Source organism: Rhinopithecus roxellana, chromosome 4, assembly GCF_007565055.1.
Source record: "Rhinopithecus roxellana isolate Shanxi Qingling chromosome 4, ASM756505v1, whole genome shotgun sequence".
NCBI classification, from domain to species: domain Eukaryota; kingdom Metazoa; phylum Chordata; class Mammalia; order Primates; family Cercopithecidae; genus Rhinopithecus; species Rhinopithecus roxellana.
The window spans coordinates 20,671,153-20,959,510 of NC_044552.1; the positions used below are offsets into that span (position 1 = coordinate 20,671,153).

At 41.8% G+C, this 288,358-nt stretch overlaps 1 protein-coding gene, 26 non-coding genes and 4 pseudogenes across 29 annotated transcripts; 17 read left to right on the plus strand and 14 right to left on the minus strand.

Moving 5' to 3' along the window:
• Positions 1 to 13,083: 13,083 nt before the first annotated feature.
• ZNF184 (zinc finger protein 184) lies at positions 13,084 to 35,286 on the minus strand. 3 transcript variants are annotated; one of them, XM_010374368.1, is made up of 6 exons: positions 35,141 to 35,286; positions 34,457 to 34,602; positions 30,008 to 30,075; positions 19,989 to 20,115; positions 19,534 to 19,629; positions 13,084 to 15,599 (listed from the first exon to the last, which is right to left on the minus strand). In XM_010374368.1, the coding sequence occupies exons 2-6, from the start codon at positions 34,461 to 34,463 to the stop codon at positions 13,642 to 13,644; spliced, it is 2,256 nt and encodes a 751-aa protein (XP_010372670.1). In that variant the 5' UTR covers positions 34,464 to 34,602; positions 35,141 to 35,286; the 3' UTR covers positions 13,084 to 13,641. The 3 variants fall into 3 exon arrangements, with proteins under 3 accessions (XP_010372670.1, XP_010372679.1, XP_030784622.1); XM_010374377.2 differs by having other exon boundaries at positions 34,899 to 35,286; XM_030928762.1 differs by lacking the exons at positions 30,008 to 30,075; positions 34,457 to 34,602; positions 35,141 to 35,286 and having other exon boundaries at positions 19,534 to 19,659; positions 19,989 to 20,102.
• Positions 35,287 to 41,252: 5,966 nt separating this feature from the next.
• TRNAS-AGA lies at positions 41,253 to 41,334 on the plus strand. The gene has a single exon. It is a non-coding gene; the product is annotated as a tRNA-Ser (tRNA).
• Positions 41,335 to 41,956: 622 nt separating this feature from the next.
• Positions 41,957 to 42,028, plus strand: TRNAD-GUC. Its single transcript has one exon. It is a non-coding gene; the product is annotated as a tRNA-Asp (tRNA).
• A 13,030-nt stretch (positions 42,029 to 55,058) lies between these two features.
• Positions 55,059 to 55,141, plus strand: TRNAS-AGA. The gene has a single exon. It is a non-coding gene; the product is annotated as a tRNA-Ser (tRNA).
• Positions 55,142 to 62,972: 7,831 nt separating this feature from the next.
• TRNAS-AGA lies at positions 62,973 to 63,054 on the plus strand. The gene has a single exon. It is a non-coding gene; the product is annotated as a tRNA-Ser (tRNA).
• A 607-nt stretch (positions 63,055 to 63,661) lies between these two features.
• Positions 63,662 to 63,733, plus strand: TRNAD-GUC. The gene has a single exon. It is a non-coding gene; the product is annotated as a tRNA-Asp (tRNA).
• A 2,160-nt stretch (positions 63,734 to 65,893) lies between these two features.
• TRNAS-UGA lies at positions 65,894 to 65,975 on the minus strand. Its single transcript has one exon. It is a non-coding gene; the product is annotated as a tRNA-Ser (tRNA).
• Positions 65,976 to 80,608: 14,633 nt separating this feature from the next.
• Positions 80,609 to 80,680, plus strand: TRNAQ-CUG. Its single transcript has one exon. It is a non-coding gene; the product is annotated as a tRNA-Gln (tRNA).
• Positions 80,681 to 84,524: 3,844 nt separating this feature from the next.
• Positions 84,525 to 85,819, plus strand: LOC104671215 (annotated as a pseudogene).
• A 2,967-nt stretch (positions 85,820 to 88,786) lies between these two features.
• Positions 88,787 to 88,868, plus strand: TRNAS-AGA. The gene has a single exon. It is a non-coding gene; the product is annotated as a tRNA-Ser (tRNA).
• Positions 88,869 to 92,338: 3,470 nt separating this feature from the next.
• TRNAS-AGA lies at positions 92,339 to 92,420 on the plus strand. The gene has a single exon. It is a non-coding gene; the product is annotated as a tRNA-Ser (tRNA).
• A 9,614-nt stretch (positions 92,421 to 102,034) lies between these two features.
• TRNAS-AGA lies at positions 102,035 to 102,116 on the minus strand. The gene has a single exon. It is a non-coding gene; the product is annotated as a tRNA-Ser (tRNA).
• Positions 102,117 to 106,248: 4,132 nt separating this feature from the next.
• Positions 106,249 to 106,330, plus strand: TRNAS-UGA. Its single transcript has one exon. It is a non-coding gene; the product is annotated as a tRNA-Ser (tRNA).
• An 8,087-nt stretch (positions 106,331 to 114,417) lies between these two features.
• TRNAS-AGA lies at positions 114,418 to 114,499 on the minus strand. Its single transcript has one exon. It is a non-coding gene; the product is annotated as a tRNA-Ser (tRNA).
• Positions 114,500 to 120,284: 5,785 nt separating this feature from the next.
• Positions 120,285 to 120,766, minus strand: LOC104670969 (annotated as a pseudogene).
• A 3,324-nt stretch (positions 120,767 to 124,090) lies between these two features.
• Positions 124,091 to 207,736, minus strand: LOC104671223 (annotated as a pseudogene).
• TRNAR-UCU lies at positions 125,405 to 125,491 on the plus strand. The gene is given in 2 exon segments: positions 125,405 to 125,441; positions 125,456 to 125,491. It is a non-coding gene; the product is annotated as a tRNA-Arg (tRNA).
• Positions 151,252 to 151,324, plus strand: TRNAK-UUU. The gene has a single exon. It is a non-coding gene; the product is annotated as a tRNA-Lys (tRNA).
• On the minus strand, positions 157,685 to 157,756 carry TRNAD-GUC. Its single transcript has one exon. It is a non-coding gene; the product is annotated as a tRNA-Asp (tRNA).
• Positions 170,947 to 171,019, minus strand: TRNAK-UUU. The gene has a single exon. It is a non-coding gene; the product is annotated as a tRNA-Lys (tRNA).
• On the minus strand, positions 171,969 to 172,040 carry TRNAM-CAU. The gene has a single exon. It is a non-coding gene; the product is annotated as a tRNA-Met (tRNA).
• LOC115897078 lies at positions 175,572 to 175,677 on the plus strand. Its single transcript, XR_004057025.1, has one exon. It is a non-coding gene; the product is annotated as a U6 spliceosomal RNA (small nuclear RNA).
• Positions 181,780 to 181,886, minus strand: TRNAL-CAA. The gene is made up of 2 exons: positions 181,849 to 181,886; positions 181,780 to 181,825 (listed from the first exon to the last, which is right to left on the minus strand). It is a non-coding gene; the product is annotated as a tRNA-Leu (tRNA).
• Positions 185,715 to 185,822, minus strand: TRNAL-CAA. Its single transcript has 2 exons — positions 185,785 to 185,822; positions 185,715 to 185,760 (listed from the first exon to the last, which is right to left on the minus strand). It is a non-coding gene; the product is annotated as a tRNA-Leu (tRNA).
• Positions 207,737 to 207,963: 227 nt separating the features above from the next.
• Positions 207,964 to 208,057, plus strand: TRNAI-UAU. Its single transcript has 2 exons — positions 207,964 to 208,001; positions 208,022 to 208,057. It is a non-coding gene; the product is annotated as a tRNA-Ile (tRNA).
• Positions 208,058 to 230,199: 22,142 nt separating this feature from the next.
• LOC104670963 lies at positions 230,200 to 230,973 on the plus strand (annotated as a pseudogene).
• A 16,133-nt stretch (positions 230,974 to 247,106) lies between these two features.
• TRNAR-ACG lies at positions 247,107 to 247,179 on the minus strand. The gene has a single exon. It is a non-coding gene; the product is annotated as a tRNA-Arg (tRNA).
• Positions 247,180 to 248,849: 1,670 nt separating this feature from the next.
• TRNAS-CGA lies at positions 248,850 to 248,931 on the minus strand. Its single transcript has one exon. It is a non-coding gene; the product is annotated as a tRNA-Ser (tRNA).
• A 9,197-nt stretch (positions 248,932 to 258,128) lies between these two features.
• TRNAV-AAC lies at positions 258,129 to 258,201 on the plus strand. The gene has a single exon. It is a non-coding gene; the product is annotated as a tRNA-Val (tRNA).
• Positions 258,202 to 262,684: 4,483 nt separating this feature from the next.
• TRNAT-AGU lies at positions 262,685 to 262,758 on the minus strand. The gene has a single exon. It is a non-coding gene; the product is annotated as a tRNA-Thr (tRNA).
• A 3,214-nt stretch (positions 262,759 to 265,972) lies between these two features.
• TRNAI-AAU lies at positions 265,973 to 266,046 on the plus strand. Its single transcript has one exon. It is a non-coding gene; the product is annotated as a tRNA-Ile (tRNA).
• Positions 266,047 to 288,358: the final 22,312 nt, after the last annotated feature.

The following is a 288,358-nucleotide window of genomic DNA, read 5'->3' on the forward strand; positions in this document are numbered from 1 at the left end:
AGTGGCCTTGGGCTTCTACTTATCCTGGACATTTTGAACAAGGAGATGAAAAGGGTAATTTTTATTCTCTGTAGGAATAATTATCTGCTGGTATCAATGTCCATTTTATTCCTAGGTCATTTAGGTCAAATCCACTTACACAACTTCATCTTATATCACTCTATGCCATGTATCCCACACCATAGCAATTATAAGACTATAAACTCTTTGGGAATTCATAAACTTTCAAACCTTCTATCATGTTGATTTCTATTCCCAGAATGCACTTCTTTCTTCCTTTCTTTGCTTGGATAGTTTCATCAGGGCCCATATTAAAATGTCACCTTTACTGGGAAATTTACCATGGAGTAAAATGGCTTGCCGTTTCTTGGCCAAGTACATCACTTTGTTTACATCTTTAGTACAGGTGACATTTCATTATATAATTTTAATTGTTCCATCTATATGCATGAATAGATTGTGAACTCTTGAGAACTAATTGTATTATATTTGTATCTGTAATTCCTAAGAAATATGAGTGCTCAATAAACATTTGTTACATAAATAAGAAAAACTACAGGAAAAGGAAATACTGGATTTGTTCTCTGAGGAGGAAGTGATAAATTCCAGTACAGGAGTACTTAATTGGACATGCCAGTGGAGCATTGGACATGCTTTTTTTAATTGGACATGCCATCTGAGTAGAAATGTCTAGTAGACAGCTAGGAGTACAGGATGGCAGCTCACAAATGAAGCAGTACAGATCATATTGTTCTTTAAAGTAATCTCTTCTAGGCATCATGACTTTGTTTATACTGCTTTCAGTAATTTTATTCTTCCATGTCAGATCTTTCTGCAAACCAAGTAACTTGAAATATCCCAATATTAGCAAATTAAAATGAAAATTATAGAGCTTTACAATTAAGAATTTGGGGGCCATTTCTCTTCTGTTTTAGATGCTTTTAAATATCACCTTTTAAATATAATGTTAGTCATTTTTAGTACTTACTCAATTCCTCAAATTTTGTATTTCTAGCAGCCAAAATTATAAATTTTAACATTCTATGTGTGATGGGATTTCTCTCTCCACTTTTGAGTTTTTTTACAATGTTATTTTTTATTTTGCCCATCTCTAAAAGCTTCACCATTATTTTATCAATGTCCTAAATGTCACATTCACTTTAATTTTTTACTTCTCAAAATTCGTAGCCAAAACTTCGTTATTTCATATTGAAGAAGTCACTGTAGTAACTAGTATTTGAGTGTAGTATGCAGATCAGCAGCATCACCAAGGACCTGTTAGAAATGCTGACTCCTAGACCTCTTTCCAGACCTCCTAAACAAGATCCTGAATGATTCAAAAGCACTTTAAATTTTGAGAAGCAAAATTGCTAGAATGTTTCTTAGCAAATTTATGGTCCATGTATACCAGATTTGTACAGTAGCCCCTGCATTATCTGTAGTTTCCCTTTCCAAAGTTTCAGTTACCTGATGTCAACTACTGTTCAAAAATATGAAAAGGAAAATTCCAGAAATAAACCATTTGTAAATTTAAAATTGTGCTTCATTATGAGTAGCATGACAAAATCTCATGCCATCCTGTTTTATCCCACCTGGGACATGAATCATGTCTTGGTCCAGCACATCCACGACATTGTCTGCTCCTGACATCCAAACATGGACATTGCCATGGCTTCATGATCCAGAATCACCTGAAGCAGATGAAACTTCCGAGGTATTGTTAGAAGGTCAAGAGTAGCCTAGCACTGTGTCACAATACCTACATCATTCACCTAAGTTCATCTCATCACATAGGTATCTTACCATCTCACATCATCACAAAAAGTATGAGCACGTACAAGGTATTTTGAGAGACCACACTCACATAACTTTTACTACAGTATATTATTATAGTTGTTTTATTATTATTGTTAATCTCCTTCTGTGCCTAGTTTATAACAATTAGACTTTATCATAGGTATATATGTGTAGGGAAAAGCAGTACAGTATGTATAGGGTTCAGTATAATCCACAGTTTTAGGCATCCACTGAGGGTCTTGGAATGTATCCTCTGTGAATAAGAGGGGACCACTGTAATACTAATCTTGTATGAAAAATTTTGTTACTGAATATGAATTTTACTTTTTGCATAATATATTAGGAGATGAAACTGCCTTATTATCCTTAACTTTCTTGAAATTGAACATTTCTTTATATGCTAAAAAAAATTGGGCAGCTGAAATTTTAAAGAAATGTTTAAAACTATCAAAACTCATGTATCTAGTATTTTCACTCTTATCATTGCCTATTTTCTCCTTCTGCCCATACTTTGCAGTTAAAGAAACATGATTTTGGTAAACTGATAAAGTGGATGAACTGAGTTTTAGCTAATTGTTCATTCATTGATTTTTGTCTAATTGATTTATGGATTTTACTGATTCCACAAAAGCGAAGCTCTATTGAGAGGTAGTGTAAAGTTGCTCAAGCACCCAAGAAAGTCAGTTTTGGAGAGTCTAACAATATTCATTTTGTAATTCTATAGCTCTCTGATGTATAGAGAAGTTAAAAACCTAAAGTTTCACTTATGGTAAGTGTAGTCCTGAGATTTGATCCTGGATGTAAACGGCAATGCTACTCTGTTCATTTCACCATGATCACTACATTACAGACACTCATTAAATAAGCAGTGATCATTTGCTTTTTCAAATTAATTGAGGGTACACTGGCAATCCTCTGGTACACTGACACAATGAAGAAATTTTACCTTGATCATGATAATGTGATCTGTTCAGATTTGTAAAAGTGTTGACAAGGAACTTCACCAAAGTTATTATTTTCTTAAGAAAACGACTTACATTGGGTTTGGGAGAACTTTGTAACAAGGGAAGTTCCGTGAGGATAGAACACTGGGTGTATAAAAGAGAAGGTGCAGGCCGGGCACCAGGGCTCACGCCTGTAATCCCAACACCTCGGGAGGCCGAGGTGGGCGGATCACGAGGTCAGGAGATTGAGACCATCCTGGCGAACACGGTCAAACCCCGTCTCTATTAAAAAAAAAATACAGAAAAATTAGCCAGGCATAGTGGCGGGCACCTGTAGTCCCAGCTACTCAGGAGGCTGAGGCAGGAGAACGGCGTGAACCCGGGAGGCGAAGCTTGCAGTGAGCCGAGATCGCGCCACTGCACTCCAGCCTGGGCAACAGAGCGAGACTCCACCTCTAAATAAATAAATAGAAAAAGAGAAGGTGTAAACTATCATGCAGTTTAAAAGAGGCACTTTGCTATGTATCCTTGTTACTAAAAGAAACCCAGGTGGCTGACCACTCAGGATGTAGCACTACCTTTGGTGATTTACTGATAGGCATTGTGATGAGGTGGAAAAGCATGAACTCTGAAGCAAGTCAGAACAGAATGTGGGTTTTTCGTTTGGTTGTTTGTTTTTCTTTTCAGACAGGATCTTGCTCTGGAGCTGGAGTGATTGACACAATCTCCGTTGGCTGTAACCTCCACCTCCCAGGTTCAAGCAATCCGCCCGCCTCTGCCTCCCGAGTATCTGGGACTACAGCCCTACATCACCACGCCTGGCTAATTATCTGTAATCTTTCTAGAAACGGGGTTTCATTATGTTGCCCAGGCTGGTCTGGAACTCCTGGGCCCAAGCAATCCATCTGCCTTGGCCTCTCAAAGTGCAGGGATTATATACATGAGCCACTGTACCTGGCCAGAACAGAATCTGAATGCTGACTCTACCACTTTCTACATGATTGACCTTAAGAAAGTTACTTACCATTTTAATTTCAACTTTATCACTTATAAGAATAGGTATGGCAATACAAATCTCCTAGGATTCTTATTTTTAAAATGAGATAAAGCATGTTAAGTGGACTGACATGCTGTTATTTAATAAATGGTAATTATTATTGCTATAGTTATAATCCAGGGCCTAGTCCTAAATTTTTGAAACTAGATGTTGTCAGAAAATAATTGATAGGCTGATTCACATTAACCAAACTCACTTGAAACTGATGTATAAAACAGAATGCTTATTTATTAATTAACAATGAGAACTCCAACTATTATGAAGACTGAAATACTTAGTGAACACAAACACTGCATTCTCTTTTTGTAGTCATACCTATAGGGTAAACCAACTTGTTATCAGAAAAGAAGGGTGTATAGGAGAAAATCAGCCTAGAAAAATGTGAAATTCGTGCAAGGGAAGTTAGATGTGTGATTCAAATTATTTTGATCATGCTAAAATAACCTGATAGAGATCATACCAACATTGTCATATGTGCTCTAATTTTTTAAGCCTCCTAATTAATCTAGGCACTGTTCCTTCACGGGCCCTGTGCCCTTCTATTTTCTCAGCTTCTTCTTGGTTTCATTTCCAATTCTCTACAGCCTGGATTCTGTATATTACCTAGGGACATGGGCCATGATTACTTTCTCCTAAAACAACAGGATCATTATGATGAAAACTGAAGTCATTTCCCCCAATAATGTATTTGCCCTACTTACCTTTCAACCAGTTATGCACTTTTAAATAATAATGGGGGTCAGCCAAGCATGGTAATTCATGCCTGTAATCCCAGTATTTTGGTAGGCCAAGGCAGGAGGATTACTTGAAGCCAGGAGTTCGAGACCAGCCTGGGAAACAAAAGGAGACCCTGTCTCTACAAAAAATAAAAAAAAAAATTAGCCAGGCATGGTGGCACACACCTGTAGTCCCTGTTAGTCAGGAGGCTGAGGTGGAAGGATTGCTTGAGCCCAGAGTTCGAGGCTGCACTCCAGCCTGGGCAACAGAGCAAGACCCTGTTGAAAGCAAGAAAGCAAGTAAGCAAGCAAGCAAGAAAGAAAGCAAGCAAGAAAGAGAGAGAGAGAAAGAGAAAGGAAGGAAAGGAAGGAAGGTAAGGAAGGAAGGAAAAAAAGGAAAGGAAGGAAAAGAAGGAAAGGAAGGAAAGAAAGGAAAGAAAGAAAGAGCCCATCATATGAGGTAGTGGGTTCCAGGGGCTTGGCCCTCTTCCACTACCTTTCTTCTGCCTTTTTACTGTAACATTTGAGAGCCCAGACTCTGTGCTCACTATTTTTGATTCAACATGTTCCCAAATTATCAAAGCCACTTTCTCATTTGCATTTGTCACAATGATGGAATTCACAAGAAAATATATTACAGACTCTGAAAACAATTCTCCAAATAATTTTGGCACCTCTTCTGGAACATTTCCTTCACCTTCGGGTTCTTCTTATCTTGCATCTCTCTTATGTAAGCAGTGGCTGCTTTGTATTCCACACCTGACTTAACTGGGCCTGGAGGGTAAGGTAGGTGCCCTTTTTGCTCCTCATTGCCACATTCAGGCCATTGTTTCTCTCCCTAGAGTCCCCTAGCTCCTCTAAGATACCTGCTGTCAAACTAAACCACTTACTACCCCTTGCTGAAGTAATCTACTAATACTCGGTCACTTCTTCATTTATGGGAGATGACAACACCTTCCTCACACTTCCCATGACTGCTCAGACCATTATACTTGGTGATTTCGATATGTATGTCAAGTCAATCCATTCAATATCTTAGGTCTCAGGCCTTTGCCTTCCTCTCTTCCAATTATCTTCTTTTTCCTTCCACTTCAGACATCCACACCAATAGTCACAACCTAGACCTCGTGGCATTACCAATAAGCACACTCCTCAAAACCTCAGTTTCAAGCATTCCACTTCCAAACTACCAGGCCCTATCTTTTCAACTTACTCCCCTCCCTTTAATACTTCAACCATAATTTTTTCAGCCAACAAAACCTAAAATAATAAAATTATGGATTTATTTTTGCTTTTCTAACTCCCTTCCCACCTCCCTGCACCCCCACTTTAGCCCTTACTTTCACTTCTTCTCACTTTGAATTCCACAGAACATCGCTATAATTTATTTCTCATAAGCACCCTTGCTCTCTTACCCCTCTCTCTTGGGTCACACTCTTCTGGAAAAATTCTGGCTAATCCAGTTTTCAGCTTATTCCACTCCTGCTCTCCTGCACCTGAACATAGCTAAAGAAAACTCAGTGATGATGATTTGTCTCATTTTGAACTCATGACCCAATTATCTGAGAGGAGATACCCTTTGAAATAATTTGGTACTACCCTCCAATCCTACATTTCTTTAGTCAATTCACTTTCTCATTCTACAGGAGGTGACCTGATCCCCTCTTCTTAAACTTCTAACATCTCTTTATACCTACTTCTCATTCTCAGCTTATGATCTAATTTCTATGAAAAAAATAGAAGCAATCAGGACAGAACTTCTACATCCATCCTCCACCAACCCATTGCAACCACAGCCAAATACTCTTTGTTCCCTCCTATTTTAACCACCATATCATTTATGCTCCTATTTTCAACCCTTCCGCTTATAGCCTGAAGGTCATCTTATCTTGCTTCCTCAGAAACTCCAACCTATTTATCCCCTCTCCTTTCTGAATTATCAGTTTTTTTGTATTCATTCAATCCCAGTAGGATTCAAACATTCAAACATACTATAACATTGAATATTTTAAAAATCCTCAACTCCATGTCCCCTTCTAGCAACTACCCCAATTTTCTTTTCCCTTTATGGAAAACTCAAGTGTTCAAATTTGTGTTCTCCAGTGTCTCATTTCCTATTCTCATATTAAGCCCTCCCGTCAGTTTTAGTTCCACCACTCTACCAAAACTGCTCTTAAGATCACCATTGACCTTTTCACTGCCAAATCCAGTGTCAATTCTGTCTTCATCTTATTCAACCTCTCAGAAGTGTTTTACCTGAATCACTTTTTTCATTCAGCTTCTGGGGTACTACATTCTGCTGATTATCTTACTACCTCACATGCTGCCTACCTCACACATGGATCCTCATCTTTCTGATTTCTTTTTTTTTTTTTTAGACCTCTCCCTCATACCCCAGGCTTGCATATCCCACAGTCTTGATATCTCAGCTTGAAGGTCTAATAGACATATAAAACACTTTGCTTAGATAGCTAAATCATAATGAAAACGTTGGCAAAGATCTGGAGCAATGGAAACTCTCGAACATGGGTAGTGGGAGTGTAAATTGGTGCGATTCTTTGGCAAACCATTTGTCAATGTCAACTAAAGCTGAACATATGTATACCCCTGTGACACAACAATTTTACTCCTAGGTTTATACCCAACAGATATGAGTACACATTACATCAAAAGACATGTATAAGAATGTTCTCAATGGCATTATTCATAATTGCCTCCAACTGGAAACAATCCAAATGCCTGTCTGCAATAAAATGGGTAAATAGTGAAACGTTCAGATAATGGAATATTACAACACCCACAAAAATAAATGAACCACAGCTATTTGCAATAACGTGAACAAATCTCACAAACAGTAGGTAAAAAATGCTAGACACAAATGTATAGGGTATGATTGTTGTGGTTTGCATGTCTCCTCCAAAACTCATGTTAAAATTTAATTGCCATTGTGACGGGAATAAGAGATGGGACCTTTACAGGGTGATTAGGTTATTAGGGATCTGCCCTCATGAATGGATTAATGCTATTATTGAGAAAGTAGGTTAGTTAGCACTGAAGTTCTACCCACTTTTTCCATCTCAAGTGCTCTTGCCCTCCCTTGTCACACGATGCCTTCTGCCATGGGATGATGCAGCATGGAGGCCCTCACCATATGTTGGTGCCATGCATTGACTTCTCAGCCTCCAGGACCATGAGCCAAATAAACTTCTTTATAAATTACGTAGTCTGTGGTATTCTGTTATAGCAACAAAAAACAGACTAAAACAGAAAATTGGTAAAGGCTATTTTAATGAGGTCCTAGATGGAAATCCTTGTATACAGTTGCAAAGAACTTGGGGGAATTGTGTCTGTGTTCTAGGGCCTTATAAAGTGCAGGAATTAAGAGTGATGAACTGGGATATCTGGTGGAAGAAATATCTAAGCAGCAAAGCATTCAGACTGCTGTGTGGCTGTTTTTAACTACCTACAATGAGATGTGAGAGGAAAGAAATAAAGATGGAATTTATAATTGAAAGAGAATCAGGGCAGAAATATTTGGAAAATATACAGCCTGGCCATATAAAAACAGAAAAGTATGTTCAGGAGAGAATACTAAGTGTGTGGCTAAGTGACTTTTTACTAAGGAGATAAGCATGGATAAAAGGAAGGTGCTATTCATTAAGACAATGGGAGACAGACCATAAAGCATTTCAAATATATTCAAGTCTGCCCCTACAATCACAGGCCCAGAACTCTAAAAGGGTAAAATGATTTCAGGGGAAAGGCCCAAGGCACCCTCCATGGACTCAGTTCAGATCTGCCTCAGGTCTGCTCCCAGGGTTCCAGAGCAGCACTCTGTGGCCACCCTAGCCATGGCTCAGGTAGGCCCAGGTATGGCTTGATCCAGAAACTGCAAGCTGTAGAGCTTGGCAGTGTCCATGTGGTGCTGATGCAGCAGGCATGCACAGTGCGATAGCTGTGAAGACCTGGCTTCCTCCACCTAGATTTCAAAGGATGTTGCTGACAGTCTGGGGACCCAGGCAGAGAATTGTGCAGGGACACAGCCACTGCAGAGAGCCCCTACTAGGACAACGACAAATGGAAATGTGGGGTCAGAGTTGACACAGAGTCTCCACTAGAGCATGGAAGTAGGGCCACTCTCAGGACTCCAGAACTGTTGAGGTAACAGCATGCAACACCAACTTGAGAGAACTACATATACAAGACTCCGACCCATGACAGTTACTGCATGGACTGAGCCATTGGAGCAGGGCTGCCTGAGGGCTTGGCTTGCCCAACCCCAAACCCTAGATGTAGAACAAAGAGTCAAAGGAGATTATTCTCCCACTTTAGGACTTAATGTTGGCCAGGCACAGTGGCTCATGCCTGTAATCCCAGCATTTTGGGAGGCCAAGGCAGGTGGATTATTTGAGGTCAGGAGTTTGAGACCAGCCTGGCCAACATGGTGAAACCCTGTCTCTACTGAAAACACAAAAATTAGCTGGGCGTGGTGGCAAGTGCCTGTAATCCCAGCTACTCAGGAGGCTGAGGCAGGAGATTATGCCACTGCACTCCCCCTAGGTGATAGAGTGAGACTCCATCTCAAAAAAAAAAAAAAAAAAAAAAAAAAAAAAGGCTTAATGTTTTCCCCGCTGGGTTTTGGAAAATAGGTAACTTGTTTGATTTCACAGGCTCATGAATGGAGAGAATTTGCCTCAGGGTAAATCATGCCTTGAGTACAACCCACATCTGATTCAGATGAGACTCTGGACTTTTGAGTTGGTGCTGGAATGAGTTAAGAATTTGGGGACTTGGCCGGGCGCAGTGGCTCAAGCCTGTAATCCCAGCACTTTGGGAGGCCGAGATGGGCGGATCACGAGGTCAGGAGATCGAGACCATCCTGGCTAACATGGTAAAACCGTCTCTACTTAAAAAAAGACAAAAAACTAGCCGGGCGAGGTGGCGGGCGCCTGTAGTCCCAGCTACTTGGGAGGCTGAGGCAGGAGAATGGCGTAAACCTGGGAGGCGGAGCTTGCAGTGAGCTGAGATCTGGCCACTGCACTCCAGCCTGGGCGACAGAGGGAGACTCCTTCTCAAAAAAAAAAAAAAAAAAAAAAAAAAAAAAAAAAAAGAATTTGGGGACTACTGGGATAGAATGAATGTATTTTCTATGTGAGAAGAACATGAGTTTTGAGGGTCAGGGGCAAAATGCTATGGTTTGAATGTCTCCTCCAAAATTCATGTTGAAATTTAATTGCCATTGTGATGGTTTTAAGAGGTGGGACCTTTAAAAGGTGATTAGGTCAGCCAGGCGCAGTGGCTCACGCCTGTAATCCCAGCACTTTGGGAGGCCGAGGGGGGTGGATCACCTGAGGTCAGAAGTTCAAGACGAGTCTGGCCAACATGGTGAAACCCCTTCTCTACTATAAATACAAAAATTAGTTGGGCATGGCGGCAAGCGCCTGTAATCCCCGCTACTCGGGAGGCTGAGGCAGGAGAATCGCTTGAACCCAGGAAGCAGAGGCTGCAGTGAGCCAAGATCACGCCACTGCACTCCAGCATGGGTGACAAGAGCGAAACTCTGTCTCAAAAAAACAAACAAACAAAAGCTGATTAGGTCATAAGGGCTTTGCCCTCATGAAGGGATTAATACCATTATCACAGGAGTGACTTAGTTATCATGGGTGTCTGGCCCGTTTTTCTGTCTCACACACTTTCACCCTTTCTCAGCATGTGATGCCTTCTGCCATCAGATGATGTAGCACAAAGGCCCTCACCATATCGAATGGTTGGAATTAATACTCAGGATAATTCTTACCTTTGGGGAAGAAGAAAAAGGCTGTGATTTGAGGGGTGAAATAGCACTACTGGAATGCTAGTAGTGCTCCATTTCTTGACCTAGATGATAATTTTACAGATATATTCACTTTGCACAATTATATTTTGTGTTCTTTTCTTTTATTGAGTTAAAAAGTTCCCAAACTGAATTCTGATTCCTCATCCCCTCTGTGAATCTACTGTGTACTTGGTATTCTCTATCTCAGTACATGGCAAATCTTTTCAAGTTGCTCAGGCCAAAGTCCTTTAAGCCACCCTAACTTCTCTCTCACCTTTATAGCTAAACCATAGGCAAACCTTATCTGCTGTACATTCAAAATAGAGCCTCAGTCCAACTACTTCCCATCGTTTTGTCAACAATATCTTTGTTTAAGCCACCATTAGATCTTACCTGGACTACTAGCATTCCAACTAAATTCCATGCCTGTACTCTTAACCCTTTATAATTTATTCCCTACATTACAGCAAGTGACCCTTTTTAAACAATTCAAATCTGTGCCCAACACTCTCCAATGACTTGCCATCTCATTCTGAATAAAATACTAAATCCTTACCATAGCCAAGGAAAGTCTCGAGAAACTGCAACCCCAGCTCTCTCTGTGACCTTATCTCCTACCCTCACTCATTACAATCCAGCCAGTGTTTCTGAAACTGCCAAATGCTCCTATCTCAGGACACTTGCGGCTCCTAGTCCCTCTGCCTGGAATGTTGTCCTCTCAGATATCTACTTAGTTCATTCCTTCACTACCTCCAAGTGTGTGCTCCAATGACAAGTCATTAGAAATAAATTCCCCCCCCGCCAACCCCACATCAAGCATATGAACCCAAGAAAGGCATTTCCTAACCATTCTGTCTACAATAGCACCACCACAACCCATGATGGAAGTCTTGCCCAAGCCCTTCACCCTGCTTTATTTTCTGTTTATCACCCTTGGCATTTTACAACTTTATAATAGGATGTGAGCTCTGCAACATAATATTTTTCTTTGTCTATTTCTGAACCCCTGCAACTATAATAAATTCAGCCACCTCATAAGCACTGGCTGTGGTTGAATGATTTTTAATGAAGACTTAAATGTTTAAGGATGAGTGACTAAGTTATGTGACATTTTCTCTCTTTTCTGCTTCCCTCACAGTCATTTAGCAAAAACTACTCAAGTGGTTTAATATCTATAATCTGGCAGACATGGAATTTAGGACCTAAAAGAAAATGCTTAGTCTCTATATACCCAATCTTGGACACTGAAACATCCAAATAAATTACACATGAAGGTATTAGAACTTTTTGTTACTAGTAGACAATTCCTTGCCACATAAAGAAGTGGCTGGCTTTACTGAAAACTTCCGAGGTCTTTTTATTTCTGGGCAGTTTTTTAGCAAATCTTAAATCTGTAAGGTGGTAAATGGAATCTCTCTGTTATTTTTCTGAATTCATTACAACTTCAAGGAAAAAGTTACAACTTCTGCCAATTCTCCCCTTTATATTTTAATTTGAGGCTAAGGGTGGCGGCTACAACTGTAATACCAACACTTTGGGAGGTCAAGACAGGAGGACTGCTTGAGGCCAGGAGTTGGAGACTAGCCTGTGCAACAGAGCCAGACCCCATCTCTACAGAATTTTTAAAAAATTAGGTATGGTGACATGCACCTACGGTTCCAGCTGCTTGGGAGGCTGAGGCAGGAGCATCCTTTAAGCCCAGTTTGAGGCTGCAGTAAGCTATAATCATGCTTGGGTGACAGAGCAAGACCCTGTCTCTTAAATTTAAAAAAAAAAAAAAAAAAAAGATTTTAACTTTACTCTCTCAGTATGGTAAATATTAAGAAACTAATGTTGGTATTATACAAGATGTTTATGGCATATATGATGTGTATATTACAATCAAGAAAAAAAGATTTAAGAAATGGTTTAAAATAATTTCCTCCCTCTGCTCTTAAAATAGAGGTAAGGAGAAAAAAATGGTAAATATGTGACTTAGTTCACCAAAGTGTAGTTAGATAGACATGTCTGAGCAAAAGGAGCAACTGTAAATCCAACTGCTTTGGGAAAACAGGAATGTGGTCTGGAATAGCTAGCAGAGATGTTTTTGAGAAACACAAAAAGGAGATACAAAAACCAGGATCATGTGAACTTCTGTAATCTCACTGACTGTCAATACAAATACAAGCCAATTTTTCTTTCCAGTGTACAAATTAGAAATTTAAGAAAAAACACTGATGCCTGGGTCCTATCTCCTAAGGCAATTAAATTAGTCTCTGGAGTTGTAGGGCCTTGGCAAGATAATTTTGTAGAGTTCTCCAGGTGTTATGGACTTAATATATTCTCTCCAAATTTCTATGTTGAAAGCCTAATTTGCAATGTGATGATATTAGGAGGGGGGCCTTGGGAGGTGATTAGGTCATAAGGGTAGAGCCCTCACCAATGGGATTAGTAGTCTTATAAAGAGATATGAGAGGTTGCTCTGTCTCTGCTTAGCACCATAGAGGAACACAAGAAGAAGACAGGCGTCTGCAAACGGAAATGGGCCTTTGTCTGACACTGGATCTGCTAGGACCTTGATCTTGGACTTCCTAGCCTCTTCCAGCTTTAAACAAATTTCTATTGTTTAAGATACCTAATCTATTGTAATTTAACATAACAGCACAAATTAAGACACCAGGTGACTCCAATATGCAACCAGGGTAAAATAACACCAGTTTAAGTTGTAGAAGCGGACCTCTGTTGTGGTAAACTCCTAAAATATTAAAAACAGACTAGAAGAAGAAGAATAGTAAGTTTTAATATTCTTACTGAGTTAGGCTATTATATGCAACTGAATTGTTAATTTGAGGGTATTTTATAATTTTTTATTAGGAACCAGTTACCTAAACAATGTAAACACATTAGAGCAGGAGCATACTAGATCCCCAATCTAGTTACTGAAGCACAGATTCTATTGGCAAAACATGCATAAACATACACATTCTAGATGCAACACAGCAAAATGCTGATGTATAGTAAACCCATTCAAGAAAATATTGCAAATATTCAAAACTGATTATAAAACTCCAAACTACTTTTGAAATAATCTACTCCAAATCCTTCATTCCATAAAGGAAACTAAAGCTTAAAACAGTAGAGTTTTCTAATGCCACAAAGTGGCTTAATAACAATTGGATTAGTTCAGCCCAATGTACTTTCCATTCCATAACATGACAGTGAAAATTTAAAAGATTTCAAGCAGTTTCTAAATCCACTCTGATTCTTCAGTACTTAACAAAAGGACAAACTAAAGTAAATATATCCCCTAAATTTATGATGTTCCTGGAATTGTCATATGCCAGGATGCAGTCTCTGATGTTTGTTGAGAGCAGAGCGATATCTGAAGGATTTTCCACAATCATTACATCCAAAAGGCTTCTCTCCTGAATGAATTCTCTGGTGCTGAATGAGATATGTGCTCTGGCTAAAAGTCTTTCTGCATTCATTACAGTTATAAGGTTTCTCTCCAGTATGAGTATTCTGATGTTCAGTCAGATGAGTGCTCCGGCTAAAGGCTTTGTCACATTCATTGCACTTATAGGGCTTCTCCCCAGTGTGAATTCGTTGATGTTGAGTTAGATGGGAGCTCTGGCTAAAGGTCTTTTCACATTTATTACACTGGTAGGGTTTTTCTTCTGTGTGAGTTTTTTGATGTTGAGCAAGAGATGAACAATGTCGAAAGGCTTTACCACACTCAGCACACTCATAAGGCTTGGCTCCTGTATGAATTCTCTTATGTTGTGTAAGGTGTATGTTCTGGTTGAATGCTCTCCCACACTCATTACACTTGTAAGGTCGTTCTCCAGTATGGATTTTCCTATGCTGAATAAGGGATGAACCATAACTGAAGGTTTTCCCACATTCATGACATTGATAGGGTTTCTCTCCAGTATGAATTCTTTCATGCTTAGCAAGAGATGAACTCCGAATAAAAGCTTTCCCACATTCTTTACATTCATAAGCTTTCTCTTGAGTATGAGTTTTCTGATGCTGATTAAGGTTTGAGAGATAACTGAAAGCCTTTCCACATTCACTGCATTCAAAGGGCTTTTCTCTCGTGTGAATTCTCCGATGTTGAGTAAGCGATGAGCAGTAACTGAAGGCCTTTCCACATTCATTGCATTTGTAAGGTTTTTCTCCAGTATGAATTTTCAGGTGTTGAGCAAGGGATGACCAGTAACTAAAAGATTTTCCACATTCTGCACAATCATAGGGTTTCTCCCCAGTATGTGTTTTTTGATGCTGAGTGAGGTTTGAGTGCTGGCTGAAGGCTTTCCCACATTCATTGCATTCATACGGTTTTTCACCAGTATGAATCATATGATGACGGATAAAAGTTGAGGGTCCATTGAAGGCCTTTCCACATTCATTACATTTATAGGTTTTTTCTCCGGTATGAATTTTTTGATGTTGAGTAAGGTGTGTGCTCCTGGTGAAGGTTTTATCACATTCATCACATTTAAAAGGTTTTTCTCCTGTATGAATTTTCTGATGTTCCATAAAATGGCCTCTCTGGCTAAAGGCTTTTCCACACTCATTACAAGTATATGGCTTCTCGCCAGTATGAATTCTCTGATGCTGAACAAGATGGGTCCTCTGACTAAAGGCTTTCCCACATTCATCACATTTATATGGTTTTTCTCCAGTATGAATTCTTTGATGTTGAGTAAGAGATGGGCCCTCAATGAAGCCTTTTCCACACTGATCACATTTATATGGTTTATCTCCAGTATGAATTCTTTGATGGTTTATAAGGTTTTCACTCCGGCTGAAGGCTTTTTCACATTCATTACATTTGTAGGGTTTTTCTCCAGTATGTGTTCTCTGATGGCGAATAAGAGCTGAACAATAACTAAAAGCTTTCCCACATTCATTGCACTTACAAGATTTCTCTTTTTTAACTGGGTTTGAATTCTGTTTGATGCTTCTTTTCGTAGAGGTCTCTTCTGGAGATGGTTCTTGTGTTACAAGGTTTGAACTCACATTGATGCTTTTCCCAAATTCATTATTTACAGGGCCTTTTTCCCAACTGGGTATTGTCTTTTCAGTTAGCTTTATTTCCTTTGGCAGTGTCTGTTGGTTTGCTTGCTGCCTCTCTAAACTGCCTTCACATTCCCAACTTTCTAGCAAGTTGGAACTCCAAGAATCATCTCTTTTGTGTTTTTCCACTATTACCTCTGGAGATAGCTCTTCTTCAGAAATGTCAGGCTCTGGGGCTGACATACTATCTTCAAGTCTTGTCTCCCAGTCTAAAAGAAAAAGAAAATTCCAGTGTTCTCTGAATAGAGAAAAAATAAACTGCTATTGTGGGAATTATGATACTAAAAAATAAATCCCTTGGAAAATTCTAATGGTTTTCAAATATATAGCCATATTATTTGGGGAGAAAGTTGGAAAGAGCTAAGGAGAATTATAAATAAAATACAAAAGTGGCAAAAGAATGTCTAATTCAATTTCGTAATCTCCAAGAACCAGTTAGGAAATACATTTAAGATAATAGTTGATTAAAAAGGTGACAGCAGAGATGGCTAAGAGTAGACAGAGATGAACTGAATCTGAAGGGGTCAGTTTGAATTGGGATTCCTTGCTAATAAACAACAAAACAAAAAATGCAAGAACCACGATTTAAAGACAGAACAAACAGGAAAGATTTATTAGCTAAGACCCCATGTGTTTTAGCCTGGAACAATGAAGAAATAATCACATCATTGCTAGATATGGGAAGAATTGTAAATAGTAGAGGAAATACTTTAGCAGGGAGAAACTAACAAGTTCAAGTCTAGGCATTTTGAGAATTAAGAAAAGTAATGGAGAGCTGGACTACAGTAGTGTTTGTATAAGTGAAAGATGCCAACATCAGAATAACAAGGATGTTCAAATGTAGGATGGAAAGTATCAGCTCAAAAAAGGAAGGACAACAATAGCTAAAGCCTTAGAAAAATATGTGAAAAAGAGCAGAGGCAGAGGGAAGATCCTTGAGAATAGTCAGGGTAACAGAATTAATAAAATATACTAATGAAAGAAAGCAGTTTATCAGCAAACACACAAAACAACAGAAGAAACACAACCAGGAAAGTACATAATCAGGAAGTAAACTGTTGCCCAAAACAAGAGAGATGACAACTAAAAGAAGCAGGGTAGTCAATGCTGGCAATATCCTTAAAAAACAAAGGCTGCGTTTAAAACAGCATTTCTTCAGTTTCAATGGTATCAGAAGTTTACAGCAGACTCCAGAGGATCCTGAATCTTTCCCATATTGCAAGCCCAGTCACTATTACTACCACTACCACTATCACTGCAAGCATGAGCGGTGGGGCAGACCCCAGAGCTTCCTAGCATCCCCTCCACACCTGGCACTCTGGGTAATAGCACAGCATGTATTAGTGTAGGCAGCCTCACAGCAGTAGAATTTCTACAGGAGGGACAAGATCAAAACAATACAGGCTTTGGAAACAGCCGATTGTTCAAGAAATAAATATGTTTTCATCAACAGAAATGACACCAAGGAAGGTATGTTTGCACAGCAGGTTGCCATAAAGAACACCTCTGGAAGTACTTCACAATGAAAGATATGGAGACCGTGGAGTCTGATGCTGTTAAAGAACAGTGCATGGAAGTGGCAGATCTCCAACCCTGGTTGGAGTTCCACTCAAAGGCAACATGAAACAGACCATGGCCAATATTATCTATGTCATCATCTCCTCTACTCAATAACCAACAGAAGTACTAGAATATAAGGGGCAGGGCAAAAAATGAAGGGATGGAGAAAGTTCCCAAAGACCAGATTGAAAAATACCATCCCTATTGCAGAAACCAATTCTCCCTTTACTACACGCAAAGTCTACAGACATTGACCATAGTATTCTGACATCCCATGTGTGGAGAAGTAATCGAGGGTGTTGACAACCAGGGGACAAGAAAACAAAGTAGACCAGTGAGACAGATATATATCAGGGTTATAGATCATGATTCTGAGGGTCAAGATCATCAAGACAGCTCCGAGAAGATGGCAATGAAGAGGATAAGGGAAATTATGTAGACTAGGCCCAGGGTTAGTGGCCACCTCAATGTAGGTACTGTCACAATATCACTACCTGTAGAGATATCTACAAAACTATACATCATTTTTATAAACACAAAAGTAGCCAACTCATCAGCTAAGAATAAATCTATTCTAGATGCTGATAAAGATAGAATTGAGGGCTGATTTACCAAGACAATCATCATCAGGTCAAATTCCAGCAATAAAAAGTAACCAATAGAATGGAGCTAAATATCTCAAGTGCTTGCCTTCTGTTCACTGACCAGGTAACTGGAACTATATAAATTATCTATACAACATGGGGTGTGGGGGTTATTATTTTTGCCTAAATAAATCTTTTTGGTAAAAAGTATTTTTTGAAAAGCCTAAGTTTTTCAATACACATTTAAATGGTTTAAAACGGTTTTCTTTTTTTTTTTTTTTTTTTTTTTTGTTGAGACGGAGTCTCTCTCTGTCACCCAGGCTGGAGTGCAGTGGCCGGATCTCAGCTCACTGCAAGCTCCGCCTCCCGGGTTTACGCCATTCTCCTGCCTCAGCCTCCCGAGTAGCTGGGACTACAGGCGCCCGCCACCTCACCAGGCTAGTTTTTTGTATTTTTAGTAGAGACGGGGTTTCACCGTGTTAGCCAGGATGGTCTCGATCTCCTGACCTCGTGATCCGCCCATCTCGGCCTCCCAAAGTGCTGGGATTACAGGCTTGAGCCACCGCGCCCGGCCTAAAACGGTTTTCTATCTGGTCAAGTAAAACTTCATTTTTAGTTTGTGATAAAACTTGACAACTTGCTTTTTCCAAAAGTTAACTAACCATAAGCCCCAGTTATTAAAGTTCTTCTTTTTTTTTTAAATTAAGCTTTCTAAAGTATGTTCCATGAAACCATTCTAAGAGAAAGATTTTACAGATGTGATATGAAAAAAAGTATTCATGGTTGGAGGCAGGGTGGGGGTTGGGGAGATGTTACATTCTATGCAATCCTGTTGAACATTCATAACACGTAACTGCCTATTTAAAAAAAAAAAAATCTCTGAGTGGTACTCCAGTTAGAAACTTGCTAAAGTTTGAACATGGCACACAATTTTCCCCCATAAAGAAAAACCTCACCTACATCCCATTAACTCTAGAGACGTATCCCTTACCTAGAATGACTAGGTTTGTTTATTTTTCTAGGGTCAGATCCTTAGCTTACTTCATGCAGTTTGAAAACTGATGATTTAGAAGAAAGTTATTCATAATTTCAAAAACTGTATGATAAAGTGATAAAACCAGAAGCTAGCTAGGTGCAGTGGCTCACACCTGTAATTGCAGCACTTTGGGAGGCTGAGGGGGGTAGATTACTTGAGCCCAGGAGTTCAAGACCAGCCTGGGCAACAAGGTGAAACCCTGTCTCCACTAAAAATACAAAAATTAGCCAGGCATGGTGGCATACACCTGTAGTTCCAGCTACTCGGGAGGCTGAGTTGGGAGGATTGCTTGAGCCTGAGAGGCAGAAGCTGTAGTGAGCCAAGATTATGCCATTGCACTACAACCTGGGCAACAGAGTGAGACTTTGTCTCAAAAAAAGAAAAAAAAAAAAAAAAAGAAGCTATACATGTTACTAGGAAAGAATCAGGTGATAAAGAAATAAAGCCTGCAGGTATGCAATTCATTTTTGTTGAGTTTGGTTGGGAAAGAAAAGAGAAACTGAATGGTGGCCATAAAGATTCATATTGTGGAATAAATCTATTTGGAAATATAGGTTAGGTATTTCTATGTAAAAATACTAGGAATGGAGCCTGTAGACCCAAAATAAAAAATTGTAAGGACTGAAAAGTATGGTGATAATTATGAGATCATGGTCCTAAAGGATGTAGAAAGAGATGTAATGCAAAGTCCAGTATGAGGTGGATTTTGTAAAACGGTAGGAAGGACATCTCAAAAAGGGACATTTATAACATAGAATCTATGTTCTATAACATAGAATATATATTGCAACAATTAGTGACATAACAAAGCATAAGAAAGTCCAGAAAACAGATGCTTTCCCATTTCTCCATAGGAAATATTTTAAAGGGAAGAAAGTACATCTACACTTCAGACATAAAATCCTCTCATCAGGCTGACAGTCGGAGTTTATGATATTCATCTGCTGGCAATCCATGACTTACCTGCACAGGTACCTACTGGAATGCTTGGCTCCATGATCCATGGCTCTGTCCCTTGCTCTAACTGGGAAATCACATCAGGTTTAGAAACTTGGAGTCCTGTTCATTAGGGAAAAAAAAGAAAGAAACCTGCAGTAAGGGAAAAGTAACATATCAGAATTCAATCACCGCTTTGTCTTTAGAAGAAATGACATGTAGTAAAAACCTGATGGGAGTGGATAACATATCAACCTTCAGTGTTACCAGTTCCCAGATATGGTGGGAGTATAATTTGGGAACTGATCTGGGTTCAGGAAAATTATTATTTTGTCCTCTGCTTGCTAGGATGGTAGAAACCTTTTCAAAAACTTTAGAAATTTAGAAATTGTTGGTTACTAAACTTAAAGGCAAACTCCCTTAAGCACAAGAGAGAGCCCTTCTCCTGAACACCCCTTGATACTCAGAGAAGTTATCCTTACCTATAGAGACCAGGTGTGTATAATTTTCCAATGTCACATCTCTGAACAAATCTCTCTGGCCAGGGTCCAGCTGTTTCCATTCTTCCTGGGTAAAGTCCACTATCACATCCTTAAAAGTCACTGATTCCTGAAATACCAAACATATTTCTGCTTAGCCATAAGCCTTTACTTAGGAAAGGGGTAAAGTTAGCAATACTAACAGAAGTAAGGCAGTCTATAGGACGTCTGCAAAATAATCTTGACATTTTCTCCTTTATAAAATAAATGTAAAAACAGTGCCTCATCCATTGGGTTATTGTAAGAATTAAATAAAACATTCCAGGTGAAATGCTTAATTTAACGTCTGGCATATAATAAGTGCTCAGTCAATATGTCCATTGTTGTCCTTCATCATCATCATTACCATTATCTCTGTGTTCCAACATATGTTAAGTATTAATGGTTTAACTATTATCATCAATAATATTTTCTACTACCTACAATGTGCAAGAGCACCCAAAGGTTTTTTGAAAAAGAGAGGTGGAAAGACTTGCCCTAATACATTTCAAAAGATAAAGTAATTTAAAAATGGCCTAGTCTGGAATGAAACAAAATGAAATAAAATAGAAAATCCAGAAATAGACTCATATTTAGAAGAGTTGAAAGGCATTAAGCTGCTTTCAAATTGGTTAAAAGTTAATTAGTTAAAAGTAAGTTAAAAGTTAAATTAGTTAAGATGGATTAGTCACTAAATCGTGCCATAACAAACAACTGTCTATGAAAAAAAATTAAGGTGAGATCCTTACTTCACAACACACACAAAAATTCCTGCCAACCTAAAGATGAAATTTTAAAGAAAAAGTCAAAATAATATAGAATAAAAAACAGGAAAATATTTGTATAAGCTTGAAATCTGGAAAGTAAAATTTACATGATGGAGAGACAGGCTGATAGATACAACCACATAACAATGTAAAACATCTATAAGACATCATAAACAAAAGGCAATTTAACTAAAAAAACTTCTGCACAATAAAAAAAATCTACAGAGTTCAAGACAACCTGTAGAAGGGGCAAAAATATTTGCAAACTATTCATCTCACAAGGGACTAATATCCAGAATATACTCAAATCAACAGCAAATAAATAAATAATACCATTAAAAAGTAGATGAAGTATCTGAATAAGCATTTCTCAAAAGAAGACATATAAACACCCAAATACATGAAAAAATGCTCAACATCACTAAAGGCAAATCAAAATCATAATGAGATATCTCACTCCAGTTAGTCAAAAAGACAAAAAAAAATAACAAATGCTGGCAAGGATACACCACTGGTAGGAAGGTAAATTAGTACAACTATTATGGAAAACAGTTTGGCACTGTCTCAAAAAAACTAAATATGGAACTACCATATGATCCAGCAATCCTACTAATGGGTATTTATCAGAAGTAAAGGAAATCAGTAGACCAAAGAGACACATGCATCCCCATGTTTGCTACGGCTTTATTGACAACAGCTAAGATATAGAATCAACCTAAATGTCCATCAACAGACGAATGGATAAAGAAAATGTGGTGTATATACACAATGGAATACCATTCAGCCATTAAAAAAAAGAATAAAATCCTGTCATTAGTGGTAACATGGATGAACCTGCAGGACATTATGTTAAGTGAAATAAGCCAGACACAGAAAGATAAATATCGCATGTTATCATTCACATGTAGGAGCAAACAAAAACAAAATGAGTTCACAGAGAGTAGAACTGTGCTTACTAGAGGCTGAAAAGGGTAGTGAAAAGGGAAGGTTAGGGAAAGACTGGCTAACAGTTACAAAGTTACAGGTAGATGGAAGGAATAAGTTCCAGTGTCTATAGCACTATAGGGTGAATATGGTTAACAATAATTTCGTGTATAATTACAAGAAAATAGAAGTGAGGATTTGGAATATTCACAACACAAAGAAGTGATAAATATTCAAGGTGACGGATATGCTAATTATCCTGATTTTATCATTACACATTGTATTCACATACTAAAATATCACTCTGTATCCCATGGATATGTACAATTATTACATGTCAATTAAAAATTAAGGGGGGAAAAAAAGATCAACTACTCACAAAAATAGCAACAATAAAGGTCAACAACCCAAATAAGCAAGTCACCGTGGAAAATGTGTAACCATGAAAAGATGCTCCCCTCCCCTAAAAATATAGTTAAACAGTAAAATATCAGACTGGGTAACACTGCTGAAGTGCTCATGTATACTATGGTGGAAAGAGAACCCAAATGCAATCTATCTAGGGGGCAATCTGACAAGATCTATCAAAACTTTAATGGAAATACCATTCGATCCAGTCATCCTACTTCTAGGAATTTATTCTTCAGAAACTCTTCTAGGTACAAAGACATATGTACAATTGCCATTTCAACATCATTTGTGTGGAAGGAAAAAAAAAATCAAACTTACATGTCCATTAATAGCATAGTGGTTAAAAAATATATGGTACACCCATACTAAGACACTTTATATAGATAGTTATCAAATGAGGTATATCTATATGTACTCATTAGAAAATATGTACACAGGAGGACAGGCATTGTGGCTCACACCTGCAATCTCAACACTTTGGGAGGCCGAGATGGGAGGACTGCTTGAGCCCGAGTTCAAGACCAGCCTGCGCAACATAGTGAGACCTCGTCGGCACTAAAGATAAAAATAGAAATAAGCTGGGCGTGGTGGCACGCACCTGTAGTCCCGGCTTCTCAGGAAGCTGAGGTGGGAGCATTGCTTCCGCCCAGAAGTTCGAGGTTGCAGTGACCTATGATCATACCACTGCACTCTAGGGTACAATGCTACTTTTCTTTTTATGAATAGAAAGAAAGTTTATATGTAAATGAACAGAAAAAAATCTGAAAGAATACTCAACCAAATACTATTGGTGGGACTGGGTAGTGGGACCTACAGGCAATGCAGGGAACTTCCTGCTTTTTTTATATTGCCATGTATTTAAAACTAAGTGATAGAGCATGAACTTTGTTTAAAAAATATAAATATATTAAATCTTTAGGACTTTACCCTCTAACCATGACAAAGCAACTGGACTAGTTCTTCCAATATAAATAAAACTGAACAATATATCTGAAACAAGTGTTTTCATATTTTGAACAGCAGGCAGGACAGAAGTGATATGGAGAGAAGGGAAACACTAACATGAGCCCCAGAATCCCCTTAACTTTTTGCCTGAGGAACTGTCCAGACTGAAGAGCAGAGAGGCAGAGCTCTACCAAAGCAGTGGTCTTACTGAGCTGAGGAGACAAAGTTGAAAGTTCAGAACTACTGAAGCAAGGAATCTGCAGGATAGATACTGGAGAGGAGGGAGCTGCAGAGAAAAGGAATACCACAAATCTGGTATAAATACAATCTCCATGGTCAATGCAAAGTTACCAACATGACATAACTGAATAGAGTTGAGAAGTTATGTGCACAGCCGGCTCCCACAAACAGTTCCAGGACACTTTAGGAGCAGAACAAGTCCAGACTGTGAGGAAAGAGCATAAGCAGCAGGTCTGGTTGGCTCATTCCTTGCTAAATTCCAGGGACGCCTAGATCCTTGGTTCTGACCCTTGAACAAGCTCTGAAAACTAAACCTTTGAACACTTCCATGGTCACTAATTATTGACATAATTCTGTGTGCCTAGTCACTGATTAATGATGTTATTCTGTGTGCCCAGTGCACTGGGATAAGTTGTACCAAACTGTCAACATCGTTTAAAGAAACATGGAAATTTATGATGTGTACCAGGTACCGAGTGTGGGGTCTATACTATAGCTGGTCATATGGCAGGTAAAGGCCAACGTGATCAGCAACCTTTATGAATTTGGACTCTAAGACTCAAGCAGGATTCCCTGGGTAGACATTTCTCATGTTTCGGTGGCTCACAATAACAGAGAAAGTGCATCTGTATGATCATCACAGAGGGAGGGCTCGGAAGCCTGTACCTGATTTCTCTGGACTCTGCTTATGAATACCCTTTTCCTTCTGATCCTCTTTTGTATGCTTTGCTGTAATATTCTTTAGCCATGATTTATGCTACTGAGTCATATGAATCATTCCAACAAATCACTGAACTAAAGCATGGTCATGGGTCCCTGAAACACAGCCCTAGAGTAAGGCTACACTAGATCAGCCCTAACATTGCTTACAGTTCAAAACACAGATGTCAATAGGATCAAGCTGTGGCCAACATGGAATTAACAATAATTGGATTTACTCTCCTACATGAAATAAACAATACATTCCAGATAAAATGAAACAAAAGTTTCCAACACACTGAACCTCAGGTAACAAAGAAAAGTGATCCCTGAGAATCACGAAACAAATGATGTGAGCCCTACAATAGCTCTAGTTTACTGCCTTTAGAGTTTCCAAACACTGGTGTAGGGAGGTGGAACCCAGGAGTAGCCCAGCAGATTTCTGGAACTGAAGAGATAGAGCTGAGAGTTTGGAAAATCAAGGTGACTAGAGTTCATAGAACACAGTACTGGAGAGGAGAGAGCTACACAAAGAGAGAAGCAAGGAAAACTGCAGAGGTTCCCTCTTGAGTATTCAGAAAAGTACCAATCTGTGCATAGGTGTGATGAGACTATCTGAGGCCAGTGAAAGAATCATCTAAAAGGAGTCAAGGGACCAGTACCAGTGCTCAAAAAGGACTGGAAATACATCAGCCAAAATGGAAAACTTCATAATTCATGAGGCATTGGCTAGAATACTCAGAATGGTCCTGCCTCTATAGTCGGGAATAAACAGCCTGAGACTAAATGCTGTTCTGGGCCCACCTAACAAATCTTAAAAGGCTTGAAAGGAACACACTGTTTTCAGTAACTTAACTGTATCCCAATAAGGTTCAATAATTTTTTTTTTTTTTTTTTGAGATGGAGTTTCCCTCTGTTGCCCAGGCTGGAGTGCAGTGGCACCATCTCGGCTCACTGCAAGCTCCGCCTGCTGGGTTCACGCCATTTTCCTGTCTCAGCCTCCCGAGTAACTGGGACCACAGGCACCCACCACCACACCCGGCTAATTTTTTTGCATTTTTAGTACAGACGGGGTTTCACCATGTTAGCCAGGATGGTCTTGATCTCCTGACCTCGTGATCCGCCCACCTCGGCCTCCCAAAGTGCTGGGATTACAGGCGTGAGCCACCGTGCCTGGCCAAGAATATTTTATATGAATATAAAAAATTCAGAACCCAGTAAGGTAAAATTCAGTGTGTGGCATCCAATCAAAGACTATCAGGTGGCTGGGCACGGTGGCTCACACCTGTAATCCCAGCACTTTGGGAGGCCGAGGTGGGTGGATCACAAGGTCAGGAGTTTGAGACCAGCCTGACCAACATGGTGAAACTCCATCTCTACTAAAAATACAAAAAAATTAGCCAGGCGTGGTGGTACGCACCTGTAATCCCAGCTACTCAGGAGGCTGAGGCAGGAGAATTGCTTGAACCCAGGAGGCAAAGGTTGCAGTGAGCTGAGACTGTGCCACTGCACTCCAGCCTGGGTGACAGAGTGAGACTCTGTCTCAAAAACAAACAAACAAACAAAAATTATCAGGCAATGCAGAGAAGCAGGAAAATACAACCCATAATAAGGAGAAAAGTCGAGACTCTGTCTCAAAAACAAACAAACAAACAAAAATTATCAGGCAATGCAGAGAAGCAGGAAAATACAACCCATAATAAGGAGAAAAGTCGAGACTCTGTCTCAAAAACAAACAAACAAACAAAAATTATCAGGCAATGCCGAGAAGCAGGAAAATACAACCCATAATAAGGAGAAAAGTCAATCAATTGAAACAGTTAAAAGATAAGAACATCAAAAGTTTTTATGACTGTATTCCATAAGTTCAAAACATCAGGCAGAGATATGAAAGACATTAAAAAAAAAAAAAAAAAACCTAAATGGAACTTCTAGAGCTGAAAATGAGAATGTTTTGAGATTTAAAAAAATTCACCAGGTAGTATTAACAGAAGAGTAAGCTTTGAAGAGAGAGATTAGTAACTTCAAAGACACAGAAATCAAAGCTATTCAAAATAAAATAAAAAAATAATTTAAAAAAAAAGAGCCTTGGGGAGCTCTAGGAGAACTTTAAGTGGCCTGCTTTATGTCTAACTGGAGTACCAGGTCAGGGGGAAGGGAAAGATGAGAGGGGACCAAAAAACATTTTTGAGGAAATAACAGCTGATTATTTTCCAAACTTGATGATAACACACAAAAAAATTGCACCAAAATACGTCATAATCAAATAGCTCAAACTCAGTGATAGAAAAAAATCTTACAAGTAATCTGAGGAAAAAAGATACACAAATATAAAAAAAGATAAAAACAACAGTAACTTTTTTGTTAGAAATAATAGACACTGGAGCAACATCAAATACTGAAAAGAAGAAATCTATCACACTAGAATTAATAAACAAAGGCAAAATAAAGACTTCTTTAGACATAGAAACCTGAAAGTATTATTCATGCAGACCTACACTATAAGAAATGTTAAAGGAAGTCCGTCAACCAGGAAAAAAAAAAAAGATACCAGATGAAAATATGGTTCGACACTAAGGTTTCTCAACCTTGGCGCTATTGATATTTTGGACCAGATGATTCTCTTAGATAAGTGGGGGGGCCTGTCCTGTGTATGGAGATATCACTGGCCTCAACCCACTGGATGCTAACAGCACTCCCTACCAAGTCTTGACAATCAAAGAAGTCCCCTAACACTCCCAAATGTTGCTCCTTGGGGAGCAAAATCTCTCACAATTGTGAACCACTGATTTATAAAAACAAATAAAGAATACCAAAAATGGTCATTACACAATGAGCATTGTAATAATTATACACAATTATTTTCTTATTATTTAAATATCTTTCAAAGATAATTGGCTGCTTAAAGGAAATAACAAAGTATTATGGGATTTATAATATATGTAACAAGTAAAATATATGGCAACAATAGCATTAAAATCGCGGTGGGGGGAAAATGGAAATACACTATTCTGAGTAAAATGGACTATCACTTGAAAGCAAATGATGATTAAAACAAATATGAATCCCTAAAGCAACAAGTAAAATAGCAAAGAGTTATGGCTAATAAGCTAATGAAGGAGATAAAATAGAATCATAACATATTCAATCCAAAAGAAGGTAAGAATAGAAGGAAAAAAAGAAAAAAGACAATACAAAACAAACAGAAAACAAACAGCAAGGTAAAAGACTTATCCATATCAAGTCACATTATATTTAAATGTAACACATTACATGTAAGATAATATTGAATACAAATGGTCTAAACACCCCAAGAAGCAGAGATTTCCAGATTTGATAAAAAAACAAAAAACAAAAAAACAAAACCCGGGCGGGGTGGCTCACGCCTGTAATTCCAGCACTTTGGGAGGCCGAGGCAGGCGGATCATGAGGTCAGGAGATCAAAACCATCCTGGCTAACATGGTGAAACCCCGTCTCTACTAAAAATACAAAAAACTAGCCAGGTGTGGTGGTGGGTGCCTGTAGTCCCAGCTACTGGGGAGGCTGAGGCAGGAGAATGGCGTGAATCAGGGAGGCGGAGCTTGCAGTGAGCTGAGATCGCACCACTGCACTCCAGGCTGGGCGACAGAGCGAGACTCCATCTCAAAAAAAAAAAAAAAAGGCAAAACCCAACTACATGTTGCTTGTAAGTAACTCACTTTAAATATAAAGATACAAATAAGTTAAAAGCAAAAATATAAAAAAATATATACCATATGTCAAAGTAAATTTCAAGGCAAAAGATATTACCAGGCATTAAAAACACCGTTTCTCAACAATAAAGGAGTCAACTGATTAAGAGAACATAACAATCCTAAATGTTTATGCACCTAATAACAGAGCTTCAAAATATATGGTGCGAAAATTAGTAAAACAGCAAGGAGAAACGGACCAACCCACAACAGTCTGAGATTTCAATACCCCTTTCACAATAACTGATAAAACAAGCAGACAGGAAATCAGTAAGGATATAAAAGACTTGAACAACACTACCAACCAAGTTGACCAAACTGGTATCTGTGGTATACAGAACAAGGCCCTCCCAAAGATGTCCATGTCCTAACCCCTGAAACCTGTGAATTTGTTACCTAACATGGCAAAAGAGACTTTACAAATGTGATCAGGTTAAGGACCTTGAGTGAGGAAATTATTCTGTATTACATGGGTGAGCTTAGGGTAATCACAAGGGTCTTTATAAGAGGGAGGTAAGCGGATCAGAGTAGGAAATACAAAGATAGAAGACAAGTCAGAGTCAGAGAGAGAGACAGAGAGACAAATTTGAAGCTGCCACAGTGCTAGTTTTGAAGATACAATAAGTAGACACAATCCAAAGAACACAGCAGTCTCTAGAAGCTGGAAAAGGTTCTTCCCCTAGAACCTTCAGAAGAATGCTGTCCTGACAACCTATTTTGGACTTTTGACTTCTAAAACTGTGAGTAAATTGTGTTGTTTTATGCCATCTAAGCTTATGGCAATTAATTATAGCAGCAATAGAAAACGAATACATCTATACAACATTCTATAAAACAATAGCACAATATACATTCTTTCAAGTGCTCACTGATAGTTTACCAAGATGTACCACACTCTGGACAAAAAACCAAGTCTCCATAAATTTGAAAGGATTCAAGTCATACAAGGTATGTTCTCTGATTACGGATATTTTCACTGTCTTGATTGTGGTAATAATGGTTTCATGAATGTATGTATATCAAAACTTATAAAATTATACATTTTTAAATATGTGCACTTTACTGTCACAATATATCCCCCAATTAAATAGAAAATACCAAAAGTACTTGGGCTGAAAGTGGGAAGAACTGGTACCATTTCTTTGTTAAGAAAATTCAGTTATGGGAAAGGAATTAAGCAGGGGGAAAATTTTAAGAAGGAGGAGGGCTTGAGGTTGATTATGGCTGGTGAGCAATTGTTACCTTTTTTGTCTAAGTTCTCAATCAGTCCAGGTCACTTTTCTTCCATTAAAAATCATTAATGGTTCATAAATGGCCTACACAATAAAGCCTTCAACTTCTCATCCAGGTATTCAAGGCTTTCGTATTCTGACTTCATTGAATCATTTGTGTACCACTTGCCGTAAACCATCTCTTCCAAATTTTTCTGAATCCTGTGTAACATCTGTTAATTCTTACTTATGAACTTCCGCTTATAATCTTCTCTATACCTAGAATCCATACCTCCATCCCCACCACCTTACTTGTTCAAATATCCAAATGTCACCTATTGTTTTAGAGGCATCACAAATCAGCCATCCTCCATGAAACTCTCCTAATCCTTCCAGAGCACATACATTTTTCCATTCTCTAATATCCACATTACTCATTTCACCTTTCTTACATTTACCTGTTTTATTTTCTAGTAGTAATTTTGGCCTATTAAAGGAACAAGTTTTAGGGCCAGGCATGGTGGCTCACACCTGCAATCCCAGCACTTTGTAGTTTTGAGGCCAAGGTGGGTGGATCATGAGGTCAGGAGTTCGAGACCAGCATGGCCAGCATGATGAAACCCTGTCTATACTAAAACTACAAAATATTAGCTAGGTGTGGTGGTGCAGGCCTGTAATCCCAGCTACGCAGGAGGGTGAGGCAGGAGAATTGCTTGAACCTGGCAGGCGGAAGTTGCAGTGAGCAGAGATCGCCGCCATTGCACCCCAGCCTGGGTGACACAGAGACTCCATCTCAAAAAAAAAAAAAAAGGATCAAGTTTTGTACTTATTTTGCTCTCCCATCCCTGGAGCATAGCAAGATACTAAGCAAGAGGTAAGTGGTGAATGTATTAGTTAAAGCTGGAGAGGCAGAGCTAGGAATGTGGTTACTAGACAGGTAACAGCCCAGAATGAACTGCCAACATTGATTTTTGGATAAACAGAAAAAACAGAACAAAAAAACCACAATCACCCTCTAAAGAATAAAATGGCATTTCAAGAAACCACATCTTACCTGAAAACTGGCTGATGAGAGTAGATTATGTCCCCCTTGGAGAAGGGTGGAGTCTGGAGAGGACAGATCTAGGGGAAGAAGCAGGAGCCATATGACTTCTGTTCAGTTTAGCTATTCCCAGCAATCCATAAATTCCGTTTATTCTTCTATTTGAAAATAATAGAAACTATGCCATTTCCTTTACATTTTAGAATGCAAAAAAAAGTTACAAGGTAACTGGGGCCCTGGTACCCTCCTCAGTAGGCTCAGGAGGTAAAGCATTGCTTTATGATTCAGTTTTGTACCTAGACACTTAGAAGTCATATGTATTATATGACTCAATCTATGTTCCTTATTAAGTGAGGCAAACTATTTCTGCTGCCTTTTCTCTGCTACATATAAAATATGAAGAAATAATCTGATTACTTTCCAAAAGTCTTCATAGGCCCTTTGAAAACTTTGCTATTAATGCAAATTAAATATCACAATGACATATGCTACTTACTCTACCCACCCAACAGAATGTCTTAAATTAAATAGACATGGTCAATACTAATTGCTGGCAAGAATATAAAGCAATTAGAACTTTTTAGATTGGTATATGGAATAAATGTATCAACCACTTATGAAAACTGGTAGTTTATACTAAGCTAAACATACGACTATCCTATGACTCAGCAATTCCACTCTTGTCCTTACATCCATAAAAATGCTTATGTCCATCAAAGACTTGTACAAGGATCTTCACTGCAGATTTATTCATAATATCTCTGAACTGGAAACAACCCAAATGCCTTTCAACAGAACACAGCATAAAAAACCATTTATTTTCATACAATGGATTACTCCAAAATATAAGACAGTGCTACTAACATAATTAACAACATGGATGCATCTCATAAACATAATGTTGAGCAAAATAAGCCAGACAGAAAATAATGCATACTGTATGACTATATTTATATTAAGTTTAAAAACCAACCAAACTGATCTATAGTACTGAAAGTTAGAATAGTACTTCTGGAGGGATAACTGACTGGGCAGAGACACAAGATACTTCTGGGGCATTAGAAACATTCCATATCTTGGTTATACTAGTTTATACATACATAAAAATTTGAAAAGCTATATGCTGTATAGTATTTGTGCACTTTACTATATATAACTTATACCTTAATAAACAAAACAAAACAAACCAAAAACTTTGCTCTTGGGGGAATCCATTCAGAGTACTGGTTGACAGGAAAGCCTGATTCTCAAAATGACTCGTCTGGTAATTAATTATGTATAATTATGCAAGTCCCTCATCTTCTTTAGGCTTCAATTTTCTCATCTTTAAAAGACTAGAGGCAAACGTCTGACAAACACACCTTTCAAAATCCTCTTGAAGAGGAGATAGTGGTGAGGAAAACCAAACTAGGTACACCTGTTTCCACAAAGAAGTAAAACAAGAAAAATTTTCTCCTCTTAGAAATTTAACGTATGCAGAAAGACTAGTGAGGGAAGATGTCTCTGGATATAAAAATTTGAATGAGATTGGCTGGGCACAGTGGCTACGCCTGTAATCCCAGCACTTTGGGAGGCTGAAGTGGGCGGATCACCTGAGGTCAGGAGTTTGAGACCAGCCTGACCAACAGGGTGAAACCCCGTCTCTATTAAAAATACAAAAATTAACTGGGCATGGTGGCACGCACCTGTAATCCGTTACTCAGGAGGCTGAGGCAGGAGAACTGCTTGAACCCGGGAGGCGGAGGTTGCAGTGAGCTGAAATTACATCACTGCATTCCAGCCTGGGTGATAGAGCGAGACTCAGTCTCAAAAAAAAAATTTTTTTGAATGAGACATGAGGTATGAAGTAGAAAGACTAGCAATGCTGTAAGAGATGCTTGGTAAAAACTAAGAAAAAACAATCAAAACAGGTAAGGGTCAAGATGGATATTTACGACCACACACAGATGCATGAGATAGTGGCAATAAGCCAAGTGAATTTGCACCTGAAAAAAAAGGGAAACCCAATATTTTAGGCGTTAACCAAGGCTTGCTGGGCTGGAAGACATTAAGACCTTAAAACTATATTAACTTTAAAAAAAAATCAACTAACAGACTAAATATAAAGACAGTGGGGAACATGAAGAACAAAAAGAAAAGCTAAACAATCAAATGGAGAGAACCCAAGTAATTTCAGGGAATCTAAATTGTACCACTAAGGTGCAAGGACAATCTCTTTGGGATACAACCATTAGGATAGGTCAGTGCCATCTGATTTTAGTTCCAAGATTCAAATTCCAGAGAGAGCTAACTGGCCTAGTGTGGGTTTTATGACCAATCCTTGTTTAAAAGAGAGCTGGGTAAAATTTACGCAGAATGATCTGATATAAAGAGACAGACTAAGAGATGGATTATTGTATGTGATGCAATAATCCTGAGTGTGAAACCTGATGGAAACTGTAGATAAAACAAAAGAAAGAAAAAAAAAAACAAAAGCAGCACCATGCTGGCAACAGTATGACATAGACAGCTTAGGCAAGTGGGGGTGATGAATAATATGGAGAAAAGCAGTTTCAACTGCTTGGCTAAGTACATAAGTTTCATTTTGTAAAAAACGTATTAATCAAGAAATTCTTAATTAATGGTGTCATGCCTCAGAAAGCAGAGGAAGCAATAAAGGGAACTATTATGCTCAACTTAATTTTGACCAGTAAAGAAAAACTGTTTTGTAACAGAAGTCTTAAGAAAAAAAATGAAGATGTTATCTTGGAAGTTCTTAACAGTGAAAGAAAATGTTCTACATGCACAGACAGGTACCTAAGACTTTAGGAAAACAGAATCAAGAGAAATGTCTCAGGTAAGATGCTTTTTATTCCAAGTAACAGCAACCAACAAAACCAAAAACAGCAACAGTTACAGAAACCAACTGTGTGCCTGGCACATAGTAAATGCTCAGTATGTGTTGCAAAGATTATTACAAGGAACAGAGGCTCAGTAAAGTTAATCCTAATGATAAAATTGTGAGAAATCCCCAAAATAAAGAAAAAACAAAGGCTTTTAATGAAACTACTTTGACTGATTTAATTCTGAGAAACTTAGAATATATATTTTAAAAATCCACTGTAAAAAAGACTTGAAGGACAAAAAATTGAAGAGTAGTATGGACCAAACCTACATTATTCAAATGAATAATATGAATAATGTTAAGATTTCTAATGATATTATTTTTAACAAATGCAAAAAAAGGACTGCATGATAATAGTTAGGTTAAACCAAACTTGATTGCACAGCCATACCTAAAGAATGTAAAGACAACACCAATGCAGAGGGAAGTCTATAGGGACACGTCATAAGCCTCTGTCCTTACCCTGACCTGTTCAATGACATGTAGGAAGAAATAGAAGGAATATTCATCAAATCTGCTAGTGGCATTAAGTTGGAAAGGACAGTTAAGACACTGAATAACTAAATTAGGATTCATAATCATTCTGAAAGCCTAAAACATGTGACCAAAAAATTGAACAATCATAAATGTTAAGTCCTGACATTAAGGATAATAATAATTCCATTACACAAAAATGGTGTAAATCTAGATCACCGCAGTTTATGTAAAAAAAAATCTAAAGTTTACAGTACATCACTGATAGTTTTTAAAGCAAATGTGATCTGATGCCAAACAGCAGAAGTATAATCCGAGTCAAAGGAAGTAGTACATTATTCTTTCAGGTACTTTTCAAAGCACATCCAAAGAACTGTTTACCATTAGGTACTGCATTTTATGAAAAATGCTGACAAGCAGGAGAGTTTTCAGAGAAGAGGTCTAGATACATCACACAGACCAATCAAAAGAAGTGAGGCTATATTGCTTAGAAAAGAATTTATGAGGAGGAGTTGTAACAGCTGAATTCACGTTATCTTAAGGGCAGCAGTGTGAAATAAAGAACAGACAGTTTCCTTTTCTGTGGAGAACTCAGAAATAAGATCAACACAAAAGTTACAGGAACAAGTACATCTGTTTAATATAACAAACTAAAAAAGAAAGCCAACAAGGGAATAGTCTGCACCCAAAATGGCAAGTTTAATGCCACACTAGTTCTGGCCTAGGGTTGACAGACTGCCATCTGCCAAGGAGATTTCAAAACTGACTCTTTCATTGAAGGGATAATTACCAAGATGTCTTCTGACTTCAACATTATAATTTTAATATTTAATATTCAGAAGTCATGTGGGGATCACTGATACTCTGAATGATTATGTCTTTTCATTCCCCAATGGAATGAAAGAAAAAATAAACTCCTCCCCCAAGTATCTCTCTATAAAAAAGAATCTCTCCCTACAATGTAATTTGATTTCTTTGCTAATCCCTAAGCATACCGTTCCTTCCTTCCAGCTCTCCTGCTCTGATGTTAAGTATTTGATTCTCCAGGCATGACTGTTCTCAAGCCTCCATCACCCCGCTCTCCCCTAAGTCGACCCCACTACCTTCCATCTCAGAAGCTCATCCCGTTCCTCTGGAACTTGAATACCAGGGTTCGCCAGGCAGCGTTCCTTCAGCTGATACCCCTGTCTGGGACTCAGATGTATAGCTCCCCTTGCAGGGAGTCTGCAACACGCTGAGGTTGTCTATCCTAAAAGACACAGGATGGCGTCAGTAGCATACGTCACACAATCACACATCAGAGTCTTGCAAAGTGACCAAGAGGTCTTACACAAGAGAAGTGCCCTAAGAGAGCACTAGAGAGGCGTGTGGCACTCCGATGAACAAAAACAGAGTGGAGATCGGGTAAGCGGGTTCTGCCTCAGATCCAAAAAACCCTTGGTGCCCACCCTAGAATCTGGCCGGGGCATCCACAGACCTAGTCTGTTCCCTCTGTGCACATTTGTGACTCACACCCCTGCGAGGTTGGATAACACGAAGACACACCTGTTGCAGAGCGTTAACGCTGGAAGGTGGATAAGCAGGGCGGCCCGGCACCCGACTTCCCCTTAGGCCGGAACAAAAGAACAAAGCCCTCCAAGGGATCAGGGCGGGACCGCCCCGCACACAAGGAGGCGAGGTGCGCCCCCTTCGAGGACTCCCCAGCTTTCTCCCGCAGAGGCCTCTAAGCGCGAAACCAGAAGGGTGACGTCACGGGTCCGGAGGGCTGGCTGTTGCCATGGTGATACCTGAGCTCCCCTCCCTTTATAGCGATCCACACACTCTGATCCCGGGTCCGGAAGCGCATTGACCGCCACCAGACCTAACGCAGGGAGCCGAAGCAGCTAGACTTCCAGAGCGCCAACCTCTTTCCACGCCTACAACCGGCTTCAACGGTCACTTCCGGTCGTTACGAGAGAGCCCCGCCCCGCCCCGCACGCCAGCGCCGGGCGGGCACACTGGACCAGCGTTCCCAGAACACTCCGCGACGAGGTTCCTGAACTTCATTTCCCAGAGGCTTTAGCTAACGTTTCGCGTTCGTCCTGCGCAGGGCCGCGCATTTTCGCCGCCAGTGATTTGTTCCTGACTGTTTCAGGTATGCGTGTGCATCGTAAACTTGTCTGACTGAACTGATTTTAAGAAATACACGTCTACTGACCGGGCGCAGTGACTCACGTCTGTTATCTCAGCACTTTGGGAGGCCGAGCTGGGCGGATCACTAGGTCAGGAGTTCGAGACCCAGCCTGGCCAATATGGTGACACCCCCGTCTCTACTAAAATTACCAAAATTATGGTCGTGGCGCGTGGTGGCGCGCGCCTGTAGTCCCAGCTACTCGGGAGGCTGAGGCAGGAGAACGGTGTGAACCCGGGAGGCAGAGGTTGCAGTCAGTCGAGATCGCTCCACTGCGCTCCAGCCTGGGCCGCACAGCGAGACTCCGTCTCAAAGAAACAAAAAAGAAAAGAAAAAAAGAAATACACGTCTACACACAGTTTTTGTTTTTGTTTTTTTTTTTTTTTGAGATGGAGTCTCATTCTGTCACCCGGGCTGGAGTGCAGTGGCCAGATCTCAGCTCACTGCAAGCTCCGCCTCCCGGGTTCACGCCATTCTCCTGTCTCAGCCTCCCAGGTAGCTGGGACTACAGGCGCCTGCCACCTCGCCCGGCTAGTTTTTTGTATTTTAGTAGAGACGGGGTTTCACCGTGTTAGCCAGGATGGTCTCGATCTCCTGACCTCGTGATCCGCCCGTCTCGGCCTCCCAAAGTGCTGGGATTACAGGCTTGAGCCACCGCGCCCGGCCTACACACAGTTTTAAAACGCAAACAATCGTTACCTTTATTACATGTTCCACCTTATATTTTCTGTTCTACTCCTTTGTCGTTTTGAAAATACTGGTAGTTACCTGTTAAAATTGTTTTCACGACCCTCAATTGAGTGGCGACCAACTTTGTTTATTTATTTATTTATTTTGAGATGGAGTCTAGCTCCGTTGCTCAGGCTGGAGTGCAATGGCACGATCTCGGCCCAGTGCAACCTCCACCTCTCGGGTTCAAGTGATTCTCCTGCCTGAGCCTCCCGAGTAGCTGGGATTACAGGCATGCACCACCATCCCCGGCTAATTTTTGTATTTTTAGTAGAGGCGGGGTTTCACCATATTGGCCAGGCTGGTCTCGAACTCCTGACTTCAAGTGATCCGCCCGCCTCGGCCTCCCAAAGTGCTGGGATTGCGGGCGTGAGCAACTGCGCCCGGCCCCAACATGTTTTTCTAATGCTTAAGGAAACCCGGAGATGATATTACCATGTTTTGCCCCTTAGTAAAGCATTTTATATGCCTGTGTCAGCCAGCACATAGCTGCTTATAGCCCAAGGCCAGTCTGTCACTGTGTCCTTGGCAGAAAAAAAGAATCCAACAAATCGGTAGGTTTTTATATTTAAGACATGGCACTTGCATTTTACTGTGCTGGTGTGCATTCCCAGCATTTGAATAAGGGGCCAAGGTCAAGTCTCTCAGACTGTCGGCTGACAAACATTAAACCTGGAAATCCTAACACTGAGTATATGAAAAACAATTATAGTCAAGGGAACATGATAGAGAAAGCTTCGGTCATCTTAGAGAATGCATATATTGTCATGAAGAGAACATTGGTTTAAAAAAAACAACAACAAATGTTTAAGAGAATGAAAAGACAAGGCACAGACTGGGAGAAAATATTTGCAAAATACATAACTGATAAAGGACTGATATCCAAAATATATAAGAACTCTTAAAACTCAACAATAAGGAAACAAACCGATTAAAAAAACAGCCCAAAGACCCTAACAGATGTCACCAAAGAAGATATACAGATGGCAAATAAGCATATGAAAAGATGCTGCACATCATATGTCCTCAGGAAAATGCAAATTAAAACAATGGGGTGCCACTATACACCTATCATAATGGCCAAAATCCAGGACCCTGACAATACCAAATGCTGGCAAGGATGTGGGGCAACAGGAACTTTAATTCATTGCTGGTGGGAATGCAAAACGTTAGAGCCATGTTGGAGGACAGTTTGACAATTTCTTACAAAACTAAACATGCTCTTACCATACGATCTGGTAATTGTGTTCCTTGGTATTTATGCAAAGGAATTGAAAATGTATGTCCACACGAAACATGCCCAAGAATGTTTATAGTAGCGTTGTTCATGATAGGCAAAACTTGGAAGCAGCCAAGATGTCCTTCAGTACATGAATGAATACATAAACTATGGTACATTCGGACAATGAAATATTCAGTAAGGAAAATAAAAGAGCTATCAAGCTACCAAAAAGGAAGAAGAACAGAAGACCATTAGTGCATATCGGTGAGTGAAAGAAGTCAATCTGGAAAAGTCTACATACTGTATAATTCCATCTATATAACATCCCTGAAAATGCTAATCTATGGAAACAGCAAAGATTTGTGGTTGCCAGGGGCTTAGGGGGAGGGAAAAAGGGAAGAATAAGTGATGTTCAGTGGATTTTAAGAGGGAAGAATAAGTGACGTTCAGTGGATTTTTAAGGCAGCGAAACTATTCTGTATGATATAGTGATGGTGGATACATGTTGTTATACATTTGTTAAAACCCATAGACTATACAGCACAAAAAGTGAACCGTAATATAAACTATGGTCTTTAGTTAATAATAATTTATCAACATTGGCTCATCAGTTGTAACAAATATACCACACTAATGCAAGATGTTAATAATAGAGAAACTGGGGGAGGAAGGGGGAAGGAAGGAGTATACTGAAACTCTACTTTCCACTCAATTTTTCTATAAACCTAAAACTGTTCCAAAAGTTTTCTATTAAATTTAAAATATAAGAATGTTAAATATGCTTATGGTAAGGTCTCAGAAGGAAATTAATGACATGCAGTTAGAAACTGAAGGAATGGTGATCTTGTTATAAAATGGGAGAGACTTGGCTGAATTGTATTCTACAGTTGGGTGGAAAACAGAATTTGTACATGATGAACTTGAATATTTAGCTGAGAATACTTCCAAGTAAAATGTGGAATGTGCAACCTGGTTAGTTATTGCTGCTTATGGTGAAACGCATGAGGAAATAAATAAACTGAGGAAGGAATTATTCAGCAAAAGGAACCAGCACTCATGATTTGGAAAACTTTTAGCCATACCTTATACAAATGAGACTTTCAATACATATTGAGGACACAGAAAGATATAATTTCTGTCTTCAGCGACTTCCCTATCTCTATATTGCCCAAAGTGGCCTCCAACTCCTGACTTCAAGCAATCCTCCCACCTCAGCCTCCCTAAATGATGGGGTTACAATCCATAAGCCACTGAACCCAGTCCTCAGAAACCTTTTGTGCTTAAGAAAACACTTCAGCAAAATACAAAGCAACTAGTGATATATTTGAACTAAAGTTACTAATCAACTGTTGGCTTGTTTGTTTTACTGTAACAATGACTAGGGACTGGCCACAGCTGCCATCTTGTTTGTTTTACTGGGCTGAAAACAAAAACATGGTAGAGAGTCAGGATTTAGTTGCAGGAAACAAAAGCTAGTCCAGTTTCTTCTTTAGCCCTGAATTGGAAACAAATCAAATGTCCTTCTATACTTAAAAAGGCAAATTGTCGATTTTTCTTCAAATACAAGGAATACCAAAGAAAATAAATTTTTTTCTACAAAGAAAAAAAAAATAGCTAGGCATGGTGGTACATGCTTCTATTCCTAGCTACTCTGGAGGCTGAGGCAGAAGGATGGCTTGTGCCCAAGAGTTCAGGTTACAGTAAGCTATGATGGTGCCACTGCACTCCAGTCTGTGTGACAGAGTAAGACCCTGATTCTAAATTTTAAAAAATTTTTTAAAACAGATTTTTGATATTTCTTTGGTATTTAACTGTATTCAAAGCTGGAGTTGCAAATGATTTCAGCAAAGAAATATGTATAAAGAAATGCTTCACAAAAATATGTCCACCAAATAAAAAGGATGTGATATGCATGAACTATGAACAACAATCTATAACACAACTTATATCTGTATGGACACCTCGCTACCCCATCAAACTGCTTCATGTCTATCCCCTCAAATTATGGTCTTCCATAAAACTAGTGAATTTCTTTTAGTCTTCTTTTGACCCTGTAGGGGTGACAGAATCTTTTCTCCGCTCTGGAGTTTGGTTATCTGAGTCTGAGAAATAAAGCTGCCAGTAGACAAATTAACAGAAGCGAAGGTATACACATTTATTATGCACATATGCACAGGGGTCCCAGAAAGTGTAAGTGAGACTCAAAGAAGGGGCAGATGATTGAAGCTTAAATAGGTCTTGGAGCTACATAAAGAAATAGGGGCTTGAAGGCTCCTGGAAGGTGATGGTGAGAAGTAATGTGAGGGTGAGGGCAGGAACTACTCTGGGAACAAAGCTTGTCTTATTACACAGATAAAGTCTCTCAAGTAGCAGCCCTCAGAATAGGTGGTGAAGAATTGAAGTCTGGCTCGGCGAGATGTCCTGGGCATGGAGACCTTTAGTTTTCTCTCCTGGGATCTGAGTTAATCTTCTCTGGTTTAGTACAGATTCCAGGAGAGGGTTCATGACAATCTCTTTCCTTCTGGAGGAACTTCCTTGAGTCAAATAAGGGAAACTTCAGTGAAAGCCCTTCCCTGCCATCCCGGAATGAAAGAGGATCAGGAGGCAGTGGGGCTGCGGAAGGTCAGAGAGACTTTGGTTCTGAGGTTCTGAGGTTGTTCAAAGTACTCAGCACTTTCAAGAGCCATATTTTGGGGTATCGTTTTCTGAGCCCTAACAAGGCTCCTCAGAAAATCTCTGTCTTTTCCATCCCGCTCTTCCTTCCTTTCTTCTTTTCCTCTTCCTCCTCTTCTTTCTCCTTCATCCTCTTATTTCTACCCCCTGTCCCTCCTTGCTTTCTTCTCCCTTCTGGTCACTTTCTTCTCTCCCTCTTCCTCCTTGTCCCTCTTCCTCATTTATCTACTTAGTCGACATGGTTTCTTAGCTTGCGATTGTTTCCCTCTTTTCTTAGATTAGTATATGGTTCCAAGAAGTAGATGAAAGCCAGTTACAATAATCTGTGCACCCGAAGGGCTCAGGAAAACTCCAGGACCGGCAGCTTTAGACTTCAATACCGAAGCACAAGAGAAAAAGAAAACATATTGCCTGGGTTAGATTTTGAGAGAAGGAGCGTCTGCCTTGGCCAAAAATCAAAGTAGGATCTTTCTTTTTGATAGGTAACCCGGTTCCATGGGAACTCATGAACCATCTATAAATTTCTTTCTTAAGCCAACTGGAGCGTGGAAGCGCATTGTGAAATGCAAAATGCCGTGCAAACGCGACCGGGTAGATACTTCCTTGGGTTGGTGTGAGCCTAGAGACTTAGGGACCTCATCAGAGCAAGAAAGTGCAAGTAGGGTTTTCTGCATCATTTTCTGGCCCTCCAGTTCAGACACAAATCAGAAGTTAGTGCCTTCTTGAAAGCCATTAGCATTCATCAAGGAGCCTCAGTGCGAGGAAGTTTCAAACAAAAACGAAATGTGTCAGGCCTAGATTTAGGGTGAGGGTCTGATTCCACCTCCTTGCGGGGTCGGTTTGGGTCTAGGTGAGAGAGGTACAGTGGTCTCTAGTTTTCCGGAAACGGTACTGCTGATAGGGCAAGGACTCCTTGCGGCGGCCCCAGAGAGGCTGGTTTGCCTTATCCAACTTGCACTTCACCTCAGAGTTTCTAATGTACTCGCAGACTCCAGTTTCTTGCGCAGGAAACCATTTTTACCGTTTTTTGTTCATTTGGCCCTTCCTTGTTAGTTAGCTGATGTAATTTCTGTTTAAAGACTTGAAGGGAAGGTCTTGTATTCATGTAGTCGTGGCCGAGTGGTTAAGGCGATGGACTAGAAATCCATTGGGATCTTCCCGCGCAGGTTCGAATCCTGCCGACTACGGGATGTTTTACTGAGGACAATGCAGCGAGGAACATTTGCTTTCAGTTTCGGAGTGAGGGAACTCCTAATAAAGCTACTGCGAGCCTCTTAACGCCGTCTGAAGTTTTGCCGACTATGGAATGTTTTACTCAGAACAGTTCAGCGAGGAAATACGATGTCATATTTGCTTTGAGTCTGGGCGAGGAAACTCGTGATAAAGCTTCTGCGTGCCACTTAACGCATCCTGAACTTTAAAAATACATCTGCAGATTCTTAATCTATTTTACCTCAGCGGAGTGCAGGTACTGGTCCCACCTCCGCTTTTCCTGTCTTTGAAACCAACGGACGCACCTTTCAAAATTTGCAACTCCTATGTTCGCTAGAGCTCAAACCATGGTTGAACATAGACGGAAACCAGTGCGCCACAAAGGAGGCTAGCGAGAGTTCTTTTTTAAAAGGGCCTCACAAAGCGTCCGAGGAATGAAGGAGGAACTGGAGAGGACTCGCAGTTGGGCGCAGACATGTTCGCTGAATTGCCTTGCGTATACTTGGTAGGGGGAAGTGTGACTACAGAGCAAAGAAATAAGAGAGAATAGTGAGTAACTTCACATGGATTTCCTAAGAACATTTTTTTCACGTCAGTTCCTCGTTAGTATAGTGGTGAGTATCCCCGCCTGTCACGCGGGAGACCGGGGTTCGATTCCCCGACGGGGAGGAGGCTTAAACTTTTACAAAAGCACACTTCTGGTAAACACAGTCTCTAGTCTTCTGGGTAAATGTTGGGTTCCCTCTGTCTTTATCAGAGTTCCTTCAAACCAACGAAATACTGATCGCAAGAACCTTAAGCTGTAGAAGTCATAAAGTTCTGTAATAGCAAGAAAATCTCCACTCTCCACTGTAATCTCCACCACAGTGGAGAAACCGGGTAGATGCCATCTTAACTGAGTGATTAAATCAGTATTGAGACGAATCTACATTCTGTACCTCTTTTATAGGATGTGCTCATGAGAGCACAACATCACTTTTGTGGTGGTATTGTCAAAAATATGTAATCTGAATCAGAAAACATCAGACAAACCCAGACTGAGGGAGATTTTCACAAAATAACTGACTTGTACGCCTCAAAAACTGCAATTACTTTTGCATCAACCTAGTAACAGGCAAGCGGGGAGGAAAAATAAATAAATAAATAAAGTTACTGAACACAAAGAAAGGCTGACTAAATAGTCCACATTATAGAAGATCTTAAAGATATGATAGCAACATATGATCTGGAATTTTTTTCTTGCTAGTAAAGGACATTATTGAAATAATTGGTGAAATCTGAATAAAGTCGATAGATTTTATGACATTATTTTATGAATGTTAATTCCTGATTGTATTAATTGTTCTATGGTTATAGAACAAAATGTCTTTGTTTTAAGAAAATTCACACCTATTTACAAAATACATATTTAAGGGTAAGGGGAGGTATGTGTCTTCAAACTGACTGTCAAATAGTTAAGAAATATACATGTTTGTATATATATGAGAGAGAGAAGGAAAAGAAAATATAGGAATATGCTTAATGTGCTAACATTGAGGCGATTGGGGTGAAGGGTGCTCAGGAATCCTCTGTATCATTCATGTACTGTGTCTGTCAGTCTAAAATAATTTCAGAATGGAAAGTTAAAAGAAGAGAAACCTAACAAAACTATAAATTAAAATACACTAATTAAGATTTAAAAGGTCAAATATACAATTTTGAACAATGCATATGACAGAGTGATGACTATATTAATGAATAGGAATTTAGAACTGATGAAGGAGTGGGATTCAAAATGTTATGAGTGAACAAGGAAATTCATAACATGTGACAAAAGCTAAATAAAGAGTGAATGCCTAAAACGACATTGTTTTGTAATTATTACATTTTGGAATATGAAAACAGTACTAAAATTCAAAACAGCAACAACAATATAAGATGGAAAGGTATGGCCAAATCCAAATCATTCTAAGCTCCCTTATAATAAGGTAGGAATTAGAAGTGTACCCAGTATATACCCTCGACCAATGCTGAATGGATGAATATGAAAAGCAGTATTTTTGTGAGCCATAGTCAAAGCCAACAGCATTGCTTCTTTAATGAAGGAATACTCTTCCAGCATATAACAGTCTATCTGATTTTGTTTTAAAAATAATTATTGGCCGGGCGCAGTGGCTCATGCCTGTAATCCAAGCACTTTGGGAGGCTGAGGCGGGTGGATCACCTGAGGTCAGGAGTTTGAGACCAGCCTGGCCAACCTGGTGAAACTCCGTCTCTACTAAAAATACAAAAATTAACTGGGCGTGGTGGTAGGCACCTGTAATCCCAGCTACTTGGAGGCTGAGACAGGAGAATCACTTGAACCCGGGAGGCGGAGGTTGCAGTGAGCCGAGATCGCAGCATTGCACTCCAGCCTGGGTGAAAGAGTGAGACGCTGTCTCAAAAAAAAAAAAAAAAAAGAAAGAACAATAATTATTAACATTTTGTCATGAAATTTTGGCCATCAAATTTAAAAGTTAATATCATTGTGCAGCACTTTCAGCCAATAGATTCTTTTTTTTATTAACACTATTGCACAGTAGAGTGATTGATGCCCTATCCTTTTCACCTAACATTGAATCTCATTTGTCTCTGTTACTGCCTCTTTAATCTATTACTTATTTTTTAATCTAGAAGAAAAATGATTCATTGTTGATGAGATCTATAAAGCAACTAGTTTTTTTTGTTTGTTTCTGGGTTTTTTTTTTTTTTCTTTGAGACAAAGTCTCGCTCTGTCGCCCAGGCTGCTGTCACCCAGGCTGGAGAGCAATGGCACAATCTTGGTTCACCACAACTCCGCCTACCAGATTCAAGTCATTCTCCTGGCTCAGCCTCCCGAGTGGCTGGGATTACAGGCGCGTCTTTTGAGTAGACACAGGGTTTCACCATGTTGACCAGGCTGGTCTTGAAGTCCTGACCTCGTGATCCACCCGCCTCGGCCTCCCAAAGTGCTGGGATTGCAGGTGTGGGCCACCACGCCCAACTTAAAGCAACTGTTTGAAAGCACTGATGAGCTGTCAACCCAGGCAAGGCTTGAGAAACTACAATCCTTGAAAGAAGGGAGCACATGATATGAGTTTGCACATTCGAAAGTGCTTTCCTCCCAAAGGTGTGTTCTGTATTGCACCATTGTGGAATGGATCTCATGTGGAAAGACGCAGTTGTACTGCATTAAGGAGACACTGGTCCGAGTTTGGGGCTACCAAAGTGCATAGAACTTGATGGTCAAAATTCAAGTGATGAGGGAACCACAGAGAAAGATCTCAAATTTGTATTATAAATTCTCTTTATATTACTGGCTAATTCCTAAGTTGTACCTACACAGGAAGATGTTCCAATACAGGAAAGAGCAACTGTAGGGCTAATGATCTATAGAGATCCAGCAGCTGCATGGTTCTAGGGAGACAGAGGTTGATGTTCATGCTTCTCCCAGTTGGAGCCCCATTGGTAAAATGGCTGTTGTTTTGCGACTTCAGAAATACTAACCCTTAGCGCTAAGTGATAAACCTTTAAAGTAAGGACCACATGAAAGGAGTAAGGCTATGCCTTCACAGCAAGGAAAAACTAAACTAGACAAATTGTAACAAAGCTTCAGTCTTTGTTGTATTCCAGAAAAACTACCAGAAGACTCTGAAAGTTTGGAAATAAAGCAGTTTGTGTCCTACACTCTACAGGTCAGAGAAGAAAACACAATAGAAATTTTAAAATATTTTAAGCTGAAAGATAATGAAAATAAGACGTATCATAATTTGTCTCTATAAGCATCTAAAGCTGTTTATAGAGAACAACTTTTACTTTTAACTACATGTATTACAACAATAGAAAGGTTGAAAATCAGTGATCTAACTCAAGAGACTATAAAAAGCCAGCAATTTAAATGCAAAAAGTACAAGGAGCTATTAAAAATAAGTGCAGAAATCAATAAAATGGAAAGCAAACATACATCACAGAAAATCAACAAAGTAAAAGTTTGGTTCTTTGAAAAGATTGATAAGACTGATTTTAAAAAGAGGGTAAGATAACACATGAATACTAGCATTGGGAATGAAACAGATTATATGTATGTGTATACACATACGCACACACACACACACATATATATATCCTAAAGATATTTTAAAAACAAGAAAGAGGTATTATAAATGTATTTATGTCAATATACGTGAAACATTTGATGAAATAGATACATTCCTTGAAAAACACAATATGGCCGGGTGCAGTGGATCACGCCTGTAATCCCAGCACTTCAGGAGGCCAAGGCAGGTGGATCACCTGAGGTCAGGAGTTTGAGACCAGCCTGGCCAATATGGTGAAACCCACTCTCTACTAAAAATACAAAAATTAGCTGGGTGTGGTGGCACATGCCTGTAATCCCAGCTACTCGGGAGGCTGAGGCACAAGAATTGCTTGAACCTAGGAGGTGGGGGTTGCAGTGAGCCAAGATTGTGCCACTTCACTCCAGCCTGTGCCACACAGTGAGACTCCAGCTCAAAAGAAAAAAGAAAAAAAGACAAACAATATGCCACAACTGACACAAAAAGCAATAGGAAATCTTTATTGTCCTATACTTATTGGAAAAATTAAATCCATAATTTAAAGAGCCACCCATATATACCTCCAGGTGTAGGTAGATTCACTTGTGAATTCCCACATACAAATAAGAGATAAATAATATCAGTCTTTCAGAAAGCCATTCAGAGAACTGAAAAAGAGAAAACATTGTTCAGCTAATTTAACTACACAGACATAATTCTGAAACCAAAACTCAAAAAGAGAGTACAAGAACAGAATATTACATGCCAATATTTCTTTTAAACATAGACTCAACTTTTAACCAAAATATCAGCAAAGTAAATAAAGCATATTATTTTAAAAGTCAAAACATTATGTTCAAATGAGATTTACTCTAGAAATGGAAATTTGGTTTAACCTTTTAAAATGTAATTTACCACATTAATAGAATAAATATAAAAACCAAATTTTCATCTAAGTAGACATAGAATAAGCGTTTGATGAAATTCAATAATTCATGATTTAAAACTCTCAAATGAGAATAAAGGGGCATTTCATTAGTCTAATAAAGCTGAACTACAAAACACCTACAATGAACCTGAGTTTGGGAACATGACAAGAATGCCCACGATTATCACTTCTATTCAATACTATGGTGGCAATAGTAGCTACTGCAGTAAAATAAGAAAAATAAATGATTGATATTAATATTGGGAAATAAATACAGCCTTCATTATTTGAAGATAACTTGATTATGAGTGTACAAAACTGAGAAGAATCTAAAAAATGATTGGAATTAGTAAGTAAGTTTAGCATGGTACTGACTTCATGGTCAATATATAAAATATCAAATATACTCCCATATACTAGCAACAAACAAACGAAAAATGAAATTTTAAAAGGTCAATTTTTGAGGATGAATGCGGTAGCTCCGACCTGTAATCCCAGCACTTTGGGAGGTGGAGGCAGGAAAGTCTCTTGAGCCCAGGAGTTTGAGACTAGACAATATAGTGAGAGCCTATCTCTACAAAAACATTGTTTAAAAAAATTAGCCAGGCGTGGTGCACACTTGTGGTCTCAGCTACTTGGGAGGCTGAGGTAAGATGATCGCTTGAACCTGGAAGGTCAAGGGTGCAGTACACCATGATCATGCCACTACACTCCAGCGTGGGTGACAAAATGAGACACTGTTTCACTAAACAGTAACAAAGATTCCATTTACAACAGCATTAATAAATGTAAAAAAGGTGTGCAAAAAACTATAATAAAAACTAAAAAACATTACTGGGATAAATTAAAGAAGACCTAAATAAGTGAAGTGATATATCAGGTTTACATTTTGGAAAATTTGATATTGTTAGGATATTAATTTTCCCTAAATTGATCAATATATTCAATGAAATCCCAATCAAAATCCCAGCATGTATTTGTGGAAATTAACTATATTTTTGTAAATGCAAAGGAATTTGAAAAATCATGTCTATATTGTAGAAGATTAGCTAAGCTTGAAAATTTATGCTGCCAATTTACAAAATAGGTTATAGGTCAATTCAGTCAAGTAAGAATGATCTTTATAATCAGTCAAGTAAGAATGACCTTGACTCCTATGTCACATTATAAACAAAATTATTTTATTATATAATAGACATCAATGTGATAAAAAAAAAGATACAATTTCTAGAATAAAACACAGTAGAATGTCTTCATGAACTTGGGCTAGGCAAAGATTTCTCAAACAGTACATAAGGAACATAAATCATAAAATAAGATGTGTTGGGCTTATTTTAAATAAGGGATGTATTGGCTGCAAAAGACAGCATTAAAAGAGTGAAAACACAGCCAAGAAATGGAGAAGGCATTTGCAATATCTGTATCTATATCTATATTTATATCTATATCTGAAGCCATCAAATTATTAATATCTAGATTGATATCCTATATCGCCGAGGCTGATCTCTAACTCCTGGGCTCAAGTGATCCACCCACCTCAGCCTCCCAAACTGCTGGGATTACAAGCAGGAACCACTGCACCAGACCCAATCTGGTTGGTTTGTTTGTTTTTGAGACAGAGTCTCACCCTGTCGCCAGAGCTGGAGTGCAATGGTGTGATCTCGGCTCACTGCAACCTCCACCTCCCAGGTTCAAGCAATTCTCCTGCCTCAGCCTCTGGAGTAGCTGGGATTACAGGCGTATACCACCACACCCGGCTAATTTTTGTATTTTTAGTAGAGACGGGGTTTCACCATCTTGGCCAGGCTGGTCTCGAACTCCTGACCTCAAATGATCTCCCTACCTCGGCCTCCCAAAGTGCTGGGATTACAGGCGTGTGCCATATTCCAATCACTGTCCACAACTCTTTCACTTTTTTTTTTTTTTTTTTTTTTTTTTTTTTTTTTTTTTTTTTTTGTTGAGACGGAGTCTCACTCTGTCGCCAGGCTAGAGTGCAGTGGTGTGATCTCAGCTCACTGCAACCTCTGCCTCCCGGGTTCAAGCTGTTCTTGTACCTCAGCCTCCCAAGTAGCTGGGACTACAGGCACACGCCAGCACGCCCACCTAATTTTTGTATTTTTAGGAGAGACCATGCTGGCCAGGATGGTCTCAATCTCTTGATCTCCTGATCTGCCTGCCTCGGCCTCACAAAGTGCAGGGATTACAGGCATGAGCCACCGTCCCCGGCCGCACCCAGCTAATATTTTGTATTTTCAGTAGAGACAGGGTTTCACCATGTTGACCAGGCTGGTCTCGAACTTCTGACCTCAGGTGATCCGCCCGCCTTGGCCTCCCAAAGTGCTGAGATTACAGGCATGAGCCACCGCGCCCAGCCCAACTTTTAATTTTTAATTTTCACTTGTTTGTTTTTAATATACAGATACATTTGAATTTTTGTATCTTGACCATGAAACCAGCTACCATGCTAATTCTTTTATTAATTCCAACTTTCAGATTTTTCATTTTACTTTAGCCTCAAGAAAACCCTTTATTGGCTGGGCACGGTGGATCATGCCTGTAATCCCAGCACCTTGGGAGGCTGAGGTGGGTGGATTACCTGAGGTGAGGAGTTCAAGACCAGCCTGGACAACATAGTGAAACCCCGTCTCTACCAAAAATACAAAAATTAGCTGGGTGTGGTGGCGGGCCCCTGTAATCCCAGTTACTCAGGAGGGTGAGGCAGAAGTAATCCCTTGAAACCGGGAGGCAGCGGCTGCAGTAAGCCGAGACCATGCCACTGCACTCCAGCCTGGATGACAGAGCAAGACCCTGTCTCAAACAAACAGACAAACAAAACCTTTATTATGTCTTGTAATACACATCTGTTAATGACATATTGTCTCAACTTTTGTTTGACTTAAATTATCTTTATTTTTCACCAGTCAGATCGGATTAGGGCACCTTAATGGTCTCATTCAAACTCAATCACTTATTTAAAGGTTCCATCTCCACATCCGGCCATATTCTGAGGTACTGGAGGTTAGGACTTCAACAGGTAAATTTTGAGGGGACACAATTCAGCCTATAACACCTTCAGACAAAACAGGCAAACACTATGCAAAAATGGCTTCATTGCTGAAATCTTAAAACGTTAAGGAAGATCTAATATACACATACTCTTTCAGAAAATAGAAAAAATGAAAACTCTTCACAATTCATTTTATAGGGCCAGCATAATCTTCATACTAAAACCTGACAAGGAATTACTAAAGAAGAAATTACGGCCGGGCGCGGTGGCTCAAGCCTGTAATCCCAGCACTTTGGGAGGCCGAGATGGGTGGATCACGAGGTCAGGAGATTGAGACCATCCTGGCTAACACGGTGAAACCCCGTCTCTACTAAAAAATACTAAAAAACTAGCCGGGCGAGGTGGCGGGCGCCTGTAGTCCCAGCTACTCGGGAGGCTGAGGCAGGAGAATGGCGTAAACCCGGGAGGCGGAGCTTGCAGTGAGCTGAGATCCGGCCACTTCACTCCAGCCTGGGCGACAGAGCAAGACTCCGTCTCAAAAAAAAAAAAGAAATTACAAGTCAATCTTTGTGTTAAACATTCTAGATATAAAACCACTAAACACAGTAAGAGCAATCAGACCCAGTAATATGCAGAAAGAACAGTCAAATGTTAAGCTGTAATGTGTGTTTCAGTAACATGAATTATTTTAATATAAAAAAACACTTTAAATTTACCACAAAGTGAAAAAAAAAAACAAATAATCTTATCAGTAGATGCAGTAAAAGTATTTGACAAAATTCAACACTACATTGGTTTAAAAAAAAGGGCAGTCTATGTATGGAAAGGAAATTTCTTAATCCTAGAATGCATATATACAAAATCCTACAATTTAATATCCTAATTTGCAGGGTACAAAAACCAATATTCACATATATGTTGTATTCATATATACTTTGAAAAAATAGACAATACATTTTTAAAATGTGATTTACAATATCAAGAACACTATCAATATCCTAATAATAAATACAATAATAAATATAATAAAAATATGTAACAGTGGTACATTAATAGCTACAAATCACTGTGCACAGAATTTTTAAAATATCAAAATAAATGAAGGGATATAACATATTCATTGATTGAAAGGCTCAGATTCAATGTAATCAAAATAAAATATTGAAACAGGACTTTTGGTAGAATTGACAAGTTGTTTCTAAAATACATGTGCAACTGGAAAGGACCTAGAATCACCAAGGAAATCTTGCAGAGGAAGAGCAAATCTGAAGACTTTCACTACCACATAATGAGATTTCTCTTATTTTAAAGATACACTGATTAAAAAAGTGTTACTGACATAAAGATAGAGACAAATGAAACAAAATGAATCTACCTTTGTAAAACCATATAAAATGCAATTCAATCAGGGAAAGAGATAGATTTTTCCAAAGGTGGTGCTGAATCAAGTGGATATACAAAGGAAGACAATGTGGGCACTGACGTCTTCCTTAAATTATTCCCTAAAAATATTCAAGATGAATTAAAGATCCAAATGTTCAAGTTAAAACAATAAAATTATAAAGGAAAACAATGAACTATCTTCATGAACTTTGGGTTGGCAAATACTTCCTGTTTAATAAGCACCAAAAGCAATAACTATAAAAGAAACAGATTGATAAATTGACCTTCTTTTAGACTTCAGAACTTCAGTCATCCAAAGACATCATCAACAATGTGAAAAGGCAAAGCACAGAGTAGAAGAAGATATTTGTAATACATATTTATGACAAAGGATCCATGTCTGGTCTGATGGTTAATACTGAGTGTCAATTCGACTGGATTGAAGGATGCAATATTGATCCTGGGTGTGTCTGTAAGGGTGTTGCCAAAGGAGATTAACATTTGAGTCAGTGGGCTGGGGAAGGCAGACCCACCCTTAATTGGGTGGGCACCATCTAATTAGCCACCAGCGAATATAAAGCAGGCGGAAAAACTTGAAGGGACAAGATGGGCCTAGCCTCTCAGCCCACATCATTCTCCCGTGCTGGATGCTTCCTGCCCTGGAACATGTGAAAATGGACTAATATACTGGTCTATTACACTGGGTCCTCTTTCAAGGGCAGTGAAAGTTCCCCCTCAGTGCAATACTGACATTATTTTTAATCCTCTGGGAAGGCCCTCTATTTTGGCAGAACAATTCAGCTTCAACATCTGTACAGGGTGTAGTAGATTGGCAGTAACCATTCATTTCCATCTCCTTCAAGTGAGCCTTCCTGAACTAGAGGTTAGAAAGAACATTTCCCCAACTCTTGCAGTTAGGGTTCTGGGTGTGATTTACGCTTTGCCTCAGGATTTTCAAATATGGAAATAAGGAGACTTCTGTTTCTGTTATTCTGTGCGCACAAGCATTGTCATGGACTCATTGGGGTTTTCTGCAGAGGAATGCAACATAAAGAGCATCACTTTGTTCGTTCACATCTGGGAGGCATGCTGTGCTCTGCAACATGTGATTCTCAAAGTATGGTTCCCAGACCAACAGCAACAGAATTTGGCAATTTGTTTAGAAATGTAAATTGCTTTCTGATTGCTCTGTGTTTTCTTTGAGCCTGTATTTGTCTATTTGGCATCCATTGATCCATTCGGCATCATTGATCAGAGGGGTCAAACTATAGCCAAAGTTATTTATATCTCCCGCTATCCAGAGCCCATACTTTGAATGACCTCCTTTACCTAACTCTCACACACTAAGCCAATATTTCCCCTGGGGTAAATCAACCAAGGGCCAAATATCAGACAACCAGGGACAGCCTCTATATCCAAACCTGCCAGAATTATTCAAACTAGCCAATTCTAAACTGTTTACCCTGATCTGCCCTGCTTTTCCCATGGAAACCCCAATAAAGACTTTAATTTATGCCTTCCTTTTCACTCCTTTCAGCCTCCTGGGTGACACTGGTACTTCTCAATGTGGCCCTGCATGGTGTGCTGCGCTTCTCACTTCTAGATAAACTGTGAATAACATTATAATTTTCTTTGAATGGCATTGACCTTTCTGTGTCTTCACTCCATCATCTTTATAAATTAAGGCCTGGGCATGAATCACTGACAGACTTGCCTGAAATGAACAATTCTAGTGGAAGCATCTTGATTTTCTACTTTCTTGATTGTGGGAACAACAGCCTCGATGGAGACTATTTCCTTGAGGTTATTTTGGGAACAATTCCTGCAGAATCAAATTAGAATTCATACCTTCCTCCATCCTCTCTTCTAACATTTTGTAAGCCTCTATATTCTTTATTAATCCCCTTTTATTTAAAATAGCTTGAGAGGTTTTGATTCTTAGGCACATTTTTTTTTTTTAATTTAATTTGGCCAGGCACCATGGCTCATGCTTATAATCTCAGCACTTAGGGAGGCTGAGGCAGATGGATCACCTGAGGTCAGGAATTTGAGACCAGCCTGGCCAATATGGCGAAACCTCGTCTCTACTAAAAATACAAAAATTAGCTGGGCCTGGTGGCGTGTGCCTGTAATCCCAGTTACTTGTAGGGCTGAGGCAGAAGAATCCTTTGAAGCTAGGAGGCGGAGACCGCGCCATTGCACTCTAGCCTGGGCAACAGAGTGAGACTCCATCTCAAAAATAAATAAATAAATAAATAAATAAATAAATTTAATTAATTTTTTTTGTAGAGACGGGGGTCTTGCTTCGTTGCCCAGGCTGTTGCCCAGGTTGGTCTTGGACGCCTGGCCTCAGGTGATCCTCCCACCTTGGCCTGCCAAAGTGCTGGGATTACATATGTAAGCCACCACACCTTGCCTAAGTAAATTTTTAATTGACCTATAACACAATGTTGATGCAGAAAAGTATATAAACCATAATTACACAGCTCAAGAAATTTTCACAAAGTGAACACGCCTATGAACCCAGAACTCAGACTGAAAAATAGAACCATTCCTACGATCTGCAACAAGTCTCTTCATGGCCTTTCTCTGTGTAACCACCTTCAACAATCACCTTCCTGATTTCTAACACCACAGCTTTGTTTAGCTTGTTTTGAGCTACAGTGTATATAAACAAAAGCATGTATGCCTTTGTGTATGGCATCATTTCAATATTATGTTTATGAAATCCTTCCAATTTGTGTGTAATTGAAAATTCTTTATTCTTATTGCTCTACTGTTCCTTTGTATGAAAAACAACTATTTATCTTTTCTATTGTTGATGGACTTTGGACTGTTTTCAGTTTGGAACTAATAGGTCTAGAATAGTTTTGTTTCCTACAAGTGAACCCTGATTCATTTGTTTTACATGAATCTATTCTGTCATGCTTTGGTCTACACATACAAATGAGGAAAAAAAAAAAAGATTGAAGCCATCATAAGTCTCTGTTCATTGTATTCTAAGCAAAACAAGAATTGATTCAATAAATTCAGTTCATATTAATATCAATCACAGCAAGTTTCCTTTTGTGCTGATTTAAGCATGAAAAGTCTGTTATTTCTTTAGTACTTAACTCTCTTCAAACTAGAGTTCTAAAGGAATCTAATTAAAATGTTATATGCCTGTTAAAATGTGTAGACCAAATAAAAGGGACATTGATATGACTGTGGAAACACCTTCTATCACAACTTACATTTTCCTTTAAATTTGTATTTAGTCATTTCATAACTTGACACGATTTTTAAAGGTTTATGTGACTGATACTCATTTTAACAAGAAAGTTTAAATAACAGACTCCTCAGTTAAATATGGAATCTGGTTCTCTTACTCCAAACTCAGCTTAATACTCCCCTCAGAGCAGACTCCCTTTCGTTAAACCATGGGATTTCTTATAGTTGATTTTATTAATATTTCCATAGCAAAGCAATATTTCTTCACTCCCCCTTACCCTGCCTTCACTCTTCTCTTCACCCCTCTCCTCTTCTCCGTTCAGATGTCACAATTGACCCCTCTGTCATCGTTCTCTTCTCCTCCTCTGCCCACTCTCCCTTTTCTCCTCTTCCTCTACCTCTGTTTCTTCTTTAGAAAATTAGATTAAGACTCTCTAAGCGGCGTAGACAAAATCACTCTCAGGTCTTAGGAAAACACTGTTATTGAGATATTAAGGTCAAAATGTACAAGGGAGAAAAAGAAAATCTGCTGAATTGACTAAATTTAGAGCAACGGGGGAAGCCCCTTTGTCCGCCAAAACTCAAACCAGATTCTGAGCCTAAAAGACTTAACAATGTCACAACGAAGTGACACAGAGGAGACTTTTCTACATAATTTTTCGCTCCCTCCACCTAAGACACAAATCAGCGGAAGCGATTCCGTGCCTGGAATTCCCCTACGAACACCATAATTCACCGAGGAGCTTTGGGCTCCGGGAAGTCCGAACATCCCGGATTAGAGGAGAGTTGGCCATGACTCCCCGTCGGTACCGGCTAGGTTTGGTACCAGCTAGGTTTGGTACCAGCTATGGCGAGCACAGAAGCCTGGCGGGTCCTGGGGCAGGCAGGCGCTCGCCGGATGTTATTCGACTGACTGGATATTTGCTGGAAACGTTAATGCTTATGCGATGAGGACTCTCTAATTGCAGTGCTCTCAATTACCAAAGATCTTCTGACTTCCTTTCCTAGAATTCTCATTTCACCTTAGCATTTCCAAAAAAACTCACCAAAGACAAATGTTTGCACACATCACCTGACACGTGATTTCACCAATATATCCAAGTCAGAGGTTTCACAGCTGTAGTCGTGGCCGAGTGGTTAAGGCGATGGACTAGAAATCCATTGGGGTCTTCCCCGCGCAGGTTCGAATCCTGCCGACTACGGAATGCTTTTTTTGCTCCAAGTGAGCTAACTTAATCAACCCATCGGTTTGACAGTGTGAAATTACCTAACAAGGAAATCCTTACCACCCATTTCCTACCACAAGGGTGCAAACTTCTTGACTGTCCTGATGCCTCGCTCATTCAAACCTCTACCGCCACTGGGTTCCCATCGTGCCGGGGATCCCGACATGAATTCTTATTTGTCTAAAAGTAAGCAATATTTTCTATAAGCAAAACGCAGGTCTTGGCGATGCTGCCTCACTTCCTGTCTTCGAACCCCGTGCCTCGAATTTTCCTCATGGAATTGCGCCAGTGAAGAAAACAAAAAAAGGTATCTCTTATCTTTGTGTTCACAAATATGCCTCACTTGGAAAAGTAGGGCTGGGCGCAGTGGCTTACGCCTGTAATCCCAGCACTTTGGGAGGTCGAGGCGGGCGGATCGCTTAAGGCCAGTTCAAGGCCAGCCTGGCCAACATGGCGAAACCCCGTCTCCACTAAAAATACAAAACTTAGCCAGGCATGGTGGCGCGCGCCTGTAATCCCAGCTACTAGGGAGACTAAGGCAGGAGAATCACTTGAACCCGGGAGGTGGAGGTTACAGTGAGCCAAGGTCGCACCACTGCACTCCAGCCTGGACAACATAGAGACTCTGTCATAGACATAACGTAGAGACAACATTGAAACTCTGTCTCAAAAAGGAAAAAAAAAAAAAAAAAAAAAAAAAGGTAGGTCAGCCCCCTCAATTTGAATTTGTCTGATATTTCCTCTGAGTTATATTCAGGTTATTTTGGCAGGAATACCACAGAAGTGAAGCGAGGTCTTTTACCGTTCTTCAAATCCAGAGGCACATGATGTTAATTAGTACTGATACTCACAACTGTGATGAATTCAGATGATGTCTATTAAGTTTCTCCACTGTCAATTTACCTTTGGTATTGCTCATTACGTGATTTATGCAGCTTACTTATTTTGCATTATATTTGGTTATTTTGAAAAGTTAAGTTAAAGAAAGAAGAAATTGAAGAAGTTCATTGAATTCTGGTGGCTTTTCGGTGAAGCCACCGTTGGAGTCTGTAATCGAGGAATACCCTTCCTGCATGTAAAATAAATCTGGAATGTTAACATTTTAATTTAATTTTTAATTATTACCATTATGTTATTTAAATGTTAGTGTTTAAAATGTAAAAGGATTGATATTGATATTATTGTGCAGTAGAGTTATGCACAATTATTTCTTCACTCTACCTCACATTTGAAATAATATGTAGATGCTCACTTTCAGCTATAATTGAACATCATTTGTCTCTGTTTCTTCTTTTACTTACTGACCATATCCAAAATGTGTATATGCATAAGTGGAAATTAAAATTAAAATACTCCTATTTCTAATAGCAGCAAACATTTTAGAGTCTGAAAATGAATCTAACTGCCGGGCTTAGTGGCTCACACCTGTAATCCCAGCACTTTGGGAGGCCGAGGGGGGTGGATCACGAGGTCAGGAGTTCAAGACGAGCCTGACTAATATGGTGAAATCCCGTCTCTACTAAAAATACAAAAATTAACCGGGAATGGTGGCATGTGCCTGTAATCCCAGCTACTTGGGAGGCTGAGGCAGGAGAATCACTTGAACCTGGGAGGCGGAGGTTGCAGTAAGTGGAGATCATGCCATTGCACTCCAGCCTGGGCGACAGGGCGAGACTCTGTCTCAAAATAACAATAAATAAATGAATGAATGAATGAATGAATGAATGAATGAATGAATGAATAAATAAATAAATAAATAAATAAATAAATAAATAAATAAAATAAGTCTAGCAAAAGATATGTAAGAAATCTACACTTAAAACTATAAAACGGTGCCGGGCGCGGTGGCTCAAGCCTGTAATCCCAGCACTTTGGGAGGCCGAGACGGGCGGATCACGAGGTCAAGAGATCGAGACCATCCTGGCTAACACGATGAAACCCCGTCTCTACTAAAAATACCAAAAAAAAAAAAAAAAAAAAAAAACTAGCCGGGCGAGGTGGCGGGCGCCTGTAGTCTCAGCTACTCCGGAGGCTGAGGCAGGAGAATGGCGTAAACCCGGGGGGCGGAGCTTGCAGTGAGCTGAGATCTGGCCACTGCACTCCAGCCCGGGCGACAGAGCGAGACTCCGTCTCAAAAACAAACAAAAAAAAAAACCTATAAAACGTTGCTAGTGGAAATTAAATGGAGGAAGTGGAGGAAACATAACATATTTATGTCTTGTTAGACTCAATTTCATCAAGATGAAAACTATTTCCAAATTAATCAATAAGTTCAATGAATCCCAATCAAGTTCTGAGCCTGTATTTTTTAAAGTTTAACTAGCTGTTTCAAAAATATATTTAAAAGGTAAAACAACTTTAGAAAACAAGAAAAACTCTAGTTTACAGATTCAAAGAAAAGAAAAAATAGAAAAAATAAAGACAAGAAAATATTAAAGAAGATAGTAAAGTTGGAGGACTTATACAACATGTATATCATGACTTATTGCAAACCTACAATTAAGAGTTATTAATTATTTATAAATACTAACACTTTTTAAATTTAAATTTTATTTTTAATTGATACCAAACATTATCTTCACTGCTATGGTATCACCTTGGCCAGGCTGAACTACATTCCCCAGAATTTCTTTTTCTGTGTGTCTGTGGTTAGGATGGTCCCCAAGAGATATTCTTGCAGAAGATTTGAGAAAGAAAGCTAAGTAGCAGTCATTTTGTAGCTCATGCTAACTCACCTGCTGACTTATCTTGTCACATGGCAGTATTTGTGCCTGCAACTAACTACCCCACCTTCCTGTGGGTTCTCCTTCAACCTCTGTAATTTCTGAACCTAATGTTTGTGTTTAGCTTCAAGCAAAGGACCCTGTCTTCTATAGAATACTACAACACCAAGGAGAGGCAACAAGAGCTGACATGGATTTCATTTCATCCTGTGGGGCTCCCAGTTCATGCTTGTGGGTTCCAGCTTGTTCTATTATTCCCCACTTTACCTCCTTCATCCTTTCTTGATAATCTGCCCCACAGTCTTTATAATGCTGAAGCTTGAAGTGCACCCCAGTGGTTCTGCTTCTTTTGTTGAATCCTGACTGCTACATATCAATGACTCAACTAAATGATCAAAAGCTTGAACAAATATTTTATAAAAGAAGATGTTCATGTATCTAATAACCAATTATTTTTCATGGGCCTGTTGCAATTGTTGACTCTCACAGTGTTAATTATGAATAAAATTAGCTGCAATAAAGTGTAGAGTCAAGAAAAGGATCATGGAGGAAGAGGATCAGTAAACACAACTCAAAGGAAAGGATGATATCCCACCAGGATTTAAAGTCAAATTGGTCATTTTTAAGACCAGTGCCAAAAGGACTCCTGTTTCTTCTCCATGGTAAAGTAATAGAAACCAGACTTACCCTATCGCCTTAAACAACTGGAAAACTGTACAAAGTATATGTAACAACTTTCTTCAGACAGACAATAGGCAGTGACTAATTTTGATACCTGGGAAAAGGGAACAAATGAGAAAGAAATTGCCCTATTTACTGCCTATAATCAGATTAAGAGGAACATTTCATAATCATAAAGAGGTCAATACACCAAGAAGCCACAATAACCCTACATGTATGCACCTACAAATAGTGCTTCAAAATATGTGTAGTGAAACCTGCTAAACTGCAAAGAGAAATAGAAAAATTACTCAGTTATAGTTGGAAATTATATTTTTATTATTATTTTTTTATTTTTTGAGACAGAGTCTTGCTCTGTTGCCTAGGCTGGAGTGCAGTGGTGCGATCTCGGCTCACTGCAACCTCTGCCTCCCAGGTTCAAGTGATTCTCCTGCCTCAGTCTCCCAAGTAGTTGGGATTACAGGTGCCCACCACCATGCCCAGCTAATTTTTGTATTTTTAGTAGAGACGGGGTTTCATTATGGTGGTTAGGCTATTCTCAAATTCCTGACCTCAGGTGATCCACCCACCTCGGCCTCCCAAAGTGCTGGGATTACAGGTGTAAGCCACTGTGCCAGGCTGATAGTTGGAAATGTTAACACTTCTTTCTCAGTAATTGATAAAACAAATAGTCTGAAAATTCAGTATGAACACAGAAGATTTGAACCACATTACCACAAATTTGACCTCATTAACATGTATAGAACACTCTTCTCAGCAATAACAGAAAATTTTCTTGTCAAGTGCTCATAGAATACTTACCAAGACAGACCTTATTTTGGGCTAAAAAATAAATCACTGTAAGCTCAAAAGGACTGAAATTACAGAAAGTATATTTTCTGACCACAACAGAATTAAACCAGAAATCAATTAACAGAAATTAAACAAAATAGCCTAAAACCAAATAATACATCACAAGGGAAATTTAAATTATTTTGAACTAAATAAAAATGAAAACAAAATATAAAAAAATGCAGCTAAAGCTTTTCATAGAAAAAAGGCTTATATTATAGAAGAAAAAAGTGGCCAGGTACTATGGCTCATGCCTGTAATCCCAGCACTTTGGGAGACTGAGGCAAGAGGATTGCTTGAGCCCAGGGATTTGAGACCAGCCTGGGCAACATGGCGAGACCTGTTTCTACCAGAACAGGAAAGAAAGAAAGCAAGGAAGGAAGGAAGGAAGGAAGGAAGGAAGGAAGGAAGGAAGGAAGGAAGGAAGGAAGGAAGGGGAAGGAAGGAAGGAGAAGGAAGGAAGGAAAGAAAGAAGAGAAAGGAGAGAGAGAGAGGAAGGAAGGAAGGAAGGAAGGAAGGAAGGAAGGGGAAGGAAGGAAGGAGAAGGAAGGAAAGAAGAGAGAGAGAGAAAGAGAGGGAGGAAGGAAGGGAGGGAGAGAGGGAGGGAGGGAGGGAGGGAGAAAGAGAGAGGAGAGAGAGGAAGGAAGGAAAGAAGAAAGGAAGGAAGGAAGGGAGGGAAGGAAGGAAAGAGAAGCCGGGCTGGTGGCTGGCGGCTGGCGGGTGCCTGCAGTCCCCAGCTACTCAGCAGGCTGAGGTGGGAAGAATGTTTGAGCTGGGGAAGTGGAGGCTGCAGCAAGCGGAGATTATGCCACTACACCCCAGCTGCCCCCCAGCCTGGGGGACGGAGCCAGACCCTATTAAAAAAAATAATTGTCTATCAATCATCTATAGTTTCACCTTAAGAAACTAGAAAAGTAAGAGTAAATGAAATTCAAAGTAAGTGGAAGAGAACAAATATTAAAGAGCAAAAGGGAATGAAATAGAAAAACAATAGAGAAGATCAATGAAATCCAAAAACCAGTGCTTTGAAAAGATGAATAATAAATAAATCTCCAGTCAGACTGGTCAGAAGATAAATGCAGCAGGAAAGAAAGAGGGGACTTTACCCAGATTATACAAAAAATAAAAGAATATTTTGGATAATATACCAATTAAATTGACAAATTAGATGAAATATATCAATTTCTCAAAAGATAGAAACAACTAAAACCCACTCAAGAAATAATCTGAATCGTAATATAACTATTAAAAATATAATTTATAATTTAAAACGTCTCAAAAAGAAAACTCCAGGCCTAGATGGCTTCATTGGTAGATTCTACCAAACCTTTAAAGAGGAAATAATATCATGTCTACACAAACTTTTCCAGAAATTGGAAAAGTAGAGAACACTTTCCTACTCAGTTTATGAATTGGATATTAGTTGACGTCAAAACTTGGGGGGGGGGAATGAAGGGAAACAAAGAACATAAATGTATCTGTTTCCACTGAACCGTACACTTAAAAATGGGGTAAAATGGTAAATTAAACATATATATTTTACCTTAATAAAATAAACTACTGTAAAAAATAAAAAATGAAATAGCCCTACCTCAGCAAAAACAAAGCAAACAAACACCAGATCACAGTTTGAGGGAAAAAAAAAAAAAAGCAAACCAATGTTCCTCATGGAAATAAGTGTAAATATTCTTAACAAGTGTTAGCAAACTGAATCAGCCATTTTTAAAAAGATGATATGCTGTGACCAAGTGGGATTTATCCTTTGAATGCTGAGGGGACTGTGCCTTTCTGTTCTTAAAGGTGTCATTTTCCATCTCTATAAGGAAAGATACAGAGTAAGATGCTTTGATTTCAATACTTAGTAGCCCTGTGAATTACAAACTTCTCTAATCTGAACATTTTTCTTATTGTAAAAGTGGATGGCAGCACCTCATGGAACTGTTATGAGAGTTACATGAGGTCCTGAATATGAAGGCGTTTTCTAAAATGTGAAATTTAGAATAGTTAGATGGTATCATTTTTTTTTTTTTTTTACTGGTTCAATATCCATGCCACACCACTCCGTATTTCTTCAAACAGATAACAAGGTAATACAATCATCTTGTAGTCTTAAGGAAGTGTGGGAACACTTTAAGTACAAATACAAATAAATACACATACTTTGCTCGAAAATTTGAAAGAGAGAAGAGCTGAAAGAAGAAAACGATGAGGAGTTATGATCCAACACCTCGGATAAATTAGTATTAACTTTTTTGTTTTTACACAACCAGGTTTTAAATGCATAAGTATGCAATGGCATATGTTAGCCTGTTTTTCCATTTTTAATTTTCCAATTACATAAATAATGCAGATTATTTTTATGACAAATGTAAAGAATACAAAGGTAATCGAAATTGATATTTTAATCTCTCACATTCCATTTTGCTGTTTTATTAGATCGGTGAGTGTCCCTTCTGATGTTTTTAATGGACTTTAATTTGGGGGTTCATTCGATATAAATAGAACTATTTATGTTCGCTATTTTGTGTATTAAAGTTTACACACATTTTCCAAATAAAACGATAAGAATCTAATTTTTTTTTTTTTTTTTTTTGAGACGGAGTCTCGCTCTATTGCCCGGGCTGGAGTGCAGTGGCTGGATCTCAGCTCACTACAAGCTCCGCCTCCCGGGTCTACGCCATTCTCCTGCCTGAGCCTCCCGAGTAGCTGGGACTACAGGCGCCCACCACCGCGCCTGGCTATTTTTTTGTATTTTTTTAGTGGAGACGGGGTTTCACCGTGTTAGCCAGGATGGTCTACGATCTCCTGACCTCGTGATCCGCCCGTCTCGGCCTCCCAAAGTGCTGGAATTACAGGCTTGAGCCACCGCGCCCGGCCAGAATCTAATTCTTTAACAGCTGTATGGTACCCTATGACAGGAATGCATCACACCATTCCCTTACTGGTTAGCATATTTATATGCTATATACAAATAATGCCACAGTGGACATCTTTGCATTGTAACCATTTAAATCATGTAAATCACCAGCTGTTTTCGCCCAGTTTCTACTTTGATCAAAGTGCTGATTTCACACAAGTTATGCAATCTTCCACTCTGTCTTCAATTACCTACGAGTGTCCAGGACTATCGAAAGACGGGCTGTTCAAAGGCAATGGATGAGTGGGGGCCATAAGTTAGGGTCTCACTCCACTTCGTAATTAGCAAAGTTTAGTTCCATCTGCAGAGACTCCACTGCCAGAGCTCAGATCACAGCCTACTTTCGGGCGCCGACGAGAGCTCGCTCACCGTTTACTAACGTGAAGTTTGTATTGTTTGCTTGGAACGCTGATGCTGCTCATCGTCACGCGGGAGGACTCTCATTCCAGTGCTCTTGTCCAGGTGGCCCAGGAGGTTGGCTTTTTTTAAAAAAAAAAAACCAAACTCTCGTTATACCTGAAAGTTTACATTCAACTCACAAAGCCAATTTTCTTGTACCAATACAGTAGTTATCCTGATTTGCATTTCTTCATGTCTGTAACGTGAAAAAAAAAAAAAAAAAAAAAAAAAAAAAAAAAAAATGTGGTGCGGCCGGGTAGTCGTGGCCGAGTGGTTAAGGCGATGGACTAGAAATGCACCGGGGTCTCCCCGCGCAAGTTCGAGTCCTGCCGACTACGAGGTGACAAGGAAAGATTTAGAAGAAAGAAATTCAAACTAACTCGCGTGTTGCGAGTTGAGTTTGGTACTTCCCCGATCCTGAAACCCCACAACAATGGAGGGTGGAAGTTATCGATTGACTACTTACTATTTTCATTAAGATTATGGGTGCCTTAATTAGTAGATACCTAATCATTTTCCCTTTAGCAGAACCTTTGCACGGTTTTCGGGGACGCCTTGCGTTTCCCTGCCCTCCAAATCCTCTTGAAGCCTGTACTTGTTACAAGTCTTGATAGTGCTTTCCTCTTCATGGAAATTTAGTCTTAGTCTGAGGTCCAAGTCTGTGGTCAATTATCAGTTTCTGTGGAATCAGTGGTTTAACTGCTTTTGTCACCCGGTCTCGCTGGTTGCAAATGACTAGAAACACTGTCAGAGATATCGACACCATCACAATCAAAAAAGCAGGCTGTCCTGACAGACCCCTTCGTTTGGACTGAGGCGGCATATTAAAGTGTAAATTCGTCAAGTATAATCAATTTAGTACAATACAAACATACAGACTTAAAAAAGTGGACGAGAGTACTTCAGTTTATTAAAGGTAGTCAAAACAGATAGTTACTCAGTTCTTCCTCGTTAGTATAGTGGTGAGTATCCCCGCCTGTCACGCGGGAGACCGGGGTTCAATTCCCCGACGGGGAGGAAAGCAGGTTTTTGCATCTTCTGCCCACTGATGGCCCCTACCTGGCTCTGAGGGCAGAGCTGCAGTGGGACCCACTTGCCATTTCTCCTTAACTGTCACTGGACCCTCTCGACTTTCCTCACTCTTAAGACCAGCTGTTCTGATCAGAGAAACATTCCAGTCAATTCTGAAAACTCAAAGTCACAGTTAGTTTAAGGCCCTAAGGAGAATCCAGGTTTAAATGACACAACATGCACTCATTAAAAGTTATTGAGAATACAGTTGTGTAGCATCTACCTCTTATTTGCATGGTCAAAAAGCTCATGTAAATGTTCAAATCCTCCATCCTTCTAGACATGAAATCCTGGAATGAAGATTATTGACATGGTCCAGCTGGGGGATTGTGTGTGCTCCAGCTGCACTAGCTGACCTGGGCAACTCCAAACTATAGAATCCACAAGATGTCAATCAAACGTATGAGGGAAGATGACGAAGTGGCCACAGACTTTTGAGGAGATTCCCAAGTTTCAGGAACACATGAGGAATGTCAACACTGCTGCTTTCAACAATATCTGAAGCTTCAGGCAATGTGTTAGTGAATGTATGTCAGATTTAAAATAAAAATCGAGCTTCCTGAAAGGTGGGGGTGGGGGGGACTTAAAAAGCCATAGCAATCAGGACAATGTGATACTTGCTCAGGGGGTGTAAATTGGCTCAATCACTTGCGAGAATGACTTAGCATTATATATTAAAGCTTGAATGTATACATGTACTGTGGCTCTGCAATTCCACCCATAAGTATATCTCTCCAACAAAAATATTTATTTATATTCACTGAAATACATGTACAAGAATATTCATGGCAGCACTAGTTGTAATGGCCAAACTGGAAATAATCCAAATGCCTCTATGGAGGTGTTGGACTTTAAGAAGCGCCTTGACATCAGGGGCTGATTTCAAAGAGTGGAGGGAGTGGAAAGTTACTTGTCAGAACAAGAGCAAGGGCATTTAGGGGTTGCTAAGACAGAGGAAACTCAGAATAAAAAAGTGGCCAAGAGGGGTGAGAACATTCCTGTATTTGGCACCCTGCTAGCTTCTCTTTTGTTCCATTCCTTCCATCTCCTGGCCTTTCTCCTCTCTTCCGTTTTCTTGTTTTTCCATATCTTTTCTTCTCCTCCCTAGACCTTTTCTTCCCAACTTTCTTCTGTATAAGAACCAAAGTACTGAGTGTCTGAAGTTACACCTTGTTTCCTGAATGTACTGTAAAGCCCAGATAAGTGTTCTTGGTCTTTGAATGTGCTGGAGAAGATAGGAAGAATAGACTGGGGCCAGAGAACTTCACCTTGAATTTTTCTAAGCTGTAAGATGAAGGCATTTAACAAAATCAATAGAATAAAAATAATAAGGGCTTGGCAGTCAGAGGTTAGCTTTAACATCCACTTCCTGTGGTTTAATAAACCTTTCCCATTCTTGGGCTCTCGAATTTTCAGGCCGAGAAGATACAATGTTTGTGGTACTGTCTACAAACCAACCATTTATATTGAAGTTACAATCACAGTCATTGTTATTATTGCTGCAAAACAGGTAATGCCTTATTGCTGTTGAATGACAGACAGTCCCTAAACTTGGGCTAACAAAACACAACACTTAATATACAATAGGCAAAATCTTCACACCCCAGACAAGCAACTTAGACTTATCTACAGAGAAAATTCCATGGAGTCTGACTTCAATTCTCAGAGCTTGTAGGTGAGGAAAAGAGAATTGCCTTCCTCAAATTAGGATTAACGTTAGGTGGATTAACGTTAGGTGGTGTTTACACCACAATAGATTCTCTCCTACTGGAGACACAGTTGTCTCGGGTGTGTTGGAGGAGGAGGTTAATGGACTCAGAGAAAGAGGTAAACTATAATGCAGGGTTACCTACAATGATGACAGATAGAACGCAGAGCACAAGGCAGGGTTACCAAAGGAGATGACACAACTGTAATCCAGGAGACTCAGTTGCCTTTGGGGTACAATTAGAAAGAAACTAGCAGGGTTACCTACAATGATGACAGATAGAACGCAGAGCACAAGGCAGGGTTACCAAAGGAGATGACACAACTGTAATCCAGGAGACTCAGTTGCCTTTGGGGTACAATTAGAAAGAAACTATTTGGGAGAAGTCAGGCTAAAACCGTAGCCGGCAGGATTCGAACCTGCGCGGGGAAACCCCAATGGATTTCAAGTCCATCGCCTTAACCACTCGGCCACGACTACACACCCATATAGCATTCTTGGTTAAAGCTTTTGAAGATGTGAGTAGTGTGCCATTCTTGGGTAGTATAGTAAGTAGATACTACAGTAAAAGATGTTTTGGTGCCTGGTTACTAAGTCTAGTAACAAATAATTTTCTAGGTGCATTAAGAGCTTCCAACTTTTAGATGAAATAAGTCATCCATAGTGAATTGGAATTCAGTTGAGAAATGTGGAGTTCAAAGGAGCATTCCAAGACAAGAGATTTGAATTTTCTCTCCCCCTAGAACTCCACTTGCTAGTCACGGTTGATGCACCTGTTCACAGGTATTTGTGAGATACCAGCAGAAAGGGAGTTTGGAGCTGAGGGTCTGATCCTAGTAGCTTCACACCCTCAAATGGCAATGGCACAGGAAACCTGCTAAAGGAAATTTGAAGGAATTATGACCTTGGAGTCATTTGCTTTTACTTTCAGTATTGAATACTAAGCCAGAAATATCTTCAACAGCTTTGAACTGCTTTGTTCTTTCTCTGGCTTAAACCCCGTCTCTACTAAAAAATACAAAAATCTAGCCAGGTGAGGTGGCAGGCGCCTGTAGTCCCAGCTACTCGGGAGGCTGAGGCAGGAGAATGGCGTAAACCCGGGAGGCAGAGCTTGTAGTGAGCTGAGATCCGGCCACTGCACTCCTGCCTGGGCGACAGAGCGAGACTCCGTCTCAAAAAAAAAAAAAAAAAAAAAGAATTCGTTGAAACCCAATTTGAGCAGGGGTGCAGGAAGAGAAGGGGCAGGGAAGACCTAGCCTTCGTGGACCCTCTGAAGAAAAAGTTGATGGGAAGGTCTCCATCCTCTCAGGAAAAGCTAACTCCTTTTCACCTTCCCCAGGGAGGGAAACAGGCAGTCCCAGGAGCCAGGGGAATATGGAGAACCTTAGATAACATGTTTTCCAAAATTTTCCAGCTTGAGAACATTCTTTGTCCCTCCTAATGCAAAAGAGCTTGTGAATGCCACACTAAATCTAGCTATATTAATACCTTTTATTCCCCCTAGGATTAAAGACTGTTGGTTCAGGGAAACACTACAGAACCAGGCTTTTATTGTTTATTCTTTAATGGGGAATCTCAGGGATTACAGCTTTGAGTTCTGGGAATTGAAGTGCTTGACCAAAGTACCACCAAGTAGATTCAGACAGACTTTCAGATACAAATGGGAGAATTCCTTTACATTTGAGACCCTCAAACTCTCTTGCAGATACAGTTCTCCCACATTCATTTTCGTTTAGGGCAGACAAAAAGAGAGTTGCTCCTGAAGTGAATTGCACTGTGTTGCTCAGAAAGATATGTTGATATCCTAACCTGTGGTACTTGTGAGTGTGACCTATTTGAAAACAGTCTTCGCTGATTTAATCAAGTTAAGAGGAGGTCACACTGGATTCAGGTAGGCTCTAAATCCAGTAATCCAGTGACTATTGTCCTTATAAGAAATGGAAAATTTAGAGACACAGTCACCAGGACAAAAGCCATGTTGAGAGGGAGGCAGAGTGGAGTGATGCAATTACAAACCAAGAACGCCAAGGATTTTCTTCAATCATTAGGAGCAAGGAAAGAGGTCTCAGATTCTCCCTCAGAGCACCTAGAAAACAATCAACCCGGCCAAAATCTTGATTTTAGATTTCTGACTTCTAGAGCTGTGAGAGAATAAATCTGTCTTTTTAAGTTACCCAGTTTATGGCTGTTAGGGCAGTCTTAGGAAACTAATCAGCTCCCTTACCCATGTTCTTGCAACAAGATCCTTGCTGTTGCAGCCCTAGCACTTCTCCATTCCACCAGGAAGCTCGTGCAAATGGTGACTCACTTCTTTTTTTTCTCTCTCTTGAGATGGAGTCTAGCTCTGTTGCCAGGCTTGGAGTGCAGTGGTGGGACCTCGGCTCACTGCAACCTCCGACTCCCTCCCTGGTTCTAGCGATTCTCCTGTCTCAGCATCTTGAGTAGCTGGGATTACAGGTATGCGCCATCATGTCCAGCTTTTTTTTTTTTTTCCTGTATTTTTAGTAGAGATGGGGTTTCACCACGTTGGACAGGTGGTGTCGAACTCCTGACCTCGTGATCCGTCCGCCTCAGCCTCCCAAAGTGCTGGGATTACAGGCATTAGCCACCGCGCCCGGCTGACTCACTTCATTTTGAAGAAAACTCACTTAGCGAAACAATCCAAACTAAAAGAAATCATTTATGTTCAAAGACACTTATGATATTTTGTTATAATAATGAAATAATTAAAATAACAAACATTTCCAACAATAGGAGGGAAGATGATTATGTAATATAGGTTATATCTACCTGGAAAAATACTACAAATCCAATAAAAACTATATTTTGCAACTCTTACTAGTGGATAGCAGAAATAAATAAATAAACTAACAGTATTTTTGAAAAGATTGTGATAGTTCAGGCAAGAAGCATGTGATATAATGTTAAGTGAAAAGAGGAGAATTTTAAAAATGCATATAATGTATAACCTCATGTAACATTTTTGCATTATACATATTTGGGAGATGTGGGAGAATACACCAATGCATTACTAGTTGTGCCTGGGTTGTAGGATCATAGGGGGTTTTTTTCTTTGTTTTTCTATGCTGTGAAGCAAACATCATTATTCAGGTTTAAAAACAAACGGGCAGAAATAGCATTTTATTGCTGGAACAGGGAAAAAGTAGTCCCTAGATACAATAACTTTGATTTAGTCAAACATTTGGCTCAAGTGGTCACATTGTTCTAGGGGACTTCTGGTTAAAATGGTAGTGAAACCCAGGGCTTTATTTTTGCTTTCTTAAGATGCCCACAGGTTGGCAATAAAAGCAATTCAAAAAATGTGTAAACCTACAGTGATGAAGAGAGCATGAGAGCAAATAATGGATAGTACAAAACATTGTTTGCTTCCCAAATTAAAGTAGCTTGATGCAATGGAAATTTACGAGTTTTTTTTTTTTTTTTTTTTTTTTTTTTTTTTTTTTTTTTTTTTTGAGACGAAGTTTCGCTCTTGTTGTCCATGCTGGAGTGCAATGGCACCGTCTAGGCTCACCGCAACCTCTGCCTCCCGAGTTCTAGCTATTCTCCCGCCTCAGCCTCCCAAGTAGCTGGGATTACAGGCATGCGCCACCACGCCCGGCTAATTTTTTGTAATTTTAGTAGAGAAGGGGTTTCTCCATGTTGGTTTGGCTGGTCTCAAACTGCCGACCTCAGGTGATCTGCCCTCCTCGGCCTGAGATTTATGTCTTACCCATGTAACAGTCGATTGCAGATTTTTGTGTCAGCAAAGAAAGAGGAACCTGTTTTTTGTCCTTGTGGTGATTCAAGGTTCCAGGCCCCTTCCATCTTATGAATCTATTATCCCCTAAAGCTTGGGAAAGTGCACACCAATTAAAGGTTTAGAGAAAAACATGTTACTTGCATTCATGATTTATTGATTATAGCTAATCATATGGCCTCACTGAGGTGTAAGGAGTCTTGGTAAGTACAGACTTTGGCTGGGTAGCTTAGTCCCACAGACAACACTGTACTATGGAGGAGGAAACATGAATTTAGGTGGATACCACAGTTATCAACAAAATTTGGGAGACAGAAGGGAGTTGGATAAATAGTAATTGAATTAGAGTGGATAAAGCTGAAACCTGTTTGCAAGGTGGGAAGCCAACAATAATAAAGCTGATGTCACAGTTTCTTGGAAAGGCTTAAGAGTTGGAAGAACCTGCCGGGTGCGGTGGCTCACGCCTGTAATCCCAGCCCTTTGGGAAGCCGAGGTGAGTGGATCACGAGGTCAGGAGTTTGAGACCTGCCTGACCAACATGGTGAAACCCCGTCTCTACTAAAAATACAAAAATTAGCCCGGCGTGGTGACACGCGCCTGTGATCCCGGCTGCTTGGGAGGCTGAGGCACAAGAATTGCTTCAACCCAGGAGGCGGAGGTTGCAGTGAGCTGAGATCGTGCCATTGCACTCCAGCCTGGGCGACAGAGCAAAACTCCATCTCTAAAACAAACAAACAAAAAAAGAGTTGTTAGAATCATGTAACCTTAGACTCATTAGTCTGTACTGCCCCTCCTTCACAGAGGGTTTACTTTGGGAAAAAAGCTCCAGAGATGCTCTTGACTTAAGGATACTAGGTATAATTGAAATTGGGAGTGAAGCACATATTGAAAATTGGGAGATGGAATGAAAGTCTCTATAGGACACTTGAAGCTCCCTTTCTGTTTCAGAAAGTATGGACAGCTAAGCTTTTTCTACCACTAGCCCTAAACATGCAGAAGATTGAAAGACTCTGCTCCCCAAAAAAATGGACTGTCATTAAGAAAACTGACCCATAGATATGGACATATCAAGGATCTGGATTGAAATGGCCTATCATACACAATCATTCTAGAATGAGGCCTATATTTTTTTCCATACCCATAGTACCAATTAGGTTTTGGGGTCTACCTCCTAAATATGACTGAACTGCTATGTGCCACCAGAAATTGGAGAAAACACAGGTACCAAGGCAAACAAATGAACGAAAGAGAGCCTGGTGGAAATAGAGATAAATAGGTAACAGAAGCAAAAAACAAAAACCTCAAAAAACAAAAACCTATCATTATTATTCTCAGGGAAATAAGAAAGCATTCTGTATATATGAGAATAATAAGATACTATTCTATTATTATTATTATCGTTTCAAGACAGGGTCTCACTCTGTGGCCCAGGCTGGAGTGCAGTGGTGCTATCATAGTTCACTAAGATGCTATTACTTTTTAAAGAGCATTAAGGGGAACAAGAACCCTTGAAAATAACAAATATGGGCATGGGGCAGGAGTATCTCAGCCAAGAAAATTATGTATGTGTTAGGGAAGCTCTGAGAGTATGGTTGTGGAAGCGCGCCACTATGGTTTGAATCCACAGGGTATATTGATCACCCTGCCCATGCTGAAGGTATTACAATGCAAATTGAAGGTGAAGGTGTAAAATTTCAATTCATTAAAAACAAAAATTTCCAGAAGGTGTCTGACCAGAAAGGAACCCCCAAGTTGCTGCAAGCAAGAAGCTGAGACCACTAAGTTATTTTCAAGACTGTCAGCAACCTTTTTCTCATGTTTCCATCATTCCCCTCCTTGGCAATCTCCATGAAGATGACAACTGAATCTTTATCTCCAGGCCCGACTTCTCTCCTGAGTCTTCCTAGTGGACAGGTCCACTTGAATGTACTACAGTTACATCAAAGGGCAACATCTAAAGGAGCAGAAGAAATGTGCTTTTCCCTTTGGCCACCATTCTAACTTTTAAAAAATCCTTCCTTTTAATCCTCAATAAATATCTCCAAGGAATAATATTTAAAAAAAAAAAAAAAAAAAAAAGGAAAATAAGCCTGGGCAACATGGCAAAACCCCATATTCATGAAAAATACAAAAAGATTAGCCAGATGTGGTGGTGCACACCTGGCTGAAGCAGGAGGATCACCTGAGACTGGGAGGCTTAGGCTACAGTGAGCTGAGATCACTCCAGCCTGGGTGACAAAGTGAGACCCTATCTCAAAAGATAAAAGAAAATAACAAATATGACAGAAAAAAAGTTTAACAGAAGGGTTAGAAAACAAAGTTGAGAACATTTCCCATAAAAAGTTACAAAAAAGAAAAATGGAAAAATAGAATAAAAGATAAGAAAATTGGAAGACAAATCTAGAAGTTTCAACAATATGTGATTGAAAGTTTTGTGGACGACAACAAAGAAAATAGAGAGGGAAAACTATTAATGAATGCAATAAAATTTTCTTTTCTCTCTCTTTTTTTTTTTTTTTTGAGATGGAGTTTTGCTCTTGTCGCCCAGGCTGAAGTGCAATGGTGCGATCGTGGCTCACTGCAACCTCCACCTCCCAGGTTCAAGTGATTCTTGTGCCTCATCCTCCCAAGTAGCTGGGATTACAGGCATGTACCACCACGCCCAGCTAATTTTGTATTTGTAGTAGAGACGGAGTTTCTCCATGTTGGTCAGCCTGGTCTCGAACTCCTGACCTCAGGTGATCTGCCCACCTTGGCCTCCCAAAATGCTGGGATTACAGGCATAAGCCCGCACCCCCGGCCGTTTAAATTTTCTAAACCTAAAAAGGATCCAAAGGATCCACCTACTGCCCAGCACAATGAACCAAAACAAACAAAAACAAAAACAAAACAAAAACAAGACAAAAAACAAGAATTATCCAGAGTGTCTATTTTAGAATGGCATTTAAATTCATCACCACACTGATAACAAGAAGACAACAGAGTAATGCTCACAGAATTCTAAGATAAAATTATTTTCACACTAGAAATCCCTACCTGACCAAACTAAAATCATTTATGAAGTTTGAATAAATATATTTTCAGAAATGCATCATATTTTTTAGGTCATAAGCAGGAAACAGAGACCTCATGAGGACTCAAACTCCAGTGTCTTACATGCAGGGAATTGGTTACAGAGGTGGTGGAAGATCAAAGAAGCCAACTGGGATGGGAGGTAGAAATCTGAACCCAAGGGGTGGGATCTCCCTCTGGAGCAGGCAGGTCTGGCAGGATCTGGAGCCATGGAGGAGACACAACTGCTGCCAGAAATGCTGCAAGTAACAGGGAGGGAAAGCAAGAAATATCCTGACTTCCTTCTTCTCTCTACCTCTCAATATTCCTTCATTGTCTTCTATTGGCTGAACTCAGGCAGAAGTCAGCAGCCATCAGTGGAAATGCAGTGGCAGGGGCCAGCCACTGGCACTACAGAGATGACCAAGGGAGTGGCTAGGAATGCATCTGAGCACAAGCAGGCTTAAGATTGCCAAATGCAAAAACCTCAAAAAATTTCTCTTTTCTCAGAAAGCTGTTGGAGGATCTTCTCCAAAAATAGGGAGTAAACCAAGAGATTTGTGACTTAACAAAAAAACCATTCAACACAGGTGAGCGGTAAAGGGGCTGGCTCTTCCGCAGATGGAGAAGCATCAGCATGATCGCTATGAAGCAGACCTACAGATTAACCAGTTCAAAAAAAAGTTTAAAAAAAAAAAGGAACTGAAAAATGACCAAATTCAGAAGTATTTTGCAGCACTGGAAGAGAGTTGGGTGACAAATTAGTATTAGAAACACAGAAAGGAGGCAAACAAACAAAAGAGGCAGTATTCAAATCAGGAAAAACAAGAGAATGTAGTTATAGTATACAAGTGATCCTGCGGTGAACAATATTTCCATGGACATAATAAGGAAACACTTAACATTATTTAGCCACAATACTATGATACAAATACATTGAAAGATGAGGGTAGATAAGTGTATTTGTGTTTTAGGCTATATCTTTTCTTTCAGTGTGGGAAGTCTTTAGATATCTGTATCAATCAGGACATGAGCAGGAAGTGGAATATTTACTTGAACTAGAAAAGTTGAGGATAATTTATTTAAATTATTATTTATAAATAAATGGGCAACATAGATTACTGGAGCTACTAATCCCACTACCCTTGAGCTTGACGGGCATAAGATGGAGCTTGGGACCTGCAGCTCTTTGGAGAGGGCTGTGTAGAGAGGTTTCCTGGCGGATGTTGGGACATTTCCTGGGGGATTCAGACTGCAGCCAACAGAACCAGAGAATAAATATACCAGCTTCACTCTTCACTCTCCCCCTGGATCTCTTGTAAGTATTCTCTTGGCCAAACTCAAGCAGGAGTCAGAGGATAAAGAAGCCCATTGAAAATGTCCATACTGATCAGCACCAGGGCAGACAACAAGATGCAGAATGGGGCCAGGGGACCTAGATGATATGCAGCACGAGGTCTAAAATTGAGGAACCAAGAAATTGCAGGGCAGCCAGGTGCAGTGGCTCATGCCTGTAATCCCAGCACTTTAGGAGGCTGAGGTGGGTGAATCACCTAAGGTCAGGAGTTTGAGACCAGCCTGGCCAATATGGTGAAACCCCAGCTCTACCAAAAATACAAAATTAGCCGGGAGTGGTGGTGCGCGCCTGTAATCCCAGCTACTCCATAGGCTGAGGCAGGAGAAAGACCTAGAATCCAGGAGGCGGAGGTTGCAGTGAGCTGAGATCGCACCAGCCTGGGTGACAGAGTGACACTCTGTCTCAAAAATGAGAGAATGAGAGAAAGAAAAGAAAGGAAAGGAAAGGAAGAAAAGAAAGAAATAGAGGAAAGAAAAGGAAAGGAAAGAAAGAGAGAGAAAGGAAGGAAGGAAGGAAGGAAGGAAGGAAGGAAGGAAGGAAGGAAGGAAGGAAGGAAGGAAGGAAGGGCAACAATAACCGCAATCAGTTGTGCTTACGAAGTGTCAGGCATTGTTCAAAGTTCTCACTGAATTTTCTCAATAACCTGTAAGTGTTCCTCTTATTCCAGTTTTACAGTTGAGGAAACTAAAACACAGAGAGGTTAAGCTCCTTGCCCAAGGTCATAGAACTAGGAGTGAAAAGCAACTGGACAGTTGCCACTAGGAAACCTAAATTCAGTTTAGAGAGAGTTTGGAACAGGAAAATGCTGTGCTTCTTTGTTTTTCTTATGATTTTATTTAGATGAAAGATCCAGAATAGGTCAATCCATTGAGACAGCACGCAGACTGGGGTGGTTGCCAGGGGTTGTGAGGGAGGGAGGAAAGGGGAGAAACTGCTTAATGAGTAAGGGGTTTTACCCTGGAAGGATAGAAATGTTTTGGAACTAGATAAAGGTGGTGGTTACACAACACTGTGAATGTTGTGAAGGATATTGAATTGTTCACTTTAAAATGATTAATGGTGAAAAAACAAATAAACAAAAAAAGACTGTCTTCCTTAGCACGCCTGAACAAATGCAGTGTTAATCCACTGAGTACAAGTACTGAGGCATCAGCCTAAATCAGTGGTTCCCAATCAGAGGTGATTTTGCTTCCCAGAGGACGTCTGACAGTGTCTAGAGACATTTTTGATTGTCATAACAAGAGATGGGGAGTATACTACTGAGATCTAGTATGTAGGGGCCAGGGATGCTACTGAACTTTGTACAATGCAGAGGACAGCCCCCACCACAAAGAATGACCTGGTCTAACATGCCAGTGGTGCCAAGGTTAGAAAACCCTGGACTAGACGATCAAGGACTGAGGGTGATAGGGGAATAAGGGACCCGAGGTATAAACCGACTAAAGGAGTTCCTTCTATCGCCCAGGAAAGAGGTTGAGAGTGGAAAGGCAGGAGACTGTCTCTCCCTTTCTCTTCCAGAATAGTCCTGAAAATCAGTGCAACCTCGGACATCCACGGTTAAAAGTCAGACCCTGTTTTGGAAATGGCTTGGAAGGGCTGCTTTCTGTTCCTTCTCAAGCCCACAAAGTTGCTCTTCTTTCTTTGCTCAGACCCTTTCCTTCTGCAGACTGTCTTTCCTGACAAGAACAGACTCAGATAGTCTGTAGAGTGGTCCCGCCCCGAAGCTGCAAAATAGTGTGCAAAGCTGTCATGAGGTTTCCACTGCATAGTTCCAATGTTCCATTTGCTCTGGCGACAGATCTTTCGGTGACCTTCGAAAGCGGCTTCGAGATTGACGATGTATAAGAATCTGTGGCCGGAAAGCACAGCATGTTGCCCAAGACAGTCCACAGACATCGCAGTTGCCTGGAAGTCACGAAACTACCACCATGTTCTCGCTGCTCCATCGCGCCGCCATTTCCCACTCTCGGCCGCTGCGACCCCAGGACGGCGCCCTCCCACCCCCCAGACCCAGGTCCCCTGGCCCCCTGAGCCCTACACAGCCCGCGAGTCAGCCCTGACATGCCAAGTCCCCTGCTTCTTCGTGTTTTTATAGAAAAAAACAAAACAAAACAAAACAAAAAACTTGCCAATCCATTTGGGTTATAAAACAATGTATTGTGCACATTTACTATAATGATAATAATTATATAAGAAATAATTTGGGAGAATGGAGTCCAAAATCAGCTATAGTCATGAGGATTGCACCTGGAAGAGACTGCCTCTCTGATGTTCAAAGTTTGAGAATTAGTCCTTAATGAATAAATGTATATAGTGCAATTTTGAAGTGTATACTTTCCTTTTGTGAACAAGATAGAATCCGCACTAAACAGAAACCAATACAATTCTCTGTAACAAATTATCTCAGTAGAGGTCCAATTACCCTGTGATAAATATGCACCTGTTCTTCTCCACTGTCTGACCTACTTATGTCTGCATCAAGTATCCCCAAACTGCTCTGTCAGGAATATACACCCCAAGAGCCCTCTGAGAACTGGTTTAACTAGTATTTTGGCTTGTTATGGGTGCACCTGTGACCTAAGTTACAAGACCAATATTAATGAAATGTTCATGTACAATTAAAAGACAATTTTACTTCAGTAGTATGATGCTTAATTTCTGCTTATAGAATTCATTTTTTATTAGTTAAAAATTTTATTAGTTAAAAATTATGCTAGATGACATACAGAGGAATATCAAATGCAGAGGATTCTTAGCCTGAGATTCATGGACCTCAAGTGTTTCATGAACACCTTGAGATAGTTTTCAAAATGGTGTATGTGTGTATCTAGGGGCATCTTTCCGGGAAAGGGGTTTCCTAGATTTTATTCAATATGATCTGGAGTCCAGAGCAAAAAAATATTGTACAAATCTTGGCTCTACTGGCTTTGACATTGGGAATTTGAGGGAGAGGAATTTTCCATCAGCATTTTGTTTTTTGGGAAATAAATAAAATGACTATGAGCAAACATGAAGACCAATTTCCAAAGACTGGTACCAGTAGCTCCTGATGTAGAACCAACTTCAGCATGGCAGGGAACAAAAAAATGTTCAGTTATACTGAGGGCAAAAGGACAATGGGAATCTCCTAAGTTCCCCAAAGTCACTTCTGCCGCTCCCTGATGTTTACAGTTCAAAGCAGATACTTGTGCTCCCAAAACAAGCAACCTTGAAGCCCTGGCCCGATCCATGGTCTCAGTCTATCCTTCAACTTTTTCTCAGCCCTTCTTTTACTTCCACTATGGTATTGCCACCCAGACGACCAGTCCACAGACTACGCCCCTATCTTGTATCTCATAGTATGTGAAAAGGTTTGGGCCAACACTGTCTTCTAAATACTATCTTCAATCCCTGCCTAAACTCAAATATCCAGCTTATTTGAGCTTCTCAGTTTATCTAGGCTGTTAGTTTCTAGTCACCTGCAGTTTTCCCTAACTTTCTCTGTGTGGGTGTTAGTTTATTCACAGTTTTTAGCCAATATCCCATCACTACAAACTGAAATCTCCACAGGCAGGGCCAGTGCTTAGTGTACTGCTCAATTCTGGGTCCACAGCACTAAGGGCAGCAGTGGGCATGGCACAAAAATTTGTCCTTCCTATTTCCAAGTCTTTATACTCTTAGGTCAGTTGCATGCTGTGCAAGCTGTGTCACTAGGTCTGATAATGTGGCTCATTAAGCAAAAAGAGGAGATAATTGTACCGATGCACATTGCAAGCCAGAGCTCTGAATTTGTTTTGAAGAAATAACTTCATTTGGTCACATTTTTGTTCTTATTCCCATGATCAATAGTTTCCATTTAATTGGGAAGATAGAAAGGAGTTCCCATATATCCCCACACTCAGTTTCCCTTATTATTAAAATCTTACATTGGTATGGTACATTTGTTACAAATAATTAACAAATATGTATACATTATTATTAACTAAAATGAATATGCTAGATTTCCTTCATTTTTACGTAATTTCCTCTCTCTGTTCCAGGATCCTACTTAGAATTCCACATTATTTTTAGTCATCATGACTCCCTAAGCTCTATTGGCTGTGGCAGTTCTTAGACTTTCCTTGATTTTGATGATCTTGACAGTTTTTGAAGAGTATTGATCAGGTATTTTGTAGAATGTTCTTCAACTAGGATTTGTCTGATATTTTTCTCATTATTAGATTGGAGTTAGGGGTTCGAAGGAGCAAGACCTCAGAAGTAAAGTGGGAGTTTTTTGTTTGTTTGTTTGAGACAGGGTTTCCCTCTGTCACGCAGGCTGGAATACAGTGGCACCATCTTGGTTCACTGCAACCTCCGCCTCCCATGTTCAAGCAATTCTCCTGCCTCGGCCTCCTGAGTAGCTGGGACCACAAGCATCTGCCACCACGTCTAGCTAATTATTGTTTTTTTGTTGTTGTTGTTTTTTTTTTTTTTTTTTTTTTTTTGAGACGGAGTTTCTTCAGTAGTATGATGCTTAATTTCTGCTTATAGAATTCATTTTTTATTAGTTAAAAATTTTATTAGTTAAAAATTGTGCTAGATGACATACAGAGGAATATCAAATGCAGAGGATTCTTAGCCTGAGATTCATGGACCTCAAGTGTTTCATGAACACCTTGAGATAGTTTTCAAAATGGTGTATGTGTGTATCTAGGGGCATCTTTCCGGGAAAGGGGTTTCCTAGATTTTATTCAATATGATCTGGAGTCCAGAGCAAAAAAATATTGTACAAATCTTGGCTCTACTGACTTTGACATAGGGAATTTGAGGGAGAGGAATTTTCCATCAGCATTTTGTTTTTTGGGAAATAAATAAAATGACTATGAGCAAACATGAAGACCAATTCCCAAAGACTGGGCTCTTGTTGCCCAGGCTGGAGTGCAATGGCGTGATCTCGGCTCGCCGCAACCTCCGCCTCCCAGGTTCAAGCAATTCTCCTGCCTCAGCCTCCCGAGTAGCTGGGATTACAGGCATGCACCACCACACCCAGCTAATTTTGTATTTTTAGTAGAGACGAAGTTTCTCCATGTTGAGGCTGGTCTCGAACTCCTGACCTCAGGTGATTCGTCCGCCTCGGCCTCCCAAAGTGCTGGGATTACAGGCGTGAGCCACTGCACCTGGCCTAATTTTTGCATTTTTCTTAGAGACAGGGTTTCGCCATGTTGGCCAGGTTGGTCTCGAATTCCTGGCCTCAAGTGATCCACCTGCCTCGGCCTGCCAAAGTGCTGGGATTACAGGCATAAACCACCATGCTTGGCCTAAAGTGCCATTTTTATCACATTATATCAAGACTATATACTATCAACATGGCTTATCACTGCTGGTGTAGTGCTTTTGGGATTTATTCACTGCTTACTTTCCCACCCTTTTTCATACTGTATTCTGTAGAGCAATCACTATGCAGAGCCCAGAATGAAGGGGTGGAGTTATTTGGAATTCTGCTCAGGAGATTCCCTGAAAAACTGAGATTTGTTGCACATCAGGGAAGCTGTAGGGATTGGTTTAAATCTTCTATTTATTGTTGCTCAAATTGTTTCAGCTTTGACCATTACAGGCATATATTTTTAATTTTTTTTTTTTTTTTTTTTTTTTTTGGTCAGAGAGCACAGAACTTGGTACAAGCCCTAGCCCTTAGAAATGCTAATCTTAAAGTTGTTACCGGGACCTTCAGTTTTTCAAAAGCCTGCAGTGGGCTAGATTTTTGTTGAAAATACTTAGGATCCTCATGCTTCTTGTTCCCGAGGCTCCTGCAAACCACCTTTAGTTATCCCGTTTGGCAAGAGGGTTTCATTCTGTCTTGCTTTCTGGTAGTGAGTGGATCGGAAAGTCATAGGGCTGGGAGAAGATGTATTGGATGAGATATGTACGGATATTCTCGTTGCCACTGTACAGCGGCCATTGCAGCTCATGCCGCAGAACACACGGCCCTATGGGCGGGGTCAATTTTAACCTGGTAATGACAGTGCCGCCTCATTTAAGCCGGAAGGATTTTTGTCCATGATACCAGACGTCTCTAAGCAATGAAGTCATTTTGGCAGATGCCGATACCTCTCATGTGATCTTGTTGGGAAGGTTCAGATCCTATCAACTGCGATTATTTACTCTTAAGGACCCTCTGCCTCCTTCCTCGGCCTTTCTATTTGACAATATAAGATCGCTTTTGTCTCCTGCAATGAACAGTCCTAGACAAGTCACGTCCGGGTCTTGGCATCCGTAAATTTTTACTGCTGAATATTTTGGGAGAGGCTCATAGTTAATACAATTGAAAAAGACCAAGTCAAAGCTTTATCAGTGAGAAACTAATTACAAAATCCTGCTTTGCAAATATTCGAGCTTTTAACAGTGCTTTACCCTTTAGTATCCACGAGGTGGAGCCTTCCCGTGAAGCTGAAAGCATCTTTCGGTGTCCTGTTTTTTGTTTTTTACCCTTGTCAACGCCACAGCCAGGAGTAGTTGACACGCCACCTCAACTGAAGTCATCCATAATTTATATGTTACGAAATTGAACTTCCAAAAGTGTGCCTAGCATTAGGAGCAAAGAACGCCGGACAAACGCTCGGGAGGCGGCAAGCCTCGCGGTTCTTCCAACAACTCAATCTGTCAGCGCCTCTAGGTTGGTGCAGTCTGCCCCTGCGTCGGGGCAGCCCGGTTGAGGGCGGCCGAACCGAGGCTAGGGAACCCCGAAGGTTGCAGAAGGCAGAGGGACGCTAAGAGTCTAGGGGGGACACGGACTTACCTTATCTGTCCCTGGAAACCGATTTGCTCTTGGATTTTGCACGAAGAGCCCTGTGCGAAACGAAAAGGGAACTTGTGTGGTGGCGGTAGATAACGAACATTAGGGTAGAAACTTAGGTTCTTAAAGGGAAGACGGCTTGAGTTCAGATGATATATTCCATCAGGAAGGAATGCTAGCAATAATGGCAGTAGTGAGGTTCCATGGTGTAATGGTTAGCACTCTGGACTCTGAATCCAGCGATCCGAGTTCAAATCTCGGTGGAACCTGAGATTTTCGGGTTTTTTTTTCTTCTTGTTTCCTCACCATTTTTTTCTTTCTAAAATAAATTTCCCTCTTAGATATGATTGGCAGGGAATCTCCAGTTCATATGAACCCAAAGTATGACGCGGACTCTGTATGGGGCCCACTGACTCTCTGCTCTATGTTCAGAGCAGGAGACAACTCCTCATCTCATACCTCCTTCCTTTTAGTACCCTCCTCACCACCACCTAACAGATATTCTAATGCCCAAAATAATTTGAGTTGAGTTAAACTTTTTATTTGATTTATTGCCTTATGAAATGTGGTTAATTCACTTCAGAGGACAAAAAGGACTCAACAGATTTGAAGGAGAAGAAAGATTCTTGTATGTATCTTTTTCCCAAGAGAATGAGGCTTTATAATGCCTTTCAGGTGCAATCATTAGAATTTATAGGTGTTTCATTTGCCACTGAGAAACAAGGATTCATGAAAATAAATCTGTATTTTAAAAAAAATTGCTTAAACTCTCTTAGGTATTTGAACACTATTGGATCTTCACATGGTAACTTCAATCACTGTCAACACAGTAAGTAAATATCCAGATACATCTTCTAAGTGCTTCCATGGTGCTCTCTCTGTTGGTCATTTCTATGACATTAACCTACCACACAGAATTGCTGTCAATGCTGAATATGTCCCATAGAATGATACAGCTTTAAAATTGTATCCTAGATGTCTCTGTGATTATTTTGTCTTCATAAAACTAAATGTCTCCTGTTGCAAGTTAGTTTATTTTCTGGTAAATGTTTGGATTTGTCACAACTTAAGGTAAGACAAAGAAGTTACTGGGTCTCTGAAGAAATAAGGCCAAAGTGTCTTCCTTAGTTTGATCTTATCTATTAGTATTTATAAAATTATGTATTTTAATTATGGATACAGGGCATCAGGCTATATATTATAATCTTTTTTCATTTAATCTTATATTACTAAAATTAATCATCTCTTTTGTTGTATGTAGCTACCATTCATTCACTGATTTCATGTTAGCTGCTGTGTAATATGAACATGCCACAGCTCATTCATTCATCTTTCCATTAATGGGAAACCTAGAGTTATTTATAATATAAATTTGATTTTGAATTATGGCAATTCTTGAGTCACAAAAATTAAAAATTATTTTACTGCAGAGGAAATTCCTGATTCTGCAACCATACATTTGGTGGAGAATTTATAACTTTGAGCTATCATTTTAATTTTCCAAATGCTTCCGCACATAATGATTATTCACCCTTTTATATTGTACTACCCATTCCTTCTGATTCCTCATGCATTTTCTAGTGTTAACTGCTAGCAGCATTATGTTCCCCAGCATGGAATGCCTTTGCTAGGCCTTATGCCACCACTGCCTCTAAAAGCTTAAATATCTACCTGCTTTTAGCAAATATCTATTCATTACCCTTACCAAGGCAAATGTTGCAAGAAAATAGATGCTTACTTTTAATTTAGATAGACCTAATTTGCTTCTAAACATTTCTTTATAGACTTTATTATACTTGCATAAAGATGTATCATGATATAATACATAATTTTGGAGTTTTCCCCCCTTGTTTATATACATGTTTCTTCTGAAAGAAGAAATACATCTGATTGGCAAAGCTTAGGGCACATGCCTGCCATCCGAGCTACATAGAAGCCTAGGAAATTGTTTTAGACAGTTTGGACTACTATAACTATATAATGTTTGTTGACTTAAACAACAAACATTTATTTCTCACAATTCTGAGGCTGGGAAACCCAAAATCAAGGTTCCAGCTGATTCAGTGTCTGGTGAGGCCTCCCTTCTTGATTTGCAGCCTACTGTCCTCTTGCTCTATCCTCATATACTGTGGGGAGGGAGAGAGAGAGAGAGAGAAAGAGAGAGACAGAGACAAAGGGAGAGAGAAGGGGAGAGAAAGAGAAAGAGAGAGAGAGGCTTCCACATATGAATTTGAGGGGGACACAAACATTCAGTCCATAGCAGAAATTTAGTTATGACAGTACCATTGAGGATGCACAGTTCATTGGTAGAGAATTCTCCCTAGTCATATGAAGTCTTAGGCATATTAGACCACTATGTTCATCAGTATGATTATCTATCATTTCTTTTCTTCCTAAACTTTTCCTTTTCCATCAATTTTCTCCTTCATTATGATTCAGCCAGAGAATCTGTATAGGCTGGGCACAGTGGTTCATGCCTGTAATTCCCACAGTTTCAGAGGGTGAGGTGGGTGGATCACTTAAGGCCAGGAGGTGGTGACCAGCCTGAGCAACATGGTGAGACCCTGTCTCTACAAAAGTAATAATATATTTTTTAAAGAATCTGTTAAAATATTAGTTAATAATTACTAAATTTTGAGATGTAGAAACAAAATGGAACTAAAATGATGAATAACAGTAATTCACAAAATGGGATGTTGTAATAAGGATCAAATTATACTCGAGTCATTTATCATAATAAAAGATAATTTTTAAGCTGTTTACTGAAGTTATAATTCATGCAAATGCTGAATGAATGACTATGAAATTAGTACTTGTCTGAGGTCATGGCCAAAGCTACACAGTAGCACCCCTTTGCTGTGAATAAAATGTCAGGATGTAAAAATGTAAGAATTTTATTGAAAAACTAATTATTATTAGCATTGTATTTAATGTATTATATTTTATATCAAGATATTACTATAAGAATTGTGTTGTAATCAAAACTTTACTAGTCAAAATTTCAAAGGTTGATACTGTGTATCAGTATCATTTACTAGATTTTTCTTCAGTCACTCTACTGCACAGTTGGGCCAAAAAATAGATGCCCACTTTTAACTTAGATGGACTTCATTGCTTCTAAACATTTTCTCTTTTCTTCAAAGATTTTATTATACTTGCATACACAAAGATTTATCATGATATAATACAAAATTTTGGAACGTTTCCCCCTTGTGAAAGTTTAATGTGACAAAATAGATATTTTGCTTTTAAATCATTTTAACAAAATGAAAAAAATTATCAGATAGAAATTTTGTTTAAAGACTCAAGGCTAAGATAGAAAATAGTTTTTGAAGGTATTTTTAAATATTCTAGAAATGAAGTATTAAGATGTAATTACAACTTTATTATTCTTCATTTTATTCTAATGTAAATATTTATATTTGTTGAGAATAAAAGTATATGATGTTCTTCCTATACAGCAATCTAAAGAACTCATATTTATATTAACTTCCTTATATTAAATTCAATTTTATTCTTAATATTACATAAAATGTAAAGTTTTTCACAAATTATTAATTATTAAAGCATTTTATCCCCAAATAGTAAAAACCCATTCATATTTCAATGATTGACAGTATCTTAACAAATAAAGCTCACAAGGAGATTTTCACTCTATGTTTAATAGCTAAAATTCTTATTCTTGTACTAAGCAATGAGTACTAAAAAATAAATAAATAGGCCGGGCGCGGTGGCTCAAGCCTGTAATCCCAGCACTCTGGGAGGCCGAGATGGGCGGATCACGAGGTCAGGAGATCGAGACCATCCTGGCTAATACGGTGAAACCCCGTCTCTACTAAAAAATACAAAAAACTAGCCGGGCGACGAGGCGGGCGCCTGTAGTCCCAGCTACTCGGGAGGCTGAGACAGGAGAATGGCGTGAACCCAGGAGGCGGAGCTTGCAGTGAGCTGAGATCCGGCCACTGCACTCCAGCCTGGGCGGCAGAGCAAGACTCCGTCTCAAAAAAAAAAAAAAAAAAAAAAAAAAAAATAATAATAATAATAATAAAAAATAAATAAAATGAGACAACCATACTATTCAGATAATAAAAGTAAATCTGTCCTTTTCTGACCATGGACGCTGCTGAGAAAGCACTGTTAAATGTCTCTCTTCCCACTGCCATCATATCTAAGTCACAGTCTCCTAAAGAGCCTGAACAACTGCTGAAGCTTTTCGTTGTCATTGGAGGGTTGAGCTTTTTTTTTTTTTTTTTTTTTGAGATGAATCTCCTTCTGTGGCCCAGGCTGGAGGAGTGCAGTGGCGCAATCTGGGCTCGCTGCAACCTCCGCCTCCTGGGTTCAAGTGATTCTCCTGCCTCAACCTCCCGAGTAGCTGGGACTACAAGTGTGCACCACCATGCCCAGCTAATTGTGTGAGTGTGTGTGTTTTTAGTACAGACAGGGTTTTACTATGTTGGCCAGGCTGGCCTCCCAGAGTACTAGGATTACAAGCATGAGCCACTGCACCCAGCCAGGAGGACTGAGCTTTGAAACAACTGATGAGAGCCTGAGGAGCCATTTTGAGCAATAGGGAACGCTCACGGACTGTGCAGTAAGAAAGATCCAAACACCAAGCACTACAGGGGCTTTGGGTTTGTCACATATGCCACTATGGAAAAGGTGGATGCAGCCATCAATGCAAGGCCACACAAGGTGGATGGAAGAGTTGTGGAACCAAAGAGAGCTGTCTCAAGAGAAGATTCTCAAAGAACAGGTGCCCACTTAACTGTGATAAAGATGTTAAAGAAGACACTGAAGAACATAAACTAAGAGATTATATTGAACAGTATGGAAAAATTGAAGTGATTGAAATCATGACTGACCGAGGTAGTGGCAAGAACAGGGGCTTTGCCTTTGTAACTTTTGATGACCATGACTCCATGGATAGGATTGTCATTCAGAAATACCATACTGTGAATGGCCACAACTGTGACTTTAGGAAAGCCCTGTCAAAGCAAAAGATGGTTAGTGCTTCATCCAGCCAAAGAGGTCAAAGTGGTTCTGGAAACTTTGGTGGTGGCATTGGAGGCGGTTTTGGTGAGAATGACAACTTTGGTCATGGAGGAAACTTCAGTGGTTGTGGTGGCTTTGGTGGCAGACGTGGTGGTGGTAGATATGGTGGCAGTGGGAATGGTTATAGGGGATGTGATAATGATGGAAGCAATTTTGGAGGTGGTGGAAGCTACAATGATTTTGGCAATTACAACGATCGGTCTTCAAATTTTGGACCCATAAAGGGAGGAAACTTTGGAGGCAGAAGCTCTGGTCCCCATGGTGGTGGATGCCAATACTTTGCCAAACCATGAAACCAAGGTGGCTATGGCAGTTCCAGTAGCAGCAGGAGCTATGACAGTGGCAGAAGATTTTAATTACTGCCAGAAAACAAAACTCACCAGGAGAGGAGAGTCAAAGAAGTGACAGGGAAGCTGCAGACTACAACCGATTTGTGAACTCAGCTAAGCCCAGTGGTGGAAGGGCCTAACTGCTACAAAGAAGACATGTATTAGACAAATATTCATGTGTATGGGCAAAAACTTGAGGACTGTATTTGTGACTAATTGTATAATAGGTTATTTTAGTTTCTGTTCTGAGGAAAATATATATCATTCCAACAAAGGATTTTAATGTAGTGGATTTTTTCTTTTTTTGCAACTATGCTGTTGGATGCCAAATGTAATAGTCTAATCATGATGCTGAATAAATGTGTCTCTTTCAAAAATGTGCTGTGTAAAGTTAGTCTAGTCTGAGGCTATCTTGGTAAATTTCCCCAACAGTGTGAAGGGAATTCCTTCAGGGTGATGCCACATTCTATTTGAAATTTGTATACAACCTGCTTGAGTGGAGAAGCCATTGTCTTCAGTAACCTTGGTGTAGTTGAACTGATAGTTACTGTTGTGACTTGAAGTTCACCATTAAAAGAGTTCACCTGGCCAGGTGCAGTGGCTCTCATTTATAATCCCAGCACTTTAGAAGGCTGAGGCAGGAGAATCGCTTGAACCCAGAAGGCAGAGGTTACAGTGAGGCGAGATGGTGTCATTGCACTCCAGCCTGGGTGACAAAGTGAGACTCCACCTCAAAAAAAAAAAAAAAAAAAAAAAAAAAAAAAAAAAAAAAAAAAAAAACAGAATAGGCTCAAGGATCCCAGAAATAACATGGAAGTAGGTATCTGGCTATTTGACTTTCATTCTGGCCTGGGGGTATGGGGTTCTTTACAGCCTGGGGCAATGAAAGTCTCAGCTCCCTATTTTGCTTTCTTCAAAACGTGCGCGCGCACGTGTGTGTGTGTGTGTGTGTGTGTGTGTTGGAGGTAGAGGAAAAGCACCTTGTTACAGCCTGATGGAAGTCTAGATTCCCCACTTTGCCTTTGCTGTCGTGTGTGAAGGTTTCGACCACAGTTTTTTTTTCCTCTTCCAGCTTCCCAAGAGCAGAAGTCCCTAGAAATGGAGTTTGTAACTCCACTGAATACATAAAATTAGTTTAAAAAATTGTAAGTCATAAAACAAAACAAAAATGTTTTAAATATAAAACTTTTAGACGTAGAGTCAAGCTTCGGCCGGGTGCGGTGGCTCAGGCCTGGGTCAGGAGATCGAGACCATCCTCCTGGCTAACTCGGTGAACCCCGTCTCTACAAAAAATACAAAAAATTAGCCAGGTCTGGCGGCGGGCGCCTGTAGTACCAGCTACTTCGGAGGCTGAGCCAGAATGGCGTGAACCCGGGAGGCGGAGCTTGCAGTGAGCCAAGAGCGTGCCACTGCACTCCAGCCTGTGCAACGCAGTGAGACTCCGTCTAAAAAAAAAAAAAGTAGAGTCAGGCTTTGGTCCAATAACTCATTAAAAGATTATATTAGGGAAGTGTCCTCAGCCTTCTGTTCATAGGCCCTTGCTTATTTTGATTCTATGTATTATGCAGCACAAACATTCACTGCCTTTTCTTTTCTTTTCTTTTTTTTTTTTTGAGACAGACTCTCGCTCTGTAACCCAGGCTGGAGAGCAGTGGTACGATCTTGGCTCACTGCAACCTCCGCCTCCCAGGTTCAAGCGATTCTCCTGCCTCAGCCTCCTGAGTAGCTGGGATTACAGGCACCCACCACCACGCCTGGCTAATTTTAGTATTTTTAGTAGAGACAGGGTTTCACCATGTTGGTCAGGCTACTCTTGAACTCCTGACCTCGTGATCCACCAGCCTCGGCCTCCCATAGTGCTGGGATTACAGGTGTGAGCCACCCTGCTAGCCTACGTTTTCTACCCTTAGGGACACTATGCTGTATTAGCTATCTTCACAGCTCTGTAGGTTAAACCCCTTCTGCTTCAATAGCCAGATAATCACTATTGTATGGTTGTCACCCATGTTTTCAACTTAAAAACACATGAATCATCACACAACCATTTTACAACGTCATCTGCACCACAGAGATTTTTAAAACATATATCTCAAGAACTCATATAAAAACCAGAAATTTTTAGCAATTATATGTCACTTTGTTTCAGAGACTCCTTGAACACTCATACCACTCAAGCCGGGGTCCTCCTTGCCAACTTGGCAGTGAGTAATATAGTTGTCAAATCACATTTTACCATCTGCTTTCACAGACCTCTTCTGATACCAGCTGTGAAAGTTTGGGATCTCTGGAAAGCAAACACTAAGATGTGTTAGAAGTGCAAGAGGTTATTGACAATAATGCCCATAACAACAAACAAAGAGGAGAAGGAAAGACGAATGCAGGAAGAGCTTTCAGACCATGATGTGGGTCAGGCATGGGCAAAATTAGAGAAGGAAGAAAGTAGGATTCAGTAGAAAAAGCCTGAGGTTTTCGCACAGCTCTAAGAAAGTCTTGTCCAGCTTTGGTTTAAAGATTGCCCATGGATGAGATCCCAGTCAAGTGGAAATGACCAGACTTTAGCGTACACCCACTGTGCTCACCAAGAAGAAAACAACCTCAGTTTGAACACTGTGGAAGATGGTAAAAGTGCTGTAGCTGAAGATGGTAAAAGTGCCTTGGAGGCTGTCAGCTGACAGCATTTCTTGCAACTGAAAACAAGTTTTTCCTTGAAGGAAGATCTGAGCAGTGCACCTCCATGGCCACAGAAATTTTACAATACACATTTAATGAAATTTCAGGTTAAACAAATCGATTTACCTAAATGACAAATATAGAACACTATACTCAACTAAAAAATATGTATTATTTATTTATTAAAAGATATTGTATTGTGTATATTTGATGTTTACAACATGATGCTATGAAATATATGTAGATAGTTTGCAAATTTGACCTTTCCAAGGGAGCTAAAGTTCAGTTAAGGTGACTTATGCTAATGAGCAAAGGATCCTTCATGTAGTCGTGGCCGAGTGGTTAAGGCGATGGACTAGAAATCCACTGGGATTTCCCCGTGCAGGTTTGAATCCTGCCGACTACTCATTGCCAATGAGGCAAATTAATATCTATCATCTCAATAGTTACATCTTTTTTGGACAAGAGCACCTAAACTCTACTAATTTAACAAAAATCCCTAATTTAATACAATTCAATTCACTAGAGTCCTCATGTTGTACCCTACATTTCCATATTTCTTTTCTCCTTACCCACCCCTGGCAACCACTTTTTAATTCTCTCTGTATGTTTGACCTTCATATATGTATGTGTGTGTGTGTGTGTGTATGTGTGTGTGTGTATATATATATATATATATATATATATATATATATATCTCCACATATAAGTAAGATCTCACAATATTTTTCTTTCTATGTCTGGTTTATTTCACTGAGCATAATATCCTCCAGGGTCATCCATGTTGTGGCAAATGGCAGGATCTCCTTTTTTAAGGCTGAATAATATTATACACACACACACACACACACACACACACACACACACACACACGGATTCTTTATCCATTAATCTATTGACAGACATAGATTGTTTCCATATCTTGGCTGTTGTGAATAGTGCTTCAGTGAATGTGGGAGTGCAGATGTTTTTATGAGGTAGTAATTGCATCTCCTTTGGGTTTATATCCAGGAGAGGAATTGTGGGGTCATATGGTAGTTCTATGTTTAATTTCTTTAGAAACATCCATACTGTTTTCCATAATGACATAATGCACAAATCTACATTCTCACCAACAGTGTACTAGGGTTCCCTTTTCTCCACATCCTTGCCAACATTTGTTGTCTCTTGTCTTTTTGATAATAGCAATCCTAACAGATGTGAAGTAATATCTCATAGTGGTTTTAAATTGCATTTTTCTGATGATTAATGTTGTTGAGCACCTTTGCATATGCATATTGTCCCTTTTATGTCTTCTTTGAAGAAATTGTCTGTTCAGATCCTTTGCCCATTTTTCATGAGACTGTAGTGCTGCCAGCTGTGCTCAGAAGGTAGGTCTCCTTGACCACTTTTTAATCAGGTTATCTGTTTTTCTGCTATGGAGTTATAAGAGTTCTTTATAAATTTTGAATATCAACTCCTTTTTCCCAGTCCATAAGTTGCCTTTTTTTGTTGTTGATTGTTTTCTTTGCTGTGCAGAAGCTTTGTAGTTTGGTGTGGTCCCATTTATTTATTTTTGCTTTTGTATCCTGGACATTTGGCATGATATCCAAAAAATTGCCAAGGCCAATGACAAAGAGCTTTCCCACGGTTTTCTTATGGAAGTTTTGTGTTCGGGTCTTATGTTTAGGTGTTTTATCCATTTTGAGTTGATTTTTGTGTATAGTAATAAGAGTCTAATTTCATTCGTTTGCATGTGGAAATCCAGTTTTCCAAGCATCATTTATTGGAGATTATTCTTTCCCCCAATGTGTCCTCTTGATGCCCTTGTCAAAAATTAGTTGGCAGTATATGTTTGAGTTTATTTCTGGGATGTCTCTTCTGTTGCATTGGTCTGCTTCTGTTTCTATGCAGGAATGTTTATGCTGCTATCAGAACAATATGTCTTGATTATTATTTAACTTTATAATATAATTTTAAAGCAGGGAGTGTGTTGCCTCCAACTTTGTTTTTCTTTCGCAGTATTGCTATGGCTATTTGGGGTGTGTGTGTGTGTGTGTGTGTGTGTGTGTGTGTGTGTGATTCCATATGAATTTTAGGACTGTTTTTTCTACTTCTGTGAAGAATGTCCCTTTGGAGTTTTGATAAGGATTCTACTGAATTTGTATATTGCTTTGGATGGCATGGACATTTTAACAGTATTAATTATTGGATATCTTTCCATTGATTTATGTTGCCTTTAATTTCTTTCAACATTTTATAGTTTTCAGTGTAAAAATCTTTCACCTCCTTGGTCAAATTTATTCCTAAGTGTTTTATTTTTGATGCTATCATAAATGAGATTGTTTTCTTGATTTGTTTTTCAGTTAGGTCATTATTTTTGTATAGAAATGCTACTATTTTTGATGTTGATTTACATATTATTTTTAAATACCGTTGGTGGGTCCTAATGCAAGTCTTTAAAAATGTACAAGGATTGAAATGACACAAAATACATTCTGTGAGTCCAGCGTAATAAAAATAAAATTAATTTCAGAAATAAAATGGAAAACCCCCAAATGTTACTAAATGAAAAAACACTCATCCAAAGCCATAGCTTAAAGAAATCACATTTAGTTAAAATGAATGATAAAATAAGATATATAAAAATTTGTGTAATGCAGCTAAACTGTGCCCATAGTCTAATTTATAGTTCTACTTGCATATATTAGAATAAAGACGTTTTAATATTTGATGTTAAAGCTTTTTTCTCAGTAATTTAGAGGAAAACAGCAAATTAAAATATTAGAAGCAAGATTATAAAAAGATAGAACACACACAGAAAAAAAACAAACAGAACATCAACAAATCCAAAAATAGGCATTTAGGGAGGATTGACAAAATTATTGTTCTAAATCAAGTATTGTTCAATAAAAGGAAGAGAAAACAGAGAATACTAATACCAGGAATAAATATAGGATAACATTATATTTTAGTATTTGGACATCAAGAATATACTAAGAATACAGTATGAACAATGTTTTGTAAATAGATTTGACAATTTAGGACAGATTCCCTTGAAGAGATGATTTATCAAAACTGACAGAACAAGAAATTAAGACCTTGAGTTTACTCCTCAGCTCTCTTCCTTCTAACTGGAAACCACACTGAGTAAATCTACTATTTGTTTCCCAGAATCGTTTGTGAAGCTCAGGTAAGCATTCAAGGGACATTTAAATAAGTGGGAACTTAAAAAAGAAAAAAAATGGTAGTAAAAATGTACCTTTGATTTGAGATGCAGGGGGAGTTGTTTACTGGAGGTCAAAGGGGGAGTTGTCAAGGGGAAAAGATGAAGTTTCTTAGAGGCAATACCAGGCTCTCAAACTGGAAATAAGTGGATTTCTAGTATATCCTCTTAATGCACTGGGCTACGACTGAAATACTAGTGTATTTCCTCTCAGTAAATAGAAATGCATCTCATTCCTTTTATCAATTGCAGAAGCTTCCATTATGTGAATCTTCCAAAATTTATTTTAAAAGTCAAACATCGATGGCCATTTTAGATTGTTCAAATCATCACTATAACTCAAAATTCTGCAGCAAATGTTAGAGCGTGTCGCAATTGTTGCGGGTATCTCCTGGAACACCATCAGAAGCGGACGGAGCAGGAAGCTTGGTCTCTGGGAATGCCTCCTGCGTAGTCTCCTTCCATCAAAACATCAGAATAAGGGGTCCTCCCAGGTCCGAGGATAAAGTGTTACTTGTCAGTTTGCCACAACAGCATGATAGTCATCTAACTGATGTCAAAAAATAAGAAACATTGAGAGCGAATTCACTTTTTAGCAGAAAATTTGACCTTTCCAAGGGAGCTAAAGTTCAGTTAAGGTGACTTATGCTAATGAGCAAAGGATCCTTCATGTAGTCGTGGCCGAGTGGTTAAGGCGATGGACTAGAAATCCATTGGGGTTTCCCTGCGCAGGTTCGAATCCTGCCGACTACGGTCCATTTCTTGTTGGAAAAGGAGTCTACTGACACCTTGCCAGGTTGAAAGTCTGTCATTGGCTCTCAGGAAGAAGCTTGCTTGTCCCAACCTATAGGCTTTTCTCTTTAGGGACCCACTAAAAATGCTCCATGTCTCTGAAACAATGAGGAAAAGTCATACAAAAAAAAAATACTTCTGTCACAGCCGTATTGATGTTTTCCTTTGCCCTAAGAAGAGCTCAGGGTGATGTTTCTCTGTTTCCTGCAACAGATGCCCCATTTTGAAGACAACTTTCCTTAGAGAAAAAAATTGCTAGGAGTGTTTGTGTCTCACAGAATTGTCCCCTTATTAGGGATCTTCTCCAGTCAAGCAAACGCCCTGGTTTAACGTAGAAAAGGAAATTCCAGGAAATCCATGATCAAATACAAGTGAAAGCAACCCACAGGCATGGTCACCAAGATGAGAATCTATATTGGGCATTTATAAGCAAACCACTACATAATAAAAGATAACTGAGTAAAGCAATTTTTTTCATAACTCAATTTTAAAAAAATCAACGACGTCAAGTGGAGTGGCCTGTCCTGGGGTCCAGGACAGTGGTGAAGCAAGAGCGACTAAAACCGAGGTGAAGTTGTGATTATATCCTGAGCACAGAAAGAGCCCCAGCTCAGATGCAGAATCTCACTGTGATGAACAAGTACGGGTTAATGTATTGACCAAAAGAATGCTGACCACAGTTGAGTACCTTCCCAGGAATTCCTAGGGGAATCCATGCATCACTGCCTTGGCAGCTTAAGTGGAGCAGCTTGTCCTCACCTCTCTTCTTCTAATCTTCAAAGAGTTGTCGTGATTTATTTTACCTCATCCAAGAATGATGCTAATATGTTTTCATAAACACAGTGCCGGCCCTGTTGATAAAATGCCAGATCCTTTGTTCTTTTATGTGTCTCTTTAGAGCATTGCATTTCAAAATTAGTGGGGCAGTGACCGCAAATGCTCTGCTGAGCGGTGCAGGCGGGAAGAACAAGACTTGTCTTAGTGTACGGAGATTCAGGTTTCCAGAGGAGGAGCCTGATCGGTTCTCCTACCCTCTCCCATATCCAGCATGCAGGTTGCTTTGATTCGGAAAAACAATCTAATAGAATTCTAGAATGTGAAAGCTAATGAAATGCTACAGCCCTTTTGTGGAAACAATTCCTAATAGTAGAGTTAAGTATTCCATCTGACATATATGTACAGAAATTGAAAATGTAAATTTGTTCAAAAAGATATCTTAAATGGGCAGGCGCAGTGGCTCATGCCTGTAATCTCAGCACCTTCAGAAGCCGAGGCAGGTGGATCACCTGCAGTCAGGAGTTCGAAACCAGCTTGACCAACATGGTGAAACCTCGTCTCTGCTAAAAACACAAAAATTAGCGGGGCGCGATGGCGTGGGCCTGTAATATCAGCAAGGCAGGAGGGGGAGGCAGGAGAATCGCTTGAACCCCAGAGATGGAGGTTACAGTGAGCCGAGATCACGCCACTGCACTCCAGCCTGGGCAACAAAGCGAGACTCCCGTCTTAACAATGACAACAACAACAAAAACATATCTTAGAGAGAAGTGTTGATAGCATAAATAGGAGCTTCTCTCCTTCTGGATGCTTTTTTTCTGGACAAGCCCATGCAGACTCAAGTTCAGGTTCTGGGGCTGCAGCAGGGTCTTGAGCAAGGATTGATCTCACAGAATTTTGCCTTGTAGAAGAACAGCATGTGATCTAGTTTCTGAATAATGCCATCTAGTTCTAGAAGGGTTTTTGTTTTGTTTTGTTTTGTTTTTTCTCGTCCCACTACTAAGGAAGAGGAAAGGTGTCTTATAGACAAGAAAGTAACATGGAAAACGAGACACACTGATGGACAGTGTCATGATCAGCGCAGAAAAATAAGAAAACACAGTATGGTGCCTATAGTATATAATACTGTAGTGTATATCTCTTTAAAAAAAAATTTCTTAATTGAAATAGAGATGAGGTCTCCCTGTGTTGCTCAGGCTGGTCTCAAACTTCTGGCCTCAAGGGATCCTCTCACCTTGGCCTCCCGAAGTGCTGTGATTACAGGCATGAGGCACCTTGCCCAGCCACATAGTGTATACTACAAAATAAGCAGAAGAGAATGTTCTCACCACAAAGAAATGACAAATGTTTGAGGAGATGGATATGCTAAATACCACGATTTGATCATTATACAATGTATAAATGTAACAAGTCATCATGCTGTACTCTGTAAATATGTATAATTATTATGTGTCAATTAAAAACAAGATCAAAAAATAAAAAATACAATGAAACAACTGTTCCCTTCTGTGAATAGTTGGCTACTAAAAAATTGTCAATAAATCATGAACATGTAAAATTAATACGTAAATAAATGAAACAGGTACATGTCTACCTAAAGCAAAAAACTTTCAAGTCCTTGCCTGACCCATGCTGCTAAGGGTATTGTCAAACTGATTTTTATTTTTTCTTTCATATTTTACTATATTTGAGAACAAACATTACCACTTTAGGGATCTAGTTCTTTAAGCTGCCTTTTCACTGCTCCATCTTCAGAGCTCACAGAATAATGGAAGACACTCTGCGCTTTTATTTGTCTTCCACCTCAACTGTGGACTCCCTCACTGCTTGCTTAATTTTCACTAGAGGGCCTCATGAATCAGACCATGGCTTCACATATCATTTCCTCAACTGACAGGTTGTTCCTGCCTTTTCTTTTCTTTTTCTTTTTTTTCTTTTTTGTTTTTTGAGACAGAGTGTTGCTCTGTTGCCAGGCTCGAGTGCAGTGGCGCAATCTCGGCTCACTGCAACCTCTGCCTCCCAGGTTCAAGTGATTCTCCTTGTCTCAGCCTCCTGAGTAGCTGGGACTACAGGTGCGCAGCACCACACCCATCTAATTTTTGTATTTTTAGTAGAGACGGGGATTCACCATGTTGGCCAGGATGGTCTTGATTTCTTGACTTTGTGATCCTCCCGCCTCGGCCTCCCAAAGTGCTGGGATTACCATGTTCCTGATTTTGAGTGTGGTGATGTCAAGATAGAAGGACATCACCCTTAAAGGGAAAGCATTAGAGAAAGAGTCATGGAAAACACAAGAGTTTAAAATACTAGTCTCATATTTCAGGCTTTATGGAGAGTTTTTTTCTAAAAGAGTTTGAAACTTACTTGGGAATACTGTTCTGTGATCTGAACTGCTGGGCAGCTCCTACAGGGTCCTTCCAAGCTCTGCTGCAAAAAATGCTTTCCTTGCTACCAAAAAGAATAGGAGATATACCAAGAACTGATCATTATTGTACCATCAATGACAAAGAAAAGGCAGGAGAGAGTAGCAATCCCAGATTATGAGCCTAAAGGGCTGTGGGGAGAAGCAAATGGCCTTTACTAGAGTAAAGAATCACAGGTCTCAGAATTTGACCCTAGCCAGCTGGACTCCAGTGTATGCTATAGCCATGATGCAAAGACAGTTTTATTGCACTGTAAATTTTCAACTGTTAAAGAAGGCATTTCCAAGTGTTCAACTGTCTGTGACTGCTTGGAAAAAACCTATGCTGCATAAAGAACTTCATACTATGTGATTCGATGGATAGTGGTCACTGGTTTAACAGAAGAAAATGTCACTGTCTTCCCTCCCCTACCCCACTTCTTGACCTTCACCCCCACACCCCAGGGAAAGCCCATACGTTCCTTCAGAGCACCTTGGCCCACTTGCCTACTTGGAGGGAGACAGTAGAAAGAGGATGTTCTGGTAAGTGGGATTTTTTTTTAAGCTGATATTAAAGAAAGGAGTTTAATCATTCTTACCCACAGTCTGAAAGATAAAAACATATAAAGATCAATTTTAACATTAGTTTTAGGTTACAGTGAATTTTAAATTTAATTCTATCTGACGTACTTACAATGATCACCTTCTATAAAGGATAGGCTCTGGACTGTCTGCAATCAATATATAAATAGGTTTGATCTAGCAAATCAAGAAAACATTATTCTACATAAATACGGACCAAGAATGTAGAGAAGGAAAAGAATTTCTCCAATAGAAATTTAAAAACTAGAGCTTGCAACATGAGGAATACAATTTTATCTCCTTCAGTAATTGAACTGCCTTCTCAGACCCAGTAATAGCTAGTGGCCCTGTAGGCAGCCACTTGACTGGCTTAGAGCTGTTCTAACAGAGAATATAACTTAGAAGGAGGATGGAGAATGAGATGAGTAAGAATTTGAACTGAAACAATCAGCAGATTGAAGTAAGGCAATATACTAAACTAGGTTCTTACTGTGAGCTAAACATTCAGTTAGGAGCTCTGAAAAGGTCATTCTTTCTATAAATAGTAGAAAATAGGCTGAATGCCGTGGCTCATGCATATAATCCCAGCAGTTTGGGAGGCCGAGGTGGGTGGATCACCAGAGGTCAGGAGTTCGAGAGCAGCCTGGCCGACATGGTGAAACTCCATCTCTACTAAAAATACAAAACATTAGCCAGACGTGGTGGCGGGCACCTGTAATCCCAGCTACTCGGGAAGCTGAGGCAGGAGAATCGCTTGAACACAGGAGACGGAGGTTGCAGCTAGCCCAGATCACGACGTTGCACTCCAGTCTGGGTGACAAGGCGAAACTCTGTATCAAAAAAAAAAAAAGTAGAAAATATTAAATTTTTATGATGGGCCAGGTGTTGTGCTCAGTGCTATAGACACAAAGGTAAACAAAACACAAGCACAGTTGCTGACCGCATGGTGATTGATGTCTATTAGGAGGAATATTCTACAAATATAAACAAGCCCATATAGAGAGAGTTTAAGAAAACTACTTGTGGCCAGCAGCATAATGGCACAAAGAGGGTGGAAGACTCAAATAAAAATGAAAACTGCAGTTTCCGGGTGGATGAGCACTGGAAAGTTTGACTGGGGAAAAGTGTGAGTCTACAATTTCTCGGGTACAAGATTTATGCTTGTGGGCCTTGATAATTAAAGGAGAATGATTAATTCTGGAGTGCAACAACATGAAAGAAAAGGGAAAGATTAAGTCTGGCAATGAGATTAGCAGCATGGCTCAGATAAAGCCTGGAAAGTCATGTGCTTTAGGTATGCATGTGCCTGCATTGGTCTGTGAATATCAAAAATATACTTGGACCATGGCACTGAGCACAGCAATTTCCAATAACGCTTTTCACCTTGGTATAGTAGTGGATATAACGTTTTCACTCGGAAACAGATGTTTGGACTGTCTCAGAGAATTCTGTAACAATTAGAGACACCTGTCTCTCATATATGTATTTTATGCATTTCCCAAAACAACAACAAGCAGTTGGCAATTCTCTCTTCCACTTCATGGTCATGAAGTTATTAGGAAAGAGATTTTTAAATTCTTAAAAATTCCGAGGCACAGCCAGATAAGGTACTGTATTTCTCTATAGTTCCAGCTTCTTGGGAGGCTGAGGCAAGAAGGTCACTTGAGCTCAGGAGTTAGAGGCCAGCCTGGGCAAAATAGAGAGACTCATGTCTTTTTAAAAAGAAAAATAAAAAGCCCAAGCCAAATAGAAAAAAAGGTGTGAACTCTCTCACTTTACATGTCCCCTGATACAAACAACTGGAGAAATCATTATCAAGGAGTTTACAAAAACTGTGGAAGACCATGGATGCTGAGCAGGGAATCACCTGCCTTTTGAATTTCCTTCCAAGTCAAGCAATCGAATTTAACTAAAAGGTTCAAAATCACCAAACATGATCTTAAGCATGAAGCTGCTTTAAAAATATTACCTTTGAGGCTGAGTGCAGTGGCTCGTGCCTGTAATCCCAGCACTTTGGTTAGGCCGAGGCAGGTGGATCACATGAGGTCAGGAGTTCAAGACCAGCCTGGCCAACATGGCGAAACTCCGTCTCTACTAAAACTACAAAATTAGCCAGGCATGGTGGCACGGGGCATCTGTAATCCCAGCTACTTGGGAGGCTGAGGCAGGAGAATCACTTGAACCCAGGAGGCTGGAGGCTAGAGGTTGCAGTGAGCAGAGTTGGTGCTACTGCACTCCAGCCTGGGCCAAAGAGCAAGACGCTGTCTCAAAAAAAAAAAAAAAAAAAAAAGGATTAAAAAAATCACCTTTGAATTGTGGCCATATGATTCATTAATCTCAGCCTTTTAAATTAGGAGGCCAAAAGTACACACACACCCAAAGCTGAGATCCTAGTCAAACCAGTTCTTTGAGTTTCTCTCTCTTTTCTGAGAGAGCTTATGGATGTTCTTTCCTCACATTACCCTTTGGGACATTAGAATGACACATATATAGGTCCAGCAGAAGGGAATAAAACCTGGCTGGTTAAGGGATGATTAAAACCTCTACTTAAATTCCTTTTCAACCCTTACTGTGAGACCTCCACTCAGAAGAAGCCCTCAATTTAGGATATTTTTCCTTTCTTGTTGAAAAAAGAAGCAAAAGGGAGACAGAAGCAAAGTAATGCTCTTTTTCTCAGCACTTTATGAGTATTCTGAATTCCGTGTAAATTTAAGCCCAGATTTTTTCACTGAGTGTTATCTTGTTTATTGTGCCACTGGAAGGTGATACTTGCCATTACCAATTTATAAATATTTCATAAGCAGCATTTTATTTAGAATTTCTTGTTGCTTTGGAAAACAAAAAGATACAGGGAAAAAATAAGCTCCTAAACTGTACGAGGTAAAATTTAGGAACTCCTAAAATATATAAGGTAAAAATTAAAAAAAAAAAAAAAGAAAGAAAAGAAAAACCGGGTGCGGTGGCTCACGCCTGTAATCTCAGCGCTTTGGGAGGCCAAGGCGGGCGGATCACGAGGTCAGGAGATCGAGACCATCCTAACAAAGTGGGCTAACATGGTGACACCCCGTCTCTGCTAAAAACACAAAATATTAGCCAGGCGTGCTGGCAGGCGCCTGTAGTCCCAGCTACTCGGGAGGTTGAGGCAGGAGAATGGCCAGAACCCGGGAGGCGGAGCTTGCAGCGAGCAGAGATAGCTCCACTGCCCTCCAGCCTGGGCGACAGAGCCAGACTCTGTCGAAAGAAAGAAAAGTAGCAATCATATTTAGACATTTTAACACAATATATATCCCTCAGAAACTAATTAAAAAGCAGAAGAGGGAAGGAAAACAGTAAAGACGTAAAAATTTTAAACACAACTCTTCCTGAATTTTATCTAACTTACATATGAAGAACACTACACACTTCAACTTTTTTTTTTTTTTTTTAACTCTGTTGCCCAGGCTGGAGTGTAATGGTGGAATCACTGCTCACTGCAGCCTCGACCTCCCCAGGCTCAGTGATCCTCCCACCTCAGCCTCTGGAGTAGCTGGGAACACACGCGCCTGCCACCATACCCGGCTAATATTTTTGTAGAGACTGGTTTTCACCACGTTGCCCAGGCTGCTCTGGAACTCCTGGGCTCAAGTGACCCGCCCTCCCCAGCCTCCCAAAGTGTTGAAATTATAGGGACGAGCCAACGCGCCCAGTGGCATCTCAACTTCTGAAGACAAATTTCTTTTTGAAGTATACATGGAACTAAAAAAAAAAAAAAAAAAAAGTTTGCCTTGCCGGTTTTAAAGTAAGTTTCCAAAATTCGAACAGTCTGAGAGATAAATACTAGGGTCTAGCCACAGTACATTTTGCTAGACATTAATTAGAAATCGAAAATTGTGTTATGTTTAGAAGTTAAAAAGTGTGCATATGGCCGGGTGCCGTGGCCCACGCCTGTAATTCCAGCTCTTTGGGAGGCCGAGGCAGGCGGATCACCTGAGGTCGGGAGTTCGAGACCAGCCTGACCAACATGGAGAAACCCCGTTTCTACTAAAAATACAAAATTCGCGGGATGTGGTGGCGCAAGCCTGTAATACCAGCTACTTGGTAGGCTGAGGCAGGAGAATCGCTTGAACTCGGGGGCAAAGGTTGCGGTGAGCCGAGATCGCACCATTGCGCTCCAGTCTGGGCAAGAAGAGCGAAACTCCATCTCAAAAAAAAAAAAAAAAAAAAAGAAAAGAAAAGAAGAGAAAGAAAAAAAATGTGCGTATGGTTCCAAGAAGATATCTAAATGGTAATTAAAACTTATATTCAAAAGAATGACATTGAAAATAATACTTATGAAATATATTTCATGCAGTCCAAAATGCACTTGGATGCTTAAACTCTTAAATACATAATTAAGAATAAAATAAGGCCGGGCGTGGTGGCTCAAGCCTGTAATCCCAGCACTTTGGGAGGCCGAGACGGGTGGATCACGAGGTCAGGAGATCAAGACCATCCTGGCTAACACGGTGAAACCCCCTCTCTACTAAAAAAAATACAACAATCTAGCCGGGCGAGGTGGCGGGCGCCTGTAGTCCCAGCTACTTGGGAGACTGAGGCAGGAGAATGGCGTGAACCCGGGAGGCGGAGCTTGCCGTGAGCTGAGATCCGGCCACTGCACTCCAGCCTGGGCGACAGAGCCAGACCCCGTCTCAAAAAAAAAAAAAAAAAAAAAAGAATAAAGTAAAAGCTGAACATCAATAATCTGAGATCCACTGGAAGAAATTAGAAATTAGTAAATTTTACCCAAAGAACTCTTAGGGAAGGAAATGAAGAAGAAAATGGCTGATTTAATGCAATAAAATAGAAACATAAGATGGAAATAAGTAAAAAAAAAAAAAAAAAAAAAAAAGCCAAAATTTTGTTTGAAAAAAAAAAAAAACTAATAAAATTGCAAAATCCTTGGATAAACTGATTGAGTTTATCCAATAAGGCACAAATAACTGATCTCAGATATAGAAAAAGGAGAATGGCAGGTCTAACAAATAAAAAAGAAGATGCAGCAAGGCAAGAAGTGAGGATGAGCTCCACCAAGCTTCCAAGGCAGTGATAGAATTCCCCTAGGAATTCCTTAAAAATTACTCAGCTGTGGCTAGCATTCCTTTGACCAATGCATTATTTAACCCATAGTTGTTAATCACACAATGTGATTCTGCACCTGAGGTGATTATCTTTCCGTGCTCTGAATATAGTCACACATCACTTTCTTTTCAGTCCCTCTTGCCTCATCATCGTCCTGGACACCTGGACAAGCCAGTCTGGCTTGAAGTCGTCAATTCGTTTTTATATGATTTCAAGGAAAATTGCTTTACTTAATATATTTAATTGCTTAGTTGTTTGCTTAATAACCCCCAAGTTATTCCCATCTTGGCGACCATATCTGAGTCTTTGCTTTCACTTGTATTTGATCCTGGATTTCCTGGAATTTCCTTTTCGGTACGAATGAGAATGTTTACTTGACTGAAGTAGATCCCTAACAAGGGAACAATTCTGTGAGACACAAACACTCCTAGCAACATTTTTTAAGGAAAGCTGCCTTCAAAACAGGGCATCGATTGCAGGAAACACGATAGCATCACCTTGGCTCTTCTTGGGGGTAAAACACCAGTAAGACTCTGGTCGAATTAACTTTTTTTTTTTTTTCAAATAAGTATGCATTTTCCTCATTGTTTCAGGAAGGTGGCAGAGTATTTTTAGTGGGCATATAAAGAGAAAAAGTCTGATCAGGCTTCTTCCTGGAAGACAAAGTCAGGATATCCCATCTGATAAGGTGTTACATCCCCTTTGCAAACGGAAAGGTCATCGTAGTCGGCAGGATTCGAACCTGCGCGGGGAAACCCCAATGGATTTCTAGTCCATCGCCTTAACCACTCGGCCACGACTACATACGCAACGCTTTGCTCATTAGCATAAATCACTGTACTGAACTATAGCTTTCTTGGAAAGGTCAAATTTTCTGCCAGAAATTGTATTTGCTGTCAATGTTTCTTATTCTTTGGCATTAGATGATTATCATGCTGTTGTTTCAAACTGACAAGTAACACTTTATCCTCGGACCTGGGAGGATCCCTTATTCTGACGTTCTGATGGAAGGAGACGAAGCAGGATGCATTCCCAGAGATCAAGCTTCCTGCTCCTTCAGGGGATGGGGATGCAGGAGACACCCGCAACAACAGGGACACACTCTAACATTCGCTGCAAATCTTTGACTTACAGCGACGATTTGAGCAACCTCAAATGGCCATCGATGTTTGATGTTTAAAATAAATTTTGGAAGATCCATAGAATGGAAGCTTCTGCAAGTGATAAAAGGAATGAGATGCGCTTCTATAATGCTGATATGAAATGTACTCCAGGGTATTCTTTTAGCAAAATCACGTTAGTCACTAACATGTATATAAGACCTCACATTTTGCAAAATACTCTCATTTAGTCTTTACATCACAAATAAGGAAATGAGGGGCTAAGGTAAGTATGCAAACCTACACAGCACCTGAGAATTAGATTTAGATCAGTAACCTAGGCATCTTAGATGATGTTCACCGCTCTTTGCTCATGGACTCTATTTGTGCCTTCAGCATTATTTCTTTTTTTTTTTTTTTTTTTTTTTTTCTTTTTTTTTTTGAGGCGGAGTCTCGCTCTGTCGCCCGGACTGGAGTGCAGTGGCCAGATCTCAGCTCACTGCAAGCTCCGCCTCCCGGGTTTACGCCATTCTCCTGCCTCAGCCTCCCGAGTAGCTGGGACTACAGGCGCCCGCCACCTCGCCCGGCTAGCTTTTGTATTTTTAGTAGAGACGGGGTTTCACCGTGTTAGCCAGGATGGTCTCGATCTCCTGACCTCGTGATCCGCCCGTCTCGGCCTCCCAAAGTGCTGGGATTACAGGCTTGAGCCACCACGCCCGGCCAGCATTATTTCTAAGTGCTCTACAGAAGCAAAATCAACAAGATTTTAAACATGTTTCTCAGGTATCCATTTGTGGAACTAAACCGGTAAGCAGTATATGCCAACAGTAAGCCTTATAAGGGCGAGGCAATTGCCATCATCCAATATTTGTTAATAAGCCAAACTGTAATTTCTCTATGTACCAGGATGTTACCTTTTAAGGAAGAGTACTCCACAAATATGAAATATGCAACTGGGGAAAAATTAGCTGATCCTGGTGGTAACCATTTTGTACTATCTGAAGCAAGAATCAACCTTATTAATTTAGCTAGATTTATCCTGACATTTATGTGTTTCCGTCTTTTTGCATTTTTCCGTGCTGGACTCTACCTAAGATTTTTGGAAACCTGTGTTCTGAGTTCTTCCCTTTCCCTGGGCTCGAGTGGCTGGAGGCTTTGGGTCTTAGGAATGGTCTCGCGTCCTTCACCAGAACTTACGGGAATTATATTTGGCTGAAGAGCAGCAGACCTCCCCAGAGTCATCTTTTCCAGTTGGGATAGAAACGAAGCCCCTCCTCACCTCACCAGCCCGCGACAGTCTGGTTTCAGCCGTTCCTTTGGAAGAGCAAGTCAGTTGAACGCCATCGAAGAGACTCCTGATTTAGATTTTAACTGTACGTGAACGCAGATGACTCCCCACTCTCATGCCTTCCCTTATTTCCCGTTGCTTCTCCCACTGGCATTAACAGGCTGGAGGTTGTTTGGACTCTCAATTCAATACTCCCTTTCTGCGGGTTCGTGAGAATTAGGTGTGAACGTGGTGTCCGCGGATGTCAGCGATTGGTGGGCAAGCTCCACCGCCCAGGAAGTTTGAGTCGCTTGTCCTGTATTAAATTGAAACACTATGTACAATATTCTGGTTCTTGATGTGCTCTGAACGAGCTCTTTCACTCGTGAGGAGAGACCTGGATAAGATTATGAAGACCAACTGCTTCCCAGCGCTCCACGCATCCATTATGAGTTCACTGCAGGATTTTACCTGCAAAAATTTTGCCTAGATTAAGTCATGCTTACTGCCTCTTACTTTTGTCAGTGAACATTATGTCACAAACATTTTCCCAGAACTATTACAGTCTCCCAGCGTGTCGTTTCTAGTGGCTTGGTAATGATCTATTAGGCAGATGGAGCAACAACAATAATAAAGAACTCCCATTTTAATATCTATTTTTCACTATCACAATTAGAAATAAAAATAAAGGTTCCTGTGTAGTATATGTTTTCCTTTGGTTAAGCTTATTTCCTAGCTGGGTACAGTGGTTCACACCTGTAATTCCAGAACTTTGGGAGGCGGAGATGGAAGTATGGCTTGAGACCAGGGGTTTGAACCAGGAGTTTAAGACCAGGCTGGTCAACATAGTGAGGCGCCCCATTTCTATTTATAAAATATAAAACAAACAAACAAATAAAACGATTATTTCTCTAGGAGAGTGCTTCTGAAAACTTCAGTGGGCATCAGGACCACCAGGATGGCTTGGGGTTTTTTTAATTTTTATTTTTGAGACAGTCTTGCTCTGTCTCCCAAGCTAGAGTGCAGTGGTGCGATCTTGGCTCACTACAACCTCCGCCTCCTAGGTTCAAGAGATTCTCCTACCTCAGCCTCCCTCGTAGCTGGGACTACAGGCGCGTGCCGTCAGGCCCGGCTAATTTTTTGTATTTTTAGTAGAGACGGGGTTTCATCGTGTTAGCCAGGGTGGTCTCGATCTGCTGACCTCATGATCCACCTGCCTCAGCCTCCCAAAGTGCTGGGATTACAGGCACCAGCCTCCGCGCCGGGCAGGATGGCTTGTTAAAACAGATTGCTAGACACCCTTCGCCTCCCCCGCGCCCCGCCCCCCTCACCCCCCAACCTCCTCCCCACACACACATAAGCACCACACCACTCTAGTTTCTGATTCTGAGATCTGAGTTCAAGCCCAAGAATATGCATTTCTCCTAAGTTCCCAGGTGGTCCACAGGCTGCTGGGCGAGGACAACACTTTGCGAAGACTGCCCAGGGACAAAGAACTTGAAAATAAATTTGCTGTGTCAAAGTTTACAAACCGTTTCTAGCTAGTGCCGCAGAAATAAGACCAAATAATATTTGCAAGAGTACAAGGAAGGGAACACATTTCTTACTATTTTAGAGGGAAAAACAAATGTGGGCGAGCTTTCACTGTCAGAGACATTGCCGGCCTCGGTCATAGGGATCACTTTCCCTGTGTATCTGCGGGGCTGACTCATTTCCATTCCCAGAATTCGTAGACTTGCCCCCTGACTTTTGTCTAAAAAGAAATCTGATTCAAGTCTACCCCTTATTATCCCACTCTGACAATACTGTATTATCTGAAGCAAGAATCAACCTTATTAATTTAGCTAGATTTATCCTGACATTTACGTGTTTTCATCTTTTTGCGTTTTTCTGTGCTGGACTGTCCTTAAGATTTTTGGAAACCTGTGTTCTGAGTTCTTCCTTTTCCCTAGGCTCGGGTGGCTGAAGCTTTGGCTCTTGGGAATGGTCTCGCATCCTTCACCAGACTGACGGGAATTACATTTACCTGAAGAGTCAGAGACCTCTCTAGAGTCATCTTTTCCAGTTAGGACAGAAACGAGCCCCCTCCTCAGCTCGCACGCCCGCGCCAGTCCGGTAGCCGTTCTTTCGGAATAGTAAGTCAGTTGAATGTCATCGAAGAGGTTCCTGATTTCGATTTTAACTGTACGTAAACGCGGATGACCCCCCACTCTCGTGCCTTCCCTCATTTCCCGTTGCTTCTCCCATTGGCATTGAGAGGCTTGAGGTTGCTTGGACTCTCAATTCAATACTCCTTTTTGCGGGTTCGTGAGAATTAGGTGTCAACGTGGTGTCCGCGGATTTCAGCGGCTAGTGGGCAAGCTCCAGCGCCCAGGCACTTTGAGTCGCTTGTCTAGGAGTCCTGTATTAAATTGCAATCCTAGGCACTATGTTCTGGTTACTGATGTGCTCTAAATGAGCTCTTTCATTCGTGAGCAGAGGCCTTGACGAGGCTGAAGACCAACTGCTTCAGAGCGCTCCACACATCCATTATAAGTTCATCACAGCCGTCAACCGAGTATTAGGTAGGTAGTCGTGGCCGAGTGGTTAAGGCGATGGACTTGAAATCCATTGGGGTTTCCCCGCGCAGGTTCGAATCCTGCCGACTACGGTTTTACCAGGTACAATCAAAACTTATCCACATTCCTGTGTTCCATTTGCTGCTCTCCTACGCAATCCTCCCACTGCGTATTCAAATGATATTCTCTTTACTCAGTGAATGGAGACTACCTTATGTTGCAGTTACTTCAAAACTGGTATAAATCCTTCTGATCACAGCCAGCAAGACTTCAGCCTGTCCTGCACTAAATAGCATCTTTGTATCCTCATAACTACTGTCAACTCAAAAGAAGTCAGGATTCACAAAAAGCTTTACCACTAACAGGTAATTTTCATTAAATACTTAGTACGTTCCAAGATACGAGTTAAGCACCAACAGCATATTTTCATCTGTATTTTACAGATGAAGAAACCACCCAATGTTACACAATGAAATGGTATTTTAACTGAGGACTTCTAGATGGGGTTGTGAACTCAAGTTCTATAAATTCCACTGGGGGCATCCCCCAAATTATCAGGTTGCTAGCAGATTCAAGGTTAGATTTATTAGTACCCAAAAGGAATAAATAGTAAGTCCTGTTTTTCAAGTACTTACTACACATCACCATCAAGGTCTTTAAGTGGTTTGTAATTTGTAAATCCTCACAACATAGTCATTATACAGACTGGGAGGTCCACAGGCGTATATATGTGGCAAAGGTCTCACAGTGAGAGGGCAGTAAGTTGTAACTTGAGTATCTCTTGATATTGACTCCAAGACCACGGCACCCAACAGGCGTCTCAGTCTTCTACCTGTACTGGCAATTAACACCACCACCACCACCACCACCATCACCACCACCTATCTCTAACATTCAGAGTTAGTTCACTGTTCTGACATTATCCTGTTTCTGTTGGTAATGAGGCCACAAAGTGGTATGATTTTAGCCGTTGGGTTTAGCCTGGGGTGGGATATTGCTGCCCATGGGGTGTTTGACGCTTGAGTTATCTTTGATGTAGGGCATACCGCTCAACAGTCCGCGGGAGTTTGTCTGTTTTTGAGCAGGGTGTTTCTTACCAGTTTATAAAGAGCTTGCCAACACATTAGACCATTTAAGCTACTGAACACTAGAGCTTGATAGCAAAGAATACTTTTTCAACCAATAGGATTTGAATGCACAGTGCAGGGCTGGTTTGAGAGAGAGTTAAAGACTATCTTGGCCCGAGAGATGGAGAGAAATTGTAGTTATGCTACATATATTAGAAGTATGTGAGGTAAAAACAACAACGACAAAAAAAAAAAAAAAAGGAAAGAAAAGAAAAGCAACTCTACAAAACAAAGAAATACAAAGTTGCCCAAATTTTGCATTCGTAGTAATTAAAATCTCAGCTCTCCTGCATAAAGACCCAAGAGCAGATTATTTTTATCAGCACTTCCTACTTCAGAGGACAAAAATGTTTCCGTGGACTTCACAAATTATCGAAAGAAACAATCCTTTCAGGACAGGCGCGATGGCTCTCCTCTGTAATCCCAGTACTTTGGGAGATGGAGGCGGAAGGATAGCCTGAGCCCAGGAGGTCTTCGAGACTTTCCTGGGCAAAATAGCGAAAACCTTGTCTCCCTCCAAAAAACAAACAAAGACAAACAAACAAAAGTTTAGCCGGCTGTGGTGGTGTGCACCTGAAGTCCCAGCTACCTGGGATCACCTGAGCGTGGGGAGGTCGAGGCTGTAGTGAGCTGTGATCCCGGAAAGTGGATTCTATTCCGCCTCCTCACCCAGAGGCAGGTATATTGGGACTTGCCTAGCTTCTTGGTCTTTTTTTTTTTTTTTTTTTTGAGACGGAGTCTTGCTCTGCCGCCCAGGCTGGAGTGCAGTGGCCGGCTCTCAGCTCACTTGGCAAGCTCCGCCTCCCGGGTTGACGCCATTCTCCTGTCTCAGCCTCCCGAGTAGCTGGGACTACAGGCGCCCGCCTCGTCGCCCGGCTGGTTTTTTGTATTTTTTAGTAGAGACGGGGTTTCACCGTATTAGCCAGGATGGTCTCGATCTCCTGACCTCGTGATCCGCCCGTCTCGGCCTCCCAAAGTGCTGGGATTACAGGCTTGAGCCACCGCGCCCGGCCGCTTCTTGGCCTTTTGACTAACATCAAGTGTAGTATCGGGAGTTGCAGGAATTCGTGGAATATATCAGGCCGAAAATTGATTTCGGTAATTTACATAGAGAACGTTTTCCCTGGGGAAAGGAAAGGTACGGAAAAATATATACATATATCCTTGAGCAGGTTCTACTGAGACTTGACCTCGGATAGCTGGATTCAGAGTCCAGAGTGCTAACCATTACACCATGGAACTCCTCTTGGTACTGTTTACCCAACAATTGCTCATGCTGGGTTATAGGCATTCTACTGCACGCATTTAATGTATCAAAGCAAAAATCTTTAGTTTATGCCCACTCACAACACCCTTTCAAAGCAAACCCTGGGGGATCTATTTATTTATTTTTGCCTATTACATTGATCCACAAAGTCTCCCTTCCCCCTAACCCCCAATTAACTCAGAAACTTGGTGGTCCTGAGCCTTGCTTTCTTCATTAAGAAAAATTGAGCGACTTTTATACGTAACGGAACTGGACCGAACTTCTTCTATTCTTTCTGCAATTTAATGCTTAAAAGCTAGGTTAAGTGGGCGCTTATAGTCCCCCATAAAAACGGGGAAATTAAGTCTTGGAGAACTCATGTCTTGGGAAATTAAGTCTTGGAGAACTCGTGTCTTGTCTGCAACTCTGCTCAATTTCAGACACGGGATATTTTTCTCCACATAGGTGAGTTATCGGGTTTACTGCCTCTAGGAAAACAACTTTTAATATCTTGATTCCAGGAAATTCACAAAATTATTAAAGGTTCCGTGCGATCGACTGAGAATTATTTAAATTTGGCTTTCTCTCTATCATGTAAACTAGTTGTAACAATTAAGAAAAAAAATTACTCAAATGCAATTAAGCATAAAGCTTCTCAACAAACATCTCTTTAAATCGAGGCTACGTGATTCACTAACCTCAATATTGTAAATTGGAGGCAAATCTGCACCCACGCATGAAGCTATAATTCTAGTCAAACCAGTTCCCTGTGTCTCCTGGTCTCGGAGAGGTTATGATGATACAGTTTTGGGAGACTATAGACACAGCCATTTGTAGGACAGGTAGAGTCAGCTAGGTTAGGAACTAGGCTCATTTTAAAGCAGAGGTTGATTGGAAACTTTACTGCAGCTTCTACTCAGCATCATCCAGAGTTTCTCATAAGATAAATTGTATTTGAATTATATTTTCATCATTTATTTTGAGGAAGGAAACATGTAAAAGTATGTCTAAGTGAAAGTATTTATTTGAAGTCCCAATGGATATTCTAAAGCCTGTATAAATTGAACTCAGATTTTTTTCTCCTAGGCTTTTCTTGTTGCAATTGTTCACTTGGAGGTAGTGTCTGGTATTTCCAAATTATAGCTGTTACATAAGTCATGCTCTATCCAGAATTTCTGGCTTCTAGGACATAAAGAGATAGAGAGGCCAGGCACGGTGGCTCACACCTGTAATCCCAACACTTTGGGAGGCCAAGGCAGGCGGTTCAGGAGGTCAGGAGTTCGAGACCAGCCTGACCAACATGATGAAACCCCGTCTCTACTAAAAACACAAAAATTAGCCGGGCGTGGTGGTGCGCGCCTGTAATCCCAGCTACTCGGGAGGCTGAGGCAGGAGAATCGCTTGAACCCGGGAGGTGGAGGTTGCAGTGAGCCGAGATCGTGCCACTGCACTCCAACCTGGGCGAGATAGTGCTGCTGCACTCCAGCCTGGGCAACAGAGTGAGACTCCACCTCAAAAAAAAAAAAAAAAAAAAAAAAAGACATGGAGAAAAAATAAAAAAAAAATCCAGGAGTTCATGGAAGTAAAAGGAGCAGATAAAAACCACAATTATAGTGTAATACTTTAGGGTAATATATCTCTCTGAAAAACTAATAAAAACATAATGGAAAAATAACTGTAAAGAAAAGTAGCCGGGCGCGGTGGCTCAAGCCTGTAATCCCAGCACTTTGGGAGGCCGAGACGGGTGGATCACGAGGTCAGGAGATCGAGACCATCCTGGCTAACTCTGTGAAACCCCGTCTCTACTAAAAAAATACAAAAAACTAGCTGGGTGAGGTGGCGGGCGCCTGTAGTCCCAGCTACTCGGGAGGCTGAGGTAGGAGAATGGCCTAAACCCGGGAGGCGGAATTTGCAGTGAGCTGAGATCCGGCCACTGCACTCCAGCCTGGGCGACAGAGCGAGACTCCGTCTCAAAAAAAAAAAAAAAAAAAGTAATGCAGTTCATATAACATACCCATATAGAGAACAGTGCACATATCGACTTCAGGATTCAAACATTTTTCAGACACACATCGAATTATCTCAAATTTGACATTTTACCAGACCACAAAGCAATGCTCCAAAAACATAACAGGGTTAGATACACGCTATTATTTCACAGCAATAAAATTGTGCCAGAAATCAAAACAGGAAAATTAAAAATCATATTTATTTGCAAAATGATAAAACACTTCTAAATAATTCATGACTTAAAGAAAAAATATCCATCAAAATTAGGACCTATTTTGAAATAAATGAGAATAAAAATAGTACATATCAAAATATGTAGTATGCAGCTAGAAATGCATTAAGAAATCCTTAAATACTATAGTATATAAATAAAATAAGATTAGTGATCTAAGCATGTATTACATGAAATTAGTGACCAATCAGTAATTTACTCCCAAGAGAATTTTAGAAAAAGAAATAATGAGGCGAAGAGTAGATATTAATGCATTATTAATACAAAGAGCAGACATTAATAAGAAATAGAGATGATCAACAAAGTCAATAAAGTGGCCATCTTTTTATCTTTTTAAATTTTTATTGTGATAAAATATACAAAACATAAAAGTTATAACTTCAACCATTTGTAAGTGTACACTTGAGTGGCATTAAGTATGTTGGTTTATTGTGCAACCATCCCCACCATCTATCTCCAGAACTTTTTACATCTTCCCTATACCTGTTAACCAGTAAGTCCCCATTTCTCCTGCATTTTTAGTATCAATAATATCAGGTTTTTGGAAAGAGATTGATAAATTCAGTAAAAAATAATATGAGAGTGAAAAGGACCACAGTAGCCTAACTCGTCTTGAAAAAGGAAAGCAAAGTCAGAAGACTTACTTTACCAAACAGAAAGATAGAAAGGTAACGTAATTTTTAAAAACATGACATTGCCCAAAGATGGATAATAGCACTACACAGAATCCAGTCTTTGAATAAATGATGAATATATAGAAGAAAAAAAAGTGATCAGATGATAATCCACAAGCAAAAAAATTAAATTTACCTTTTTCACATTATCCACTAAGCCAATTCCAGATTGACTGTAGATCTGAATATAAAAGTAAGCAAACAAAGCTTGTAGAATACAACATCGGGGAACATCTTTAGACTTTGACCCAAGGAAGTATTTTCTAGACTTGATGCTAAAAGTGTTAGTCATAAAGGGCAATCCCTCCCATGTAGATCTTCAAGTCCTTCAGTTCTGAGAATTTTTATATTTCTTGATAAAATTATCCTCCATTTTTCCTTTGTCTTGCTGGAACTCCCAGTAATCAGATGATATTGAATCTCTAGAATGGGTTGTTCAATTTTCTTTCCACTACTGTTTTCCATCTTTGATGTTTTCCTACTGTTTTTGAAGTAATTCTAAACTGTAACTTCCAAATTTTTCATTAAATGTTTTTCCTTTCCCCTGCTACTTTATTCTTTATTTCTAGGAGGTCTTGTTTCATTACAAAAAAAAAAAATAAAAAAAAAAAGTATCTCAAGTTCCTATTTCCAGGTGAGATGAAATGTGTTTTACCATTTTTCTCCTATCGAATACAACTATAAATTATAGGCAGAATGCATGAGATAACTATTTGAAGACTCTGATAATAAAAGAGTAAATAAAAGAGTGTAAGGATGGAAAAATAACCAGAATTATCCTGTGTATTCTCCCAAAATTGATTATAGATGTAATGCAATTGCTATCAAAATTCAAGTGGAATTTCTTGGAGACAGAGAAAAGCTGATTCTAAAATTTATATGGATAGACAAAAGAATTAGAATACCTAAATCAATTTTGAAAAAATGCAGTGAATAATCACATTACCTGGTTTTAAGATTTCATACAAGCTTCAGTAATCAAGATAGTAAGGTATTGGCAGAAATATAAACATGTACATCAACTGATCAGGACAGAGATTCCAGAAATAAACTTACACAAATATGGCTAATTTGTTTTTGACAAAGGTGCAAATAAAATAAATGAAGAAATTAAAATTGTTCAACAAATAATATTGGTACAATGGGCTATCCATATGCAAAGGAAAGAAGGAAAGCTGAGAAAAGGAGAGAAAGAAATGAAGGGAAAAAAAACGTCAGAAAGGCCTGGAAGGAAGAAGTGGAAGGAAAAGTGGAAGGAAGAAAGAAAAGAAATCCTAACATAAATCTCACAATTTATACAAAAATTAACTAAAAATTGATCAAACATGCAAATGTAAATATAAAACTATAAAATTGTTAAAAGAAAACATAACAGAATATCCACATGACCTTGAGTTGGGTGATGAGTTCTTAGATTTGGCACTTTCCAAAAGAGAAAAAAGAAATACATTGGACTTAATCAATTTTTAACATATTTGCTCTGCAAAAGAAACGTTAAGACACTGAAAAAAATAAAGACTGGCAGAAAATATTTGCAAGTTGTGTATCTGATAGAGGAATTGTATCTAGAATATATAAAGAATCCTTAAAACTCAACAATAAGAAAACAACTCAATAAAAATTGGGTAAACGCATAAACACTTTACCAAAGAGAGTATAAGGATGGCAAATAAGGACGCAAAAAGATATTTGACATCATTAGCCGTTATGAAATACAACTTGTTTTTTTTTTTTCACAATTGCCCCAAACTGGAAACAAATGTCACACAACACAAATGTCTTTCCATGAGTGCATAAACTGTGGTACATTCGTGCAATGGAATTCTATTCAAGAGGAAAAAGGAATGAAATTTTGGTATTTGTAACAACTAGGAAAAATCTTTTATTGTTCTTCTTCTTCTTCTTCTTCTTCTTCTTCTTATTATTATTATTATTATTATTATTGTGACGGAGTCTCACTCTGTCGCCCAGGCTGGAGTGCAATGGCATGATCTCAGCTCACTGCAAGCTCCGCCTCCCGGGTTCCCGCCGTTCTCCTGCCTCAGCCTCCCGAGTAGCTGGGACAACAGGCGCCCGCCACCACGCCGGGCTAATTTTTTGTATCTTTAGTAGAGACGGAGTTTCACCGTATTAGCCAGGATGGTCTTGATCTCCTGACCTCGTGATCCGCCTGCCTCGGCCTGCCAAAGGGCTGGGATTACAGGCGTGAGCCACCGCTTCCGGCCGACTTGGGCAAATCTTAAGGCATTATGCTAAGTAAAGGCAGCTAATCTCAAAAAGTTGCATACTGTATGATTCCATTTCTACGACATTTTCCAAAAGGCCAAAATGTACAAATGGAAAACGTATTTACGATTGTCAGCTGCTATGTGGGATTTGGATGAGACTATAAAGGAACAGTGCTAGGGAGGCTTATGGATTGATAGAACTGGTGTGTATCCTGATATGGTAATGACTATGTGTATATACACATAAGTGCTTTTTAAAAGTCAATTTTACTTAATAATTTTAAAAAATACAGATAGCTCCCATTTGTGGCATAGACTATATACACTCCATGGTTTGTCTGAGAAACACTTTCACCAAGCTCTTGAAAGAGCTTACTTTGAGCAGGGTTTGGAGGAGAGAAAACCCGGTGAGACCGTGGAGCACTGCACGTTGCCAGTGAAGAAGGACTACTGAGGTTATTAGTTCATTAAGTAAATGAACTAGCGACATTTTGACAGCAAACACATACACCACCAGGGTAGAATGAGAGAGGGGCGCACGATGATATAAGTACTCCTGTACGTTCCATCTTACATCAACCAGAGGGGCGAAAGATGATACCAGTGCTCCTGTACTTTTCGTATTACATTAATCTGACCCCATTTTAGGGTAAAATTTCAAACGTAGTCGGCAGGATTCGAACCTGCGCGGGGAGACCCCAGTGGATTTCTAGTCCATCGCCTTAACCACTCGGCCACGACTACAGACATTGCAGCAAGACTACAGACATGACAGAACTTTGGAAGAACTAAGATGACCATATCCACCACACAAGCATCTTTATTTCGAACAAACCGGGTCAATTCAACAACCAGCTCCCCTGGGGACAAGTTTACCTCTTTGCTGGAGTCCTTGAAACTGAAAACAAATTTACTCACCAAGGAGGTGGAGCCAGGCCTTAATCCTACTTTTAAACCTGGGACCTTCTGCTAGAACTTCCAGGAGACCAGCCTCCTTGCTGAATGACACTGTTGCTTAATGGATTTCAGAGAAGGAAATGCTCCCTCATGTGGGGAAAAGAAGGAGAGATCAGACTGTTACTGTGTCTATGCAGAAAGAAGTAGACATAAGAGACTCCATTTTGTTCTGTATTAAGAAAAATTTTTCTGCCTTGAGATGCTGTTAATCTGTAACCCTAGCCCCAACCCTGTGCTCGCAGAGACTTGTGCTGTGTTGACTCCAGGTTTAATGGATTTAGGGCTATGCATGATGTGCTTCGTTAAAAAAGTGCTTGAAGGCAGTATACATGTTAAAAAGTCATCACCATTCTCTAATCTCAAGTGCCCAGGGACACAATACACTGCGGAAGGCCACAGGGACCTCTGCCTAAGAAAGCAAAGTATTGTCCAAGGTTTCTCCCCTTGTGATAGCCTGAGATATGGCCTCCTGGGAAGGGAAAGACCTGACCGTCCTCCAGCCCGACACCCGTAAAGAGTCTGTGCTGAGGAGGATTAGTAAAAGAGGAAGGCCTCTTTGCAGTTCAGATAAGAGGAAGGCATCTGTCTCCTGCTCTTCCCTGGGAATGGAATGTCTCGGTGTAAAACCCGATTCTATGTTCTATTTACTGAGATAGGAGAACACCGCCCTAGAGCTAGAGGTAAGACATGCTAGCGGCAATACTGCTCTTTAGTGCACCGAGTTGTTTGTATACGTGCATTTCAAGGCACAGTACCTTTCCTTAAACTTATTTATGACGCAGAGACCTTTGTTCACACGTTTTCCTGCTGACCCTTTCCCCACTATTACCCTATTGTCCTGCCACATCCCCCTCTCCGAGATGCTAAAATCAATATATACTGAGGGAACTCAGAGACCAGTGCCGGCGCAGGTCCTCCGTATGCTGAGCGCCGGTCCCCTGGGCCCACTTTTCTTTCTCCATACTTTGTCTCTGTGTCTCTTTCTTTTCTCAAGTTGCTCGTCCTACCTGACGAGAAACGCCCACAGGTGTGGAGGGGCTGGCCACCCCTTCACCCTCAGCTAAGCTGAGGGAGAGAAAAACGATACAGAAAACCTCTGGATCTTATCACTTCATGTCCCTAAGCCCCTAAATGTAAACCTAAATTATGTATTTCATTATGTTTGGGAAATTGTTTTGCAAATGACAATGCGCTTTCACTTTCCAGACGGGTTAAGAAGAAATTTGCAAGTAAAGCTGGCCCATGAGTTATTTTCCTGTGAAATCGTAGATCCTAATAGATCCTAGTTTACTTTCTAAAAAATTGACTTCTTGGTTTAATTTTGTGAACAATGCAATGGTTGATCAAACCAAATTTAACCAATAAAGCACATTTCCAGTTCTCCTTTTTACATTTGCAACTCACCAGTTCCTTTAGCAGAATGTCCAGATGCTCTATAGAAATGAAATGAAATGAAAAAAAACAAAAACAAACAAAAAACAAAAAACGATAAATGTGGATGCCAGATCCCAAGATGCATAGATGTGCAGGTCCCACTTTATGGTCAGAAAAATGCTAATGGGCAAAATGAATTTGATGCATCTTGAGAAAGCTAATTGTTTGGTTTTAATATGCTTTGTGTAACCAGAAGTAACAAAGTGCCTTTTACATAGCATTCTATTTAATTCATGTATCACTGAGAAAGTTTTTTTCCAGAAAACTAAATCTTTTTCAAGATCAAATAATTTCCTTTTATCTGTACCCAGAGAAGTTTAACTATGTCATGACTGATAAACAGAATAAATGTGGTCATAGAAAGTAAGAATGCATCACACTTACTTTCTATATATAGATCTTTATACATAACCAGAGCATTACTTATGTGTTTTTCTACTGGCCATCTTTGGAAAACATCCTGTCATTTGCTTTAAAAGATTGTATAATGTATTTCAAATCTTTATTTTCAGCTGGGCCCTAATGTTTTTGTATTTTTAGTAAAGATGGGGTTTCACCATGTTGGCCAGACTGGTCTCAAACTCCTGACCTGAAGTGATTCGCCCCCCTCGGCCTCCCAAAGTGCTTTGATTACAGGCCTGAGCCACCATGCCCGGCCTCAACTACACTTTTGAATACATAGTAATCCTTTGAGCTAGGGAAGAAGCAGCCCAAGTTAATGCCATCAGAGTCATAGTCCCAAAGATGATGAGAAATGAGAGTCAAACCACACTTAATTGGAAAGAAATTGGATTTTTAAAAATCTACAAGCAAAACTGAATCCACTAAAAATTAGATAGCTCAATTTCTTTTCTTTCTTTTCTTTTCTTTTCTTTTTTTCTTTTTTCTTTTTTTTTTTTTTTTTTTGAGGCGAAGTCTTGCTCTGTTGCCAGACTGGAGTGCAGTGGCGGTCTCGGCTCACTGAACCTCCACCTCCTGGGTTCAAGCGATTCTTGTGCCTCAGCCTCCCGAGTAGCGCCCGCCACCATGCCCGGCTAATTTTTGTAGTTTTAGTAGGGACAGGGTTTCACTATGTTGGCCAGGATGGTCTCTATCTCCTGACCTCGTGATCCGCCCACCTGGGCCACCCAAAGTGCTGGGATTACAGGTGTGAGCCACCACGCCCGGCCTCAAATTTCATGTTAGTAAGAATTATGTCAAATGCCTTCCTTCTGCAGCCTAGAGACCACAGAGGGAAATTCTTTGATGTAATCTGTACCCTCCCTACCTCGTCCATCACTCTAGAGAATGAGAGCCTTTCTGTGGGCTTCACAAAATACTCAGTAAAAAGCAAAAGTAGATTTGGAGGCTTATTGTCTGGTTTTCAATTCTGAAGAAGGAGGGGTCGGAGAAACGTTCCTGGTGAGAAGAAAGAGATGGAACATCCCCAGTCACAGAAGCTCCCAGTGCCAGCCAACTGCTCTGGCTCAGCCAGAGTCCCTTGAAAATCAATCTCTCTCTTTCTCTCTCTCTCTCTCTGTGTGTGTGTGTGTGCCCCTCTCTCTTTTCCTCTCCCTCTACCTCTTCCCTATTGTCAGTCAAAGGCATCTTCATTAGAAGTTTATGAGATGTTAGTTTATGAGAATATATTAGGATATCCTTCGGTGAGATGATCACCCAATCTAGATGATTCTACAAAATTGTGTTTATTAATTTTGGGAAGTTAGATGGAATATTACGTAACCAAACTAGCCTTTCAGACTGGCCATGATATATCAACATTTGTATTATTGCTGATTATAACTAAAGTGGCAGGAGCAAGAACCATACTTCATATGTTCAGTTAAAAGAAATTGGTGATCTAAGATAATGAATTAAGTTCTTTTTTATTGGTGTTTTACGTATCTTGGCAAAGTAGTCCTTCCAAGTCTATTCTTTTCAGGAAAACCAGTGCCCTTGTAGGGAAAGAGAAGGATCTGATAAAACATTCTCCAGAATGATGTAGATAGTCTTTTGGTGGGGGGGTTGGGGGGCTCAGAAAGTGAGCCATTGTCGGAAAGGATCGTGGGGACAAGAAACAGTTTGACTAAACAACAGTATGAGGAAGGGATATTGAGGATAATGAGGCCTAAGGAAACGAAATAAACTTGAACATCAAGCAACTGGTAGGGAACGAGTCTGAATTGTACCTATCTATACCCGGCAGCCAACGCCCCCACCCCAATCACCATGATTCTACTCTGCCTTCTAATAGTATTTTATGCATATTTTATACTAACTATAGTAGTTTACTGCAGAACCAAATACTATAGACAAATAAAACAAGAAAAAATCTCCACCTTTTGAGAGTTTGCCCACACAGAAAATCGTCTGTACGAAAAGATTTACAATTAGTATTTGGAGTGTTTGGATTCTCTCCCGTAAAAAAAAAAAAAAAAAAAAAAAAAAAAAAAATCTTGAAGCTATTAAGTAGAGAGAACTACTGTGTTACAGAATGGAGAATGAACAGTGAATGAAAATTGTTTACTGTCGCCAAGGTTTAATACCTTGTAGAAAGTAAAGAAGAAATCACTTACAACTCAGAAGTGTTTACCAAGTGGTTACCAAGGCAAAGAGATTTCTCCTAATTCTTAGTCTTATATATACCTCATATTCTATGTCATATAATATATATCACTTTACATTTACTTCCAATCCTTTTCCTTCGTCCAGAAGAAAAAAATAAAGGGAATAAATTATGAGAGGGAGGGAAGAGGAAGTCTAGATGGTGAAGAAAACTGAAGTAAGAAGTATTCTGGGGACGCCAGGAGGTAGCGGCACTCAAAAGGAGTGTGGATTAATGCTCAGTATACCTGTCATGGGGGGCAGTTAAAATGCTGAGAGAGGACTGTATAAGGGACCTTAAGCGTTTCTCACGGACACTCTCTTCATTTATCTTCATTTTAAAATTAATTTGTAAGAGAAACAAGTCAGCACCGAGGTAAATTGGCTGGAAAAGATTTCAGCAGCCTGGTGCTGCTGGTAGATTTACCTCCCATCTTCTCATTCCTTAGGTTCCCAGAAGTCTCTCCAAGGAATTGAGGTCTCCATGGGCAGTGTGGTCCGTGGAAGAAACCGAGTTCTGAGAAAGCGATGCCGGCCGGGATGAGAGAGGGGAATGGGAAGCGAGTGTGCCCCGAAACCCGCGATAAGTAACCTGGGCTTCGAGGCTCTAGGGATGCAAGAACTTTTCCCCTCAGCTCAATCTTCATTTCCGGTTTAAAAATCCTTTCTGCGTTGCGTTTTTATTTTTTGTTGTTGTTGTTGGTTTGTTTGTTTTTTACTTTTTAAATGGTTTTATTTTATGTACATATAATGAACATACGTTGTACCCATAAATTCTACTTTCCAAAACCAGGAGCTTTTTAAAAGAAAACCACATAATAAATTTTAAAAGGCGCTGGGATTCCTCTGCTTCTAGATCGTTGCTGGGCTAGAAAAATAAAGTTTGTTCTACCAGGAATCACAAGTGAGAACTGAATATTCTCCAAAGTGGAAATTATAGAGTGTAGTGTCACACCAGGCGAATATTCAGTTCTCATCCCCAACATCCACAACTACCTATCAGAAGGGCTAAACCAGGTCAAAACAGTCCAGCATAATTTAGGCTTCATCAAACAATGTCATTATGCTCTTCTAAGATGCAAACAAACCAAAACAAGAAATACTAAAATCAAAATAATATCTGACACTGCCATACAAATTGTTAGTTCCTTTTTGTATCCCCCCCTTCTATAACATTAACAAAGGGAATATTTTATGGCAAATAATATTTTATTTTATACATCACTAGCCATAAATTTTTGCCATTAGTTACTACACAAATGCTGCCTAGTGCCATTATCCAAATGGCATAACCATTTTACATCCACAATTCACTTCTATAGTTACAAGTAGAATATTCATGATTTACTTAAGTACATCTATCAGTGAAGATTTAACACTGAGATGCAATCTAACATCTGTAATATCTGATGTTATGTAGATGGCAATGTAGGAAAGATGTATTTTAACCGCTTTTCATTTAAGTGACCTTATGTAAAAAATAAAATAATTTAGCAGTTCCAAGTATCCAAAGGGCATTTTCAAATGTACACAAAAGAAATGGTTACAGAAATTTTTAAGGAGCATCTTTCATGTCTATATCCTCTTGTAACTGCTGTACCATTTTCTCTTCCAACTGCTTCCCTCTGCCTGCAAGAGGGGCTCGGATAAGATGGATGTTTTGCTTGACTTCTTTGATTTCCTGAACTTTCTGTAGCTCTTTATTTTTCTTCAATCTGTTCATTATAAATTTAGTTTGGCGTTTCTGTTTGATCTCTTCAACTCTCTTCATTGCATCAATAGTTTCATTCCATAGGTCTCGCTGGCATTTGATAGGTTCATTTCTACGTTTTTCAAATTCAAATGAATTATCCACTGTAAGCTCTTTACCAGCTGCTTTCCGGAATGCTTTGGTCCACGAGGACTGCGCTTCTTTTTAAAGTTTTTATGACATTTAGATTTGCAAAATCTGAACATCTTGCAATCGTTGCCGACGAACATTATGCCGTATCCAGGGTGGATGGGCCCCGAACAGAAATAACACTTCTCAATATGCATGTTGAACCCGCGTGGGACCCCACCAAACAAACGCCAAGCTTGAGAGGAAGTCAGCGTTGCGTTTTTGCAAACAGTTCAGAGCTCGTATTTTGCTTTGTTTTGCGTCCTGCAAGTTTCAGAATTAATTACAGTATTTTCTTTTCTGGATGCGACATAAAGTTGAGAGGTCATCGGGCCAGAGAAGTTCCTCACTGTCTATTGTTAAGTAGCGTGTGGGGACGAATGAATGACCTTAAGGTCTTAACCCTGGGATTCGATCTCGCCCTGGAGGCATGGATTCTAATCCTCCAGTGACGGTCGTATTTGTTTCTGTCACATTGCACCAAGCCATCTTTGGGTCGCGGATCACCTGAGACTTCTCTTCCCTCCACATTTCTCCTCCCGTTTCTCAGACCACGAATGCTCGCCCGTTCCACACCGCCAAACTTGGATTCTCCCGCGCTTGAGCGTCACCTTCAACGACCTTATTCCTTTTTGTCCAGGACGACAAGAAGCCACTTAATTGACCTCCCCTAACGGAGCAAGTACCGCTGGATCACACTGTCTCACCGAAAGGCGGAAAAGCAAAGAAAATGGTGTTTTTACATCTCAGCCCAAATAGCCGCTAAAAGAAAATTCCCTAGTTAGAGAACCTGGGAGCATTCTAAAGCCACCTGGACGCAGTAAATTTGTGCCACAAGGTCATCATTTGCTCTGTGAGCTTGTTGACAAAACACACGAAACTCGTTTTTAAACACAAACGAAAAAGACAGATATGAACAAGAATGAACAAGAAGGGCTTATCTTTCGAGAGAAAAATCTAGACTGGAGCTACAGGAAAGGGACTTACGGGACTCGGCTATAGATTAAAAATACTATCCAACGTCAAATGTTGGAAGTTCCTCAAATTTCGTTCTGTGAAATCAACTATCCCAAGCATGGAATTGGAGAGGCCAGATTAAATGAGATATGGATTTTGATCCTTGGTCAAACTATTCTTTTTTCCCCCACATGTACACTTTTAATAACATGCAAAACACAAAATGAACTTAGTATCCCTTTTACACCCTAATATTAGTGGAGGCAATGAACACACAACTAAAGCAATAAAATGTCATTGGAAAACAGGAAGGGAAGGGCCCAAGCTTGATCAGAGAAACCCAACAATTTCTAAAATATCAGTGCAGCATTTAGTGAAGTTCCTTCTGCCAGTGGCTCCCATATGTCCATATCTTGGAATTCTTTTGGCTGGTGCTTCAAGAACAGACCATGCACCTGGCCTCCTAACTTCCCCAAAGGAATTCCTGCAGAAGACTATGAGAAAGGCTTCTTTGTGATCTTCTTTGTTTGGAGTGATGGAAAACATGAGAAATGAAAGGTATCCTCTCATCCCCAGAACACCACCATCATAACGAGGATAATGACTCAATGGAGTTTCTTTTTTTAATTATATTTTTATATTTTTCTAATAACCTTAACATGTACATTTTTTTCCTAAAAACCCTAAAATGGAAGTTTCAAATTTGCGTAGCACTTTATACTTTTTCAAAGCACTTTCACGGTATTTTATTTTATTTTATTTGTTTGAGATGGTGTCTGGCTCTGTCACCCAGGCTGGAGTGCAGTGGTGCCATCTCTGCTCACTGCAACCTCTGCCTCCCAGGTTCAAGCGATCCTCCTGCCTCAGCCTCCCAAGTAGCTGGAACTATAGGCGTGCGCCACCATGCCTGGCTAATTTTTGTATTTTTAAGTAGAGATGGGGTTTCACCATGTTGGCCAGGCTGGTCTCGAACGACCGAGCTCAAGTGATCTGCTCGTGTTATGCCCAGACCGTTTATTCCCCGAAGAAGACCACCAGAGTCCAGAGTCAAAGCCAAGTGGCAAGGATCTTTAATGCAAGTTCGAACTTGGTCCCTCCGTTCTACAACATACAAGAGGGCCCCGAATGATGCATGTGCCCGCTTTTTATAGCCCGATGCATACAGGATATGTAAGGTTACAGAGGTACAAAGGAATTCTTTTGGTTGCAGCATCACAACTGGTAATTGGTTAATATTTTAAGTTATAAAATTAACAGTTTTCTATTTGTTCCCGCACATTTAGTAAAACTACAAACGGTTGTGACCTTATCAGGGGCTCTCTAGGTGGTGTTTCTGAGATGGGGTGGGGGGGATGTGTTTGTGTTGGGCTCAGGAAGTTGGGACAAAATAGAGGAATGTGTTTGTACTGGGCCCAGGACTAAGATATGTGGCAGACACCGGTAATTAGAACAGAACAGAGCAGGACAGAGACTTTCACAACGTTTGTCCTTACAATGTCTGGAGTCTATAGATAACCTAATCGGTTAGGTCCGGGGTCGATCTTTAACTAGGCTCAGGGCGCCGCCCGGGCTGTCAGGGCGCCGCCCGGGCTGTTTGCCTGTGGACTTCATTTCTGCCTTTTAGTTTTTTTTCATTTGATCTCTTTCACTCGCCTCAGCCTCCCAAAGTGCTGGGATTACAGGCACGAGCCACAGCGCCCGGCCTCATGTATGGTATTTTAATCAGGTATTTAATCCTGTTGTCACCTCGGACTTCTCACTCTCCATATCCAGGCTACTTGTCAGTTCACAATGCAATCTAACTATAGATACAGTTTTCAAAAGGAGAAAAATACAAACCCTTTTTTGACAAGTACATAAAGATACAAAAATAATTGTGGCACTCTTGTTTATTGCTTGTTTATGGATATCTTTCCCAGATGAAAACACACTGCTGGGGAATAATCCTGCTGGAATAATTCCCCAGTCCTGCTGGGGAATAATCCATTGAACTGTTATTTCTTTGTACACAGAAACAGAACACTCCTTAGTAATAGCAGGACCCTCACACCAGAAAATTATTTGCTAAATATTTCCCACTGTCTCACAGCTTTATCTGTCAATTTTTCCCAGACATAAAGCATCTGGGCTGGTACAATAAAACACAGTAAATTAAAAAAGATGTTCCACAGATGTAGAAGACGACAGCTGTCCTCAGGAGTCTGTCACAGGGCCAGCTGGGGGCATTCGTATTTCCCAAGACCCTTTTCCAACTGCATTTCACCATAGTTTTTATATGACCAGATAGCTGCATAAATCGCTAAAAAGATAGCCATGGAGAAGTCGTGGTAACTCCATGCTATGTGGTCATGTGATGGTTTTCAAGGCCCGCTCATAGAAAACGGGGTGGGATGATTCACTTCCGGTGTTTTCACTCAGATGAAAGACTTCACACTTCTTCAGTGTAGGACTCATTCTCTCCTCCAGTGTGACAGATACACCACTGAGTCCTCAGCTTTAGGAAAAACAATTTGTAGAAATCCTGCTTATACCAGTTCTGTCTTGCAAACAGTTACTGGCCCCAAATTGGGGGAGGTAACTGGGAGAAAAGCTCATTCCATGACGGGTTTAGAAAACTCTGGGTAAATAATCTGTAGTCATGCAAACTTACAAGTGAGAATGAGTAGAAAACGACCAGAGATAGCAACAGCAAAATCCCAACTCTACATTTCTTTTTCTTTTTTCTTTTTTTTTTGAGACAGAGTCTTGCTCTGTTACCTAGGCTGGAGTGCAGTGGTACAGTCTCGGCTCACTGCAACCTCTGCCTCCCTAGTTCAAACAAATCTCCTGCCTCAGCCTCCCGAGTAGCTGGATCTACAGGAGTGCACCACTATGCCTGGCTAACTTTTGTATTTTCACTAAAGATGGGGATTCACCACGTTGGCCAGGCTGGTCTCGAACTCCTGACCTCGTGATCTGCCCGCCTCTGCCTCCCAAAGTGCTGGGATTACAGGCGTGAGCCATCATGCCCGGCTCCAGCTTTGTATTTCTTAAAATTCTCTTCGGCGTTTAGGACATCCTGTCACTCTCAAGATCGCCTCTCCACTTAGGTTTCTCTGCCCTTCCGGTGCCTGCAGAGTGCCCTTGTATGTTCACGGGTTGCAGCTGGTAGTGTTTCGGATCTTCAGGGAATAGGATCTTTCACTGGACCCCGGAAGAGCCATTTTGGTCCTTCTGTCCTCTGAGGCGCAGATCTTCCTGGGGTGCCTCCACCCTCTCTTCACCGCCTTCCAATAGCTTGATCCAGGAGACCATGTAGGGCACCTGCAGTTCCCAGGGGACCATGCAGGGCAAGTCCAGATCCTCAGAGCAAGCCACCTGCACCTCCCATGTTGTGGGCGCCAGGCTATAGGGTTTACTGGTTTATTATAAAGGATATCCCAAAGGATACAAATGAAGAGGCACGCAGGGCAAGGTATGGAAGAAGGGGCGCCAAGCTTCCAAGCACTCTCTGGGTCTGCCACCCTCCAGAAACCTCCACGTGTTCAGCTGTCCGAAAGCTCTCCAATTATTCTTGAAACGGAGTCTCGCTTTTTTTTTGTTTGTTTGTTTGTTTTTGTTTTTGTTTTTTTTGAGACGTAGTCTCGCTAAATTATTCGTTATCTCATGGCACAAGTGAAAATAGTTATTGAAAGGCTTAGTAACTCCTCCGTGTCAGGGATTGTGTGTACCCCTTGTGTTGTTTCATTTTTGTGTTTATTGAACTCTCACGGTGACTGGAGCAGAATGTTTTCCGGAAACGTATTACATGAGTAGTCAAATTACTTAGTAAACTCAGGGCGAAAGGCAGAGCTCAAGCAGGCTCTGTGGCGCAATGGATAGCGCATTGGACTTCTAGCCTGACTCAAGAGATTCAAAGGTTGCGGGTTCGAGTCCCGCCAGAGTCGGATCTTACATTTTGTGAATTAAGTGGATACTTGCGCAAGTAATTTCTCCTTATATTAATTAATTGGACGTTTTCGCCAATCAGCGAATCCCATTTTCCTGTAATTCATTTTCTGCTTTTAGTGTTAACATCTGAGGAGCTTCTTCAGAAACACTGCCATGTGTAGACGTCTACAGTCGCTAGATGACCAAAGGGAAAATAATACAAGTTGGATATTAAAATGAATACCAGTAACTGTTTCTTCCTTATGAAAAACAACTTTCTGGGGCAGATAAACTTACTGTTTTCCCAGCCTCTGCTTGAGAATTGCTGGCAAATGTTCTAAACTGTGCCTGTAAGAATTCTACAGTGTCCATTTGGAAACACGCCAGTTTTCTAGCTGGTGAAAACTCAAGCCTCAAGTCCGCTCTTCATCTCATCGTCAACCTCAATAAGTGATCGTTGGTAGTGCAAATATTTCAGCTCTAAGAAATTAATTAAAATTAAATTCACTTTTAAATGAAATATTATGGATGAGGATGTCTAGCACTGATTTTGATCCAAAACAAAGATCAGTAAAAGTCCTCCCCCCACTCAATTGTACAAATAGAGCTGGAAAATGTCTCCTTTTCATCCTAGAACACTACTTTCTTAATTCCCTCCACTGGCGCCTAGTTTCAAGTATCCTGTGCATCTTCCCAAAAATTTTATATGTGTGTTAACGTTAATAATATGTAATATATTTCTGGGAAGATGTATATATATGCATATATGTATACACACATTATATATATACATATAGATGTATATCTCCACTCATCTTTGACTGTAGTGGTATCATTTAACATATGTAGTGTTATATAATTCTTTATATAAATTACATAATATCCCACAGCATGGATTGTACCATTATATTACAAACACGTCACACCTTAAATCCAGATTGCCTGCCGTCAGGCGGTCTGGCCCACTCTCACTGAAGGTCTGGGAAAAGGCTCTTCTGTTTGTGGAGGGTGAGAAATAAAGGGAAGATACCTTCTTGTCGACTACAGACCTGCTGTATTTCCAGCAATGCCTGTGCCTGGCATGCTTCCATGTGAAATAAAGAGAGAATTGATCAATCTCTGCCTTTGCTTGCTTAGCAAAATAAATCCCCCAATAAAGCCCTTTTTAAAAACCATGCCTAGCCGGGCACGGTGGCTCAAGCCTGTAATCCCAGCATTTTGGGAGGCCAAGGCGGGTGGATGACGAGGTCAGGAGATCGAGCCCATCCTGGCTAACACGGTGAAACCCCGTCTCTACTAAAAATACAAAAAGTGGCGGGCGCCTGTAGTCCCAGCTACTCGAGAGGCTGAGCCAGGAGAATGGCATGAACCTGGGAGGCGGAGCTTGCATTGAGCCGAGATGGCGCCACGACACTCCAGCCTGGACGACAGAGCGAGACTCCGTCTCAAAATAAATAAATAAATAAATAAAAATAAACATGCCATTTGACATGGTGAATTTTCCCCTTACTTTGCACAACAATTTGGCAATGACATACCCTTTCACTAAGATCAGTTAATGTCATGATTGACCATATGTAGAATATTTATTATCCACTACATACTCCTTTTCTTATGACATAAATTACATCTAGTCAGGTCAGGCAATGAAACAGGGTGTGATAGATTCACAGCTTCTTACCCCTATTTATTCCTGTATACATTTCTCAGTAAATGATACTCTCTTACTCCAGCTGCAATGCCACCTTTATCATGTATTAAATTTACACATATGTGCAGATGATTTCTGAGCTCTCTATTCTATGACATTTTGTTTATCCTTGCACCAACAATGCATGCTCTGAATGTATTGAGACTTCTAGTAAGTCAAGATACTTAGTGTGGTAAATGCCACTGTCTTTTCCTTCTTCAAAATTCTCTTGACTGATGTAATCACCAGGTTCACATTTTCTGTTTCTCTTCTCTCAAGTATTACAAGCTGGCATTGCCTGTTTCCAAAACACTGTTTTCTAAGAACTGTATTAAATATTTTTTCTATTTTTCTAGTTTTTTATAGCCAGACGACAATTCTCCTAGCAATTCATTTTTCAAGAGTGGAAGCAGAATTTTCATTTTCAAAAAATGCACCATGGGCCGGGTGAAGTGGCTCACGCTTGTAATCCCAGCACTTTGGGAGGCTGAGGCTATTGGATCACTTGAGCTCAGGAGACCTGCTTGGGCAACATGGTGAAACCATGTCTCCACTAAAAATACAAAAATTAGTTGGTCGTGATGGCACATGCTTATAATCGCAGGTACTTGGGAGGCATGAGAATTGCTTGAACCTGAGAGGCAGAGGTTGCAGTGAGCTGAGATTATGCCACTGCACCACTCGAGACTAGGCAACAAAGCAAGACTGTTTAAAAGAAAAAAAAAAACACCACAGAGATCATCAATTATTTTGAATATCTCATAGTATTTTGTTAATTTTTTTGATTACTTAATCTAAGACTGAAGGGGTGGCCTACCCCTCCACACCTGTGGGCGTTTCTCGTTAGGTGGAACGAGAGGCTTGAAAAAAGAAATGAGACACAGAGACAAAGTATAGAGAAAGAAAAAGTGGACCCAGGGGACGGGCGCTCAGCATACAGAGGACCCACGCCGGCACCGGTCTGAGTTCCTTTAGTATTTATTGATAATTATCTTTACCATCTTAAAGATAAGGGAGTGGCAGGACAATAGGATCATTGTAGGGAGAAAATTAGCAGTAAGACATATGGATAAAGATCTCTGTGACATGAATAAGTTCAAAGGAAAATGCTGTGCCTTGATATGCATATGCAAACATCTCCATAAACCTTTTAGCAGCATTGTTCCAGCAAGTCCCACCTTTTGCCCTAAGGCGGTTTTCTCCTATCTCAGTAAACAAAGCATACAATCGGGTTTTACACAGAGATGTTCCATTGCCCAGGGACGGGCAGCAGACAGATGCTTTTCTCTATCTCAACTGCCAACAACCGCCGAGAGGCCTTCTTTCCTCCTGTACTAGTCCTCCCTAGCACAGACCCTTCACGGGTGTCAGGCTGGGGGATGATCAGGTCTTTCCCTTCCCACGAGGCCATATTTCAGACTATCACATGGGGAGAAACCTTGGACAATACCTAGCTTTCCTAGGCAGAGGTCCCTGCGACCTTCGGCAGTGTATGTGTCCCTGGGTACTTGAGATTAAGAGAATGGTGATGACTTTTAACCAGCAAGCTGCCTTCAGGCACTTGTTTAACAAGGCACATCCTGCACAGCCCACAATCCATTAAACCTCGAGTCACCACAGCACATGTCTCTTGCAAGGACAAGGTTGGGGGTAGGGTCACAGATTAACAGCATCTCAAATACAGAACAAAATGGAGTCTCTTACGTCTACTTCTTTCTATATAGACTGAAAGAACACATTCCTCCATACATCACAGCCTTGAGCCCGACACATCACATCCCCCCATATGCCTCCACTTCCTGGGCCTGACACAAACACATTCCTCCATATATCTCAACTTTAGAAGAAAAACAACACCTGGAGAAGCTCCGATAAGGTTACAACCGTTTGTAAAAGCGCAGGAACCAATAAGAAGGCTGCTAAAAGTATAACTTAAAATGTAAACCAATTGTAATGCTGTAACCTAGAGAAATGCCTTGTTCCTCTGTAACCTGACAAGTCCTGTTTACCTCAAGCTATAAAAAGCAAGCGCACACATTGTTCGGGGCCCTCTTGTATGTTGTAGAACGGAGGGACCAAGTTCGAACTTGCATTAAAGATCCTTGCTGCTTGGCTTTGACTCTGGACTCTGGTGGTCTTCTTCGGGGAATAAACGGTCTGGGCATAACAGACACAGTAACAGTCTGATCTTTCTTTCTTTTCCCCACATAAGACCATCTTAATCAATTGATTAATTTCTTTTTATCTACATAGCCTATTCCGTATATCATTCTTTTTCATAGGAAACTAGTCTAATGAATTAAATGTTTACAGTTTATGACAATGTTTTTTAGAAGAGTATGTAATGATATTTGGTGCATGTCTTTTTATAAATTATATTTTATGTACATATCTTTCAATTTCTGACTTTTTCCACAATCATTATTTTATTTATATAACATTTAAATGCCAAAATCATTACCTCATAGTATGTAATCATTACCTCATAGTATGTATCTGTGATTGTTAATTTCATGTGACACCTTGCATGAACCACAGGGTACCCAGATTAAGCATTATTTCTGGGTATGGTCTGTAAGGACATTCCTGGATGAGATTAGCACTTTTCCCTCATCCTCTCTCAGATCTCTGCCAGTTTGGCCTAAATTGCCTAAATTAATTAATTGTCTAAATCAATTAATCAATAATATCAGTTATGCATATTATTTATGAAATTACAAGTCTGTAAATCCAATAAGAAAAACAAATGTTAATTTTGTTGGCACCTACCTAGGGTGACTTGAGAAATCAGGGGACAGTGCGGCTTATATATTTCCCAGCAAATCTTCTAGTAATACTGTACATTTTGAACTACTACAGGGATACTAGAGGAACTTCTAGTGGGACATACAGAATGCATTAGTTTTTATTTTTAATGTTGGGAATACTTACAAAGATGTTATAAGGGAGGAAAAAACCCTCAGGAATAGTTCTCCAAGACAAGTAATAGTAGGGATATCGCCCCTGTATAAGAAAAGGCATGGGGATAGTTTAATTACTTGAACCTAGAAGTATAGAGTCTCGAGGGCTGCCTTAAAAGGAAATGTGACCTCCAGTGCAGGAGTGTGCCCATCGGTTACCAATAAATACCAGTTTACAGTGACTCTCGGAAAGGTTGTTACTGTGCTTTGTTAACGACCATTAAGGCAAGTCTTACCCAGAATATGCAGGATAATGTGAACAACAATTCATTTTTCTGGTCGGGTTACATTTATCTCTTGTCGGAATTTTAATGCGAAAACGAAGAACAAAGTTTTGCATTCTTAAAATGTGATTTCTTTCCGTTGTTGATTGCATTACACGATGCATTTCATACACGGCCACTAGAGGGCAAAGGTCTTGTAGGTGGAGTTAGAAGAGTGGTTCTATTCAAACAAGGAAAGTCTGCCCTTGTCTAGAATGATGCCATCACATTGATTAGAGTCAAGAGGGGACATCAGTCATATGGACCTGTTGGCGTTGTGAGGCAACAGTCTCAAGAGTCCTCGAGAGAGAGGTGTTGCCCCTCCCTGAGGACAACCTGACACTAGGTGTGGAGCCAGTCACGGGGAGGGGCGACCGCTGTGGGGTCAGCAGCGGAAGTAGGGATAGAGCACACGGTAAAGGACTCCTGCTACTGCTCCCCCTTTGCTGTCTGGTGCAGACCCGAGGTGGCCTCGAGGTGACACCGGTGGTGAGAGCTGCCGCATGAATCCACACTGTGGATGAAGGTTAAGAATTGGCGGTGGCCCATCGGTAGCCAGAGACCCAAATAGTGTCTGATGTGAGTGAAGGTCACCCCAGATCAGTGCGTCAGTTCCGTTTTGGTGGCCAAATTTCTCACGATCCCATGTAAGAAATGCGACCCACGCGCTGGGCCTCTTTCTCGGATCAGGTCGCCACCCCTATGCCAGGGCTGTGCTAAAGACTAGAGTCTCAGACTTGGAATTTCAAGGAAAGTGTTTCAAAACGCTGCGCTCCCTGCGGCGAGGGGCAAGAGCAGAAGCCCGGCTAGCCCGGGTCCGAGGACAGTAGCTGGGAGAGGCGTGGCAGCCACTTAGTTTGAAATCTTTCAGATACCCCATCAGAATATCATAAAGAGCACAAACAACTTTTACACAGGAACAAAATAGAGCATATACAACACCTTAAACGCCTGATAATTTCACAATGCATGCCTAGGAAACAAAATAGCAGTCAAATCGAGTTATTTCCCAGAGAAGAGGAAATGCAGAGGAATCTGATAGGGAGCAGGCTTCAGAAATATTGAGCTGCCTCTCTCTGCTAGAAGGAGAGAACCAACCCTGAGCTGAAATTTCTGCAAATAGAACTGAGATGATACCAGACAATGTCATGGCTGAAGGAGGGTAGGAAAGTTTAGAAAGTGCTTGTGTAGTGGGGTGCAGTGGCTCACACCTGTAATCCCAGCACTTTGGGAGGCCGAGGCGGGTGGATCACCTGAGGTCAGGAGTTCGAGACCACCCTAGCTAACATGGTGAAACCCCGTTTCTACTAAAAACACAAAAATTAGCTGGGCTTGGTGGTACGCACCTGTAGTCCCAGCTATTTGGGAGCCCGAGGCAGGGGAATTGCTTGAACCCAGGAGGCGGAGGTTGCAGTGAACCAAGATCATGCCACTGCACTCCAGCCTGGGCAACAGAGCCAGACTCCACTCTATCTCAAAAAAAAAAAAAAAAAAAAAAAGCTTGTGTTTGAATTGGTGCTTCATCTTGAAACATCAAGGCAATACCATTCATTACTTTTGTCCATGAAAAGAAGTCTAAGTATTTCAGAGCTATGGGCAAAAACCCTCCAGACCTGGGCTAGGTTTTGAAAGCCAAGAGAAGCATGATTGCAGAGGTGCCAACCTCAGGCTTTTATTGAAACAACACAATAGAGAATCTTTGACATCTGAAGTCTACAAAGTTACCCTGCCTTCTCTGCTCTCACAGGGGCCTATGCTACTAGTTCAGGAAAATCTGTCTCACTTATATCTGAACAGAAAATGAAGTATGCTGGGCCAGGCACGGTGGCTCACACCTGTAATCTCAACTCTGGGAGGTTGAGGCCGGAGGATCACCTGAGGTCAGGAGTTCAAGACCAGCCTGGCCAACGTGGTGAAACCTGATTTCTACTAAAAATACAAAAATTAGCCAGGTGTGGTGGTGCACATCTGTAATCCCAGCTACTTGGAGGCTGAGGCAAGAGAATCACTTGAACCCAGGAGGTGGGGGTGGCCGTGAGCCAAGATGGCACCATTGCACTCCAGCATGGGTGACAGAGTGAGACTGTATCACACACACACACAAAATAAGTATGCTGATATACACAGATAGCTGCAATAAAAATAAATATAAAACTTGCAATCTAATCTTTCTATATACAAGTTTGCCCAAAAATATGGCTACAAAGAAGAATATAAAATGACATAATTCATTTATTAAAAATATTATAAGGAGGTATGAAAGGAAAATAAATACCAGGATCCCAAAAATCACAGAACCAAAGGAAAAGTCAAACTGGGAACTATGTCAAGCAAACCTGCCTCCCATTTTTTTCCTGAATAAGATAGGTACAAAGATAAGAAGCTACATACCTCCCTCACAATTTGCCCACAAGGAAATTCCTTGTGGACAAAGAACAGAGAGAACTCAAAGTCATCCCTCTGAGGCTCACCTGAGAGGCATGTGTATCAGATTGCTTCCTCTGCCCTATTGTTTAAGTAAAAATGCAGATTCAAAGAGCCAGACTAAATTGTGTTTTCAGTGGAAGGCTTATCAAGGTCTCAAAAGAATGCAACTTTTGTCTCTTATGGACTTCTAACCTTGAAGCCCCTACTTTGAGTTGTCCTGCCTTATCACACAAAACCAATGTACATCTTACACACACTGATTGATGGCTCATTGTCAGAGGCACTGGAACAAGGGCGACTCCATCTTGAATAGGGGCTGGGTGAAATAAGGCTGAGACCTACTGGGCTGCATTTCCAGGAGGTTCAGGCATTCTTAGTCACAGGATGAGAGAGGAGGTCACGACAAGGTACAGGTCACAAAGACCTCGCTGATAAAAGGATGCGGTAAAGAAGCCGGCCAAAACCTACCAAAACCAAGATGGTGACCAGAGCGACCTCTGGTCATTCTCACTGCTCATTATAGGCTAATTATAACTCATTAGCATGCAAAAAGATATTCCCACCAGCACCATAAGTTTACAGATGCCATGGCAACCTCTGGAAGTTACCCTATGCGGTCTGTATGATCTGAGGAACCCTCAGTTCCGGGAATTGCCCACCTATTTCCAGGAAAATTCATGGACTAATCCACCCCTTGTTTAGCATATGATGGAGAAATTACTATAAGAATAAGCTGCAGAGCAGCCTCTGCTGCTGCTCTGCCTATAGAGTAGCCGTTCTTTATTCCTTTACTTTCTTAAAGAACTTGCTTTTTACTCTATGGGCTCGCCCAGAATTCTTTCCTGCACGAGATCCAAGAATCCTCTCTTGGGTCTGGATTGGAACTCCTTTCCGGTAATATCATGTCTCCCTAAAACGTATAAAAGCAAGCTGTACGGCTGGGAGCGGTGGCTCATGCCTGTAATCCCAGCACTTTGGGAGGCCGAGGCGGGCAGATCACCTGAGATCGGGAGTTCGAGACTAGCCTGATGAATATGGAGAAATCCTGTCTCTATTAAAAATACAAAAAAAAAAAAAAAAAAATTAGCTGGGCATGGTGGCACATGCCTGTCATCTCAGCTACTTGGGAGGCTGAGGCAGGATAATCTCTTGAATCAGGGAGGCAGAGGTTGTGGTGAGCTGAGATCGCGCCATTGCACTCCAGCCTTGGCAACAAGAGTGAAAACTCCTTCTAAATAAATAAATAAATAAATAAATAAATAAATAAATAAGCAAGCTGTACTTCGACTACTTTGGGCACATGTCCTCAGGACCTCCTGAGGCTGTGTCATGGGTATGTCCTTAATCTTGGCAAAATAAACTTTGTAAATTGATTGAGACATGTCTCAGATACTTTTGGGTTAAACAGAAACAATAATGGCTATAAAGAAAAAAACACAAAGCAGAAACACAAGAATTCAGGAAATACATTGCCAGAAATAAATATTTCATGACAAGAAAAATAAAGACTGTGAAACAGAAAAATACAGAACTCATAGAGACAAAAGAAAAAAATATTCAGGATTGAAGACTAAAATTACAAAAAGCACAAGGCGGGTACCACTGATAGCATATAAGTAGATAGTGAGAATAGACATGAAAAATAGAAGAACAACAAAAATGTAATCAAATTAATTATAAAAATAATTATAGATATAGAGCAGGTGTTGATGCTCTACAGCTGTGGACCAAATCAAGCCTACCACCTATTCTTGTGTGGCCTTGAACTAAGAATGTTTTTTCTATTTTTAAATGGCTCAAAAAATGAAAATAATTTTATAACATATAAACAATGATATGAAAATTTATTTTCAGTTTAAAATTCAAATTAGGCTTTATTTAAATAAAGGTTTTTGGAACACAGTCATACTCATTCATGTGCTATTATATTATATGTTGCTGCTTTCATACTACCCTTCTCAGTGCCAGAGTTGAGTAGCTGCAGACCATATGGCCTGCAAAACCTAAAATATTTACTATCTGATCTTTTACAGAAAAATTTTGCCAACTGCTAATGCAGAATATAGGCAAGGGAGATTTTAAAAATACACAGATGTGTGGAGGGACATGGTGGCTCACATCTGTAATCCTAGTGAAAGAGATCAAACACACTCACACATTCCTCAGCCCTGGGCCCAACACAAACACATTCCTTCATATATCTCAACTTCCTGAGCCCAGCACCAACACAAACACATTCCTCCATATATCTCAACTTCCTGAGCCCAGCACCAACACAAACACATTCCTCCATATATCTCGACTTTGGAAAAAAAAACACCACCTCTCCAGGTAAAGGTCATGAGTGTTTGAAAGAATAACTGAAACTCCCAAAAGGCGGGAACCAATCATAAACGGCCAAATCGCCTTGTTCAAATGTCAGCCAATCCCAAACCTGTATTGCACAAAATCCGCTGTGATTCTGTGCCTGTTTACTGCTGACTATATAATGCTGTCTCAGACCCAGCCGGGGGCTCTCGAACAGTTTTTGGTCGGGAGTCCAGGTTTGAACTTGTATTAAAGATCCTTGCCGTTTGGCTTTGACTCTGGACTCTGGTGGTCTTCTTTGGGGAATTAAAGGACTGGGGCACAACATCTGGGGGCTCGTCTGGGATTTCCCCCAAGCCCACCAGACCCCAGGTCAACGGATCATCACTGATCAGTAAGTGAGCTGGCTTTGTCTCTGTTCGTCTTTGTCTCTCTAAGGAATCCCGCGGGATCTGTACTGAGGTTGGCATAGTCTTGGCGGACGCGCTATAAGACAGCCACCAGGGACCAGTAGGAGACGTCCTCCGGTGCCCATCTGGGGCCTCTGTATTCTGTTGGCCCGTCTGATTCTGATCGGGAACTAAACCCGAAATGCGCTTGCGGAACTGTTGTCTGTTGTTGCTGTTGTAGACTGTTACTTGTTTAGAACTCACTTTCACTTTTCAGGAGCCGCTGGACGAGACAAAAGTTACTTCAAATCCTGTTACTGCTATTTCTCTGTATCCCTTTCTCTACCTCCAGGGGTTCCTGAAATGGGCGGCGCCCAGAGTACTCCTCTCTCTCTCCTTTTAAATAACTTTAAAGATGTCAAAGCTAGGGGCTATGACCTTAGTGTAGAGCTAAAGAAAGGGAAATTGATAACTTTCTGCCACTCAGAATGGCCCGCTTTCGGCATAGGGTGGCCTCCCCAGGGAACATTTTGCCTCCCTATTATCACTAAGGTCAAAACTAAAATCTTCCTACCAGGACGTTCGGGGCATCCTGATCAGATCCCCTACATCTTGGTATGGCAAGACCTTGTGGAAGATCCGCTACCTTGGCTGATCCCTTTCGTGCTAGCCCCTGAGCCCTGTAAGGCGTTAGTCACGCGGCCTGCGGAAAATTCCCAGAGACAAAAGATCCCATCCGCCCCTCCTGCCCCTGTGTTGTCTGACAGCCAAGACCCCCTGTCGTTAGAACCCCCGCCTTACACACACCCCGGCCCTCAGCTCCAGGCCCCGCCGGCTGCTTCCCCGAGAGAACGCGAAAACCGAGAAGCCGCGGCAGCACCGGCAGTGGTGGGAAGCGAAAGCAGTCCTGGGGGGCCGGCGGGACGGACGCGCGGCGGTACCCAACGGGAACAGGCTTCGCAGCCCCCCGACTCCACTACAGCGCTGCTCCTCAGGGAAATAGGACCCCCCCCCATGATACTGGGCTCCCCCGCCTCCAGTATTGGCCCTTCTCCACTAGTGATCTGTATAATTGGAAATCCCAGAATGCCCGGTTCTCAGACAACCCTAAGGACCTAACATCATTATTAGACAGTGTTATGTTTACCCATCAGCCTACTTGGGATGATTGTCAGCAACTCCTCCGGATTCTATTCACGACGAAGGAGCGAGAAAGGATACAGGTTGAGGCCAGAAAACTGGTTCCTGGAGATGACGGCCAACCGACCGCCAATCCTGACCTCATCAATGCAGCCTTTCCTCTGACCAGACCTAGATGGGATTACAACACGGCAGAAGGTAGGGGACGACTGCTCATTTACCGCCAGACTCTAATGGCAGGTCTCCGGGCGGCAGCTCGCAAGCCCACTAATTTAGCTAAAGTGTATTCAGTGTTGCAGGGAAAGACAGAAAGCCCTACCGTTTATCTAGAAAGGTTAATGGAAGCTTTCAGACAGTTTACCCCTATGGACCCAGAAGCACCTGAGAATCAGGCAGCGGTAGTAATGTCCTTTGTAAACCAGGCAGCACCAGATATTAAGAAAAAGTTACAAAAACTAGAAGATTTAGAAGGAAAACAGGTGCAGGATCTCCTCTGCATTGCCAGTAAGGTATACAACAATAGGGATGCCCCAGAAGAAAGGCAGCTAAAAGCTACCAAAGAGATGACCAGGGTCCTGGTGGCTGCCTTCCCTCAAGCAGAGAAAAACCAAAGAAAAAAACAAGCACAAGGCCCTAAGCAAAAGTTAGAAAAAGATCAGTGTGCTTACTGTAAAGAACATGGCCACTGGATTAAAGACTGCCCAAAGAAAAAGAGGCAGTCGGACTCAGGGTTGCGAAGACCTACCCCCGTACTTGTTACCCAGGATTCCGACTAGGGGGGACGGGGTTCGGACCCCCTCCCCGAACCTAGGGTAACTCTGCAAGTGGAGGGGTCCCCGGTTCAGTTCCTAGTCAATACCGGGGCACAACATTCAGTCTTGGTCAAGCCTTATGGAAAATTGTCTGATAATTCATCTTGGGTACAAGGAGCCACAGGAATTAAAAAATATCCTTGGACAACTCAGAGGACCGTAGACTTGGGAACAGGAAATGTGTCTCACTCCTTCCTAGTTATTCCCGAGAGCCCTTGCCCCTTGTTGGGGAGAGATCTATTAACAAAAATGGGAGCCCAAATTCACTTCCAGTCAGGGGGGTCCCAAAGTGACTGACTCTCAAAACAAGCCAATATCCATCCTCACTATCACCTTGGAGGATGAATATAGACTCCATCAGGAGCAAGTGCCTCCTGATCAAGATATCAACTCCTGGCTCCAGCGTTTCCCGGAAACATGGGCAGAAACCGGGGGCTTAGGGCTGGCAAAACACCGCCCCACCATATTTGTTGAAGTTAAGCCTGGGACAGACCCGGTTCGGGTTCCGCAGTACCCAATGCCCCTAGAGGCCAAAAAGGGAATTACGCCCCACATCCACCTGCTTCTAGACCAAGGAGTTCTAGGCGCCTGCCACTCGCCATGGAACACTCCGTTGTTACCTGTCCGTAAACCTAATAGTAAAGACTATAGGCTGGTGCAAGATTTAAGAGAAGTCAACAAAAGAGTCATGGACATACACCCCACCGTACCCAACCCATATACCCTCTTAAGTACTTTGAACCCTGAAAAACAGTGGTATACTGTCCTTGATTTAAAAGATGCTTTTTTCAGCCTACCCTTGGCTCCCAAAAGTCAAGAGCTTTTTGCATTTGAATGGACAGACCCCGAGAGGGGTATAAACGTCCAGCTAACATGGACCAGATTGCCACAGGGATTCAAGAACTCGCCAACCCTGTTCGACGAAGCCCTCCACGAAGATCTGGGTGAGTACCGACGGCAACACCCTGAAATAACTCTTTTGCAGTATGTTGATGATCTTTTAGTAGCGGCCAAATTCCCGGAAGCCTGTGTTCAAGGAACCGAAGACCTCCTAAAGACTTTGGGGAAGCTAGGCTACCGGGCCTCAGCAAAAAAGGCTCAAATCTGCAAATCAGAGGTAACCTATCTGGGATACCTGTTAAAGGAGGGGCAACTTTGGTTAACCAGTGCCCGGAAAGAGACAGTCCTACGTATCCCTAGACCCCAATCAATGCGACAAGTAAGAGAATTCCTGGGGTCGGCAGGGTTCTGTAGGTTATGGATACCCAGGTTTGCAGAGTTAGCCAAGCCCCTATACCAGGCAACAAAGGAACAGCAGCCCTTCAATTGGACGGAAGAGGCTGAGTTGGCCTTCCAACAGATCAAAACCGCTCTGTTATCAGCCCCCGTGCTGGGACTCCCTGATGTCTCCAAGCCCTTCCACTTATACATGGACGAAAGCAGGGGCATTGCCAAAGCGGTATTAACTCAGTATTAGGCCCCTGGCGGAGGCCAGTGGCCTACCTGTCAAAAAGATTGGACCCGGTAGCCGCAGGATGGCTGCCCTGCCTCCGAATAATTGCGGCAACCGCCCTGATGGTGCAGGATGCTGATAAGCTTATCATGGGACAGGAGCTACGGGTCACTACTCCGCATGCCATTGAAGGCGTTCTCAGACAGCCGCCTGATCGATGGATTAGCAATGCCCGGCTCACCCACTACCAGGGGCTACTGCTGAACCCCCTCAGGATAACTTTCCTGCCCCCAACGACCCTAAACCCAGCAACACTATTGCCAAATCCAGACTTAGAAACCCCGTTCCATGACTGCTCCGAGATACTGGCCCAGGTACACGGAGTCAGGGAAGACCTACAAGACCACCCACTACCCGACGCCGATCTCATCTGGTTCACCGATGGAAGCAGTTTCGTCCACCAAGGACAGAGGTATGCAGGAGCGGCAGTAACTTCGGAAAGTGAGGTAATTTGCGCCGAGCCATTACCCCCCGGGACGTCGGCACAAAAAGCCGAGCTTATAGCACTCACCCAGGCCCTTACGTTAGGGGCAAACCACAAGCTGACAGTTTACACTGACAGCCGGTATGCTTTTGCCACAGCACATGTGCACGGGGCTATTTACAGGGAAAGAGGTTTGCTCACAGCAGAAGGAAAGGACATTAAAAATAAAAAAGAAATCCTTGATTTACTAGCAGCCCTGTGGAGGCCAAAGAAACTGGCCATCGTGCATTGCCCAGGACACCAGAAACCAGTCAGTCCAGTTGCCCGAGGCAATAACCTAGCGGACTCCACTGCCAAAGAAATTGCAAAAGCTCTCGATCGGCTCCTTGCACTCCAACTCCCTGACCCAGGATCTCGAGATTTACCCTATAACCCTGAATACCCAGAAGAAGACCTACGGTGGATAGACAAGCTCCCAATGAAACAGATTCGAGATGGATGGTGGACAGATACATGTGGCAACATCGTCCTACCTGAAAGGCTGGGACAGCAAGTGCTAGAACGTATCCACAGGTCCACTCACTTGGGGGCCCAAAGGATGATAGACTTAATCAGACACACCAAGCTTAAAATTAGGCATGTGGCTGAAAAGGCCGGCAAGATAGCTGCAAACTGCAAGGTTTGTCTACTCAACAATGCTTATAGTCAGTCCCAAACTGTTGGGACGAGGTTAAGAGGGACCAGGCCTGGAGTCTACTGGGAAGTGGATTTCACTGAGGTTAAAGCAGGTAAATATGGGTACCGATACTTATTAGTCTTCATAGATACTTTTTCAGGATGGACTGAGGCATTCCCAACCAAACGCGAGACTGCACAGGTTGTTGTAAAGAAAATTTTAGAAGAAATCCTCCCCAGGTATGGCTTTCCTGTCCAGATAGGGTCTGACAATGGACCAGCTTTCGTCGCTAAGGTAAGTCAGGACCTGGCTTCCATCCTTGGGGCTGATTGGAAATTATATTGTGCTTACCGACCCCAAAGTTCAGAAGTTCAGGACAGGTAGAAAGAATGAATCGGACCCTAAAAGAGACCTTAACGAAATTGACCATGGAGACTGGCGCTAATTGGGTAGTCTTACTCCCCTACGCTCTGTTTAGGGCTCGTAACACCCCCTATAGGTTAAAACTTACCCCATATGAGATCATGTATGGTCACCCCCCACCTGTAATTCCCAGCTTAAAAAGTGACCTGTTGAACCCAGACTTAGAAAGTGTTTCTGAGTTCTTATTTTCCCTGCAAGCTCTACAGAGAGTCCAGGAGGAAGTGTGGCCTCGACTGCGAGAATTGTATGAGTCTGGACCCTCGCCTACACCTCATTCACATCAACCAGGAGATTGGGTCTTGGTCAAGTGGCGTCGGCAAGAAAGCCTAGAGCCACGGTGGAAAGGACCATTCCAGGTACTCCTAACCACCCCTACCGCTCTCAAGGTTGAGGGCATCGCGTCGTGGATCCATCACACCCACGTCAGGCTGGTGAACCCAGCGGCAGATCTCCTCCAGCAAGGCGTGGAGATGCCAGGGACTGCGGATACTTGGACAATAGATCGAACTAAGGACAATCCTTTGAAGCTGACACTGCGCCGGCGCCGCAACACACTGTAACTATGTTAGCTTTCTTTGTGACTTTGTGCCCCCTGCGCCTATCCTCCCCGCTCACTGCAAATCCAGCTACTAACCCCTTTGTTTGGAGGTTCTGGCTCTATGAGAACCAAACCCACCCAGGAGAAACCCCCCAAGCTGGCAAATTGCTAGCTAGTGCAGATTGCCCCGCCTCTGGATGTAGTACCCCAATTTACCTCCACTGGGTTTCAGGTTGCCAAACCGGCATTACCCACGATCTGCTTCGAATTTGATCAGGCCCAACACAACTGTAAAAATTATTGGAAGCGAATGAGTGCAGGATGCCCCTATAGCTACTGTAAAACCCACTCGGTCAGAGAGTGGACACAAACTGGGTGGAACTTCTATCACGGTGCAGGCACCTATACTTGGATAATTAAAGACCCATGGGATTCCCGGTGGACCTCGCCACAGCATGGGGCTGTCTACTATTCCTCCACCAGTACTTGGCCCAGTAGTCACTTATATCTGTGGCGCAGCCTAGTCCAAGTCCAGTCCCTAGTCCACGGGAACATCCACCAACAGGAAGAAAAACTGTTACAGGACCTACATCCCTTTTCGTGGCTAACCCTACTGCAGGAGGGGCTAATGGTCGCCAACCTTACGGGCCTAGGCGACTTGTCTTCTTGCTTTATGTGTGCAGCTCTAGGGCGTCCGCCACTGACTGCTGTCCCCCTGTCTACCTCACCCAGCAACCAAACTGTAAAACCCTCGTCTGCTGCTCCGGTGTCAAACGTCCTCCTATACCGTAATCCGAACCAAGAAAAGCTCCCCTACTGCTATTCGGCTACCAACTCCAGTCTCTGTAACCACACAGCTGCCCTCCCTAGTACCCCATTGTATGCCCCACCTGGCATATTTTTCTGGTGCAATGGTACACTGTTTAAAAATTTGTCTGGGGAGTCTCCTGACGGACGGATATGCCTCCCTGTCACTCTGGTCCCCCGGCTAACTTTACTGACACCAGCTGAGTTCCTGGGCTGGACAGGTGCCATCTTTGACGAGGCCCTTAGACATAAACGGGCAATGTTCCTACCCCTTGTTGCTGGAATCTCCCTTTCCAAACCCCTTATTGCAGCTGGGTTGGCGGGGGGGGGGGGGGGGGGCACTAGGCCATTCAATAGTGGAAAATGACAAGCTGTTCCAGCAATTCTCTGTCGCAATGGAAGCGTCGGCTGAATCCCTTGCCTCCCTCCGGCGGCAACTCACCTCTCTAGCACAAGTAACCCTCCAAAATCGGAGAGCTTTAGATTTACTCACCGCTGAGAAAGGGGGCACCTGTATGTTCCTCAAAAAAGAGTGCTGTTTTTATATAAATGAGTCGGGGCTAGTGGAAAGTCGGGTACAACAGTTACACAAGTTAAGCCTAGAAATGAAGAGGCAGCAGTTTGCCTCAGCCGCTAATAACTGGTGGAACTCTTCCATGTTCTCTCTCCTAGCCCCCTTCATTGGGCCACTGATAACCCTCTTGCTCCTGCTCACAATAGGACCATGCGTTATTAATAAAATATTGCAATTTGTTAGAGAAAGGTTCAACACCATCCAACTTATGGTTCTCCGCGCCCAATATCAACCCCTAGACCTCAGGGGCGCAGAAGAAGCAGAGACAACCTTATAGGGATCCAAGATTGGACCCTCAGTCTCCTGAGAAAGGGGGAAATGAAAGAGATCAAACACACTCACACATTCCTCAGCCCTGGGCCCAACACAAACACATTCCTTCATATATCTCAACTTCCTGAGCCCAGCACCAACACAAACACATTCCTCCATATATCTCAACTTCCTGAGCCCAGCACCAACACAAACACATTCCTCCATATATCTCGACTTTGGAAAAAAAAAACACCACCTGGAGAGTCCCCTGACAAAGGTCATGAGTGTTTGAAAGAATAACTGAAACTCCCAAAAGGCGGGAACCAATCATAAACGGCCAAATCTCCTTGTTCAAATGTCAGCCAATCCCAAACCTGTATTGCACAAAATCCCCTGTGACTCTGTGCCTGTTTACTGCTGACTATATAATGCTGTCTCAGACCCAGCCGGGGGCTCTTGAACAGTTTTTGGTTGGGAGTCCAGGTTCGAACTTGTATTAAAGATCCTTGCCGTTTGGCTTTGACTCTGGACTCTGGTGGTCTTCTTTGGGGAATTAAAGGACTGGGGCACAACACTAGCACTTTGAGAGGCCAAGACTGGCAAATCACATGAGGCTGGGAGTTTGAGATCAGCCTGGCCATAATGGTGAAACTCCGTCTCTACTAAAAATGCAAAAATCAGCTGGGCATGATGGTGTACGCCTATAATCCCAGCTGCTTGGGAGGCTGAGGCAGGAGCATTGCTTGAACCCAGGAGGTGGAGATTGCATGAGCCAAGATCTTGCCACTGCACTCCAGCCTGGGCGACAGAGTGAGACTCTGTCTCGAAACAACAACAACAACAACAAACCCACATAAGTGGAATTCCCCCCTCTAAAATAAGAATTATTGAAACAGTGCAGAATTTGCATTACATGAGAAAATATTTATAATCTAAAAGAAAATTTGAATATATCTACTGAAAGATCACAAAGCATACCAGAGAAAATTGATCTCAAATAATCAGGATAATTTCTAGTACTGTTATTTGACTTTGAAGATAAAAAAATATTTGGGTAGCAGCTACAAAGGTCAAGTCAACGCTAGAGGAAAGAAAATCATGTTGGCATCTGATTTCTCTACAACAGCATCAAATGCCTGAACACAGTAGAGTAACACCTACTATACACTCAAGGAAATATAGAGTGAATAAGGGGTTGTATATATTCAAAAAGCTGCATTTTTAAGTCAAATATTCTGGATAAACCACTTAAAATGCAAGAGGTCAGGATATATTGATCACATAGACTTTCCTTCAATAAACAACTACACAAAGTTTTATTCTAGGCAAACAAACAAACAATTAAACTGACTGGAGAAATTGGAGCAAAACAATTAACATGGGGCACTGAATGTATTAAACTGCAGATCACCAAAACAGTGAGAAAGATAAGAGTAACTGGAGAAAATGGAAATGGTATATGCTGTGACAATATAGAGATGATATAACTAAAAATCTGAAGGAGTACGGAGCAATGCTGCAGAATTTAAGTTCACTGTACAATCTCTAATAACTAAGATAAAATGTATTATTTAAGAACGACAAATATTCTGTGCCTATGATTATTTAACTGAACCAAAGCAAACAGTGAGAGACCAAAATTTGGTTGGAAATAAGATGAAAAGGAGAGAAGAGAAAGCAACTCTATTCTGTGAGTTAGTTCCAATAGAAATCTGAACAGCCGACCTTCAGAACAGAACTCTGCTAAGAGCTGAAAACATTTTGAATAATGTTAGTAGTCAATTACAACAAAGGCAAATGCCTTTGAATGATTTTCCCTGGCTCTTGATGTCTGGATAGATATTACCAATACTGCTTAGTTTACTTGATAATAGGGAATGCTGACTTAGAATTTCAAGTAACTGAAACATTATTCCCTCCAAAAGAATTTCATTCTTTTCACTAGTGGGCCTATACTAGAAAAAAATTTGCTCAATTCTATAGTTATATTTTGAATTTTGTTAAAAATGTTGTTTTCTCAGTTGAGCATGGTGGCTCACGCCTGTAATCCTAGCAATTTGGGAGGGCAAGGCAGGTGGATCACCTGAGGTCAGGAGTTCAAGATCAACCTGGCCAACACGGTGAAACCCTGTCTTTACAAAAATAAAAAAAATTAGCCCGGCTTGATGGCGGGTGCCTGTAACCTCAGCTACTCAGGAGGCTGAGGTAGGAGAATCACTTGAACCCGGGAGGCAGAGGTTGCAGTGAGCTGAGATTGCACTATTGCACTCCAGCCTGGCCTACAGAGTGAGACTCCATCTCAGAACAAACAAACAAACAAATGTTGTTTTTTCTCTTACAATTTAAAACTTACAGAATATCCTTGAGTTTTCCTCTTGACCCATCTGGTCTTTTTACAGAAAACATTGGCTGACTCATAACATGGATCATGTTGGACTAGGGTAATGTGAAGTAGGGCGGGAATACTTGAAATTGTCAGCTACTGGAATTTGATGACATTTCTAGGAACAAGAAAATTTTACCTTTTAGAGGAGTTCATTTGGGGGACTTGAATTCAAACTCCTAATATTTGACTCAAAGTTCTCATGGTATTACTTCTCTACATTGTTTCAAAGTAATATTCTGGGTATTCTAGCTGAGAAACAAACAAATTTAATTAAGTAGGCAAAACCAAGCAAACAAAACACCACCAGATCACCAACCACACACAAAATGGGTAAAATTAGATACCCGATTGCCAATTGTTGCTTATAATATTTGTATTATCTTTCATGGGAAATGAAAGCCTCTGAAAGCTACTAATTAGAGGGCTAATAAATACTAGTATGAAAACTAACCAGTGCATGAACATTTTTCACCTTAATCAAGTCAGGAAACCACTTGTGATAGACTGAATAGTGGCCCCTCACAGATGTCCACATGCTAATCCCAGAAACCTATGAATAGGTTACCTTACATGGCAAAAGGGATTTTGCAAAGTAATTAAGTTTAGGATCTTAAGATGAGAAAAGTATCCCAGATGATCCAGTTGGGCCCAATATTATAAAAGGGAAGTCAAGAGTGAAAGAGACAGAAAAAGAATATGTGATGATGCAACCAGAGGATAGATGTATGTGCTTTGAAAATGGAGGACTAACCAGGTGTGGTGGCTCACATCTGTAATCCCAGCACTTTGGGAAGCCATGGTGGGCAGATTACGAGGTCAGGAGTTTGAGACCAGCCTGTCCAACATGGAGAAATCCCATCTCTACTAAAAATACAAAAAATTTAGCTGGGCGTGGTGGCGGACACCTGTAATCCCAGCTACTTGGGAGGCTGAGGCAAGGAGAATCACTTGAACCTGGGAGGCAGAGGTTGCAGTGAGCCAAGATCACACCATTGCACTCCAGCCTGGGCAGCAGTGCGAGACTCTGTCTCAAAAAAAAAAAAAAAAAAAAAAAGAAAGAAAAGAAAAGAAAAAAAAGAAAGGAAAAAGAAAATGGAGGACTGTATTCCTTGAACCAAGGGATACAGGTGGCTGCTACAAGCTGGAAAAGGCAAGGAAACAGATTCTCTTTTGAAGCCTCAGGAGGAACAAAGTCCTGCTTGATCTTAGACTTCTGACTGTATGAGAATAAATTTGCGTTAAGTCACCAAGTTTGTGCTAATTTGTTGCAATAGCAAAAGGAAACTAACACATGACTTATTACTCAATAGTGATTACAAAACAGAGAGAGGTTCTTCCTAATCCAGGGTTTTTCAATCTCAGCATTATTGACATTTTAGGCTAGATAATTCTTAGTTGGTTGCAGATGCTGTCCCATGCACTGTAGAATGTTTAGCAGCACCCCTGATAACTAATCACTAGATGCAAGTAGCACCCTTCCCCAGTGTGACAACCAGAAATATCTCTAGACTTTGGCAAAATCACTCCTAGTTGAGAACCACTGTTCTCGTTCTTCTGACTCTCACATCTCTCCTATCTTATGCCATAGAATATATCACATCCCATCTCCTTACTTCACCCACCATACAATTAGGCTATCAAGAAGAAATGAGGCCGGGCGCGGTGGCTCAAGCCTGTAATCCCAGCACTTTGGGAGGCCGAGACGGGCGGATCACGAGGTCAGGAGATCGAGACCATCCTGGCTAACACGGTGAAACCTCGTCTCTACTAAAAAATACAAAAAACTAGCCGGGCGAGGTGGCGGGCGCCTGTAGCCCCAGCTACTCGGGAGGCTGAGGCAGGAGAATGGCTTAAACCCGGGAGGCGGAGCTTGCAGTGAGCTGAGATCCGGCCACTGCACTCCAGCCTGGGCGGCAGAGCGAGACTCTGTCTCAAAAAAAAAAAAAAAAAAAAAAAAGAAGAAGAAGAAATGAATGAGAGCAAAAAATGAGAGAGATAAAAGCCAGTGAGTAAAGTGATGGGGAGAAGGTATATGAGGAATGAAAGAAGGCCAGCAGGTGAAGAAAAAGAAGAAGCTCTGGTGAGGACAATGGAGAAGGAACGACATACAGAAATATGGAAGCATGCTCAAAATGCCTGCCACTTACTCTCACAGAGAAGTTAAAGGGCTGAAAATAGGAATGAATAGCCCTCTCCTTATCTATATTTTAAGGCCTAGATTTTAGGACTGAGCTATTACTATTATTCCACGTAGAAATTTGTAAATATGTACTTTTTATTGAAAGGACAGAGGAAAGAAGAAAGAGGGAAAGGATTTCTAAACCACACTGGTCCAAAAAGAGCTGAAAGAAGAGCAATGTTCTAATGAAGAAAGTGGGGAAGACCACACCAAAGAATTTTTTTAAAAGGGTAGGGTAGTAAAACAGTTAACATGAGAAGTTGCAGATCTTGAATCTGTGGCATATGCAAAATAGGTATGCCAGAAGTGGGATTCAAACCCCTGCTTCCATATGGAGATCAGAACGCCCAGAGGGGGAAGCCTAAGCTTGAGTCTGGTGCCTTAGACTACTCGGCCATCCTGACACCTGCATGGAGTGGGTGGTTCAATCATCTACTTACCGTAATCAATAGTCAATGTGTTCCAGAGACTGTGTTCAGTTGTACAGTGAAAACTAAACTAATTGCAAAACAGAAGAGGAGTAAAGCTGAGTTTTGATGGAAGCTGGAGACTATCACTATGGCACGCAGTTAAGGCAGCCCCGGAGCCAAAGAGCCCGGTGTATTGAGAGCCTGCTCCCGCCCACACCTCCCCTTAATTCCTTGCCCACCAAGTTTCCCTCCTCCCACTCACCCACCAGCCCCACAATCCAAGTCAGTCCCCACGGTGTGGGAATTTCACATATCTGTAGATCTTGTTAGTGATGGCTGTGGAGATCTTTTCTGCTAGCTTGTTGTGATGCTTACACTCTCTTCTCACAATTAAATTGAAAAAGTAACATAGGTAAGGAGGGAGCCAGTGAGAAAGGCTTGAACGCCCCCCTTTAAACCTGTCTTCCAGCATCCAAATCGTCCTTCTAAGTTTAGGTGGCGGCATATTGCACACTTTTCCTGTGTTTCTCCCCAGATCCCCCACTTGTTCCAGCACTTTCTTCACCCTCTGGCTTTTCTCTATCTCATTTTTTCCTCTCATTCATTTTTTCCTGATAGCCTGGGGAAAGGGGATACGAAAGTGAAGGAATGTGATATATGGTTCGATATGTGCTAATAGAGGTACGAGTAAAAAGGGTTAATGGCTATTACCAAGCAATAAACTGTATCTGCCTTCCCTTCTCCCTCCTTTCAGTGATGAAGGTGAGAGGCTCATAGCTGTCCCTGCTTTTATTTCATAGTGAAGGGCTTCCAGCATTACAGACACATTGTAAATAAGTTATTGGAGAGTTGCAGGCTGTTTTGTGAATGGACAATGGCCAAAGAGAAGTTGATCTTGTTGTTGTTTACTTGTCTGTCATTTTAAAACAACAAGAGCAACAACAAAAACGGGGTCTTCTTTGGTTACCCAGGCTGGAATGCAGTGGCTATTTGCAGGTGTGATCATAGTGTACCGCAGCCTGGAACTGCTGGTCTCAAGCAATCCTCCTGCCTCAGCCTCCCAAATAGCTAGGACTTGTATTAATAATTTCTTGATCTAGCTGTAGCATGTAAAATATTTTAACAACATTTAGAGATGTGGAAAGAATGAAAACCTTGAGTCAGATATAAGTGGGATTGAATTCAGGCTCCACCCTTATAAGAACCTTGCAGTGGTCCAGAAAAAGGTGATGATGGTTTGGACTAGATGATGGTGGGCATCAGATGCACCACATGAGGAATAAGAGCCAATAGCTTTATCCATAGGGAAGAGTAAAAGGATGTGATCCATGGGCAAGAAGCCTATTTAACAATCAATAGACTAGGTTCTACCCCATACAAGGCCATCATCACAATTTGTCAGCCCATGCTCACAATATCAGAAGCCAAAATTAACAGACTAGAAAACTAAATCAAAGTAGAAATTCTCACCAGTGAAAGAATGTTTTAAATGCTTAAAGAAGGGCTTTTTTTTTTTTTTTTTTTTTTTTTTTTCCCGGAACCAACACAACTGGAGGCAGGCTTTGGCAGAGCTATAATATCTAAATGATGGAAGGTAGTGAAACATCCAGAATAGTTTTGAGCAGGACTATCAAAAAGTTTATTATTGGCATGCTGCCCTGAAAGAAAATAGCCTGCTTTATTCCAGCTATGCTAATCCAACCTTTCTGGAAGCCAGGCATATGGCAAGATTTGCTGCTTTCTTGGCCTGCCCTGCTCAGGAATGTAGCCTTTTGCTTTCTTGTGGGCAAAGCTGACTTTATTGATTTGTTCATTCATTTATTCATTTCACAAATATTTGTTGAATGCACAGCCAAGTTCTGATTCTGCAATTGGTACCAAAGATACAGAAGTGGAGCAGTGGAGGGAGACAGACAAATACATAAAACTGATTGGTGCCAAGGCACTCTCACCAAAGGCCGCCAGGGACACACCTGGAGTTGGGTTTATTACATATTGCATTGAGGGAGAACACACATAGTGGAAACCACGGGTGTCTCACTAATAGGGTGTTAGAAAAAAAATTATAAAATTTAGACTTTGGCGGGGTGATTTGAGAGAGGCTTAAAGAAAGTAGGGCTTTGCCGTGCTTTGGATACTGTCAGGAAGTAGGGGTAATTTTTTTTTTTTTTTTTTTTTTTTTTTTTGAGACGGAGTCTTGCTCTGTCTCCAAGCTGGAGTGCAGTGGCGCGATCTCGGCTCACTGCAAGCTCTGCCTCCCGGGCTCACGCCATTCTTCTGCCTCAGCCTCCCCTTCTGCCCACTACTTCAAAAAATAGAAAAAATTAGCCAGGAGTGGTGGCAGGCGCCTGTAGTCCCAGTTACTTGGGAGCCTGAGGTGGGAGAATGGCCTGAACCCAGGAGGCGGAGCTTGCAGTGAGCCGAGATTGCGTCACTGCACTCTGGCCTGGACTACAGAGTGAGACTCCGTCTTAAAAAAAAAAAAAAAAAAAAGGAAAAGAAAAAAGAAAAGCTTGCTTATTGATTGATTGATTGATTGATTGAGATGGAGTCTCGCTCTGCGCCCAGGCTGGAGGGCAATGGTGCGATCTTGGCTCACTTCAACCTCTGCCTCCTGAGTTCAAGTGATTCTCCTGTGTCACCCTCCCGAGTAGCTGAGATTACAGGTGCGCATCACCAAGCCCAGCCAATTTTTTTTTTTTGTATTTTTATTAGAGACCGGGATTCGCCATGTTGCCGAGGCTGGTTTCAAACTCCTGGCTTCAAGTGATCCACCCATCTCAGCCTCCCAAAGTGTTGCGGTTACAGGCGTGAGCCACTGCAACCGGCCTAATGTTTTAAATAATAAAGTTACTGACTCAAAAATAAATAGTCCTGGGTTAGGCAGTCCAGGTCTGGCACAGCTCCTCATGGAACAAGTCTCTTCCTGTCTTCCTCTTCTGCCAAATTTGCTGTGGGGTTTTTGTCCCCATGGTCCCTCTTTACAGGTGTTCAAAATATCTCAAGAATTAAAGAATACTGAACAAACCACGAGCACTATTTCCTGAACTCCCAGGCCATTCTTGTCTTTGAATGAGTTGGGGCTCCAGACAAAATGCGAAGAGAAAATTAGAGGGGGACTTGTATTTTTACTTCCTCCTACCTCTGAAGAACCTAGACATTCCATTTCTGAAAGTGTGGGAAAAATACCAAATGGGGCAACAGAGAACCTTCATTTTCCTTCCACACTTTTTAATCCTCTCGAGGATTCTCCTCGATTAGGCCAATCGTTCCTTGAAACCGTCTCCACCTCCTGGTTCCTCCCTCCAAGATGGCTAGGGAGCCCGCAAATTCGGTCTCCCAGGACCCCTCTGCCCAGAGCAACGAACTCCCTTTGGCAATATAGGAATAATCTTCATTCTCCCTGCAATTGTGTACATGAATAGGCTGAAATGAAAGTACAGTGTGGAGGTTAAATTATCTGCTTGGTGATTAAATGGCTTAGGTGATTGAGCTACAACCCTGGTAGTTTCTGAAAACCATGGATTTCCTGCAGCTTTTCATGGCAATCCAATTACTAATGGGATTACATTATTTAAAGAATGAAGAAAGCTCTTGCAAAAGGGCCTGGGTAGCTCAGTTGGTAGAGCATCAGACTTTTAATCTGAGGGTCCAGGGTTCAAGTCCCTGTCCAGGCGTTAAGTGTAGTTTTGACTTCTGCAGCATGTAGAAGTCAAAACAGAAAACTTCTGCCATATATGTCGAAACAGTCGTACACATTGCTAGGTTTAACTTACTTATACCCTCCAAAGACTAAATCACATATTAGCTAGAAAATTTAGGGTTATGGTAAAGATACTTTAACAAGTAACTTGCACTGGAGTTATTGGATAGCTATTTTCAAATTCCCTTACCTGGTGGGGGATAACTACCTCATTCTAGAGGGTGTTGCAGTTTGGGAGGACCCTAGTAGCATGTAGACTCTAAGAGCAGTGGCCTTTGTCTTGTTCATCTCTGAGTTTCCCAGGTCTTAGATAAGATGGTAGTACACAAAACCCTGCAAGAAACACTTACAAACTAAAATCCAGACAGATTTTGAAATTGTTAGTCATCCATTTTGTGCTTTCGTTACAAAGCTACTGTCCTCACCTTAAGATATAATCTAAAAACAAAAACAAAAACAAAACAAAACCAGAAATGGGCTTCTGTGCATTTTTTCTGTGTACAGCACTATAGATTTTTATAAGACTTGAAATGGGTTTTGGACAAAAAGTCGAGGTTTTTACCTAGTGGATACTCTGAGCACAGTAAGTGCATATTCTTTATGACTGTTCCCTCATTTTCACTAAGTCATATGTACCCTAGAGAAGAGGAGTAAAGCTAACAAGATTTCTATCAGAGAAACCCTGTTTTTGAAAAGTTGTGGAAGTTTTCCCACCTTCCAAGTGGACCTCAGAAATCCTTCAGTAGGCAGGGCAGCAGGAATTGTCAGTCCCTGGTTGCACCTGACATAAAAATGAAGTATTCTTTTAGCAGAAACAGGTATTGAAAGGTCAAAAGTCTGCTGTTCCCCAGACTGAACCTCCAGCTCTCTCTTAGGTCCTAATTCAGCTGGTGAAATGATGAGATCTATAAGAAGAGTGAGAGGAATTCAGGGTTTCAAAGACTTTCAGGGTCTCCCAAAGTGTGTCTCAATCACCTGGGGACTCATGTTTCTTCCTGAACTTGAGGAAATGTGTCCAATTTAGTAATGACTGGAGTGAACAAGGTTTCCTCTTCAGAGGAATTAAAAGATACAGAAAGAGGCCAGACGCAGTGGCTCACCCCTGTAATCCCAGCACTTTGGGAGGCCAAAGTGGGCAGATCACTTGAGAGCAGGAGTTCAAGACCAGCCTGGCCAACATGGTGAAGCCCCATTTCTACTAAAAATGCAAAAATTACCTGGGTGTGGTGGCATGCACCTGTAGTCCCAGCTACTCGGGAGGCTGAGGCAGGAGAATTGCTTGAACCTGGGAGGTGGAGGTTGCAGTGAGCCAAGATCATGCCACTGGACTCCAACCTGGGTGACAGAGTGAGACTCAGTCTCAAATAAATAAATAAATAAAAATAAAAGATAGGGAAAGAAGAATGAAAGTTATAACTTACAACACAAGACAGAGGATTTAAATCTGTTGTCCCCTTCAAATTTTTTCTGCACTTTCACAATTGGGATTTCCTGGGTTATTTAGGGTTGGGTGGGAAGTGGAATGACTGCCCACTTCCAAGGGTTTTGCAGACGTAGAAGATCACTTCCCATGTCTCTCGTGCTTCTCCCTTTTTAGCACACCCATCCTAATGCTAACTTTTCCTTTCTCCTCTCCTCCACCTTTCCCTAGGCCCTTCTTCTTTTCCCTCTTGTCTTCTCTTTTCTTCTACCTTTCATTCTCTGTTACCTCTCATTTGCTACTTAAGTGTTTCCTTTCCCATCCATAAGGGCAAAGTTGAATGAATCGCTTGGTAATGCATCACCTTGAACATCAGAGATTCCATATTAATCCATGTCCTCTTCTAATATGTTTCATCACATCTTATCTTAAGGTCCATCTCATTCAAAGACAAGAATGACCTGGATGTTGAAAAAATAATATTTGCTGCCACTGTCATATTCGACCTTTAGTCATGCATGAGCACCTTTGCAGAGGAAGAAAGGAAGCAATGAGGTAAGAACCAAGACAACAAGAGACTTCACAATGTTTCCTGCAATAATGTCAGTTTCAAAATAAGTAAATAAATAAATAAATAAACAAATAAACAAATAAACCTAAACCATGGAAAATGATGAAAGGCTAGATTTTGTCAGGTATGGGACAGGGCAGGAAACAGAAAGCAGTGGCTGTGATTTACATAAATTGTGTTGTTCTTCTCTCCTGGGGGACTCAGAGTTGGGGAAAACAGAATAATTTTGGAGTCCACAAGTGCCATATTGAAAATGTTAGTATGGTTTCACCCATCGAGGTCTGTGTTGTAGGTCCAGCATGCATCTGCTGTGCAATCTGACTTTGCATAAGTTGCCAGGAAAACAGTTCTATGGATTCACATAAATTGGTTCAACTCAACACAGAAGTACAATTTTATTCTTCATTCTTGATTTATTTTCCTTCTGTTTTCATCCATTTCCTCCATCCCCCTCCATTTCATCCCAAGAGTCTCCTGCATTTCTTTCTTCTCTGAATATTATGTACTAGGAACCTCTGGCCAAAGAATGAGATGGATATGAGGGTGAGTGTAGGCATAGCTCTGAGCATGTAAGGGTGAAAGCTATACAAAGCGAAGTGGAACCCAAGTTAATTTTAAGATTTTATGAGTTTTCTGTAGCCTGGGAACATTAGATTCAGGTTTTTCTTCCTTCCCAAATTTTACATTCTCTGATTTTTTCTGCTCGCATAAGCATTTGCCTTGTCAAAGTGAGTACTGTGGAAATTGCTTTATCAGTATTAAAAGATGGTAGAAAAGAGATTTTAAAAAGTGCTACATGTAATGGGATATTTTGACTGTATATTTAATTTAATATAAATTAAAACAAGACTTTCAAGTATTGAGCCCATTGTATAAGCTCTGTTTAGAGAAGGGGTGATTATCCCTACAGTGTCTCATTGAACAGCCCAGGTTAGCTTGTTATTAAACTTGGAAAGCATGAATGCCTCCTAATGGAAGATTACTGTAACCTTAATTCCATGGTCCCACCCCTTAAGGTCCTTATACCAAATATTATTGTAATTACTGACTCCATCTAATTGTTAACTGATACATACTCTGTAGTTATAGATTTGTCTACTACGTTTTGTTTAGTGGCTATTTCAATGCCTCAAATCTTCTCAGTTTGCCTGCATCTGTGAGGGAACACAATACACCTTTACCTCTCTACCATGGATTATCTCATGTGGCTTGCCATAGCACATAATCTTTGCCAGCAAGATCTTAACTGCAACCAATTTTCTCCAGAAATATAGGTGTGATATTATATTGATGGCATTCTTCTCTGTGGAGACTTATTTGACACACGCACTCACTCAAGACATACAAACATTTGGCTGAGTGCGGTGGGTCACACCTGTAATCCCAGCACTTTGGGAGGCCAAGGTGGGTGGATCACCTGAGGTCAGGAGGTCTAGACCAGCCTGGCCAACATGGTGAAACCCCGTCTCTACTAAAAATAAAAAAATTTGCTGGGCATAGTGGTGGACACCTGTGATCCCAGCTACTCAGGAGGCTGAGGCAGGAGAATTACTTGAACCCAGGAGGAGGGGGTTGCAGTGAGCCGAGATTGCACCATTGCACTCCAGCCTGGGTGACAAGAGTGAAACTCTGTCTAAAAAAAAAAAAAAAAAAAAGACATGCAAACATTCACAAAGGACCTCACAATAAAGGGATGGGTTATTGCTCTTCATGTGCAAAAATAAAATTATATAATTATCTCCTCTATTATTAGATGCTGAACTTTGATAAAATTATTACCACTTTCTAAGACACTCTTAAGAATAGTTGGATAGTCCTTTAGCATTATAAAATACATACACCTCAAGCCACAAGCCAATCAACATCTTGCTTTCTTACTCATTCTTCAACGTAGCACTCCCACTTTGAAATATTTATACTTAAGATACATTTCCAACAATATGAAACTATCTACACACATTAACTGCAGGACTACTTGAAACTGCAAAATACTGGAAACTACCTAAACTACCAAACATAGGATATTTATTGAATGAACTATTGTTTCACACATAATGGTGTAATATGTAGTTATAAAAAGGAATGAGGGTCAAGTGCAGTGGCTCATGCCTGCAATCCCAGCATTTTGGAAGGCCGTGGTAGGAGGACTATTTGAGCACAGGAGTTTGATACTGGCCTGGGTAAAATAGTGAGACCCTGTCTCTTCAAAAAATAATAATAATAAATTAGCTAGGTATGGTGGTGTACGACTGTGGTCCCAGCCACTAGGGAGGTTCAGGTGGGAGGACTTCTTGAGCCCAAGCGGTCAAGGCTGCAGTGTGAGTCCCTTCAGTCACTTGGATTGCAGAGCCTTAGATTGGCTGTATCTCTGTACTGGCAGATTTTGACTGTCTCGGTTGACTCAGTGGACTTTTTGTCAGACCTGGACAACAGAAGCAACACGCATCCTGAAATATTAATGCCATCTACTGAAGCCTGCTGAAGTCTCTTCATACCACAAACAACAGATCTTCTAAATGAGGGAGAGCAAGTAGGGAGTGAGAGAAGAAAGATCTTGTAGAACTGCCAGAGAATGCATTTGTTTTCACTCATCTTTGTTCATATGAAGTCCCTAAGAAACAGTATAAACTAAGGAAAGAGTAAGACTTAAAATATCCCATCCAACTGTGGTAATAAAGTTAAAAACATACACTGACCAAATTTACAACTGGATAAACAGAGGGACAGAACTAAGTGAACTGGTTAAAGGTGTCTCTGTCCCTGCTAACTCCTCCTTAATAACTCGATTTGAAACGGTGCATAACAACTTAAAGTTTCATGTGTTACAAAAAATTGTCAGAATCTTGGAAATGGGCAACAGAAATGATTGGGTGTCTTTTCAGTGAAGTGTTGGGCATTGTGTAATAGACCTCTGGAAATTACTTGATTGTGAGTGTGTACCTTTCACCAAATTTTTATTTGTTAAACTGTTCTAGGACTCCGCAGGAGAAAAGTTGACTTCTAGATAACTCATAGTAATGCAAATGATATTAGTCCATACCAACTCAAATACATTTTGTTTGATAGAAATATAATTAATTTCTAGTAGAAAATATAACCCCAGATATTACATTTTACTGTCCTGTATAGATTATTATTTATTATTATTATTATTATTATTATTGAGATGGAGTTTCGCTCTGTTGCCCAAGCTAGAGTGCAGTGGCACCATCTCGGCTCACTGCAACCTCCGCCTCCCAGATTCAAGCCATACTCCTGCCTCAGCCTCCCGAGTAGCTATGATTACAGGCACAGGACACCCTGCCTGGCTACTTTTTGTATTTTTAGTAGAGACGGGATTTCACCAGTTCGTCAGGCTGGTTTCGAACTCCTGACCTCGTGATCTGTCTGCCTCCGCCTTCCAAAGTGCTGGGATCACAGGCGTGAGCCACCACGCCAGGCCTTTCCTGTATAGATTATTAATCAGTTTTCCATTTATCATTTACTTATTAATTTCCCCAAGAATCCTAAGATACAAATTATTAAATTCACAGATGGAAGGAGAGGACAAAATAACCCAAGACATCGCCCAATTTGCAAGTGATGCAGCCTAAATGTAAACTTCACCACCCACCCCAGTAGTTCGGCCCTTTCTGCCTCAAAGTCACTCCTGTGGCAGGCCAGCCTCAAACGACTCTCACCAGCTAGCATGCTTGGAACACACTAAGGCAAAGAAAAACGCATTTCTTGTTCCCAACAACCAGTCGAGGAATGAGAATTCCCAATTAGAGATCCTGGTGTGTTTCTAGAGCCAGCTGAACACACTTTGAATACTGGCGCGTTCGGTGACCTCTCTTCCCAGAGAGAAGGTGGCAGTGGACTTCCATCAGATGATGGCTTGCTGCGTGAACCCACTGATAAACCAATACGCAGGAATCCGACTTAAAATGACAAAACCTGGGCCAGGCGCGGTGGCTCACGCCTGTAATCCCAGCACTTTGGGAGGCCGAGGTGGGTGGATCACCTGAGGTTGGGAGTTTGAGGCCAGCCTGGCCAACATGGAGAAATCCCATCTCTACTAAAAATATAGAATTAGCTGGGTGGCGCATGGCTGTAATCCCAGCTACTCGGGAGCCTGAGGCAGAGAATCGCTTGAACCCGGGAGAGGGAGGTTGCAGTGAGTTGAGATCGCGCCATTGTACTCCAGCCTGGGCAACAAGAGTGAAACTCCCTCTAAATAAATAAATAAATAAATAAATAAATCAAAACCAGAAAGACGTGCTTTCTAAGATTGGTCTTCTTAAGGCCTGATTTGCTTTTTAACATTGGAATTGTTTAGGTTGGCATCAAGAGTATCTACTCGCCTCCCCGGCGGGGAATCGAACCCCGGTCTCCCGCGTGACAGGCGGGGATACTCACCACTATACTAACGAGAACTCCTTCGTAAAGTTGTGAAAAGAAACTCTATTGAAGTGGTATTCATACATTGGCTACTGAATTTTTTTTCTTGACAGAGGCCCTAAAAAATGCTAATCTTCATATTAAAAAGTTGTTATGAGATTCTATAAAACAGATTTCCCATGTTGCTTCAAAAATCTGAAAACGGCAGTTCTGCAAAAGATTATGACTTTGCTGAAAATAGTTCTAGGTCATGAATAGCAAAGAAATCTTCATTAGTAGTAAGGAGTACAGTAAACTTAAAAAGCTTCCTATGCTCGAAATATCCTCCTTTCTTCTTCAACTCAAGTTTATTCATTATAGGTTTACCTCAAGGTCACCGTCCCCCAGGATTTTTTCTCAGACCAGTATGAGTTAGATGGCCTCTGCTTCTGTTTACCATGATAAAAATATACATATATTAATTTCTACATTTCCTTTCATAAAGGAAGGATCTTGAAGTCTAGGTTTTAGATTTTGCAGCATTGACATTAAATACGTGTTTATTTTTGTATAGCCGTTTAGTAGTAGAAATCCCATTCCTAGGAATGTGTTTCAGTGAAATTCCAGCTGAGTTCAATAAGTGGCTTCACAGAAATAAGATATTAATTGTACCAATTTGATGTAACAGGGAATTAAAGGCAACCTGATGTGCATCAGAAATCTGAATAAGTGTGTACTGAGAGAAAATCAGCAAGTTTTCTGGCACTGCCATAACATGTCACAAACTGGGTGGTTTAAAACAAAAATTTGCTCTCAGTTCTGTTGTCTAGGAGTCTGAAATCAAAGTGTCTGCAGTCACCCTCTCTGAAGGCTCTAGGGAAGAATATTTCCTTGCCTCTTCCTAGCTTCTGGTGGCTCCTGGAAACCTCTAGTGTACCTTGGGTTGTAGCTGCGTAATTCCTATCTCTGTCTCTGTTGTTATGTGGCCTTCTTTTCTCTATGTCTCTGTATGCTTTCTCTTCTTATAAAGACACCAGTCATTGAATTTAAGCCTCGCCCTAATCCAGTATGACCTCATCTTAACTAATTACATCAGCCAAGACCCTATTTTCAAATAAAGTCACATTTTGAGGTTCTGGATGGACACAAACTTGGGGGCAACATTTTTAATCCACTACAACTAAGAATGAAGCAGTGTTATATGCATGAGCTTAATTAACTACACCAAAGTAAACATTGAGAGCTGTAAAATTACTGATTACAATTGGCTGTGGGTGAGAGGGAAGAGAGGCGGGGAGGAAGAATATGCAATCTTGCATTGTTAATTGTTCAAACTAAGGAAACAAAGAGATTGTCTAAAGAAACACAATAACCAAGCTCTTAAATAATAACGTAATGATGAAGATAACAAATAGATAAAAATTACAAACTTTCTAAAAATATCAGAACACGTAGAATGACAAAATAGCTTATTTTCAAAATAGAAACTGAAAACTTAAATAAGTGGAAAAACATATCATGTTTACAGATAAGAAGACTTAATATCTCAACCATATAATTTCTTCCCAAACTGATCTATTGATTCAGTGTAATTTCAACATAAATTCCAAAAGCGTTTTTCCAAGAATTTGATAAACTGGTTGTAAAATTTTATGGAAGTGCATAGGAACTATAATAGCGAGAACACTTACTAAAAATAAGGAGAGAATTGCCAACAAACTTGCAGGACTTATTAGACATTCCAGAAATTCATATATTAAAACAGGTACTGATATAAAATCTTGAGTTGACAAAATACAAAAAAGAGCTCATTAAAGAAAAACCCATACATATATAAACTCTGGTATATTGACTGAGGGTTATGCCAGATCATAGGAGAGTTGGGGGTGTTTAATGAATGAAGCCAGGAATATAATATTCTTATAGAGGGAAACACGAAGTTGGGTAAAGATTAACACCATGAGCTGGGCGCGGTGGCTCACGCCTGTAATCCCAGCACTTTGGGAGGCTGAGGTGGGTGGATTGCCTAGGTCAGGAGTTCAAGACCAACTTGGCCAACATAGTGAAACCCCGTCTTTACTAAAAATACAAAAAATTAGCCGGGCTCGGCAGCAGGCACCTGTAATCCCAGCTACTTGGGAGACTGAGACAGGAGAATCGCTTGAACCTGGGATGTGGAGGTTGCAGTGATGCAAGGCAATGTCGTTTCACTCCAGCCTCGGCAACAAGAGAGAAACCCTGTCTAAAAAAAAAAAAAAAAAAAAGATTAACACCATGAAGATCAAGGACATAAATGTCAAGAACAAAATTTGCAATTCTTACTAGTATTTATACAAATCAATCAGGACTGTGTATACACTAGTTAGGTAGTAAGATGGAGACATTTAATACAACAAATTGGCTACACAAGTGATAGAGAAACTGATATGACAAATGGGACAGAGATTAGCAAGAACTGGAAATCACTAAAGGCCAAAAGCCTCTGCCACCTGGAAGAACCTGAAGCCGCAGCAGGCTTACCCTTCAGGCTCTTGACACATTAAGATGTAGCAGAAGCCCAGGAGGGATGGGTAATACCCTGTTTCCACTTTTCCTTCTTCCCTTTCATCTCCATTCAGTGCCTAACATTGGTTAAGTCCAGCCAGAAGTCAGTTGACAAGGGAGTCTGGGAAACGCAGTTTACGTCATTGCAGTGTAGAGCACAAAAGAGTATGGGTGATGAGTAAGTCTGAGCAAAAACAGCTAAGTGAACTCTACCTCTTTTGCTACTCAACATCCAATCTCAGCATTTTACCAATATTTAACTCACATTCAAAAACTAATGCTTTCTGCACATGAAGAGATCCTTAAACTCCCCCAGCAAACAGAAGCAAGTACCATCACACTTTCTGGAGGAGACAGCATTATTAGAGCCTAGGAATTGAAATTATCTGGCTTAAGGTTTAATCGTACTTGTCCTGTCCAGTAAGAGCTAAAGTGAAGGAGAACATGCAGCTGTTCCCATAGATGGTGCCCAAAGCAGGCAGACAGTGGTAGAAATTATCTGACTCCTTTTGTTATGCCCAGACCGTTTATTCCCCGAAGAAGACCACCAGAGTCCAGAGTCAAAGCCAAGCAGCAAGGATCTTTAATGCAAGTTCGAACTTGGTCCCTCCATTCTACAACATACAAGAGGGCCCCAAATGATGCATGTGCCCGCTTTTTATAGCCCGATGCATACAGGATATGTAAGGTTACAGAAGTACAAAGGAATTCTTTTGGTTGCAGCATCACAACTGGTAATTGGTTAATATTTTAAGTTATACAATTAACAGTTTTCTATTTGTTCCCGCGCATTTAGTAAAACTACAAACGGTTGTGACCTTATCAGGGGCTCTCTAGGTGGTGTTTCTGAGATGTGTGGGAGGGGGATGTGTTTGTGTTGGGCTCAGGAAGTTGGGACAAAATAGAAGATTGTGTTTGTACTGGGCCCAGGACTAAGATATGTGGCAGACACCGGTAATTAGAGCAGGACAGAGACTTTCACAACGTTTGTCCTTACAATGTCTGGAGTCTATAGATAACCTAATCGGTTAGGTCCGGGGTCGATCTTTAACTAGGCTCAGGGCGCCGCCCGGGCTGTCAGGGTGCTGCCCGGGCTGTTTGCCTGTGGACTTCATTTCTGCCTTTTAGTTTTTTTCATTTGATCTCTTTCACTTTATTCCTTTTACTCTCCTATCACCCACCAGTGCATTTTGTTGACTAAACTGAGCTGCAGACAAATGTGAAGCAGGCTTGGGAAATGTAGTCAGAGTTCAACCCTCTTTGATGTGGGAAAAAGGTGAAGGAGAAGGGTGAAGAAAGAATTTGAGAAGCAAGAGGCAGTGGTTACCACATATATGAGAATATGTATTGGAAGTAATAAAGATTGGAAACACTGGTTAAACAAGTCACAAAAATGCTCCAGGTTTAAGAAAACCTTGATAATTATGAAAGTAATTACAGATTAAATTGAAAACACAAGTTACTCTGAGAAAGATTAAACTGCATCCAAATAATTGAATTGAATTGCAAGGGATTAGATAAGGAGGAAGATAAAAAAATGTAGCAAGACTTCCACATGTAAATAAGTCAAATATATACATGAAATAATCAAATAGATAAATAAACTGACATTTAGAAGAAAATTCAAATGTATAAATCCAAACATATGTAGATATGTTCAACCTCATTGTGATAAAGGAATACAAACCATCACTACAATAAGATACTATTAACCTCTACTTGATCAGATTAAAATGAAATTGTGCAAAAATAAGAGCAGTTGACTATTTAGATTTATAGTAGTATCCCTAATACATTGCCAAGAGAGGCATCCATTTTTATAACCCTGAAAAATGGTTTGTCATTATCTCAAAAGGTTAAACATTTACAAAATCTAACAAATTGATGATTTTTCTTCTAGGAACACGCACACACACACACACACACAAAACACTTGTAACTCTGCACCATGCTGTATGTGCATAATTGCTCATAGAACTGTTAACAATATTGCCGGGCGCGGTGGCTCAAGCCTGTAATCCCAGCACTTTGCCCAGCACTTTGGGAGGCCGAGACGGGCGGATCACGAGGTCAGGAGATCGAGACCATCCTGGCTAACATGGTGAAACCCCGTCTCTACTAAAAAATACAAAAAACTAGCCGGGCGAGGTGGCAGGCGCCTGTAGTCCCAGCTACTCGGGAGGCTGAGGCAGGAGAATGGCGTAAACCCGGGAGGCGGAGCTTGCAGTGAGCTGAGATCCGGCCACTGTACTCCAGCCTGGGCGACAGAGCGAGACTCCGCCTCAAAAAAAAAAAAAAAAAAAAAATATTAAATATGCCTGGAAACAACTCAGAGGCTCATTGGTTGATGTGTGAAAGGCCTGATGCAAAGATTTTTGAAGTCTGCACTCTGAAATGAGAAAATTTCCCATGGTATATGCATAATATATGCAAGAAAATTATTCATATATTAGCTGCTCCTACCCCACAAAAAAATCCTCAATATACTCTAAAATATAGAAAAAGTAGAAATCAACATTTTCTGACCTTTGAAAATTATAAAACTTTCTTTTAAAAACTAGGGCTGGCCATGCACGGTGGCTCATGCCTATAATCCCAGCACTTTGGGAGGCTGAGGCGGGTGGATTACCTGACATTATGTGGGGAAAAGAAAGCTAGATCAGACTGTTACTGTGTCTGTGTAGAAAGAAGTAGACATAAGAGACTCCATTTTGTTCTGTATTAAGAAAAATTCTTCTGCCTTGAGATGCTGTTAATCTGTAACCCTAGCCCCAATCCTCTGCTAGGAGAGACATGCGCTGTGTTGACTCAAGGTTTATTGGATTTAGGGTTATGCAGGATGTGCTTTGTTAAAAAAAGTGCTTGAAGGCAGTATGCTTGTTAAAAGTCATGCCATTCTTTAATCTCAAGTAACCAGGGACACAATACACTTCGGAAGGCCGCAGGGACCTCTGCCTAGGAAAGCCAGGTATTGTCCAAGGTTTCTCCTCATGTGATAGCCTGAGATGTGGCCTCCTAGGAAGGGAAAGACCTGACCATCCCCTAGCCCGATACCCATAAAGGGTCTGTGCAGAGGAGGTTTAGTAAAAGAGGAAGCCCTCTTTGCAGTTGAGATAAGCGGAAGGCATCTGTCTCCTGCTCGTCCCTGGGCAATGGAATGTCCCGGTGTAAAACCCAATTCTATGTTCTATTTGCTGAGATAGGAGAAAACAGCCTTAAGGCTGGAGGTGAGACATGCTGGCGGCAATATTGTTCTTTAATGCACCGAGATGTTTATGTATGTGCACATCAAAGCACAGCATCTTTTCTTAACCTTGTTTCGACATAGAGACCTTTGTTCGCATTTTCCTGCTGACCCTCTCCCCGCTATTACCCTATTGTACTGCCACATCCCCCTCTCCGAGAGTAGAGATAATGATCAATAAATACTGAGGGAACTCAGAGACCAGTGCCAGGGCGGGTCCTCCCTATGCTGAGCACCGGTCCCCTGGGCCCACTTTTCCTTTCCTTTTCTTTTTTTTTTTTTTTTTGTATTTTTAGTAGAGACAGGGTTTCACTATGTTGGTCAGGCTGGTCTCGAACTCCTGACCTCAGGTGATCCACCCACCTCGGCCTCCCAAAGTGCTGGGATTACAGGCATGAGCCACTGTGCTCGGCCCACTTTTTCTTTCTCTATACTTGTCTCTGTGTCTCTTTCTTTTCTCCATCCCACCTGACAAGAAATGCCCACAGGTGTGGAGGGACAGGCCACCCCTTCATCTGGATGCTTGAGCGTGGTCATTGAGGACAAGTCAATGAGAGATTCCAAAGTACGTCTATGGTCAGCCTTGCGGTAAGCCTGTGCACTCAAAAGAACCTAGGGTAAAAATGGGGCAAACTAAAAGTAAATATGCCTCTTAGCTCTATTAAAATTGTTTTTAAAAGATGAGGAGTTAGAGTCTCTACAGAAAATCTAATCACGCTATTTCAAACAATAGAACAATTCTGCCCACGGTTTCTAGAACAGGGAACTTTAGATCTAAAAGATTAGGAAAAAATTGGCAAAGAATTAAAACAAGCAAGTAGGTAGGGTGAAATCATCCCACTTACAGTATGGAATGATTGGGTCATTATTAAAGTAGCTTTACAACCGTTTCAAACAGGAGAAGATAGTGTTTCAGTTTCTGATGCTCCTGATAGCTGTGTAATCGATTGTGAAGAAGAGGCAGGGATAGAATCCTGGAAAGGAATGGAAAGTTCACATTGTAAATATGTAGCAGAATTGGCAATGGCTCAGTCAACGCAAAATGTTGACTATAATCAATTACAGGAGGTGACATATCCTGAAACGTTAAAATTAGAAGAAAAAGGTCAAGAATTAGCGGGACCATCAGAGTCTAAACCATGATGGCCAACTCGTCTTCCAGCAGCTCAGATGCCTGTAACATTACAACCTCAAATGCAGGTTAGACAAGTACAAACCCCAAAAGAAGATCAAATAGAACAAGATAGAGTCTCTGTCACGGCAGTGCCAATTCAAACACAGTATCCACAATATCAGCCGCTAGAAAATAAGACCCAATTGCCAGTAGCCTATCAATATTGGCTGCCAGCTGAACTTCAGTATCGGCCGCCCCCGTAAAATCAGTATGGACAGCCAGGAATGTTTCCAGCACCACAGGGCAGGGCGTTATAGCTGCAGTCGTCCAGTATGAGATTTAATCCTACAGCACCACCTAGTGGAGAGGGTAGTGAATTACATCACATTGTTGAGCAAGAAAACAAGGAGATACTGGGGGGGGGGGGGGCAATTCTCGGTAATATTAGAACGGATACCATCTGGAGAAGGGGCCCAAGAGGGAGCGCCTCCCCTAGCTGAAGCCAGATATGAGTCATTTTCTATAAAAATGCTAAAAGATATGAAAGAGGGAATAAAACAGTATGGACCCAACTCCACTTATATAAGAACATTATTAGATTCCATTGCTCACGGACATAGACTCATTCCTTATGACTGGGAGATTTTGGCAAAATCATCACTCTCACCCTCTCAATTTTTACAATTTAAGACTTGGTGGATTGATGGGGCACAAGAACAGGTCCGAAAAAATAGGACTGCCAATCCTCCAGTAAACATAGATGCAGATTAACTATTAGGAACAGGTCAAAATTGGAGCACTACTGAGCAACAAGCAATAATGCAAAATAAGGCCATTGAGCAAGTTAGAGCTATCCGCCTTAGAGCCTGGGAAAAAATCCAAGACCCAGGAACCACCTGCCCCTCATTCGATACAGTAAGACAAGGCTCTAAAGAGCCCTACCCTGATTTTGTGGCAAGGCTCCAAGATGCTGCTCAAGTCAATTACCGATGAGAATTCCTGTAAGGTCATAGTGGAGTTGCTGGTGTACGAAAACGCCAGTCCTGAGTGTCAATCAGCCATTAAGCCATTTAAAGGAAAGGTCCCAGCAGGATCAGATGTCATCTCAGAGTACGGAAAAAGCCTGTGATGGAATTGGAGGAGCTATGCATAAAGCTATGCTTATGGCTCAAGCAATCACAGGAGTTACTTTAGGAGGACAAGTTAGAACATTTGGGGGAAAATGTTATAATTGTGGACAAATTGGCACCTAAAAAAAATTACCCAGTCTCAAACAAACAAAATATAACTATTCAAGGTATTACAACAACAGATAAAGAGCCACCTGACTTATGTCCAAGATGTAAAAAAGTAAAACATCGGGCTAATCAATTTCATTCTAAATTTGATAAAAATGGGCAACCATTGTCGGGAAACGAGAAGAGGGGCCAGCCTCAGGTCCTGCAACAAACTGGGGCATTCCCAATTCAGCCTTTTGTTCCTCAGGGTTTTCAGGGACAACAACCCCCACTGTCGCAAGTACTTCAAGGAATGAACCCGTTACCACAATATAGCAATTGTCCCCTGCCACAAGCAGCAGTGCAGCAGTAGATTTATATACTATACAAGCAGTCTCTCTGCTTCCAGGGGAGCCCCCACAAAAAATCCCCACAGGGACATATGGTCCACTGCCTAAGGGGACTCTAGGACTAATCTTAGGAAGATCAAGTCTAAATCTAAAGAGAGTTCAAATTCATACTGGTGTGGTTAATTCAGACTACAAAGGTGAAATTCAACTGGTTATTAGCTCCTCAATTCCTTGGAATGCCAGTCCAGGAGACAGGATTGCTCAATTATTACTCCTGCCTTATATTAGGTTGGTAACAGTGAGATAAAAAGAACAGGAGGGTTTGGAAGCACTGATTTGGCAGGAAAGGCTGCAAATTGGGCAAGTCAGTTCTCAGAGAACAGACCTGTGTGTAAGGCCATTATTCAAGGAAAAAGTTTGAAGGGCTCACAGACACTGGAGCAGTCGTCTCTAACATTGCTTTAAATCGGTGGCCAGGCTGTCACAGGACTTGTCGAAAAGGCTGTTACAGGACTTCTCAGCATAGGCATTGCCTTCAAGTGTATCAAAGTACGTGATTTTACATTGTTTAGGGCCGGATAATCAAGAAAGTACTGTTCAACCAATGATTACTTCCATTCCTGTTAATCTGTGGGGTCGAGATTTGTTACAACAATGGGGTGCGGAAATCACTGTGCCTGCTCCATTATGCAGCCCCATGAGTCAAAAAATCATGATTAAGATGGGATATGTAACAGAAAAGGGATTAGGAGAACATGAAAATGGCATTAAAGTCCCAATTGAGACTGAGGGAAATCAAGAAAGAAAAGGAATAGGGTGTCCTTTTTAGGGGTGGCCACTGTAGAGCCTCCTAAACCCATTCCATTAACTTGGAAAACAGAAAAACCATTATGGGTAAATCAGTGGCCACTACCAAAACAAAAACTGGAGGCTTTGTGTTTATTAGAAGGAACAATTAGAAAAGGGACATATTGAGCCTTTATTCTCGCCTTGGAATTCTCCTGTGTTTGTAATTCAGAAAAATTCTGGCCGATGGCGTATATGTTGACTGACTTACGAGCCGTCAATGCCGTAATTCAACCCATGGGACCTCTCCAACCCGGATTGCCTGCCCGGCCATGATCCCAAAAGACTGGCCTCTAATTATAATTGATCTGAAGGATTGCTTTTTTACTATTCCTCCGGCAGAGCAGGAATGTGAAAAATTTGCCTTTACTATACCAGTCATAAATAACAAAGAACCAGCCACCAGGTTTCAGTGGAAAGTGTTACCTCAGGGAATGCTTCATAGTCCAACTATTTGTCAGACTTTTGTAGGTCAAGTCCTTCAACCAGTTAGAGACAAATTTTCAGACTGTTATATCATTCAGTATGTTGATATTTTATGTGCTTCAGAAATGAGACAAATTAATTGACTGTTACACATTTCTGCAAGCAGAGGTTGCCAAAGCAGGCCTGACAATAGCATCTGATAAGATTCAAACCTCTCCTCCTTTTCATTATTTAGGGATACAGATAGAAAATAGAAAAATTAAGCCACAAAAAATAGAAATAAGAAGAGACACATTAAAAACATTAAATGACTTTCAAAAATTGCTAGGAGATATTAATTGAATTCAGCCAACTCTAGGGATTCCTACTTATGCCATGTCAAATTTGTTCTCTATCCTAAGAGGAGACCCAGACTTAAATAGTAAAAGAATAGTAACCCCAGAGGCAACAAAAGAAATTAAATTAGTGGAAGAAAAAAAATTTGGTTAGCGCAAATAAATAGAATAGATCCCTTAGCTCCAGTCCAACTTTTGATTTTTGCTACTGCACATTCTCCAACAGGCATCATTGCTCAAAATACTGATCTTGTGGAGTGGTCATTTCTTCCTCACAGTACAATTAAGACTTTTACATTGTACTTGAATCAAATAGCTACATTAATTGGTCAGGCAAGATTACGAATAATAAAATTGTGTGGAAATGACCCAGACAAAATAGTTGTTCTATGAGTTATTGTTCCTTTAAACATGGAACAAGTTAGACAAGCCTTTATCAATTCTGGTACATGGCAGATTGATCTTGCTAATTTTGTGGGAATTATTGATAATCATTACCCAAAAATAAAAATCTTCCAGTTTTTAAAATTGACTACTTGGATTTTACCTAAAATTGCCAGACATAAACCTTTAGAAAATGCTCTCACAGTATTTACCGATGGTTCCAGCAATGGAAAAGCGGCTTACACGGGGCCAAAAGAGTGAGTAATCAAAACTCAATGTCAATTGGCTCAAAGAGCAGAGCTGGTTGCAGTCATTACACTGTTACAAGATTTTAATCAACCTATTAATATTGTATCAGATTCTGCATATGTAGTACAGGCTACAAGGGATGTTGAGACAGCTCTAATTAAATATAGCATGGATGATCAGTTAAACCAGCTGTTCAATTTATTACAACAAACTGTAAGAAAAAGAAATTTCCCATTTTATATTACTCATATTTGAGCACACACTAATTTACCAGGGCCTTTAACTAAAGCAAATGAACAAGCTGACTTACTGGTATTATCTGCATTCATAAAAGCATAAGAACTTCATGCTTTGACTTATGTAAATGCAGCAGGATTGAAAAACAAATTTGATGTCACATGGAAACAGGCAAAAGATATTGTATAACATTGCACCCAGTGTCAAGTCCTACACCTGCCCACTGAAGAGGCAGGAGTTAATCCCAGAGGTCTGTGTCTTAATACGTATGGCAAATGGATGTCACGCATGTACCTTCATTTGGAAGATTATCATATGCTCATGTAACAATTGATACTTATCCACATTTCATATGGGCAACCTGCCAGACAGGAAAAAGTATTTCCCATGTTAAAAAACATTTATTATCTTGTTTTGCTGTCATGGGAGTTCCAGAAAAAATTAAAACTGACAATGGACCAGGATACTGTAGTGAAGCTTTCCAAGAATTCTTAAATCAGTGGAAAATTATACATACAACATACAACAGGAATTCCCTATAATTCCCAAGAACAGGCCATAGTTGAAAGAACTAACAGAACACTCAGAACTCAATTAGTTAAACAAAAAGAAGGGGGAGACAGTAAGGAGTATATCACTCCTCAGATACAACTTAATCTAGCACTCTATACTTTAAATTTTTTAAACATTTATAGAAATCAGACTACTACTTCTGCAGAACAACATCTTACTGGTAAAAAGAACAGTCCATATGAAGGAAAACTGGTTTGGTGGCAAGACAACAAAATTAAGACATGGAAAATAGGGAAGGTGGTAATGTGGGTGAGAGGTTTTGCTTGTGTTTCACCAGGAGAAAATCAGTTTCCTGTTTGGATACCCACAAGACATATGAAGTTCTACAATGAACCCATTGGAGACGCAAAGAAAAGTGCCTCCACGGAGACAGAAACACCACAATCGAGCATCATCGACTCACAAGATGAGCAAAATGATGATGTCAGAAGAACAAATGAAATTGCCATCCATCAAGAAGGCGGAGCCGCCGACTTGGGCACAATTAAATAAGCTGACACAGTTAGCTAAAAAAAGCCTAGAGAACACAAAGGTGACACAAACTCCAGAGAATATGCAGCTTGCAGCTTTGATTTTATCAACGGTGTTAAGTCTCCCCATGCCTGCAGGAGCAGCTGCAGCTAATTATACCTACTGGGCCTATGTGCCTTTCCCACCCTTAATTCGGACAGTCACATGGATGGATAATCCTATTGAAGTATATGTTAATAATAATAGTATATGGGTACCTGGCCCCACGATCGTTGCCCTGCCAAACCTGAAGAAGAAGGGATGATGATAAATATTTCCACTGGGTATCGTTATCCTCCTATTTGCCTAGGGAGAGCACCAGGATGTTTAATGCCGGCAATCCAAAATTGGTTGGTAAAAGCACCTACTGTCAGCACCACCAGTAGATTTACTTATCACATGGTAAATGGAATGTCACTCAGGCTACAGGTAAATTATTTACAGGACTTTTCTTATCAAATTTAGGCCTAAAGGGAAACCTTGCCCCAAGGAAATTCCCAAAGGATCAAAAGACACAGAAGTTTTAGTTTCGGAAGGACGTGTGGCCAATAGTGCTGTGATAATTACAAAATGATGAATTCGGAACTATTATTGATTGGGCATCTTGAGAACAATTCTACCACAATTGCACAGGGCAAACTCAATCTTGTCCCAGTGTGTGAGTCCAGCTGTTAATAGTGACTTAACAGAAAGTTTAGACAAACATAAGCACAAAAAATTACAGTCTTTCTACCCTTGGGAATGGGGAGAAAAGGGAATCTCTACTCCAAGACCAAAAATGATAAGTCCTGTTTCTGATCCTGAACATCCAGAATTATGGAGGCTTACTGTGGCCTCATACTGCATTAGAATTTGGTCTGGAAATCAAACTGTAGAAATAAGAGATCGTAAGCCATTTTATTCTATCGACCTAAATTCCTGTCTAGCAGTTTCTTTGCAAAGTTGTGTAAAGCCCCCTTATATGCTAGTTACAGGAAATATAGTTATTAAACCAGATTCCAGTCATTCCATCACCAGTTTATTATTTTTATATCATGTCCTTTTCCACTTCTCTTGAAATATTGGGGATACGTTTCAAATAATATTAGGAAAGGGTAATTTAATGAAGAAAGCGATGCCTTTGTCTGTTTCGGCCTTTGTGATAATTTCCTTCTCCTCACAAGATGTTCTCAAATGGGCTGGGAGTTAGACCTAACTAAAGTAAAACCACTGATTTTCGCCTGAACAGGGACTTGAACCCTGGACCCTCAGATTAAAAGTCTGATGCTCTACCGACTGAGCTATCCAGGCTCTCCATCACCAGCTGGAAGGCACTAGGAAGTGCTAATAAGGCTCGTGATTTCGGTAATTACTCGGGTCTTCCAAGCGTTCTGGTCATATACCGGTGCTTCAGCACTGCAGCCGAGCTTTATTATATTGAGCATTCATTTAACCCTCAAACTGTTCATGCGTTAAATATAAAATTATTGTGTTGTATTTATTACAGGGGAAATGACGAAGAAAATCGGGCTCAGAATAGAGTGGGACCCCTTCGGTAGTGAATATTCCCACTACCGTGTGCAGCTCATTATTGCACACAGGAGCCCTTAGAGATCGTAGCTGGCTGGTAAAGGCGCTTTAGAGCGTACTGTCGGGCTTCTTCATCAGCTTACCAGAAGGTTGGAGGCAGAAGGTACGCATTTCAACAACGACTTCAATAAGTGGGAAGAAACTTCAGAAGAATCAAACATTTGGGTAAAGAAAGATTAAGTTATGGCACAATGGAAGTAGTTCAATTCCCATTGTTTCCTCCGGTGTTTTCCTAGCTCTTCAGAGATGAGGTTTCCTGGAATCGTAATGCCAGAGCAACACACATGTGACACCCGCTTCTGTCTGGGGAATTACCTCCTTCAAAACGCACTTCTCCAAGAGTTTGGTAATATCTTTTTCCGGGTCGTCCAACCTAGTCTTCATCTTTCGCTCTTTTTCTTCACCTCTTCCTCCGTCTTTCCCTTCTTCTCCACACCGATCTCTACTCCTCTACCGCCTTATTTTTCAGACCTCCCATTTGCAGATTCACTCATTTCTCCGCCCGTGCTTCCGTTCTTTCAAAGTGGACAACTAGGTTTCAGAAAGGACCAGGCAGTTAAAACAGAGCTTACACCCTCAGTCACAGTAGGTCTTCAATCACTCATGACAGGTGTTAAAGCACCTCTGACGAGTGCCAGATCCAACGTTTTGGAGGGAAAAAACAAGAAGTTAGCAGAGGATGGTTTCGATCCATCGACCTCTGGGTTATGGGCCCAGCACGCTTCCGCTGCGCCACTCTGCTGTCCCGGGGGGACTGTTGTTACTTATACATCTCCTAACACCGCTGTCCAGTTGTGTCAATGTATTTTTTTTCTTCCTTATCTATTTATTTTCTCTAGTCTGCCTTTCATCCTCGAGTTGTCTCACGTTTCCCTCTCAACATAGTCACCTACGACTTGTTGTTTGCTCCTTTGCAACTTAAGAAACCCTATTGAAATCCGTTCTCAGGAACTTGATATTCAACCTGTTAGGCTCTCATACACTGACTTCTAGGGTTGAAATTAGAACTCATGGTTTGTTTGTTTGTTTGTTTGTTTGTTTTCCGCGCCTTCTATAGCACACACACTGTCTGCATTTGGAACACCTTGGCTCCTCCGTGTCCCTGGTAAGGCAAGGGCACTGTGTGGTCGTGAGGCCCGGTCCTCTGCCAGGTTGGAGAGACTAAGGAGAAACTGAAGATGCAGCGAACGGAAGAGAAGGAAATGCATGTACTTCCGAAAATCTTGTCTCGCGGAATTGAGGGAGACGTGGAGACGACATGCCTACTCAAAGAAGATTCAGTTTTCTGTGTCCCCCACCACAATGAAACTTCTTTCACAGAGATCGTAATGGGTATTCCTAACTACAAGAAGAGCGTGTGTGTGTTGACCACTTGGCCTTTGGACACTGGATGGGAAAACTGAGGCTCAGATCGCGTTCTAGTTGTGTCTGTGGACCCGTTTTTGTCAGTCTTGGTTCTTCCAGCCAAGGAATTGCGCAAAGCTGTTTTAAAGATCCTGAGTATAATTTAAGCTCCCCAGTGGGGTGGGCTTCACGGGCCTGACATCTATGGAGTCGCACAACTTACCACCATCCCCCGAGCACCCCTACACACACTCAGCCCTACTCTTGGGGTTTAACGTTTTGTAATGGCTCTCTTGAAGTTCTCAATAGTTTTATCCTTAAACTTGTGTTTTGTAAGCTATAGCCAACATGACAATGTAGCAAGCTTAGGTATGGGGGTCAGTTGGCTCCCAAGAGTTCTGCCCAAGAGTTGGCTCCCAAGAGCTCTGCCTCCCCTGGATGGGTTTTCAGCAGCGAATTTGCCCTGCTAACTGACATCCTTCCCCACTCTCTTTCCCGACCCCTCTTCCCCACCTACCTCCAGCAGTAAAGCCCCCTAGGGGGTCTACAGAAGAAGAATTAAGTTCCTGCAGCCTAATCCCGGGGTTTCTGGGATGTGGCATAATGGCTGTCATTCCTGACACTGGCTGGCAGCCTGGCAGTGCCCAGGTGAGTTGGGAGGGCGTCGTGGTGGGAGTGAGCCTGTAATTCACACCCATATCAGTATACATTAATAATTATAACAGCATTGTCTCCCTGCTTTTTGAACCAGGGCTCCCTCATTTTAATTTTTCACTGGGCCCTACAAATTATATAGCTGGTCCTGCTTCCCAAATTTCAGTGGTGTTTGGTTCTCTTTGCTGGACTCCCCTCAGGCTTCTTTACTATCTTGTTTTCACACTTGAAAAATCAGACCCTGGTGGCCGGGCACGGTGGCTCACGTCTATAATCCCAGCACTGTGGGAGGTTGAGGCGGATGGATCGCGAGGTCAGGAGTTCGAGACCAGCCTGAGCAATATGGTGAAACCTCGTCTCTACTAAAAACACAAAAAAGTTAGCCAGGCGTGCTGGCGCATGCCTGTATTCTCAGCTACTCGGCAGGCTGAGGCAGGAGAATTGCTTGAAACCGGGAGGCGGAGGTTGCAGTAAGCCAAGTCGTGCCACTGCACTCCAGGATGGGCGACAGAGCAAGACTCCACCTCAAAAAAAAAAAAAAAAAAAAAAAAAAAAAAAAAAAAAAAAAAAAAAAAAAAAAAGAAGAAGAAGAAAAGAAAAGAAAAATCAACCCCTGGATTCTTAAAGGTGGAGCTTGGAGTCCTCAAGGTAAGAATTTGGAGGCTTCATTTTGAAACCCCAATGCTTAACACTGCTGTAAGTTTCTATTTTTACATTATCTAAATTTTATAAAATTCAAGTCAGAAAAGATGCCAAACCGTTTAAATTACTAACACATTTAGATAATATATCAACTAACCTCTAACAATTTAATTACTTATCAGACATTTTTTGAGCAGTGACAAAGATTTCTTCATGACCAAACTCTAGTCAGGTTCCTCTGAAGGCTCTTCTCAACTAAAGCCCCGACTTTTGTACTTACATGTTTGTAGCTCTGCATTGCCCACTTTTAACAATAATCGTGCTAAGTCAGTTTAGCCAGAATCCCTCATCCTCTATTATCTGATCTTCCTTCATATCTGATCAGGATCCTCATTCTCCACCATGCTCCAGTGATGTCATCTCCTTGGCCTGCCTTCAAGAATTCTATCAGGCCAGGTTAACCAGAAACCCCCTTACCTGTGATGTTTCCTTTCAGTTATTTTCCATCCACTGACCTCATCTCCCCACCCTGATCCTTGGCCATAAATTCCCACTTTTCCTTGTTGTATGCAAAGTTGAGCCCAGTCTCTCTCACTTACTGCAAAATCCCCTTGTAATAAAGTTTTCCTTACTGTCTTTAACAATTGCCATAAATAATGTTTTCCTTAACACCAACATGTTGGTGTTAAAAACATGATGTTTTTATATATAAATAACACATAATTTAATAAATTTGAGCTATAAAAGATGCCAATCAAAATATTCATATTTTTATAAGTTTTTGTTGTTGTTGTTTTTGCTTCTGTTTGTCTGTTTTTGAGACGGAGTTTTGCTCTTGTCACCCAGGCTGGAGTACATTGGTGCGATCTCGGCTCACTTCAACCTCCTCCTCCCCGGTTCAAGCGATTCTCCTGCCTCAGCCTCCTGAGTAGCTGGGATTACAGGCGCCTACCACCATGCCCAGCTAATTTTTGTATTTTTAATAGAGATGGGGTTTCACCATATTGGCCAGACTGGTCTCGAACTCCTGACCTCAGGTGATCTGCCCACCTCGGCTTCCCAAAATGCTGGGATTACAGGCGTGAGCCACAGTGCCAGGGCGAGATTTAAAACACTATCTTCACTGTACATTTTGGTATTCCTTTTTTAAATATATTTTTATTTTTATTTTGAGACAGAGTCTGGCTCTGTCAGCCAGGCTGGAGTGCAATGGCGCAATCTCGGCTCACTGCAACCTCTGCCTCCCGGGTTCATGCGATTCTCCTGCCTCAGCTTCCTGAGTAGCTGGGATCACAGGCACCCACCACCACGCCCGGCTAATTTTTAAAATATTTTTGGTGGAGATGGAGTTTCACCATGTTGGCCAGGCTGGTCTCAAACTTCTGACCTCAGGTGACCTGCCCGTCTCTGTCTCCCAAAGTGCTGGGATTACAGGAGTGAGCCACCGCACCTGTCCCATTTTGGCATTCTTGATGTTAGGGAAGAAACACAGTTACTTTAATCGTTGTTTGAGGGTAGTGTTAAATATGACTTATACTATATGATAAGGGGTTTTCTTTACACTATCAAAATTGGCTTTGATTGTTTATATATAATGAAAAACTTTGTATGTAAGCAAGCAACAATTAGAGTTGTGTTCACTTTGGCAGCACATATACAAAAATTGGAACCATACAGAGAAGATTAGCATGGCCCCTGTGCAGGATGACATGCAAATTTGTGAAGCATTCCACATTTTTTAAAAAAATAGAGTAACCAATGATACGGAAATGGCCTAGAACAGTGGTTCTCAAACTTTGCACATTAGAATCACACTTCAGGATCTTTAAAAATAGAGTCGTACCTTGGTATCTGTGGGAGATTGATTTAGGATCTCCCACGGATACCAGAATCCATGCACGCTCAAGTTCCTTATGTAAAATGGGGTAGTATTTGCATATGACCTATGCACATCCTCCTGTATACATTAAATTATCTCTAGATTACTTATAATACCTAAAATACAAGGTACATGCTATGTAAATAATTGTTAAACTGTGTTGATTAAGGAAAATGACAAGAATATAAGAATCTGTAATGTTCAATATAGATGCAACCATCCTTTTTTTAAAAAATATATTTTTTTGATCCACAATTGGTTTAATCAACAGATGTAAAACCCACAGACATGGAGGGCTAACTGTACTAATTTTTGTAGGCTTCTACCCCCACTAGACAAACTGATTTCATAGGATTTGGGTGCCAGTGGGCATCAGATATTTTATTCCATTGACCCCTAGCTTACAAGACAATTATGTGACTTTTGTGCAGACAGGTGTCATCACAAACTACCATTTTTATGGTATAAAGGGTCTCTTCAGGAGCTCTTAAAATGACTTCTTTCAAGTGCATTGATAGAGTTTGTAGAAAATATATTGTTACTGCTCTCTATCCTAAAAGACATCTTTACAAGTGAAAGCTTCAAAATTTTCCCCGAAGAGATTAATATGGAGTTAGTTACTCGAATCAAATTCTGGGGTCTTTAATAACCTTGAGAATATCTCTGGTCTGCTAGATTTTGACCATCTCAACTGACTGGCACATTGTATTGAGCCTAAGAAATACCTTATTCGGGGCCGGGTGCAGAGACAGGCAGATCACGAGGTCGGGAGATCGAGACCATCCTGGCTAACACGGTGAAACCGTCTCTACTAAAAATACAAAAACAAACAAACAAACAAACAAACAAAAAAACCCAGGTGTGGTGGCGGACGCCTGTAGTCCCAGCTACTCGGGAGGCTGAGGCAGGAGAATGGCGTGGAACCCGGGAGGTGGAGCTTGCCATGAGCGGAGATGGCACCACTGCACTCCAGCCCGGGCGACAGAGCGAGACTCCGTCTCAAAAAACAAAACAAAACAAAGAAAAGAAATCCTTTATTCGGACTTTGCTGATTTTGGAGTCCTTTCACACCACATAATACATCTGATATTTTAAATAAAAATAATCAAGTTGGGAGATATAGAAGAAAGATTCAGAACAAAAGTAAAATAATACATTCATTTTTATTCATGTTGGAAATATAAAGAGTCCATTAGAAAGAATGTAAACCAAGGAAAGCATAAAAGATTTTTAAATGTTCCACTTGACCACAACATTAAAATTAAATAGATACACACCCAGTTGTATAAATGGACAAACTGAAGACCGAGGTCAGAACTAAATAACCTCAAAACAAACAAACAAAAAAACAACAAGACTCCATCTCCTTTAACACTCTCCCACTTTTACTTCGAAGCAACTTTTATAAGGTGTCATGTGTCAGAAAGAATTATCCGACTTAAAAATCGACAACAGAAATTACTGGGTCCTTCCTTTCAGTGATGCGCTTGGCGTTGTCTGGCACACCCTCTAGCAAGTAATCTGATTTTTTTAGAGCTATGCACCTTTGACTTTCTATTCACTAGGCTAAGCTCTGTGATGGTGAAGTTAAGTTATAGAAAAGTGATAATAATTCAAGTGATTCATGTCTACATTAACCCTAAGATTTTACTCAGTTGAGATACAATTTTCAGCCTTTCTATTGTGTGTTATTTGTTCTTCAAATTCATCTTTCAAGGGATTTTCCCAATTTACTTAGTAATTAGCGAGATATATGAAATCTTAAACACTACATTCATGTTATATTTGTATGAAAGTCAGGTTTTCGGTTTTTCTTGTGGCTGATAATACCAGAACATTTTGGGGGTTCAAAAGAGGAAGAAAGAAGTCCTGACGGGGATGTCAAGTGCTGGATGACGAGCACATGGTGGGGTGTGAGGTATAAGTTTGAAATATTTTAATTGTCAGAGAAAAAGGGACTCCGAGCACATTTTCTAAAGTGTTTGGAAGGTAGGACACCTTGGTCCAGAAATGGCGATACAGCAGAGAATTTGAGTTGTTGCAAAACGGTAAAAATGCCAAAGGCAGCAAATAGAAATACGAAGCTGAATGCTCTCTTGAGCAACTGCTCAAGAGACACGGTTTGCTAGGGAAAGTATTTACGTAAATTATTTTTAATCCCCACAGGATTTTTTTTTTTTTTTTTTTTTTTAACGGAGTCTCGCTCTGTCGCCCAGGCTGGAGTGCAGTGGTGCGATCTCGGCTTACTGCAAACTCCGCCTCCGGGGTTCACGCCTTTCTCCTGCCTCAGCCTTCCGAGTAGCTGGGACTACAGGCGCCCGCCACCACGCCTCGCTAATTTTTTTTTTTTTTTTTTTTTTTTTTAGTAGAGACGGGGTTTCACCGTGGTCTCGATCTCCTTACCTCGTGATCCGCCCGCCTCGGCCCCCCAAAGTGCTGGGATTACAGGCGTGAGCCACCGCGCCCAGTCCCCAAAGGATTTAAAAAAAAAAAATTTTTTTTTTTTGAGACGTAGTCTTGCCCTGTAGCCCAGGCTGGAGTGCAACGGCGCGGTCTCGGCTCACTGTTGCCTCTGCCTCCCGGATTCCTGTGATTCTCCTGCCTCAGCCTCCCAAGTAGACTAGCTGAGATTACAGGCGCACGCCACCATGCCTGGCTAATTTTTGTAATTTTATGGAGACAAGGTTTCACCATGTTGACTAAGCTGGTCTCGAACTCCTGACCTCAGTTAATTCTCCCGCCTCGGCCTCCCAAAGCGCTGGAATTACAGGCGTAAGCCACTGCGCCCCTACAATACCCAAATAATTTTGAAGAATTTTCCCTACATTTGCAGATGAAGAAAAGTTTCACAAATGATCTAAATAAGATAAAACACCATACATTTTACTTTCGGAAGTGATGGAGTTTGAATTTAAACACATATATCTGATTCAAGAGGCTTATGTTTGCTACTATTGCACTTTGCCTTTAAAACAATGCTGGGTTTGGCCCGGCGCGGCGGCTCACGCCTGTAATACAGCACTTTGGAGCCCGAGGCGAGCGGATCACTCGAGACCAGGCTGCTCAACATGATGAAACTCCGTCGGGTTTTAGCTGGGCGTGATTGTGGCAGCCTGTAATCTCAGCTACTCGAGAGGCTGAGGCAAGAGAATCACTTGAACCTTCGAGGCAGAGGTTGCAGTGAGCCGAGATCGCACCACTGCCCTACAGCCTGAACGACAGAGCGACACTCTCTCTCAAAATAATAACAATAAACAACAGTTATATATGAACAGGGAGGTGGGCTCCAGGTTGGCCTCCATATCTGGCACACCCAGGAAGGGGGCCATGACAGTTGGGACACATCATCCTCATCTGAGACTACAAGAGTCCTTGGACCCTTCTTGCAGTTGAACTTATCTGGCTCAAGCAGGAACTAACTAATAACCCCACAAGGGACTTTCCATGCCATGGAGGCAAGCGGAGTACGGTTTGCTCCAGTTTTGCTTGCTCCAAATGTAACCTTTTGCTCATTATAATAGTAAAAAACACACCCCTGGATGGAGATTTAACATGTTAATGAGACATGCAATGTATATACTAGCATGTATAGCCACAGCGCATGTGCACCCAGAGGATCACCCAAAACATGCTTACTAGTAACACCTCCTCCTGCCTGCCACTTTTTGAAGAAACATGTAAGACTCCCGGCCAGGCGCTGTGGCTCACTCCTGTAATCCCAGCACTTTGGGAGGCCGAGGCGGGCGGATCACGAGGCCAGGAGTTGGAGACTAGTCGGGCCAACATGGTGAAACCCCATCTGTATTAAAAATACAAAAATTAGCCGAGTGTGGTGGCGCTTGCCAGTAGTCTCAGCTACTCGGGAGGCTGCGGCAGGAGAATTGCATGAGCCTGGCAGGCGGAGGTTACAGTGAGCCGAGATCGCGCCACTGCACTCCAGAGCCGGACTCTGTCTCAAAATAAATAAATAAATAAATAAATAAATAAATAAATAAATAAATAGGTAAATAATTTAAATAAAAGTAAAATTAAAAAAGAATCCCAAAAAGGGGGTATCCCCAGTGCCAGTTGGCGCTGTCTCATCTTCAAGTAGACTGCTCTGACTCAGCTTTCAGTGTATTTTCGTTTTTGCAATAAACTGCCTTAAGGTGGTATCTTCGTTATTGCTTGTCTCTTGTTTAATTTCTTTTAACCAAAAAACAAGAACGGAGGACTTCGCACTTTTCAGTAACATTTGAAGTTCTCCACTTGAAGACCAACAACAACAACAACAACAAACAATTCACCCCTGATCGTTGGGTACATAAAATAGGATCTTGTAATAGCTGCTTGCCAGTACATTCGAGTATGTTAGGATTGTCTTCTGCGTGTATGCTCGTTGTTTCATTTCTGTAGAAAATGAAGTTTCTGGCCGGGCGCGGTGGCTCAAGCCTGTAATCCCAGCACTTTGGGAGGCCGAGACGGGCGGATCACGAGGTCAGGAGATCGAGACCATCCTGGCTAACACGGTGAAACCCCGTCTCTACTAAAAAATACAAAAAACTAGCCGGGCGAGGTGGTGGGCGCCTGTAGTCCCAGCTACTCGGGAGGCTGAGACAGGAGAATGGCGTGAACCTGGGAGGCGGAGCTTGCAGTGAGCTGAGATCCGGCCACTGCACTCCAGCCCGGGCGACAGAGCGAGACTCCGTCTCAAAAAAAAAAAAAAAAAAAAAAAAAAGAAAATGAAGTTTCTGAAAGCTGCTAATTTGGGGCAGTAATTGAAAGCATTACTACGGAACAGAATGGAAACTAAATATTGGATGTATGTCTCTTAATCTTAACCTTAATAAAGCAAGAGAGATTTGTATGCGTGTGTGTATATATATATTTATACACACACACATACACATATATATTTATTTATTTTTTTACTCGGTAGAGTTTTAAATCAAGACGAAGATCTCTCTGTTCGTCCATCAAGGTCTTATATTTCTCTTACGTGCGTCCCATAATAACCTACATCCTGTCTCTTCACTTCACATCCCTTCTCCCATCACCCACAGAAAGAATCAAAGAGGATCTAGATCAGCGAGGGAGAGGAAGAACGGGGAAACATGGAAAGAAGAAAGGCGGAAGGGGGTGGGGGGAAGAGGTGGCGGTGGTTTGACCTTGAGGAAGGAAACGAGATGATTGTACAATAATACTCCAGCCTGTTCCTTGCAGAAACCATTAAGATGCTGAAAATAATTGTACAGGGAATATGTAAGTGCCACTCACGGGCTTAAGTTAAAATGTGGGCGGAAGCATTGGGGAAAGCTCCTGAAAGGTGGTAGTTGCAAAATGGTTTTGGTAAAATCTATATCTCAAGCCCTTGTCTCCTGTTTTTGTTTGTTTTAGACGTGAACTCGCTCTGTCGCCCTGGCTGGAGTGCAGCGGCGCAATCATACAACTCACTGCAGTTTCGCTCTCCTGGGCTCTCAAGTGATCAAGCCTTTCTCCTACCCAGGTAGCTGGGACTACAGGCGCGCGCCACCACGCACCGCTCATTTTTTGTATAGACGGGGTGGAACTCCTGGGCTCAAACAATCCTCCCCGCTCAGCCCCCCAAATCCTAGTGGTTTTTTGCTTTTTTTTTTTTTTTTTTTTTTTTTTCTTGTGGCTTTTTTGAGAGGGAGTTTTGCTTGGTCGCCAAGGCTAGAGTGCAATGGCACGATCTTGGCTCACTGCAACCTCCACCTCCCGGGTTTAAGCGATTCTCCTGCCTCCGCCTCTCAAGTAATTGGGATTACGGGCGCCCACCACTGCTCCCGGCTAATTCTTGTATTTTTAATAGAGACGGGGTTTTGCCATGTTGGCCAAGCTGGTCTCGAACTCCTGACCTCAGGTGATCCGCCCGTCTCGGCCTCCCAAAGTGCTGAGATTACAGGAGTAAATCACCGCGCCTGGTCCCCCAATTTTAGGATTAAAGGGGCAAAAAGAGCTGTGTCAGAAGTGGGATTCGAACCCACGCCTCCATGCGGAGACCAGAAGCCCCAAACCTGGGAAGCAGCAACTTGAGTCTGGCGCCTTAGACCACTCGGCCATCCTGACACGTGCTGCCAGGTCTTAAGTTTCATTATGTAACCCGTAGTCAGCAGACTCGGGCTCTGTACAAAGCAGGAAAAGACCTCGGATGGGTGGCGTATGCTCCCAGTTTTCAGAACGGTATTTATTATTTTGCCCGGTGCTATTCTAAATGATACTAAAAATAGTGTCATCAAAATACCTTATGTTGCTATCTTTCAGGTTAAGTCAAAAATGAAATAATAGGGAAAGTGGCAAATACTCAGAACAGTGCTTCCTAAGTTTCTATCTAGCTCCGTAACAGTTTCCTGGCTAGAGGGACCCTCAAAGCTCAGTATTCAGCGTCCTAAGCAGGCGCTTTGTAGAGAGAAACAAAAGTCATACAAGATTTTTATTTCTACTTTTCCGGTTTCCCCACCTAGCCCAAAATACACTGTGAATACTTTGAAGCAGAAATAAAATCAGTAACAGAAAAATGAACTGTCTCAATTCAAAAGAATGATTGAAAAAGATGAAGGTGGAGAATGGAGAAAAATAATTAATAATTTTATCATTTTAAGAGGTTTCTAGAGCGAGAAAGAGGAGTAGGTGCTTGTGAATGTGCAGAGGTGAGAAGAAGAGTGAAAAGGTGGAATTAATCATGGAGGCGGGGAAGAGAGGAAGAAGAAGAGACTTCAGGTTTGGAGAGGTAAATTAATCAAACTGTCCATGGCTCATTTTTGTTATTGGTCAACGAAATCTTTCTCTTTCTCTTTCTCTGTTTCCCTTACTGTTTTGTTGTTTTTCTTTGTCATGCCCTTTCCTCTCTCCCAACATACAGGCAACCTCTCTAAAATATTTAAAATTATTATTATTATTATTATTATTATTATTATTATTATTATTTTGAGACGGAGTCTCGCTCTGTCGCCCAGGCTGGAGTGCAGTGGCCTGATCTCAGCTCACTGCAAGCTCCGCCGCCCGGGTTTACGCCATTCTCCTTCCTTAGCCTCCCCAGTAGCTGGGACTACAGGCGTCCGCCACCTCACCCGGCTAGTTTTTTTTTTTTTTCTTTTTTTTTTTTGTATTTTTTAGTAGAGAAGGGGTTTCACCGGGTTAGCCAGGATGGTCTCGATCTCCTGACCTCGTGATCCGCCCGTCTCAGCCTCCCAAAGTGCTAGGATTACAGGCTTGAGCCACCGCACCCAGCCCTAAAATTATTATTATTATTTTTTGAGACAGAGTCTCACTCTGTCACCCAGGCTGGAGTGCAGTGGCGCAATCTTGGCTCATTGCAGCCTCTGCCTCCTGGGTTCAAGCGATTCTCATGCCTCAGCCTCCCGAGTAGCTGGGATTACAGGCGCGCACCATCATGCCTGGCTGATTTTTTTTTGTATTTCTAGAAGAGACAGGGGTTTCACCATGTTGGCCAGGCTGATCTCGAACTCGTGACCTCAGGTGATCCGCCCGTCTCGGCCTCCCAAAGTGCTGAGATTACAAGCGTAAACCACCGCGCCCGGTCCCCCAATCCTAGGATTAAAGGGGCAAAAAACATATGTCAGAAGGGGGATTTGAACCCACGCCCCCATGCGGGGACCAGAAGCCCCAAACCTGGGAAGCAGCAACTTGAGTCTGGCGCCTTAGACCAGTCGGCCATCCTGACACGTCCTGCTAGTTTTTAAGTTTCATTATGTAACTCGTAGTCGGCAGACTCGGGCTCCGACAAAGCAGGAAAAGACCTCGGATGGGTGGCGTATGCCAGGTTCGTCTAGGCCTCCCAAAGTGGTGGGACTACATTATTATTATTATTGTTTGAGATGGAGTTTTACTCTGTCTCCCAGGCTGGAGTGCAGTGGCACCATCTTGGCTCACTGCAACCTCTGCCTCTCAGTTTCAAGCGATTCTCCTGCCTCAGCCTCCTGAGTAGCTGGGATTACAGGCGCGCACCACCACGCCCAGCTAATTTTTGTATTTTTGGTAGAGATGGGGTTTCGCTATTTTGGTCAGGCCGGTCTCGAAATCCGGACCTCAAGTGATTCGCCCACCTGGGCCTCCCAAAGTGCTGGGATTACAGGCGTGAGCCACTGCGCCCGGCTGAAATTATAATAAACTATCCTTGAAAAATATGTTGTTGAGTTGCGTAATTTAAATCCTAACTTCTGACTGGGCGTGGTGGCTCACGCCTGTGATCCCAGCACTTTGGGAGGCCGAGGCAGGCGGATCACGAGGTCAGGAGATAAGAGACCATCCTGGCTAACACGGTGAAACCCCATCTCTACCAAAAATACAAAAAATTAGCTGGGCGTGATGGCGAGCGCCTGTAGTCCCAGCTACTCCGGAGGCTGAGGCAGGAGAATGGCGTGAACCCGGGAGGTGGAGCTTGCAGTGAGCCGAGATTGCATTACTGCACTGCAGCCTGGGCAATGCAGCCAGACTCTGTCTCAAAAAATAAAAATAAATCCTAACTTTTTTCTTTTACTCAACACGGTTTGAAAAATCTACTCATCCTGCTACATGTACATCTGCTTGGTCACTAGAGGCTGCTGCATAGTATGAAAACCATAGGCAGTATACCTGATGGACATCCAGGTTGCCTCTAACAATCTGCTACCTCAAAATGCTAGAAGCACTGTACCTAGAAGTGGACTTTACTGGGTAATAATTTAAAAGTTATACAGGAGGAAAACCCAGGTAATGTTAATATTGCAAAAAAAACCTAGGACCCTAATTTTATGACCAAGATTTCAATCTACGTAGTACTTCATATAATGCAATTTTTATCTTCAAAAACAAGAGACAGAAAGGATATCCAAATCAGGTAACTCTGAGACGCAATCTCAGAAGGAACTTTAAACTTAGTTTCTTTTTTTTTTTTTTTTGAGACGGAGTCTCTCTCTGTGGCCCAGGCTGGAGTGCAGTGTCCGGATCTCAGCTCACTGCAAGCTCCGCCTCCAGGGTTTACGCCATTCTCCTGACTCAGCCTCCCGAGTAGCTGGGACTACAGGCGCCCGCCACCTCGCCCAGCTAGTTTTTTGTATTTTTTAGTAGAGACGGGGTTTCACCGTGTTAGCCAGGATCTCCTGACCTCGTGATCCGCCCGTCTTGGCCTCCCAAAGTGCTGGGATTACAGGCTTGAGCCACCGCGCCCGGCCACTTAGTTTCTTTTCAACAGGATGAGTATTTCTTTGTTATCGATGACCCAAACGTGTTTTCAGCAGTGTTATAATCTTAGGGTTTCCTTCCTCTTAGGTTTTAGAGGGAACCTAGGAAATCTTCTGGTAGAGGTTTGTAACAGATTATTTTACCTGTGCAGAAAAGTAGTGAAGATTTTAGTAATTTCCCTCACGTGACTGATCAGTTGAACGACTAAGGAAAAGAACAGGGTGTTACCATCGTTGCTACAGCGGTGTGTGTTTACGACGGTTGCTGGTCAGATCAATGTCTGATTCCCCTTTCAGAGAGACAGACGATATACAGGAATCAGGAAAGTTCCTACAGGGCTGTCTGAGAATGGGGACTTTTTTCTCGTGCCTTTCTTTTTTCTTTCCTTTTTTCGTTTGTTTAATTTTTGTCAGCTGATTCACAGACCAATAGATGGAAATTCACTGCTTACTTTCTTGCAGGAGAAAGGGATCTCCAACAGTGCTGCGGGACTGCGTCCAAATGGTACTGAAAATATCCCAGGATTCTGTAAGTCAGGGGTTTTCGTTTGTCGATTGGTTTGATGTAAGAGAGATGCCTCTCTCTTTACGAGACCCTGTTTGGCGAATATCTGTTGGGGCGGGAAATCTTGGAGATAGAAACGGCTGAACTATTGTGGCATTCCTTGGCGAAACTTGGTACAAATCTGGTAGGGAAAAACAAAATGTCAAACTGTGTCAAAAGTGGGATTCGAACCCACGTCTCCATACAGAGACCAGAAGACCCGAACACAAGAAGCAGCAAGCTTGAGTCTGACGCCTTAGACCACTCGGCCATCCTGACACTGTAACACAGCCTCTGAAAGTACACGTGATGAGTAAAGATGACTTACGGCTCGCCTCCTGGCTGAATCCCAGCGGCAAAAGTTATCTCTGGAATTTGCCCGACTAAACAGGAGTTCCGAATTCACTGATTACGGAATGGAAGGGTAGAAGAGTACAACTGTTAGTGAGGAACTGAATAATTTTTACAGTACTGGAGACCAAAATGGGAGTGGGGGAACAAGATGTGGAGGAGACGTTTCCAGGTCGCCTCTCCCCTTCCTCCAGTAACTCCCTGCGCTGGGCCCTGTCCTCTCCCTCTGACCCAGCCCTCCTGCCCCGCATAGACCTCTGCTTACGACCCTGACCCTGTGGGGTCACTTTGCTCTTTGTTGCTTAAGTCCTGATGCAGCAGCTCCAACATGATGCTGCCCCAGGGCCCGTGGAAACTTTTCTGGACAAGAGGCGGTCATAGCCAGAGAGTGGGGCTGTTCTGTACATGGATTTCTAGGCATTCCCCCTTCTCCTCAACCTATCCGAACTGTGATTTCACCAGTGGAAGTCATCCTTACATCTTTCATTTCATTACACAGTTGAGTAAACATCACCATCTTCTGCCCTGTAGGGTCACATGTGCTCTATAGTGATAAAGTGATAATCCTGTCTCTCCTCTCTCTAGAGCTCTCAGATGCTTTTCTGCAAATGTTACCCACTGTGGGAGGCAACAGCTATTTCTTTTTCTTTTTTTCTTTTTTTTCAGACGAAGTCTTTCTCTTGTCCCCCAGTCTGGAGTGCAATGGCGCGATCTCGGCTCACTGCAACCTCTGCCTCCTGGGTTCAAGCGATTCTCCTGACTCAGCCTCCTGAGTAGCTGGGATTGCAGGTGCCCGCCACAACGCCTGGCTAATTTTTTTTTATTTTTACTAGAGACGGGGTTTCACTGTGTTGGCCAGGCTGATCTTGAACTCCTGGTCTCAAGTGATCCTCCAGCCTGGACCTCCCAAAGTGCTGCGATTACAGGTGTGAGCCACCACACCTCACCTAGTTTCAGTTATTTGTGCCTGGCTAGAAATGTATCTATGTCTCCTCAGCTCCTGTTGCCCCCTTTTCATCCTACAAAGAAGGAGGCAAAAGTACTTGTTCCACAAAGTTTTATTATTAGGTATTTCAAAGGTCAACACAGTTAGTATTACAATAGCCTTATCATCAAGCACTAGCTGTCAGGAGAAGTGCTATGAATTTTAGTTGAGCCTTGTTTATCAGGCAGTGGCCACCAAAAGATTACAAAATCAGAATCTTCTTTTTGCTTTGTATATAAACTATTAGTCCTACAGAACCAGTTAGCTATCTACTGATCCAAGATTGTACTAATGTATGTAGATATTGTCAGTGGATACGTTCTGTTTTGGGGTAAATAACTATGAGGCATAAAACTGTGTAAAGCACAGCCACTCAAAGCATGGTCTGCAACCCAGTGCTAATTTATAAATGTTAGTTACCAGTCTGGTCTGTTTCAAGATATGGAGCTTATGCCAGAAGGCAAATCAACTATATCACTAAGCATCTTTAGTTCCATTGAATGACTGATTATTGTAGGAATAGTTTCTTAGTGAAGGCAGCAGTACATTTAATTATACTTTGGAGAAAGTTTATCTTATTGTAGACCAGTAACTGGTGTTCCCTGCACAATTTTGCACACTAATAGTTTTAGAGGGGTATTCCAACACTTGCATGGAGGTCAGCATTTGTTGTTCTTTTTTTTTGGATGGAGTCTAGCTCAGCTGCCAGGCTGAAGTACAGTGGTGAGATCTTGGCTCACTGAAGACTCCACCTCCCGGGTTCAAGTAATTCTCCTCCCTCAGCCTCCCAAGTGGCTGGGACTACAGGTGCATGCCACCACGCCCAGCTGATTTTTGTATTTTTAGCAGAGACGGGTTTCACCATGTTGGCCAGGATGGTCTCCATCTCTTGACTTCGTGATCCACCGTCCCTAGCCTCCCAAAGTGCTGGGACTACAGGCGTGAGCCACTGCACCCAGCCCAGCATATGTATTTTTAAAAGAGGATTCATTCTATTGGTATAATTAGAAAAATATTTATGAAACATTATTTATATAGTTAATGAAGTCTCCAAGAAAAGCAAACTGGGATAACAAAGCCAGAAAATATCACTGCAGCCTTATCAGGCTACTTAGAATGAACCAAGCTATTGCTTAAAGCCAGAAGCTGCATCGCATTCTTCCCCAGGCCAGATGCCTCCTCACCCTTTTTTGACAGAAGGTGAGCCTTCTGTATACTAGTCTTACTGAGATGCATCTGTTGGGAAGAACCAAGACTTCCTCTGTCATAGCTGTTTATGGCAAACCTATTCATACTCGTCCTTGCAATGGCGGTGCTCCCAATGTGAGAAAATAAAAAATATGTTGAGGTAAATACTATTTTTTATCAGCTACTCAGGCTTCAACTTATCCAATCATTCAAAGTTTATGCAGTATTGGTCGAGTGCCGTGGTTTACGCCTGTAATCCCAGCACTTTGGGAGAGACTGAGGCGGGCAGATCAACTGACGTCAGCTCGAGACAGCCTGGCCAACATCATGAAATCCTGTCTCTACTAAAAATACAAAAATAAGCTGGTCATGGTGGCGGGCGCCTGTAATCCCAGCTACACTGGAGGCTGAGGCAAGAGAACTGCTTGAACCCGGGAGGCAAAGGTTGCAGTGAGCAGAGATCGCCCAGCCTGGGCAACAGAGCAAGATTCTGTCCAAAAAAAAAAAAAAAAAAAAGTATAGAAATTCATCACCCAACAAACTCCTGGGAGGTATCACTATAATTATAACAACAATCAGATAATGCAGATTATTCTACATTTGCACTTCCAGATCCATTATCTGCCTTTCTTCTTCCTGGAAGGCTGTATCACTTGGCTCCTGGTACCCGGCTCCGGTTCGGATTCAGCCAATGGAAGACAGCAGCAGGAGATAAGAGGGCACAAAGAAAGCGAGGCAGATGCATGTACAGTATTTCTCCTACTGCTCCCGGACAAGCTGTGTTCCTCCCATGGGCACAGCTCCCAGTGGGTGGTTCCTCTCCCGTTGCTGGAACTCATGCCAAATTCTGGCAATTCTGCCCCTTCCCTTTTCCCTTAATGCCTAGGAATAGTGAAGATTCCCACTGTTCTGATCCCTGAAGATTTCCTCACATCTTCTTGGTTCCCTAATTCTATAAAGAAGCCCACCAAATAATCTCTCCTCAATCCACCCTTGGAATGTGCCCTGATGAATATAACCAGATTTACCCAAGTCCACTTCTGAGCCTTACTCTCCTGACAGCAGTGTGAGGAGGCGCTTCAAAGATGGAGCCTAGGCCGGGCGCGGTGGCTCACGCCTGTAATCCCAGCACTTTGGGAGTCCGAGGTGGGCGGATCACGAGGTCAGGAGATAGAGACCATCATGGCTAACATAGTGAAATCCAGTCTCTACTAAAAAATACCAAAAATTAGCCGGGCATGGTGGCGAGCGGCTGTAATCCCAGCTACTCGGGAGGTTGAGGCAGGAGAATGGCGTGAACCCGGGAGGCGGAGCTTGCGGTGAGCCGCGATTGCGCCACTGCACTCCAGACTAGGAGAGAGAGCAAGACTCTGTCTCAAAAAAAAAAAAAAAAAAAAAAAAGATGGAGCCTATAAGAGCCTCAAGGTCCATGGCCTGAAGAGTAACTTCCCTGCATTTGTGATTTTCCCTCTTAAACATAACTCTGAAATTAGAAATCGATATAATGGGTGCTCTGAAAATACTCATTAAGACATTCTAATTAGACAAAGGTATACTACAATAGAAGGAAGCAGGATTTTTTTTTTTTTTTTTTTTTTTTTTTTTTGAGATGAAGTTTCACTCTTGTCACCCAGGCTGGAGTACAATGGTGTGATCTCAGCTCACTGCAACGTCTGCCTCCCAGGTTCTAGCAGTTCTCCTGTCTCATCCTCCTGAGTAGCTGGGATTACAGGTGCGCGCCAACACAGTCGGCTAATTTTTTGTATTTTGTTTTGTTTTGTTTTGTTTGAGATGGAGTCTCACTATGTCGCCAGGCTGGAGTGCAGTGGCCTGATCTCAGCTCACTGCAACCTCCACCTCCCGGGTTCAAGCGATTCTCCTGCCTCAGTCTCCCGAGTAGCTGGGATTACAGGCACGCGCCACCATGCCCAGATAATTTTTGTATTTTAGTAGAGACAAAGTTTCACCATGTTGGCCAGTATGGTCTCCATCTCTTGATCTCGTGATCCACTCGCCTCAGCCTCCCAAAGTTCTAGGATTACAGGCATGAGCCACCACCGGACCATTTTTTGTATTTTCAGTAGAGACGGGGTTTCACCACGTTGGCCAGGCTGGTCTCGAACTCCTGACCTCAGGTGATCCTCCCGCCTTGGCCTCCCAAAGTGTTGGGGTTATAAGCGTGAGCCACTGCTTCCTACTGGAAGTAGGAATTAATAACAATAAAAACAATAAAGTTAATTGTTTAATTTAGTGTCACAGAGTCAAAGGGACAGATCCTACATTTACTAAATTCTGAATTATTCAGCTCCTCAAATCACATTTGTCAGAAGGTTAAACCAAATACAAAGAAATATTACTTTAGCATTTTTTATAATTTAGAAAGTATTACAATATAATCGTTTGACTTATACATAAATTCAAAAGTCAACCAATAGCCATCAGTATGTTGATTTATTTCCTTCTAAGATTTTGCTATGCAAATACACTGAGAATGAAATTGTGATCATTCATAAAGTTTTGCGCTCTGCTTTTTTCACTCAATGGTAGTTCATGAACTTTCTCTGTATTATTAAACGCAGGTTTCTTCTAAAAACCTTTAGGAGCTGCATGATATTCCATGTGAATATGGTACAGTAAGATAAGCTTGCACCAAAGTATAATTAAATGCACTGCTGCCTTTACTGAGGAACTCTTCCTACAATCAGTGAGTCAATGGAACTAAATATGATTAGTGATATAGTTGATTTGCCTTCTGGCACAAGCTCCATATACAATATATACCTATACACATGCACACATATGTGCCTACATATACCTATATATAGTATATAGTATATAGTGTGGTGTTCATAAGTTGAAAGGTGGACCATTACCTATTTTCTAAAATCCAGATTCGCAAGCAGAGACTTGAGCCTGGGAGACGGCAGTGAGTCTGGGCATCTTTGGGAATGTGGCTAACAAATTTGGTAGAGGAAAAGTGTACAGGAACAGGCTACCTATCCACTCCTAATTCCCGCCCTTCAGCATTCTCCCTTACATCTTTATTTTTCCTTTATGTCTCTGTTTTCTCACCACTGTCCCCTTCCCTCTGCCCCCTAACTTATGAGTCTTCTCTAATTCTGAAAGAGCCCAGGTTGAGAAAAGCTCTGTAAAAGAGGCCATACCTAATTTTATCAAGAACTGAAGGTCTGTTTTATCTTTCTGCTCCAGACACCCTCCATGTAAGTTCCCTTGTGCAAGCCTCTGCTGATTTGTGGAAAATGAAGTGAGAAGTAAGAGATATTAAGGCTGGTACTTTTCCCAGAATTTCAGTCCTTGCGGGCCCTCGCGTAGCTGCCAAAACACTTGCGATATAATAGTGTGTTTGCAGGTTAAGTATTGTGTCACAAGTGCCTTATGTGGTAGAGATTTGTTTTTTTGTTTGTTTGTTTGTTTTGTTTGTTTGTTTGTTTTTTTGAGAGGGAGTCTCGCTCTGTCGCCCAGGCTGGAGTGCAGTGGCCGGATCTCAGCTCACTGCAAGCTCCGCCTCCCGGGTTTTTTACGCCATTCTCCTGCCTCAGCCTCCCGAGTAGCTGGGACTACAGGCGCCCGCCACCTCGCCCGGCTAGTTTTTTGTATTTTTTAGTAGAGACAGGGTTTCACTGTGTTAGCCAGGATGGTCTCGATCTCCTGACCTCGTGATCCGCCCGTCTCGGCCTCCCAAAGTGCTGAGATTACAGGCTTGAGCCACCGCGCCCGGCAATGTGGTAGAGATTTGAATGTATGCTTTGCCTACTCTTAATTACTGTGTACTCCTTGAGATAAAGAAGTGACATCCATAGTCCCTTTCCCATAAGGATTGCTCATGCATTAGTGAGTACTTTATTAAATGAATACCTTTAAGAATCAGAAGTTTTTTTTTTTTTTTTTTTTGAGACAGAGTCTCACTCTCTCTCCCAGTCTGGAGTCCAGTGGCAGGATCTCGGCTCACTGCAAGCTCCGCCTCCCGGGTCCACTCCATTCTCCTGCCTCAGCATCCCGAGTAGCTGGGACTACAGGCGTCCGCCACCACACCTGGCTAATTTTTTGTATTTTTAGTAGAGAGGGGGGTTTCACCGCGTTAGCCAGGATGGTCTCGATCTCCTGATCTCGTGATTCGCCGGCCTCGGCCTCCCAAAGTGCTGGGATTACAGGCGCGAAGTCTCAATCTCAGCAGACAAGGAAAGAAAGAGAGCCCACTGAGATACGGTAAGAGCATTAAAAACAAAAACAAAGAAACAAAACAAAAACAAAACAAATAAACAACAACAACAAAATTAGGCTCAAGTGATTCCTCTGAACATAATAGACCTGTGTTTCACTGAGGTTGTTCTTTTCTTTAGGCACTAGAAATCGGGAGGCGGAACACTGTACCTAAACATAAAACAACATTCTCAAAAACTGCCCTGCACAGGCTTGTTGGGACTTCACGATCCTTCTTGGACCTGCATCCCCCTCTTCTCTGGAACTCGGGTGATGACAAGGAGCTTCAGGAGAAAGGGTCCCGTCTACCCAAGGAAGTTTAGGATTTTGGAGAATCTGAACAAACAACTGGCCCCTCTGGGAGGCGAACCTTTGATTCTAAGAAGACAGGATGGAGAACAGCGATAAAAATGACCTTACATTCTCTCCACTCTCACTCTGCCACATTCATATGACCCTCCATTTCTTGTTTTGTTTTGCTATCGTTTGCGTTTATGCCACTTCCGGTTACAAGGGCATTATTTTGTCGGTACGACTTTGGGGAATGAAGGTAGGGATGTGGAATGTGTGATTGTTTTACCCTGTAAGACCTTTTGGAGAGCCAGCTGGATTGCTCTTAAACAGCAGATTTCACAGCCTCTCTTCTGGAAGGGAGAGCTGCGTCCTCGGTATAAGACAGGGATATAGGGCCTGGATTCCCCACTTCCCAACCAGTGGCTCTCATTTTTTTCCGAGTTGTTTTAATGTTACTTGTATTTGTCAGTAGTCGAGGACTTTTTTATTTTTACTTATTTTATTTTTTTAAGGGATCCTGTTTATGAGCACAGGGCCCCCGACTTAAGGAGACTTTAAGAATTATGGTTTAGTTTACTTTTTTACCCCGGTCTGCTTGTCCAAGCCGTCTCAAATAGCTTTTCTCATGCCCCTCCCAGCCACTTTCCCCTTGTGGAAGAGAACAAATTTCTGGTTTCTATGCCACAGCAACGTTGGACGGAACTCTTTTATTTGGATTTCAGTGTCGCCCAGTGGAGAATGAGAAACACGGCAAGGATTTTACGCCCTGGGTGGAGGCTCCAAAAGGATACAATCTTAAAGACGACTCCAGCAGGCGGAGCCTCTCTTCGGCTTCTGTCCCGGGGAGGTGCTTCACGGCCCCCTTCCAGATTGTCTAACCCTTACCCTCACCTATTAGTGTGGCTCTTTTGATTTATGATTTGGGGCAATTTGAGACAGATGAAGGCACTATTTCCCTAAGGCGCTAAGAACTGAAGTCCAGAATATCTGGGCGTTAAGCGGCGTGAAAAGTACAGCAGACAGTGGGGCGTGGCTAAAAATGGCCAAAAGCTAATTGGAGGGGATGCTAAAACTATTAGAGAATGCAGGGATTTGCGGTGTTTGACCATAGGCCAGAAAATTGGAAGAAAGAGGAAAGTGAAAAATCAAACATTCTAGAAACCAAACAGCAACAAAACTGAGTTGAGAGTGAAAATAGCTTTAGTAAAAGGAAGTAAGGCCGCTTTTAACAGGGCCCTGTGGCCCAGGGGTTGGAGCACTGCTCTCGTAAACCAGGGGTTGTGAGTCCTAAGTCTCACCAGGGCCAGTGCAGACTAACCCCTGGGGTTCTGGTGTTTGCTTTCGAGGTCTGTAGTTTTCGTGTCTTTTATGTTTTTTTGAGACGAAGTCTCGCTCTGTCACCAGACTGGAGTGCAATGGCACCATCTGGGCTCACTACAACCTCCGCCTCCCGGGTTCAAGCAATTTTTTCCCGCCTCAGCCTCCCGAGTAGATGGGACAACAGGCGTGCACCACAAAGCCCGGCTAATTTTTGTGTTTTGGGGTAGAGACAGGGTTTCGCCATGTTGGCCAGGCTAGTTTGGAACTCGTGATTTCAGGAGATCCGCCCGCCTCGTCCTCCCAAAATGCTGAGACTACAGGCGTCAACCACCGCGCCCGGCCGAAGGGTGCGTTTCTTAGATGCCAAAACCTAAAACTGGAAATTATTCAAATCGATAACACCCATTTTAGCCCACCTTCTCAGAATGCAGGAATGTACTGGTAGCAAAAGTAGGACATGCTAGAAATACACTTCTGGTTCCAAAATGGCGGAAGCAAGCTGGCTTCACTGCTTCCTACTGAAAACCAAAACTAAATACACAGCACCAAAATTATCACCAAAAGTATGGAATTCTAAAATTAAAATTCCTCATAACAGATGGAAATGAAACTGCTGTGCTATCTGAACTGTTGATGATACAAGAAATTCAGTTGTAGGAATCTTTGAAGATCTACCAATACAAGAATTAGTGGCAATATAAACCAGTTAATAAATGCCTCTTTCTGATAAACTAATTTGTATCAAGTCTCAGTCACCTGCAACCTAAGGAGTTCCTGTTATGCCCAGACCGTTTATTCCCCGAAGAAGACCACCAGAGTCCAGAGTCAAAGCCAAGCGGCAAGGATCTTTAATGCAAGTTCGAACTTGGTCCCTCCGTTCCACAACATACAAGAGGGCCCCGAATGATGCATATGCCCGCTTTTCATAGCCCGATGCATACAGGATATGTAAGGTTACAGAGGTACAAAGAAATTCTTTTGGTCACAGTATCACAATTGGTAATTGGTTAATATTCTAAGTTATACAATTAACAGTTTCTATTTGTTCCCGCGCATTTAATAAAACTACAAACGGTTGTGACCTTATCAGGGGCTCTCTAGGTGGTGTTTCTAGGTGTATGGGGGGATGTGTTTGTGTTGGGCTCAGGAAGTTTGGAACAAATAGAGGATTGTGTTTGTACTGGGCCCAGGACTAAGATATATGGCAGACACCGGTAATTAGAACAGAACAGAGCAGGACAGAGACTTTCACAACGTTTGTCCTTTCAGCGTCTGGAGTCTATAGATAACCTAATCGGTTAGGTCTGGGGTCGATCTTTAACTAGGCTCAGGGCGCCACCCGGGCTGTCAGGGCGCCGCCCAGGCTGTTTGCCTGTGGACTTCATTTCTGCCTTTTGGTTTCTTTCATTTGATCTCTTTCATTCCCACTAATTTAGTCATTGTAGGTCTAAAGAAACTATATTATAATTATTTATTTTATGATGCTTATTTAATGGACTGTAAGCTCCCTGATAACAGGCATCATATCTTATTTAATATTGTATCTCAGAGCCTTGCAAAGTATGAACCCTAGTCTCTGCTAAGTAACGGTTTCTTGAATGAAGCACAGCTAAAGAAATGCAACCAGGCTGGGCGCGGTGGCTCAAGCCTGTAATTCCAGGCCGAGGTAGAATCATTTTAGTCTAGGAGTTCAAGGTTGCAGTGAGCTATGGTCAAGCCCCTGGGTGACAGAGCTGAGACCCTGTGAAAAGAAAAGAAAAGAAGAGAAAAGAAAAGAGACAATCAGAATGTAATGAGTTTGTAAATACCACAGGAGGTCGAAAATTTACCTGAAGCCCAAGAAATCAAAGTCAGCAAATATAGAGGAACAAAGAAAACAACACAGCAAGCTCTGATAAAGATTCTACCTAAATGTTAAGTGATCAGTCCTCCTGGTTTCAATTTATGCCTCAGAATCGGAACTGAGCTGCCTGCAAAATTAAACACCCAAAGATAACATCTGAGTGGCTCATATAAATTGTTAATATCAATAATCTATATCAGAGACTAAAATGATGGAGTTTCTCTCCACCACATTTGTTCTAAATACTGAATAATATAATAATGTTCACAAGTCACAAATAGACTCCTCAAAATGGTAATTTGGATTCCTGAAATAATCCAACACTTTTCGCTGTACTAAGTTTGGAAAATCTACTTTAAATTGCTTAAGAATCAGGACAGGCACAGATTATTCATTTCTACTAAAATCCACCAGAGCAGCTTTTAGTTGCTTGCACTTTAGGACTATCATTCTTTTCCGAAAGCCCTCAGGGTACTTTATGTTTCCATGGCTTCATAGATACTGCTTTCTCTGCATACAATAATAATTTCATCCCTTCTTCTAGCTAAGTCCTACCACTTCAGAATTCAAATAACGTATCACTTTGCCCTCAATCTAGCTTTTTCATAGCACCATTTGCACATCTTTATTATATTTGAATAATGTCTAGTAAATAATAATGTATTTTTCTTTTCTTTTCTTTTTTAGAGGAAGTCTCACTCTGTCACCCAGGCTGGAGTGCAGTGGCACAATCTCGGCTCACTGCAACCTCCGCCCCCCGGGTTCAAGCGATTCTCCTGCCTCAGCCTCCCAAGTAGCAAGGATTACAGGTGCCCACCACCACGCCTGGCTATTTTTGTATTTTTAGTAGAGATGGGCTTTCAGCATGTTGACCAGGCTGGTCTCGAACTCCTAACTTCAGGTGATCTGCCCTTCTTGTCTTCCCAAAGTGCTGAGATTACAGCACCTGCCTCTTTCTGTATTTTTGAAACCACTTTTGCAAAGATTATAACAGTGGGAAAAGTATGACCATGAAAGAGATCTGACCTGACTCCATCTTGGCCTTTGCCTGCAAGCTGCCCTTATTCATTCCTGAGTGTAAGTCGAACTAACTTTGGGATGAATTTAATTTTTAACTATCATTTAAAAGCCCTAGCTTCTGAATTTTCAGGGGGCCTGATTTGAGTAATAGTAAAACTCCAGTCTCCCGTTTAGCTGACTTTGTGTGTATTAAACTCTTTCTCCATTGCCATTCCCCGTCTTGATAAATCAGCTCCACCTGGGCAGCTGGCAGGACAAAACTTTTGGGCAATTACATTTAGAAGTTTGGTAACCATGAGGATGTGTCTCCATTTTGTTTATCTATTTGTTTTTTCTAAATTCTGGGGTGACCTAAAAGGTATCTCAGTTTTGTTTTTGTTTGTTTGAGACAGAGTCTCGTTGTGTCACACAGGCTGGAATGCCATGAGGGGATCTTAGCTCACTGCAGCCATCACCTCCCCAGTTCAAGAGGTTCTTGTGCCTCAGCCTCCTGAGTAGCTGAGACTACAGGCGTGTACCACCACATCCAGCTAATTTTTGTATTTTTAGTAGAGACTGGGTTTCACCATGTTGGCCAGGCTGGTCTTAAACTCCTGGCGTCAAGTGATCTGCCTACCTCATCCTCTCAAAATGCCAGGATTACAGGCATGAGCCACCGAGCCCAGCCACGGTATCTGTTCTGATGGATTGAAAGTACTTGTTTTTTGTGGAACATGGCTTTCTTTATAAATATTTACAAATCTTTCTATTGAAGTTTTATTTCCTTTTCCACTGAAGTTATTCTCAACTTCAGACACAAGTTACCTGATTTTGCTTAGTTCTCCATTATCTTTCAATAAAATGTATAACTATTTTTATATGTTTGTCTTTTTCCTTTGAATTATTTGAAATTTTCACTAACCTTTTCTTGTCACTTAGTTTTTTGGGGAAGGACCACAAACTCCTTTACTTGCTGTTTCTAATTTGTTAATTCTGTTATTGTTATAGCACACTCTTTTATTTGCTCTTCAATCTCCACTTTCACTCAATTCTGTTATCTTCTATAGGGGGAAATAAAACTTTTTCCTTGACTTTCTTAGGTTTAGTGAGTGAAGTCTTAGAAATTAAACTGACAAAAAAACAGTAATAGGAGAAAAGGCATACAAACTTTGTTTGATGCTAATATTTTAATTTTAATGTGTACACAGGGGTCTCACAGAAAAGAAAGTAAAAACCCAAACAAGTGTTTAGGCTTGAGAACTTATGCACTATTTAACAAAGGGTGATAAATACTGGAGAACTGATGAGACAAATGAAAAGCATTTAGGCTTTTAGGTAAGGTAAATATACAGATGGGGGAAGGTGTTAATGGAAGTAAGGTTTGTTTAAGCAGATTGTAGGTGATGCATTATAATTGTCTCCTCTTCCCAGTATGTGAGAGGGGAGAGGGAAGACCTTCACAAAAGTAAAATTTATGCTCTGCTCTTAGACAGAAAGGGGGAAGGTAGAGAGCATTTCTGGCATCTGATGTTTCACTCAGTTGGCTTCAGCTAAAAACAATTCTTATGCTATAGTAGCGTATTTTGAGATGGCATATTTTGATACCCTTCACTTGTCTTTTTTTTCTTTTCTTGGGACAAGGTAAGTTTTAAATTTTTTTTGTAGAGACGGGGTCTCAGTAGGATGCACATGCTGATCCCAATCTCCTGTCCTCAAGTGATCCTTCCTCCTCAGCCTCCCAAAGTGTTGGGATTACAGGCGTGAGCCACAGCACAAAGCCCCCTTCATTTGTCTTTCAACTTATTTTCTTTGCATTCAGAGCATAAGCATATGACAAGGAATTCACCAACCAAGTTCATCCACATCAGGCTTTGATTCAGAAATTGTGGACATAGGCCGGACGCAGTGGCTCACGCCTGTAATCCCAGCACTTTGTGAGGCCAAGGCAGGTGGATCACCTGAGGTTTGGAATTTGAGACCAGCCTGGCCAACACAGTGAAACCCCACCTCTACTAAAAACACAAAATTAGCTGGGTGTAGTGGCTCACGCCTGTAGTCCCAGCTACTCGGGAGGCTGAGACAGGAGAATCTCTTGAACCCGAGGGGTGGAGGTTGCAGTGAGCTGAGACTGTGCCATTGCACTCCAGCCTGGGCAACAGAGTGAGACTCCACCTAAAAAAAAAAAAAACACGGAAGGAAGGAAAGAAAAGAAATAAAAGAAAGAAAAGAAATGAAATTGTGGACATAAAGAAGCAGACAGTACAAGGCACCCATTCTGGTGATGATAGTAGCAAATATGTTCATTTTCCTAGAAAACCCATCAACTATTGCCTTGTAGTGGCAACAGTGTGTGAGCAGTTCTGTAGTGTGATTTTGGGTGTTGTTTCTAGCTGTATAGTCTACAAGCCTGGTGTTCTGGCTTACTCAGGTGTTCTATGAACTACTTTATAATCTTTAGTGAATTCGTTATCTACTTCTAGTAGAGCTGGTTTAGCCATTTCAAAGTGCCTGTCATACCGGAAGAACTCTAACTTGCCAGTTTTAAATTGTTCTTCTAGCTTAGGTGAAATTGTTGGTTTGAGTGTCTGGAGTGGCGAACTCAGTTCTTGCCTCCTAGCAGGAAATAATTTGTCCGAGGGGCATAAGGCAAAGAGACCAAGGCAAGTTTTAGAGCTTGGAAGAAGGCCAAGCATGCAACTTGAGAGATCTGTGTGCTGTTTGGCCCTTGACTGGGGGTTTTATACATTGGCATGGTTCCGGGGTTTCTGTTTCTCTTCTTTTGATTTTTCCCTTAAGATGGGCTGTCCGCATGCTCAGTGGCCTGCCAGCACTTGGGAGGGGCCACAAGCACTGTGTGTTTACTGAAGTTGTGCACATGCTCATTTGAGATGTTTTCCCTTACCAATCTAGTGTTTCTAGTGTTCCTAGAGGAAGGTCATACACTGGTTAAAGGCCACCGTTTTGCCTCTTAGTGCACATGTTTGACCCCCTCACCCAACTCCTGAGATCTTACTGGGAAGCTGCTGATCACCAACATAACACCAAATGTTTTCTATCTATTGGGAGACTGCCTCTATCAGGAGACTGCCTTTCCCTAGTGCTGGCTATGACCAATTATTATTTCATTTCATTTATTTATTTATTTATTTATTTGAGATGGAATCTTGCTCTGTCACCCAGGCTTGAGTGCAGTGGTGCGATCTTGGCTCACTGCAAGCTCCGTCTCCCGGGTTCACGCCATTCTCTCGCTTCTGCCTCCCGAGTAGCTGGGACTACAGGCGCCTGCCACCACGCCCTGCTAATTTTGTTTTTGTATTTTTAGTAGAGACAGGGTTTCACCATGTTAGCCGGGATGGTCTCGATCTCCTGACCTGGAGATCTGCCCGCCTCGGCCTCCCAAAGTGCTGGGATTACAGGCGTGAGCCACAGCGCCCGGCCGACCAATTATTATTTTAGAGACAGTTTAACAACTGCCTGATCATCACCTGCTGGTGACCTGATATTATTGGGGCAGGGGATTGGGATAGCTAGGCAGACATGCCCTGCTCATGTCTGCCTAGTGCCTACTCTAACATGAGGTTGTCAGAAATAATTAGCCTTAGGACCGTATCCTTCCACTAACCCTATCTTTTCTGATCACCATCCTCACCTTCTCTCTGGAGAGAGAAAGGTGTAATGGATTTAGTGTTCTTATGGTCTGTGATGGCAAATTATGTGTGTTAATTTGATTTGGGTAAGGAATACCCAAAAAGCTTGGATAAAAGATCATTTCTGGATATGTCTGCAACAGTGTTTCTGAAAGAGATTAGCATTTCAATCAACAGACTGAGTAAAGCAGATCCATCCTCACCAGTGCGCATGGACATCATTCAATCCATTAAAGGCCTGAAAAGAACAAAAAGGTGGAGGGAGGGATAATGCTCTGTCTTCTTGAGTTGGGACACACATGTTCTCCTGTCATTGGAGCTCCTGGCTTTGGGATCTTCAGACCGTAGGATTACACTAGAGCCTCCCTTCTTGTCCTAGGACATTGGACTCAGACTGAATTACACCACTGACTTTCCAGGCTCTCCAGCTTGCAGACAGAAGATCATGGGACTTCTTGGCCTTTGTAAGCTCACAAGCTAATTTTCAGAATAAATCTCCTCTCATATATCTAGTATCTATCTACCTATCTATCTATCTGCTATTCGTTCAGTTTCTCTGGAGAATTCTGACTAACACATGGCTTTATATATGATGCTAATTACTCCACAGTGATGAGAGGGAGCTTTAGTGTGATCTTCTGGGCATCTTTATGGCAACTGACCCCCATTTCCACATTATTTTATTTTTTCTTTGTGTCTTGCCAAACCTTGATTATTTCTTGGAGATCACTCATTCTGGGTAGTCTCCGAAATCACTCCCAAAGACTCTCCTAACTGTATCCTACAGAGAGGAGATGCCAAAATAATGAAGTTTGACAGCTCTATCTTGTGACAAGTATCCCTGGTCAGTGTTGCGGGAGAGGGGTTTCTAGTATAGAGGGATGTTGTGCAACTTTTTCCTGGTCTGCATTCCTCCACACTACCCCCTACCCCCTCACCCCCTGCCCTACACAATCTAAATACTACCTGTGAACCTGAAATATCTGAGACAGGTCTCAATCAATATAGAAAGCTTATTTTGCCAAGGTTCCGAACATGCCTGTGACACAGCCTCAGGAGGTCCTGATGACACGTGCCCAAAGTGGTCAGGGTACAGCTTGCTTTTACACGTTTTAGGGAGACATGAGACATCAATCAATGTGTGTAAGATGTACATTGGTTTGGTCTGGAAAGGGACAACTTGAAGAAGTTGAGGGGAGGGAGCTTCCAGGTCATAGGTAGATAAGAGACAAACAGTTGCATTCTTTTGAGTCCTTGATCAATGACCCAGTTCACTGAATACACAATTTACGTGGGGGCAGCAAATTGTCATTTATGCCTTAGTCTCACTCAGGGAAACTGGATTTTTACATAAACAATAGGGCAGAGGAAGCAATCAGATATGCATTTGTCTCAGCTGAGCAGAGAGATGACTGTCTGTCCCACACCTGTGAAGATAAGCTATCAATTTACATTGCCAGGATAAAATTCAACAGACTGTTTTAGGGTAAAGATCTTGAGGCCCACAAGGAATTTCCTTGTGGGAAAACTGTGAGGGAGGTACGTAGCCTTTTCTTTTTTGTAGCTATCTTATTTAGGATTAAAATAGGAGGCGGGTTTGTCTGACGCATTTCCCAGCTTGACTTTTCCCTTTGTCTTAGTGATTCTGGGGTCCTGAGATTTATTTTCATTCCACACACTAAATTGGAGAAATTATTTATTTATTTATTTATTTTGAGACAGAATTTCACTCTTGTTGCCCAGGCTGGAGTGCAATGGCACAATCTCAGCTCACTGCAACCTCTGCCTCCTAGGTTCAAGCAATTCTCCTGCTTCAGCCTCCAAAGTAGCTGGGATTACAGGCATGCACCACCGTGCCCCGCTAATTTTTTGTATTTTTTGTAGAGATGGGGTTTCACCATGTTGGCCAGGCTGGTCTGGAACTCCTGAACTCAGGTGATCCACGTGCCTCGGCCTCCCAAAGTGCTGAGATTACAGGCATGAGCCATGTGCCTGGCCATGATGACTTTCAATCTCCTCTTCTCTCAGTGATTAATCTCTGGTTGTTTGATGACATTCCTAGGAAAAAAGTTCAAGACAATTATATTCCTTTTGGAAGAACTTCCTTCAGTCATGTATGGGGAACTTCAAAGACAGCCCCTCCCTGTACTTGTACTTGGAGGGGAGAAACAAGGGAAACCAGAGAGACCTTAATTTTGAGGCAGCTTCTAAGCCTTCCAGTTTCCTTTAAGTCTAAGAACTCAGCATGCCCAAGCACCATACTTTGGGGTATCCTTTTCTAATCCCCAACACATACATAAATTTTGAAAGAATCACCCCAAAAATGAACAATTAAGGGCACAAATCTAGAATAAAAATTCTGAGAATTAGCCGGGTACAGTGGCTCACGCCTGTAATCCTGGCACTTTGGGAGGCCAAGGCAGGCGGATCACAAGGTCAGGAGATAGAGAGCATCCTGGCTAACACGGTGAAACCCCGTCTCTACTAAAAATACAAAAATTAGCCAGGCGTGGTGGCGGGCACCTGTAGTCCCAGCTACTTGGGAGGCTGAGGCAAGAAAATAGCTTGAACCCGGGCGGCGGAAGTTGCAGTGAACCGAGATTGTGCCACTGCACTCCAGCCTGGGCGCCAGAGCAAGATTCTGTCTCAAAAAAAAAAAAAAAAAGCCGGGCGCGGTGGCTCAAGCCTGTAATCCCACACTTTGGGAGGCCGAGACGGGCTGATCACGAGGTCAGGAGATCGAGACCATCCTGGCTAATACGGTGAAATCCCGTCTCTACTAAAAAATACAAAAAACTAGCCGGGGGAGGTGGCGGGCGCCTGTAGTCCCACCTACTCGGGAGGCTGAGGCAGGAGAATGGTGTAAACCCGGGCGGCGGAGCTTGCAGTGAGCTGAGATCCGGCCACTGCACTCCAGCCTGGACGACAGAGCGAGACTCCGTCTCAAAAAAAAAAAAAGAAGTTCTGAAAATTGACATATATTTCAAGGTTCTCTCTCTGTACACACAAATGATACACTGATTCTATAAATGAATGCATTTAAGCATCCATTAGACAAAAAACTGAAAACAAGCACTAATATCCTCCAACTCGGGCTGGGCATGATGGCTCACGCCTATAATCCCAGCACTTTGGGAGGCTGAGGTGGGTGGATCACCCGAGGTCGGGAGTTCGACACCAGCCTGACCAACATGGTGAAACCCCGTCTCTACTAAAAATATAAAAATTAGTCAGGTGTAGTGGCCAGTCCCTGTAATCCCAGCTACTCGGGAGGCTGAGGCAGGAGAATCACTTGAACCTGGGAGGTAGAAGTTGCAGTGAGCTGGGAGATCACACCATTGCACTCCAGCCTGGGTGACGGCATGTGAAAAACAAAAAACAAACACACAAAAAAACCTTTGTTCACCCTGAAATGTTTAAAATACTATTTCAACATTTTCACTTTATTAATATAGCCTTAATTATATATTTGTGATGAGGAATACACCAAAAGGTAAACAGAATTTTTCTCAGGTTTAAAAAGGCTCATCACTTTTCTCAAACAGCAAAGGAGGCACTGCCATATCTGATCCTGGAACAAAATGATTAAACCCTTGAGTCTTGGACCCTTGAGAATCATCTTTTTTTTTTTTTTTTTTTTTTTTTTTTTTTAGAAAAAAAATTCCCTGCCATTGTTGCACAGAGAATAATATTTTTGAGAGGGAATTTGAGTATATTACCTACAGTTGTTGTTTCAGATTAGTTTAAATAGGACATATCAGTTGCTACCAGATCTTTATCTCCTTGAAAAGTAGTTTAAAGACTTTGTAATTTTTCTATATTTGTGTAACTATTGCAAAAATAACATGTTTATCTTCATGTTTTTGTTCCCCAACTTAAAACATAATTTTTTTAGCAAGGGGTGGTGGTTCATGCCTGTAATCCCAGCACTTTGGGAGGCCAAGGTGGGTGGATCACGAGGTCAGGAGTTCAAGACCAGCCTGGCCAACATGGTGAAACCCCATCTCTACTAAAAATACAAAAATTAGCTGGGCGTGGCGGTGGGCGCCTGTAATCCCAGCTACTTGGGAGGCTGAGGCAGGAGAATTGCTTGAACAGGGGAGGTGGAGGTTATAGTGAGCCAAGATCATGCCACTGCACTCTAGCCTGGGTGATAGAGCAAGACTCCGTCTCCGAAAAAAAAAAGAAAAGAAAAGAAAGAAAACATATACATATATTTTTTGTCAAAATCTTATTCTGTGGCCCAGGCTGGAAGGCTGGAGTGCAGTGGCACAATTACAGCACACTACGGCCTCTACCTCCCAGGCTCATGTGATCCTCCCACCTTAGTCTTCTGAGTAGCCAGGACCACAGATGACTGCCACTACATCCAGCTAATTAAAAAAATTCTTTTGCAGAGATGGGGTCTCACCATACCAGGCTAGTCTTGAACTCCTGGCCTCAAACAATCCTCCTGCCTCAGCCTCCTAAAGTGTTGGGATCACAGGCTGAGCCACCCCAGCCAGCCTCCCAAAACTGGCCAAAACATAATATTAACTACTACTCCCAAAACTACTTTTTTTTTTTTTTTGAGATGGAGTTTGGCTCTCGTTGCCCAGGATGGAGTGCAATGGCGTGATCTCAGCTCACCGCAACCTCTGCCTCCCAGGTTCAAGCGATTCTCCTGCCTCAGCCTCCTGAGTAGCTGGGATTATAGGCATGCGCCACCATGCCCAACTAATTTTGCAGTTTTAGTAGAGACAAGTTTTTTCCATGTTGGTCAGGCTGGTCTCGAACTCCTGAGCTCAGGTGGTCTGCCTGCCTCGGCCTCCCAAAGTGCTGGGATTACAGGCATGAGCCACCCCCTCCTTGGCCTCCCCATACTACTTCTAATCACTCATAAAGACATTATCAATAGTACCAGGATTTCTATCAGTCAGGATCCCAAGAGAAAACAGGTGTCTTATTCAAATTGCAATAATTTCAGAAGGATTTAATAAAGGGACTGTTTAATAAAGGTGTCTAGTAAAGGTATGGGCAGGCTGCGGGAAGGACAAAGAAGAGGGCAGTACTCTAGGGTTACTGATAGTAGAGTGGTCAATGCCCCTAGACCTGAAGGAGAGAGGAAAAAGCCATTACTGAGATTTGGAGGAAAGGTCCGCTTTGATGAACTAGCCAGAGTTGACCCACAGAAAGAGATTCAGATAAATAAATACTCTAGCCTCTTTCTCCAATCTCATTCTGATCTAATGCTAGTGTTTCCACTAATGAAATTCAACTTGAGGCCAGGGTGGTGGCTCACACCTATAATCTCAATCCCAGCACTTTGGGAGGCCGAGGCGGGCAGATCACAAGATCAGGAGTTTGAGACCAGCCTGGTCAATATAGTGAAACCCCATCTGTGCTAAAAATACAAACATTAGCTGGGCATGGTGGCACATGCCTGTAGCCCCAGCTACTTGGGAGGTTGAGGCAGGAGAATCGCTTGAACCTGGGAGGCGGAGGTTGCAGTGGGCTGAGATTGCCACTGCACTCCAGCCTGGGCAACGGAGCAAGACTCCGTCTCAAAAAAAAAAAAAAAATTTCAACTTGAAGCCAGAGGCCTGGGATGTCTATTGGTATGGATCACACAGGTCAGTTTTCTATGGCACAGTGGGTAGAGAACTGAAGACAGTCACTTTTTTAACATCAACAATTCAAAACATTCAGCTTTCCATCCACCATTTTCTCCGATCATTATTTTATGCTTATAAATCCTATATTATGTCACTGACCTGCCTCCTGATAAGAGTTGTTTAATATCCAGTGACATCCTGTGAGTCCTATACGTTTTCATCCCTTCAGAACAATAATTCCCCAAATGCTGGCTGTTCATATTTAGATCTGGTTTTGGAACACAAAATCATTAGTATTGTTATGAGGTTTATAGAACTCAGAACAGTGCCTGACCCATGTGTCTTAGTACTTTAGGGCTATATTAACAAAATACCTTTGACTGGATAATTTGTAAAGAACAGATTTTTTTTTTTTTTTTTTATAGTTCTGGAGACAGGGAAGTCCAAGATCAAGGCTCCAGCAGATACGGTATCTGGTGAGGGATCCTCTCTCTGCTTCAAAGGTGATGCCTTTTGCTGCATCCTCACAGGGCAGAAGATATGAGAGGGCCAGGCAGCTCTCTAAAGCCTCTTTTACATAGGCAGTAATCCGATTCAGGAAGCCAAAACCCTCAGGACTTAATCACTTCCCAAAAGGCCCCACCTCTTAATATCACAATGGAGGTTAAGTTTCAATATGATTTTGGAGAAACACAAACACTCAAACCGAAGCAACATGGTAAGCTCTGACAAAATGTTGTGAGCTACTGTTATTTAGATGGAGCAATCTCTAGAGGTTCAGGCAGAGCCTTATTTCTCCCTCTGGGACTGTGTAGTGAGAATGTAGGAGCTTCTCAGGAGAGGTGGTCATCTACCAAGGAGCCTGTGTTGCTTCTCCCTGCTCCTTACCTTAAGGTGTTACTTTAAACACATGAAATGATCTCAAAACAGCTATGTAATAGACATCAAGACATGGAAGCATTTCCTTTTTTTTTTTTTTTTAAGTATGGAGAAACTTAGTCACTGGTTCTATTTGTTAAGTGTTCCGTGGTCAGGAATAGGCAGGCTATTCCTTTTACACATTTCTTCTGGTTGACAGAAATTATTCTATAAAAGCCAACAGACTTCATACCTTGTGTGTATGTGTACTTTGACAGCTGCCTTCCCCCACCCCCCAAATCAAACAATCAAGCAACAAACAAAATTGGCCTTAAAACTGAGGCCCCAGAGATGAGGTTACTGAGCGGGTATGTCACAGCGGCAAACTTTCTGCAACGGGAAAAGGTCAAGACAGAGGGAGGAGCGCTGGGGGTGCACACCGCCTTGACCTCTGGCACCTACTGAACAAATAAGAAATGGTTGCTATGCCAGTTTTCCCTGAAGAGGTGCCTGACCAGCTGGCTCTGTGAATTCGAATGCAGTATTCAGGCAGGCGCTGGGAGAGTTTTGGGGAATCCCGATAGACAGCCCAGAGATGCTGGACTGCGAAAGCGGGCGCGCTGCAGGAGAGGCTGGGAGGGCAGCCAGGAGCGCTGCTGGTGTCCGGAGACGCGCAGAGGGAGGGGCAGGCGGCAAGCTCCGCTTCTCCGCGTCCTGGGTCTGAAAGCATCACAGGCCAGCCGGGCAGTGCGCGGTGAAACTACAAAGAAGCCAAAGAGGCTCGCGTCTTCTACAAAAAAACATGTTCTTGCTAGGACGATGGCAAGGAGAAGCCGGAGTCTCTCCTTTTTCTCCTCGGCTTTTCTCGGGCTTTCTGAAAAGAGCACCCGCATATTCCCGGGAAATTTTGGCTCCTGATGGCATAGGGGGAGGATCACATTCATCTTCCAGGAGAGACGGAGATATCTTGATCAAATTGTGTTTTACGCAGGAGGCGAGTGACTGCGGAGGGAGGATCCCCTGCAGCTCAGCGCGCTCCCGCTCCGGCGCGAGGCCGGGGTCGAGCGCTTCAGTAGCTCATGGCTCTGTAGAGTGCGCATGGCCAACATAAGGAAAGCATGCTCCAGTGGCGCAATCGGTTAGCGCGCGGTACTTATACAACAGTATATGTGCGGGTGATGCCGAGGTTGTGAGTTCGAGCCTCACCTGGAGCATGTTTTCTTCCAATTGCGATTTCAGACATTTCACGATAATGCATTTTTCCCTTCTCTTTACAGTAAAATGCTAAAATGGATAAGTTTTCCGTGGTGAGCCCATAAAGATTCCTTTGATCAAGGGAGATACTTGGCAGATTTCAGAGAAGGGAAGAAACCCAGCAAGACCCAAATTGAACTCATCCAGCAAACTCATTTCTCTTCAGTCGGGAGGCCTCACAGCCAGGCTGTTCTGCTTCAATGACGCCTCCTCCCTCCCTTGCTCCTCCACTTAAAAACTATTCTTCAGCTCTTTGGGGACTGAGCAAGGAGGTGGAAAAACTGGGTTTTATTATCTGCGATTTGTGCAACTGTCACCAGGGTTCATCAATGTGCAGAAAGTACTCCCAGGTGCCTGAGCTTTGGTATCTACAAGGATGGCAGTGAAGTTGTTGAACTCCACCTGTGAAACCTAAATGTGTTCTGTGTGGAGCTCCACTGTCTACTTTACAAAAACCTGACTGGGAAACAAGAAATGCTCATTTTCCCCCAGCAGTGAAACATCAGACATAAGTGGCTAGGTAAGTATTTCTTCCTAATTTCATCAAAAAGTAAACAAACTGCCTTGTTTGGAAAAACACATTCATCTTGATGCTGGTGTCTGAAATACATGATTCCAGGTTGCTGTGCTTTCATCCAGTCTTTCCTGGATTTCATTTGGTCTCGTGGAATCTTCCTCCTGTTCCTTAAATATGGATATTCCCCCACAGTTCTGTCCTCAGCTTTCCACACATGTAGTGATATACACATTCTGTGTTAGGGTTCTCCAGAGAAACAGAACCACTAGGATATATAAAGGTAAATATGAGGAATTATGAGAATTGGTTCACAGGATTATGGAGGCAAGAAATCTCACAATATGCTGTCTGCAAGCTAGAGAATCAGGAAAACCAGTGGTGTGATTTAGGCCTGTGTCCCAAAGCCTGAGGAAGCAGTGGGTCAGGGAGAAGGGAGACTTCTCTGGAGTCCCAGATTCTGAAGGCCTGAGAACCTGGAGCTCTGATGTGGGAAAGCACAAATATCACCCCTGCATCTTTTAAGTCCTTGATGGTGGCACTAATCTCTACAATCCCTTCAGAAATGCAGTGTTGCTTTTGATTTACTATTTTCCTAGGTAGAGGTAGTTCTAATGCCTTCCAATTGTTCTTTCCCACCTTAATAGCCCTCATTCCATAGGTCAGGGAACTAATGTTAGGATTCTGCCAGATTCTAAGTATGTCTATTCCAATTATGCCTTCTGAAACTGGGGGAATAACCACAGGATACATTCAGGGACTTACTGGACCCACTGTGAGTCAGATCTGAGCTAAAACTTCATTGGTCACCTGACTTCTATAAGCCCCTACTCTGACTGGAGTACCACAGTGATGTTGAGGTCTCCTGGAATCAATGTCAGCTCAGAACTATAGTCCCTAAAGAGTCTAATTATTTCCTTGCTCCCAGTGCTTAGTTACTCTGGTAAAAGATGGTAGGTCCCTTTGAGGAAGGCTGGGAAAAAGATTAATAGTATAAATTTTTGGTAGCGTACCAAGTCCTTCCTCAAGAAGACCCCACTGCCACTCCATTCAAAGGGTTCTGAGTCTATAAACTGGCTCAAGTCTGGTGTTGCAAGCTGAAAGAGTGAGGGTCGTGATCAACTCAGTATACCACTGGAGGCTATATGAGCAAACAGCAAACTGTTCTCATAAATGCAGAATGTTGGCAAGCTGACAGCTGTGTCTGCCACTCAGAAGGAATGCTGAGGGCAGTCACGCTCCAAGTGTAGTGTTGCTTGTGACTAGGCACATCTGAAGCCTGTTAGCAATAATGTGAACCTGTGACCCATCAAACAGCTGACCAATCATTACCTCCTCCTCCCTGCTCTTTCTACCCAATAAATACCAAGGGCTGTAGAAGCTCAGGGCTGCCTTTGCTCACTAGAAGCAAGGAGCTCTCTTCTTCTTGCCCGGACCCCTTCTTTAAAATAGTTTCTTTTGTTTTAAGTTTTCATTTTTGTGTTCATCCTCCTCGTTCAGTCCCATAGTAACTGTGCAAACTGCGGCAGTCTGGGAAGCCATGACTGTATTTTTATCGAGTTAGACTTTTGTTCACTTGATCTGGTAGTTCTCTGTTTATACAGATCAAGTAGTTGATTGTCTTACTTGATAATTTGCCCTGGTAACAACATAATAACTGATGTGTCTCTTTCCTAAATTGCAAAAATACTGTGAAATTGCTCTGACAAATTAGAAATGCACCATTGGCATATTTATCTTCCCTTTTATGCATGATGGTAAAATAAAAACGTCATTCTGCTAGAAAAAAAAATAATTTACTGTCCTTCCTATCTATTTCACTTCTGAAAACACCGTGATTAACTAGCCAATGATCTATGAGATTCAGACTATTCTGACTGCTGCTTTGACTCCTCAGTTCATCAGGGTCACTACACTCACCTTTCCTTTGATGATTGAGTGTTTTAGATTTACTATTTTTCTAGGTAGCAGCTCTAATGGCTTCCATTTGGTCTTTCCCACCATAGTAGCCCTCACCCTACCAGTCATGGAGCCAATGTGAGGGTTCTGCCAGCTGCTAAGTATGTCTATGCTAATTATGCATTCTGGCACTGGGGAAATGACCCCAGGATGAGTCCGGGGACCCACTGTAAGTTGGATCTGAGCTAAAACTCCATTGATTACCTGGCTTCCATATGCCCCTACTTTAACTGGAGGACCACAATGATGTTTTGCATCTCCTGGAATCAACGTCAGCTCAGAGCCAGTGTCCAGCAGTCCTGAAATGTCTGATCATTTTCCTTTCCCCAATGCACAGTTGCCTTGGTAAAAGGCAGGGGGTCTTCTTGGGGAAGGGTGGGAAAAAGATCCACTGCATAAACTGTCAGTAATGTAGTGGGGTCCTTCCTCGAGGGGACATGGCCTCCCCTTTATCCAAAGGGTTCTGGGTCTGTAAACTGGCTCAAGTCTGGAAACTGATTGAGGGGCCATGATTCTGTTTTTATAATTCAAATTAGTCTTTTGTCCATTCAACTTAGAAGTTTTCTGCTTGTATAAAGTAAGTAGGAACGCAGTAGGCTTCCTATCAATTTCACTTCTAGGAACACTGTGATTAATTAGCCAATGCCAGACTCTACATGAGTCAGACTATTCTGATTGCCGCTTTGACTCTGCTGTCCATTATGGTAGCTATGCCCACCTTTTCTTCGACAGTTGAGTACTGCCACTTGGCCCCTGCCACCTTGCAATCCAATTATTCTCATTGTATTTAAGTTTGTAGTTGAGCGACTATAGTTCCCACTGTTAGATCTGACATACAGAGAAGAGCAATTACAGGGCTCTTCAAAGATGCAGGTGCTGCCCTCACAAATCTATTTTGCAAAGCATGGTCAAGGGTATATCTTCTGGGCCTTCCCAGCTGCAATGAGTAGGTCTAAAGTGACTAATTCACTCCACCTTCACAATCTCCCTGAGCCTTTGGATCCCTTCCTCTACATTAAATCAAGGGAGATCAGGCATTTCCAGCTTGCTCACAGTGGGCCATCTTTGAATCCATATTTCAGCTAACCAAGCAGATAAACTATTAGAACTTTTTTTTTTTTAACTCCCCGAGTTGCAACATTAAATGCAGAGTCCCTACTTAATGGGCCCAAATCAATAAATTCCGCCCGATCCAACTCTGTGTTCCTTCCACCATCATCCTATACCCTTAAATATCCATTCTCATGCCTGTTCTCCAGATTTCTGTTTATGTAAATTAGAGAACTCAAACAGTTCAAGTGTAGTGCACCTCCTCATGAGTTACATTCTCAATCTCACCTCCAGGGGCCTACTTTAGTCTAGTTATAGGTCTAGAAGCAAACAGGAGTGTTGGGGGTTCTCCTGAGGAGAATCAACATTATTTTGCCTGGCAGCTGCTTAAGGGGAGGCCATCACTATTGCCTCAAGCAGCTCAGGGTTTATCTCCTCAGACAAAGGTGGACAGGCTGATGGCAGCATGGGTCGGGGAGGGGATGTTGCCACTACTGGGGATTAAGAAGCTGTTCTTTCTGGCAAAATAGGTTCATCAGGGTTTACAAACTCAGTGTCCCCAGCTTCATCAGGGTCTTCTTACACATCCCCAATTTCAGGGTCCCATTCTTTTCCAATCAATGCCCTCACTTTAATAGTAGACACCTGGTGAGGCTGTGCATTCATCTTTCATTGCAGGTCAGCCACTCGCATGGTAAGAGCGTGTGTCTGTTTTTCCACAATGTCAGCTCTTTCTCTACAGGAGATGTGACTCTCACTCAGGACAATCTTAGCAGATTTGAGGCTTAGTATCTGCTTCTGAAGCCAGGAGACAGAATCCCTGAGTTCATCATTTTCTTTCATCACTTTGACCACTGAACTTAGAAGCAACCAACCAGCCTCATTTTGTTCCTTGGTTCTCCACATATGGTCAAAGGTATTATGTATAAAGTCACTAAACTTGCTTCTCAGGAGTGGTGAATCAGGAGTGTGAAATGTATTTATTTTGCATAACTCTCTAAACAGTTCATACCAAGGACTATCAGTGTTCTCCACACTATTAGAAGTAGAGTCCTTATCATTTTTGTGTCGAATCATATTAAGCAGCCAACTCCAGAAACCCCAAAACCAAAGAAAGAACTCCATCCTTAATACTCTGTTCCTCTAGAATCACTCCTGGTACAAAAATCTATATTAGTCAGGGTTCTCCAGAGGGACAGAACTTGTTTTACACTTTGCTTCCCTTTGTTTGCCTCCATTTCTTCCACTGGTGATCACTTGTTTATCCTTCAGGTTATGGTGGGAACTTTATATCCAACAGTTTGGATCAGACACACTCCTATGAGCTTTATCTGTTGTGCTAGGTACTTGATACGTTATTTTAGTCTTCTTTTTACTTTACTCTCTCATCTATTGCATCATGAGCTCTTTGGTGGGGAAGAGAAAGATTGAACCTTAATTGTGTTTGTTTCTTCAGTACCAAGTTCAATTTCTCACTCTGAATGAATTGTAACTCTCAGAATTCTCTCTACCTGTGATATCAGGAAGTGTTTGCATCCTTTTTTTTTTTTTTTTTTTGAGACGGAGTCTTGCTTTGTTGCCCAGGCTGGAGTGTGCAGTGGCGCAATCTCAGCTCACTGCAAGCTCTGCCTCTCAGGTTCACGCCATTCTCCCGCATCAGCCTCCCGAGTAGCAGAGACTACAGGCGCCAACGGCCATGCCCGGCTAATTTTTTGTAGTTTTAGTAGAGACGGGGTTTCACCTTGTTAGCCAGGATGGTGTCGATCTCCTGACCTTGTGATCCGCCCACCTCGGGCTCCCAAAGTGCTGGGATTACAGGCGTGAGCCACTGCTCCCGGACTGTTTGCACCCTTTATATTAGGTATCCCCAACCCTGGGCGGCAGAGTGGTGCTGGTCCATGGCCTGTTACACAGCAGGAGATGAGTGGCGGTCGAGCATTACTGCCTGAGCTCTGCCTCCTGTCAGGTCAGTCGGGGCATTAGATTCTCATAGGAGTGCGAACTCAATTGTGAACTGCGCATGCAAAAGATCTAGGTTGCAGGCTCCTTATGCGAATCTAACGCCTGATGATCTGAGGTGGAACAGTTTTATCCCAGAACCATACTCCGCCCCCGCCCCCGCCCCAGCCCCCGCCCCCATCCCCACCCCCTACAGGCTGTGGAAACATTGTCTTCCACTAAACCGGTCCTTAGTGCCAAAAATGTTGGGGACCACTGCTTTACACCTTTTGTCTCCCTTATTTTCACCTCTTAGGATGAACATTTAATTTTATTTATTTTTAGCAAACTAAAGGTTAAGTGTAGGTACTGAGAAATGAACATTAAAAGAGACTGTTGTCTGTCGCGTAGGTTCTCACTGAAGAATGTGAAGGTCAAAGGTCAGAGAAGGGGCTTCCTTGCGCAGATAATAAAGTAGTAGTAGCCGCGCTGTCTCCAGTTCTTCTCTGCACCTAGAATGCTCTTCATCTTGTCTACACGACAGATTTTTACTCATTTTTCATAATCCAGGGGGGGAAATCAATGATTTCTTGTTTTTTATTATAAGATACTTCAGGTTGCTCACACCTGTAATCCCAGTGCTTTGGGAGGCCTAGGTCGGAGGATCCCTTGAGCCCAGGAGTTTGAGACCAGCCTGAGCAACATAGGGAGACCCCATCTCTACAAAAAATTAATTAATTGGGCATGTCTCAGCTACTCAGGAGGCTAAGGTGGGAGGATCCCTTGAGCCCAAAAGGTTGAGGCTGCAGTGAGCCATGATCACTCTCCCTGTACTCCAGCCTGAACAACAAAGTGAGACTCTGTCTCAAAGAAAACAACAACAATAACAACTTCATAACACTTAACTCACATTTATTTCACTGTAAAAAAAAAAGATATATTTATATATAGAACTGCTTTTCCTACTAGTTTGCTTATCAAGAAGAATGTAACCATATCAGATCCATTACCCAATGCATGGCAAATCAATATACTGAGACATCAGATTGTAGCAGAGGAAGAGGTTTAATCATGGACAGCCCAACAAGGAGATGGAGGAAAACCTCAAATCTGCCTCCCTGAGGAGTTCCAGGTAGGGATTTTAAGGGATTTGGAGTGGATCAAGGAGTTGGGATCGTTGATTGGCCCAAGAGTGTTGAGTGGTTCAGGCCTGTAATCCTAGTGCTCTGGGAGGCTGAGGCAGAAGGATCATTTGAGGTCAGGAGTTCGAAACCAGCCTGGCCAACATGGTAAAACCCCTTCTCTACTAAAAAAAAATACAAAAAATTAGCCGGGTGTGGTGGCGGGTGCCTGTAATCCTAGCTACCCAGCAGGCTGAGGCAGGAAAATTGCTTGAACCCGGGAGGCAGACGTTGCAGTAAACCAACATTGCGCCATTGCACTCCAGACTGGGCGACAGAGCGAGATTCTGTCTCAAAAAAGGAAAAAAAAGGGGTAAAGTCATGGAATGAGGAGATGAGAAAACTGCATTTTCTTTTTTTTTTCTTTTAGACGCAGTCTCACTCTGTTGTCCAGGCTGAAGTGCAGTGGCGCCATCTTGGCTCACTGCAACCTCCGCCTCCCAGGTTCAAATGATTCTTCTGCCTTAGCCTCCCAAGTAGCTAGAATTACAGGCGTGTGGCACCATGGCCACCACGCCCAGCTAATTTTTGTATTTTTAGTACAGACGGGGTTTCACCATGTTGCCCAGGCTGGTCTCAAACTCCTGATCTCAAATGATCCATACTCCTCAGCCTCCCAAAGTGCTGGGATTACAAGCGTGAGTCACCGCACCTGACCCTTTTTTGTAAAATTAAAAAAATTGGGGTGGGGAGGGATAGCATTGGGAGATACACCTAATGTAAATGATGAGTTAATGGGTGCAGCACACCAACATGGCACATGTATACATATGTAACAAACCTGCACGTTGTGCACATGTACCCTAGAACTTAAAGTATAAAAAGAAAAAAAAAATGTTCCTGTCATTGTTAGAGAGAGGGTCTCACTATGTTGCCCAGGCTGATCTTGAACTTCTGGCCTCAAGTGATCCTCCAATTTTGGCCTCCCAAAGTGCTGGGATTACAGGTGTGTACCACTGTGCTCTGCCTGAAACTGCATTTTCACACTGATTCAGTTCCTTTATGAATGTCAGTGCTAGTTGGTGTCGGCCTTTCTGCTGGAATTCAGGATCTGAAAAGCATCTTAAAAACACTTATGATTTTCTGGGCGCGGTGGCTCGCGCCTGTAATCCCAGCACTTTGGGAGGCTGAGGTGGGCAGATCACGAAGTCAAGAGATAGAGACCATCCTGGCCAATATGGTGAAACCCTGTCTCTACTAAAAAAAAAAAAAAAAAAAATTGTGTATGTATATATATACACAAAAATTAGCTGGGCGTGGTGGCGCGTTCCTGTAGTCCAAGCTACTCAGGAGGCTGAGGCAGGAGAATCGCTTGAAGCCAGCAGGCGGAGGTTGCGGTGAGCTGAGATTGGGCCACTGCACCCCAGCCTGAGTGACAGAGTGAGACTCCATCTCAAAACAAAAACAAAACAAAACAAAACAAAGCAAAACCTTTCAAATAATTAGTCCAATGTAATGATACTTAGTAGATGCTCAAAAATATTCTTGGAAGGTCAAAACAGTACAGTGGAGTAAAGTCAGAACTATGGGGAGAGATAAGAAAAATAGAAAGGAAAGGAGGAAAAAATAAGGTGATTTGGATGTGGATGATGAGAAGGGGAAAAAAATGTAAAATGTACTTCTTTTTGGTTATTCCAGATGAGAATATTGGAAATTTTAAGCATTAAAACTCCAAGGTTCTCCTAGATTTGTCATATACTCCTGCCAAATGAAAGATTTATATGTATGCTTGGCTAACAACTAGAATTTGAAGTGAGTTTGTTTTAGTCCCCATGTAGGGTAATATCTACTGTGAGATATCACACCACCACCAAAAGGGGCTAAGTAATCTACTTTTAAAATTTTCATCATCATGTGAAAATGAGTCCAATAATTTTTTAGATTATTTATGGAATATAATTTCAATAGTAGAAAAATTTTCTCTCTCCCTCTTTTTCTTTTTTTTCCATTTTGATCTTCTGGATTTCTTTACTGTTTGTTTACTTTTTTTTCACCCATATTTCCATTTCTATTTCTGGTATAAACTGAGAAGATCTATATCCTTAAATGCTCCCCTAAGTGATTTTATCCAGAGCATAAATACAGTCTTTTCCATCTCTTGTCATTTCTAAATTGTATTTCATGTAATAATTTGTTAATTTTTAAAAATTTTGCATAGATAATATGTATTGTTTAAAATTTTTTTTGTATAAACCTTACCATTTTTCTTATATCCTAGCCACCCAGTTCTCCTCAGAATAGGCTATTGGTTTCTGTTATTAGTTTCCCAGAAAAGCGGAATTATTTATGTTCTGTTCTTTGTCAGATGTCATTCTAGATTAGTTTCTGAGGAGGAGCCCATCTCTTCCTGTGTAATGAAAAATTGAACCACCTAATAGTAGTATTTTGTTTGTTTAACAGATGCTATTTTACTATGTTGCCCAGGCTAGATTCAAGCTCCTAGGCTGAAGGGATCCCCCCGCCTCAGCTTCTCAAGTAGCTGGGACTATAAGTACCCTCTTGGGTATAGTGTATTTTTTTAAGATGAGGCTGGCCACACCCCATAACCTCATCAGAAATACCAATCATGTGATTTGAATCATGCATTATCAGTCAACCTGAAGACTGAGTTGAAGCAAAACCCTGTCTCAACATAAGACAAAAACACCACCACCAAAAGTATCCAAATTGGAAAGGAAGAAGTAAAATTGGGCCTGTTTGCAGATAACATGACTTTATATAGAGACAGTCCTAAAGACTCCATTAAAAAGAAGTGTTAATACTAATGAACAAATTCAATATATTTGAATTTGTTCAATAAATTCAATAAATTCAATATATTTGCAGAATACAAAATCAATATTCAGAAATCACTTGCATTACTATACAGTAACAAACTACATGAAATAAATACAGTTTATTTTCTTTCTTTCTTTATTTCTTTCTTTATTTTCTTTCTATGTAGTTTATTAAACAATAAACTACATAGAAAGAAAAATTAAAGGACAATCCCATTTATAGTAGCACCCCTCCCCCTTTAAAAAAGAATTAAACTTAATCATGAAGGTGAAATGTTGTTAATGTTCGTTAAAGTTTTCAGTGATGTACAATTAATGCAATCTGTATCAAAATCTCTCTGGCAGTTTTTAGAAAACAGAAAAAAAGACTATAAAATTCATGTAAAACTCATATGAAACTACAAAGAACCCAAAGTCACCAAGTCAATTTTGAGAAAGAACAACAAAGCTGAAGACATCACACTTCCTGATTTCAGCATATACTACAGAGCTACAGTTATTAAAACCGTCTGGTACTAGCAAAAAGACAGGTATACAAACCAAAATAACAGGATAGAGAGCTCAGAGATTAATCCATAAATATATGGTCAACTGATCTTTAAGGAGGTTGCCAAGAACACACAATAGGAAAAAAAAACAATATTTTCAACAAATGATGTTGAGAAAACCAGATATTCACATGAAAAAGAATGAAATTAGACCCTTGTTTACAGCAGTCACAAAAATTAACTAAAATGGATTAATGACTTAAATCTAAGATCTGCAACTATAAAACTCTTGGAGGAAAGCTTTAGGACATCGGTCTTGATTTAATGACTATGACATCAAAATCATAGCCAACAAGAGCAAAAATAGAAAAATCGGGGTTATATAAAATAAAAGAGTTTCTTTTTTTCCTTTTTCTTTTTTTTTTTTTTCCGAGGTGGAGTTTCATTCTTGTTGCCCCGGATGGAGTGCAATGGCGCGATCTTGGCTCACCGCAACCTCCGCCTCACGGGTTCAAGTGATCTCCTGCCTCAGACATGTGTCACCATGCCCAGCTAATTGTGTATTTTTAGTAGAGAAGGAGTATCTCCATTTGGTCAGGTTGGTCTCAAACTCTCGACCTCAGGTGATCTGCCCACCTTGGCCTCCCAAAGTGCTGGGATTATAGGCCTTCTGCACGGTTAAAAAAAAAAAAAAAAGCCGGCCGGGCGCGGTGGCTCAAGCCTGTAATCCCAGCACTTTGGGAGGCCGAGGCGGGCGGATCACGAGGTCAGGAGATCGAGACCATCCTGGCTAACACGGTGAAACCCCGTCTCTACTAAAAAAATACAAAAAACTAGCCAGGCGAGGTGGCGGGCGCCTGTAGTCCCAGCTACTCGGGAGGCTGAGGCAGGAGAATGGCGTAAACCCGGGAGGCGGAGTTTGCAGTGAGCTGAGATCTGGTGAGCTGAGATCTGGCCACTGCACTCCAGCCTGGGTGACAGAGCGAGACTCCTTCTCAAAAAAAAAAAAAAAAAAAAAAAAAAAGGCAACCTATTAAATGGGGGGAAAAATTGCAAACCATGTATCTGATAAGGGGTTAATTTCCAAGATACATAACTCTTACAATTCAGTAGTTAATCAAAACAAATAAAAACAAAAACCTGATTAAAAATAAAACTGGGCAGGGCGCGGTGGCTCATGTCTGTAATCCCAGCACTTTGGGAGGCTGAGGCGGGCAGATCACCTGAGATCGGGAGTTTGAGACCAGCCTAACCAACATGGAGAAAACCTGTCTCTACTAAAAATACAAAATTAGCTGGACTTGGTGGCGTATGCCTGTAATCCCAGCTACTCGGGAGGCTGAGGCAAGAGAATCACTTCAACCTGGGAGGCAGAGGTTCCGGTGAGCCAAGATCGTGCCATTGCACTCCAGCCTGGGAAACAAGAGCGAAACTCCGTCTCAAAAAAATAAATAATAATAATAATAATAATAATAATAATAATAATAATGTACTAAGGACTTGCATAGACATTTCTCCAAAGACGATATACAAACAGCCAACAAGTATATGAAAAGACGCTCAATGTCACTAATCATCAAGAGAATGCAAATCAAAACAAAAGTGAGATATCATCTTGTACCTGTTAGGATAGCTATTATCAAAAGAGCAAAAGACAAGTGTTGGTGAGTTCGTAGAGAAATGGGAACTTTTCCACCCTGTTAATGAGATTGTGAAATGGTGCAGCCTCTGTGGAAAACAGTATGAAGGTTCTTCAAAAAATTAAAAATAGAACTACCAGGCCGGGTAGTTCTGGTAGTTCCACCTGTAATCCCAGCACTTTGGGAGGCTGAGGCTCACAAATCACTTGAGGTCAGGAGTTCGACACCAGCCTGAGCAACATGGTGAAACCCCGTCTCCACTAAAAATACAAAATTAACCGGGTGTGGTGGTGCCCACCTATAATGCCAGTCACTCGGGAAGCTGAGGCAGGAGAATCGCTGGAAACCAGGAGGTAGAGGTTGCAGTGAGCCAAGATCGCACCACTGCCCTCCAGCCTGGGTGACAAAGCAAGACTCCATCTCAAAAACAAAACAACAACAACAAAAAATTAGAACTACCATATATGATTCAACAACCCCATTTCTGGGTATATATCCATCAAAATTGAATTCAGAATCTCAAGGACATGTTAGTGCACCTATATTCATTACAGCATTATTCACAACACCAAAGATGTGGAAGCAACCTAAATATTCATTAGTGGAGGGATTAATATAGAAAATATGGTATATACATACAATAGAATATTATTCAGCCTTTAAAATAAAGGAAATTCTGGTCAGGCATGGTGACTCACGCCTGTAATTCCAGCACTTTGGGAGGTTGAGGTGGGGGGATCGCTTGAGCAATATAGTGAGAGCCTGTCTCTACAAAAAATTAAAATATTAGCCAAGCATGGCGGTGTGCAGTCCTAGCTACTCAGGAGACTGAGGTGGGAGGATCACTTGAGCCCAGGAGGTTGAGGCTGTAGTGAGCCAACATCATACCATTGCACTCGATCCTGAAAGACAAAGCAGGACCCTGTCTCAAAAGAAAAAAAAAAAAAAAGGAAATTCTGCAATATGCAACAGCATGGGTCAACTACTTTGAGGACATTATTGTGAGTGAAATGAGCTTCCCACAAATGGACAAATACTGCTTGATTCCACTTGAGATATCTAAAATAACCAAACTCATTGAATCAGAGAGTAGAATGGTGGTTGCCTGTGGTTGGGGGAAGGGGAAAATGGGAATTTCAGTTGTGCAAAGTAAGTTCTAGAGATCTGCTGTACAACATTGTGCCTGTAGTTAACAATACTGTATTGTACTCTTAAATTTTTGTCGCTGTGCTCAGTGGCTCATGCCTGTAATCCCAGCACTTTGGGAAGCCGAGGTGGGCAGATCACCTGAGGTCGAGAGTTCAATACCAGCCTGACCAACATGGAGAAACCCCCATCTCTACTAAAAACACAAAATTGGCCTGGCGTGGCGGCGCATGCCTGTAATCCCAGCTACTGGGGAGGCTGAAGCAAGAGAATAGCTTGAACCTGGGAAGTGGAGGTTGTCATGAGCCAAGATCACGCCACTGCACTCCAGCCTGGACAACAAGAGCAAAACTCCCATCTCAAAAAAAAAAAAACAAAAACAAACAAAAAAAAAAAATCAAGAGAGTAAATCTCATGGCAAGCTCTTTTTACCTTAATAATATTTTTAATAAAAAATATGGACTTACTTTTACTCTCTAGTAAAATATAATACTGGCACATTACATCAAAATGTTAAAACTTAAAATCTTTTCTTCATTTTGTTCCTCAATTCCAATAAATTCTGCTACTAGCCCCACAAATTAGGGCCTCACAAATCCAGTGTGTACAAGCACCACTGGAACTGCCAAAAAGGTTGGGCTCCAACCTCCAGCTCTAGACTGTCTTGAATTTCTGACTCCCCACCTCTGATTGAACTCAATTTTGAGTTCCCGGGGAATTCCCATTCCACCCACTAAGGAAGGAAGGATGGCTCCTAGCAGTGACTGAGAGCCTAACTGATAGGACCTTATGTCTCGAGCACCTAACTTGTAGGCTCTTTTGGCTGGAGAGGGCAATCTGACTCTAGTAGGTACTCCCTTTGTCCCAGAGAGATGCAGCCCACATTGACCCCTACTAAAACCATCTGGAGCCGAAGAGATGTAGATCAAATGCAGCTATGAACTAAGTCTCAGGATTGGAGGGATGGAGCAAACTGAAAAAGAAAGGGAGATCAGCAGAATCAGATTAAGCAGAGCTTCTGAAGGGCAGATATTCCTGAAAATCCTAAAGGCAGAAACCTTGTCTTATCTCCATCTGCAACCCTCCTCAAATCATGCTTCCACCCCTCCCCCAGAAAAACACAACCTTCACAGAAGAGTTTTGAAAAGATTTCTGGAAAGGAAATAATGTTACCAGAGGTCATTGAGGTCTTTTGTCTGGTCACCACTGGTCAAAATAAAGAAATCAGCAAACTTTTTATTGCTGTGAAAACGTATGCTCATGTACTCATTGGCCATTAACATATTCTATTTTAGAATTGCCTGTTCAGGTTTTTTGCTCATAATTCTAAAAGTGAAAAATAAATAAAGTTATGAGGGGTATAAAAAAGAATTGAATATTTATGTGACCTTGGGGAAAGAAAAATTTCTTAGGGAGACACAAAAATAACTAAACCAAAGTTAAATGAATTGGACTTCATAAAAATTAACAATTTCTTCTTCTAATTATTATTTTTGAGACGGAGTCTTGCTGGGTCGCCCAGGCTACAGTACCGTGGTGCGATCTCAGCTCACTGCAACCTCTACCTCCCAGGTTCAAACAGTTCTCCCACCTCAACCTCCCAAGTAGCTGGGATTATAGGCATGTGCCATCAAAATTAACAATTTCATCACAAGAGATCATTAAAGTGTTTCCCAGACTCAAGTGATAAGAAGATATTTGCAATACAAATATTTGGCAAATAACTCTTAAGTGATACATATGGCTCAATGATATAAAGCATAATAAAATGTGCACAGATGTGATTCAAAGGGAAACTCTGCCAGGCGTGGTGGCTCACGCCTGTAATCCCAACACTCTGAGAGACTGAGGCGGGAGAGTCTCTTGATCCCTTGAGTTCGAGACCAGCTTGGGCAATATAGTGAGACACCCCTTCCCCCACCCACAACAAAACATTAAAAAATTAGCCTGGCATGGTGGCATGTGCTTGTGGTCCCAGCTACTCTGGGGGCTGAGGTGGGAGAATTGCTTGAGCCTGGGCGGTCCAGGCAGCAGTGAGCCCTGATTGTGCCACTGCACTCCACCTTGGGCAACAGAGTGAGACCCTGTCTCAAAAACAAAAAGAAAACAAACGAACAAAAACCCAAACAAACAAACAACAAACCCCAAAAGGAGTTCTGTTCCGTTTTATAAACCTTGAGAGCCTCATTCTTTCCTGATTGTGAAGAGTGGCCAGGTGCATCAGGTAGGTGAGACCTGTACCACCTGCACCTCAGCCCAGGTCAGAAGCTACGCAAGTGTAGAGACCAAAGTTAGGGACCCACAGCGATACTAGTTTTGCAACAACGTTCAGTGTTCACCTTTGGTGTTGACGTTTGCGTTGACAACTGGAGTCCAGTTTAGTGAAAGAAGAATTAACTAAGCTAAAGTGGAGAGAGAAGAAAAAAAACAATACTGACAGGATACATTTCCGCCCAGTTTCTATGGAAACTACCGTACACCCACGAGTCACCTCTAAAAATTAAAATGGAGTTTTCTTGGATGTCCCATATTTAGTATTGTGAAATGTATTTTTTTCCTTTGAGCATTTTCATATTTGAGGCAAGTTTTTCCTTTCATCGTATCTTCCATTTATCAAAACCAACAATACCAAAACTCCACAACCCAATACCCAGGAAGGGGTTTCCCCAGTGACCCAAATACTTCACAAATGCCAGGCCAGGTGAAGAAGGAAAGGTATTTTGGGCAGAGGATTTTTTTTTTTTTTTTTTTTGAGACGGAGTCTTGCTCTGTCACCTAGGCTGGAGTGCAGTGGTACAATCTTGGCTCACTGAAACCTCCGCCTCCCAGGTTCAAGCAATTCTCCCAGGTTCAAGCAATTCTCCTGTCTCAGCCTACTGAGTAGCTGGGACACGCTACCACGCCCAGCTAATTTTCGTGGAATTTTTTTTAGTAGAGGCGGAGTTCGCCATATTGGTCAGGCTGGTCTCGAACTCCTGACCTCAGGCGATCCACCTGCCTCGGCCTCCCAAAGTGCTGGGATTACAGGCGTGAGACACCATGCCCGGCCGAGCAGAGGAAACTTTTAAAGTTGACTGACTTCTTTGCTATTAATAAACTTTAAACTTTTTTTTTGGTCTTTATGAAACAATCACTGCAAAATTATAGCTGAGACAGTGAAAGAGATCTGACCTAACCATCTTTCTTCTAACCTCCAAGCTGTCCTTGTTCATTCCTGGACGTAGGCTGAACTAACTTTGGGAGGAACTTAGTTTATAGTTTATAGTTTACAACAATGACCATAACAGCTTTTTCCCAAAAGAAAATCCCTTATTGCCTGGGTAGGACTAACAAATTAGCTACCAGATTACAAATTATGGTTTAGGGGTCCGTCATGCATCCTCTGGCTGCAAGAATCTGAAGCTCCCCATATTGCTCCTGGGGATAACATCACTACTGTAAAACCTAAGATGGGTGCTTGAGATATTTTGCAGACCCTACATTCGATGGATCAGCTACCACCACCCAGTTCTGCAATCCCACCCAGGAACAGAAGACAGCAAGAAAACCTCACTTTCACACCTGCTATGATTCCATCTCCAACCTGACCAATCAGCACTCCCTACTTCCCAAGGCCCTTACCCCCTAAATTATCTTTTAATTAATTTATTTATTTTTGTTTGTTTGAGACCAACTGTCGCTGTTGTTGCCCAGGCTGGAATGCAATGGCACAATCTCGGCACACTGAAACCTCCACCTCCCGGGTTCAAGTGATTCTCCTGCCTCAGCCTCCCGAGTAGCTGGGATTACAGGCTCCCCTTCCGCCACTATGGCCAGCTAGTTTTTGTATTTTTAGTAGAAGTGGGATTTCACCATGTTGGCCAGGCTTGAACTCCTGACCTCAGGTAATCTGCCCACCTCGGCCTCCCAAAGTCCTGGGATTACAGGTATGAGCCACCGTGCCTGCCGCTAAATTATCTTTTAAAATTACTATCCCCCAGTGCTCCAATGCCCAGGGAGACTGATTTGAGTAATAGTAAAACTCTGGTCTCCGACGCAGCTGGCTCTGCGTGAATTACTCTTTCTCCATTGCAATTTCCCTTTTTTTTTTTTTTTTTTTTTTTTTGAGACGGAGTCTCGCTCTGTCGCCGGGGCTGGAGTGCAGTGGCTGATCTCAGCTCACTGCAAGCTCCGCCTCCCGGGTTTACGCCATTCTCCTGCCTCAGCCTCTCGAGTAGCTGGGACTACAGGCGCCCGCCACCTTGCCCGGCTAGTTTTTTGTATTTTTTAGTAGAGACGGGGTTTCACCGTGTTAGCCTGTCTTGATAAATTGGCTCTGTCTAGGCAGCAGGCAAGATGAACCCATTGGGCAGTTACATTTAGTGACCTGAAAAACTTTTTTAAAACAATCTCAATATTTTATGATTTGGTCATTTCAGAGCAATGTAGACTTTCAGAGTAAAGAAGGAAAACCTGTTTCATAGAATCTTATAACAGATTCTTCTGCATGTGAGGAAGATCAGTGAATTTCTCTGTATTTCTGTTCCTAGAAAAAGCCTGGGCCCCAACTGTGTATGTCCCATTAGTGCAGACTCTTATGCCTTTCTTTTTTGTTTGGTGCAGTTTCAGATACAATAGTCCCTTTATTCATGGGGGATATATTCCAAGACCCCCAGTGGATGCTTGAGACTGCTGATAGTACTAAACCCTATACATAACTGTTTTTTCTTCTATATACACTGTGAAAGGAAAATAAATCTTAGAACCCTAAAATCACTAAGTCAACAGAAAAGTCAAGCTGGGAACTACAGGCAAACCTGCCTCTCATTTTATTCCTAAACAAGATAGTTAAAAAGATAAAAGAGCTACATACCACCCTCACAATTTGCCCATAAGGAAATTCCTTGAAGGCCTTAAGGTATTTATCCTAAAACAATTTGTTGAATTTCACCCTGGCAATGTAAACTGATAGCTTACCTTCACAGGTGTGGTACCTAAAGTCATCCCTCTGGCCGGGTGCGGTGGGTCATTCACGCCTGTAATCTCAGCATTTTGGGAGGCCAAGGTGGGCAGATCACCTGAGGTCAGGAGACCAGCCTGGCCAACATGGCAAAACCCTGTCTCTAATAAAAATACAAAAATTAGCCAGGTGTAGTGGCATGCGCCTGTAATCCCAGCTATTGGAGAGGCTGAGACAGGAGAATCACTTGAACCCAGGAGGCGGAGGTTGTTGCAGTGAGGAGGTTGTTGCAGTGAGCCAAGATCGCACCACTGCACTTTAGCCTGGATGACAGAGTGAGACTCTGTCTCAAACAAAACAAAACAAAACAAAAAAACCAAACTGTCATCCCTCTGCTCACCTGAGATAAATGCATATCTGATTGTTTCCTCTGCCCTATTGTTTATGTAAAAATGCAGAGTCACTGAGCCAAACTAAATTGTGTATTCAGTGAAAGGTTGATCAAGGACTCAAAGGAATGCAACCTTTGTCTTTTATGTCTTTTCTACCTATGACCTGGAAGACCCCACCACCACTTTGAGTTGTCCAGTCTTACTGGATCAAACCAATGTACATCTTACACATAGTGATTGATGTCTCATGTCTCCTTAAAATGTATAAAAGCAAGCTGCACGCTGACCACCTTGGGCACAGGTCGTCAGGACCTCCTGAGCCTGTGTAACAGGCGTATCCTTAACCTTAGCAAAATAAACTCTCTAAATTGGTTGATATCTGTCTCAGATATTTTGGGTTTACAACACATACCTATAATGATTTAACTGATAAAATAGCCAGGGTAAATAACAGCAACTAATAATAAAATATAACAATTATAACAATATACTGTAATGAAAGTTACATGAATGTGGTCCTCCTCTTTTTCCCTATATAAAGCTTTTTTGTTGTTGTTGTTGCTCTTTGGTTTTGTTGTTAAAACAAGTAATTTATAATCATTTGGTTGGAGAGTTTATTAAAAAACTCAGTGAGGCACTACAGGTAGATTATGGAAGGTGGATATTAGAAGTTAGGAAATTGTCTGCTTTATTACAGTGAAATTTAAAGTGACAATGCTGGTTTAGCACACTTTTTTTTTTTAGGCAGAGTCTCACTCTGTTGCCCAGGCTGGAGTGCAGTGGCACAATCTTGGCTCACTGCAACCTCCTCCTCCCAGGTTCAAGCAATTCTCATACCTCAGCCTCCCAAGTAGCTGGGACTACAGGTGTGTGCCACCGCACCCAGCTAATTTCTGTAATTTTATAGAGATGGGGGTTTTGCCATGTTGGCCAAGCTGGTCTTGAACTCCTGACCTCAAGTAATCCGCCCGCCTCGGCCTCCCAGAGTGATGGGATTACAGGCCTGAGCCACCGCGCCCAGCCTAGCACACTCCTAAGTTTAAGAAAGAAATCAGTTTCTTTGTTACTGATGAGTTCAGTTGATTGGCGCATCTTACCCATAATGCCAACATCTGGCGTTGAGTACTCATAGAGGCCAGGCCAGTATCTAATTTTTTTTTTTTTTAAACACTTGACAGTTTCTAAGTATCCACATGAAATTGCCTCTTACCTATTTTGTGAAAAGTTCTCTCTGCACTTAGGGGTAAAGGGAAGTCAATAGAATATCAGTTATTCACTTGGCTCAAAGTGTGGCCCTGTTTCTTTTTTTATTTTTTTCTCACGGACCTGGGTCCTAAGCATTGCTTATTTTTAGAAACCCCTAAGGAAAATCTCTTGGCAAAGAACCTGCACAAGTGGCTCTGGAAATTTCAAGGAAGCCAATCTCACCTGCATAGTATAGGCGGGATCCTGCACCACTAGAGCCTACTCGAGTTGATGCCATTGGGCCCTAGAACCTACAGGCCACGCAGAGCATAAGGGGAGGGAGCTGGGACAGCGACATGCTGGGGCGCGGCAAGATGGGGCAACATGGGCCTCACCGTGGCTGAGAACAAAGGAGGGAGCAAAAATGTTCCTGAGGTGGCTCAAATCAAAAAAAGGAGGATATGAGATCCTTTGATTTAGGTGCTTGATCATATACAAAGGTCCTATCTGGTTCAAATAGAGACTCTCAGGAACAAAACGTAAAAAAGGTGACCACTTTTTTGTTTCCGCCTGGTTTCACGTGATAACCACTACACTACGGAAACAACCCTGCCAGAAGCCATTGGAACTGAGGCACCTAGGGCGAAACAATCCAGGTTTGGCTTTAGAAAATCTATATGTTCTACTCAGATTTTTTTTTTCCTGGTAGTTTTTTCCATATATTTCAGACTTTCTACTTATTAAAATCAAAGATATCACATCCTGACCGTTGTTATTTGCCTACCACAAATTGGTACATATATTCACCAAATATATTTACCAGAATGCCCAGTAAGCTATTCAGAATAATTAAAACTACTGGAAACTTCGCAAGTGCCCATCAGCAGATACATGAATTAATTCACATGAAATAATCTATTGCAACAATAATGAACAATCTACAACTATGTGGATGAATCTCACGGAGATGTCGACTAAAATAAACAAGACAGAAAAGGACAGTACTCTGTGGCTCCACTGATTTAAATTATAAAGCAGGTAACATTCCACTGTCCAGCCAGAAGTCACAATAGTGCTTCCCTCTGGGAAGAGTGGGTAGTAACTGAAAAGGAACTGGAAATGCTCTGGTTTCCCAGGTGTGTTCATTTTATGTGTACTCATCAAGGGATGTGTATGTGTGTGTGTGTGTGCATGTGTAAGAGGCGGGGAAGGTGGGAGAGAGAGACGGAGAAGGAGGGAGGGAGAGGGAGAGGGAGGGAGAGATTGGGAGAGAGGTGCACAGGGATAGACTGATAAATTGAAGAAGTAATAGGGTTATGCAGTTGTGGAGACCGGTTAGAAAGTGCTAAATCCATAGGGCAGGCTGTAATAAAAGACAGGCCATCAGAAAAGGCAGGCTGAAAACAATACAGACAATTCAATAAAACCAGAAGTTCTTTGAAAAGTTGTCTACATTGTCTACATTGTCAGCAGACTTGACGTTTAGCTAGATTGACTAAGTAAAAACAAAAAAAAGGAAAAGAGACTCAAAGTATTAAAATTGGAAGTGAAAGCGGGGATGTTATTACTAAATTTACAAAAATAAAAAGAATTATAAGAGTACACTATGAAAATTGTATGCCAGTAAATTGGATGACCTAGATTAAATGAGCAAACTCCTAGAAACACACAATCTACAAAGATTGAATCATAAAGAATTAGAAATTTGAAAAGACCTATAACTAGTAAGGATATTGAAACAGTAATCAAAAACCTACCATGAAAAAAAGCCCTGGACCAGCTGGCTTAACTGATGAATTCTATCAAACATTTAAATAATTAAGCTGTCCTTCTCACACTTTTCCACAAAACTGAAGAGTAGGAAACACTTCCTAACTCATTTTATGAAGCTAGCATTACTCTGATACCAAAGCCAGACAAAGCGATTACAAAAAGAAAGCTACAGGCTAATACTTTTTTATCAGTGCTAAATTCCTCAACAAAATACTGGCAAACTGAATTCAACAACATATTAAAAGGATTATACACTATAGCAAAGTAGGATTCATTCCTGAAATGGAAGGATTCAGAATACAAAACAAGTAATTAACATAATGTATACATAAACAGAATGAAAGAAAAAAGTCTTTTGAACTAATACAAAAAAAGCATTTGACAAACTTTAAACACCTTCATGATAAAAAAAAAAATTCAATAAAGTACACATGGAAGGAAATTCCCTCAATATGATAAAGGCTTTTTATGAACATTACCCTCAATAATGAAAGACTGAAAGTTTTTTTCTGTAAGATCAAGAACAAGACAGGAATGCCTACTTTTAGTACTGTATTTAGCTGGTATTGGCAGTTCTAGATAGAGGGGGAAAAAAAACAAGAAAAAGAAATAAAAGGCATCCAAATTGGAAAAAAAGGTAAAAGTATTTCTGTCACAGATGATGATTTTATATATAAAAATCTTCAATGTTTTTGAGCTGTGAGCTGTGAGCTGAGGTTGCGCCACTGCACTCCATCCTAGGCAATAGAAGGAGACTCCGTCTCCAAAAAAGAAAAGAAAAACATTTTCAATTACAATAGGATCAACAAGAATAAAATACTTAGGATTAAAATTAATCAAGGAGGAAGAAGACTTGTACGCTGGAGACTACAAAACATAGCTGAAAGGAATGAAAGAAGACAGCAATGAAAGGAAAGACATTGATGTTCAATTAGTTAACACTAAGAGCTATCTATGATTCAACATAAACTCTATCAAAATCCCAATAATTTTTTTTTACAGAAATAAGCAAATCTATTCTAAAGCTCATATTGAATCTCAAGGGATCCTAAATAGCCAAATTAATCTTGAAAAAGAAGAACAGCTCTTTCGGCCACGCTAGTGACCAGGACCCGTCGCCATGGGCCGCGTGATCGGAGGGCAGAGGAAGGGCGTCGGGTCTGTGTTCCTCGCGCAAGTGAAACACCTTTAGAGCTCCGCGTGCCTGCACGCCGTGGATTTCGCTGAGCGGCACGGCTACATCAAGGGCACTCTGAAGTATGTCATCCACTACCCGGGCCGCAGCGCGCCCCTCGCCAAGGTGGTTTTCCGAGATCCGTACCGGTTTGAGAAGCGAACGGAGCTATTCATTGCCGCCGAGGGCATTCACACAGGCCAGTTTGTGTATTGCGGCAAGACAGCTCAGCTCAACATTGACAATATGCTCCCTGTGGGCCCCATGACTGAGGGTACGATCGTGTGCTGCCTGGAGGAGAAACCTGGAGACCGTGGCAAGCTGGCCCGGGCATCAGGGAACTATGTCACCGTTATCTCCTACAACCCTGAGACCAAGAAGACCCTTGTGAAGCTGCCCTCTGGCTCCAAGAAGGTTATCTCCTCAGCCAACAGAGCTGTGGTTGGTGTGGTGGCTGGAGGTGGCCGAATTCACAAACCCATCTTGAAGGCTGGCGGAGCCTACTACAAATATAAGGCAAAGAGGAACTGCTGGCCACCAGTACGGAGTGTGGCTATGAACCCTGTGGAGCATCATTTTGAAGGTGGTAACCCCCAGCACATTGGCAAGCCCTCCATCATCCATAGAGATGCCCCTGCTGGCCGCAAAGTGGATCTCACTGCTGCCCACCAGACTGGACTTCTCCGAGGAACCAAGACTGTGCAGGAGAAAGAGAGCTAGTGCTCAATAAAGAGAGCTAGGGGCTCAATAAAGTTTGTCTTTATGCAAAAAGAAAAAAAAGAAAAAGAAGAACAAAATTGGAGGCTTTATACTTCCTGATCTCAACATTTACTTTAAAGCTACAGTAATCAAAACAGTATGGTACTGGCATAAGGAGAGACATACAGACACAAGCGAATAGAGGGCCCAGAAAGAAACTGTGGCTTGTATGGGCAACTGAATTGTGAGAAGGGTGCCAGGACCATTTAATGGAGAAAGAACAGACTTTTCAACAAATGGTGCTAGGAAAACTGAATATCTACATGCAAAAGAATGAAGTTGGATGTTCACCTTATAATACATGTAAATACTAACTTAAAACAGATCAAAGACCTAAACATAGTTGCTAAAACTTTAAAATTCTTAGATGAAAACCTTGGGGAAAATCTTCATGACATTTGGCAATGATTTCTTGGATATCATACCAAAAGCACAGAGAACAATAACAAAAAAATAAATAAATTAGATTTCATCAAATTAGTTACATTTGTAGGCTGGGCATGGTGGCTCATGTCTGTAATCCCAGCACTTTGGGAGGCTGAAGCTGGTGGATCACCTGAGGTCAGGCATTCGAGACCAGCGTGACCAATATGGTGAAACCTCATCTCTACTAAAATTATAAAAATTAGCTGGGCGTGGTGTCCTGTGCCTGTAGTCCAGCTACTTGGGAGGCCGAGGCAGGAGAATCACTTGAACCTAAGAGGTGGAAATTCAAGTAAGCCAAGATTGTGCCACTACACTCTAGCCTGGGCAACAGAGCGAGACTCTGTCTCAAACAATAAATAAATAAATAAATATTAAAAAATAAAAATAAAATAAAATAAAATAAAAACATTTGTAGTCAGGGCACTGTTTAGTCAGATTTTATTGAATTATTTATTGAATTAGTCAGGACACAATCAAAAGAGTGAAAAGACAATTCATGGAATGGAAGAAAATATTTGCGCAGCATATGTCTGACAAAGGATTAATATCCAGAATATGTAAAGAACTACTACAACTCAACAGTAACAACAACACAACCCAATTCAGGTTGGGCGAAGGACTTGGATCATTTCTCCAAAGACAATAGAAGCACAGATAGCCAATAAGCACATCAAGAAAAGCTCAACTTCACTAACAATTAGGAAAATGCAAATCAAAACCACAGTGAGATAGCAAGTGAGATCCCTTAGGATGGCTATTAGAAAAAAAGAAAAAGAAAACAAAAAGCAAAAATAAATACCAGGAAGGATATAGAAAATTATTATTCTGGTGCATTGCTGGTGGGAATGTAAAATAGTATAGCCACTGTAGAAAACAGTATGGCAGTTTCTAAAAAAATTAAACATATTATTACTATATGGTCCAGCAATTCCACTTCTAGGTGTTTATCTAAACGAATTGAAAGCAGAAGCTCGGCCGGGTGTGGTGGCTCACGCCTGTAATACCAGCACTTTGGGAGGCTGAGGCAGGGAGATCACGAGGTCAGGAGATCAAGACCATCCTGGCTGACACAGTGAAACCCCGTCTCTACTAAAAATACAAGTCGGGCGTGGTGGTGGGTGCCTGCAGTCCCAGTTACTAGGGAGGCTGAGACAGGAGAATGACTTGAACCCGGGAGGCGGAGCTTGCAGTGAGCCAAGATCGAGTCACTGCATTCTAGCCTGGGTGACAGAGCGAGACTCCGTCTCAAAAAAAAAAAAAAAAGAAAGAAAGCAGAAGCTCAGATACTTGCACGCCAATTGTTCCCAACAGCATTATTCATAAAAGTCAAAAGATGGGGCTGAGCATGGTGGGTCACATCTGTAATCCCAGCAGTTCGGGAGGCTGAGGCTGAAGGACCCCTTGAGGCAAGGAGTTCAAGACTGGACTGAGCAAAATGCAAGACCACTACTTCTACAAAAAAAATTTAAAATTAGCTGTCACTGCACTCCAGCCTGGTGACAGTGTGAGACCTTGTCGTCCCCTCCCCCCAAAAAAAGATATATTTAACCCAATGTCCACTGACAGATAAATAATGTGTGATATATACATGCAATGGGATATACGTTAGCCTTAGAAAAAATGCAATTCTCATAAATACCATGACGTGAATGAACTTTGAGGACATTAAGCTAAGTGAAAAAAGCCAAACAGGACAAATATTGTATAATCCACTTCTATTAGATACATAAAAACACAAGCAAAATTTATAGAGACAGACAATGGGTACCAAGGGCTGAAGGGGAGCAGATGGGAGTTTTTGTTTAATGGTTATAGAGTTTCAGTTTGGGATGCTAAAAAAGTTCTGGAGATGGATGATGGTGATGGTTCCACCACACTGAACGTATTTAATTTTACCAAAATGTACTCTTAAAATGATAAAAATGGCAAATTTTATATTATGTGTGTTTTACCACAATTTAAAAAATGCCATGGGGGAAAGTATGCATAAGGATATAAAGTGGGCCGGGCGCGATGGCTCAAGCCTGTAATCCCAGCACTTTGGGAGGCTGAGACGGGCGGATCACGAGGTCAGGAGATCGAGACCATCCTGGCTAACACGGTGAAACCCTGTCTCTACTAAAAATACAAAAAACTAGCCGTGCGAGGTGGCGGCGCCTGTAGTCCCAGCTACTCGGGAGGCTGAGGCAGGAGAATGGTGTGAACCCGGGAGGCGGAGCTTGCAGTGAGCTGAGATCTGGCCACTGCACTCCAGCCTGGGTGACAGAGCGAGACTCCATCTCAAAAAAAAAAAAAAAAAAAAAAAAAAAAAAAAAAGGATATAAAGTAAGGGATCTAGAAGAGAAATGTTAAAAATATACAAAACAAAAGCTAACTCTATGTTTAGTTTTCTGTGTTTTGTTTTGTTTTACCTGGCCTGACTATATTAACTTTATTTATGTATGTATGTATTTATTTTTTTGAGATGGAGTCTCACACTCTCACTCAGGCTGGAGTGCAGTTGCGTGATCTCAGCTCACTGTAACTTCCATCTCCCGGGTTCAAGCGATTCTCCTGCCTCAGCCTCCCAAGTAGCTGGGATTCCAGGTGTGCACCACCATGCCCAGCTAATTTTTGTATTTTTAGTAGAGACAGGGTTTCACCATATTGGCCAGCTTGGTTTCAAATTCCTGACCTCCTGTGGTCCTCTCGCCTCAGTCTCCCAAAGTGCTGGGATTATAGTGTGAGCCACCACATCCGGCCAATATTTTTTTAAATGTAGAATTTAAGACAAGAAGCATTACCACAGAGATATTTCATAACAATAAGAGATGCATTTTATAGTAATGGAAGAGACATTTTATAAAAGAGAAATATAAACATTCTAAATGTGTATGCATTCAATAACATAGTTTCAAAATATATAGACCAAAAATGATGTGAAAACTTATATCCACACAAAAATTTGTATAAAATGGTTCATAGCAGCTTTATTTGTAATAGCAAAACACTGGAAAGCATCAAAATATCTTTCAATATGTGAATGGTTAAACAGTTGTCCATCCATACCATGGAATACTCAACAATAACAACTCAGGAGCTATTGATATCACGAGTTGGATGGATCTTAAGGAAACTAGGTTGTGGAAAAGGCCAATCTTTAAAGGTCATCTGTTATACGATATTATATCTATAACATTCTCAAACTGAAAAAGAATTGTAGAATTTTTGTCAAGGCTGGGCACAGTGGCTCATGCCTGTAATCCAAGCACTGTGGGAGGCCAAGGCAAGAGGATCACTTGAAGTCAGGAGTTTGAGACCAGCCTAGCCAACATGGTGAAACTTCATCTCTACTGAGAATAGAAAAAGTAGCCAGGCCTGGCACCTGACACCTGTAATCCCAGCTACTTGGGAGGCAGAGGCAGAGGCAGGAGAATCACTTGAATGCGGAAGCAGAGGTTGCAGGGAGCCAAGATTGCACTCCAGCCTGGGCGACAGAGCGAGACTCTATCTCAAAAAAAAAAAAAAGAATTTTTGTCAAGAGAAGAGGTAAGTGGGTATGACTAATTAAGGGCTGGCATTCACAGTGAGATCTTTGTGGTGCTGGAATTGTTTTGTGTCTGGTTTCCAGTGTAGCTACACAAATCTACACATGATAAAAATTATCTAGAACCATACACACATGTCATACTAATGTCAAATTCCTGTGTTTGATATTGTGTTATATAAGAAGTAACCGTTGGGCCAGCACATTGGGTGACTCACCCCTGTAATCCTAGCACTTTGGGAGGCTGAGATGGGTGGATCATCTGAGGTCAGGAATTCAAGACTAGCTAGGCCGACATGGTGAAACCTTGTCTCTACTAAAAATACAAAAATTAGCCGCACGTGGTGGTGGGTGACCATAATCCCAGCTACTCTGGAGCCTGAGGCAGGAGAATTGCTTGAACCCAAGAGGCGGAGGTTGCAGTGAGCCAAGATCACGCCACTGGACTCCCTCCTGGGCGACAGAGCGAGATTCCGTCTCAAAAAAAAAAAAAAAAAGAAGAAGAAGTAATCTTTGTAGGAAACTGAGTTAAGGGTACAGGGGAGTTCTCTACTTTCTTTGTAACTCCTTGTTAACCTATTATAATTTCAGAATTACAGCTTAAGAAGACCTGATGGTTCACAGGAACTAAATAGTGAAAGAAAAACAACGATAAAACCACGCTGGAACTAAAAACAGGAAAATCCACACTCATGGCTTAAGGTTTTCCATACTTCGTGTGAGGTCACAGGGCAAACCACTGCCCTCAAAACTGGAGAGACAGAAAGGCAAATACAGAGTACCACAACTTACCAGACCAGAAACCCAAAGAGCAAAATCCTCCATGTGAATCAGTGCTGGAGCAGGGACACCTGAGCTGTAATTAAGAAACTGCTCGAGGCTTTCTGTGGACAAATCTCAAGGAAAACTCTCCAGCTATAAATTTGTGAACTTTATGTCAGGGGCTCAACCAAGTTCTCACAATGAAGGAGAAAAATCCCCTCTGGTAGCGGGTGGGGCAAGAAGCAGTTTGCAACAGGCCAGAGCATTCTGTTCTTCTTTTTTTTTTTTTTTGAGACGGAGTCTCGCTCTGTCACCCAGGCTGGTGTGCAGCGGCACGATCTCAGCTCACTGCAACCTCCACCTCCTGGGTTTTAAGCAGTTCTTTCTGCCTCAGCCTCCTGAGCAGCTGGGATCACAGGCAACTGCCACCACGCCCGGCTAAATTTTTGTATTTTTAGTAGAGACGGGGTTTCGCCATGTTGGCCAAGCTGGTCTTGAACTCCTGATCTCAGGTGATCCACCTGCCTGGCCTCCCAAAGTGCTGGGATTACAGGCGTGAGCCACTGCGCCAGGCCCATTCTGTTCTTCTTAACATGGTCTGCACTCAGGAGAAACCATTTAATCTCAATCTAACCTGCTGGGGTTTTATCAAGAGCCCGATGGATCTACGGGAAGGGAAATAACAACTCCAGCTCACTTTAGCCATCCAGTACCACTGAAAGTGGGAAAAAACCTAAAAAGCATGTTTAAAGCTCACAGTCCAGAGACACAAGCTCACTAACAGACTGAGACCTACTTGTGAGACTACAGAATGCTTTTCTCCCTCCACATTTTGTCACCACATTACTAAAGGCCTGCTTGCAGCAGCTCATTTTACCCGGTACAGCATGTCCTGCTATCAAGAAAAAAATAACAAGACATTTAAAAAAAAAAAAAGACAAAATACACAGTTTAAAGAGAGAGAGCAAGCATCAGAACCAGACTCAGATATGACAGGGATGTTGAAATTCTCAGAACAGGAATTTGAAACAACTGATTAAGATACTAGCCGGGCGCGGTGGCTCAAGCCTGTAATCCCAGCACTTTGGGAGGCCGAGACGGGCGGATCACGAGGTCAGGAGATCGAGACCATCCTGGCTAACGTGGTGAAACCCCGTCTCTACTAAAAAAATACAAAAACCTAGCCGGGCGTGGTGACGGGCGCCTGTAGTCCCAGCTACTCGGGAGGCTGAGGCAGGAGAATGGCGTGAACCCGGGAGGCGGAGCTTGCAGTGAGCTGAGATCCGGCCACTGCACTCCAGCCTGGGTGACAGAGCGAGACTCCGTCTCAAAAAAAAAAAAAAAAAAAAAAAAAAAAAAAAAAGATACTAAGAATAAGATGACAGCATACAAGAACACATGGGCAATGTAAGCAGAGATATGGAAATTCTTAGAACGAACCAAAAAGACCTACTAGTGATCAAAAATACTATAACACCAAGACAATGAAAATACAAGCTGCAGACTGGGAGAAAATGCAGACTGGGAGAAAATACAAGCAAAAGACATATCAGATAAAGTACTGTTATTCAAAATACACAAAGAGCTCTTAAAACTCATCAGTAAGAACTCAATCCCATGAAAAAATGGCCAAAGACCTTAACAGTCACTTCACCAAAGAAGATATATAGATGATTAATATGCATATGAAAAGATGCTCCACAGTATATGTTCAGGGAGATTCAAATTTTAAAAAATGAGATAACACAACATACCTATTAAAATGGCCAAAATCCAGAACACTGACAATACCAAATGCTGGTGAGGATGTGTAGCGTCACCAACTCTCATTCATTGCTGGTGGAAATGCAAAATGGCACCACCTCTTTGAAAGACAATTTGGCATTTTCTTAAAAAGCTAAATATACTTTTACCATAAAATTCAGCAATTGCACTCCTTAATACTTACCCAAAGAATTAAAGGACTTAAGTCCACAAAAAAACCTGCACATGAGTGTTTATAACAACTTTATTCATAATTTTCAAAACTTGGAAGCAACCAAGCTGTCCTTCAATAGGTGAATAGATGAACAAGCTGTGGTATATCTATACAATGAAATACTGTTCAGTGACAAAAATAAATCAGCTACAAAGTCATTAAAAGACATAGAGGAACTTTACATGCATATTTTGTTTGTTTGTTTTTTTGTCTTTTATTTTCAAGACAGAGTCTTGCTCTGTTGCCCAGGCTGGAGTGCAGTGGCATGATCTCAGCTCACTGCAACCTCTGCCTCCCGGGTTGAAGCAATTCTCGTGCCTCAGCCTCCCGAGTAGCTGGGATTATAGGCACCAGCCACCACGCCCAGCTAGTTTTTGTATTTTTAATAGAGACGGGGTTCCTCCATGTTGGCCAGGCTGGTCTCAAACTCAGCCCTCCTCGGCCTCCCAACATGCTGGGATTACAGGAATGAGCCACTGCGCCTGGTTGATATTGTATTAATATTGATTCATTAATTGCAACCAGGCCGGGCGCGGTGGCTCAAGCCTGTAATCCCAGCACTTTGGGAGGCCGAGACGGGCGGATCACTAGGTCAGGAGATCAAGACCATCCTGGCTAACACTGTGAAACCCCGTCTCTACTAAAAAATACAAAAAACTACCCGGGCGAGGTGGCGGGCGCCTGTAGTCCCAGCTACTCGGGAGGCTGAGGCAGGAGAATGGCGTGAACCCAGAAGGCGGAGCTTGCAGTGAGCTGAGATCTGGCCACTGCACTCCAGCCCCGGCGACAGAGTGAGACTCCGTCTCAAAAAAAAAAAAAAAAAATTGCAACCAACGTACCACATGAATGCAAGATGTTAATGTTAATAACACATCTGTAGTCCCAGCCACTCAAGAGGTTGAGGTGGGAGGATTCCTTGAGCCCAAGAGTTCAAAGTTGCAGTGAGCTACACTTCAGCTCCGGCAACAGAGAGACACCCTGTCTCAAGAAAGGAAAAGAATAATAATAATAATAAAGTAAACACAATTTCTTAGAGGTGCTAGCAGCTGTAGTGAAAAGAAAAGAAAAGAAAAAGAAAAAAAAGAAAAAAGGTGGCCAGGTGCAGTGGCTCACGTCTGTAATCTCAGCACTTTGGGAGGCCAACGCAGGCTGATCACCTGAGGTCAGGAGTTTGAGACCAGCCTTGCCAACATGGCAAAACCCCATCTCTATAAAAATACAAAAAATTAGCCAGGTGTGGTTGTGGGTGCCTGTAATCCCAGCTACCTGGGAGGCGGAGGCAGGAGAATTGCTTGAACCTGGGAGGCGGAGGCTGCAGTAAGCTGAGATTGCACCACTGCACTCCAGCTTAGCCAACAAAGCAAGACTCCATCTCAAAAAAAAAAAAAAAAAGGTAAGCATAGGCGGATAGGGGGTAACATAATTGTAAATGACCTTCGCTGTTTAAAAACACGGACTTCAATTATCTTGAATTATCAAGGAATTAGAAGAGCTACTCCTAATAGTTAAATTCTGCCATTTTTAAAGATAATTAACTGAATTGTTATCACAGTAGCAAAGTGTGAGGTAATTAACTGAATTGTTATCACAGTGAAAAGCATGAGGGTTTTTGAAAGGGGTTGAGGGGTGGATTTAGAGTTATCCATAATACCAAGTTAAACAAAAGCCACCAAGAAAACCAAAGGGAGCTCTCAAAGAATCAAAATCAAACCCTTACTGTGCTACCACAGACAGATGACTTTAACTCAGGGATCAGGAGCTGGCCTCACTGTGAAATCCCCAAGTTGCCAGTCAGGGAAGGACCAGAACAAGCTAAAAAGGATTTAGTGCCTGAGTGAAGAAGATGGGTGTCTGAGGGAGGCTTTCATTCCTTTGCGACTCACAGCACTAATACAAAGACCAGACTGGGTAAGTGAGGAGGTTGATTTCTGTCTTTGGTTATTACAACTGGGAGAGCACTCTTTATCTGAAGAGCGGTGTGTACTCTGCAGGCTGGTTTTGCTTAGACTTTTATAAAGAGAGGTAGTTAGTAAAAAAGATCAGTGGTTGCCAGGGAGTTGGGGAAGGTGTGGTACAAATAGATGGAGGAAGGTGAGGTAAAAATATAACCTCAAAAGTTATAGGTGAGGTTATTTACATTTGGAATTACTTGTGAGGGTGATTATATGCTGAGTTCTGTGAGTCCTTCTAGCCAATTATTGAACCTAGGAGTGAGTCTTGGAGACCCCCAACACAGAGACAAACAGTTCTAATCTTAGCTAATCACTCATGAAACAGAGAACTGAGATAAATGGAAACGGTCTGCCTATCAGCAGGTTCAGGCAAAAGGGGAAGATTTGCTGCCGGGTGCGGTGGCTCACGCCTGTAATCCCAGCACTTTGGGAGGCCGAGGCAGGCGGATCATGAGGTCAGGAGATCGAGACCATCCTGGCTAACACGGTGAAACCCCGTCTCTACTAAAAATACAAAAAAATTAGCTGGGCGTGGTGGCAGGTGCCTGTAGTCCCAGCTACTCGGGAGGCTGAGGTAGGAGAATGGCATGAACCTGAGAGGCAGAGCTTGCAGTGAGCCGAGATCGTGCCACTGCACTCCAGACTGAGAGAGAGAGAGTGAACTCCGTCTCAAAAAAATAAAAAATAAAAAAAGAAAGTTTGTGTTTGGCTTTGTCAATAACTAAATAGTATAAAGTTTTACATTATGTAGGAGGTAAGGTTTGTCAACTTCGACTATCTCATGTATTTTTAATGTAGTATGTGCTAAATTATTATTCTTTTAATTATCCAAATAATGGCTACTTTCTGAATATAAATATTCTACACAATACAGGAAAAACAGCAAAAATATCTCCTCTCACCTGCAATACCACTCCCTTTCTCAGAAATAATTATTATTCCTAGATTAGTGTGTTTAGCCTTATGTAGAATCGGCCAAAAAGAAATGTATATTAAGTAAATATATGCACCTAATCCTTCATTTTTCCTAAAACTCAATACTTCCGGCCGGGCGTGGTGGCTCACGCCTGTAATCCCAGCACTTTGGGAGACCTAGGCGGGCGGATCACCTGAGGTCAGGAGTTCCAGACCAGCCTGACCAACATGGAGAAACCCCATCTGTATTTAAAAAAAAAAAAAAAATTAACTGGGCGTAGTGGCACATGCCTGTAATCTCAGCTACTTGGGAGGCTGAGGCAGGAGAATCGCTTGAACCGGGAAGGCAGAGGTTGCGGTGAGCCGAGATTGCACCATTGCACTCCAGCCTGGGCAACAAGAGCAAAACTGTCTTGAAAAAAAGAAAAGAAATTATCCTAGATGGTGGTGTCTACTGGTGTCTTCAATTCTAGGAAGCATCTCATTTCAGCAGGAAGTTTTGAATCACCAAATCCCTATGCCCATCCAATTAATATCCTAAGGAACTATGTATGTTTTACTTTCTGTGAAATATAGCACCCAGAAAGGAAACTAGGAGGGTGTTCACGAAGGGCGATTTTGAAACCAACTGACCAAAAAAATTAAAAAAAAAATTCTTCCTTACCAATGGTTGAAATAGCTCAGTTGGGAGAGCTTTAGACTGAATATCTACAGGCTTCTGGTTCAATCCTGGGTTTCGGCAGCCATTTCAGGACTCTTTTGTACATGTCGACCCTGCTAAATTAACGCTTGGCCACGTTAACTGTGTAATTCTGGCCCCGCACCAAATGTCAGCCATCTACCAATATGTACGTCCATATTGACATTTAATTTGTATGATAAGGAATACGTGCATTTGCCGTTATAATGAAAAGGGCTCTTGTAAGTCATTTCACAAAACGCAGTTCCACGCCCATAAACTTGAACTCCTCCACAGATATTAGTAATTCGTTGAGGGGAAGAAAGCAAGCTTATTCAGTACCTCATTCAGTGTGTACTTACATGTTTTTTTGTTTGTTTTTGAGTCGGAGTCTCACTCTGTCGCCAAGGTTAGAGTGAAGTGGCGCGATCTCGGCTAACTGCAACCTCTGTCTGCTGGGTTCAAGAGATTTTTTTGTATTTTTAGTAGAGACGGGGTTTCACCATGTTGGCTAGGGATGGTCTCGGTCACCTGACCTGGTGATCCACTCACCTCGGCCTCCCAAAGTGTTGAGATTACAGGCGTGAGCCATCGTGCCCGGCCGCACTCACATGTTATGATATTATGAAACACATAAAAATCAGGGCATAAGCACTTTTTTTTGTTGTTTTTTAGACAGAGTCTCACTCTGTCGCCCAGTTTGGAGTGCAGTGGCTGGATCTCGACTGACTGCAACCTCCCCCTCCCGGGTTCAAGCGATTCTCCCGCCTCAGCCTCCCAAGTAGCTGGGATTACAGGCGCCGGCCGCCACCCCAGGCTAATTTTTGTATTTTTTTAGTAGAGATGGGTTTTCGCCATGTTGGCCAGGCTTGTCTCAAGCTATTGACCTTAGGTGATCCGCCCGCCTCGGCCTCCCAAAGTGCTGGGATTACAGGCGTGAGTCATCAAGCCTGGCCAAGCACTTCCAATTCTATGCTTAACTCCCTGTTTCTACTTTCACTCAGAATTTGGTCTGTGAAATTCTTAAATTATTATCAGCACTTTGAATTTTTTTTAGAAGTTTTGCTTGTTTTATACAGTATTTTAATTGTTTTCAGTTGCAGGGACAGTCCCAGTGCATGACTAGTCATTTTTACTGTGCAGAGAAGCAAGAGATGACATATTAAAAATAACCTGAATTTTAGTAATACTAAGGTTATATGTGATTATATACACACACACACACACATGTGCATGCATATATATATATATTCACATTGTAAAATAAATGAGCTGGGCACAGTGGCAGGTGCTGAAGCACAGTGTCCTCAGATACTTGGGAGACTGAGGTGAGAGGATCACTTGGGTCTATGGCTTCAAGGCCAGCCTGGGCAACATGGCGAGGTCACCCACATTTCTTTAAAAATATATATATGTAGATATAGTTAGTATTGATTCAGTGTTTTTCCTGAGGCAGTCTTAGATTTAAAAAAAAAAAAGTAGTAAGTATTTTTCCTGAGGCAGTCTTAGATAATTAAAATAACCTAATCTGAAATATGACATAAATAATTTGAAATTATCTTACAAGCCAAGATCGGTAGCTCATACCGGCAATCCCAGCACTTTGGAAGGCTGAGGCGGCCGGATCACCTGAGGTCAGGGGTTCGACAGAAGCCTGGACAACATGGTGAAACCCCTTCTCTACTAAAAATACAAAAATTAGCCGGGTGTGGTGGTGCGCGCCTGTAATCTCCGCTACTTGGGAAGGCTGAGGCAGAAGAATCACTTGAGCCCAGGAGGCGGAGGCTGCAGTGAGCCGAGATCGCGCCACTGCACTCCAGCCTGGGCGACAGAGAGACACTCTGTCTAAAAAAAAAAAAAAAAAAAAAAAAAAAAAAAGAGAGAGAGAAAGGAAGAAAAAAAAATATATATATATCTTACAAGACACTTGTGACAGATGTTCCCCTGTGTTGCCAATAATGTAGGTGAAGATAGTAATGATATGCTTGATTATGCATAGATTATTTTAGGGAAGATAAGAAAGTAAGAAATTCGATAGTCTCTGAGGAGGATATGGGATAGTTAGGATATAAGATCAAGGGAGATTTGATCATTATTTTATACCATGTTTACGGTTAAGGAAGGACAGAAAACCTTGTATTGAACTCTTGTTTTTGTCTGGAATCACTGCTGGTAACGTTAACACATAGTATTTCATTTAAAGAAAGTAAAGAATAATACGATTTTTGGATCTGGGACCTTCCCTGTACCGGGAAACACAATTGAAGGTGGGGGTGGGGTGAGGAGAACAGATTTAAATCTTAGGTGTTACTAGCAAAAAAAATGTGATTTCTCTAGTCCCAGGTGCAGATTTTCTCCAACAGTATTTGCTTTTGGTTACAAAAGAAAGAGCGAGTACCCAGGCTGGTGCTGTCAGAGTCAGGACAGCAGGAAGAGCTCTGCCCGCCAATAAGTCTCAGAACAGAGTACAGGAATGCTAGAAGATTAGCTCCCATTTGTCCGAAGGAGGAAAAAAGGGTAATCTTTCCGGTGTTGATGTCATACATAACAAGTTCATTCCTTTGCTGTGGCTTTACATGTGAACTTTGGAGGTCTATAAACACCAGTCGGAATGTGCAAGAGGGATCCTCAAAAGCCAGAATGTAATTCTTTGGGACGGGTGAAGAGGATGTGTGACTGCAGGAACTGTATCAGAGAGTTTCCTTTCAGGTTATCTTTGAGCAAGTAGAAGCCTCAGTTCTTGACACCTAGGATAAAAGCTCTTGAGGACTAGAAGAATAAAACATCGAAGCACCTGGTGGTACTTCGATCTGTAACCGTTGAATACATTAAGAGTAACACTAGAATTCCAACACTTCTTCCTCGCGCCAGCGTCAGTTTTAGAATCAACAAAATCGTTACTTATTGATTCATTTAACTGCTAATATATTCGTTAAAAGTTTATTAGTTCTTGAAAGTTCCAAAAACACAAAGGAAACTCCAGGCACATGTAGAGAGATAGTTCCTGACGCTGCAGGAGGTTTCTTTCAACTTGTATCCAGGTGGTAAAACCAGTAGCCTGACCAAGGATGAAAGAGCGCATGTCACTTATTCTGGCCTCTCCAACTCGGGCTGAAATCCTTCGGTTCCCAAGTTGGAATTTGAGTGACACACAAGTGCTGTTAAATGAGACTTAATACCTAGTAGAGTGCCACCACAATCTTGCCCTTCTGCAAACCTCTGTAGCCCTTTTCTACCACCCTCAAAAAACGTACCAGGTTTACTATGGGATTCCGGTACTGCTGGGCTACCTCAGTTTCCATCCCTGGATATCTTCCCCGATGACATCAATGCTTACGTTTGTGACTTCAGAGACACCGAGAAGGCGTGACTCCTTCCCTCAACCCCATTCGCCTTCCTTTCGGCGGCGTTGTCTTGAACCAACTTGAAAATAATAGGTCCTTAAGTTACAAGTCACTAAAGGAAAGTTTGCAACTTGCGATCCAGTACACTGACGTGCCTCTAAAAAGAGACAGCTGCCTACTCTGGGCGTACTGCCTTTGAATTAGCCATACCCCGCAAGGAGCAGTGCTGTTAAAAAAAAAAAAATTGCTGTCTAACAACAACAAAAATAAAATGAAAAGAGGAGGTTCCCTTCACTCACCGTTGAAAATCCTATTACAGTGCGTTTTCCATATCGTCTGTCAAAAATTTCTCCGTGGATTCTCCGCGGATTTTCTAGTCTGGCTCAGAGTTAAAATAGTTTGGACTTCCTTGCTAAAGTCTGTGAATATAGTCTTAAAGGTCTCTTTTGAAAGGAGTAAGAAAAAAGAAGCTGTTTTATTTAGAAAAACAAAAATGTCAATCAATTTATATATGTCTTCCCTCAAAACTTAACAATAACCATGTGGCCGGTTAGCTCAGTTGATTAGAGCGTGGTGCTAATAACGCCAAGGTCGCCGGTTTTATCCCCATACAGGCCACTGGTGCTTACTGTGGTGGCGACGTTTTAACTCAAGCCTCTCGAATAACCGCTGAATAAGCTGCTGTCTTACTCATCCAGCGATAGGCTATTTACTTCCGTTTCCCTTTATTGTAAAAAATAAAGAACAGGCCGGTCGCGGGGCTGGTACCTGTAATCCCAGCACTTTGGGAGGCCAAGGCGGGGGGGGGGGGGACCATTTGAGTTTAGGAGTTGGAGACCTGCCTGACCAACAGGGTGAAACCCCGTCTCTATTAAAAACTCAATAAGCTGGGCTCATGCCTATAATCCCAGCTACTCGGGAGCCTGAGGCAGGAGAATTACTTGAGCCCGGGAGGCGTAGGTTGCGGTGAGCTGAGACCGCGCCATATTTCTCCAGCCTGGGCAACAAGAGCGAAACTCCGTCCCAAAACAAAGAACAACAGAAAAGATGTAAGCATTTACAACCCTGTGTAAAATAGGGTTGGGGTAGTGTGGCAGCTAGATGGGTGTGTTTTAGGGAATGGGAAATTTAAGAAGAGGTATGACAATTGCCTGCTTAGTTTTAGTGAAACATTAGGAAGCAATATACACTTTTTTCAATTTTTTTTATTCTCAATATTCAAAGGGAGACAATATTATTTTGACGCTTTAAACGAGTTTCGGTAGGGAAAGGCAAGCAGGCTCGGAGTGGCCAGTGACTTGGTGAGAGTGCGGTACTAATAGCAGCAAGATGCGAGGTTTTGTTTCCCGTAACAGCTGTGCTTCGTTCTTTTTTTCTGATCCCAGGCAGTTTCCAAGGCAAATAAATGTCCACTTCACGTGAGGTTGCCACTGGCTTTCACGGAAAATTTCTCCCCTTTAGCTTAAAGAGCACGGAAGTGAATGCGGTGTTTTAAAAATCGCCAATTCTCCATTCGACCTGTCCACAGCCCAACACACCTGGACTACCGGGTTTGTGGTTCCATTTGTTTACCCGCAATGCTCCTGACAGCGCACACTGGTAAGTAACTTTAGTAAACTCACCTGAGATGCAGAGCGAAGATCCAAGCTATACGTTCGGAAACCGAGCCACATATTAAGATGCTCTTTTGGTTTAGTTTGAGGAATTTTCCCCCGCTTGACTCTGGTTGCCTCCCAGCCTCTCTCTCCTCCACCATCTTCCTCGTCGCTGAGAAAGGAGGTCCATCTGTTCAGATACCGCCCCAAAGCTGCCACCTTCCACACTCATCTTCTGGGATGTCTGTCTATCTATCTATCTATCTATCTATCTATCTATCTATCTATCTATCTATCTATCATCTGTCTGTCTATCTCTGTCCCTGCCGATTCTCCTGTCTTCTATTTCTTGAGGATTTCAGGGCGGAGGAAAAGTGGTGGGGACCTGGGAGGCGGGTAAGAGGCTCGTGGCGGGAGTGGTGGATGGGGGCGATGTTAAGGCTGAGTTGGGTCCACCGACTTCACAGTTGAGCTCTGTGTAGGGAGCCCAACTGACGCAAGGAGCAGCTTGCATCCCGCATCCCCCACAGCCCTGCCTTTATGGATTCAACGTTTCTTCAGATGTCCCCTTTCTTTTTGACAACAGTCATGCCCAGGGAAAGAGCTGTGCCTCAGAGAGGCCAGGAGTGTGGACTTCTCCCAATGGAAAAAAAAAAAAAAAAAAAAACACTGATGAAGAAGATTTAAGTGGAAAAAAATTTTTTTAAGCTTCTTTGATTTTTAAGCTTTCTAACGGTTTTTTTCTCCTTTCTCCCTTCTCAAGTTGAGAAAGAGATGAAAGGTAGAAACAAAATCTTGTAGGTTGGCTCCTTCGACGCTTGTCTCTTTCACATTCAAGTAACAGCACCACTCTGGAAAAGGACATTCAGAACAGGATTGTTAATACGGCTTTGAAGAAGGAAAAAGGTAGGAATAAGCGAGCCAGCCAGGAGTCGAACCTAGAATCTTCTGATCCGTAGTCAGACGCGTTATCCATTGCGCCACTGGCCCGTACCCGTGACTCGTTTTCGCTGTTACTCTTTTCATAATTATGTTGTGTTATACTATTGGGGCCAGAAAAAAAAATAGATTGTATCTTTATTTAGGTAGCGATTAAAACCCCAAAACCACACTGATTCTAGGAAAGCATGTTTTCTTTTGTGGTTCGTTGGCATAATAGACATTCACATAAAGTGTCTTTACTGAAAATAATGACCAATTTTCACCTTTGAAACATTCTATATGTGCCTGATGAATGTCTTCAAAGCATTATTAGTGTTTCTATCTTCCCTTTTATGTGTGTGCCTACTTTTGAGCTTTTTGTAATTTATTTTTCAGGCCAATCAGTTGCTTTTGCCTGAATTTCTTTCTTTCTTTCTTTCTTTTTTTTTTTTTTTTTTTTTTTTTTTTTTTTTTTTTTTTTGAGTCGGAGTTTGGCTCTTGTTGCCCAGGCTGGAGTGCAGTGGCGCGATCTCGGCTCACCGCAACCTCCGCCTCCTGGGTTCAAGCGATTCCCCTGCCTCAGCCTACCAAGTAGCTGGGATTACAGGCATGTGCCACCATGCCCGGCTAATTTTGTATTTTTTGTAGGGACGGGGTTTCTCCATGTTGGTCAGGCTGATCTTGAACTTCCTACCTCAGGTGATCCGCCAGCCTCGGCCTCCCAAAGTGCTGGGATTACAGGCGTGAGCCCCCGAGCCTGGCCTGAACTTCATTTTTAATATACTTACATAGGGCACTAATGATGTATGTGGATTAGTAATGAGCAATCTGTATTATTTTAAATTTAGATACTGCAAAAAGTAAAGTGCTTTGTAATACATTTCTGGAGGCATTAGTCATAGTTTTGTCCTCTTCTTATCCAAAAGGAAAAAACAAGTACCCACTCACTAGGGAGAAGTTTATTGTAAAACGGTACTGCTACTCAAAGTAGCAGATGAAGACACTCAAATTTAACAAGGAGGCAAGAATTCAGGAAAGTACACATTTTTCAGAATCACATTTGACATGGAAACTTAGAAACAAGGAACTTTACTTGCATAGCTATTCAAAGTAGGCAAAGTAGTGGAAAATGGCGAAGTGCTTATAAGGAGACGAAGTTTCGTATGAGTTTAAGAAGGTAGTCATTAACCAAAATGTATCCTCTTTGTGCCTCTGTTTCCTCGTTGATACAAAATGCTTTGAAGAGCAACTAATACATATAATAGATTGTTATCATCCTAAATTTTTTGGCTCCCACCAGCTGTGAGGTCAGGACAAATACGAAGTAAAGATTGCTGCCTGAGAGTGCTTTAAGAAAGCTGTCATACTATTAACCTAAAAGGGCAATTATATTCCTTATATTTTCAACGTTGCACCTGTCTTGTCTGTGCCATTATGATTAGACGTAAGACAACCAAAATGTTATTTTTCTTTGAGACAGTCTCACTCTATCGTCCAGTCTGGAGTGCAGTGGCGCGACCTCAGCTCACTACAACCTTCGCCTCCCAGGTTCAAGCGATTCTCTTGCCTCAGACTCCCGAGTAACGTACTTCTTAATGTACATTTCCACAAGTGTGCGCGTGCTGTAAAAGCCACAGTGATAGCACTCACAGCTTTCCATTTCCATCCTCAGGAACGCTAACTCCTGGGGGGGGGTCGGGGAATGATGAAAGTAGCAAATTCCAAGCAGAAAACAGCGACGCTGTGAGCAGGATTTGAACCTGCGCGGGGAATCCCCATTGGATTTCGAGTCCAACGCCTTAACCACTCGGCCATCACAGCCTCGGGAAGCAGCTTTGTCTCTTAGAAAGTCGTGTTAGGCTCTTTGACTTTCTCACTCGTTAAGGTTCCCACAGCAGGTTAATGCCTCCATGTTTGTGTTTGTCACTTTTTATATATTTGTCTTTCTCTTTCGACAAGAAGCTCCTGGGAGACATAATAGTGTCTTAATCTTTACTTATTATCTGACTCTTTATGCATCGGAAACTTGTTTGGTGTTTAGTGGCTGCTTTTGTTGCTGGAACAAATCCCCGGAGACTCAATTGTCTGTTTCCTGTTCCTCCCTCCTGTTCGTGCTTTTTCTTCTCTCCTTACCCAGCACATATTAGAGTCACTCACATTGTTTCAATAAAATTTTCTAATTGAGTAATAAAATAAAATAAAATATCATTGCCATATCCATTTTCATCTAGGCTTTCTCCTGTTATATTTTAGTTTAGCAGTTTTGCATTTTACATTTAGGGCTATGATCCATTTTGAGTTAATATTTGTGAAGGGTGTAAAGTCTGTGTCTAGGTTCACTGTTTTGCATGTGAAAGTTCAGTTGTTCAATTGCTACACTGTCAATTTCCCTGCCTCTCCCACTTTGTACTCCTTTGGCAAAGCCACAACCAGGGCAGCTAAACATTGCGGAAGAAAAACATACAATCACTTGACAGATCTCACTTTAAATTCATGACAATAAATCTCAAGTAGGTCCTCAAGGCTACCAGGCAAATTGTACCATACGCGATTAGATTAGTCCACTCCCAATCCTCTTATTCTAAATCACTATTTCAGCCAGATGCAGTGGCCCAAGCCTGTAATCCCAGCATTTTGGAGGCCGAGCGGGGGGGGGGGGGGGGGGATCACCTGAGGTCAGGAGTTCGAGACCAGCCTGGCCAACATGTCGAAACCCCGTGTCTACTAAAAATACAAAAAAATTAGCCAGGTGTGATGGCGCGTGCCTGTAATCCCAGCTACTCGGGAGGCTGAGGCAGGAGAATCACTTGAACCCGGGAGATGGAGGTTACAGTGAGCTGAGATGGTGCCACTACCCTCCAGCCTGGGCGGCAGACAGTGAGACTCTGTCTCAAAAAAAAAAAAAAAATTTGTCATTATTTCATATCTCTCATCCCAATGCTCCAACACCTCCTCTCCCATCCTTGTGGTCAATTGATGACTTTACTTCCTGCTTCACAATCAGGAGAGACCTTCCACGCAATCTATCACCACATTCATCCACCTACCAGCCTCTGAAGGACTGTCAGTGATCCTATTATCCCTTGACAAGGTCGCCATTATCTCCACAAGGCTAAAATAATTTCCCAGTCCTCACCTTACTTGGGATAGCTGCAGCTTTTAATACATTCTCCTTCTGGCCGGGCGCGGTGGCTCAAGCTTGTAATCCCAGCACATCCCAGCACTTTGGGAGGCCGAGACGGGTGGATCACGAGGTCAGGAGATCAAGACCATCCTGGCCTACACGGTGAACCTCCGTCTCTACTAAAAAATACAAAAAACTAGCCGGGCGAGATGGCAGGCGCCTGTAGTCCCAGCTACTCGGGAGGCTGAGGCAGGAGAATGGCGTAAACCCGGGAGGCGGAGCTTGCAGTGAGCCGAGATTGCGCCACTGCACTCCAGCCTGGGCGACAGAGCGAGACTCCGTCTCAAAAAAAAAAAAAAAAAAAAAAAAAATACATTCTCCTTCTTACAACACTTTCTTCAATTGACTTTAGGGTAACAATTTTCCTGTTTGTCTTCCACTTAGTAATAAGCATTCCTCCACGTCTTTTCATGTTTTAATAACTCATTTATTTTTAGGGCTGAGTAATATTCCATTGTCTAATGGACCGTAGTATATTTATTCATTTACCTACTGAAAGACATATTGGTTACTTCCAACTTTTGGCAATTATGAATTAAACTTCTATAAACATTTATGTGCAGGTTTTTGTGTAGACATGTTTTCAGCTCCTTTGGATAGTTGCCAAGGAGTATGATTGCTGGATCATATAATAAAAATATGTCTAGTGTTGTAAGAAACCACCAAACTGTCTTCCAAAGTAGCTGTACAATTTTGCATTCCCACCAGCAATGAATGAGAGTTCCTGTTGCTCCATATCCTCACCAGCATAGGTGTGGTCAGTGTTCCAGATTTTGGCCATTCTAATAGGTGGGTAGTGAGTGGTATAATACAATTAAAACAACAATGCATTTCTCTGTTTACATATAATGTGGAGCATCTTTTCTTATGCTCATTGGCCATCTGCATATCTTCTTTAGCAAGGTATATGTTAGGGTATTTAGCCCATTTTTTGATTGGGTTGTGTTCCTGCTGTTTAGTTTTAAGAGTCCTTTGCATATTTTGAATAAGTTGTTCATTACATATGCTTTTTGCAAATATTTTCTTTAATCTGTGGTTTGTCTTCTCACTCTTTTGATGTTGTCTCTAGCAGAGTAGAATTTTAAATTTTAATGAAGTTTATTACTTCTTTCATGGGACATACCTTTGCTGTTTTATCTAAAAAGTGATTGCTTAGCCATGTGTGGTGGAACACACCTGTAGCCCCAGCTACTTGGGAGGCTGATGTGGAAGGATGGCTAGAGCCTGGGAGGCAGAGGTTGCAGTGAGCCCTAATCACACCACTGCACTAGGATGACAGAATGAAACCTTGTCTTTAAACAAAACAAAAAACCAGAGCTGACAATGACACTCTCTGGAACACTGCGTACCTTCTGTACATTCTGGAGCACATAGATTTCTATCGAATTGTATGATATGCATTTGTAGTAAATTTCTATTGAGTTGGATGATATGCATTTGTAGTAAACTATGAACTATAACTGTCTTTTCCTCCAAAACTGTGTATGTGTGCATGTTTGTATGCACACAAGAAAAAGATTAATAAAGTAAAAATATCAATTAGTTATTCTCTAGAATAATATCACATCATAATTATTATAGTTCTTTTCTGAAAGATTGCATATAAAAATAAGAATGATTGGAGTCACCCGGCAGAACATCGGTTTATATTGTTCTCCCAACTGGGACCCAAGCTAGGCTCCATGGGAGTCCTCCTTTTGGCCTGCCCCCAACGAGAGGACGTACTGCCCACTCTCTGAGTGGGAGTCTTAGCTTTGTTGCTTGCTTTATGAGCAACTGTCTTAGGTTTTGTTTTTTGTTTTGTTTTGTTTTGCTTTTTTTGAGACGGAGTCTCGCTCTGTCGCCCAGGCTGGAGTGCAGTGGCGAGATCTCAGCTCACTGCAACCTCCACCGCCCTCGGTTAAAGCAATTCTCCTGCCTCTGCCTCCCAAGTAGCTGGGACTACAGGCATATGCCACCACGACCGGCTAATTTTTTGTATTTTTAGTAGAGACGGGGTTTCACCGTGTTAGTCAGGATGGTCTCAATTTCCTGACCTCGTGATCCACCTGCCTCGGCCTCCCAAGTGCTGAGATTACAGGCGTGAGCCACCGCGCCCGGCCTTTTGTAGGTCTTTTGTCTTATTTCTTCCTCCATATGTTACTTCTGACAATCGTAAGATTATTAGAATCGTAAGAATCCTCTCATGGGTGCCCATGAAGTTAATAACAAAAACAAAATAGATATGTGTCACTTTAATTAGTTCTGATTTTAAAAATATATTTTACTGATACTGAGGTAGTTTATGCTAATATTGGGCCTGACCCTTCATTTTATATTTAAAAAATGGGTTGGTCGCTAATGACAAACCCATTCATTAGTGATCAACCCATTTTCATGATCATATAATAGTTGTAAACTTGCAGCAAAATTTGCTAGTTGTAAATAGTTGTAAACTTGCAGAAAAAATTATTCATTCACATTGTTTCAATAAATTTTTTTTTTTTTTTTTTTTTTTTGAGACGGAGTCTCGCTCTGTCGCCGGGGCTGGAGTGCAGTGGCTGGATCTCAGCTCACTGCAAGCTCTGCCTCCCGGGTTCACGCCATTCTCCTGCCTCAGCCTCCCGAGTAGCTGGGACTACAGGCGCCCGCCACCTCGCCCGGCTAGTTTTTTGTATTTTTTTAGTAGAGACGGGGTTTCACCGGGTTAGCCAGGATGGTCTTGATCTCCTGACCTCGTGATCCGCCCGCCTCGGCCTCCCAAAGTACTGGGATTATAGTCTTGAGCCACCGCGCCCGGCCTAAAATTTTCTAATTGAGTAATAAAATAACATAAAATATCATTGCCATATCTATTTTCATCTAGGCCTGCTCCTGTTACATTTTAGTTTAACAGTTTTGCATTTTACATTTAGGGCTATGATCCATTTTGAGTTAATATTTGTGAAGGGTGTAAAGTCTGTGTCTAGGTTCACTGTTTTGCATGTGGAAGTTCAGTTGTTCGATTGTTTCCATTTGTTGAAAAGACTATCTCTGCTCTATTGTGTTGACTTTGCTTCTTTGTCAAAGATTGACTACTTGACTACTATATTTGTGCGGGTCTATTTCTGGTCTCTCTAGATCTATTTGTCATTATTATTTGTCATTGATCTATTTGTCTATTTTTTCACCACTTATTGTCTCCTTCAACTTCTCTTTTGCTGGTTCTTCCTGCTCTCCTTCATCATTCTACGAGGATATCTCAGGACTCAGTTTGTTTGTTTTTGTTTTTTTGTTTTTTTGGGTTTTTCTGACAGTGTTGCTCTGTCCGCCAGGCTGGAATGCAGTGGCATGATCTCGGTTCACTGCAACCTCTGTCTCCTGAGCTCAAGCAAGTATCCTGCCTCAGCCTCCTGAGTAGCTGAGATTACAGGTGTTTGCCACCACGCCCTGTTAATTTTTGTATTTTTAGTAGAGACAGGGTTTCACCATGTTGGGCCAGGCTCGTCTTGAACTCCTGATCTCAGATGATCCACCCGCCTCTGCTTCCCAAAGTGCTGGGATTACAGGCATGAGCCACCATGCCCGGCCCACTTATGATCATTTTAAAAACACACTATATAACTTATTTATTTTGTGTATTGTCTGCCTTCCCTATGAGAATGCAAACTCCATGAGGGCAAGATATTTGTTTACTGTCAGATTACTAATACCTAGAAGAGATATGGGTGACATTCAATAAATATTTGCTGAAAATACATTAGAATACAGATTTCACTATCCCATTTCACAGATTAGAAAATAAAATTCGGAAAGGTCATTGAGTTTCCCAGGGACACAACACAATAAACACCAAGAGTGAAGCTCAGATATTCACATTTCCTGCCTAGATCTTCCAGGGAGACTTAGAGGAAGACAGTGTAGTTGAGGAGGGCAAGGAGGCAAATTAGGCTGAAATGTGGAAAGGGAAAGGACTCTAAGGGAAGTGGAATGGTTCTTGCTACCAAAACAAACAGCTTTCACCAAAAGAACCATGTATCTGACTAGAATTTCTTTCTTTCTTTCTTTTTATTTTTTATTTTTTTGAGACAGTGTCTCACCCTGTTGCCCAGGCTGGAGTGCAGTGGTGTGATCTCCGTTCATTTCAACCTCTGCCTCTTGGGTTCAAGCAATTCTCCTGCCTCAGTCTCCTGAGTAGCTGGAATTAGTGCCACCAAGTCTGGCTAATTTTTTTTGTACTTTTAATAGAGACCCGGTTTTGCCATGTTTGCCAGGCTGATCGCGAACTCCTGATCTCAGATGATCTGCCCAACTCAGCCTCCCAAATTGCTGGGATTATAGGTGTGAGCCACTGCGCCTGGCAGACTAGAATTTCTCTAATACCCACATCCAAGGGTAGCAATACATTTAATTTGCATTAGGGAATATTTCCTGGGCATTGGTACCATTGTTCACACAAATTATTTTACATGAAAAACATCCTCCATTTACTCTGAAATATGCACTTCCCATTTTCCCCAGGAAGTAGTACCAATTACAAGCATAATATTTGTAACAGTTATCTCTGGCAACTCCCCATGTCCTCAGAGTGTCTCTATATTGAGTTTTTTCTGCCTCTCCCTATACTGTAAAAATCACTTTCATATTATATGCTCAGTTTCACCCTATTAATACCCATGTATTTTCATAGACCCTTCCTTTTTCCAGAAAACTGAAATAATGAGGAATACTTTTCTTTTCTTTTTTTTTTTTTTTTTTGAGACGGAGTCTCACTCTGTCATCCAAGCTGGAGTGCGGTGGCACGATCTTGACTCACTGCAACCTCCGCCTCCCGGATTGAAGCTACTCTCCTGCCTCAGCCTCCTGAGTAGCTGGAATAACAGGCGCCCGCCACTACGCACAGTTAATTTTTTGTATTTTTAGTAGAGACGGGGTTTCATCATGTTGGCCAGGCCGGTCTCGAACTCCTGACCTCGTGATTCACCCGCCTTGGCCTCCCAAAGTGCTGGGATTACAGGTGTGAGCTAGCGCACCCGGCCGTGAGGAATACTTTGACCTCAGACACACATGGATAGAAATACTGGTTCCAAGTTCTATAACTTGTGTGAGCTTGAGGAAGTTATTTATATTATTTAACCTCCCCACTCCTCAACCTCTGCATCTATAAGAAAGGCAAATGATTGTAAGTAACAATTACACCTACACCTTAGGCTTGCTTTGTTCGTTTACGTATGAAAAATCATTAAATACTTGATTTAATGGCTGATAATAAATTGTAGATATTACTATCGTTCTAGTGATTTCCATTATTAGTTTCCAGGGAATTACAAAGATCAGAACTTTGGAGATTTGTTAAAAATATACCCACATCCAATGGTACGTTAAGGAATGTACCCTTGTACATTGTCTTGCCTCCACTCTTAGGCAAGACAGATGATCGCTTGCAAGCCTCAGTGCTTCAACTTAAAATTGGGAAAAGAATACTTTACTTAGAGAATCGTGGTAAGGGCTCAGGCTTACATTTAAAGGTATTCATTGAGGGCAAAGCAGTATGGATTCATTGACGAGCAAGAACAGACACTGTTCCTGTCCAAATGCAACTTACATTCCAGGGAGACCGACATCAATCTAGTTATTACACTTACAAATGTAAAATTGGCATCAATCTAGTTATTACACTTACAAATGTAAAATTGGCAACGGAAGAAAGCTCATGGTACTATGAGGAATATAGGACTTTCATTAATGCAGTTTAAGGAAGTCTTTCCTAAAGAAAAAATAGTTTCCCTGAGATCCAATCACGAACTAAAGATAACTAACTAGGCAAAGCCAAACGCAAAGCTTTTCAGCTAGAGGGAACCTCAGGTGCAAAGTCCAGTCGTGAGAGAGACTGATGTGTGGAGTTCACGGAGTATGAGGCATAGGCTGCAGGAGACAGCAAACCATGATTTGCAGATGAAGAAGCATTTAAAAGTTAGACACGCACGGCATTTCAGGAATTTATATATAAGAAGTGTTATAGAAGATAACACCTCTAAAATGTGTAGTATATATATCAGGTTCTTTTTTTTTTTTTTTTTTTTTTTTTTTTTTTTTTTTTTTTTTTTTTGAGACAGTGTTTTGCTCTTGTTGCCTAGGCTGGAGTGCAATGGCATGATCTCGGCTCACTGCAAACCGCCTCCCGGGTTCAAGCAATTCTCCTGCCTTAGCCCCCCAAGTAGCTGGAATTGCAGGAGTGTGCCACCACGCCCGGCTATTTTTTATATTTTTAGTAGAGATGGCGTTTCGCCATGCTGGCCAGGCTGGTCTTAAACTCCTGACCTCAGGTGATCAGCCTGCCTCGGCCTCCCAAAGTGCTGGGATTACAGGCGTGAGCCACCGCGCCCGGCTAATTTTTGTATTTTTAGTAGAGACAGGGTTTCGCCCTGTTCGAACTTCTGACCTCAGGTGATCTGTCCACCTCGGTCTTCCAAAGTGTTGGGATTACAGGTGTAAGCCACCACGCCCGGCCCAGATTCTTAAAATGTTAATTTCTGCCTCCTCTTTCCTTTATCTTGTCAAAATAACCAGAATCTGGGCGCGGTGGTTCGCGCCTGCGATACCAGCATTTTGGGAGGCTGAGGCGGGTGGATCACCTGAGGTCAGGAGTTCGAGACCAGCCTAACATGGTGAAACCTCGTCTCTACTAAAAATTAGTCGGGCGTGGTGGCACATTCCTGTAATCCCGGGATTACTTGGGAGGCTAAGCCAGGAGAATCGCTTCAACCTGAGAGGCCGACCGAGAGGCAGAGGTTGCAATGAGCCAAGAACGTGCCATTGCACACCAGCATGGGCAACAAGAGTGAAATTCCGACTCAAAATATAAAATAACCAGAATCTGAGATCTGGTGTGAGTTAACCTCTAAGGAAGTCAATTAAATTTCCTTCAATAAGTTTGAAACAATTCATGTATCAGCATGATCATGAGAGTTCTCTTAGTGCACTGGGGGTAGGGGGTTGGCGATCGACCATCAGGAGAGCCCAGTCTTTGCCACTTGCGGGGAGTCACTTATTGCAGGCAGGGTGTTAACTGAGTTTAACACTAGAACACAAAATGAGGACATAATCTCTCTGAACGTTGGTTAGGAAAGTAGAAACGCCCTTCGAGTGTATGTCTTTTCCAGAAGAAAAACTGTCCTAAAGTTCGCGATTTTTACTAAAATAGGCGACGAAACACACAAAGTCGCTAAACTTTTTAACCCTTTCGTTTTTTCTTTCTTATTTCAGAGAAATCTCGCAAACGGCGTGAACACTAAGCTGATTCCAGAAAGGGTCTGGTTCTCTTCCTTCACTCACGATGGTTGCCTGCTGGGAGCTCGCTTCGAACCCAGCTGAACGCTCATTGCTGAGTCCTGGAAGAAGGTCGCGTTTGTACAGAAGGCTCCTGGCAGCTAGCTGGGCCCGGAGTCCGCCCAGTGCGCACGAAGCCGGGCCCCGAATTCCCACTGGGAGGAACGCACTGGAATTGAAATGTCTAAGGTCAAGCCCCGCTGAGAATCAAGTCCCAGAGGATCTTCTCGGGTGGTGGAAACTTGAGGGGGAAAGGCGGTCACGAAACTTCAAGTCTGTTAGTCCAATACAGATTATCCAGGCCGCTGACGGCAGGAATATCTTCTTATTTATTCCTTTACCCTTCTCTCCTCACAACTCTTCCTCCTCGTGCACAGTTGATGGGTTTTAGAAATATTGTGTGGCACTAACAGTACCGATAGTACTACTACTAATAATTGCCCAATACGTCTGTTATCCGTTAACTGACACTCGGTGGCGGCCGCTGCGGAAATTCGAATTACCGGAACCCCTCAAACTTAGTGAGGTAAGAATCAACCGACGCGAGGTTTCCGTAGTGTAGTGGTTATCACGTTCGCCTAACACGCGAAAGGTCCTCGGTTCGAAACCGGGCGGAAACAAGAGAGCCGGGATTGGTTTTTGTTGCTGCTTGGTTTCTATTCCCTCTTACACGCACAAACCCGTTTGGGCTTCTGGACTTTAAAAATACACAATTCTGAGTTCGATTTGTTTGTGGTCCAGAGGTTTAAAATGGGATTCCAAGGAAACCAATCTTACCTGAGCGGCAGTAGGCCAAGTCCTGGACTGTGGGAGTCTCCTGGCATTGACACCTCCTAGGGTTCTGAGCCCCAGAATAGGAAGGAAAGGGACGGGAAACCTACTGGGGCGAGAAGAGTTGGGGAGACACGGACTTCAGTGTCAGTGGCGTCAGAAATCTTTCATTTTAGACTTCTGGACCACAAATCGAGCTCAGAATTGTGTATTTTTAAAGTCCAGAACCGCAAACGGGTTCGTGGGTAAAAGGCAGCCACGAAACCCTATTCTAGCCCACATGTTTCTGCCCAGTTTAATGAACCGTTAGACCTCTCGCGTGTTAGGCGAACGTAATAACCACTACACTAGGGAAACCTCGTATAACTGCCATCTTACCTTGAAACGTAAAAGTATATAATTCCCTGATTGCCCCAAGTTGAGAAATTTTGGATTTGTTCTTTCTTTGTAGAAAAGTTTCCGATTGTAGTATTGTTCTCACCCTCACTTTTCTCATTAATTGGAATCAACAATGTCACATACCGATGACAGATATATCGACTATATTGTTCGGAGTGTTCAGCGCAGCCTGTTGACAGTAGTCAAAAAACTGGGGGCTGGGCACTGTGGCTCACGCCGGCGATCCCAGCACTTTGGGAGGCCAAGGCGGGCGGATCAGCTGAGATCAGGAGTTCGAGATCAGCCTGACCAACATGGAGAACCCTCGTCTCTACCTAAAAAAAAAAAAAAAAAAAAAAAAAAAAAAAAAAATTAACCAGGCGTGGTGGCGCATGCCTGTAATCCCAGCTGCTCGGGAGTCTGAGACAGGAGAATCGCTTGAACCCGGGAGGCGGAGGCGGAGGCGGAGGTTGCGGTGAGCCTAGATCGTGCCATTGCACTCAAGCCTGGGCAGCAAGGAACCAAACTCCGTCTCAAAAAAGCAAACAAACAAAAAACTAAAAACTGCACCAGTGCCCATCAAGGAAGACCTAGAGAAAACGACGCCAGATCTGAGACTCGATAGATAAAAAGAAGAATGATGGTTGTAGATAGGTTAGAAATGAGCTTTTTTTTTTTTTTTTTTTTTTTTTTTTTTTTTTTTTTTTTTTTTTTTTTTTTTCCTTCCCTCTGTAGCTCTTAGACGAAGAATGTGATTTTTTGTCATTAGGAACTGAATGGAGTGGTCATAATCTTAGGGAGGAAATCCAAAGATTTGAAGCAGGGCTTGGAAAGAAATTAGACTAAATGGGAATATGCGGGCTGGATCAGGGAAGAAGGGAGGTGGCTCCAAAAGAGGGGAAGATATGTTTTAATTGGAAAATGATGAGAGAAATTGGAGCGGTTGGGAACTAATCTTTAATTCTTGGCTTGTAGATGTCGTCCAGTGAAGAGTTTTGGTTTCTTGGTTTTCTAAAAAATTTATTAAGGTGTACTAGTCAATGAACACATTTGACATCAACTTACAAATTTAATTCATCGATAAATGCCAACAAAGATAAACATAAAGAAAACTATAACTGCTCAAATTATATAAAAATGATGAAACCAAAGATTTAAAAAATCTTAGGGAGGCAGAGGCAGGCGGAACACTCCAGGTCAGGAGTTGGAGACCAGCCTGGCCAGCAGGGTGAAATTCTGTCTCTACTAAATTAAAATGATTGCCAGTCAAGATGTCAATGTCAGTCCTGAAAAGTGGCAAGATTCTTGAGACTTTTTCATGTGTGATCATGGTTTAGATTTTAATCAAGGTTCAGAAAACTTAAAACAATCTGTGAGTGTTGGACATTCCTAAGTGGCGTGCTGCTTATGTGGAATTGTGGACACAGCGTTAGCATTAAACAGTCTTAACAAAGAGAAGTACTATAGAAGGTAATAAGAACAGTGGACTCTAGAAAAATCTCTGCCAAGTCTGTCGAATAACAATGTTAGGAAGTTGTTTTCTGTATGTAGTTGTTAACACGTTCGCCTCACACGCTGAAAGTTCTCTGGTTAGATACCAGATGGAAATGCCTCCTAAGACTATTTCTCCTTCCCAACACTTTCCATCATCGCCCTGCCATACCTTTCACCTTTTCAGGAATATTCAAATGAATTTATTAAAGTTTATTCAGTGCCCCGCCGGGCGCGGTGATTCACGCCTGTAATCCAGCACTTTGGGAGGCCGAGGCGGGCGGATCACATGAGGTCAGGAGTTTGAGACCAGCCTGGCCAACGTGGTGAAACCCCTTCTCTACTAAAAAATACAAAAATTAGCCTGGCGTGGTGGCCGGCGCCTGTAATCCCAGCTATTGAGGAGGCTGAGGCAGGAGAACCGGGCAGGCCGATTTTGCAGTGAGCCGAGACCGCCACTGCATTCCAGGCTGGGGGACAGAGTGAGACTCCATCTCAAAAACAAAAACAAAACAAACAAACAAAACAAACAAACAAAAAAAACACACAAATAAAATAAAGTAAAGTTTATTTAGTGCTCAATGTCAGGATTTAACACCTGGACGTGAAGAAGAAAGAACCACATAGTTAGCTTAAGGCAACACAAGGCTTACGTTAAGAGAGAGCGCGCGGGCGCGTGCGCGCCCGCGCGCACACACACACACACACACACACACACACACACACACACACACAGAGCTGTCCATTTGAGGATCCTAGGAAAAGTGGCATTTTGCCCCTGAAGAAGGAAAGTCTTTTTGAGTAAAGAATATGTACCTAGCCGGGCGCGGTGGCTCAAGCCTGTAATCCCAGCACTTTGGGAGGCCGAGACGGGTGGATCACGAGGTCAGGAGATCGAGACCATCCTGGCTAATATGGTGAAACCCCATCTCTACTAAAAAATACAAAAAAACTAGCCGGGCGAGGTGGGCGAGGTGGTGGGCGCCTGTAGTCTCAGCTACTCGGGAGGCTGAGGCAGGAGAATGGCATAAACCCGGGAGGCGGAGCTTGCAGTGAGCTGAGATCCGGCCACTGCGCTCCAGCCCCGGCGACAGAGCGAGACTCCGTCTCAAAAAAAAAAAAAAAAAAAAAAAAAAAAAAAAAAAAAAAGAATATGTACCTGTATGTGTGAGTAAAGATAGACATATAATTAATACGTCTTAGAATACCCAAAGAAACAGAGCAGCAGATAAGACAGAAACACCTTACTCTTTAGGGTTTGGTGTTTTTCTCAGATCTTTTATGTGAAAATCTGCCTAGAAAAGACTTCAGATGTTAAAATGCATTTTTCATTCGCCTCTAGTCTATTGTTAATAGTTTATCAGTTTTGTCATTTATAATTCTTTAAGATGCCATCACAGTCTCTTTTTTTCAGAAACTTTGGTGTTATCCTAAGTCCAGAATCACTCAAAGAGGAAGAATAGCTATTACGGTAATCAATTTAAAGTTTAAGGCCGGACGCAGTGGCTCACGCCTGTAATCCCAGCACTTTGGGAGGCCGAGGTGGGCGGATCACCCGAAGTCGGGAATTCGAGACTAGCCATGACCAACATGGAGAAACCCCACAAAATTAGCCGGGCGTGGTGGTGCATGCGTGTAATCTCAGTTACTCGGGAGGCTGAGGCAGGAGAATCGCCTTAATCCGGGAGGCAGAGGTTGCGATGAGCCGAGATGGCGCCATTGCACTCCAGCCTGGGCAACAAGAGCCAAACTCCGTCTCAAAAAAACAATCAGAAAAGTCATTAGTGGTCTATTCTAAAAACGTTTTGAGTGCCATCTCTATTCCAACAGCGTTGAGGATTTTTGTTTTTTGGTTTTTTGTTTTGTTTTGGTTTGGTTTTTGAGACGGGGTCTCTCTGTCGCTCAAGCTGGAGTGCAGTGGCGCCATCTCGTCACACTGTAAGCTTCGCCTCCCGGATTCAAGCGATTCTCCTGCCTCAATCTCCGGAGTAGCTGGGATTACATGAGTCTGCCACCACGTCCGGCTAACTGTTGTGTTTTTAGTAGAGGCGGGGTTTCGCCATATTGGCTAGGCTGGTCTCGAACTTCTGACCTCAGGTGATTCGCCCTCCTCGGCCTCCCAAAGTGCTGGGATTACAAATGAGAGCCACCTTGCCCGGCCAAAAGTGCCTATTTCTAAAGCTGTTGAATCTGCATCACTTGATCTCAAACGGTAGGGCAAAGGAGCTAACCTCAGCTATGTTAGGCTACCTAGCCTTACAATAGGACAAATACTGTGTCTTGAAGATATCATGAATCAGGAACGCTTGTTGTCATGAAACTGTTGGCACTTTACACTTCTCGCCTAATGTATCTCCACTGTTTTCTGGCAAGGTTTTTAAAAGCCTGAATATTACAGGAGTTATTGGTGGTAAATTCAGTTGCACCAGGTGAAATTACAAAACGTGTAACTTACAGAAAGCAAGGCCCCGCTGGGATTCGAACCCAGGATCTCCTGTTTACTAGACAGGCGCTTTAACCAGCTAAGCCACGGAGCCGCAGCTGAACAAAATCTGAATTATATATTATTTGAAAACTATTTCACACTTCTATAATTAGAAACAATCCCAGCAACTAGTTTGTTAGACGGCTTCAAAACAAAAATAGACATCCAGGTCTCAATGAAAACCAAATAACTTTATTTTGAAAGGATTAATACATGGGCTGGATTGAAATGACTATTTCCTCTTGAAAAGTCGTCCCTGCCGGGCGCGATGGCTCACACCTGTAATCCCAGCACTTTGGGAGGTCGAGGCGGGCGGACCACCTGAGGTCCGGAGTTCCAGAACAGACTGGCCAACATGGCGAAACCCCGTCTCTACTAAAAGTACAAAAATTCGCCGGCGTGGTGGCGGGCGCCTGTAATCCCAGCTACTCAGGAGGCTGAGGCAGGAGAATCGCTTGAATCCGGGAGGCGGAGGTTGCAGTGAACCGAGATCTTGCCACTGCACTCCAGGCTGGGCGACAAGAGCGAGACTCCGTCTCAAAGAAAGAAAGAAAAGGAAGGAAGGAAAGGAAGGGAAAGAAAGAAGGAAGGAAGGAAGGAAGGAAGGAAGGAAGGAAGGAAGGAAGGAAGGAAGGAAGGAAGGAAGGAAGGAAGGAAGGAAGGAAGGAAGGAAGGAAGGAAGGAAGGAAGGAAGGAAGGGAGGGAGGGAGGGAGGGAGGGAGGGAGGAAGGAAAAAGTTGTCCCAACATGGAGACCGCTAGACTTACTATAGGCTCTGGTGGCCAGGTAGGGAATTTTGCTGAATCTCAAAGGAAAAATGAATTGGCTTTTTATTAACCATCATTTTGTTTTAACCACACCTGTTCTCTTCTCTGTTAGTGTGGAGAAGCAGGGGTTATTGGTGGAAGATTAACACATGTCTGACACATGGTTGCTGTAGGAAAAGAACTATGAGGATATGTGCTGCATCTATCAGATCCCCTCCCCCCCCCCATTGCTCCTCGGCCTTTTGACTAAGATCAAGTGTAGATTCCCCCCTCCCCCGGGTGGTGGCCCTCATTCCTCAACGACAGGAATATTAACTACTGATGGCTCATATCTGGGTCCGACTCTGGGATCTACCTTCAGTGGAAGGAAAGTCACTTGCTCCAAGTCACACTCCACCACCGGAGCAGTTCAAATCCAATGACTGTTGATGGAGGAATTCATAGGTCTGCCCTTCCCGCCTCCCTACTATAATTAAGGACATTTGTAAAGGACCATTCAGATTTATACACAGTTGTGAGATGGGCCGGACGTATGTTGCGCCTGTATTAAATTCAGCTTCTGCCTTTTTTCAATCCTGCTCACCTCACCCTCTCACAGATGCTGATTTTGAGAGCGTTTCCAATAAACTTCCCGCACACAAATCTCCATCTCAGTGTCTGTTTCCTAGGGAACTGACCGATGACAAAAAGCAAGCGACTGATGCCTACGGTGGTCTCTTGAGGTCAAAGTAAGTCTAAATGTGGCCCAGTCTTTCAGGAATCATTTACCATAATAATTGTCCTAGTAAAACAATAATGATAATAATAATCTGTGCCACAAACTTTGAGCATTTCACTACAGAACAAAACAAAGGAAGACATCTGTTAGTTGATTAAAATAATGTACAGGCCTGGCATGGTGGCTCACCCGTGTAATCGCGGCACTTTGGGAGGCCGAGGCGGGCGGATCATTTGAGGACAGGAGTTCAAGTCCAGTCTGGCTAACATGAAACCCCGTCTCTACAAAAAATACAAAAATCAGCCAGGCGTGGTGGCGCGCACTTGTAATCCTAGCTACTCGGGAGGCTGAGTAACGAGAATCGCTTGACCCGGGAGGCGGAGGTTGCAGTGAGCCAAGATCACGCCACTGCACTCTCGCCTGGGCAGCAGAGCGACACCCTGTCAAAAAAAAAAAAAAAAAAAAAAGTACAAAGTTAGTGAAAGGAGCTGAAGGACAGGAAGGTGATTTATTGTTGATGATGTTAAACTAATTTTAATTTTTCCTAATCAAAGAGTTGAAATGTAAAGTTAGAAAATAAATGGCAAATTTGGCTAGTCAAAGGATATGATTCTCATTTCTAAGGCAAAGACATGAATATAAAGCATTAAACGCATTATATACTAATAGTGCATATCCAAGATAAGACTTTACAATTTACATATATATAAATACGTATATGCATATACGTGTAAATAGAGGGGGAGGGCATAAGGAGCGCATTAAAATGTACATAGGCCAATTAACTTTTGAAAATATTATTACCCTTAACTAACAGAAACAGTCGTGGTAGGAAGAGGGTAAAAGTAGAATCTTGTCAAGAAAACAGACAGTAAATCATGAATTAGCTGCTCCAGTGGCCCCTCCCTGGGTTGTCACCTGCCATCAGGCTCTGTCTGGAAGAGGGGCACCTCGCAGGGGCAAATGTTTCACGCCTGCTTCCTCTGAGTTGTCGAATCCCGGCCTCGCCTCCTCCTCCCTTTTCAGATCGTAAAATTTCTCTCCCCTGCAGATAACGGCCCTTACTCCGGAAACGCCCTGGCTCCGTAATCCCTATTATTGTTTGGGGGATTTGGTTCTGCCAGGGACGAGGCGAGGTCAGATGCTCAAGAGAAGCTGTCTCCACCGTCGTTTTGCCTCAGGGGATCCCAGTTCGCTCTCGAGCGCCACTAGCCGTCCTGTGACGGGAACTGCAGCGGCAAGTGTGTGACTTTCTTGAGCGTAGCGTCACAGGCCTGGGACACGCCGCTGAGACTTCAGGGTCGTAGTGACAGAGGAACCACCCAAGGCTAGGCGGGGAGAGGGTGCAGTTCCCGGATCCCTAAACCTTCGGGAAGAGCCGACCTGTCCTGAAGGGTCTCCAAGAACAGAGAGGACACTGCGCCACTCACTCGGGAGCCGCGTCCTTTCAACCATAAGACGGCTCCGTGGGCCAACGGTTGCCTGATCCAAGATATCAAGCTTGGATGCAACTTTGGATTCACCCCAGGCAAAAGGAAGGAAGCCCCGATTGGGAACGTTGTCCTGAATATTCTCGGATCAGAATTAGCAGGATAAGAAAAGCTGTTTCCCCATAAGAAACAGGGTTCTTCGGTGTTCAATGTGGAGCTCCGCCACTCCCAGTCCGGGTGAAGGAAAAGTGGAAAACAAAATGAATGTAATTATCTATTCGAAGATAAATTTCAATAAAACATGCCGTTTGATAGTAATTTATAATGTGGAAGTATAGAACCCTATCATCTGGCCGGTTAGCTCAGTTGGTTAGAGCGTGGTGCTAATAACGCCAAGGTCGCGGGTTCGATCCCCGTACGGGCCAATTATTCACTGTGGTTTTACCGCTGGTATTCCAGATGTCTATCAAACGTATACCTGTGTGTTCCTCCAGGCTTAACTTTGCGCCGGCAAAACCAGTCTGTGGTCTGGGAAGTTTCTCTCCGTCCCCTCCAAGGCATACCCACAAAACAAAAGGGCTTACAGGCACCTTACAGTGGCAGAGGTACGATGAGAGGCTTTTGTGATTCTTGTCCTCCTCTGCCCGGGGAAATTTTCTTGGAGTAAAATGCTGAATTATTTGATTACTTTAAAAAAAAAATCACATGTAAAACCTACCCACCATTTGTATCATTCATGCTGGGTCATTCCATTTTCTTCTTTTCAGTCTAAGAGAAAACAAGATTATAAAGTGAGATAGAAAAAATTTCCAAAACTTCAATAATAACAATGACAAAGATCTTTGTTTTATATACTCTGAACACTTACTCCAACATGAACAGGATACATACCTTTAAAAATATTTTTCTAATTTAAGAGTTTTGTAAAAAATAAAAACACCTTATTATTATACAAAGCAGAAACTTTTTTTAAAAAAAAAACTTTAAAAAGACATATTAAAAAGTTATCTTTTTTTTTTTTTTGAGACAGTCTTACTCTGTAGGCCAGGCTGGAGTGCAGTGGCCCAATCTCGGCTCACTGCAACCCCTGTCTCCCAGGTTCAAGCGATTCTCCTGCCTCAGCCTCCCGAGTAGCTGGGATTATAGGTGTGCAGCACCACATCTGGCTATTTTTGTATTTTTAGTAGAGACGGGGTTTCGCCATGTTGCCAGACTGGTCTCGAACTCCCAGGCTCAGGAGATCCACCCGCCTAGGCCTCACAAAGTGCTGGGATTACAGGCATGAGCCACGGAGCCCAGCCTTTCCTTCCATTTTTATTCTTCATCAGCTCAATTCTTACCACCACCTTCTATAGGTAAACTCTGTCCTTAATTTTTCATATATCCGTACTGGGTTTCTTTATTTAAATACTGCATTTATATTTATTATTTGTTCCTCTTTTTCACACAAAAGAGAGCTTAGTTATTTACTTGTTGTTCTGCGTTAATGCTTTTTCTTAATGTATTTTAGATGTGTTAAATTGCACTTTTCAACTTTGTACACTGTTAAAATCAGAGCTTGTTTGGGAGGACGAGGTGGCGGATCACGAGGTCAGGAGATCAAGACCATCTTAGCCAACATGGTGAAACACTGTCTCTACTAAAAACACAAAAATTAGCCGGTGTGGCGGCAGGCGCCTATAGTCCCAGCTACTTGGGAGGCTGAGGCAGGAGAATTGCTTGAACCCAGGAGGCTGAGGCTCCAGTGAGCCAAGATCATGCCACTGCATTCCAGCCCAGGTGACAGAGCAAGACTCTGTCTGGAAAAAAAAAAAATTAGAGCTTATTTTCAAATGAGTTGATCCTACTAGCCAGGAGTTGAATCTAGATTCTTCTTGTACACTGTACAAAATGCAGGCTTTTTCATCCTAGGAAAGAGGATGGTGAAGATGCTGTCCTTAATTTTTTTTTTTTTTTTTTTAGACGGAATCTTGCTCTGTCACCTGGGCTGGAGTGCAGTGGCCGGATCTCAGCTCACCACAAGCTCCGCCTCCCGGGTTTATGCCATTTTCCTGCCTCAGTGTCTGGAGTAGCTGGGACTACAGGCGCCCGCCACCTCACCAGGCTAGTTTTTTGTATTTTTCAGTGGAGACAGGGGTTTCACCGTGTTAGCCAGGATGATCTCGATCTCCTGACCTCGTGATCCGCCCGTCTCGGCCTCCCAAAGTGCTGGGATTACAAACTTGAGCCACCGCGCCTGGCCCTTAATTTTCTCTTGTAACGTGAACAAAGCACTTTCTTTCCTAGACCATATGATCATCAAAGAGGTTTGAATATGGGCTCCCAAGCTGTACAATGATCAAAGGACATTACATATAATTTCAATAAATATTTATTCATCTCTCACTCTTCACTATGGCAATCTGCTATCTCTCGTGAAAAGATATGAAGGAAATAATACTAAGTAACAGAGTACAAAAAGATGCGCATGTATGAATATTATATATATGTATATATGTGTGTGTGCTAGCTAGCAGTCTAGCTCTATTGCCCAGGCTGGAGTGCAGTGTCATGATCTTGGCCAACTGCAACTGTACCCGGCTGAAAGCCACTCCATCTTGGATGTTAATCCACCATGTTGACTTCTGATTAACCCCAGTTCTGGGAATGCCTCTAAGAGTTCTACTTTGAGATACAATAAATCCTGCAATTAGGTGAAAACAACCTTGATGTTATTGTAATCACATACTTACTATATGTAAATCCTGCCCTTAGGCTGGACGTGGTATGTCACACCTGTAATCTCAACCCTTTGGGAGGCCGAGGTGGGCAGATCAGTTGAGGTCCGGAGTTTGAGACCTGCCTGGCCAACATGGTGAAACCCCTATCTCTACCCAAAACACAAAAATTGGTTTTGGCATGGTGGGGCGTGCCTGTAGTCCCAGCTATTCCAGAGGCTGAGGAATGACAATCGCTTGACCTGGGAGGGCAGAGGTTGCAGTGAGCCAAGATCTGGCCACTCCAGCCTGGGTGACAGAAGGAGATCCTGTCTCAAAAAAGAAAAAAAAAAACAAAAAAAAAAAAGCCAAACCCCCGGGGTTCATAAGCCCTGGGTTTGGCCGGTGACAATGTGTGGATCCATCATCTTGTCTAGCTGCCACTCAAGACATGGCTTCTGTTACTAAATGTTTCTTTCTGACAAACTGAATTGTCAACCTCTTTCTTTGGCCTCTCATCTTCCTCAGCCTTCAGGAGTAGACTTTTATAAACCTGCTCACGGTGGCATAAGACTGATAGCAAACTACATCAGATTATAACAGCTTTCAGAGGTAGTGATGGTGGGCAAGTTATTAGTCTACAAGAGAAAGATACTCTTTCTGCATCAGACGTCTCATCAGCAACCTTGAATGAATGTTAGGAGAAAACAAAATAATGTCTCAAAATCTGGAGGAAAAATGTTTTAACACAGAATTCCATAGCTATGCATAACATTAAATGTGAAGTTGGAATAAAGACATTTATAAACCTATGACGACTCAAAAAGCTGATCTACATTTTAAGAAGCAAACTGAATATATATACTACAGGGAGAATAGGGAGGAAGAAAGAGAAAGACATAGAACTCAGGAAATGATGGATCCAATCTAGGAACTCAAAAATGAAAAACCACAGGATGACAGCTATTCAAGAAACCTAGAATGCAACTAATCCATACAGGAGCAGGAAGCTAAAGGACTCAGAGAAGGAGATTTATCAGAGAGGAGGGGATCATGCAGAATAGATTTGAGAACTTGGTAAGTGGTAAGACTGTTGAGTTAGAATGCATCATTCACCTGCAAAATAAAAAATAAAAATGGGAAAAAGGAAGAATAATCCAATTGGCTTAGGACAGAAATACATCTCATGTGACAGGGAGTACAGAGGTAGGTACTCTGACTCTTTCTCTATGATTGGCACTGTTCTACCACATCTGGTGTTGGCATTACACTTAAGCTGTCTAATCTTACAGCTATAGTTAATACTGCTGCCACAAGCAGCAAAGTGATTTTTTCCCCAAGCATTGAAGGAAAGTCATAACCCCTCCTCCCAATTATGAAAATATTATTATGCCAATTTAGGTCCCTTAAAGATTACATTGAACCTTAAACTTTTCTGTATAACAAATAAAACACAGGTACTTTTATAGTGGTCATAGAACCAATTTATATATAATTTTTAAAGAATGATTAATAAGCAAGGCAATTAGATGGATGTTTATATTACACAGAAGATACAATTAAATTTTTTGGAATTCTTAATTTAGCAGGTGGTTGTTTCCTTTGTTTTACAGATAGTCCTTTGAGAATTATTACAGTTAGGAAATTAAGAACAGGAGCTTTCTTCAAGATAACATAGGGACAACTGTGTCTTTTTTCTCCATACGAATAAAAATTTACATCCTTCCTATCTTCTATTTTATGGCCAGAGAAAACTCTGAATATTCAGGTTTATCCCAAAAGTTTCTAAAATGACTACATTGTTCAGAATTATGCTCCCCTTCTCCCTCTCCTTCCCCTCCTCCTCCTCCTCCTCCTCCTCCTCCTCCTCCTGCTCCTTCTCCGAGATGTAATCTCGCTCTGTTGCCCAAGCTTGAGTGCAGTGGTGTGATCTCAGCTCACTGCAACCTCCGCTATCTCGGTTCAAGACATTCTCTTGCCTCAGCCTCTACAGTAGCTGGGATTACAGGCACCCACTACCACGCTCAGCTACTTTTTGTATTTTTTGTAGACTTGGGGTTTTACCATGTTGGCCAGGCTGGTCTCCAAGTCCTGACCTCAAGGGATCCGCCTGCCTCGGCCTCCCGGAGTGCTGGGATTACAGGCGCAAGCCACCACACCTGAGCAGAATCATGCTCTTAATTGTACTTGAAAAACCTTTATCTGAAAAAACTTTTTGAGTTTTTGTTTGTATGTTGTTGTTTTTGCTAAAGCTCACAGTTTCTGACCCTAGGCAAGTTTTTATTAGTCATAGTGCATTAATAACAAACAAATACAAATAGGGCTAATAGGAAAAAAATGACTAAGAAACTAGGAGGCAAGAAACGGGAGAATTACAGGTTTTGCTTGAAGGAAAAGTGGAGTGGGCCAGGCTCGGTGGCTCATGCCTGTAATCCCAGCACTTTGGGAGGCCCAGAGGGGTGAATCACTTGAGGTCAGGAGTTCAAGACCACCCTGGCCAACATGGTGAAACCCTATCTCTACTAAAAAATACAAAAATTAGCCGAGCGTGGTGGTGCACTCCTGTAGTCCCAGCTACTCGGAAGACTAACGCAGGAGAATCACTTGAGCTCGGGAGGCGGAGGTTGCAGTGGGCCAGATTGCACCACTGCACCCCAGCCTGGGTGACAGGGTGAGCTGTCTCAAAAAAAGAAAAAAGAAAAAGTGGAGTTTATAATTTTCTGCCGCTACCAATTCTTATCCAGCATCGTTAGAGTAGGTAGTTAGGCAGACATGAGCAGAGCCAGAGAGCACTCCCAACCCAGGAATGTCAGGCAACCATCAAGAGAAGGTCAGGTGGCTGTTAACACCGTCTCTCTAAAATAATAATTCGTTGCAGCCAGTGACAGGTAAAGGCAATCTCCCAATATAGAGAAAACACCTGAAGCTGGTGATCAGCAGCTTCCTGATAAGATTTCAGGAGTTGGGCATGTGGGCTGAAGCACAGGCACCAAAAGACAAAATGGCTGATTTTAACTGGTAAACGACCTTCCTTTAGGAACAAGACTGGTAAGGGAAAAACGCCTCAAATGAGCTTGCGCATGACTTCATTAATACACTGCGCATGTTCCCCTCCCAAGCGCTGTCAGCCTGCGGACAGCCTGCCTCAAGGTAAAATCAACGGAGCAGAGATGCAAAATCCTGGAGACATGCCAAAGTCTGAAACCCCAAGTAAAAAGTCAAACAGGGCACTTGGGTCTCTCAAGGTGCCTGCTTGGCCCTCTAACAAGTGTACTCTACTTTCTTCCATTTCTGCTCTAAAACTTTTTAATAAACTTTCACTCTTGCTCTTAAACTTGCCTCCATCTCTAACTCTGCCTTATGCCCCTCGGATGAATTATTTCCTCTGAGGAGGCAAGAATCGAGTTGCTGCAGACCCTTACAGATTGGCGCTGCTAACAGCATGATAGGATCCATTTGAAGGGCTAGATTAAATTTGTTTCTCTGAACAAACAAAGCGACCTTTGCACTCCTACAAAGCAATGATTTTTGTTTTGTTTTGTTTTGTTTTGGAGACAGTGTCTCACTGTCACCCAGACTGGAGTGCCCTGGCTCGATCTTGGCTCACTGCTACCTCTGCCTCCTGGGTTCAAGCGATTCTCCTGCCTCAGCCTCCTGAGTAGCTGGGATTACAGGCGCATGCCACCACGCCCAGCTAATTTTTGTGGTTTTTTTAGTAAGGAAGGCGATTCACTGTGTTAGCCAGGCTGGTCTCGAACTCCTGACCTCGTGATCCGCCCGCCTCAGCCTCCCAAAGTGCTGGGCTTACAAGTGTGAGCCACCGCGCCCGGCCAGCAATGATTTTTGAAAGTAGAATTTCTAGATGGATTGTTTGTTTGTTATATGAAGCTTCACTCTGTTTGGAAAGCTTTTGTGCTTACAACCGAGCTGCATGGGTGGGTTTTTGAGGCTCTTGTTCATTCTCTGCCTGCCCTTTCCCCCACATTAAAATGAAGATGATAAAATACCAATTTGCATTTTACAATAGCACTTGAAAGGGCATGAAAGATATAACTGTCAAAAATAGTTATTCATGCCAGGCTTGGTGGCTCATGCCTATAATCCCAGCACTTTGAGAGGCCGAAGCAGGTGGATCACTTTAGCTCAGGAGTTCAAAATCAGGCTGGACAACATGGCGAAATCCCATTTCTAGCCGGGTGTTGTGGCGCATGTCTGTAATCGCAGCTGCTTGGGAGACTGAGGTGGGAGGATCACTTCAACCCAGTAAGTTGAGACTGAAGTTAGCCTGATTGTGCCACTGCACCCCAGCCTGGGCGACAGAGTGAGGCCCTGTCTTAAAAGAAAAAAAAAAGTTATTTGTTATTAATCAGCCTAGTTATCCACTTCTAGAGTCAAACTTGTCTGTTGACCCACCTATTTCATTCATTCTAGAATGAGTTTCCTTCTTTTTCAGGGGAAACGTAGGTTACATTGCAGGTAGAATTGCTGTGGTTTATTTTCAGACCTACCTTTGTGGGAGCAGTAGTGGAGGCACCTGGGTTCTCTACCTTCCTGTTTCTTAGAGCACAACAGCAGACCAAGTGCTAGAAATGTTTCATTTACAAGCAGCGTGTATGACAACTCTCCAAGTGAGGTGGAAGCTGGGAACATTGTCGTTTCCACCCTTAGGCTGTTGTGGCTTTATTTACACCTCTTCTGGATAACTACAGCTCCTCACTTATTTCCATGTTGAAAGAATATTAATCCTCCTTTATCATGCATGCAGATATGTCAAGCCACATTTCTTCCAGAATGATTCGGGCTCTGTAAGTTGTCCCCTAGTATCTGCTGAGGAGGTTGAGACATTTTACTTAGTGTGCTTTTCAGTAAAATGGAAATAACAATATTACCCCACCCCCATAGAATTTTTGTATTAAATGAAAACTTACAATGTGCCTTGCATGCAGTAAATTTTTTACAAATTGGCTTTTATTTGTATTCAGTCTCCACACATTCCAATCCTGAATATGAAACAACCTTCACGACATATTTACCACAGGCCAGGCAGGTATACTGGGCACTAAGAAACAAAGTTATACAAAATAGGCAAGTCTTTATTCTTTTGGAACTCTCATTTTAATAGGAGAGACAAACAAGTAAAACCATAAAGCAGTGGGGATGGCTTTGGGTGAAACTATTCTACCTCACATCATCAGCTGTTAGATTTGCCTAAGGAAGCACACAAACTAGATCCCTTGCATGCACAATTCACAACAGGGTTCCAGCTCCTACGAGAATCCAATGCCACAGCTGATGTGACAGCGGGCAGAGCTCGGCAATAATGCTCACCCGCCCTTCACCTCCTGCTGTGTGGTCCTGTTCCTAACAGGCCACAGTCTGTGGCTCCGGGATTGAGGATCCCTGGAATAGATTATCAAGATAATTTTGGATAGTGCTAAATGTATCATAATTATGAGAAAATAAAATAGAGTAATGTGATGGAGAAGGCTAGATGAGAAACTATTTTAGATGGGGTGGCCAGGGAAGGGCTTCCTGAAGAGGTCACTTTTCTGCTGATATGGGAATGTGGAGAGTCAGCTATGATCTTGGGAGAAAGCACTGGAGGCAAAGGCACAGCAATTACAAAGGCCCTAAAACCAACTGAACTTATAGTACTGTAGTGACAGCCAGGTGGCTGAATGTGTCACTTTTACAGTTCATATGTCCGATGAACTGTAAGAAACAAGTTATATAGTATATACATGTACATGCCTTTTATAATATGTATCTTTTTTTTTTTTTTTTTTTTTTTTTGAGATGGAGACTCCTGTTGCTGAGGCTGGAGTGCAGTGGCATGCTCTTGGCTCACTGCAACCTCCACCTCCCGGGTTCAAGAGATTTCCCTGCCTCAGCCTCCCAAGTAGCTGGAATTACAGGCGTACACCAGCACACCCGGCTAATTTTTGTATTTTTAGTAGAGATACGGTTTCACCATGTTGGCCAGCCTGGTCTCAAACCCTGGCCTCAAGTGTTCCACCCGCTTCGCCTCCCAAAATGCTGGGATTACAGATGTGAGCCACCGCTCCTGGCTATATCTATATGGTGGAATACATACAAAACAACTAGAGAAATTTGCACAGTGACTAGATACTTGATGATATTATTATTATTATTATTATTTTGAGACGGAGTTTCACTCTTTTTGCCCAGGCTGGAGTGCAATGGCGCGATCTCGGCTCACTGCAACCTCTGCCTACCGGGTTCAAGTGATTCTCCTGCTTCAGCCTCCCGAGTAGCTGGGATTACAGAGATGTGCCACCACGCCTTCTTCTTCTTCTCCTTCTCCTCCTCCTTCTCCTCCTCCTCCTCCTCCTTTTTTTTTAGAGGAGTCTTGCACTGTCGCCCGGGCTGGTGTGCAGTAGTGCCATCTCAACTCGCTGCAACGTCCGCCTCCGAGGTTCAAGCAATTCTGCCTCAGCCTCCCGAGTAGCTAGGATTACAGGCGCCCAGCAAACCCTGCTAGTTTTTTGTATTTTTAGTACAGACGGGGTTTTACTGTGTTGGCCAGGTTGGTTTCGAACTCCTGATCTTGTGCTCCGGCCGTCTCAGCCTCCCAAAGCGCTGGGATTACAGGCTTGAGCCACCGCGCCCGGCCGAGTTGGTAATACTTGAAGGTGTGACAGGTATATCGGATGCACTGTACTATTCTGTCTACCTTTGTATATATACTTTGAAACTTTTTCCGCACAATTTCTCTGGGAAACCTGGACCTTTCTTCCCCGCCTGTTTAGAAGGGAAGGTGAGGAGAGTCAAAGACACATGGAGCATTAACAGTCGGAATAAACGACAGAGACGCGGAAACTTCCGAGGTTTCTAGAGCGGACCCGGAAATGACGCCAGGGGATGCAAACCCTTCTTCCCCTTTTTGCTGCCCCTGAAGCTTACCGTTAGTGGTCAAGTTTTTCCGGAAGTGGGCTTTCGCGATCGCGGGGACCAACGCCCTGAGCTTTTGTGCCCAAACGGGATCGCCATGTTCTTTGATGCGGATTGAAAGGGGCCAGGCCCCGGAGCCTACAACCTGACTCAGGTGGGACTTGGAGAAATGTCGAGAAACCTAGTACTGGGACTTGAGTTGGCTTCCAGGGCACACATTCTTGTTCAGAAGAAACACACTGCAAAAATCGGGAGGTGACGGGCAGATGAAGGCACCCATGTGTCGGCGCTTCGCCTCCGGACTCCAGTGCAACCTACGGGCCTTTGGAGGAAGTCGATGACTCTGCAGGGACTCCTCTGGTCCAGGAGCAGATGGCTTTTGTCTGGGCACTCCCCAGCAGAAAAGGTGCATCGGGAAGCAGCCTGGCTTGTGGATGGTAGTAAGTCACTGTTGATGGGTTGGGTACAGGGAGGGATTTAAGTTCTTGAGCGACAGGTGCTAGGGAGTTTACCTGCTCTGGATAACACTATCTTGTGGAAGACAGCCACCTGGAAAACAGAAATGGCGGCACTGTGTTGAATACACTGATGATTCTGGGCTTCAGGTGAATAGGAAATGTATAAGGTTATGGGTGAGTGTGTGCTCATCGGACAGTAGCAGTGCATCTGAACAGTCGGCCTCTCAGTCCTCCTCTTCCTTAGAATCACCTATAGAGCTTTAAAATTTCCTGGATAATGTTCATGTGCAGCCAGCGATGATGACCATTGGGCTACAGTCAAATCCAAGAGGCGCATCTCACCCTTTGTTCTGATGGACAGAAACCATTATTCTGACACCGTGCCTGTTGAAGGCATTGTACCTTAAGTAGCACTTAATTCATGTGTGCTGGATTCGCTGAGTGAAACTTACCAGCAGAGTACTGAATCTTGAATAATATAAGGAACCAGTAGAGTAAGGTAGTTCTCATTTTATCCTTATCTAATCTAAGAAATCCAGCACTGGTTCGGTGGCTCACGCCTGTAATCCCAGCACTTTGGGAGGCCGAGGCGGGCGGATCACGAGATCAGGAGATCGAGACCATCCTGCCTAACACGGTGAAACCCCCTCTCTAGTAAAAATACAAAAAATTAGCTGGGGGTGGTGGCGGGCCCCTGTAGTTCCAGCTACTCGGGAGGCTGAGGCAGGAGAATGGCGTGAACCCGGGAGGCGGAGCTTGCAGTGAGCCGAGATGGCGCCACTGCAATCCAGCCTGGGCGGCAGAGCAGACTCCATCTCAAAATAAATAAAAAAGAAAGAAATCCAGCACTATTTCTCTGTTTAAGAAGTTTTTTCTTCAACAAAAACCAAAATCCATATAAAAGGATTTTCTGACACTGCTGGTGGCTCATAGAATTCCAATGTCTAGTGTCTTTTCTGTCAGGAGTTAATGTTACAAAGTTCAGTGGTGCTCTTTTTTTGAGATGGTATCTAGCTCTGTCACTCAGGCTGGAGTGCAGTGGTGCCAACTCGGCTCACTGCATCCTCTGCTTCCCGGGTTCAAGTGATTTCCCTGCCTCTGCCTCCCAAGTAGTTGGGATTACAGGTTTGTGCCTCCACACCCAGCTACTTAGTAGAACCCAGGTTTCACCATGTTGGTCAGGCTGATCTCAAACTCCTGACCTCAAGTGATCCGCCCACCTCAGCCTCCCATATGCTGGGATTACAGTTGTGATGATCTTAAAACCTCTAATGATTTGGAAATATCCCTCCAGTGATCTTTGTTCTGTCACAGTGATTGTAATAACATTTATTGAGGAGTTATATGCCCAGTACTATTAAATGGTTTACAGATTGTGTTATTTAATCCTCACAACTCTGTTAGAGAGATTGGATATTGTTATATCCATTTTACCACAGTAAAGCTGAGGCTCAGAGGGTTTAACCTGGTAATAAGTCCAGTATCCCACAACTAGTAAGTGGCAGAACCAAGGATTTGCATTCATGTCTGTATAACATCAAAGCCTGTTTTTCACTTTTTTTTTTTTTTGAGACGAAGTCTTACTCTTGTCCCCCAGTCTGGAGTACAACGACGTGATCTCGGCTCACTGCAACCTCTACCTCCCGGGTTCAAGCAATTATCCAGCCTCAGCCTCCCTAGTAGCTGGGATTACAGGTGTGTACCACTATGCCCAGCTAATTTTTTGTATTTTAAGTAGAGACGGGGTTTCACCATGTTGGCCAGGCTGGTCTCAAACTCCTGACCTCAGGTGATCCACCCACCTCAGCCTCCCAAAGTGCTGGGATTACAGGCATGAGCCACTGCACCCAGCCATGTGTTTTTTACTTTTAAGTCAATGGGACACTTCAGATTACAAGATCTGTGACCCCACACAACCATTCCATGAACTATTGGTTCAGCATATAAGAGGACCCATTTTCTGCCATTTCCTGCATGATGCCTCTAGCAAGCATTGCAATAAAAAAGACCTGGGTTTTTTAAATTATTACAAAGAAAAGGAAAGCTTCCGTAGTATGTTGATTAAAGAAATGTCTAGAAAAGGGGAATGGGATATGAGAACCAGGTTGCACCAAATTGACAGTTTATGAAAAAATAGTAACTAAGAATATGATACTAATTTTGACTAATTGGTTTTGAATAGACATGGCTTTATTCATTTAAGACAAATGGCCGAGCGCGGTGGCTCAAGCCTGTAATCCCAGCACTTTGGGAGGCCGAGGCGGGTGGATCATGAGGTCAGGAGATCGAGACCATCCTGGCTAACACGGTGAAACCCCGTCTCTACTAAAAAATACAAAATCTAGCCGGGGGAGGTGGCGGTTGCCTGTAGTCCCAGCTACTCCGGAGGCTGAGGCAGGAGAATGGCATAAACCCGGGAGGCAGAGCTTGCAGTGAGCTGAGATCCGGCCACTGCACTCCAGCCCGGGCCACAGAGCAAGACTCCGTCTCAAAAAAAAAAAAAAAAAAAAAAAGACAAACATCTCCATCTTTATGGAGTTTTTTCTAGAGGAAAATACAGTTTCTCAGGTGGTGGTATTGTGGAGAAAAAGAAATCAGAGAAGGGCAATATAGAGTAGAGTAGGGTAGAGTGAGGGATGGGTGTTAGTTTTAAATGGGATGAATGTGGAAGGCTTTACCATTATTTAAGCAAAGACTAAGGAATGAGGAGTGAATCACGAGGATTCTGGGGAAGGAACATTCTAGGCAGGAAATATGCCTCGTTTTGGAAGCTATAAAGAGCTCTATACTGTTGACCAGAAATTTGTATTTTGGTACGTGACAAATACCCTAGGATGATCAGAATCTAGCCAGGAAGGGGTAGAGTTCATGACAGGAAGGAAGTTGTCATTGGCTGGTAAAAACAGACTCTTAAAAGAAACCTCTTTCAGGTGGTGGCTCATGCCTGTAATCCCAGCACTTTGGGAGGCCAAGGAGGGTAGATCACGAGATCAGGAGTTCAAGACCATCCTGGTTAACATGGTGAAACCCCATCTCTACTAAAAACAAAAATAAGCCAGGCATGGTGGCCCGTACCCGCCACTGCACTCCAGCCTGGGTAACAGAGACCCTGTCTCAGAGAAAAAAAAAGAAAAAAAGAAACCTCTTTCAAAGTAGGCTTTTAAAAGAATATTTTTAGTGACATTGAAAGTAATCTTGTATGTATGTGCTCATGGTAGAGGGAAGGAGAAGAGAAAAGCTAGTGAAAGGAGAAGAAAGCTGACTTCCAGGAATCTGCTGCGAAAAAAAAGAATGATAGAATAATTTTTTTTTTTTTTTTTTTTTTTGAGAGGGAGTCTGGCTCTGTCACTCAGGCTGGAGTGCAGTTGCGTGATCTCGGCTCACTGCAACCTCTATCTCCAGAGATCAAACAATTCTCCTGCCTCAGCCTCCTGAGTAGCTGGGATTACAGGCGTGCGCCACTGGGCCCGGCTAATTTTTTATTTTTAGTAGAGACTGGGTTTCGCTATATTGGCCAGGCTGGTCTTGAACTCCTGATCTCAGGTGATCTGCCTACCTTGGCCTCCCAAAGTGCTGGGATTACAGGTGTGAGCTACCACGCCCAGCTATTTTCACTCTTACTTATTTGTTAGGTGGCATACTTTCCATCTTTTTTTCACTTAACACTATATCTTAAGAGATTTCTATATTAATAGACATTGTCTTCATTTGTATATGGATATACCATAATATATTTAAACCATTTCCTGGTGATGAACACTTGGGCTTTACTCATTTCCTGGTGATAGACACTAGGTTGTTTCTAATCTTTCACCATTACAAACAATGCTGTGAATAACTGTGTGTATGTATCTCATATATATACCCATATATACAATTATATATGTATATATGTACAGTTAACTATATATAGCTTTATATATAAATATATACATTCATTTAAGACAAATGGCCGAGCACTTCATTCCCTGTATATAACACTATTACACAGAAAAATTTTGCTTTATTAAATAGCTAATGTCTGTTTTTTCCTAAAGTGTCACATTTCTTTAGCACAGGCGAACATAGATTAACAATCACATTTTAGCTGGGCGCCATGGCTTACACTTGTAATCTGAATGCTGGAAGGCCAAGGCAGGTGGATTACTTGAGCTCAGGAATTTGATACCAGCCTGGGCAATGTGGCGAAACCCTGTCTCTACAAAAAAATTTAAAATTAGCTGGGCGTGGTGGTGTGTGCCTGTAGTCTCAGCTACCCAGGAGGCTGAAGTGGGAGGATTGCTAGAGCCCCAGAGGTTGAAGCTGCAGTGAGCTGTGACTGCGACAGAGCCTAGACTGGGTGACAGAGCAGGGCCCTGTCTCAGAAAAAAAAAAAAAAAAAAATTGTATTGTATGATGAGCTAACACATTGTAAACATATCTGCTCTTCCATTCATGTTTAAATTTATATTGGTCCTGCCACCTTGCTGAGCATTTTGCATTTACTTTGTATTGGGTGGTGGATTTGGATGGTGCTAATATATTGAGAGAAGGTTTATTTGCAGCTGAATTGTGCAGAAAGGACTTTCATGGGGGTTGGCCTGGGTGAGCAGAACTAGCACTCGGTTGTTCCTGACAACTTCTTTCTCTTTTAATAGACCTGCTTTGCTCAGAAAGGGAGATCAGGAGACCAGGTGATGCTGCAGCAAATGTCAGAGTTGAGTCCTAGGTAATGTCCTGCCTTTCGAAGATCTGCGTGCTTCATGGCAGCTGCCCCAATCTCCTTCACTTGGGCTAGAGCCTGCCTAGCACACCACTAGTCACATGCATCCACTCAGGAATTGCAAGACCCTTCTGTAAATGAATGAGATGTTTCTTGCCCAGCAGATTTTTCTCTTGACTGCCACTTTATACTTACCCTTCTTTCCATTCCTCTCCAACCTTATTTAAACAAGCATAACCATCTTTTTTTGAATCTTCTCACGCTTTTGTTGTTTTCTTTTTTTTTTTTGAGACGGAGTCTAGCTCTGTCACTGAGGCTGGAGTGCAGTGTTGCAATCTCAGCTCGCTACAACCTCTGCCTCCTGGGTTTAAGTGATTCTCCTGCCTCAGCCTCGTGAGTAGCTGGGACTATAGGCGCATGCCACCACACTCAGCTAATTTTTGTATTTTTAGTAGGGATGGAGTTTCGCCACATTCCTTGTATGCATTTTTGTGCATGTGTGCTCTTCTCTTTGGAAAAGCAGGATCATGGGGTATGTTTTAAGAAGATGGGATAGGTCAGGCTTGGTGGCTTATGCCTGTAATTCCAGCACTTTGGGGGAGGTTGAGGTGGGAGGATCACTTGAAGCCAGGAGTTGGAGACCAGCCAGGGCAACAAAGCAAGAATACCCAGCCCATCCCTCTTTCCCCCAACTACAAAAAATAAAAAAAATTAGTGGAGTGTGATGGCTTGCACCTGTAGTCCTACCTACTCCAGAGGCTGAGGTGGAAGGTTGCTTGAGCCCAGGAGTTTGAGGTTATAGTGAGCTACGATTGTGCCACTGTGCTCCAGCCGGAGTGACAGAGCAAGACTCTGTCTCTTAAAAAAAAAAAAGAGAGAATGTGGGATGTTTGAAGATATGGTTGTGAACTGGGTTCTGGTAGAGTCGGGGCTTGCTCAAGACTTACCTTTTTAAGAATGAGATTTAAATATGGATCTTTTTAAAACAATTGTAATAAAATACACATAAAATTTAGCATCCTAATTTTTGTTTGTTTGTTTGTTTGTGTTTTTGAGAAGGAGTCTTGCTGTGTTGCCAGGCTGGAGTACAGTGGCACGATCTAGGCTAACTGCAACCTCTGCCTCCTGGGTTCTTTCGATTCTCCTGCCTCGGCCTCCCGAGTAGCTGGGATTACAGGCACGCCCAGCTAATTTTTTTTGTATTTTTAGTAGAGACAGGGTTTCACCATGTTGGCCAAGATGGTCTCAATCTCTTGACCTTGGGATCCGCCCACCTCGGCCTTCCAAAGTGTTGGGGTGTTGGGATTACAGGTGTGAGCCACCGCGCCCAGCCTATCTTTTTTTTTCTTTTTTGAGAGGGAGTCTCACTCTGTCGCCCATGCTGGAGTGCAGTGGCACCACCTCGGTTCACTGCAAGCTCTGCCTCCTGGGTTCACACCATTCTTCTGCCTCAGCCTCCTGAGTAACTGGGACTACAGGCGCCCACCACCACGTCTGGCTAATTTTTTGTATTTTTAGTAGAGACGGGGTTTCACCATGTTAGCCAGGATGGTCTCAATCTCCTGATCTCGTGATCCACCCACCTCGGCCTCCCAAAGTGCTGGGATTACAGGCATGAGCCACTGCACTCGGCCCTATCTTAATTGTTTTTAAGTGTTCAGTTCAGTGGTATTAGGTACATTCACATTGTTGTGCGACCATTGCTACCATCTATCTGCAAAACTCTTTTCATCTTATAAAACGGAAACTGTACCTATTAAGCAATAACTCCCCATTCCCCTCTCCCTTCAGCCCCTGGACATCACCGTTCTGCTTTTTGTCTCTATGAATTTGACTACTCTAGGTACCTCAGATAAATGGAACCATATAGTATTCGTCTTTTTGTGACAGGCTTGTTTCACTTAGCATAATGCTCTCAAGTTTCATTCATGTTGTAGCATGTCAGTTTCCTTGCTTTTTAGAGTTGAACAATATTTCACTATATGTATATACCACATTTTGTTTTTCCATTCATCTGTCAATAGTCACTTGGTTTGCTTTCACCTTTTGGCTATTGTGAATAATGCTGCTACGAACATGGGGTTTATAAATATCTCTTTGAGATCCTGCCTTTAATTCTTTAGGGTGTACCCAAAAAAGGAATTACTGGGTTATATGGTAATTCTGTTTTTCTTTTTTTGAAGAATTGCCATACTGTTTACCATAGCAGCTATATTATTTTACATTCTCACCAACAGTGTACAAGGATTCCAATTTCTCTTCATCCTTGCCAACATTTGTTATTTTCTGCTTTTTTTTTTTTTTTAAAGGTAGGTGGCCTAGTAAGTGTGAAGTGGTATCTCTTTGTGGTTTTTATTTACATTTCCCTAGTGATTAGTGATGTTGTGCATCTCTTTGCATATCTTCGGAGAAATGCCTATTCAAGCTTTTTGTCTAGTTTTTAATTGGATTATGTTTTTTTGTTAAGTTATAAATCTTTTATTTTTAAAATGAAGATCCTTCTCTGGATCTGCTAATCTTTGTAGGGATACTAGATAAAAGGGAAGATGTATTCAAATTCTTGAACTACTCAATGCTTCTGGGGTTTTTTGGGTGTGTGTGTAAATAAGGTAATACTTAAAAAAAATAAATTGTTTTCTAGGTGGACAAGGTGGAGGAGAGAGAATTACTTGGCAGCAGCATTATGAACAAGTGCAAGGCTAAGAAATAGCGTGGTGGCCTTGACTAAGTATATGGTGACAGCAGGTCAGTCTGGAGAGAAAGTTTTACAGGACATGTGGGGGACTTGGACATGCATCTCCTAGCCCAATGCTGTCCAATAGAACTTTATCCTGTATCTGTGTTGTCCAACACAGTAATCGCTAGCTACATGTGACTATTAAACTCTTGAGGCTGGGCATGGTGGCTCACGCCTGTAATCCCAGCACTTTTGGAGGCTGAGGTGGGCATATCCCTTGAGCTCAGGAGTTTGAGACCAGCTTGAGCAAAATGATGAAACCCTGTCTTCACAAAAAATACAAAAAATTATCAGTCATGGTGGTATGCCCCTATAGTCCCAGCTACTTGGGAGGCTAAGGTGGGAGGATCACTTGAGCCTGGGAAGTCAAGGCATCAGTGAGCTGTATTTGCACCACTGCACTCCAGTCTGGGTGACAGAGAGAGACCCTGCCTCAAAAAAAACAAAAAACAAGCAAACAAACAAAAAACAACAACAAAAACACTTGAAATGTGGCCAGTACTACTGAATTTTTATTGAATTTTAGTGGCTACTGTATAAGATAATACAAATCAACTCTAGGCAGTGGTTTCTTAACAAGCAGGTAGCATAACGAGATTATGTCTTAGATTATAGTTATAATGTGGAGAATGCATTGAACAGCGACAAGACCAAAAACAGTAAAATCAGTCAAGAGACTCTCGGAATAATCTAGGTAGGTGTGTGTAAACTTTGGTCCCTCTTTAGTTATCAGTCCTTAATTCTATTCTGTTTTCTTTCAGTTAGGATGTTTATTTGATTAGTACCATAAAGACCAAGTAACAACAATTTAAGCAAGATAAAAATTTTTCTTTGTCATATAAATGTGCTGTTGAAGAGCAAACCAGAGACTTCTAGAAGCCCTTCTTCACAAAGTTCTCCAGGGGTCTATGTTCTTCTTGCTGCTTTTGGACCTCCTGGGGATTGCCTTGTTCACATGGGTGAAAGAGAATCACAGCCTGCAGGAAGGGGAAAGAAAATATTGTCACCTAGCAGCTTCCTTTTAAGCAATGACAGAATGAAAGTTGCATGCAACACTTCGGCTCACATTCTATGTTAAGCTAAAACTTGGGAGATTCTGACATCAAAGATGCCACATATTTAGGAAAGAGTTTATAAGCATTAAGAGTGGGAAATTTTTCAGCTAAAGCTCAGCCTTTCCTGTACATCAGTGTCCTTGCATGGGGAAAGAAGAGAGTGGTGTTTGAATGGGAGGAGTGAAAGAAAACTTGTACGACATCAGAGAATCTCTGCTGTACTAGTTTGTTAATGCTGCCATAACAAAATATCATAACTGAGTGACTTAAACAACAAAAATTTGTCTCACAGTTCTGGAGGCTAGAAATCCAAAATCAAGGTTTCAATAGAGTTGATTCCTTCTGAAGGCAATGAGGGAAAGATCTGTTCCAGCCTCTCTCATTGGCTTATAGATAGCCATTCTTTCTTATGTCCCTTCACATTGTCTTCTCTCTGTGTATGTCTGTATCCAAATTTTCCCATTTTAAAAGGACACTGGCCATATTAGGATGGGTTTGGTCACATCCTAATGACCTACTTTCAGTTGGCCTCGCAGTAACTCTCTAAAGGCACTGTCTCCAAATAAGGGTCACATTCTGAGGTACCAAGTTTTAGGACTGCAACATATGAATTTTGGTGGAACACAGTTCAACCCATGATATCTGCTAATAAGGGAGCTTGCAAATATGACTAATTTCTAACCAGTTTCTAACATCCCATTTGACACCAGGGAACTCCATATTTAAGGAAACCATTCATATTAACATTTAACATGGTTTTATGGCCGCCCAAAATCAATTTGTCACTCTTCTCTTTTTTGATGTTTAAAGAGCAGAGACACCAAAAGCTGAGACTCTGAACTGGATCAGTGTATTTTCAAATTTCAGGAATTCTTCTCATCAGAGAGCCTAACTTGGAAATGACCGTTCACCTTTTCCAAATTTTCTTAACCCATAAATAGGTTAAGGCCAACATAAGGGAGCTAATACATCTGCTGATTGAAAGTCAGGTTATCTGAACTGCAAAAAAAATTGGGGCTTGAGTTAGATATCAAAAAAAATAAAAATGATTCACTGTGAAAAGTGCCAAATTATGTTAAATATAACATTGTTGGGACAAAACAAAAATTAATTAATTTGAAATACTGACTTTTATAAGGTTTTTAGCTTGTTATTTTATTTTTTTGTTGTTGTTTCTTTGAGACAGTGTCTTGGTCTGTCCCGCAGGCTGGAGTGCAGTGGCACGATCTTGGCTTACTGCAACCTCCACTTCCTCGGTTCAAGTGATTCTTGTACCTCAGCTTCCCAAGGAGCTGGGATTACAGATGTGCACTACCACACCCTGCTCCTTTTTTTTTTTTTTTTTTTTTTTTTTTTTGGATTTTTAGTAGAAATGGAGTTTTACCATGTTGCCCAGGCTAGTCTTGAACTCCTGGGCTCAAGCGATCCTCCCGCCTCAACCTCCCAAAGTGCTGGGATTACAGGCTTAAGCCACTGTGCCCAGCCTAGCTCTTTCTTTGAAAAAGTATTCCCCATTTCTTGTAAATCGCTTCTTCTCTGCACAGTGGAACATTCTCTTGGCTGGTTTGTAAATGAGAAGGCTCTTTCTACCAAACTCAGACTCATTACTATCAGGAGTGGCAAACGTTAACTTTCTAAATGCATTTTACCCAGGATATAAACCTATGTGCTATTCTTAAATATATTTAAACTTTCTCAATTCTAACATTTTAATAATTTTAGAACTTATTTCCAACCTGTTTTATACACTGTTCAGCTGATACTTCACAATTAGTACTTTTGATCTAAGTGTTTTCAGGGTGAGATTCCAGATGATCCCAGTAAAGATTTTTGTTGATAAGTCTTCCCATTATGTGAAAGTCATATGTTGAAGAATGCAAATCCTTCAGTGTTTAGGTTTTACTCCTGAATTAGGCAGTCTTTCAGACACCCCAGAAATAAATCTGGTTGCTGCCTCTCATCTTTAAAAACCCTTCTGGTTTCTTCAGTCAGAGAACACAAATCTCCAAGTATTATTGCCAGGCTGAAATTCAGGACACAGCAACTTATTTTGGATATTAATGCTCCTTGCTTCCCAACTTTATGCAAATGACAAAGGAAGAAAATATACAAGGACATGCTTTGGAAGTCCAAGGTGGGAGGATCGCTTGAGCCCAGGAGTTCAAGACCAGCCTGGTCAACATAGTGAAACCTCATCTCTACAAAAAAATTGAACTTAGCTATGCATAGTGGCACATGCCTGTCGTCCCAGCTACTCAGGTTACTGAGGTGGGAGATTGGCTGGAGCCTAGGAGTTTGAGGCTGCAGCGAGCCATTATGGTGCAACTGCACTGCAGCCTGGGTGAAAGCAAGAGTCTGTCTCACACACAAAAAAGTATATTATCTGTTTGGGAAATCACATTAAGAACATACACACACCAAAGAATATACTTTAGGACAAATTATAGACAGATATGTAATAGTATAAGCAGCATTTACAACGCATTCAGAACCTTTTTTTTTAGAAAAAAGGAAAGGATACAGCAATTAAGAGAGTTCCATGCCCTCAGGTTTTATGATTTAATGTGATGGCAGACAGAGGGGATGAAGAGGAATGGACATAACTTTTTGTGAAAATATTTAGGCCTTCAAGTCAAGAAACTAGGGCTTGAAAGCCCTTGTTTTTGGACTCTAAGAATCTCATAAAAGCTGTGGACTGACTCTTCAGAAAAATATACATACACTTGATATTTTGCATGAGTTTCTTGGTGTTCATGGGTACCCTTCAGGCAATTGAAATATATTGTCTGTTTCAAACTGCATTCTCCTTTGATTTCCTCCACCACAGTGGCTGGAGAACTAAAAATTCTTTCTTTCTCTGATTTCTTTGTAGTTGGGGTAGCATGTGACCTGGATCTGATCATTGTGATTCAAGTCAGTGTCACTGTGGGGGCTTCGGGAAACATTTTTTAAAAGGGAGCAGCTTGGCTGGAACACTCCATCAATTCTTTGCCCTGTGCATTTTTGCCCTTCTTTCTGCCTCTCAGGAATGCAGACAGAATTCCTGGAGGAACAGCAGCTATCATACATCTGTGATGATGAAAGCCATGGAACAAAGGCAATTGAGCAAGAAGACAGAAGGAACTGGGGACATTCTTGACAGTAGTGCCACCACTGGATGATTTACCTTGGGACCTCTTATTAAATGAGATAGTACTCTTTCCTGTTTAATCCACTGGAGTAGAATTTTCTGTTACAGTGAATCCAGTCCTAATTGATGATATTGGCTAATACATATTAGCACCTGCTATGTTCCAGTACAGTTTAAGCATTTTATCTAGTAATGTTTTAAATTTTCTCAATGACCTTATGAGATAGGCCATAGGTTCTCAGAGTGTGGTCCCTGGACCAGCAGCATCAGCATCACCTGGAAACTTGTTAGAAATACAAATTTTAGGGCCCGGCCCTAGACATACTGAATCAGAAACTCTAGGAGTGAGGACCTAGCAGTCTGTTTAAAAAGCCCTCCATGCTATTTTGATGAATGCCAAAGTTAGACAGCTACTGAGATAGGGTATTGTTAATATCCCCATTTTACAGATAAGGAGACAGCTGAATTTATATCACTTGCCAGTGTCACATGCAACTAGCAAGACTGACTCCTTGAAGCCCATCACATGTAATAACTACTTTAGAGCAGTGGTCTTCAAACTTTGAAAGCATATCCTGTTGAAAAAATTTTGTATCCACTTCTACATTTTTAAGTTGACATCTAAAAATTTCACATCATAAGTTTAAACAGTTGTAAAGAATGTGATTTCCAGTATATTGTGAATTATGACATTTTGAAGTGTGTTCCATCACTCCTCTAAATATATCCAGTGGTTTCTAAAGTGTTTAGGTTTTACTCCTGAATTAGGCAGTCTTTCAGACACCCCAGAAATAAATCCAGTTACTGCCTCTCATCTTTAAAAACCCTTCTGTTTTCTTCGGTCACAGAACACAAATCTCCAAGTATTATTGCCAGGCTGAAATTCAGGACACAGCAACTTGTGTGTCCTGAATTTGATATGATGATAGTGATTTAAACCTATCATCAAATAAAAAAAAAAAAAAAGAAAATTTTAAAAAATGCTTTTTTTTTTTAACATTAAATATTTTACATCTTTTTCTCTTTTTTTTTTTTTGAGACAGAGTC

Excerpts from the sequence above, each read along its gene's own strand:
- ZNF184 (XM_010374368.1), bottom strand. Across the intron at positions 19,630-19,988 it reads TACACACCTGGTCTCTATAG|GACTCCAAGTTTCTAAACCT; the intron begins GTAAGGATAACT and ends CCTAATGAACAG. Across the intron at positions 15,600-19,533 it reads TCCAGTAGGTACCTGTGCAG|ACTGGGAGACAAGACTTGAA; the intron begins GTAAGTCATGGA and ends TTTTTCTTTTAG.